Below are 288,358 nucleotides of genomic sequence, written 5' to 3'. Positions count from 1 at the left end.
GTCTACCTCCAACAGCCCCCAACTGTCTACCCCTAACAACCAACATTCAACGTCCCCTACTGACACACATGATACCAACGTGCACTTAAACCTGTAGTAGGGAGTGGGTAACAACAACTATGTGTTCCTTTTACAATAATTTTGTAACAAGTCCAATTGTTCTACTTGTAGTATCTGGTGGCCTCAGCTGTTTTTGATCTTATTCTCAACTTAGGGAAAGAATTGTGTCTCAGGAAATCCGTTGAAAATTGAGTCAAAGTAAGATTTATTTGTCACATGCATAGGAGCCAGAACCCAACATTTGTAGGTTGTACCTATGATGCGCTTCAGGAGTAATAAACTACAAATAAAACAAATCAGTAACCAGACAGGAGTGTGCAATAATAGCGTATCCTTAGATTTTTAAGTCTACTAAAGGTAACCAACTGATTGTTTCAGGTATATCTGTACAAGCTGATGCGTCATGCACACTGCCGGATGTTCCAACAAAAATTGATTTGAATCTGACCATCCATAAGCGCTTACAACCGGCTTGCGAATCCACATTTGAATTCATTTATGTTTTTGAATGATTCGTCATTAAAATGATGAGAACACAAGGTTCGGGCTATACTGTTATTGTATTGTTGCAAATATGAACTCTAACCACTGATTGTTCACATGCTCATCCCTGGGCAATGAAAACAAGTGGCTTGAACTGTCTTTGCAATGAAGAACACAGCTTCTTCTCGACATGACGCTATTCAGCTGAAGTTTTTGAATGTGTTCTAGACTAGACTTCAAGTTTACACTCCCGTCTGCGCGCGCAGTTGTTGGAAGCGGCCAATGAGCTAATGTTTTCTATCTACGTCACGACAAAACAGATATGACTTGTTTCAAAAACAATTCATTTCATAGACTCAGAATCGACTCTCACATTTGAAAGACAATAACTTTCAGATATAAATCTTTTCAGGATGTTTTCGTTCCCTTAGAGCTATATTCCACACTACATGAACAGTCATTTTCAAAAATCCATGATAGGTGCTCTTTAATTTATAAATATACTATTGTTTATTATTTTATGTCAATTCTTAAGAGATTGATGTTGATTTTAACATTAACCTAGATTAATAAATGCTGACAAATGGAACCTTATTGTTAAGTATTACCATTCATTTTTTTCTGTTATAATCATTGTTAGGTTTAGATTGAGACATGGGATGGGTTTTATGGTTAGTTTAGGTTTGATTGTATGTTAAATTTCTTATGATTTCTCAATCTCATGCAATTTATTAAGGCCGTAAGAATGTATAATTAGATTAGTTCAAATTAACACAAACACAATACACTGAAAACTGCTGAACAGTTGATCTACACATCTTGAAACAGTGTTTTGGATCTAGCCAGCTCCTAGATTAACAATAATCACAACTAAGCAAAAGGAAATAATAGACCTGCTGAGAAGAAACTACATTAGTGTAATGATGCATGCAGGGAAGCTAAAGACAGAGGACTCAGGCTCTCGGAAAACACTAATAAGTTTAATTCTAACTCAAAAAGCAAGCAAACAGGCAGGCAGTGCAAACCCATCTCAACATAACAGGGACTGGACAAAGACTGAAAGGGTGAGGCTTAAATAACAAACTGAAATGAGCTTAATAAATGACACACAGCTGAAACTAATGAACTAATAATGATGGTAACCATGGAAAATAACAAAACATGTGAAACTCAGACATGAACAAAACAGGGAAACAGATTTTTTTTTAAAAAAACATAACCCTGACAATTAAAGTTAGAGTGATTCTCCAATGCTTGTTTATTCGTTATTTGTCCCTAGTTATTTTTGCTTAATAATAATATTGGATGACAAGATGTACATTTCAAAGTGCCAAGGCCAATAAACAAAACAAAGAAAAACAGCTTCTGTCTAATTGACTCGGGGTGTATTCATTAGACCATTTCAATCCCACAACAAATTGCTTGGGGGATTCTTGAAATCCCTGAACAATCTCAAACACTGACTGTAAGGAAGAAAAAAAAAGTACATGAACATCACTCAGCCCAAATGGGGTATACAGAAACAGAATATGTGGCACATAAAGGGAGCCCAGCCCACCCAAGAGAATGTGATGAAAGTGTTAAAAAAAAGGCTTAAGGTACAATGTGTAGGATTTTTCGCCACCATGGGTCGCTAACCTCTTACAATAATAAAGGCGTATATCGATGACGCAAAGCATTAAGCGGAATTTTGGATCTTTTCATCAAGCTGATGAATATTTTATGGATGAGTGCATACATTGATGTTTTTTTTTAACATGAGTGTAGTGTAAAGCGTCTCTATTTCATCCCTCACCTGGCATTTCCACTTCCAGAATCCAGTCGCCCATGCGTTTGCTATCATCAACTGACACTTTGCAACTCAGACGAATGAATAATTAAACTAAAATATAAATGCAAATATTTCCATTGATTGTAAAATAAAGTTCATGCTAAAAATGTTAGTGTTTTAATGTTAGGATAATAACTTTCATGTTACTTAATGTAAATTCTATCACTAATTAAAGATGTAATAAAACCACGAGTCTGTTTTCACCCGTTATAATTTAAACATCAAAAACACGATAATTGATTCAATTGAAAATGAGCTACAATTTATAAAGGCTATTCCATATGCATGAAGAGGTTGAATCCCAGGAGCTCTAAAAGAATCCATCGACTTCAAAAGATGAATGCAGCCAAGGAAAATTTGCTGGAAAGTGGAAAATAACACAGGTAAGACAAATAAAAGTATCCTAGACATTTACCTGTCAAACTGTTGGTCAGGCGAAGGTGACTGGTTTTATTAAAAATAATTTATTTTAGGAAAAATATTGTTCTAATTACTGCACTTAAGACTGATAGCACATGCAGATCAAATAACAAAAAAAAAAATGGAGAAACAAGCAAGTGACAATCAAATCATAGGATCCAATGCACCTAAGCAAGTGCCTCATTCCTTATGTACACGGTTTGTATCACAGTCTATGGTTTGTATCCATGGCAACGCTCAGCTGCGTAGCGTAGTGACAGTTAATGGTCCTCCTCAGACGCAGCCTTGTGTTTTCTCTGTCCGATCGTCTGTCTAAAAGGTATTTTTAATTTTTCGATTTTTATAAATGAGCTACTATAACCACTGTCCATTTAAATTATATGAAAATGTTACCTTTTAAAACGTTTGCTGAAGTTGTCCACAATGCACCGCTGATAACCATGCTTAACACTACGAAGCTAACATTATATGTAACTGAAATGAGAAAACGTTACATTTCACATCTGGAAAAAATCAAAACTGAATATGTTCATTTTGTTGTTTTAGGTAGGTGCCAAAGGATGAGAATTGCCATCGGATTAATCCCACAGCTGACCGACAAACACACACACACACACACACACACACACACACACACACACTGTCAGCGCATTTGAAGACACACACACAGAAATAGCACCTTTACAATTGTTTAAATAAATAATTTACTTTGTACCTTACACTGTGTCTGTTTTCTTTGGTTAGCCAGAAGTAAAATAAAATAAAATGATATTCAGGGGACTAAACGCAAAAGTCCCATAAACGTCCCAAATGGCCGCTGGTGGTCCTGGGAACGTCCTCTTGAACGTCCGGAGGATGTCTTCGCGAAGGTCCGCGGGACATCAAGCGGACTCCACATTGGGATGTTCGGGGGGGACATTCTACGCTATCTCATGACCAATTCATACGAATTCATACGAGTGATTAAAAAGTGGCTAATTCGTACTAATTCATACGACCTCACTCGTACAAATTCGTATGATTTGTCCAAACCCACGTGATGGGTAGGTTTAGGGGTGGGGTCAGGGGTAGGTCATTCGTATGAATTCATACGAATTGGCCAATTCGTAAAATATGTACGATTTAACAAAAATCGTACTAATTCGTACGAGTGAGGTTGTACGAATTGTTAAGAATTAACCACCTCGTAAAATTCGTAGGAATTCTCGTGAGATCGGGTTGGACATTCGCACAGGCCATTTAGGGGACGTTCTGGGGACCTTTTTTTGTCAGCTGGGATGGCAATCTTGCTAATGACAAACATATACCAGCGTCACACACAACGCGACTCCCGCAAATATTAAGGAATAAGGACATTTCATTCTACCGAACTACACGCAAGTGCTGAATCAATACTCACACAGGTCATTTTATTAGACGCTGTTTCATTTGCTCTAACAGTTATCACACTAAACAGCATTTTAGTGTGTTGAATATTGTTAGTTAGGTTGTTAGATGGCTATATGAGACTAGCAGTAAGCTAGATGAACATTAAAATAACATACAGATCATATTTTAACATTTCATCATGTTCAACTATATAACATTGATAAGTTTTGCGTACATTTGCTCACCTGCCTAATAAAGTACATGCAACACTCGCGTCTCTGTCAAGTTGAAGTTAGTCGCGGACGTGGAGCTCTCGCCACCTCGAAAGATATTGATCTTCGTTTTTAGTTCTCTTTTTGTCTCAAAGTCTGCTTGCTTTGGTCCATAATGTTTGAACAACACAACAACAGCATGAGCATCCTGCTAAGCATAACCCAGTTGTACACGTCTGTCGCCATGGTTACTATAGCAGACTGGCGACTCCTCACCCCTCCTGACACGTCCACAAGGCCTTGCCTTGCCTTTCCTTGGTTAAAATCACAATTTTCTCACGATTTATAAATAGTTGGAAACATTGGGGATATTGTAAGTCATCAACTAAACTATATAACATTGGGGCCTAGTTTTTGGATATTTTACTGCAAAAATCCTACATATTGTACCTTTAACAGAAATAAGCTGGGCCTGATTTTCAGCGAAATTCACAGCTAAATTTTGGCCGGTACTGCACACAGTAATGTCCATTTAAAAATTTACTTACATTATATTCAATTAGGCTTTTACAATGCCACCCAAAATGTACTTTAATTCAGTCGCGATGTAACTGAATTAATGACAGATCTTTTTTTTTCCGTATTGCTTCCTTCATCCACTTGAAATGGAATTTTGCTTTGTTTTTAATCAAACGGTTGTTGATTGGATGGAGGCAAATCTGAAAAAGGGCAAAATAATCACATAGTCATTGTTTCAAATGGATACTGCGATTGCAGTTTTATTTGGCAACAGTATTTTAGTGTACCAGAAAACATTTTAGAATAAAAAAATAACTGCTTGATAAATAAAACAATAATATAATATCTCTAAGACAAACTAAATAAATATTAATTACCTAAATTCCAGTAATAATAAAAATAAGCATGTCTGAAGTATTTTATATACATTGAGATATTACATTTCTTTATTTTTATTACATATTACTTTTTTTGTTGTTTATTGGTGTAGCTGGTGGTGTGCTGTAGCGCAAAAAAACTATAAGCTTTGAAAATAGATCCAGAAATGAAACTTGAAACGAGCATGAGATGACTTCTTCAAATATGATGCAATTAACTTTCTCAAGGCGGGTGGAATTTCTGTAAATGAATTCTGTTATGCATTTCAGAGGACTAATCATTTCATTTTTTTCAGCTTTGTGTGTAATCACCCTCATTAGTTTTCACTACAGAGATGTTTAAATTTCTGACATGTAATCTGTTGCTTTGGAGACAATTGTGAGTGAGTTTACATCTCTCACAGGAACCTGCAGATGTGGTATTATTTGCTATTATGTACAGGAATACTCCATCCACTCGATAGGCTTTATCTATCTCCTCTACACAAACATCTTATGATTGAATCAGCAAATATCCTTTGGGCACAAATCTTGTTGTTAAACGCATTCAAAACATTCATGAAACTCGGGAGAATAGCTCAATTATTTCAGGTTGTTTTCAAGGCTACAGTCTGAATCATTTCCCCAGTCCAATCAGTTTTGATCAAATAAACTGAGACATGGAAAAATGCTTCTGCTGATCAGAGCGTCATTATTTTCAGCTGAAAGAGTGAAGAGATCATCAATACAACAGTGACATTCCACTCAGCTGTCCCCTTTTCCACTGTTTACCCAACGCATTCTCATCCCAAAGCGCCATATACAACGCTTTTGCAAAAGCGTAAATACACATGGCACCCTTTAACGTCAAATGAGACGCTTCAGTTATGGTTAAGTTTAGGTATGGTGTAGGGTAAGGGTTAGACCACTAGGGGGCGCCTTCTGCTCAAATATATCTGCGTCTCATTTACGCTTTTGCAAAAGCGTCCTATATGGCGCTTTGGGATGAGAACGGGCTCGTTTACCAGTGTGTTCAGTTCCAGATTAGTAGTTAACGGACCATTTCTAGAAAAATTCAATAAGAATTGCTCAAATTTGGATATATTCTGCATTTTCTTTCTTCATTTTTATTTCCCCCATTGTTCTGAACACTCTTTATGAACTAGGCCATGTTGGTGAAGCAGGGATGTGAATGATAAATGGCTAAAGGTGGAGTGAGGGGGCAGGACTGTTGTAACAGCAAAACACAGTGCTTTAAGGAGCTCATTTGTCATCCAGAACCCAATGCACTGCGCGAGGTGAAAAGGTCCCCAAGTCTCTTAAATGAGCTCTGAACTTTCCCGTTGTCCACCGGCTATACTCTGTAGCAATCACCTCCACGTCCTGCCTTCCTAAGTTCCCCTTGAGCTGTGTCAGCCGAGAAGGGCAAGATTAAATGGCATATCTAAACCGCTCGGGTAGATGACCTCTTGTGTCCTGCCTACCTATCCCAGCTGTGTTTTTCTTTAATGTTTATAAGAATTGGTCTTAATATATATATATATATATATATATATATATATATATATATATATATATATATATATATATATAATTATTTTATGAATGTGTACATACATAAATTTGTTATTTGTGAGGAAAAAGGGTAGTTTTGAAGAGCTCAGTGAATTCAAGCATGGTATAGGATGTACAGTTCATGAAATTTTATCCATGGAAGATATTCCACAGTCAACTTTAAGTGGTATTATTGGAAAGTGGACGCGTTTAGGAACAGCAGAGACTCAGCCATGAAGCGCAAGAAGAGTTCCGTGCTTCCACTGACATTAATATTAGCACAAAAACTGTGTGGCGACACAGTCATTGCCAAGCGACGAGTGGAGTTTATCTTGCCTGATGGGCGAGTCTGAGTTTGACAAATGCCAGAAGAACATTGAATGCCTAACTGCATTGTGTCAACCGTAAAGTTTGGTGGACGAGGGATAATGGTATGTGGCTGTTTTTTAGGGGTCTGGCTAGGCTTACTTCCAGTGAAGGGAAGTCTTAATGCTCCAGCATTCCAAGACATTTTTGACAATGCTATGCTTTTTGGGAAGAATACTTTTTTTCTATGCATTTAGAATGCGATGTTATTACAGTCCCTGTTGGTGTAATAATCAGGTGCCCTAATACTTTTGTCCATACATACACTGGCACTTCAAGTACACCTGATCAACTGATCAGTTGAGAATGTTGTAAGTGTACAGACAGTTTTAGAAGAAAATATTTTATAAAGACAGTCCACTTCGCTTATTAAGGCAGGAGCCATCTTTTGGTCTCGACAAGTCGAACCACGAACACCGTGCTAAGTGAGCTGAACTGTATGAACGGCGTTCATGGTTTGACTGGTCGAGACTGTTTTCCAAAGATGGTTCCTGCCTGTATACGTGAAGTGGACTGTCTTTATAAAATACCTCCTTATTAAACTGTCTTTACACTTCTCATCACATTCTCAAGCCTCACATCACATACAATGTCAAGCGTCAGATGGAGTGGAGTTTGCCTGATGGCAAACTTCATTTTGTGCTCAGTTACCCATTTTTGTGTTTGTTTTGGACTGTTGTCCTGATGGAAGATCCAACTACAGCCCATTATAAGATTTTAGGAGAGGCAGTTAGGTTTTGATTTTTTTATCTGTTGGTATTTGCTCCATAATAATTGCTCCAGAAACCATAATACCACTTATCTGAACAAGATGTCCAGGACCTCCAGTAAAAAAAATATGCCCACAGCATATAAGATCCAGCAGTATATTTCACTGTTGGCATGGGGTACTTTTTATCCATGTTTGCTCCAAACCCATCTGGTGGGTTTTCTGCCATAAAGCCCTTTTTTGGTTTCATCTGACCATAGAATCCGGTCCCTTTTGAAGTTCCAGTCATGTCTGACAACTGAAGATGCTGGAGTTTATTTTTGGATGAGCGAGGAGGATTTTTCTTGAAACCCTCCCAAACAACATGTGGTGATGTAGGGGTTGTTTGATACATTTTTTAGGCTTTCTGACCCCCAAGACTCAAGTAATCTCTGCAATTCTCCATCTGTTATCCTTGAATAGTCTTTGGCCACTCAAACTCTCCTCCTCACCGTGCATTAAGGCAATAAAGACACGTCCTCTTCCTGGCAGATTCGTAACGTCTGTAGTTGACTGGAACTTCTTAATTATTGCCCTGATGGTTAAAATGGTGATTTTCAAATCTTTAGCTATTTTTTTACAGCCACTTTCTATTTTGTGATGCTCAGCATGGTTTTACTCATTGTGATGGATGATAAAGGGAATTTGGCTTTTGTGTTTACTAATATTTAAACTCCTCTAAAACAAGACATCATAGCTAGGCAATTTCATGTTACCCTGGTGTGCTAAAAAAAATTATTAATAAAAATAAATATTAGTAAATATTATAATTAAAAATAAATATTAATGGGAGTATACTTCAGAGATATTTTACTAATAAAATATTTTAGGGATGCCAATAAAGCCCCTTTCACACAGCGAGTTGATCCTGGGAATTTGCCGGGAAATTGCCAGCACGCCTTCTGTGTGAACGCAAACACGACCTGGGATTGATTCTGAGATTGATCCCGGGTTGGGGACCTAGTAACATTGAGTCCCGGAACGCGCACTGTGATAACAAAAGCCAGGACCAATGCCGTAAAGGGTGTTTCATAGTGATGACGCTACAATTTGCAAGAGCTCACCAAAATTGGACAGTTGAAGACTGGAAAAATGTTGCCTGGTCTGATAAGTTTCCATTTCTTTTGAGACATTCAGGTGGTAGAGTCAGAATTTGGCGTTACCACTGTGCAGGCTGCTGGTGGTGGTGTAATGGTGTGGGGGATGTTTTCTTGGCACACTTTAGGCCCCTTAGTGCCAATTGGCCAAATGTCTACCTGAGCATTGTTTCTGACCATGTCCATCCCTTTATGGCCACCATGTACCGATCCTCTGATGGTTACTTCCAGCAGGATAATGCACCTTGTCACAAAGCTTGAATCGTTTCAAATTGGTTTCTTGAACATGACAATGAGTTCACTGTTGTAAAATGGCCCCCACAGTCACCAGATCTCAACCCAATAGAGCATATTTGGGATGTGGTGGAACGGGAGCTTTGTGCCCTGGATGTGCATCCCACAAATCTCCATCCACTGCAAGATGCTATTCTATCAATATGGGCCAACATATCTAAAGAATGCTTTCAGCACCTTGATGAGTCAATGCCACGTGGAATTAAGGCAGTTCTGAACGCGAAAGGGGATCAAACACAGTATTAGTATGGTCGGTGTTCCTAATAATCCTTTAGGTGAGTGTAGTTAAGCTATGCTTTCGAGGGTTTGAACTCTTACAAACACACAATGGTTGGATATTTACACTTCAAACATGGAAAGCTGGTTTTAAAACATGGAAAGCAGCTTGTGTACATTCACTACAATATGTGAAATGCAATTGTTTAACATTAAAAGGATTACTTCAAGATGAAATGCCCTCATGTCATTCCAAATCTGTATGGCTTCCTTTTTTGTGAAACATAAAAAAGGATATTTTGAAGATGTTGCAAAACAGCATTGGACCCCACTGACTTTTACTTTATCATTTCATTGTTATCATTTATCAAAATAAAATCTTTTGTATTCTCCAGAAGAAAGACAGACAAGGTAAGACTGGTTCTCAAAGCAATGTGAGGATCTATTGATTGTTGTTTTTCCATTCAACATAACACAGGTCACATGTTGTTGCGTTTGTACATTAGGGTCTTCCAAGATCTGTGGGTAATAAAGCAGGCAGATGAAGCTCTACAAGAGCAGTGTCACTAACGCTAATCACCAGTCACTTAAATAGAGCTTCTGAGGTGAGAATATCGCCTTCACACAAGTGCTGAGCTAATTAGAGGTTATAGGACAGATTCCTGCTGCTTCCAATCACACAAAATGCCATTACTGCAAAGAACCCGCGTGTCTTCAAATGGCCCAGGAAGTCTGGAAACAAGTTACGGCTGAGGTTTATTAAAGGCAATAAAAAGATGAGTGACAAGTGCCCGTATCGTAGAAATATGTCTTCCCTCACCAGAATAGAACTACAATTCAATAAGGCGCTGACGTTTGGTGCAAACTAATGAATGATACTGACAATGAGCGACAATAACCCACTTGGAAATTGGTCTGGGAAACAATGAGCCAAAATGAGAGAATAATACAGGGATGAAAAATAAACAAATAATAGCAGTAGCTGCTCTATTGGTGGGGAATATTGGAAATGTCAATGCGTGTGTGGAAGAGAGAAAAAGAATTCTCTGTTTCTCTCTGGGGAGGGGACTTTCCAGATTCTCTGTGTACGTGTGAGAAAGAGAGAGAGCGAGAGAGAGAGAGAGAGAGAGAGAGAGAGAGAGAGAGAGAGAGAGAGAGAGAGACAGAGAGAGAGAGAGAGAGAGAGAGAACGAACAGCTGATGATTACCATCAGGTACTAGGTCTGCGACTCTGATTGATACCACCACAAGCAAGGGAAATATTGCCAGTTCCTCAATCAAAGATAAGCCTAAAAATTCTGAAGATTTGCACACCGTTTTCTTTATATTATAGAGTTTGTCAAACTTTTCCAGAGGGGAGTTATACATAAATATATTAGTTTCTTTAGGTAAATAAAACTCCAACCATTGGTGTTTGTGGAGTCTTGGTTGCTCCATGCCATCTTTCGATAACATCTTTCATTTGCAATGGACAGAGTTAAAATACAATACATATTTACTTTTACACATCATGGTCTTCATATGTGCATTATAATGAATGACATTGTTTGGATGGATCTCAATAACATACCCAGTAGTTTATAACTACAGCTGCATGAATGTCATAATTTAAGTAATTTTCACTTTCAAAAAAAAAATTATATATATATATATATATATATATATGAAGAGTTCAGATGCAAAAGCCTCTAAATGCCATTTCAAATTTTCTTCTTTAATGATGATTTTTATCAAACTTGTATATTTAAGTTCAGTAATTTCACTTAAATAACAATTATTAGGTAATTATCATTGCCATTTAAGTGAAATCACTGAACTTAAATATACAAGCTTGATAAAAATGATCATTCTAGAAGAAAATTTCAAATGGCACTTAGAGGCTTTTGCATCTGAACTCTTCATATATGTATATATATGAAAATGAAAGGAAATTAAGTAATATAATGGAAACTTTGTCTACAACCACCTACTTGGCACTAAATTTGGTCAATTCAAACCAAGTCACTTCTTCGCATATAATCTGCTTTAAAAAAAAAAAAAAAAATAGACGATAGAGATAGATGGATAGATAATGCTTGATTCATTTTAGTTTTATCATGCACCAGTTTCAGTTAAATGTTTCAGTTTCATTATATCCAAAACGTATGAAAGGAAAAATCTGCAATTCACTACCTGTAATCCATATTCATAATACCTTTGCTGGATTTTGAATAATGCATGTTGACATTTATTGGCCTTCATTTAGACAGCAGAATATTTAATGCAATAGTAAATTTTGCTTTGCGCACAACCAATTCATTCTGAAAATGAGGGTCATAGTTTTACAGGCAAAAAGACATTGCAGACCATTTGCAGTTGACGCTCATTGCTGCTAATACGGAATCATGACGATGCTGAAAATGGATCAATATCCCCTGATAATTTTACACAGATTTGAATACACATGAATGTGCTATGAATGAATTTAAATCTCCTCAACTCCTAAACCACGACTGCATCTTGTTATCATGCATTGCAAGAACAAAAAATGGTGGGAGAAGGTAATTACAAGAATAAAGAATGCTGGGAGACGTCAGTGGCATCCAAGAGAAAGCTCTCAATCCCATGGGGTGCAAAATGGACAATATCTCCAAGCCGACAGATGCAAAACTCAATCAGCACCATGTGAGAAATTGATCATCAATGGGAGAAATAGTTCCTAACCGACATATGTGATATGTCCCCACCCCCCTAGGAAAACCAAAACACAAGTATATTATAGTAAACCAGGTTTAGAAATGCACTACAAGTTCAGTAAAGGCTTGAGGCACAGAGTTTACTGTAGAACTGTTAAAAGAGGTTTCATGGCACACATAAATATACAACCCAAATAAAAGAACACACTGACTGGTGTTTTATTTGTTTAATGTGGCTACAGCAGTGTTTTTACACCCTAAACTGGTAATGATTCAGCAGCAGATTAACACCCTACGTCTCTCCTTCTTAATTAGCTCACTAAATGATTTCAAGCTTAATTGAATGTCAGATTATTATTGCATGACAGCAGCTGTTTGAGGACAGGAAGACGAACCGCCGATGTGATTTGGAGTGATGGTTCTATCTCAGTCCTCTAGGATTAGTCAGGTATGTGTGGAGAGGAGTATTTTCAGTTCACTGCTGTTTGATATTGAATAGCTATGAATGCATGGTCATACTGTGAACCTGCGCCGGCAGCTAATTGAAAAGTATATCTCTGTTCTTTATCTTTATACAGCCAGTCATCCAAAAGACTGTTGTATTTTCAATATTCTCAGCTAGGCTGCAGCCAAAGGCACCCTTTACTCTGAGAAAGAGAGCCACTGTGATTCAAGGCCAGAACATTTACTTTTTTGGATACTTTTTTTTAATAAATATATGAATGCTGTCAATTCCATACATCTCAGTAAGTGTTGGCTAATAGATGGCTCATTTCTATGAGTGGGTGACATGGTAAAAAATATATATTTTTATTTGTTTTTGACGGTATGAATAGTTTTCTTTCATGGTAAAGATATAGTAGAGCAAAAGGCATGTCCAGTGGGGATATTTGTTTTTAATTTGAATGTTTCATAAGTTGTTAGAAAAGAAAAACTTAGTGCCATTGTGTGACGATGACCAATGTTTTTTTAAGCAGTTCATTGAAACAAACTGTCTGAAAGAACCGGATCGCGGAAATAAATCGGACTTTACATCACTTGGTGGTGGATCAGTTATTAATATTTTTTTGGTTGTCTCTGGTTTCAATTCATTATCAGAAATAAAACAATTGACTTCAAGCACAACTATGCAATATGCTTCAAATATATTATTTCAATAAAAGGGCAAAGATATCAAAAAAATTTCTGGGCTGTGCATTACTTTTGGCCACTACTGTATATCATTATGTATGTACTTACTTTTTTGCTGGGGAAGCGTAACGTATCGTTTAGCAGACGAGTTTTTGCTATTAAAGATTATGTGTACTTTTCCCCTATTTTAAATAAGATTAACTTTGCCAACTACTAATGCTTACATAAATTAATCTTTAAAAACACTAATAAATAATAATAATAATAATTACACTGCTAAATGTAATCTTTAACTATTCTCAAAGTGAGATTAATGTTATGTGATACCTAAATTCACTTGTAGCATTTTGCACTGAATTTAATTAATTTTTCTTTTCATTATTTAAGCAAAATAGGCCATTTAGGTTTAGGCATTAAAAATATTTAGTGGCTTATTTGTCAAAATTATAAATCAGTAAACAATAAAATGTTGATATTTTAAATAGTAATGATAACAAATGAATGTATGACAAATGAAAGCTATGGTATCAGTAAAAAAAAAAAGCTTTGTAACACTGCCAAACGGTAAAACTAATATTACAAAATTATTACTTCTGACTCTAAATCTATAAAATAGCCAATACACACACTCAATAACCATACATCATTATGGGCCCTATTTTAACGATCTGAAACGCAAGTGTCAAAGCGCAAAGCGCAAGTAACTTTGTGGGCGGATCCCGGCGCTGTCGCTATTTTCCCGGCGGGATAAATGCCTCTTGCGCCTGGCGTAAATCTAAAAGGGGTTGGTCTGAACTAGCTTCATTATTCATAGGTGTGGTTTGGGCGTAACGTGAAATAAACCAATCATAGCGTCATCCAACATACCCTTTAAGAACAGGTGGCCATTGTTGCATGGGTAATTAGGTTTTTTCATCTTCATGTAAACCACAATGATTTCCCTCATGTGTTAACACTTTTCCGTGTTATAATGTATGATTCGCAAAAATAAAAACTGCTGCATCTGTGTTGATGAGAGAATCAAAGTGTATGCGCGTTGTGCACCTGCTACATTATGGCCAAGCATGCGTGCTTAAAATAGCATTATGAACAACACGCAACGCGTCACTGACTTTAGACTTCGGGTTCGTTCTTCGCACATTGCTTAAAACATCCGAGATCAAATGAGACATCTAAGATGATATCATCGTGCTAAACATGATCCGGCTAATTCGGTTCTTCGAACACACCTGTTGTTTATGATTAGTATCGCTGGATTGAGTCATCTGAGATAACTGCGCATTCTTGCATTGGTTTAAAAGGGTACATGTATCGATAGCAGAAACAGTGATCAGCAACGCTGCTATTGGCTGTTCAGATTGGCCAAAGAACACGCCCAGTTTTTCTCCCAAGCAGAGCAAGCGCTTTTAATGGAAGGTTATGCCGAATTTCGGTCTTTAATTAAAACGCCAGGAACACCTCAGTGTGTGCAAAAGCCAGGAGAGAGTGCTGGCAAAAGTAGAAGACAAATTAAATGCGTTTGTGGTGGTAACTTATGATTATTTTATTTGTATTTTTATTTTCATAATTACTTTGTTCACTGTAATGTCAGAGTCACCACACTATAATAATGGACATGGTGAAAGTGAAGTACAAAAATATTCTACTTAATGTTAATTTTACTAGGCCTTATAGGCCTACTAGTCTCTTTTAAAAAGGTACTGTTAAATAAATGATTGTCTGTTTATAAAAGCAACCAGGAAAAATGCTGAGAAAAAAATAATAACGATGCTCCTGCACCCTGTCAGAGGAGCTGACCCTTGGGTTGAATGTGAATTGACCTGTTGTGAAGGGCATCCCTGGATTCAGCTCTTCCAGACCCACATCAGGGACCAATAGCAGCAACACCTTCATCACTGGGAAATGAGATTTAAATTATCTTGCTGCATTAAATTAAGTAGGCCAATAATCCAAATTGGCTGGTTTAGTCATTTCAACTGTTAAATCTTGAGTAATGATAAATTGCTTTGTCTTGTAAAAGTAAAAACTGATAAACTTATGTTAATGTAAAAAATATTTTGCCATGAGTTATTAATTTCTTCACTGGAGAGTGAAGAAAACTTCTCAGATGACTGTCCTTTGGAGGAAGAACTTGAATTTAATTGATGGCTTTAATTGATTTATACTTGTGCCAATGCCTATTATTTCTGACAGGAGTCCACATACAGGGGTGGGCAGTGCAGAGCATGTGTGACACAAACGACACAGGGTGAAATTCGTTCCCTATATGAGTCTTCAACAGAAAATAGAGTATTTTGGGGGGGGGGGGGAAATCAGGGGGAAAAAGAGAACTTGACTAAGGAAAAATTGCACAAGAAATACAGTTGCTTCAAAATAAACTTTAGAGTAAAATACATTATTTCACACACAGAGTACTATTGCTGACCTTGCATAATATCTCTTTTAAAAGGATGACTGAATAACTGGCTTTTCTTTACAAAGAACTATTGAAATAAAACTCTAAGCAAATAGAGTTTTGCAAATTTGTCTTGTCTTTTATTTTAGGCTTAATTAAACTTTTTTTTTCTGATGTTGGCAGTGTTGTGTAATATGCCACACGCAGTGTCACAGCAGGCCCTGTCAGGTGCAACCCTCAGGCTTTTCAGACCCTGAAATTTTCCCTTTAGTTGGCCAAAGCTCATGTCATTGTGTGCCCTTGTCCTAGAGCTGCATTGTAACTGGTCTGGGGTTTGGGTCAGGGAATGGGGTCATGAAACACCTGTCTCCGCAGGATCCTGTTATAATCACCTGTATAATGGAAAAATGCAGTTCTCAGCATTAGTGTATGTAATATCGTGAGTTTGAGATTTATAATTTTCCTTGCCACATTCAAATAATGTGCATAAATGTGAATCTCTTAAAATTCTTGAGTCATGCACAGATCCTGGCCATTTTGCTTTCACACTGATTTGTGATATGGAACATGGACACACAATCTAAGAGATTTTACTCAATCAACTGCCTTTTAAAATATTGATATAATATTACTAATCTGTAATATTAAAAATTTGTAATAGTAACGTGGCTGCACATTTACACGGTAAGCGCCCTTTCTGCTCGCAAAATCCCTTCATTAATGCCTTGATGGGAACATGTGTGCAGTCTACACAGTATGGCACCAATCACGTAAGTTAAGCCTGAGGGATTGTAAGTCATAATCAGCATGGTCATCATGATTGCATTATCTTCATTAAAAATTATAATATTATACCCTAAGTTGGCAAAAAAAAAACTAAGAGCGCTAGGTAAACTTTGTGAATGGCACGACAGAAAGCTTATCAAGCTCTCCGCATCTCTAATAGTGTAAAGGAAGCCACTCACAAATCATTGTAGGGCAATGCAAACATTTTGTGCTGTTGTTGAAGCCCGACATCGAATCGAACATTAATGTGCATTTCCAACAAAATTATAATATATTCAAACGACACCCTCACAATGATCGTTTCACGAGAAAAAAAAAGAAATAAATCTCAGAAATTAGGCTACACTATCGCGCTGCGCTAAAGGACTTCCCTTATCAGCCGCGATCTAATCCTGTTTACATGAAATAAGCCTGCTCGCGAGCAGGTTCAAGCTTACGGACCTGTTGCTATGACAGCAAGACCAGGATGAGCTTCGAAGAAGCAAACGATCCAAGATCATAGCAAATCGCCAACAATCAAATCCAGCTAACTGAGTTAGCGACGTACGAAGAACGAGCCCCAGGTTTTTTCTAGTCAGTGGCGCAATTGTTTTCTGAAAGTGTAAAATAGCACCAGGGAATGTTTGCGCCGAAACACGCCTCTTTTTGCGTCGATCCGCCCAGGGAGCGCAATTTCATTTCCTAGTTTACCGACGTGCGTCTTTGGAGGAAAAAAGCCTGCTTTGCGCGGGTGCAAAATAGGAATGAGACATGCGTTAGTGTATAAAGTCATTTGCGCCGGGTGCAAGATAGAGCCCTATAAGTCCAACACACACTGCACCGACATACGCAGACAGTCACCAGATTATAGACCCTTTTACAGTTGGTAAACATGGTGACGTTTTTATGTGGGCGGAGCTTAGGTGGAGGCAGAAAGATCAATCTGGCCGCTTCACTAACGCTAGTTAGCAAGGATTGTTAGCTTGTTTTTTAACAATGACTGAAGAAAATCCGATATTATCTTAATGTGTAAGGTCACTAAGTGTCCAGGACCGCAATTGTTATTTCCAAAAGTTATTTTTAACGGATGGAACCAGATTGGCCGACCCGTAGCCGCCTACACACTCACTCAATGCATAGACGATCTGACAGGATTAACGTACGTTACCTCGGTTGAGTGGCCTGACTTCTACACCAACCTTATAGAGAAACCGATCGTAAAGAGAAACTGAGGGCATATAAATCTTTAGATGCCTATATGGTCCTGTACAAGACTTGTGTGTACGATCCGCAGTTCTGCCGAGCCAGCCCCAAGACGACGACAATGTCAAGAGTGACATTACAGTGCGATTTTAATGATGTGAATATTTTCTAGAAATAAAAATTCCAGGTACAGCATATTCATTTTTCATCAATTCTTGCACCAAACAACACAGCAAGATGACATTTAATATTAGTAACAATTATTTAAGCTCCTTATTATGTAGCCGAATCTGTGCTGTTTTGTATTGGCCGCCTCTAGTTTTCACTTTGTTTTGCCTCCAGCTAGCGCTGTGACGTAACTGTGACGTCGGCGCAAAAGGGGTCTATAGAACGTCACTTCTCAGACATTCTAAATACAATTCAGCATGTTTAATCTGCTAAAACAAGCTCTAACAGAGAGGCGCAACACACTGATTCGACGAAGCGTCTGTTGACGCGTATGCGGTGTGAATTGGCCTTTAAGTGCATTGTGCTGCAAGATCCAGTGTTGCTTGGCAACCATAACAACTAAACTGAACGTTATACAGTATACTGTGTACACTATCATACAGACCAGATCTTCTGCCCTCTAACGTTTTGTTGTAAAGGGGTTATATCATAGTCTCCAGATGCTAACAATCAGTTTTGTGTCTTCTACACTTACACCTGTGTTTATCTCTCTGTGGATACTCATCCTAGTTTTTAGCTTTTCCTTGATTAGATCTCAATCTCAGCCATGTTTACTAGCAGGGATGTTGCCTGCAGCCCCACAAAAAAATAAATAAATAAATAAATAAAAAACTATAGCAGGCAGTGGGGGCCTGACCTGATTTACTGTTAATGCATTTTAATACAGGCAAGTCCCCCGTCTCCTGCAGAGTCGTCTCTGGGAGATGGAAAAAAAAGGTTCTGCTGCTGTGTATTATCATTTCATCATTTATTCATGCTGGTCTATAAACAGAGGGAGAGAGGCAGGCTGAAGCGGTTTGGCAGATGAAATCTGAAAAAGACACCCATTAATGTGGGAGACATTAGGAGAGTCAGGTGATGTCAGACACTTTCCCTTGACATCTAATTGATGATAAGGATTTATTTCAAAGGGGGATTTAAACTGTGTTCAAGACAGTTTCATTTCAGACAGAACAGAGGGCCGCTCTAGGCCATGCTGTGGCAGAGCTAAAGAGCACTGCAGCCATATTTCTGCCCCAACATGAAAAACTACCAACTATAGAATGACCTGCACTGGGATTCATACAGCACATTCCCAAAAAGCCTTGCTTTGATTTATAAACATCAACAAGTGGCAAGCATTTCAATTTTACAATGTAATTTTGAGCAGAGGCTTCAGATGTCATTCATGAAGCTCCAGATGATTTTAACAATGCTTTTGATGTGCTGATGAAACTTGAATAACAAACCAATCCACAAAAAAATATTACCATAACCATAAACAAAACTGATTGCAACTGATAGCAAATTGTTGTATAGAACCATGTTGTTGATGCATTACATATTTATTTATGACCTGTATATATATATATATATATATATATAGCCTATAAATGATTAATATTAACCTTCATTCTGACCTGTTAGTCTGAAACAGTGATGCGCGGGTTGATCCGAAATGAGCGGGTGCCTGCGGTCACCCGCGGTTACCCGCAGTTACGGGTCATCCAAAAATGTTTTTAATGATATTCGGGTCGCGGTCGGTCGGGTCGTTTGAAAAAAGATGCCAATTAAACATTTGTATTAATATAGTACTAGACACAATTTTTGATGAAATATACAGCCCTACACATTATTGGCTGAATAACTGGCACGAAGATAACACACGAGCTCAGTCTAAACAGTTCTCGGAGTCGGTTCTATACTGGTGATTCGAGAACTGTTGTCTCTTTGCGCCGACGTCACAGTTACGTCAGGGTGCTAGCTGGAGGCAAAACAAAGTATCTCATCATCCAAGAATCTTAAAGCTCTTAAGACCATAAACTTGTTTGAACTTTTTAATTTAATTTATTAATGCATTCTGTTCTGTTTTATTTATTTTTATTTTTATTTTTTTTGTAGCCTATGTATATTATGTGGCTATATGCATATGTGCTGTATTGTTTTCATTATTTCTCCTATGTGCAATTTGTATATTGTTGTAATTTAATTGTATTTTTGATACCTTGGCATTAATAAAAAAATAAATAAAAAACATTTGTGAAAAAAAAAAAAGAAGAAAACTGCAGGCGCCCAATGCAAAACAGCACAGATTCGGCTACATAATAAGGAGCTTAAATAATTGTTATTATTATTAAATGTCATCTTGCTGTGTTGTTTGGTGCAAGAATTGATGAAAAATGAATATGCTGTATCTGGAACTTTTATTTCTAGAAAATATTCACATCATTAAAATCGCACTGTAATGTCACTCTTTACATTGTCGTCGTCTCGGCGCTGGCTCGGCAGAACTGCGGATCGTACACACAAGTCTTGTACAGGACCATATAGGCAGGGTGCGATTTGTGAAAAAAACAGAGGGGGGGGATGTTTTGAAAAAAAATTCATAAAAAAATTCATGAACTTCATCACTGCATTTGCAGGAAAAAAAATTCTTAATAACTCATGAACCCAGTTAACAATTTTTGGTTCCCAGAACGTTCCCAGAACGTTACTTTCAGGTTCCCAGAACGTTCTCAGAACGTTCCCAGAACAAACATTTCTAACGTTCCCTATTGGTTACCTAGGAAAGTTTTCTTTACGTTAATAGAACGTTCCCTTTAGGTTAGGGGAACGTTCCGGGAACTTTTCCGGAACGTTCCCAGAACGTTCCCGGAACGTTCCCTAAAGGTTCCCGGAACGTTCTCTTTAGGTTATAAAATTAAATCTAAAAATAACCTGCAGGGAACGTTCCTGGAACGTTCTCTTTAGGTTATTAAAAAAAAAACCTACAGAGAACGTTCTTAGAACGTTCTTATTTGGTTCCCAAAAAAATAACCAAATGGGAACCATATGGGAACGTTATGGGAACGTTCTGTGTTTACTGGGAAGTATCCTAACGCAATATTTTTAATAGCTTCCCACACATATATGAACTGTGATCGTGCACAACGAAAAAACATGCAATAAATCAATAGATTAATAGGTAGAGGATAATTTATATCAGCCTCTCCTGAACCAGGGATTGATTGCAAAGTTAAACCACAATAGAAACAGTTTTACTGCTGCTGTTACGTTTAAGTTATAATGTTAACGTTACATCGCGATGACCTACAGTGAAATGATAGAAAAGACAGATGCATTATCTATATTTGTTAATTTGCCTCATTTGCGCCGCAGAACCTCTAGACGCGCGAAAACGCGTCTTTACATTGAATTAACATTGAAATCACTCGCGCCAGATGTTCAAGAGTGAGTGACTAATCAAAAAACCTTTGCTTTAGTCTCAGTTGAGTGAAACACCGTGTATATAACTTCGGCCATTCTCAGTGACTGGAGTGGACACTAGCTCTGCTTGTCATCATAGAAACAGAAAATCAGATTGTGATGTTTATTCTGAATAGCTATGCTGCCTTCATTTCTACAAGCTGCTCCACAGCCCAGCGCAGACATGCAACCGTCTCGCAAGTGTTGATAGGCTATTATACGAGGTGTAACCAATAAGATAGCGCCGTGGGCGGGACATTGAGCAAGTCTGCAGAGTCGTGCAGAGCGGCAGAGCCAGCCAAAGTAGCGCAATTAAAACTAAAATTAACTTTAATCAAAGCACGGATCCGTGATAAGTTTTCTGATCCGTCTCACCATTAGTGTAGGATCACTGATCACTTTGAGGGGGGGATAAATTTATCCCCACCGGGGATAAAAATAATTAAGCAGAGGCAGGGATACATTGACCAGAACGGGGGAAATCCCACGCATCCCCCCCGGCAAATCGCACCCTGCATATAGGCATCTAAAGATTTATATGCCCGCAGTTTCTCTTTACGATCGGTTTCTCTATAAGGTTGGTGTAGAAGTCAGGCCACTCAACTGAGGTAACGTACGTTAATCCTGTCAGATCGTCCTGTAGGCGGCTACAGGTCGGCCAATCTGGTTCCGTCCGTTAAAAATAACTTTTGGAAATAACAATCGCGGTCCTGGACACTGAGTGACCTTACACATTAAGATAATATCGGATTTTCTTCAGTCATTGTTAAAAAACAAGCTAACAATCCTTGATAACTAGCGTTAGTGAAGCGGCCAGATGGATCTTTCTGCCTCCACCTAAGCTCCGCCCACAAAAAAACGTCACCATGTTTACCAATTGTAAAAGGGTCTATACGCAGTAGGCTATCTATGCGCAGTATCAGCTGCTCGTGCTCATCTCATCACTTCTCTCAACAGTGGCACCAACATGTTTCGGTTCAGTGAACTGTTGGAGTTACTGGAGTAAAATATAATTCAGGATATTGATTTATTTGGCATGGCATGGTCAGGCATGTCTGAAAGTGAGTAACTTTAGTAACTTGTGGATCAGCACTGACACAAGACGCGAACTGTTTCGAACGATTCAGTTCGATTTAGTGTACTGGTTCAATCGGTTCACTAAAAAGAACCGGTTCAAAAGAACAATTCGTTCACGAACCGGCCATGTCTATGATCACTACAGTCTGCAGAGAGATGGAGGCGGCAAGAGAAAAGGTGAAGACTGGGGAGTGGAAGCTCCGCAAATACACAAATAGAAAGAGTAAAAGTGTGAGAGACATTTGCTGAAATAATGAAAGATGATGACCAAAGTGCTGGCTTTGCCTTTGTTATGTGTAGGCCTCTTACGATTCTGTGTTGTCACACGTCTATGGCCCAATAACGCTCCGATGAGCATTTACTACTTTTAAAAAAATGTGGTCAGGAAGCGGGTCGGGTACAATATTTTTTTTACTTTTTTTGCGGTCCGAGTTGCGGGCGGGTAGTTGACAACGTCGGTCGGTTGCGGGTTGTTTATACATTGACCCGCGCATCACTGGGCTGAAATGATCAGATTTTAAGGTTTGTCAGTAAATGGCCACTGTTAGGATTGGTTAGCATCATCAAATCATTTACTTACGGTTTGTGATGCAGCTGCTGTAAGATTCAATACAGTTGGCTGCTTAATCTTTCGTTCATAATTTCCAACATAACTGTAAAGTATAATCAGTCTGAAATATAACTATATTTAATGGAATATAACTAAACAGTGTTTACATATCATTGCAAGCAGTATAAACCAAATTCACTGGTAAATCATGTCTACGAAGTGAAGGAATACAGAGTAGAGCCTCCGAGACCCAGCGGTCCAGGACATTTGTTGGGCATGTAAGTATTTGAGGAGATAGGACAAATGACTGCCAAGGTTTAATCAAACAAATGGGATATCACTGAAAAGCCCAGTATGGAGTCTTTATTAGAACATGGTTTCAGGCCAGAAGCTATTCCTTCCCATGAATTCAGATCTTGAGTTGCTTATAGGGGACAAAAAAATGAATTACAGGGTCTCAGGAGGCAGAGACCACAGGAAGCCTTCTGTCACAGTGAATTAACAAAGTGATCAACAGTTCTAGCTAGCGGGATGAGTGTGATAATGGATCAGTCTACAAAGTGACAACAACACGAAATGATTCAGGGTAGAAGCAATTCTGTGGATTCCCAGAAAACACCATTTTCTTGATGGAAAATGATTCATCCGTTGAACAGAAGCATAGGCTTAATTCACAACATATCTTAACATTTTCCATGAAGAGAAAATACCTGCTATTCACAATAGATTTTCAAACAGAATTTACACTTTCGTGGAATTTAGCAAAAATAAAAAGCATATACCTGACAAAGGTCACAATGCATTCCACAAATACAGACAGATCTAAAATTTAAAGGTGTCCTCTTATGCTTTTTCACTTTTTATACTTTAATTAATGTGTAATGTTGCAGTTTGAGCATTAAAAAAAAATCTGCAAGGTTACAAAGCTCAAAGTCCAAAGGAAGAGATTTTGGAACAAAATCCACTTTCCATGCAAGAACTACAACAAACAGCTAGTTTGGGCTACTACAACATGATTTTTCCGGGCTTTATGAAGTCATGTTCTTCATTTTAATTATACGTTTTATGCAGGCTATCTCCAGGAAATTGTTTTTCGCAGGGCAGGATGTGTTATTTGTCAATGATGCTCAGGATATGTTGCGCACCAAATCCTCCACCGTCATCTTGTCAGTCATCTCTCCTTACTCTAGAGCAGATGCATTGTCCAACTAAACTAAAAGGGTTTTTTCCATTAAAAAAAAAAAAAAAAAACGAGAGTGGCCAAGTAAGTAACCATTGTACGACCGAACACGTGTAACACCGGTAACACCGACTACCGCAACAATCCCAGTCTCCAGAAAGTATTTTTGAATGATCTTGTTACACTGATTTAGTGCTTAAGAAACATTTCTTATTATATTCCATGTTAAAAATGGTTGTGCTGCTTTACTCTTTTCCCGCCATTGACAAAAGGGTCTGGCTTTCCGTGTTATCACTGTTATATGGTAGGGGGCTCTATTATGCATCTTCTGAAAAAGTACTGATTCTGAATCTCCTGATAAAAACACAAGGAAGATGTGAAAACAAGCGATATCAACTTACACATAATGTAAAATAACACGATAATCGCCATTAAAGTAAGCAATAATGAGAGGCTGTGCTGTATCGTGAATAAGTAACGGCTGAAACGCGAGTGGAAACGCGAAACGGAGTGATAAATAGAATTAATAAATAAATAATTAATTAAATGATTTGTTTTAAAAAAAGATAAATAAATTGCGCAGTCATAAATAGAACCGTTGGGTGAAGCGGTCATAGCCGTGTTTTATCGTGAATAAAGCAGTAGCACAGCTATTGACCAATCAGAATCAAGGATTGGAACTAATCATATTATAACAACATATAAATCAAAACTGTCTAATGTTCCCGAACAAAATATTGACCCAGGATGAGCCAATGGATTATGCAAGCTTTGGGAGTGTTGATGAACTTGATCTTTTCCATATATGTTTTGATCATCTTTCTGAATCCGATCTAGTCTTTGACAACAAAAACGCTTTTTGCTCAAAATGCTGCTTTTTTTATGAAACTTGCCCACATTCAAGTGTTGATCAAAAAAAGAATGCTTGAAGCTTTTTGTTTCGCAATCTGTTCTTTCTTTTGATACATTGGATGTTCAGATATTCATAAAACAAAATATTCTGAGGGCTATTAATTTTTTTTGTGAAAATGGTCAAAGACGCTGGTGGTGGCTGGCAACTTTTCTTCTTTTTAAACAGAAAGCTCAAAAGAGAGACATTTTTTGAACAAATCTTTGTTTGAGACAATCTTTTTAACATAACCATGACTTTACTGTCACTTAATAATTTGTATTTTAAAGTATTTTTAATTACTAGCCACAAAACCTATGAACATTAATGCAGGCCTATACAAATCTACAAAAATAAAATATCCCTCATTTGTAACTCAGAACTTAAAAACTTGCTAAATTATGCTTTTGTAAACATCCTTAATTAATGCTACCATTCTCACAGCTACACAGCCTAAACACACTTCCACTGAATCAAACCTAAAACCAAACAGCCTTCACCTGACAGAGCTCTGTGCGAAGCAAAGAGAACACTGCCCTCTGCTGTTTCAAACCAGTATCTGTCGGGTGTTCACCAAACCATCTGAATATGTTGTTACCCCAACGCGTTTATTATTTGATAAGGCATCTGAGCAGTCCAGACTCATCGCCTCTCTTCAAAGACTACAAGAAGACACACTAGGCGAACTTATCTCATGCATTTGACACACATTAGCTACTGCTTTTGTTCAAATAAACAAGCAAGAAGTGAGTTAATGCCAAGCCCTGAGGTCAAAGTGGTGCATCATTCATACAATATCGTTGCCTAAAGGAGATGCATTCTTCCTGTTCTGACAGTTAAGTTTTGCTCAGTCAAATCCTGCACTGTCAAAAAAAAAAAAAAAAATACTGGGAGAACATAAGCAGCAAGAGAGAAAAGTATTGGAAGAATATAAGCTCCTCAATAAGATAAAGACGGTCCCAGAGCCAGAAAGACGGAGATGCGGTGAATATTAAGCAATATTGAGGCTTTATGTAATGTAAGACTATGTCAAAGCTCTCCCTCAGACGTTGTCATTGCGGTTCCCCTACAGTCTCTCTCATTATCGTCACCCTATTTGCTCAATTGGTATAGAGAGAATTTTTCCTATAAGCATGCCACTCTCACCAGCTGGACTGCCTCACGTTGCAGGTTACCAGGGGAACAAAGATTCAGCAGTCTGTTTCTATGGAGAGCAAACACAAACCTCAAGGTTACCAACATTAAGGAGTCTTATTCATGTAGAGAGGCTCAGAATATCTGACAGTTCAACTGAGCCTTCTATCTCGAGCCTGTCTGCTGTCTTTTTTTATCCCTGTACAATCCATTCCCAGAATGACAAGAGAGGTGAACAACAGTGATGGCTGAGTTCCCATTGCTCTTCTGTAATGACAAGGCACAACAAATCCCACACCTGAAAAAAAGTAGACCTGCTCCCAGGAAACTATCTGCTCGGGTACAAAGCTAAAGGACAGCTTCTGAAAATATCTGTATTCACTGGATTTCTCCGCTTTGCGCTTATATTTTCCAATGAAAATGTTTTCCGTCGTACCCAGCTGGATAAGCGATTTCACAGACGCAAAGACTTCAACGGGGTGTTTGATGCTCCACGTCTGCTAACAGGCACTCTGAGATATTCAGAGAACACGTCATGGCATCTAATGAAGACAAAAGGAGAGGTTTGGGGAAGGAAGGTGCGGGTGAGGAAGGTTAAAGTTATATTAATGGAGACTTCCTCTGTCCTTGACAAATCATGTGGCCCCGGTGACCCTTTCCCAGACATTAACTTCCTGACAAATAGGCTTATGCTTGCTTTAAGCCATTTATTTTACTCTCACGTAGTGCATTTTTACAAAGAGGTGGTGTTTGTGTGTCAGTTGCTTTGTGAATCACACTGTATAATTCTCATATTTAGTTATTCAGCAGGGACTTGATGTTCGCGTTTGGGATTCACAACAACACTAACTCTGTGAGTGTATAACGAGATTCCAAAACAGCCCAATTTTCAGGATGTTCTGCTGTCAAACCAAGTCCCAAGATAGATGGGAACCTGAAATATTTACTCCTACCTCAGCAGGTTCAAACAAAGTTGAGAATTAGGTTTCTATAATTAACTGACTCTTTGAAAGTCATGTTTCCAAATTTTAATAGAGACAACACGAAAAGAGTTTAAAGGGGTATTTCGCTCAAAAATAACAGAGATTTTATTTAACAGAATCCACTTTCCATTCAAGAACTACAACAAACGTTACTCACCATGTTATTCCAGAACCGTATGACCTTGACCATCCGAAACATTTCAAAGAATCTTTTTTTTTTTTCAGGATTGTTTTATGAACAAAACAGATCAAAAGAACACCATTTATTTTAATTAGAAATATTTCATAACATTATAATTGTCTTTCCTGTCCCTTTTGATCAATGCAATGCATCCTTTATCTCATAAAAGTAATAACTAGTTAAAAAGCCCAAACTGAAGTCATACAATACATTTGTTTGATGAAAGATAATATTTTAATCAAAATCGCTGATAATCTCCCCTCAGCGAGCGATTAACTTTCAAAAGGATCACCGAGTCAGGCAGTTCAGTGAACCAGTTCGAGTTCTCAAATTAATATTTAAATTTCTGCCTTTTACTCATATTAAGCTATTGGAAATGTGTGATATTCAAGTATTTTGAAATCATACAAGATGCATCACTTTTATCAAATTAATCTTTGGAGGTAGCAATTTCGGATCAATCATAAAATGTGAATCATAAAAAAAAAACATGATTATTAGAGGGAAAAGCAAGCAAGAAGGTCCACCCCTTACCCCAATCCTAAACATATCCATCATTGGGGTGTAAGCAGATAGTACAAAAACCTATGAATGAGATGAGACAAATTCATACGAATTAGCCACAATATGAATGTGTTGCTTGCATGGCGCTAAAATGTTTTACAGAAAAGAGCTGCATGAAGATTCTTCAAAAATTCTTCTGTTTTCCACAGAAAAATAATAAAATATAGCATTGAAACTAAGAAAATAACAAAAAAAAAGTTAATTTTGGGCTAAACAATTTAATACTAGCAGCAATAAAGTAGAAAGGGAAGATTTATTATATATAAATGAATAAAAATTGTCAATCATTTAATTTCCTACTTGGAAAAGTACCATAATCACTTAGCTTTATGTAAATCTGACTCTGCGTCACACATATACTTGACTATCATTTTGCAAAAAAATGACATTTACTCTCAAGTCACATCCTTAGCCTCCACGCTCGCTTCTCTCCATCTCACACGCACAATCCAATTTCAGTAGTTCCTCCTAACTGTGTGATGAAGATCCCAGGCCATTAAGCTTCATTGATAACTTGCAACTGGCATGACAACTTTGTCACAAAGTGATGAAAATATCCGAGGGACACTGCATGTGTTCGAGCTTTCTGACAGTGGCACATCAGTCACCCTCATCTCAGCTGTGTTCCTCCAAAATATAATCTTGTTTTCCTCGCATCAGTCTGGACGTAAAGTAGGCCGTTGTGATAGAAATTAAGCTGTTGGCATGACTGCTCACCTTCCTTGTACAACACTCTGACTTTTGGGAATACATAGCAAATGCAGACAGACAGAGCACAGATGGATTGTCTAAACCCCACAGCGAAACTGTCAGTCCATGATGCAAGAAAAAACATTAGGCCTCATTTAAAAAGTGCAATCACACTTGGTAATACATTTTGTAGAAGTCACCCTTATTAGCATTTATTCCTACTGAAAAGTCACAACAAATTAGACAAATACACTAAGAATATTCTGTGTTGGTAATTTAAAGTTTAAATAATAAAAAAAAATTGCCTTTGTACTGTATTATATTAAAATAAAATATAATAAAATGAGCAATATCACATGAGTTGCAGTGTGATATGGTTATATATTAACACAGCTGTGATTCAGGCGTAGGTAATCACAGCATGTTGATATAATACAGTACAGCTATATTGCATGGCTACCCGTGAGATACTGCATTTATACAACAGTTCGACAATAGAGTTAAAAACCCTCTTTTGTGCAGCACTACTTCCTTTCGTCACGGATTCAAATCTCAAGTTGACATTTTAACACTTGACCCCAAGAACGCTATCAATTCTAAAACGTCACTTTAGAACTACAGTAACGTTAGTAATTAAGGAACGCTTCATTGAAGATTATTGTATTATGTAGAGTATTATGACAGAGAGATAGACTAAGTAAGTGCATTACCTGCATCTAGCTGATATTCTTGAGGTAAATCTCATACTCATAATCACAAAATCAGTTTTAATGTCCGCTGAGGAAAGAGATGGCCTTGTCCTTTAAACTTTTTTTTTTTTGATTATTTATTTATTTTTATTTTTTTTTTTACTTTTTTTTAAACTATTTGGATTTTCCATGACAGTGCAAGCCAATCCATTTGTAAGTTGCATCTTATTGTTTACAACCTTAAGTCCGTATCAATTAACAGTATTTGCTCCTGAATCACTCATAAAGACAATCTTTGCAGCTATCTAATGGTGTAATAATGTAACCGTCACTGAACTCGAAATCACAATTGCGAACCCCACGCACCCTTTATCAAAACCAAATAAGGCAAGTAATTTATATAAAATAACTGATGAAAAAGGATATTTAAATAAACAATTTTAGCCATTATAAAAATAAGTAAGTACAATAGGGAATAAACACAAGCAAACAGGTCAGTCAAAAGTAGCTACAACAGCCGCACTAGTACAAGATTTCAGTTAAAGTGTAACTAAACCCTACCCACTAAACACTGGACATGCAGATCATGTCTATATTGGGTCCATGACAAATTCTGGACATCTATTCGACATCCAAACTAGGTCCACTATTTGGACGTCCAAACATGACCCAATTTAGACGTCAAGTTGACGTTCAACATTTGACCGCTGAACTGGGTCATTTTTTTGGATCTCATTTGGACGTCTATTACATGTTAATATGCAATATTTTCTTTATTTACAAATATCAACATTGTTGTTATCAACATGATTAATTCATATGAATACAGATTGTTTATAATTATTTAAGATAGTTTTTGTCTCAAGTAGAAGGTGGTAATTGACACCGACAAAGTAATAAGTAATGCTGTAGCTCAAACAGTAGAGCGTTGCATGTGAAATGGCCACCTAGTGCAATGCTTAGATCATGGGTTTGATTCCCAGGGAAAGCAGGAATATAAATGTGTAATGCAATGTAAGTCACTTGATAAAGCATCTGCCTAATTGCATAAATATGAATGGTACAGATAACATCTGTTACGGCTTTCAGTGCCCTTGCCGTTGATGATAGGAGAATGCAAGTTTAGAACATGTACAAACAGAGTCCTTGCAGTTGAATAAAAGGTCTCTTTATTACTGGCTTTAGTAAACATGATCGCAAACTTGCTGTGGACTTTCCTTGTTCACATATAAAAGCCATACCTTATAGACCGCTTACAACAAAAATTCTCCTTCCAAGCTACTCTGTCGTGCGGTCATAAACTGTGTGCTTCCCAATCACCAACGCACACACCTGTGGCTCAGGGGATCTAATTCCCCACCCAGTGGACAAAAACGTTAAAACCCCCAAAATGGCTCCTACACACCGGCCCCTAAATTTAATATGACATTTTGGCATAACAATTACAAATTCATACAAAAAAGGAGCCATACATACCAAGTAAAGTTTTTGTACCAATGTGAAATGTATGACAAAAACACTTGTTGAATATTTTAGTCTACTTCTAATAAAAGGCAAAGTTTGCTAATTGGACGTTCTAAGATATTACTTTTGGTTTGAACTTTTGCTGAACGTACCAAGCCCTTTTTTGTCAGGGAAGGTCTCCACAACTTTCCCAAGTAGCCATGAACCACGTGGTGCAGTAGAATCAGCCATAATCACAATGTCTCCAGGGGAAAAACTTCTTCGTTCTCTGTTCAACTTTTGTCGCTTTTGCAACAAGGGTAAGTATTCCTGTACCCTATGCTGGCCATATGCTGACAACTGCAGACCAGCTGTTTAGGTTGTCCACTAAACTGCTCAAGAAAATACAAACAATCTTTTTTCATTATTAGTTTTCTCTTCAATGCCATGCACAAATGCTCTAATAAATGCAATATACTGCAATGGGTCACCATCAAATACTGGGATCTCCATCCTTGGTAAGATATGAGGATTTCCTTGCTGTTGAATGAGGTAAGATGCTAACTCGTCTTGTCTTTTTAAAACTTCAAACGGTGGATCACCATGGTAAGGAGGAGCATGTGACGTCTGATTGACTCCCATTTAGCTCGGTTGCACTTGAGCAGAATATCGGAAATCAGATTGTTGAGCAGTGTGGAATTGTTGATTTCTCCATCCTTTCCGTTGATTCTCTGTTATGACTTGTGATACAAAGAGATCAGCCACTCCAACTATATTCGTTGGCTTTGAATTCACTTGTACATATATGTTTGCATCAGGATTCAAACACTTTGGCCGAGCAGAATCAAACTCAAGGCTATCAGCCTTATTAATCCCAATTGATTTTGATCTTGAATTGCGTGAACATTTGCTTGAATTATCAGCCTTTTGCAACACAGCGATATTTGCATTTAAAGCAGCTATTTTAGCATCCAACTCCAATTGTTCCTTTTTCTGTCTCAAATCCTCCTCCTGAGCTTCAATTGCATGCTTGGCCTTCAATGCAGCAGCTTGTGCCATAAGTGCAGCCTTTTCTGCCTCCGCTTGAATGCATGTAGATGTTATAGATGAACTGCGGTGCAGATGCGCAGGGCTCTCTTGCGTGCAATAAAACTGGCTTGAACAGACGATCTGACGGGTTTTAGAATGTTAAATACGACCCGAAACTAAAAAACAGACCAGACCTCAATTTGAGACTATGGTCTTTATTTATCTTTTAACTTTTAAAAACTTTTAAGAGACAGGTGTCTTTTTGGTACTCAGCTATTATTTGAAGTTACTATGACATGGGTGACTTATAACCTTTCCAGACAATACGTCATTAAACTTTCATCATTGCCTTAATATTGGTCAAAGGTTTCCTCTGTATTATATTTCATGTGTAGTCACATATTTGATGGAAAATATTACAAAGAATTATTTAAAATTAAAGAAAATGAAAATAAGTTACTTTAGTTAAAAATGTTGAAGTCACTTGCATGAACAAATCATTCTTAAAATGTAAGCATCTGGTTACAGAAAGGTAATTACACCTCCACACACATCAAGTTACTTGATTTGCATTTGTATGGCTCACAGCGATTTCATTTACATGGGAAAGCCACCCCTAGACCTGGGTGTAAGGGGGTCATGGGGGCAACAAACCAAACGACAAACAAAGCCCACGTCAAATCCTGGCAGTTTTTGGTGCTGACCAAAAATTCACGTTAATAGTCGTTAACCTCAAATTCCACGACAATTTTATGTGCCATTAATTGCCAAAAATCCCACTTTTCATGCAGTGAATTAACTTGTTATTTGGTATTATTTTGGCTTTAAACCATATTTCATGTTTTTTCACCTTCATAAACACATAACGTTAAAATAACCAACAGTGACTCATGTGCCTCTTTAGCCTCTGAACATAACCTCATAAATTCTTCAAAAGGCAAGCGCATACTCATTTTCATCAATTAGCCTGTTAATTGACTCTGTATTAGTTTCTGAGCCTTGTTTAGCCTTAGCTTAACTTAGCCTTTCTTAAATTTAGCAAAGTCTCAAGTTTTCCCATTAAAGCCTTAGCTGTTAATTTAACTGGTCTTTTCCCTGCAAACATGCCCCTGCGGGGCCGACGCTGGCTTTTTGTGGGCACAGTGGGCTAGGGCCAGCCCACGCCAAACCTAAACAGGCCCAGTGCGGGTTGCCCAGACGAGGCCCACAGCTTTGGGCTCACTGCGGGCTATCAGTGAGCAGCCCACACTAGCGGGCTGCCCACATTAAGCCCATGATGGCCCACTGTGGGCCATCCCATTCGGGCCCATGAGCAGGTTTTGCACCTTTGGGCCCATGCGGGTTTAGTTTAGGTAGCCCACATTTAGATTTGCCCACATGCCCACAATGTCGTCAGTACGTCCTCTAATCATAATAACTTGGTAATTTTAATTATCTTAAAAAAAATATATATATATATATATTAAGAGAATAAGAAAGCACTAATAATATATATATATATATATATATATATATATATATATATATATAAAGAGAATAAGAAAGCACTAATAACTTGGTAATTTTAATTCTCTTAAAAAAAAATTAAACAATTTAAATATATATATATATATATATATATATATATATATATATATTTAAATTGTTTAAAAATGTTTTATTTTTTTTAAGATATATATATATATATATATATATATATATATATATATATAAGAGAATAAGAAAGCACTCTTTATATAAAGATGGTAATGAAATTACGGGCCTGTTGCAGTTTCATTCCACACTTTATGTTACATATTTATATTACACGTTGCTCTTTATATTACATGTAGGCCTTTATATAATACAGATGTCATGAAATTGCTTTACAATAAAAGTAAAAGCAAAATGGTATTAAAAAGCATAATTGTCAACTGAATGGGTCATAGAACTACACAATGAGTTTAAATTCATTATATAAAATTAAAGATATTTTAAATTGTTAAATGTTATAATTCTAGATGTTTATTTAAATGCTGCGTGCCTTTTGACGTGTTCTATGGTTTCAATATGGGCGTACGTGCGCGAGTCGCATTCAAATCTGATTCAAAGACAGGAGCGCGCGCGAGCAGATGGAAACCATGGAAACGAGGAAACCCATCAACTGACAAACAGCAAACTAGCGTCTCTCACTGTTGTTTTCTCTGCTTTCAGGTAAGTCTAGTTACCAAAATCACACAAATAATACATACAAACCTTCCTGATATATGTCTTACGTGTAATTGATACACTTCTGTTGAATATTTACTTTATAGAAATAGTTTTGTGTCTTCGATAAAGTCCGTTAGCATCTGACTGAACCGTTTTCAGAAGAGCTAACGTTAAGTTGTTTACGTTACAATTGAGCTCTTGTTTTACATAAGTGTGGGTTTTTAACCACATTTTTGTGTTGATAACAGTTTTTGATAGTTTTGTTTTGCTGGTAATTTGTCAATGGGTGATTGGAAGTTAGCTAAGTTAATTTATTTAACCTTGAAAGAATTCATTGTAACGTAGGCTACTTAATGACGTCATTTACAAATATTGGTAATAAGTGATTTCAGAAGGAACAGGAAAAAAACACAACAAAGGGGAATTATTGTTTAATCATGATAATTATTTCATATGCATTATTGCACAATATATTACCTTAAGATTTTTTATGTATATTCTTTAGCTATGCTCTAGCTTGCTTCCTTGTATTAAACCCTTTGTTCTATTGTAAATTCAATGTAATATTGTTGGCTCTGTGACACATTGCATGTTATTTTCTTGAAGATCATCATAGATGTCCTGCTGCACCCCCTGGGGTCCAAGACAATCTCCACGGCTATGACCTCGACTATAGTAAGCAAAACTTCATACATACTGTTTAATTGTTGTGGGTCTGTAGGATTTATGATTTTGAATGAAGTCTCTCACTTTAAATTCATTAACTACAGTTTTTTTCAGTGACATTGTACTTGAGAAGCTAAATAATAGGTGGCAAATATAATGTTATAATAGTCATAGTTATAATAATTCACGATAATAGTCATGGGTATATATATATATACAGTATATATATATATATATATACAGTATATATATATATATATATATATATATATATATATATATATATATATATATATATATATATATATTATTTTTTTATTTTATTTTTTCTCTGGGTGTGTTTTTAATTATGTTGGCCAATGAGACACCATACTGTCCAACTCAAAGCTATTTTTTTATGTATGTTTGACTGATAAATACTGAAATTCTTTTTACTTTCAAATGCTGAATTCAGGGGGTTATGGCTGTGCTCTTGTTACCAGATGAGATATCATTTGATCCTGTGATTCTTCAGGACAAGATCTTGATGCCATCCACACCCAGTACATGACGAAGGTGAGTTTCACAATAGCTATATCACCATCACAAACCAAGAGGCCAAACACAACAGGCCTTCATCCATATGAACTCACCCATATGTAGGAATAGGTTCCGAAACCCGGTATTAAACATTAAACGGGCCCTGGGGCCAAATTAAGGAAGACTGCAGTATCGATAAGCTCAGATGTTATCAGTTCTGCTGACGGTACTGAAGAAATTACACACACACTATTTATTATAGACATTATCTTGTGTCATTGTCATGTGTTTTTCAGGCTGGTTGTTTGTCATTTTGTAAGAGTAGAGAGAGGCTGTACCTCAGTGAAGACTTATTTTACATTAGATAATTCAATTTCCGTACCTGATAAGTTAGATTTTCCGAAAAAACTTCATGCACTGCTTATTTCAATTGTATTTTTCTTCTATTGAATTTATCAATACTTGTAATTTGTTATAATTTTCAATGCAGATTCACTCAATAATCTCTTGAAATTTGTTTTTATATCGCAATATATATAGCAGCAGATAAACAAAATATTTTATTTAAGGTTTTTAGTATTGTGCAGCTCTAATATTGAGCATTTAACCTGATTGAACCTGGAATTGTTATAATAACCTGGAATAATTTGTGATACCAGATGTATGATTATGTATGATAGATTTTGAACTGTATTTTTTTTTTTTTTTTTTTTTTGCAGGTTTTCTGGGATCCACAGTGGAAGGCATCAAGGCGTGAGATGTTGGCTGGACAGATGTACCTGTACACCACACCGACCTCTGCTTTTACATGGATGGCGGATTACTATCATGTTCTGTAAAGGTTTCATTATAGCAAAACAGAGCACCTGTGACAGTGGAATCTGTAGGTGTAACGTAGTCAGTTAAAAGTAGTCAGGTGTAAAGTAGTCACAGAGAGAACTTTTTTTTTTTTAAGTTTCAAACTTTTTTCTCTTTCACAAAAAACACTGCAGTTACAGCTTTTCAAATTCTTCATTGGAGGTGTACAAATAATTTTCTTTTTTTCAAATCACAAAAAGGGCTGTGCAAAAATTAATTGCAATTAATCGCATCCAAAATAAAAGTCTGTGTTTACATAATATATTTGTGTGTGCTGTATATAATTATTTTGTATATATAAATACCTATGCATGCATGTATATATTTAAGAATTATTTGCACTTAAATTCTGTGTGTATATATATATATATATATATGAATACATAATCTATATTATATAAATATAAATATTTTATATATGAATAACACATTTTCTTACATGCATGTGTGTGTATTTATATATACAATATAGGGCTGTGTAACGATTAATTGCATCAAAAATAAAAGTTTGTGTTTACATGATATATGTCTGTATAATTATTTTGTATATATAAATACACACATATGCATGTATATATTTAAGAAAAATGTGTTATTGATATATCAAAGATTTATATTTATGTATAATATTAATTTTGTATAAACATATATACAGTACAAACATGCAAATATTTCTTAAATATATACATGCATGTGTGTGTATTTATATATACAAAATAATTATACACACTACACAAACGTATATAATTTATGTGAACACAAACTTTTATTTTGGATGCGATTAATCGTTTCACAGCCCTAATACAAAATAATTATATACAGCACACACACATATATTATGTAAACACGGACTTTTATTTTGAATGCGATTAATCGCAATTAACTTTTGCACAGCCCTGTAAGAAATGTATGCTGACATTTAAGGCACGGCCACACGGGGTTTGAGCATATGTGACTGTGAATGAAAAGTGAAGTGTGACCACATGAGAATAGCCAAACAGTATAGATGATTCACAAAATTATACACCAAGAAATGTGCATAATTGGCCAAAATGTTACTGTTTATCAACAAAAATATGACCCTATGAGTTTGGTAATTTTTAGAATAGGATTTGTGCACCTGCAATGAAGAATTTAACTGATGTTTTGTGTAACTGATGTGTTGTGTTTGTGAGAGAGAGAAAGCAAAGAAAAAGAGGTTTGCAACTCATAAAACATTTTCTCGAAGACTAAAAATCTACAAATTGCACTGTTATAGGGACTCTGTTTAGCTTCAATATTACTAGATATAATACAGTGTCAATCTTATTAACTACTATTTATTTTGTATAAAATCATATACAGTATACAGGTAAAAAATTTGGAAACATTTTGGAAGAAGTCTATTCTGCTTATCAAGCTTGCATTTATTTGCATTTATTTAAACAAAAAAAAACCAGTAATATTGTGAAATTTTATCATAATGTAAAACAGCTGTTTTCTATGTTTCTGTTTTTTATGTGAATATATAATAGTGTAATTATATTATATATAATAACCTGAATTTAATGTTTTATGTTTAGTAATTAATAAATACATTGATTTGAAATCCCTTTGACTTCTGTACATTTGTGAAAATACAGAAATTAGTTATGTGGTGACTGCATTCAGATGTATAGAATAATTGTTTTTCCCAAAGACTTATAGTTAAATTAGCCAAAAAGTATTTATAGTGAAACAGATTAATTGTGAACTAGATCTATTGTTGTAGATGCCCTGTGTGTGCGGTGCGGGCCCTGTGTGGGCTTAGTGAGGGCTTCCTTGGGGCTAAGTGAGGGCTGCCCATGCAGGGCCAACGTTTTGTGGGCCCAGTGTGCGGGCCCTGTGTGGGTTTAGTGAGGGCTAAGTGAGGGCTGCCCATGCAGGCCCAACGTTTTGCCAATGAGCAAATTCTCATGGGCCCTGCGCTAGCAGCCTGCAGGGGGCCCTTAGGCTAGCCCTAAGTGGGCCCGGACAGGGCCAGTGCAGGCTTGTTTGCAGGGTTCCCTCTTTCAAACTCGTTTTCAACATTAGACAGGTTTTGATTTGACTCTGGAGCTATAGCATTCATAGACATTTCAGTTTCCATTTTGCAAACAGCACAAACATACAATTCAAACACACAAACAATGTTCGTCTGTCTTTGGCAACCACTGAATTGGAATTACGCACCCAATGCACACAACATCACATGGCCATTTAAATGCTGCAACAACGTACCTACAAATCCAGTCGAACGATCGGCCCTTTAAACAGCCAGATGAGCGCACGGCAATCCAATGATGACACCAACAAGAGAGGGAAATTTAATCCAAACGAATCCACTGAGTAAAATCCAGCCAGACGAATTGAGTAGGCTACACGATCCTCACGTGCAGAAACACCGCGACTTAATCCAAACATCCTCCCTCGGTCCATTAAAAACAAGCGTGTTTACAAAACAGCCTGTAGACTACTCCAGATGATCTCCTTTATCCAGTAAAGCAAAGTTTTTGACTTTAATGTTACGGCTTTCCAGTGCCCTTGCCGTTGATAGGAGAATGCAAGTTTAGAACGCGTACAAAAAGAGTCCCTCCAGTTGATTGTAGATGCAATAAAAGGTCTCTTTATTACTGGCTTTAGTACATGATTGCGACCTTGCTGTGGACTTTCCTTGTTCACATACACATACATTATAGACCGCATACAACTAAAATTCTCCTTCCAAGCTACTCTGTCGTGCGGTCAAAAACTGTGTGCTTCCCAATCACCAATGATGCACACACCTGTGGCTCAGGGATCTACACAGCCCCACCCAGTGGACAAAAAAGTTACTACCCCCAAAATGGCTCCTAAAACATCCTTTAAAAATGTCCTCTACCTTTTTGAAACATGGGAATACAGTTACATAAGTTATAGAAGATTCTAAATTTGATGTTGAAAAGACGTCCACAAACGACCAAATTTGGTCCCAGCGATGTTAATATTAGTAATGCAAAAGACGTTGAATAAAGACGTTGCCTGGCGTTTCAAAACAACCCCTTTAGTTGACCATAATTACATTACCACTTCAGTGGACCGTCCAAAAATTGAAATAGAAAAGATGTCACTCTAACGTCACATTGCGCAGTGGGTAATTCAACTTTTTTCTGATCTGTTTTAATGATCTGTAAGACTGGGGCTTTATAATTCATTGATTCGAGTACATTTTTTGACATTTGGGTAGGCTAAAATGTGTTTTAATTCTACAATATATAGTTGAGCACAGTTTATAAATTGTATTCTATAGAGTGTCATAAAGTTGATCCTGCTGCTAGCTCATAGACAGCTAATACTCACTCTGTTTGTCTCTGTGAGTTTCAGAAGGGAATTATTCAGATTTCACTCAGCACAGCTACTAGATGACGTACAGGTTGCTCACGTGACAGGCTCAGTTTGAACCTGTGCATTATGCCTGGCTATCAGCTTTTAACAGGCTTCAATTTTCTCCTTTGACATCAATTGTGTCACTGTGTCCATTTCTTTTACTGTCTATGGTTATCACGCTGTTAAAAAGCAGTGCGTGCGTGAAATGACACAAAAAGAGCTGACGGAGATTGAAACTTCTGGTGAAGGAATAGACTAGACAGGGAGGGCAGCACAAATGGTGCCTGAGAAACGGTTAAGTGAGGAGGTGTAGCTACACTCCCTCATTTTCTGAGATGTTTGACGAAATTTTACAGGAAAGCACCCTCATAGCCATGTTGGAACAAGCGTAGCTGCACAACAAATAGAGGCGTACTGTATTAGCGTGCAAACAAAGGCCAGCTTTCAAAGGCTTAGTTACTGGGATTTTCACACACAACCATTTCTAGGGTTTACAAAGAATGGTGTGAAAAGGGAAAAATATCCAGTATGCGGCAGTCCTGTGGGCAAAAATGCCTTGTTGATGCTAGAGGTCAGAGGAGAGTGGTCTGACTGATTCAAGCTGATAGGCTGAAATAATCACTCGTATGGTATGCAGTGGTTACGAGGTGTGCAGCAAAGCATTTGTGAAGCCACAACACACACATCCTTGAGGCGGATTGGCTACAATAGGAGAAGACCCCACCACATCTCCACTACAAATAGGAAAAAGAGGTACAATTTGACCACCAAAACTGGACAGTTGAAGACTGGAAAAATGTTGTAAAGTCAGAATTTGGCGTAAACAGAATGAGAACATGGATCCATCATGTCTTGTTACCACTGTGCAGGCTAGTGGTGGTGGTGTAATGGTGTGGGGGATGTTTTCTTGGCACGTTTTAGTTTTCATTTTTGGGTGAACTAACCCTTTGAGGCAGTCCTGAAGGCGAAAGGGGGTCAAACACAGTATTAGTATGGTGTTCCTAATAATCATTTAGGTGAGTGTATATTTAAAATGCAGATACCACCTGTCCCATTAAGCAATTATGCATAAAAATAGTTCAGAGGTGTTTATTGATCATTATAGTATTAAACGTTATAATTCATATTTTTATGATGAATTTAAATAGTTTAAGAAACTAATGTCTGAGTCTGGGACAAGAGTACAAAATATTTACATTAAAAGATTTGAATTGTTGCAAAAACAACGGAGAAAAAAAAAGCTAGATAAGGGTTTAATTTAAAAAAAATGTAAAAAAACAGATATGACAATGATAAAAGCCTTTCAGACAGCTTTAATGAGAAATTCAAAAAGTTAAACCTGTTGTTTTAATAAGAATAAAACAAATCAACCACTGGGACATAATAATAAATGAGATATGAATGAACCAAATACAATTATGTATAATCAATTAATTACTACATTATCTCTATCATTATAACTATAAATATGATAATAACCTTTGTTTCGGTGCTCTCCGCAACAGCTTGTAGCACTGAATTCTTTCCCGCCTTAATCGCCACACTCCTTGAAGATCGGATTTTTGAAAGGCTCAGCTCTAAACTAAAAAAAAGCTCTAAACTTGTACCCAACTACCCGTTACAGACACCAAGGGAACAAGTGGAAAGTTAAGTGTGAACGGATGGGATCTCTTTCTATATCAATTTATATGTAAATCACAGTAAATTACCAACCATATGGTGGTCCTCGTTTACAGTTTTCCCGAATTCATCCTTGCAGGAGGGCAGCTGAATGAAGATCCATCAACAGCTAGATTGCTCTGTCGATGATGTGTGTTTGTTGGCAGGCTGAGAATGAAGCTAGAAACCATCTGAAATTACTGCGCTGCCTAGATACCGCCATTATGTGACTAAGTGGAATCAGGGCTGGGCCAGCACATGTTATAAGCACATATAGGGTATACAGAGCGGCGACGCCGGTCCATGTAATATTCACCATACAGTGTGGCTCAACCAGGAGAGCCAAAAATGGGTGAGAATTAATAGCTTAAAAACTTTTACGCAGGAGTCTTAGCTTAAAAGTGATTTGGGACTGATCTGAGAGCAACTCAGGAAGGAAAAGACAAAAACTTTCACCTTAGTGAGGAGGCGGGGTTGACCCCCTTGCTATGTATGACACAATCTTTTGAAGACTAATTTGTTGGTTGCCCAAGAAGAGGAAAAAAGAATGATTTTAACTATAGGGTTTATTCGTATCATTCACTTTGAAATTACATGCATAATTTTTCCTATTTTACCATTCTCTCTCTCTCTCTCACACACACACACACACACACACACACACACACACACACACAATACATGTGTATATAAATCCTTTTTTTTAATTTACCATGCTTTTAATTTCCTATAAGGTATTCGATTTGCTTAGAATGATTCCAGGGGAATCCAAGGGGTTTCCAATTGCACTGATTTCTGGCATGTCTATTTAAGTGGTGGTTTGAATGTTGGTTTTAATTTAACAAATATGGAATCAAAACCAAGAAGGACGAGAAAGCCCGACTGGACAGAGGAATAGTGTTTGTTAGCCCAGTTAATGGCAATCCTTAAAGGAACATTCAGACTGGGTGTCAATCTATAGCGTCTTAATAACTCACTGTCATCTATTGTCTGCAACACATTTCTTCTCCCTCTCCGTCTTTCTGCCATTTTCTGCTCCGCTAAAGAAACTCTTAAACCTCTTAAAAGTCCTCGTCCGTACTTTGACCTTAAGACCTTAATATTGACCTTAAGACCTCTTTAAGGGTTAAGATGCTTTCTGGATTACTTTTTTCTTAATTAGGAAGAGTAAACCCCCACATTTCTACGAATTTTCTTAGAATTTTGTCACTAGGAGCTACTCTTTGCATTAAGATTCTTTATGAATGCGGGCCCTGGTCTTTAAGACCATTTTTGAGACATTTTAAAAATGATATACATATCTTGAGTGATTTATGTACCCATTAATTGACAGTGGTGGTTAACCTGCAACACGGCCTTTAAGCAGTGAGCTTTAGCCACCCTTTTGCTCTTCTCCCAGGAACTCTTTCCTGGAGGGGGCACAGATGATAGGTGGAAGTGGAACTGAAAGAAATGAAAAGGGGAGTGGGGGATTAAGCTGCGGCCCTGCTCAGTCATTCTCCTCTTTCTTTGCCACACCTACAGCTCCGCTTTTGCTCCCCACACTTGTTAGTTCAAAAAGGCGTTGATGACAAGCAGGGGCCTGAACTTCCCGAAGGCAGCCTACTGCGTTCTCGCCTCTCTAAACCTGGCCATCACCATATCAACAGCAGTGCCAACCAGCCCAGAGGGCAAGACAGGGGCATCAAAGAGGACAGTTTTATCTGACTTCTGACAAATTAAGCAGAGATGTCTCTCTGTTGCCACCATTGCAGCCATGGACCGGCCAATAGAGTAGGCGCTTGATGACGTAGAGAGCTAGATCTGTGCCTATACCCAGTTTAGTGAGATAAACCCTCCCCCTGATCCAGGTTTGTGCAAATCTGCCTGGTAAGTTTGCAGTACTGCCATAGAGTGCAGAGCTCCACCCGTCTGCCCAGTCTCCACATACGCTCTGCCCACCAACCTTGATCCCGTCAGACATGGTTTAAAGAGCAAATCAGTAGCCTTCAGTGATGAGGATGTCTCCTTTCCACCCGAGCCATCCGCCCATAATCCTGCTCGCTCGCGCCTCTACATTCAAATTGCTCGAAGCAGAATGGACCATCCAGGTAGAGTATAGATGTCTCCACCCACCTGAAACTTTGGCCTCGTTTACACTGCATGGTTCAAGTGACTCAAATCCGATTTTTTCCTCTCATGTGGATCGGATATGACCAGTGAACATGCAAGCAGGAAAAAAACGCATGGATTCCGATTTCCTCAGATCGGATTCAGGCCTCATTCATGTGGTAATAAATTGGATATGAATCAGATACGTGCATTTGCGTGTGCCATGTAAGTAGACAAATCGGATATTCCCCGGTAATGCGAGTCGTAGGTCATTAAAAAGTGCGCGATCATAGGCGCGATGGAAGCAAGGATAGGCTACACACAGTGGAGCAATGCGGAGGTTTCGTGTCTTTTGAGTTTTTGGGGTGAAGAGTGCTGGCAAAAATGCAGGGTTTTTATAGAAATAAATCCGTTTTTGAAGACATTTCACGAGATATGAGACATCGTTTTAAGTGCTCGTGGCTAGAGGCTCTCCTCTTTTTTTTCTCTGCCGTACGAGACCAATGTTTTTATATTGTGTAAAGAAAACACTGGATAATTTTATTCACACCTGCATCCATTGAAGTTTGTGCTGTTTTGCTTAATTTCCAGGGTCAGAACGTCTGCATTTGGTAGTTTCAGCAGTGAATAGTGTAAATGCAAAAATCGGATATGGGTCACTTTTAAAATGTGATGTAAGCAGGTCGTAAAAAAAAAAAAATCGGATATAGTCAGAAAATCGGATTTGGGCATCAAGACCTGCAGTGTAAATGCAGCCTTAGTTGTGCAGGTCTGGGAGAAAGGGTAGCTGCACACTTATGACTCCGCAGATATTGTTAATCTAAATAACCTTCCGTATCTAACGCTTTGAGTTTAAACTCAGACTGTGATATGAGAGTCATACGTTTCACATTCTATTCAACGGTTTGCTGTATCGAGTAGGAAACAGATCTATTAAATGTATACGTTTCTACAGACTATCCCACGTCTATTATACTGTATCAGAATCAGACGAGCACGAGCTGACGGCCTCCGCTTCTGGCACATCCCAGACAGCAACATAATGTCGACCCATCTGGTACATGTGGATTCCATGTGTACCAGATGTGGACCGGGTCTGAGCCAACACTGTTGTTGTCTGGGATAGACAATGAGTCGATGAGAGAAGTGAGGGGAGCTCACCTCTCTGAGATTCTCACTTTTTTACTTACTATTGTATCAGCATCTTGACTCTTTCCTCATAAAGTCAGCTGGAAGCGAAGTTTTCCCAGTAAGAAATCATCGCAATATATGCATCAAGCCCCCTCGTGGGCTGACTGTGTATGCTCCGCTCTCAGTCAAATAACACACAGCTTGGGACTATAGCCAGCCATTTAGAAACGCGGGAAAGGAGGAACACAACGCTTGAATTGTCTGCTCGCCTTCTATCCTTTCTTCACACACTGCTATCTTCACACAGCACTTCCTGAAGAAGTGTTCTCAGACCCCCTTGGGGCACATCTTGCGACGACATCGCACTGCATTGGCCATTGTATGGCGTGTTTTTGACATGTGCCTCAGACACCGGGTTCTGCGAGGGTATGTCCCCCATAGCATCAGCAGCTGACGCAGCACAGAAGTTCCTCGCAAGTGGATGTCAAACTGAATTTTGTCATACCAAAGTTTCTAGCCAGCAAGAACAGCAAGCATTTACTATCTGGTTTGTCCTCTGACTTTGTAGCAGACCTCATATGAGTACTATAATAATTTAATGAAGTCTAATGAAAGGAAATCAAACACTAAGAATACCTGCTTATTATTGGTTCTATGCACTCTGCTTCCTACAACGCAGACAAATAAATGATGCGGAAAATTAGAGCACCAAAAAAATCACAGTGATTTACAATTACATGAGGTGACTGAATAAAGCTGCCAGTGTACAAATGTAATTATAAGCAAATGGAAAAGATAGTAGAGAAAATTGTGTAATTCACAATAGACTTTTTTACTTGCTAATATTGCCTGCAGTTTCTCCCCAGAGCTGTTAGACCTCAATGAGCTTTGCATAATGCGTTTGTGCTGATTGGCTGACATTCTGCCACATTAATCAGGTATCCTAACAAATAAATACCAAGATACTTATTAGGCAAGCGATGTGTATTAAAGCAGTTAAAACTGAAAAGGGGGCCACATTTTGGTTCAAGGAGAAAGGACAAGATCTAGAGTGACTTAAATCAAAGTTAAGGAGGCAGTACTTCAGACTACCACTTGGCAGCTACCTCATTTAATCCTTATACTTTAAGCCCTGGTAAAAATAGAGCATGGTATACAAACCATCTAGTACTATTGGAGAGATTAGAGGAGGATTATTTATCCATTTAGTCCGATAAGTACATATTCTGTTGGAAGGAGGGATTTGTGGAAATAAGAGCCCTGGCCATCATGTCCCTTAAGTTAGTGGTTCTTATTCTATGCACATGATGAACTAGAAGACAGTATGTTCAAATATGTGTTAAGGGGTGTGCTCAGGCAAAAATGCTCCATTGTATATTATCAATAGAAGCAACGATTTGTGTGAGGAAATCTTTCACCTATGTGCGAAATTTCCAGTTGTGTGGATTCCTATTGAAATGTCTGGAATTGCCAATGAAAATTAGTCGAACAATGGTAAATGTGACTGTGTCTGCACTTTTAAATCACTCATTATCTTGTGACACTTGTGAAGGCACAATATTAAAAAAAAAATGGTCAGTAATATGATTTGGGTACTGAGGTTGCTTGGGATGAGTTGTTTGTTTCTTGTCTTTTTCTCAGGGTCAGCATCATAAATCCCTCTGTTCCCAAAAACTGCATTGACTGCAAATAGGAATAATGGGTTGAGAATGCAGACATGAATTATTGGCAAAACTGGACAGATCTTATCCGCAATCATTCTTGTCATGTCATGGTCATATCTGAAATGGATAAAAGACTGACTACACCAAAACTTTGGTAGGGTTGTATTTGAAAAGTTGCACTGTATTATTGATTAATGCTACGGATAAACATTTGTGTTTTTACTTTTTTTTACTTTTTCTGTTTTTCATTATGTGTGTGTGACTGCATACATGTACACTGATTTTTTAAATAATAATTTGTTACAGCCAAATGTATTAGTTCATATCAAAATTGTATTTAATATATATTTTTTTTAAATCACAAACAAAATAATTCACGCAAAGCAAGAAATGTTGGTAACACTTTACAATAAGATTCATTAGTTAACATTAGATAATGACATTAGTTAGCAGGATAATGAACAGCACTTATACAGCATTTATTCATCTTTATAATGTTAATTTCGACATTTAGTAATACTTTATTAAAATCTTGTTAGTTAATGCACTGTGAACTAACATGAATAAACAATGAACAGCTGTATTTTTATTAACTACTTTAACAATGATTAACAAATACAGCAAGAAATATATTGCCTATATGGTTAGTTCATGTTAGTTAATACATGAACCTTATTTTAAAGTGTTACCGAAATATTATTGTTAAGCCCATACTTAATCAATATAAATTCATTTTGACATAAGCCCCCCAAAACATTTTTGGGCTTTTTAGTTTTTACAAAATTTCACCAGATCTAGCAAAAGCAAAATTAACTATGAAAGTAGAATGTCCAATTAAGATAAACAAAAAACTATTGTGAATGTTTAATTTATTACTTTCTATAAATAAAGACAACTTCAAAATAACTTATTGCTTATTGTGATAGGCTACATCACAGTATGGTGTCTGGTTTACATTTTTTCTGTTGGGAGTATTATTTGCTTTTAGACAAACTGAACAAAAATGGGTTTAAACCAGACACGGTTTTCGATTGGACAAATATAATAATGCACTTAGGTCTATATAAAATGTGGTTGTTTTACTTTTTTCAGTGTACACTTATGAGCAATGAACACTCTTTTCCACACTCTTGCTTTTCATTTTATTGTCAGTGCGGTGAACTGTACTTTAGGCCTATTTAATACTGAGACCTACAACCCTCCAGGCTCTTTTGTACAAAGCTGAAATTGAACTGACTTGCATGCCTTCACTACAAGTTTTCTAAAGACTGTAAGGTCAATTAATAGTGGTATAAAAACAACAGCCAACAGTGCCAATACTTTGTGCATGTAGACACTGACACTGTTGCAAACACATTTAACGGAACTGTGTAGTATGTGGAAGTAAAAGTAAATGACATTACTGCAGTGGAGTGATTGACTGAGGATGATGCTGAATCTGAGCAGAGATTTAATGCATAATTCTTAACTGCACAGATGGTCTAATGGGTCCCAAATCTTCCACCATCTAACTTCCACCATGGATATATGTTCTACAGATGGAGATAATGGCCCTGTGCAGTGTATATGTTAAAATGTTGTGGCTTAACTGGAGCTGTTAAATTAGTGTCCAGAGGATAAATTGCTTTTTATGCACTTTACGAATCAGATATTTTCTGATGCTCTAATGTGCTTTTCAGTGATTGCATAATACATTTTGATATTCAGTTAGAAGTACTGTAAAAATAGTGTTAACATGAGACTAAATTTACACTACAAAAACATGAAACATTCATTGAATAACTGAATCTTTTATATTATTAATGCATTTATAAACTGGGACGCATACAGAATCATACTCTTATGAGGGAGGGAATACAAACAAAATAGAAGGCGAAAATTTATAGAAAAAAGAGAGTCAAATAGAGAAACAGTAATTTGTGATAAATCTTATTAAATTTTATTCAAATTAAATTAAATGTACTTTTATAATAAATCATTAAAATATACATTTAAATGTAATTTTTTGGAAATATTAAAATGTTTAAAATATTTTAAAATTATTTAAAATTTAAAACGGTATTATTATCATGATAATCATTTTAAAATAATTATTATACTTATTCATTTAATTATTATTTCAAAAAAAAGAATGCCTGTAGATGTAAAAACTATTGATGTTATAAACCTATTCTGAGAAATATATTAATGCTGGAGCAAAAAAAAAAAAAAGTGACAACAAGCCAAGCTTTGTTATGTTGAGTTATGTTTTGCGTATCATTTGGATACAATCACAAATTGCAAGATTAAAAATGACTGAATGCGCGAGCACTGGAATCGGTCTCCGCCCACCTCCATAAAACACTAACTGCAGATCAACATGGATTAGTGAAAGCAAAGCACGAGCACGAGGAACTTCAGACTCGTGGACTGTCGTCAAAGAAAGTAAGGAAAATATTTTCACTGTGTTTTGTCGCGTTAATTCGTAAAAAGTTACATTTTACAAATGAAATGTGGCATGCTGCTGCACACGCGCAGATCGGTTTAGTTTATTATAGATTTGTTAAAGAAAAATGAACACCACAGTTTACCAAATATAAATCGCCTGTATTATTATTTCATAGGAGTGTCCGTTTAAATGAAAATTTGAATATGACTTCAGCCATTTATTTTAGAATAGATTTAGCTAAATAAAGTTTGTTAATATGAAAAGGTGATTAGATAACGTGCTGCTGGGGTCAGGAATCAGGATGCTTGAGGACAGCATTCAAATCAGATCACTTGTCACGGTTTAAGCAGCCAGTTACAGTAACAGTAAGCCGCCAATACAGGTCAAGACAGAAGGATTTTCGCCTGTCACTTGAAATGTAACTTAGTGATGGGGTCAGGGGTTTCATCGACGAAACCCCCATCCACACCTCCAGCCCAGTGTGCCAAATGTGGGACGCCGTAAGTGTGAATGCAGTTCCGTCAGCGGCTGTTTTTCGTGTGTGTTTAACGTATTTATTTATTTATTTTTAATTTTAGCCCAATGTCTGGAAACGAAGAGCGCACTTTCATTGCCATCAAGCCTGATGGAGTGCAGAGGGGACTTGTCGGAGAGATCATCAAGCGCTTCGAACAGAAAGGGTTCAAGTTAGTTGCTCTGAAGTTAATCCAGGTAAATTAAATTAACCGTTTTATGTTCGTATTGGACTTGCCAAAAAAGGCGTCGTGATTAAAGGGATTGTTTGCCAAAAACGAAAATTCTGTCATCATTTACTCAAACTGTATGTATTTCTCTCTTCTGTTGAACACAAAAAGAGATAGCCTACTTTTAAGAATGTTGGTCACCATTGACTATGAAGAATGGAAAATGATTATGATTTCCATTTTTGGGTTATCCCTTTAATGACGGTTATATGGCTATAACATTATATTTGTGGATGTATTGTGTGATGTGAATGTAACAAAAATGCAAGATTTGTATGTATGTATATATATATATATATATATATATATATATTTGTATTTCTACATTATTTTACAAAAAATATTTATCATATTAAGCAAAAATATTATCACTACAATATTATCACTATGAGATACGCAGATCTCAGGATCTTCTATGGAAGGATGCTAGCCCTACTTGATGAAAATGTGTATTAATGTTTAAAATATATATATTTATATTACAACTATATAGGTTTCTATATTACTTAAAAGAAGCAATACAAACTTTATATATTTTTAGATGTAAGAAGCTCTATTCTTTGTATATAGCCTACATTACATGGTTATAAATAAACTTGACAAAAGTAAGTTATATGTATTTTTTTTTCTAGTTAACCGTTTCAAAAAATATTATAATTTTGTATTATTATAATTGTTTTTGAACTGCAGTTTAATTTAAATTATCTGATTGTTACATGTTGTATTATATTACTTAACAAATTAAAAACTTTATGGATTTTCCCCTATCAATAATTTTAGAAAACTCTATTTTTAGTGTTAAGGAACTTCAACTCTCTCAGACACACACTTGTTTCTGGGGTTAAACCAATTATTAGTTCCTTGTGGTCTGCAAAGATATATATATCCTCATCTCATTACAGTAAACATGACCTCAAAATGAAGATTTAGTCATAAAAAAAAATGTTTTAGGCCAAATGGGGGTGTGGAATTAACGGACCATTAATTGACAAAACTTTCTCCGCTGCTGTCTTTAATGCAGGCCGATGAGGATCTTCTAAGACAGCACTACGGTGACCTAAAGGACCGGCCGTTCTTCCCTGGGCTTGTCAGTTATATGTCCTCTGGCCCTGTGGTTGGCATGGTAAACCCATTTATATTTATTTTCCCCAGTGTGCGGCTCTAGGGCACTTTGAATTTAATAATGTTTCTCCCTTATTGTTCATATATATTCCTCATACATTTCATGAAGCTGACTGTACTAATGTTATTTTTTCGATATATTTTTAGGTGTGGGAGGGTTTTAACGTTATTAAAACCGGTAGAGTAATGCTCGGTGAGACTAATCCCATTGACTCCAAGCCTGGGACTATCCGAGGTGACTTTTGCGTTCAGGTTTCCCGGTAAGATCTCACACTGTATTCTAAAATATATTTTTGATGAGTTTGTTTTAAAGATAATATAAGAAATGTTAAGCATCAAATCATCATATTAGAATTATTTCTGAAAGATCATCTGAGACTGAAGGCTGTAATGACTAATGATGCTGAAAATTCAGCTTAGTCGTCACAGGAATAAAATACATTTGAAAACTTTAAATGGAAATATGTCATAATATTGCCATTTTTACTGTATTTTCAGTCAAATAAACGCAGCCTTGAAAAATATGACTACAAAAACATTACAAACATCCACTAAATAGGATGCATGTCACTTTAATTTCTTCACCTGTTCCAGTTTTTGCTAATATTAAATTGCTTTGGCTTCAGAAACATCATTCACGGCAGTGATTCTGCGGAAAGTGCCAACACTGAGATCAACCTGTGGTTCAAACCAGACGAGATCTGTGACTACACCAAATGTCAGGAAATCTGGATCAATGGCTGACCACGTTCTTCTTTTTCTGCACCTTTCTCCCTCTCCAGTGTTTCTGCTTTGATTCCTTACATTTTCCTCCCACCTATGTTTCTGGTACTTGTGTTTACAATAAAACAAGAAATCCTGTGAGTTTTGAGGGACACTTTTAATGAGCTGAAACTATAAAACAAATGCTCGAGCCATGACAACAAGTCATGTAATGCAAGGATTTATTAAACATAATACTTCAAGTAGTTCAAATGAATGAATTAGAACCCTATTTGTACTTACTGTAGAGTACTCATGGCCCCATTCAGCCAAAGCAATGAACCATTTGTCTAGTTTTCGACAGAGCAATGCTACACGAAGCACTGCAGCAAGGAATGAATTTGGGAAATAAAGTACACAGTGCTCATTTAAAATGATACTGTAGCACCAGCAGTGCTTTTTTTTCATAAAGTCCATTAAAATATCATTATGCCACATAATACAAAATCTAAAATTCCAGATTGCCACTTATAAGGAAAAAACATGCAAGAACAGGATGTTCTGGTCTTCTTGCAGATTTTTGAACAATGACAGACAGTTAGAGAAAGTCTCTTTCAGTCAAGTACTGGTTGTTTTACCAGTGTACAGTACATGCAGAAATAAATCGATACAATAAAATATACATAGTACATACACTAAAAGTTGTAAAAGTGCACAAGATTCACAGAAGTGAATAGCCGTTTGAGACTTTAAAGCTCCATTTGAACACTTCTCGTCCTCTAGCTTGATGATATTTTTGTGTTTTAACCACAGGGGCCCCAGTTTATTAAAATGCAAGTTCCCTTTTGGTCAGCCTGAGCCAAAAAATGAGTGCTTTGCAGAATGACAGCATTTACAAAGAGGGACTGTCCCTTTTTAACTTGCAAAGCAAATAAATTATCGTTCTGGTACAAAAATATGTAATAGATGTAATCCATACAATGTTTTCTCTTTCCCTAAACACAACGGTTGTCAAAATATACTATGGCTCTATTATTTTGTTAAGAAGTGTCATTTTCTTAACATTTTAAGATCTAGTAAAGTAAAGGTTTAAACAGACAATTTACAGTGCAACTACAAATATACTGTACAACACTGAATCTTGTTGGCAGGACATAAAGTTTCACTATAGCAAAACATACTTGGTCCATGAGGTTTGGGTCATTCATTACACGATGATGATTAGTTATGTTTTGATCAGTTGTATTATTGCTTACTTTTGAACCGAATAAAGGATTCTCCAGTCTACAGAAAACAAAATTGAAGAGTGATGAGTCTCAGAGCACTTGAAACAGAGTTCTGGTAGTATCTCACTTAGATTTTACACCGTATATCCATTTGCTAGAGGCCAACTGTGAGTCTTGATCTGAGCACAACAGGAAATTAAAATGGTCTCTGTTGGAAGAGCTTTACTACAGTAGATCTGAACCATAAGTGCTTACATTCTGAAATCTTCACTGCAGGTACTGTATCCTGTCCAAGCAAACTAAAGATGCAGAAAGCAACATTTTGGGATAAGATTACAGATGTGAACGTGGATATTTTGAGGCAGGATCCACTGTTAAAACCAATACTTGTAAGCTGGACCACCAAGGTGTGTTGTAAACAAAGTGTGAGAAGTTAGACACTGCATGTCTAAATCATCCAGAAAATCGCATGTGAAGGCCCCATGCAAGGAGTTACATTAGGTCAATCCAACATGGCTTCCAGCTGGTCAGCAAGATCATCGAACATGTTTCCTATATCATCAAGAATGTTCCCAGCTGACTTCACTGTGTTAATGCCCCTGAGGGAAAGATGAGCAAAAACAAGGTTGAGAATATAGAGGTATTGTGAGTGAATGTCTTAAAGTCCAAAAAGTCACCAAAACGTTTTTTTTTCCTGTGAATTTTAATGTGTGCCTTAAAATGGCTTGAATTTAACTCTACACCCTTGCATCATTTAGTATACATAGAACCATGAATATGCAAATGAGCCCCACCTCCACTCACACAGGCTTGTCTATACCGATGTATCATAATGTTAATGAGTTTTATGTATCGCTCACTACAATGCAAGACGCGTAGCACTAATTAATATGATTAGCCTTTGGCTTGACTACGTTATCTGTACAGCTAATAATGTGTTGCTAATGTTACACAAACCATGTTCGCGCTCACCATCTCATCCTTAGAAATACTTTGAACATCAGTGGAGAAATGCATAGTTCATCATAATATTATAATATAAATCAAATACATAATTCAGCCACTATATTGCTAAAATGTATCTGATTTTTAATAACAGAAAAATATTGAGAATGAGGAGTCACGTGCCTATTTGGGCGGGGTCTGAGCCAGTCGGCCATGATGGTAGGTGACGCTATCGGTTACCAGGGTTTTTATCGGTTTTTAACGCAGCGGTTACTTCCAGGCATGGTAAAACAGTGCGGTATTGCGAGAAACTCCTCTACTACCGAGCTAAAAACACACGTAATCAATACTGTTTTGTCGTGGGAATCCTACCAACATGGCGGAAAGGGGAGGGGCACAGTAAAATGACGTCAACTCCTCATTCTCAATACCGGGCTTCTCTTGAGAGTCCCCTGCTTCACGCCCGCCCCTCGTGACGTGATTAGTTTCAAAGTAGTTAGTGATGTAAGAAACACCAGCGATTTTTTTTCACTGCAGTTTTAATGAGAAAATACTCAATGGTGTTAAATTTGCACATGGTTTGTCTTAAAGCATAGTATAGACATTTAAAACTTGATTTTCACCACAAGGGGAGTTTAATAAAGGAATGTTTACACTGACAGCAACCTGCCGTCCTTTTACAGTTTGCTATTTTTAGATCGTAGGCGATGCGATGTCAGCGTACAGTTTCCTACAATGAGATGCACTTGACCTGAACTTTCAATGTGATAGATGAACTGGAGGTGATATTAGCCATTAATATAACAAAATAACCCCTTTTATTTCATATATCAATAACAAGTCTAGTATATAGTGTATACAGCACAGTATTCAGTATTAGTTAGTACTCCAATCTGAACATAGTCAGGAGTGGACGTTACTTTATGTAAAACACACTGACTGGGGGGTTTATCCTTGATTAGCATATGCTATGCTAAGAGCTAAATCTGTTCAAAATGCAAAATAAGGTTCAACGCAGAGAGATTGACCACAGAAACACTGCTGACAGTGGATTTGCTGTGATAAAACAGGAGTGGAATCAAATGAAAGTCTAAGTTGTTGAGACACCATATCTGTCTCTGTCCATGAGATAAGGACATCAACAATTTGTCTTCATCGCAGCCAGACAGATCAAAGAGTGAGAGAAAAAACAGGCACTAGTTTTAGGGAGATCACTTATTGCTAGATTTCCCAGCAGGCTTGTTATGACAAGTGGCCATTCTGTCATTATGGTATCATCTGCAATGCTGTCTCATTGAAATACATGATTTCCTCTACTGTGTGAGAGGGGATTCAAGCTGTTTAATACTACTTTGACAGAGGACAGATACAAAGAGACAAAAATAAGTTGTTTGTCTTACCTTTCTGCTGGATCTTCCTGAGCCAACTTTCTCTCTACAACTTTAAGGGCTGCCTCGAGAGACGTGCTAGTTTGTTCAAGGCGTTTGTTGACCAACAGGTCCTGGCCTTCGGTCACAGCCTGTGGCTTTCCTGCAGCCTGACCTTGAGGTGCTTTGCTTGAGGGACTGTGAGCTAGAGGACTGCAGGGAGGTGAAACGGCAAAGGCCAAGCTCTGGGCGACATTGACTGTCACTCCTGAAGACATTTTTGGCCAAAGGAGGAGATAATAATTTAGAAGAGAGCCTAAACCTTGGATCGCAAGTTCATAAATATAATTATGGGCAAATGCTTGTGAGAATTCAAAGGGGTAGTTTAGTATTAGTAGACTGTTAGGGTTAGTAGAATAAGTTTTCATTTACTTTCAAAGTTAGGCTTATAGTCAGTAGAACTGATAGCCGGCATGTAGTTGCAAAGTTACTTACAGTATACTTAGTAGAAAGTGGACAATCGAAATAGTATAACCAAATTATAAACTGATAATATTAAAGGGATAGTTCACCCAAAAATGAAAATTCTGTCAGTATTTACTCACCCTCGTGTTGTTCCAACCCCTAAGTCCTTTGTTCATCTTCGGAACATGAATTAACATATTTTTGATGAAATCTGAGAGCTGGATCACTCCTCCATACTAGTCCATAGGCTTCTTGAGGGATTGAAACTTGCCAGCCTCGAAAAGTTATTAAAGACATCGTTAAAATAGTCCAAGTGACTACAGTGGCTCAACCTTAACTTTATCAAGCGACGAGAACAATTTTTGTGTGCAAAAACAAACATAAATAATGACTTTATTTCAACTATTCACTTCCTTCTCTTTGAGCGTCTAGTCAGTTAAACTAGTGTAATTGCATAGAACTACGTCACACGTACAGTAGGCTCACTATTGGCCGACGCTGGTCAGGTGTGTAATGCGTGTGAAGTACAACAACAGATCATACACTGTTAAACTTGTAACCTGACTCGAGGCCAAGAGAGAAGGAAATGAATATTTGAAATAAAGTGGTTATTTTTGTTTGTTTTTTGTTTTTTTGCGCACAAAAAGTGTTCTCGTCGTTTGATAAACTTAAGATTGAGCCACTGTAGTCACTTGGACTGTTTTAAAAATGTCTTTAATAACTTAGAGGCCGGCAAGTTTCAATTCCTCAAAAAGCCTATGGACTAGTATGAAGGACTGATCCAGCTCTCAGATTTCATCAAAAATATCTTAATTTGTGTTCCAAAGATGAACGAAAGTCTTACGGGGTTGGAACAACATGAGGGTAAATACTGACAGAATTTTCATTTTTGGGTGAAATATCCCTTTAAAATAATATATTTTATAATAATTCAAAATATTAATAAATACTATGTAAACAAAATATTAATATACTACTATTAATATAACACTGGAGCCAATCAATGATGATGGATTAAACAATGGAGTTCTGCACAATACATTTTTAGTAAAAATGTAAAGAACAGTAAAATGGGCATTCACAGTCTTTTCTAACAATAAATCTTTTGTAACATCATGTCTTTACAGTCACTTTTAATCAATGTAATGTGTCCTTGATGAATAAAAGTATTTATTACTTTCACACAAAAATCAACTTACAGAACACACATTTTTTAATGGTAGTGTATGTCTGCAAAGTAGTTATGAATGTGTTTAAAATAAAAAAAATAAAATAAACTATAGCCAAACAGGTTGCATTACCTGAGGTTGCTGCAGTAGAATGGCGTGTGGGCTTAGAAGGGGTGGGAGGTTTATGTGGAGAGCCTGGTTTTGGAGAGAGGCCAGATTTAAAAGGATTTTTTGTCAATCCACCATTCTGCATGCGTTGCGAGACTATCTTGGTCCCTGTGGCCCTCTCATTTCCTATTTGCGTGCTGGTGCCCTGACCTATCATCTCCAGTTCCTTTGGCTTGTGTCTTCTTTTGACCGTGTCTGATTCCTTTAAGTTAAACTCATGCACCTCTAGGGAGGATTTGATGAATTGTGCCGGCTTCAGAATTTCAACACCGGCCTCACACTCTATCTTAGCAGGTGCTATTTTGGTCCTTTGTTTGATGGTAACTTTGCCCTCTTCGGCGAATGGTATGCTCTCCTGTGAGGATGTTGAACCTGCACATTGCTGGTTCCTCAGAGGGCCGATGTTTTCATCTGCAGGATTTTCTTCGCCATGCTTCGCTTTATACGTTGAAGATTCACTAGCGGTCCTCCTACGGTTGCCCATATTTTTTGGTGGGGTGGCTGGCGTCATGGCTTTAAAAACGGGGCTGTTGCATGTCTTATTGGGGCTTCCTTTATTGTTCTCCAGCCTGGCTGCAATGCTGCGGACACTTCCTGCACTCTCCGTTTCAACCCCGCTTGTAGCTACCCCACTCGGGGCAGAGCTTAGTCGCTTTGGAGGGGGAGGAGGAGGACCTTTCCTCTTGGCACGTATGGCGAAGGAATGACTGCGGCCCACTTGACGCTCACTGACGTAAGACGGTTGGCTGCGGCCGGGTTTGCGAGTAAGCGTGGCATAAGATGCCACATTGGCAGAAGATGTCATAGGGGCTGAGATGTCGTCTTCATCGTTCTCTCCATCCGACATAGCATAGCGTGAAAGACTTTGAGTTCGCTTTTTGGACCGGGGAGTGTCTCCGTTTGGCTGCTGGGGTCTGATTGGACCTGGGCTTCCCAAGTTGGGGTTGCATTTTTGATGCGACAGATAGCCAAAGCCCCTCTGAAGAGGTGATCCATGATGGGGCTGAGAAGGAGAAACCACTGGTCTGGGTTTGGTGAGGATAGGTGGGTATGCAAAGCGTGCTATTTTACTAGTGATTATGGGTGGTGTCCTTGCTGGACTGCCAGATAAGGGGTGATTAGGTTGTAGCGGCAACACCGACGCCATTTTGATAGGTGATATTTGGCTTCTATCCTGAGATTCCATGATGGCATTTTGTTCCTTGCTGGGACTGCTGTCCAAACTGCCCAGACTCTCTTGTGAGCGGCTGTGGGGGGTTATCGACGCCATTGGGCGTTCTTGCGACCGCCCTGACCCTCCTGACCGTGTACCAATGCTTTCTTGACTAAGACGCATGGCCGTTCCACTCACGTTGCTGAGACCATCTTGACCTCCATTGTATCCGCTCCGAGCCATGGCGTTTTGTAGCTCAGCGCTCAGCTCGCTGTCCTGGAAAGTGAGCATCTTTGGTGACAGAGGGGACGATGGGCAGTCGGAGCTGTCGTGGTGCTCGATGGCCACCAGCTCGAGGGTAGGGGGAACTCTCCGGCGCTGTAGCATCGCCTGTCCCTCGGCCTGGTTCTTACGAGCCTTCTGTACATCACTGAGCTTCTTTACAGCAAGCATCAGCTTCTTCTGATGCCCTGTAGATAAACAATGTGTTAATCCACAGATATAGTTTTAGGAAAAATAATCTGATGCACATGCGCATTAATGACATTTTGTTAACCGTGTCACTTATCTGGTATATTGCTAATCTGCGTGCATCTCTTATATGCATGCGTGGAACACTATCTATCTACACTATCGTTCAAATGTTTGGGGTCAAGATAGAAATTAATACTTTTATTCGGCAAAAATTGCATTAAATTGATTAAAAGTGACAGTCAAGACATGTATAATGTTACAAAAGATTTCTATTTTAATAAATAGGGTTTTTTTTAGCACCAAATCAGCATATTAGAATGATTTCTGTGAATAATGCGACACTGAAGACTAGAGAAAAAACACTGCAGGAAGTCATTATATTTTAAAATATATTAAAATAGAAAACTGTAATTGTAATAATATTTCCATTTTACAGTATTTTTATCACATAAATGCAACCTCTAAGAACAAAAGGGACTTCGATAAAAAACATTAAAGGTTATAAAAAAACAAAACATTTTTACGATAGTGCATCTATCAATCCACTTACCCAGCTTAATGATGCCAATTTCCTGTAGATCCTCCCATGTGATATCTTGCACTATGCTGATGGAGTCATATCCATTCTCTGCTAGATTTTTCTGGTACTGTGGCAGCCCAATAGCACTGAGCCATTTTGCAATATCAGACTGAAATAAACAGACAAGTATGCTTTTCCTATTGTATTTGATTAATTGACAATGCTTCTGATGGTTTAAGGGATAGTTCAACCAAAAATGCAAATTCTGTCTTATGTCGTTCCAAACCCGTAAGACTTTCATTCATCTTCGGAACACAAATGAAGATCTTTTGGACGAATCTGAGAGCTTTCTATTCAAAGCAACTACCATTTTTAAGCCCCAGAAAGGTAGTAAAGATATCCTAAAGAATTCCATTTGACTCCAGTGGTTTAACCCCAATTGTATGAAGTTCTTTTTTGAGCCAAAAAAAATAATGACCACTTAATTTACTAAAAAATATTAATCTCCAACACACGTCTGTTCTCACATCAACAACAAGCATTTGTCCTTGTGGTGCTCTCATGAATGCGCGTTGGAGAATAATATAAAAGAACACTCAACAACACAAAAGGTAGTTGCGTACCTGTCAATGAAGGGTTAAGGAAGCTCTCAGATTTAATTAAAAAGATCTCCAACCATGTTCCGAAATTAAACAAAAGGGTGAGAACAACATTAGGGTGAGTAATTAATGACAGAATTTTCATTTTTGGCTGAACTAACCCTTTAAGCATATAAAAGTCAATGTCTGTAATAAGTAGTTAATAAATAGATAATTGCTAAATTCATAAGTTCTCATTAGGTGTATCATAACCTTGAAATTCTACAGCACATGTAGGGAAATGTTTAAAACTGTTTATATGAAAAAATAGCATTGAATTACTGGAATGTAATCCGGCAACCACTCTGGGATATTCAAGTTGCTGATCTCCATAGAGATCTTCTTGCGGTGGCCAGGCTTTGTAACGCCAATAGCAGTGAGATCCTAAAACCATACAAAAAGTTTGATTTAGACACAAAATTAATAGTTTTCGTGAAAACATCTCAGAAACCTGATTATGGTATGTTAAAGCGATAGTTCACCCAAAAATGAAAATTCTGTCAACATTTACTCACCCTCAAGTTGTTCCAAACCTCTATGTGTTTATTTGTTCTGCTGAACACAAAGGAAGATATTTGGAAGAATGTTTTAATCAAACAGATCTCAATCCCCATTGACTACCATAGTAGGTAGTCAAAAAATACATACTATGGTAGTCAAAGGGGATTGAGATCTGTTTGATTAAAACATTCTTCCAAATATCTTCCTTTGTGTTCAGCAGAACAAATAAACACATAGAGGTTTGGACCAACTTGAGGGTGAGTAAACTATGATAGAACTTTCTTTTTTGGGTGAACTATCCCTTTAAGCTTTGATATCTACCAGATGCAGAACTGCATACTAATGTGCCGTGCCAGAAATGCAGCAAGATGCAAACATAAGCCAGTGTACTTAAATGTTGATCCATAAAAAAAAGGCTCACCTCAGGGGTCATTCTGCTGATTGTGGGCACATCATAACCAGCTGTGAGGAAATTCGATGTGTACTGCTCAAGCTGAAACTCACAGAGCCACTGGTAAATTGCCTCAGCATCCTGATTCAAAGAAATGATTGAGCATTATGCATACAGTAAAAGCGGAATAGGTCATTATGTTAAGGGCCACAGGTCATTTAGATGCGAAAATGCTAATAGGTGGTGTACTACTGAAAACAAAAGGAAAATTGAAGAGGATTCCGATTATTGTTTATGGCTACTATTCTAAGAGAATACTAATTTACTACTTAATAAATGTGTGTGCATGTGCAGTGTACCAGTACCATGTACTGCCCCAAAAATACATTTCAGTAAAAAAAAAGTGAAAGAGTGTGCATTATGTAAGGGTTAATGCCCGACGAGGTGTCCATTGTCAGGTTTTAATGGACGACGGCGAGGCGTAAACCGGCCGACGCGCAGCGGAGGACGGTTGCCTCCGCCGAAGTCCATTAAAACCTGACAATGGACACCTCGGAGGGCATTAACCCGCTTATACCATGGTCACTTGCCAAATAAAACATTTTTAAAACATTAGTTTATATTTTAATTAGGCTAAATCTAGTTTTTACAAATAATAACTTGACTGACTGTTTATCTAACAACCGGAGATATTTATAGTCCGCTTAGCTCGTATCCCTTCAGGTTCACAAATGCATTTTTTTTCATGAAACACAAAGGTAGGCATAGTTTTTTTTATTACACATAAAACAATTAATCAAACAACAATAAAAAAACAATTAGCTCTGAGCTCCAGCGATTTGCGCTTAACCTTATAGAGGGCAATAAATTAATCAGATCAAAGAGAGGGTCATTTGCCTCAGGCTCCTTAGGCTTGAAACGCTGTAACGTTCAGCCTTCTCCTGCCTTGGTTGTCTGGACAGCTGCGTAAAACTCGCGCAGGGTCTCATTCAGGGGTGCGTTTCCCGAAAGCATCGTTATCCAACTATGGTCGCAAGTTACGTCGTTACCAATAGAGTCCAATGGAGCAGAGCAGCAGCGGTGTAATTTTCTCCGTTTTATTTACATTTTTTCTTTCTTCAGCAGCATACCAGTCGTCAAAGTTGCCATATTCTCCATAAATGTTAAAAGAAATAGCACGAAGTCGCTCATTGTTGTATTAGGCTATAATATCTAACGTTAGATGATAGAGCATGTGACTGCCTGTTGCTATGGTTACTCACAGCCGTTGTAGGCAGCGCATTTATTTATTAATTTCGAATGGTAAACAGGCAGTTTCACCAGAACTACTTTACTAGGTGTCCTCTATCACTTTTTAACGGACACCCTGCAGCCAATCAGAATCGAGTATTCACCCAGACCATGGTATAATCCACAGTAAACATTTCAAACTGTATGCATCACCACATGACCTTACTATATTTGTCACAAGACCTCAGCAAGTGGCATCTAATTAGCTTATAGAAATAAATTGTTTTAAACTATAATACAATTTTGAAAAAAAACAAAAAAAAACAAATCCTAATAATGGTAATCATCACCATCATTAGCAGTAGTAGTGGTATTATATCAATTATAATTGTTATATTATATAAAATAAATATAAGGGCTGTGCAAAAATTAATTGCGATTAATCGCATCCAAAATAAAAGTCTTTGTTTACATAATATATATGTGTGTGCTGTATATAATTATTTTGTATATATAAATACACACACACATGCATGTATATATTTAAGAAAATGTGTTATTGATAATATAAAATATTTATATTTATATAACATAGATTATGTATTTATATATATATATATACAGAATTTAAGTGCAAATAATTCTTAAATGTATACATGCATGCATAGGTATTTATATATACAAAATAATTATATATAGTACACACAAATATATTATGTAAACACAGACTTTTATTTTGGATGTGATTAATCGCAATTAATTTTTGCACAGCCCTAATAAATAATATGGTTTTATATAAATTATATAAAATTGGTTATTTTAGTGCTGTCAAAATGATTAATCACTGATGATATATATGTGTGTGTGTGTGTGTGTGTGTGTGTGTGTGTGTGTGTGTGTGTGTGTGTGTGTGTGTGTGTGTGTGTGTGTGTGTGTGTGTGTGTGTGTGTGTGTGTGTGTGTGTGTGTGTGTGTGTGTGTGTGTGTGAGTGATATACTGTATATACAGATATATATATATATATATATATATATATATATATATATATATATATCAACAAATACACAAATCAATTTTGTCAAATTGTCTATATTCAACAAAAAGACTTGCAGTGCTTGATTTAACATTTCACTTCCAGTGTAATCAATGTACCTATTTTTTGCATCTCTTTGACTCATTTTGTCAGACTAATCTTTTTTTTTTTTTTCACAAAAAATTGGATGGTAATAATAGTGTTATAATAACAATAAATTACTATTAAGCAGTACTAAGTTAGTTTTATATTATTATTAGTAGTAGTAGTAGTATTACAAAAATTGTATAAAAATATTGGTAATTATAATAATAACTTAGTACTGCCAATTATAACCCTATAATTACCATACAGTTTTTTGTAAAAAAAAAATTAAATAAAAAAAAAAAGATTAGTCTGATAAAATGAGTCAAGAAAGAGATGCAAAAAATAGGTGATTACACTGGAAGTGAAAGGTCAAATCAAGCACAAGATCAAATCAAGACAATTTGTATCTGGCTCCCAGTACACATCCAACAGTATATATTATTTTTTACAATGTAGCACGATAGTATGCTGTTCTGCCTTGGTCTCACCCTGCCATCTAAAAGTTGCTGTGGATGGATGACATGTTGTTCTCCAGGTCTGGAGCTGCTCAGTGGAATCCTCCGTCCAAGAGCACCTAAAGCGCACACACACACACACACACACACACACACTTCTGTTGGTCACAGACTTGGCTATTGCCTTAGGCTGTGAAGTATAGACTCCCAGAGCAGTCTTTCATACATATTATTGTACCTGCATGTTTATAAATCAGTGAGCTGAAGGAGTACATGTCACAGCAGAAATAAATATTCTCCTGTGACCCGAGGCACAGTTTTTTTTTTTTTAAGGCTGTTTTGATGAGTGATTGTGAAAGTATGCGTTCATGTGAGAGACAGACAAGCGTATACCTTCTTCTATGATAACAAACAGTACACCCAAGGTACTGTTTGGCAAGAAACTAAAGTTAAAAAAGTTATAAAATCTATAAAATGACAACTTGTAACAAAGCAAGATAATAAGATTGAATTGATTATATACATTTTTAAAATGTCCACAGTGGCAATAACATGCACGTTAATACGACTCACCTCCATAAAATAAGCTGATTTTAGGAGCGTTTCCTGATCTCATGCTTATTTTTAGATCCTCTTCAATTCAAAGCCACAACAAAAACACTTGTGTCCGTGCCATTGATAATCTTCTCTCCCTCTCAAATTCTCCTCTTTTCCATGGTATTTTAGATTTACACAAAACATAGTCCCTCCTACTGAAATCTGACACTGCACTGTATCACTCTATAAGTAAAAATGAGCAGGTATGAACAGGTATTTTAAGCTGCCTTGCTCGTGTCTTTATTGTGGTCTTGGGCCCTCGGGAGGAACCTTTTCTTTTACTTTAAACCTCAAAAGATATATTAAAGAAATGGCTAATTTTTAGACTAAAACAATTATTGAACACACACAGCTGTTGAGGTGAAATTTGTATAGCACCATTCTCTGAATCTGTCTTTTTCATGGGCAAGACAAGCTCAAGGATATCATATGAGTTTCATGGTTCATGAGTTTAATTAAAAACTATGGTAACACTTTACCATAAGGTTAATTAGTTAAGATTATATTTAACTAACTTAGTTAACATAAACTAAGAATGAACAATACTTAATAGGTACTAATTGTTAATACTTAAAATAAAAAAAATTAAAAAAAATTACTAACAAAACACTTACTAACAAAGACAACTCTTTTTATATATATATATCACTGGACTTAATTTTATTATTGAGCTAAACTATTAACCTTTTCAGGTGGCACTTCAAGTAAATGGTCAAAAAAGGTAGTGGAATCCCTGCATTGCATGTAAATATTAAATGACATGAATTTGTACATTTAATGTGTTTGAAAGACAAAAGTAATACATGGTTAAATGACTCACTGAGTGATAATTCAAATAATAATGAATGTGTTCGTCAGGAGTTGATTAGAAGTGCAATGTTGAGAAAGCACTTCTTAAAAGTGAAATGATTTCTGTAACTCCTGTGATCAAATGCTGTGGGTCTCAATTTTCAGTGACAGGCTCATGACTAAAGCGTGTAATTCCACAAACCCTGAAGACCTTCTGAACGTATCCAAGGATTTCAAAAATAAGATCAAAAAGAAGTATGGAGAATCAATGACTTATGAATAATTTACTACCATTGATGAGAATAACATGTAATCATGTAATCAATAAAAAAGTATTTTAGCATTTCAAAATTGAATAGAATCCAATAACAAGTACTTCATTTTTGGAGTCTGATTATGTAATCCAGATTATGTAATCAGTTACTACCCAGTACTGTATAGTTCTCCCCATATATTTCCCCAAGTTATCCATCTTATGATTCGTTTAAATTCTTCAGCTCTGCTTTTACTGCTTACTCTTTTGAAGACAGTGCTGACCTGAGTAAGGTTCCGTGTGTTTTGCGGGGTCGTGAGCGCGACTGCACTGTTCCACCAGTTCACCAGCAGAGGGAGGCAGCTACATGTAGGAAAAACACAGCAATGTGTCAACAGCTGTCTGGCAGAAATAGCTCACAGAGACCACTACTGCGTGTGAAAGACTTCACACAGAGTCTCTCATTACTACGCATGAATATTAATTACAAGTATCAACAAGACCATAAATGAATATCTCTTTAATTTCAAATGTAAGACTCTCTATTACAGACGTTTTACAGGCCCAATCATTGAGAATATTGAGGATAAATCACAGCATGAAAACAACATTAAGTGCACAATGGTAATTTGAATGCAATAAATGCTGCAGTAGGAGTAACTGTAGGCTCATCTGCATGAAATGCAGAGATTGTTGTGTTCTGTAATAAGTGGGAAATACAACTGTGATAGAGATGAGAGCTATTCTCTTTAATTACTGTTCTTGCTTAGTAAAATCCTTTTCTTTTTGCCGGACCCTTCAGGCACAAAGACTACCGTTCAAAAGTCTGGGGTCAGCAAGATTTTTTTTTCTAGGAACTAACTTTTATTCAGCAAAGATGCATTAAATTGATTACTTTTACAGTAAATACAATGCTATAAAAGGTTTCCATTTTAATAAATGCTGTAGAACTTCCCATTCATCAAATAATCCTGGAAAAATATATATATATATGTATATATATATATACAGTGGTGTGAATAAGTTTGGAGACCCATGCTAAAGTTGCCTAAAAAGAGGAATAAAAAATCATCTTTTGGATATTGATCTTAATTCCATTTTAATGGAATTAAGATCAATCTATTCTATTTTAATTCCTATTTTAATTCCAAAAGGCCAAGGGAACTTTATCAGGATGCATATTATCTTGGATCCATGAAATAACTGGCTTTTAAAAATAAAAATCTGCCTGACTCTATGGGAATTTAACATAGGGGTGCCCGGACTTATGCACCCTATATTTTAAGAAAAAAACATTTATTTATTTATGATACATTATTCATTCACAAAGAAAATTTGTGTCCTCATTTTTCTAATTAAGGCATTAAGATCAATATCCAAAAGTAGATTTTTTTATTCCTCTTTTTAGGCAACTTTAGCATGGTTGTCCAAACTTATTCACACCACTGTATATATATATATATAGTATATATATATATATAGGATTATTTGATGAATGAAAAGTCTCACACAAAATCACAGAAAAAATACTAAGCAACACAACCGTTTTCAACATTCATTTAAGAAATATTTCTTAAGACACCAAATCAGCTTATTAGAATTATTTCTGAAGGATCATGTGACACTGAAGACTAATGTAATGATGCTAAAAATTCAGCTTTGCCATCACAAGAATAAATTGCACTTTAAAATATAAACAGTTATTATATATGGTATATGTATATATTTAATAATATTACACTATTCATATTTTTACAGTATTTTTAATCAAATAAATGCTGCATTAGTGAGCATAGACACTGCTTTAATGGTAGTTTTGGTAGTAAACAAAAATCACCTAATGTACCAATGACCTAATTCAGAATCATTCATTTCTTTCTTTTATTAATAATATTATATATACTGTATATATCAACAGTCATTTAATATTGGTAAGAATAGTTGCTTTTCAAGAAAACTCAAGAAAAACTTTTGTCAAGATTACAAGAAAAACAAGATACTGAGAGCACACGACAAAAATGGCTTCTGAGGGCTTCTATGTATAACAGTAATTATTTTTTCCCTTTGGTGCCTCTATGAACCATGAAATCTATGTACTGTGATGGGGTTCCTATCTCAAGAATTAATCAGTGCTGCATATTTCTCCACACCAGTTTTCTCACAGCTTCAGTTCCCCAATGAATATCAATGGCCATGCAGACAGAATCAGAAATCTCCAGGCGAAATCTCATACTGTCTGAGGAGGTACTACATTTGAATCTATGACCGATAAAAATGTATGTTTTATATAGTATGAATACGGGTAGTATGAATGAAATTCGGACGCAACACATCCACCAAGTTGCTACCAGCATCAGTTGAGTCACCTCACTTCCTTTCATAAATCCTCTCCGGTGCCCTCACGGGATAGTAAAGTGTCCATCGAATAAGCACTTCGGAATCTCGGTGGAAGTATTATGTCATCCGGGAACTTTTCGCCTACCCTTTTTAGAATACTATGTATTTGGACATATTACGTTGCCGTACTGTTTTTTGGAAGTATTGCATTTTGAAAGCAGCGCTACTGTAGAAAGCTACAGGCATATTCGTTTTATCAGGGTTGGAGATAAACTCTGCAGGAAAGTGGATCTTGAGGGCCAGAGTTGCCCAGCCCTGGCTTAAAAGGGAACACTGGACGTGTGTGAGATTGAAGCTCACCTTGGTGGTGTCCTGGACAACAGAAGTTGACTGATTGTGAGGAAAGTTTCCCTCAGTGCTCTGTCCACTGCCAGCACTGCGACTGCTGCCCATGCTGCCTGCACTCCCCACACTGTTCCTGTCACCTGCTAAAAGAAAGAGGAACAGACAAACATAGGAGAAAGAAAAAGAACAGTGGGTGAAATATATGTCCCCCCTCCCCCACTCCTTTTCTTCACATTGGCCAACAAATGGGGGAAAGATTTTTTGCACTGCGACCTCTGAACTCCAGCAAGGTATCTCTAGACTTAGGGAATGTTAAGGAGTACAAGGGAAAGTTGAGGAGGACTCATGAAAATTAAGGAACGTGAATGGCAAGCTTGACAAGATAGGACAAATATAGCCTAGGAGAACAGGAACCCTGTGAAACAGCTGGGAAAAATTCAACTTGACATGAAAGTCACTGGTGTACAGGCTTTAGGACCATCGGACGGACGTGAGGAGGAGAAAACAGACTAGGGGAGACGCACAACTCTTACCATTTGGAGAGGTCCTGAGGACCCAAATATCCTCTGGCTCTTTGGGACTAGCTGGCTTACACAGGGCACTGGGACTGTCGGGAAGCACACCTAGCAAACACAAATACTTTAAAGGGCCAGAGGGGGAGTCTTAAGGCCGACATCAAAGAACTTCCAGCGACGAAAGCAGACTGTGTTCTCTTCATGTCACGTTAAAAGTTTTTGCTTGAACACAGCGCAAAGACTACAGCCAATGGCCAACTAGCACATACTGTACATTGTGCAGGGAATAACTGTCTGTATCAGAGATGGTGGTAGTAGTTCTATATTCGTCACTCAAAAAGGGAAACAAGGACTGCGGATTATACAAACCACAAACAAAGTAGCACTTGCCTTCCATTTCGAAACATGTTGATCACTTTCTTCATTACAGACGACCATGTCGTTATGAAAATATTCGCATAATACAATTCTCAGGTAAGATCATCTCTTAAGTAAAATCACCTAAGAGATGACGTAAAATTAGAACAGCCGACTGTGTGTCTTCTTAACTTGAATTCATCACATTCACTTTTCTTCTTGTGCAGTGATTCGCTAAAGTGAAAAGCCAATCACAGACTGCCGGATGCTGATTCAACATGCCAATTGGCCAAAAAGCCACCAATGAGATCCAAGATCCAAGAACACACCCCAAAAAGTGAGCTGACAGCCAAATGTTGGTTTGGTGTGTTATGGCATTTATGGCTGAGTGCTGATCAAAATAAGCTTTAGACTAGGAATCACAAGGAAAATTTGATGGGCTAAAGTGCAGATTGTGTTGTTCACTAGGGTTGGGTATCGTTTGAATTTGAACGATTCTGATTCCGATTCCGATTCCGATTCCTCGTTTCGATTCCGGTTCCCAACGATTCTCGATTACGATTCTTTTAAGAGGCAGGGTCAAAAAAGTTTAGCTAACCAACGGTTTTTCTGAAGGAAATACTCCTTCTGTCACAAATACTCCTTTTGTCACAAATTTTGCATTTTGCCGAGATTTCGTTATTTTTAGAAAAGTGAAGCCACACTTTGGACCGCCAACGTAAGCTACTCATATTCGACTCACGCGGTTATGCCAACACTTCCGGTAGACGCTTCTTCGTTGGTGTTGTTCAGCAGTTTCTTCTTCCGCTCGGCGGACTGTGAATATCGAAACTAGGAATCGAAATTTTAACTTTTGAACGATTCCGGGAAAAATTAAAAGTTAGTCCCGGTTCCAATCGATACTCGATTCTCGATTCTCGATACCCAACCCTATTGTTCACATGGTCAGGGGTGGAGGACTTTTTTGCTCTCAAAGATTCTTGAATGGGCTCTTGAGGTTAGATTTTAAGTTAGCAGGCGTGTACACTTGAATTGATCCTTAAGAGTCTAATTCTCACGCTACCTGAGTGTTGATCCAGCCCGTTGTGGTGAGTCAGTACAGGACGGGTGGATGAGTATAAGGTGTAGGAGTCATCAGTGTGAGAGGTGTGATGAGAACTGTGTGAGGGCAGGGCTCGGGACAGAATATGATGTCTCTGGCTGGGCAGTGAGGCCTGCCGTGAGAGAACGCCCCCTATGGACACAACATTGAAACACAAATGAGGCACCATGGGCACAAATGACACATCACCCTTGAGAAAGATGATTCCATTAGAGACATGCTTTAAATGATACAAACAAAATTATATAAAGTTTGGGGTTAGTAAATGCTGGGCTTTTGAATTTTCCATTCCTCAAAACTTTTAAGCTGTTTCTTGAGCACCAAATCAGCATATTAGAATGTATTCAAATTTAAAATCTACAATTTTAAAATATATTAGAATAGAAACCAGACAATATTAGTGTTTTACTGTTTTTTTGATCAAATAAATGTAGCCTTGGTAAGACATATTTCAAAAACATAAAAACAAATCTTACCAACCCCAAGCTTCTGAATTAGTGTAAATATAATTTTTTATTATTCATTAAATGAATAATAAAAGAAAAGTGAAAAAAGGAAATGACATCTCCCCCAGAAATGAAAATTCTGTCATCGTTACTCATCCACAAGTTGTTCCATGTCAACCTGTTTTTCTCCATACAATGGGGTCTAAAACAACATTGAACTTTCATTGTATGAACAATCAAATGTTCTGCCATTCCATAGAACAGAAAAGTCATACAGGTTTGGAATGACAGAATTTTCGTTTTTGTGTCAACTATCCTTTTAACACAAAAGACGGAACTGGGGAGGTTTCAGCTTCTTGATGCGATAAAATGGGTGCGAGAAAAAAACCAAGTACAATGATATAAGTGGTTGGGTCTTAATCTGGCGGTTTTGCCTCCATCATGTCCTCTTCAGCAGTATTGAAGCAGGAGCTTATAGTGGAGGCTAATTTTGTACGAGCAGCAGGATGTTGATGCTGTGACATGACAGAATGCTGAGTCTGCCGCTGCGCTCGCTCTTGCGCACAAAAAAAAAATACCAGACTCATTTCAGGGAAAGATTTTCTGCTCAGGCCCTAGCAATCTAAAGCCAGCTCCCCCTTACATCGAGGCACATGGCTCTAAAGCTGATCCGCCTGCCCCAATATGTTCCTGTTAATCCCATTAAAATGTGTGTCTGCATGAGCCTTTATCAATGGACTACATGTCCACATGTCTGTCCAAGAATTTATGAGAGCTGCCCTAGTTCAGTATGCATTATTTTGATATGCATACTGTGGGGTACAAATGTCAGGGAGCGCATTTAAAATTGGGATTCAAATTCTATTTTAAACCTAAAAATAATGAAACTTTCAGGATTATGAGAGATTAAAAAAAAGTTATTAAATACAATTCTTCAATACTGTTAGGTCAAAAACTTATGCGGCTTTCTTTAAAATCAAGTCAAGTATATTTATATAGCACTTTTCACAATACAGATTGCATCAAAGCAGCTTCATAGCAGCTAAAGCAAAATGGTGATTTCAATACAAAGGGCACAAGTGCACAAAGTTCTACAGATGGTGGTGCCAAGATTATTAATCAAAGTTATTCATACAATTACAAAAATAACATTTAAATTATATAATATTTGGCGGAGTGCTGGAAAAAGTGTGAAGCAATTGAAAGAACGTCTTAAAGGGTTAGTTCACCCAAAAATGAAAATTCTGTCAGTATTTACTCACCCTAAAGTTGTTCCAAACCTCTACGTGTTTATTTGTTCTGCTGAACATAAAGGAAGATATTTGGAAGAATGTTTTAATCAAACAGATCTCATTCCCCATTGACTACCATAGTATGTATTTTTTCCTACTATGGTAGTCAATGGGGAATGAGATCTGTTTGATTAAAACATTCTTGCAAATATCTTCCTTTGTGTTCAGCAGAACAAATAAACACGTAGAGGTTTGGAACAACTTGAGGATGAGTAAATACTGACAGAATTTTCATTTATGGGTGAACTAACCCTATAAATTTCATTTAATATTTAATAGTAGACTTCAATCAATAAATCAATCAATCAATAGTAGACTAATAATGTTAAATAAAAATAAAAAACATTCTGCCACAATACCATGTTTACAGTTTGTATTAATACATTAAATAGATGAATTTTGGTGATATGTGGATTGAAAAGCCTTTTATAAATTGTTTGTTCATGGAACAATGTCTCTCCTGGTTTATACGGCAGTGCTGGTTGATCTGATATCTGTGGTTTATAACAGAGAATTATGTGCCAAATTTGAACGCTTCCCAACAGATCTCAGTGCAATGTTGTTAATTCTGTGGCAATTTCAAACTCTTTCTCACTGGATCTTCCAGCACTGTATAGTAACGGTGCTGCATGCTTGAGAATTGATATCATCCCACAAGTAAACCTATTCTGAGCTTGCGCTGCGCTGTTTATCATTTCTCTGCGCAGCTACGAGTAGTGCGGTTTCTTTTCGTTTGCAGTTTGAAGCTACACTATGTAACTCTTTTAGTTTATTCTTAGCTAAAAACACTTAGTTCGTTCAAAAATATATGTGCTCATTAATGCATATTTACTTCGTTCAAGTAATAAAGTATTCTCGTGAGTGTATAATATGCCATTGAAAATACATACGGGTAAGGGGTTCTGATGTTGGTCGCCATGTTGTCCCTCCATCTTGAAAGTAGATTAGCCAAAGAGGGACATACCCATTAATTCAAGCTTCGCCTTTACGTTTGAGTTAACACTCATGGACGAGGTCGAACTGGAAGCCATGTTAATCTTGGACTACACTGGCCACCGTAGGAGTTAAAACGAAATCGATGGGGGTAAAAATCACACAGTGTAGCTTTAAAAGGCAACTCTTATCAGTTGGGCAATGTACTGGTGATGCCAGTGTGACCTCTAACAAAATTTAGTTGCACCAGCAAGAAAAAAGGTTGCAAAATGCAACCATTTGGTCGCATTCTAGAGCCCTGATAATTCAGAATGAAAAACATTTTATTGAAAGAGGAAATCCTAGTGGATTTTTTGGACCCCATAGCATCCTTTAAAAAAAATAAGAGATAGGGTAGATAGCCCAAGTAGATAGGTGTTCATAATTTGACAATGGACCATATTTTTGTGGTAAACAAATAAATGCTTGAGTATGTTGAACAATAAACAGATTTTTTCAATATACCTGATCTGCGACTAATAACCTCCACGATGGAGGGAGGAAAGAATCCCACACGGTCAGTGCCTCTCTGACTGTCATGGATGTGCCCTTTCCAACGACCATCCATGTGCTGCTCTAAGACCTGGAACAGACCAATGAGATCACAGGATATTCAGGACCAACAGGTCTTACACCGTGCCCTAACCAGACATACAACGAAACATGATCTTTTCCATGTTAAATAGTGTTTTTGTCCTAACCAGTCGCAACAGTGTGGCTAGAAGAACAACATTGAAAATTTGACTGATTTTACCTTTATAGCCACACAGAAAGCAACAATGGATAATTTACCTCAGATCTTGAAAATAAATGAAAGGATTATTTAAAGTTCAAACTGTGAACTCAACAAACAAGTGTATTCTATGACAAAGACTATTTCCATTCACTCAGTGTATTTTTAATAATGTTAAAATGGTGTAATATTACATGAATTTGATTATGCACTTATCAATTTCCTTAGAGAGACTCCACCCACATGCTCTTCTAATTGGCTGTGTTTTTGTTTTGATTCTGTCTCCTAGTAGTGTCACGTCTGGTGTGGACAGACAAAAAGCTTGTCGCTAGAATCGTATCGCATTAGAATGCTTAATTTTTTAGAGAATTAGAGCTAATGACACTTCTCTTTTATTTTTGTATGTAATCATTTTAAATAATCTACAATTGAATTATAGCCCACAGTGTACCCTCCACTATTCAAAGTGAAATGAACTTTGTGTCATCAAGTTTTAAATAACCATCTTCTAACCTTTTCTTCTAACCTCATGGCCAAGCCTGTGATCGTTTCCTCATTTGGCCGAACAATGTGGTAAATTGAGTCAGTTGACATTCCACACATGGCAGAGATGACGCGTGTAGTAGTGAGTGCATCTGACTGACATGAATTGAATTTCTGTTTAAAGCAGGTCTGGAAATAGACACTACGAATACATTTAATGTTTATGTACAACGCATGTCTTTTAGAAGTCTATTAAATAAAAGAAAAATTACAAATCTGGTAATGGGGCAACAACATGCCCCTTGTATGATTGCATGACCAATGTGAAGAAGATTGAATAAACAAGTGGACATGCAATATTGATTTGGGTTGAAATAAATCTTTTATCCTAGCTTTGAAAACACTAGTTTTCTATTTTTCTAAAGTTTCTAATGTTCAGTCCATTTTAAAATAATTACAAGTATATTAAAATGTTTGACTGCTCAAATTATAATTTTTTTGTATAGTTTATATACTTTTATAGTATGCATATAGTATTTTGTTTATTCTTTAGTAATTTTAAGTTTTTTATACTTCTATTTAGCTTTATTTTTATTTCAGTTTTAGTAATTTGAGTACTTTCAGTTAGTCAATATTTCAAATTTTTATTTAGTCTTTCACTTAATATTTATATTTTAATATAAAAAAAGAAAATTATCATTTTAATTGGTCATTGCAGTGTTATTGTTAGGTAGATTAAAATAAAGCATTATTGAGATCCATAAAAAGCTATAAATAATTCTAATCAATAATTTTATCATAATTGTATGCATTTAAAATGTATTTGGAATTCAATTTACCACCTTTTTTCCAGGAAAGGAACCTCACAATGCTATTTATACCAAGTAAATAGTTTTGAGAAAAGAATGACAAATACTCATGGCAAGATCCATTTCAGCATTTTAGTGCCTGGGTAAACTACTGGTGATTAGTAAATACTTTTTTTGTGCAGAAATACAATCTGCAAATGAACCACGCTGTTTAATGATCTCACCCCATAGTGCTTTGTTTCTCAAAACCGCATTTTAAAGGTCCACATCTGTCTCTTAAAGGTGAATAACGGTTCATATTTTACCTCTTACTGTATTAATCATTGATATATGTGTTAATTTACCCCTAATTCAACTCCCTAAAGTCCTAATATTGCTGGAAGGGAACTATCTTTCATTGCAATCTTTTAAAAACACCTTAAGTCTCGTATGCCTCACTGCCACAAAAGCACAACAGTCTTTTATGCTAGCAGAATGGACGCCTAAAGCTATCTAGACAGACAAGGTGTGAACAGAGGCATGGCGTACATGCGCCACTGAGCCTCGGGCTGCACTCTATAGAGTCTTTTAGTGGGGGTGAAACAGACTGTTATGAAGGGAAACTAGGCTGAAAACACACTACTATAGCACAAACAACAAGCTACGGTTCATTCAAGTCAGACATCAAAGGTTATTAACAAAAACCTGTTGCAACATGCTAAAGTATTCTCTGTAGGGAAGACCAAATTACCATCCTCACTTGTTCACCTTACGGCTTTGTCTCTTTGTCTACGGCTGAGTGTTGTCTTGCATCTAAGTGCATATTTTCAGCGTTCTAAAACTGCTTTCAGCTTTACTGTTTCATCCACTAGTCTAAACTTTGTTGTTTTGGGTTTTGATGTTTCTGTAATTCATCAGAATACAGTTATTTGGTAAGAATGCAGATCAAGGCAACGCTCAAGCACATTGCCAATTAAATAGGCCAATTGCATAACGCACATTATACAGTATTAAATTAGGACGCCTCTTGTGAGAGATAGAGGGGTGTTCGCTTTTAAGCCTACCATGATTACGTCTCCTGCCCGGATGTTGAGCGCAGTGGGGTCATGGAGATTCCAGTAGTCCTTCAAAGCTCTCACCTGCAATGCTCCACTGGCGTCTAATGTCACAACCCAGGACAATGCATGCATGAATGATTGAGAATGATAGAGACAGAAAAACAGTTTGCATTGAAAATATTTATCATTCCTCTACTCGGGGTGGAAGTCATTTTCTGAGCATTCTTGATCCTAACCAAGATAACTACCTGAAATTCTAAAAGTTCAAGACTCAGGTGGGGTTTGTTCCAATAAGCAGAATTTAAAGAGGAGTAATGTAGTGTTTAAATACTCTGAAGCACATCTGAAAATTTAATGAGGAGTTGAGCTCAGAACGGGGATGCTAAACATCCCTCATCTTCAAACACAGCTCCTTCAGCTGTTTTAGTGCTCGTATCAAAGCGTGCACTTCAAAGACAACAAGCTGCTGGATTACAGGAGGGACAGTAGAAGGGTGCAGCGACTAAACATATTCAGACACAAAATACGCCCAAAAAACACAGACACGCAAACCGGTAAACTAAACTTTAAGCTAAATCTGCCATTGATATGCCCCAGGACAGCAACTCTATAAGCTTTATGACAAAAGCAATGAAAGCATATTCCCAGAAGAAACGAACACACAACACAAAACACCCTCTAGACAACTATTGTCTACATCCAGTCGAAGCTAACAATGAACAAAACCAAGTGGCTTGGCATTAAATAACATAAGGTACATCAACAGTAGAAGGAAAGGAAAGAGATAAGGAAATGGAAGATGAAGGATGGAAAGGAAAGGGCAAGGAAGGAAAAAAGATGTTTTGAATTTTGAGTCACCTCTTAGGAGTTGTTTGATTTCTTTGCTGGCATGTGAAGTGGTGAACTGGTTCACAATATCCAGGGCTGTTTGATTGTAGGTGTTGCGGTGGTTCACATCAATCCCAGTCTAAATGACAGATAGTAAACGAGTGGATTGAAAGTTAGTTCAGTAAAGAAAAAAAACCCACAGTATTTATTCTTGATAATAAATCTGACATAAGTTGACTTTAAAAACTCTCTTAGAAATCAATAATGTATTGCCATAGTGCATCTTGTGTAGGGACAGATAATATGCAAATGGTATTATTCTGTATCTACTTACATCAAGCAATAATTTTACTACTTCCGTTTTCCCGTAGAGGGCAGCCTCGTGCAGAGCTGTCCCGGATTTAGTGGTTCTGTTTATGTCAATCCCAGCTTTTAACAGCAATCTAAAAATGAGTGATAGACCACACAGACACATGAGCCATCCAGTCCACAAGACACAAACAAAATCACTCATGTCTTTAATAAACAGTACAGTCAGCTGCTCACTACCTGACATGGTCATCAGGTTTTATACTTTGTCCTTTATTAAATTGCTATTTACCAAATTAATTAAATTGACCAAAAATATTGATTTCTGTTTCATTTTTTTCTGTTATCCCTCCAATTGCAGTGAGTGGGCTGAACTGAAACTAAAACCACATGATGATATTAAGTTCAAGACCACCAGGCAAGGGGTCAAAAGTCAAGGCAATTTAAAGCTTTTGAGTAACAAAAACAGCCTGTGAATCAATCAATTTTACATTCTGAGTGTCTCCTCAGGATTCAGTATCCAAAGCAGCAGTACAGTCTACATTATCCATTGAGCTAATTGGTTAATTCAGCCAACTGAATAGATTAAAGGCTTGCCTTCCCTTTTTAAAGGAGGTCACCAAAAGTGTTCACCCAAAAATTCACCCATTTAGTCATGATGACAGAATATGGACCAAATTTGTAGAACTGTTTGGAGACTACTTTAATTACCATTAACAACAACCAATATTCTTGTGCGTCCCACTGAAGATAGTAAGCCATACAGGATTGGAACAACATGAGAGTGAGTAAATGCTGACGGAATGTTCATTTTTGGTTGAACCATCAGTCAATAATCAACATGACAATAATAATAATTATAATAATAATAATTGCACCCGAGTAAAAATGTTCATTGATTTTTTTAACCCATCATGAAATAACAAAGCATAAATTCATTACGTTTTTAAGAAGGCCAAGCAACTGAATGTTTTATACTAAGTGTAGAGCTGCCGCCCGTTACGACTGTCATTCTTTCCCATGTTTACAAGTTCCAGCATTCCAGAAAGGCAGTGGAGGGGAGAGTTGAAGCTTGAACTTTCATATATGGTTACTGCTAGAGGAGCATGTTGAGCAGCTGACTGGGTGGTGTAACCCTATTCGGACTCATTCCTAAGCATGTTACCATCACAGCGCACTCAGAGGGGAGGGCAGCCCAGGTCAAAACATCCACACACTAACAAACGCACTACACAGTACACTCATTCCACACCTTCTTCTCTTCACCTCACTTGCTCGACAAACATGTCAACAAGGCGTCCAGCCAAAGTCTGCCTGACTGACAGCTAAATAGCACACTACAGTATGTTGCAAAAAAAGACAGACAGCCTCCCTCCCAGCATGCTTGCATACTAACACCCATATTTTCTCACTCTTATTGCAACTGACTGCCTACAGAAGTTTAAGGCATAATAGGTAAGCTCCAGATGCGACGGACGTATCAAAATGTAGGTAGTAAATTTATGATGCCTTCTCGATTTTGGCCAAATTGTATAATGCCACTGTATATATTCTCTGTGAAGAATGCATACACTCACCTAAAGGATTATTAGGAACACCTTACTAATACTGTGTTTGACCCATTTTCGCCTTCAAAACTGCCTTCATTCTGTGGCATTGATTCAACAAGGTGCTGATAGGATATTGATAGGATAGTATCTTGCAGTTAATGGAGATTTGTGGGATGCACATCCAGGGCACGAAGCTCCCGTTTCACCACATCCCAAAGATGCTCTATTAGGTTGAGATCTGGTGACTGTGGAGGCCATTTTAGTACAGGGAACTCATTGTCATGTTCAAAAAAACAATTTGAAATGATTCAAACTTTGCGACATGGTGGCCATGAAGGGATGGACATGGCCATAAAGGCCATGGACATGGCTCAGGTAGGTTGTGTCATTTAAACAATGCCCAATTGGCACTAAGGGGCCTAAAGTGTGCCAAGAAAAGATCCTCCACATCATTACACCACCACCACCAGCCTGCACAGTGGTAACATGGCATAACATGGCTAAAAATAAAATAAATCTAAGATTGTGGATGGATTAGAAATGTAAAATCATAAATATCATATATAATTACGTTAAATGATAGGAAATGATGATCATAAACTTATTTTCCATTGAACACTTTAAAATAATTAATAAAAAATGTATCAAGAATAATTTAAATGGATTAAAACTGGTGTATATGAAAATATAAAAATATGAAAATATACTATTTTACCCAATGTTTGTGTGCACAATGTAATTTGTTTTTATATACCTATTAGATTATCGAGCCATTACTTAGACTAGAGTAATGAAAATTAATTAAGTCAATTAATTGCAAGTCAAGTCTCCCTGCTATATGTGTGGAGCAGGGACGTGCTGCCTATGTCAAGCACTCCAAATGATTCACTTTTGAGGTTCCATGACCGTAGTATATTTTAAGTATACTGTAGGTAGTATGCAGCTCACTATGTTTTTAAAAAGAGCTCACCTTTCCTCTGAAACAATGACAATATTTTGAGTGCACAAGCTGATATAGACTTAAAGGAACACAACAGGATTCAAGGGGTTAGGGAAAAGTGGACCTGATGATGTCCTTATGGCCATTGCGGGCAGCCAGATGCAGGGGGGTGTTATCTCTGCCATTTCCTTCTAAGAGAGCTACCACCATGTTACTGCTCAACAACAGCTGGGTCACCTGTAAGAAAGAATTAAGAAACAGTGAGAAACTGATCCAAAACTAGTGAACTTTCAGCCAAAAAGCACTATAGTTTTGCCTATTTGGGTCTAGACAAGATGTCACTGCCAATTTAAATGACAGGAAAACAACCATCCTGGTTGTCAGCCCGGGCATGTGACTTTGTACTCCATGGCATTGGGAATCTGTCAAATGCAATTCAGTTTCCAGCTGGGGCAGAATCCTCCTCTAGCCCAGCAACTGACTCGCTGGTGTGCTGCTAAATTAGACTCATTCCATCAGCCTGACTCTGCAGCATTTGCATTCTAGAATTCCAAATGACTTGGGCGAAAGATTAAATAGAAATAGTTCACCCCGGTGAATCTAGTTTGAGGTGAATTAAAGAGCTCTCTGTCATCAGGAAAGCTATCTCAGGCAGTTGAGCTTACTGATATTCTTTACCACTGAATGTGCACGTAATACAGTCTTCGCAAAAATAAACAAGACCTCTTTCAAGCTTTATGTCACGAACTCTTGCTTATAATTATATTTGAGAATGCGGTGTGGAAATAGATTCGGCGCTATAAGCTTACACTGAGACTGGGATAAATACGTTAGAAGTTATAAAAGGCAAAGCAATTTTAAATCGGATGAGCCCTAACTATATTGATGCAGAAATACCAATAGATGAACAATTCCACACCCACATCAAGCTCCGGTGAAAACTATTGTGCCCACATATTCTTACATTATCAGATTATGTATCAGCTGATATTTAATATTGATGTAGGCTAATTATTTAGATGTTATGGCCAATAACAATAAATTATCAATATAAAATGCTATACTATTTTGTATAAATAAAGAATAAAACACTAAAAACAAAAAAAACTGGAGATGCACCGATTGCGATTTTCTGTGTGATGTGTATATAGTGTGATGCCGAGACCGATTTTCTTTCAAAGAACTATAATTGACAGCATATACAAAGAAAAGTATAATTTTTTTTCAGTTTCATTAAATAAGGGCTTTACAGACTTAATAAATTAAGAATAAATAAATGCAATAGATTCAGAATAGAGATATGAAATAAGCACAGCTTTAGGTTTTTCAGGTGGTATACAGTATATTCAGGTAATAAATACTACAGAAATTAAAAAACAAAACTGGATACTCTTCATTGTAAAAATGAAATAAAGATTAATGCTTACAATTAGTTACAAAAGTTATTCAGTCAAGACAAGAGAGTGATTTTCTTTTCTTTTGTTCTTTTATAACATGATAAACACCAGCAGAAACATTAGACAGCTTTCACTTTAAGAGTTAATGCACGGATCCGATATAATCTTACACAACTTACGTTATCTTTCTAAACTTATTAGATTCCAAATCTGACTGTGTTTAACTAAATAAATAGCTGCCAAGACGAGCGTTGACCATTTAAGAGCAGTAAGACACACATTTTGGTACTAGTTGCGACTCTCAAGCTGCTTGAGACTGACGCACGGCTTTCTGTATATAAAGTCTTTGCTACGGATACATGTAGGCCTGACAAAAAATTAAATTACTCTAGCCTGGATGCCAGCCCGAACTCTGCCCACAACATTTTTTGGTCGGGAAGTTCGGTCTGGACTCGATCCATTGAGGAGTAATTATGATCAGGCAAAAGATGTTCGGGCCAATCAAATTGGCAGGGCGGGCTTTATACTATGATGGACAGATGATCTTCAGGGACGTAATCATCACGTTATCAAAGAGCGCTTAACTGGTTTCCATCAGAGATGACTGCAGCTGGAGAATTGAGATGTATAGATTCCGCTGTCGCGTCTGTTGTGAAATAAATCAACAGCGCATTCATTTTAATAGAAAAACAGAAAACTGCAATCAAGGCATTGTCGAAAAAGATATTTTTTTCCGTCCTTCCAACATGATTCGTCAAAAGCGTAACTTATCAGCTGGCTCCGATGGTCGCTAAGAAGATGGGACGTAATGAAAAGCCTGTGGTCGTTGTGGTTTCTCCTTTGGTCGCACTCATGGAGGACCAAGTAAAAGAAGCAACACACTTCTAAAATAAGTAAGTTCTGTAGTTGACAACTGTGAAATGCAAAGTAGTTGCCTTACTGCGTTGCTCTGATTGGTTGTAGGTCTACCGACTATCCAATTGAGTGCAGAGTTTTTTTTTTCCTGGTTCGGTTAACACACCTCATAAATCAAAACCCTATGAAGCAGTTTCAGACTCATATTCTCACTAGAATATGAGTATGACGAAGTCAGGCTACTTTAACTCGTTAACAAAAGTTAATTCTGTTTGATATCGTTGGTCAGCACTGCACAGGTAAACTGCAAGATTATTATCAATCTTTTTCTATTTTTTTGTTTTGTGGCATCTCTGATATATGCTTTTTGAGACCTGAATAGCACAATTCAAACGCATTAATCCCACTGAGAGGGTACAGTGGCAGGCCAAGTTACAAGGTCACAACAAATGTTTATGTATTATTATTAGTATTATTATTGAGAGCGCCACTCTCAAAATCTCTTCCCAGCTCACCTTGAGTCTGCCAAACTCACAGGCCAGATCCAGAGGGGTCTTCTTCACGTTGTTGACAGTACAGGGGTTGGACTGGTGTTGTAGTAGCATTTCAGACTGAGGGACACAGAAACAGAGATACAGTGAAAGGTCAGAGGAGCGGTGTCTGCCTGCATAAGGTTTCTGGGATTACACAATAGAAGACAATGTCAAAAGTCATATCAGTTTTAGTCTACACATATATGAAAAGCTGAAATAGCATCTAAAAAGGTCAAGGCCTAAGAGGGAAAAGCCAGAGAAATACCATTGATCCTTTGTAACTAATTATGTTATATGGTACACCGTATATCCTGTGACATTTTTTGTAAGAAAAGGTAGGACACATGGAAAGGGAATACTCAGCATTTCAAACCAAACAACTGGTCAATCTAACCTGGTTCGGAGAGGTATCATTATACACAGCTAGGTTAAGTAAAAAAAAATGCATTGTTTTGAAACAAAGCCCTGGATCTGCAAAGTAATGTTATATCTTTGCTAGGAGTAGGGACCTCTTTTTTGCCTTGAGCGTGAAACGACATGTCTAGCATTTTCATTCCTTTCCCTTTAGACAACATAAAACACTATGCATCTGTTTTATCTAGCTGCAAGAGATCTGTAAACAGCCTCAAAAGCAATATTTTGGTTTGAGTCGCAGCACATTCCTAAGTCACTATCAGTGCTGCATTCAGCCTTTTCGCCCATTTATTTTGAACTACTAAGTGATGTATCTAGTGTTGCACTGAAATTTTGGCAACTGAAAAAACTTGTTTTAAAATACTATTAAATTGAATGAAATGTCAGTGCTTCAGTAAATGATTTTGGCCCACTATGTTACATTTACCTCAAAAAAGCCAATAATTTACATATTTCATTAGTCATAAAAATAGAGGGGAGAATTTTACACTATATTGTATATTCATTTCATTTTTACTTAGACTGTCTTTATTATTTAATGTGTGTTTGAATAAATCTGTCATGGATACAGTTTATTGCATGCAGCCACCATTTACATTTTTACGAATTGTAGTAGAATATACAACTCGGATTTCATTTGTGTGTTGACTTTTTTAAAATAAATGTGATTTATTAATTGATTATTAAATAAACTTTATTTTTTGCTTTCCTTTATATTCAATTCGGGGGAAAAAAAATCACTGAGGTGCATCAATAGATATACCAAATGCAGATCCATAGTTTATGATGGCAATACAAACTGATTTTCATAAAAAGAAAAATAATTTGTTGCATGGAAATCACTTGGTTTAGACTGATTTAAACAAACTCTGGTGTGATTGCTTAGTTCCTTTGAGTGTGGTCCATTTTTGTAAGTGTGCACCAAACAAGAAAACCGAGACCTACATTTTCAAGGGGTCTCTGTCCACATTCATATTAACTCTGGTACGGTTCGGCTGAAATATGAATGTAACGGATCACAGACATCTCAACAAACCAAAAACAGTATTTGATGTCACAGTTCAACACAGGAGTGGGAACCGCCGTTTCCTTGCAGCACATGTTCATTTATGTGCAACAGAGGAATTCCTTACATTGTTTTGATTCGCTTACACACTTTATTAGCTCTTTGTGAGTTCTCAGCTGGTAAGAAAATACCACTATATGAACACGCATACAACGTGCATTTAGTCCAATGAGACGGTTGTGGCCCTATCTTTATGCCTTATGTTTTGTAGCTTTAGGTTTAGTGTTAAAAATGACAGCATGAATGCCAAACGAACCAGGACTGAATGTAAAGTTTATTTTATGGTCCAGACCAAAAGGTCTGAATACATCAGTACAAGTCCCCACCATACCCGTCAACTAAACCTAATACCAAACCCAATTCTGTACGCAACTCTAGAATCTACAGAATTTGAATCTTGATATTGTTGTCCCTTGTGTCAGCTTAGACAGGCACAAATTGGTCAAAAGTAGTGAGGTACGTACCACCTCATGGTGTCCGTACTGTGCAGCCAGGTGGAGAGGGATCTGTCCATCGTGTGAAGCCCCATTTACAGAAGCTCCAGCTCTCAGAAGCATTAGTACAGTCTCGGCCTTCCCCTGCCAGGCAGCATAGTGCAATGGACGCATACCTTTAACAGTGAGCAGAAAATCATTATTTTCAAAGCGTCTAGGTTTTTTTTTTTTTTTCACGCTGGGAAAGAAACTGTGCTTTCTTTGGTGGCACAATCATTTTTCTTTTAAAGGGGCTAAAAAATAGAATTTAGAAACCCATTACTAGCGACACCGGTGGCTTTTAAGTGAACTGCAGCATGCAACTTTTTGCTCGTGCCTGCCCTGCACTTGTGCACATGTAAAGTACAAGATACTGAACGTAATTTAAGCCAATAAATGTAAGCTTTTTGATTTTTTGCTTAGACATAAAAAAAAAAGTTGGAGATATACTGTTAACGAACATCCTGAGACTTCCACACTGCTGAATGCAATGTTTAGATGAAGATATATTTTCTGCACACTTTCATCTCATTAACAAAATATAAACCTGACAGCACTGAGAAAGTTGTTAAGAAAGCATCTGATCATAGCAATGTGGATATGTTTGTACCAGCTTTCCAATTCACTGGCATCATGTCGACAGATGAAATAAATACACTGTTATGATAGTTTATATATAAAGTAAATTTGAGACTAAACTACATATAAACTACATATATCTAACTATGTGAGACTACAGTATAGTTTGAATCCCTTTTCTTTGCATGACACATTGACATTACAGAATGTCATTTTCAGCATTATCCTGAACATTGTATAAGCATTGATTCCATGTGTCATTGAACAAAAGAGAGGTTCTAAGGAGAGTTTTTTTGGTGGAAAGTGTTGATATGGAAAAAAGTACAATAAAAAAAAACATTGCGAAATAAATAAACTTATATAATAATGTTAAAAAATGGGATAAAAATTGTTAAAAAAAAAAAAATCTCACCGTTACTGTCTTTGATGTCCACAGTGGCCTGTGCCTCCAACAGCAGAGACAAGAGGTCAGTGGTGCCAGTGAGAGCCGCATGATGAAGAGCTGAAAAACTGAAGAATAGAAATTTAGGGAAAAGTCCTGAAAACTACACAAATTTCCTGGAAACTGTTAAAAGCTACTTAGATCTCTGAACTTATATGTTTATTGGTCAAATTAAAGGTGCAGTGTGTATTTTTAGCGACATCTAGAGGTTTGGTTGTGAGTTGCACTAAGAGCTCAGCCCACTGCTCACCCCACCCCTTGAAGAAGCTACGGTGGCTAAAACGGGACAAACATCTTGTCGTCTGAGACAGCAGAGAATAGCCAGAGTAAGCCAAGAGTGTGTAACATTGTCACTGTTTCTGTACCACAGTCCATTATAAACCACATCATGGATAAAGTTTACAAAGCTTTAGTTAGATGAGGATCAAGTGTCTTAATATATAATATATTAATAGTAATCAGTTGATTGTCTCAAAAACGTAACCAGCATATTTCTCACCACATACCAAATCGACGGGTTGGTGATTCCTGTAACATACTGTTATGGTCAATGACAATAGTACTAATCAGCTGTCTCACGAACATAACCAGCACATTTATCCCACATAGCAAAGCCATAAAACAGCGACGAAGTTACATGAAACAATCCAACTACATATTTTACACCACTGACAAGGGAAAAGTCACTACTCACAGTGTTTATGGCTATAGATTCTAGCTTTCTGCGGCTTCTCATTCAAGGTAGTGACGAAACGCGTTCTGTAGCGCTGTTTGTTCGATGTCGGCTATGGTACAAACATAACGTCACAATATGTCGACCTTCATAGAAGGGGGTGCCCGTGGTGTAGATATAAATGTCTCATTCTAAGGTAATAAAACATTATGGTTTATTAAGTAAAATCTTTATACACCACTGAAAACAGTTAAGGATGTCATATTGCATTTCTGTTAAAATGCAACAGAAAAAATTTTGTAAAAAAACTGCACCTTTAAAGCATTTGGCCAAGCAGCAACTCAAAAGATTTAATTAAAAAAATACAAACTGTAAACAACAAAAAAAACATGGTGTATTTTTATGCCCTGATGAAACACAATGAATCAATACCTTAGAAAAGGCCTTCATTCATTTTACAAACAAAACATGACAAAAATGCATCTCATTTCCCTCTTTCTGGTGTGAAAGAGGGAAATGTTGGCCAGTCTGTGACAGTTTTTGTCACAGAGTTCAACTGAGTACAGCACTGAGATCAGTCCTGACGGCACAGCAAGAGCACACTGCCCAATTAGCACTTATATCTCTGTTTTCACAGTCGCTTTATGACAGGGCATGGTCCAGCTTCTAAAACATGCATGTGTTTGAGGGAATGGATGACTGGAAAATGAATAAAAGAAAATTTCAAGTACTGAACTCAACCTATGCGGATTAGGCCAAATAAATCTACTCCGTCACCATAAATTAAGGACCCAACACAAACACATGTAATAAATAGTGTGCTGTTCAAAAGTCGTAGGGTAGGATCTACAGATATATGATACATCAAAGGTATTGTTATAAGTGGAAGAGCTGAATTAAAGGATTAACATTTCTTAAATCTGATGCCAAGTGTACTTGACCACATATTGTCCTATAAGTAAATGCCATGTAAGTAAATTCTAGGAACGGCTATTCAAACGTGTCAGTGCACTTAATAAGTGTAATAAGTTTAGGATGACTTTTCCTAGCAGACTCAGATTTTTTTCTAGGGTTACTGAAACTGAATCTGGTGGAACTGTCCAAATCCCAACAAAGCATGTCTGTCTGAGACAGCTTAAAAATGTAATCACAGGAACTGAATACCAAGATTTCTTTAGACCTACTTGTCTCAGAGAGGAAATGTCTGCTTTTTCACTAGCAACTAGCTTTTGCTTTATACTGTATGCTGTTGTTTGATGACAGTGTGCACCAGTTCAAATGATTCTCCAAGTAAAGTTACTCAGTATTTATTCAAAGTTTGAAGGATCGGTTTAGAGACATTCCTCCAGTCCATAAGAGTAGCTCAGCATCACAATCCCTCTGACTTGAGTTTAATGATGGATGAGACATTTATGCATTTTACAGTGTGTACTTGTAACACAACCCCATTTTACCAAAAACACCTAAAATACAGGAGAATAAAGGCCCTAAAAGAGTTCACAGTGTACAGTGGATTGATGAAATTAAACTTAGAACATAAGTTGAGCGACCAGTTTACGATTGAAATTTCTAAAGTTGTTAATTATGAACTATTTATAAGTTATATATAAGTGCCAATAGGATTGTCATTGATTGGATTGTCATTGATTGGATTGGATTGGTACCCGCTAATAGATGCTGCTTTCAAACTCTCCTGTGAGTATCCAATTTTGAAGTGTTGATCATTGTAGCCAATGACAGACATATCTTTTGAGAGCGAGAACGAAATAGTCAGAATCCGCTCAACACCGCTCAAAACCTCTCGGTTTTCGCTCACTGCACAATTTAGACCTCTGCATGCTAGAGGGAGGGAGTATTGAACGTATAGAACGTACTGAACGTATAGCCTAAGGGATTGACCACTTCAGAAATTATAAAGGAAGTGCTCTTTGCTCACTTCCCGTTTATAACTCATATACAATTTGAATAAAAGTTTTGTTTTTAATGCTGCTTAGTACACCGCAAAGTTTCTGCATTTAACACTGTATTTAAATGCACAATTGAATCTAAAACTGCAATGATTGACAGTGATATAACTTTTTGGAATAGTTATAAATTTCCATCTGGCCAGCAGTAGTGCTTGTAAAGGAAAAAAAAATTGTCAAAATAGTCATCAAAAGGCGCGTTTCCACCGCAGGAACTTTCCCCAGGAACTATGAATTTTGGGGTGGTTCTCGGTGTGTTTACACCGCAGGAACCAGGGTCTAAATGAAGTTCTGGGTAAAAATTTCCCCCTCCAGAAAGTCCCTGCTGGCAAGGTGGTACTTTTTCAGAGTTCAGGAACTTTCGGGGTGGGACTTGTGTGCTGAACATGCTGATTGGTTCTCACCACGCTATTCTTTCTGCCCGATGGCGCGCGTTCGTCCCATCCATCTTACGGTCAATGTCTGCTGATAACAAAAGTCTACTTTATTTGGCCCCGAGAGCCAAAGCAGTGAGTCAAAATTTTTAATTTAAATATTTCATCAGTTGAGACAAATTGGATATGAATACTAAAGGGTAAGATTAGATGTTTTATCAGGCTATTAATATTTTTACATTTATATATAGCAGAAGGCCATTTGACTGAGAAAAGACACAATATAGGCATTCAGGGTTGTCCTATTGAAGTCTGAACCATGGTTATAGTTTGCTTTAAATAAGTATGTTGTAAGTAAGAAAGTACTTAAAGTGATGACAACTATGTGATGAATATGCCCCCCCCCCCCCCCCCCCCCGATGTCCCTCTTAACTTTACATTAAACACCAACTATTCACATTCAGTGTGGACATATACTTTTAAACAGTTAGTTCACCCAAAAAATGAAAATTCTGTCATTATTACTCATCCTCATGTCTTTAAAACCCTAAGACTTTCGTTCATCTTCGAACACCAAAAAAATGGAGATCTTTTTGATGAAATCTGACAGATTCTGACAGCTAGGCAACTGATATTTTGATGCTTCAAAAAGAGATTGTAAAACGAATCCATATGGATTAGTCCAAATTTTATCAATCACTTTATATGACGCACAGATTGAATTTAGGCTTTTATTCACATATAAACATTGATAAGCGAACAAAGAGAAGATCAACTGAACCTGCTTGACGCTCGAGAACAAAACCTCTTGCGAAAGCTCAAACGTGTTGCGAAACACAAGAACAAACCTCATTGGCTCTCGCACGTCAAACGAATATGCTTGAGCTTTTGTTACCACAACTGATATAGGAGTTGCTGAATGTTTATATGTGAATAAAAGCCTAAATTCAATCTGTTCATCATATAAACCGATCGTGTCTCCTCGGATAATTCTGGCTGAAACTTCTCAACCCATATGTATCATTTTTACAATCTCTTTGAACATTTTTAAGTGTCAAAGTTTCAGTTGCATAGCTGTCAACAGAGGCACAGAAAGCTCTCAGATTTTATCAAAAAGATAATCATTTGTGTTCCGATTTGGACACTGAGTAATTAATGACAGAATTTTCACTTTTGGGTAAACTATCAATTTAAAGGTTTTCCCTTCTGGTTTTTCTGGACCCATTTTACTACTTCTGTTTTCTCCTTCATTGCACTGGCGCAGTGCTCCGACAAGCCCCTATTTATCTTATACTGTATATACCCTGCTGCTCATAAATTCAACAGGGACTTGGGTAAAATCAAACGAGGGCATGAGTTTTGTGAAATTAACAAATAAAAGATTGGAAAAAAGCACACTGTAGCTAATGTTCACCAGTCACTGATGTTGAGAGAGAACAGCACTAATGATTAATATGGCACATGTCTGAGGAATGCTGTGTGTTCAGTCTATGGTTCCGCAGCACAAACTAACTTCTTAAACACATCCACAAGGGACACCTCTTCTTACACATGAAAGCTACTGTACGTGTTAAAAATATCCTGCCTGGATTTGACAAATGATTGTGTGAGTGAGCGACTGAGTGACTGACTGAGTGAGTGAGTGACTGACTGACTGAGTGACTGACTGAGTGAGTGAGTGACTGACTGAGTGAGTGAGTGAGTGAGTGAGTGAGTGACTGAGTGAGTGACTGAGGGAGTGACTGAGGGAGTGACTGAGGGAGTGACTGAGGGAGTGACTGAGGGAGTGACTGAGTGACTGAGCGAGTGACTGAGTGAGTGAGTGAGTGACTGAGTGAGTGAGTGACTGAGTGACTGAGTGAGTGAGTGACTGAGTGACTGAGTGAATGAGTGAGTGACTGAGTGAGTGAGTGAGTGAGTGAGTGACTGAGTGAGTGAGTGACTGAGTGAGTGAGTGACTGAGTGAGTGAGTGACTGAGTGACTGAGTGACTGAGTGACTGAGTCAGTGAGTGAGTGACTGAGTGAGTGAGTGACTGAATGAGTGACTGAGTGACTGAGTGACTGAGTCAGTGAGTGAGTGACTGAGTGAGTGACTGAATGAGTGACTGAGTGAGTGACTGAATGAGTGAGTGAGTGACTGAATGAGTGAGTGAGTGAGTGAGTGAGTGAGTGAGTGAGTGAGTAAATTAGTGACTGAGTGAGTGAGTAAATTAGTGACTGAGTGAGTGAGTGAAAGAAAGAAAGAAAGAAAGAAAGAAAGAAAGAAAGAAAGAAAGAAAGAAAGAAAGAAAGAAAGAAAGAAAGAAAGAAAGAAAGAAAGAAGCGAACAGCGCCAGTAGCAGTGATGAATAATGACCTGTTTTTCTCCACCTCAGCAGCAAGTCCCTCAGGAGCCGGTTACAAAGTTCTTCCCCTGCTGCTCTTGAAAGCACAAATTACCACTCATGCTAATGTGAGGCCCTCAACTTCATCGAGATACCTAGATTCAACAACAGATTCAACCTGTGCACACACTGTACAAAAGCAATTATATTCTGCCCAGCATACAGGGCTTAGTGAGTCACAGATTCAAGAAATGAGAATTACATAAAAAAAACATGTTAACCAAATGAATAGCCTGAGAGTTTGAACAAATCTAAACTGAACTGCAAGCTCCCCGTATGCAGTGCAGCATGACAGTTTTTTTTTTAAATCAGATTATTGTTTATGTTGTTTTAAACATCACTGTTGGGCATTTGTTCATTGAAAATACTAAAAATATGTTTTTACTAAATTATATTTGTTGACTGAGGTTGTTGAGTTTATTAAATTTGATTATTAAAGCAATGTATTATGTAACAAGTAGCGGCCGATCTGTTCTTCTGTAGAGTGATATACTTCAGAGTTTTCTATTTATCTTTTTAAGTTAAAAGTGTAATTGATGAAATTGCTCCAGTGAAAGTCAGGAAGAAGAGTGGTAGACAAAAATCACCTTGGAGAAACTCAACAGCAGTGCAAAAAATGAAAAGACAATGCGCATCTACAAAGACAGCATCCATGCTTTCAATATGGAACTACAGACTTTTTTCACGGATATTATAAACAGCAACTTAAAAAAACACACACACTCTTTTTGCTATATTGTAGAGAAACTGACAAACCCCCCAAGCCAGATTCCCGTAGAAATGCTCTCAGAAAGCAAGTGAAGTGAGTTTGCTTCTTTCTTCTCTCAGAAAATCACTAATATCAGACAGCTCAGCACATCCTTGACTTACACTTTCAAAATAGTTAAACGAATTCGAAAAAGAATCATGATAATTCATGTTGCTGAAAAAAAAAATCATCATATGAGATTTTTGCCATATCGCCCACCCCTACAAGAAATCAGTAGTTGCCTTGACAGGAATATACTGGTTGAATGACAAATTCAGTGAACAAACTAATTCAAGAGTTTTAACAAAAGTTTTACCAAGGACAAATAAGACAAAAATCTTTGTCTTCATCTGTGACTTATGTCAACAATACCTTAGGGAGTCTAGATGTTCATTCAACTCATTATCATCCAATACAAAATCTTTTTCTTCCTTTAATGTACATTGGTTGTGATCTCATATGCACACAAGTATACGTAGCAGTTTCATCTCCAGACAACATTTCCCAGAGCCACAGTCCAGAATTTTTAAGAGTGATCAGAGCTTTGAGTCTGTGGCTCTCTCAACAGTCTAAGCTTTGATTTCAAACAGTGATGGTAGCTCAAAGCAAAGGAATCATGGGAAGAGTCATGAGAAAACGAGTCAAACCATGTCATGTTGCTTTTAACTAACCATCAAATGCTATAGTTTTTTTTTTAAACTACAGTACATGTAAGTTTGTGTCATATATTGAGGAGAAACAACAGAAGAACTACATTTTTTTATCTCTTAGACAAGCATCTATGCACTTTCATTTTCCTGTTTGCGCACAAAGGTGTTACAACACACAGTGAAAACACAAACAAACACAAGTCAAGACATGGAGTATAATTTTAATGTGTCTGCGACTCTGCGGGGCATGCAGTAAACAAAATCAAACATTGTTCTTTCTAAGAATTTTTTTGTTAGCTTTACTTAAATGTCCAATAATTTGTTGAACTTACTTAAAATTTCTAAGTAATCTGTACTGTTTGCATGCTATGCCATTGTTACTCAGAAAAACAAATTTTTTTTAATGATTTAATTAATTTACCGTTACACATTTTTTTTGTGGTCTCTAGTAATTATAACCCCAATAACGATAGCAAATCAAATTAAAAAAGCCAAAAATAGAAAAACAAAGCAATTAATTTATTCATGCCGCAATGCACTCTGGGAGTACACTTCCTCAGATCACAGACAGAATTAAGTTGACAAAACTTAAATGGATTAAGTAAGAATACCTTGATGCAATTAAGGCAACGAGTTTGCATAATTAAATTAAGTAAACTGAACTAATTGTTTTAAACAGTGTAATAGGACGTATTATGTGTATAATTCTTACAATACAAATTCCTGTTTAAAAATCTTAACTGAAGTAATGCCAGACATTATTGTAATGTGTGAACAATTTCAAATCCTGTACATCCCTCTGTTTTTATTTTTAATGCAATCTGATGTACAGTGCACAGCCTTTGGGCCCTACACCCGGCCCAATGCAGCGCCAGGCGTGACGCAAGTGTGTTTTGCTGGTTTCAGTCCGACGCAGTTATCATTCTCACGTCCTATGCCACGTTGTTTAAATGGCAAATACATTTGCGCGCGCATGGGCGTGCTGGTCTGAAAACGAGGCGTGTTGGGGCGCTTTGTTGGCGCATTGCTATTTTGAGGCATAGACTGTGCCATTGACCAACTGAAACCTGGTTTGATCATTTTTTTTTTTTTTTGTTCTTTAAAGAGCGCGTTTGTAATAGACAGGTACACAACTCGACCAATCTCGACCAGATCCGTTTCCTCGTTAGAGAAGCATTCAGTTTTTCCGCTTGCAAATTCTGCATGTAAATAGCGAATGGTGCGAGTGCAACTGGCTTTTAAATGGAATGTGAGATGAGACTCTGATTGGTTTATTGCGTGTTACGCCCAAAACACACCCATTACTCATTAAGAGAATAGAGACAACCCTTTTACACCATGCGCCGGGCACACTGACCATTTGTCCAGACGTTACACTATAGCAAAATTGAATTTGGACTGAATTTCTAAGTGTGCTTTGGGCTTAGATATATAATAAGGCTCTATATTGCTAAAAATCTAATGCAGGACTGGCAAATTATTGATTTAAACACACAGACACAATTATATGTACGGATAATTTTGTAATGAGGGATTAAGCTCAGCTTAATGCCAAGTGTTTTATCTTTCTTCACCAATTATTTTACTTGGGGAACAATATTGTAAACTCAGAAGACTCTACAAAGAGGAAATTGTAATTGGTGGATGAGCCAAATATTCAGTTATCCCCTGCAGGTATATTCATCTGGGTTTAATTAATTCATGTTCTTGATAACTTCATTACTGCTTTAGGGACGGATGAGAACGCATTTCATGAGTGGGGAAATGATGCACAGACTGGCAAAGAGTGTCAATATACAAAAAAAAAAAAACAATAGACAAGTAAAATAATATAATATATATTTGTTTGTTCATGTAAGTGGAGTCTAGTTTGGCAGGTGTTTTTTTTATTATCAATAATATTGTTTTTCAAACAGAAAGGTTTTTAAATTGAGTAAGGGTTGACTAGTCACAGTGTCAGAAAGACCACCTTCTTGTAAAAAACAGCACATTTTCAGTGTTAAACAGGTAGGACACACACAATGTTCTGATCAGCAGAAGCCAAAAGTGCACATAAACCTTGCACATGTGATTAAAGCTTCTGTGTCTGATGTGCTCCGTTTGCTTCAATCTGCTCCTCAGCAGTTATAAACATGTAAAATTCATAAATTTCAGTCAAGTGAGTTTACTACATAAATAATAAACTCTAAAGGGGGAAGGCTAGGATGACTCACCAAACAACCCAAAATATGTTAAATTTATGTCATGTGAATTCAGGTTGACTGGGATACTTTTCGCCTTTGAGATTACTGGGGAAGAGTGTCACTGAATTCATGCCTTTATATCTGTTCTGATATAGAGCCCTATCCTCCTTCTTCTCATGCGATATTGCATACAAGTTTCCTTGTTCTCCACATTTTGGACTAACCGAGTGGAAAAATGAGAGAACTTACCCATCTTGATCTTGGTAGTTCACATTCAGCCTCTTTGTGGAGCCCAGTAACTCTAGGAAAACAGATGGAAATAAAAGTCAGGACATGATGTGATGTTTTAAACAAATCAGTCAGCTGCTGATCCCTCCATTAGAGAGGTATGAGGCATGATGATGTTAAGGCATGAAAGCACTCGTTTCAAACTTTCAACAGGCCATTGTTTTGTACTCAAACACAACGTAGATTGACGGTTGTGTCATATTTTTCCAGTGAGTAACAAAACATTCATTACGTGTCTATTTTGTCATCGGCACAATATTTATGTTATAACAATGATTTTTTGCATATGAACTGAAAAGTCAAGAAAGTATTTCTCCGTTCAAAACAGTCTTAAAGGGTTCAAATATGGTAATTCTGTCATTATTAACTCACGCTCATGCAATTCTGAGCCTGCCTGCATGCTAAGAATATCAGAATCTTTACACAGCTCTTTTCCATAAAACGACAGTTCATTGTGGAAATGTGTGTGTGGGTGAGAATAAGAGAACCATCCCTTTAATTGATGTCTACAGATGGTCTATATCCTGTCAAAAACACAGTCTTTCATATAAGACATGCAGGATTCCTACCAATCCAAATTAGGAATGATTTCCATGAATAAACTTTAAGCAACTAAATGTTTCTCTCTTTCCTTTTTTGGAACATGTTAACGCAAACAAGCGGAGTGATACAAACAGTGGAAAGCCCTAGTCCAGTTAGTCTCAGTGTTGCATCATCAAAAAACAAGATACTGTACAGTAAGTCCAAATCCAGTATGCAGAAAGTTCTTATAGGTCAAAAATCATCTCTACGTTGACTACCTATTATTATGCCCTATACAAATGATAAAATATTGCCTCTTACCTATTATACAGTTCTAAATGGTCTTGCCTCTTTGTAATTTTAATTGCGATTAAATCACACCTTTGTGGTTAAATCAAGCATAAACCATACACCGAGCATTTATATTGTTTAACACGTTCGTTTTGTCATCATTTGATACATCCAGCAAAGTAAATCATCAGATTGAAGGATGATTCTCACAAAACTGTATTTTATGCAAGCTTTTTTCAAGGTACATTTTTAATTGTCTTTTCAATAATGGACACTCTGAGACTTTGCTTGTCTTTAACTTGACTGCATACCTCATCCACCAAACTTTACAAGCGAGATGATGGTTTGCTTTATTCAGCTGACAAGTTGTATTATTAAACTAGTTTGCATATCATCAGGCCAGATGTGGGATGTTTTGACGTTCCGTTCAGTCTGTATTTCACACAGCGCGGTGCGTTAAGGGATCGTGCTCTTTAGAATCAGTCACAGATAAAGAGCATTTCCAAGATGACAGATGACATATCTGTCAATATGACAGAGCTTGTGTTTTAAATACACAGTGGAATGAATAATTCACTGAAAAAGCAGTCTCTATTCGCTCTGCCATCTCTGCTGGTGCCATCTCACCAGCCTAGTTCTCTGTTTTGCTTTTGGCTTGCTTTGAGCTTGCTCAGTTGGGGTTATTTAGTGTTTAGCAATGTTGTTGATCTGTGTTGTGCTACTTTCATGTTATCACTGTGAAGCTGCTTTGTGAAAAGCGCTATATAAATAAATGTGACTTGACTTGACTTGACTTTTGAACTGATTGTTTGAATGAATTTGCTTACCAAATCATTGGACTGAAAATTTTCCCAGAATAAACTCCTGACCTCTAAGATGAACTCTGTGACATAAATTACGTTGATGATGCAATTTCGCGAGTTATTTTTGCGTAAAATCATTTTGACACGTTAAAGATTCTGAATTAATCTGAAGCGTTAACCAATCTTCTCTCACACTACAATCCATCCACCCTAGGCTTTTGTTCACATTTTACCGAAGAGCTTTTTCACATTTGGCTCCTAAACTGTGGAATAGCCTTCCTAATTATGTTCCGGGCTCAGGCACACTTTAATGCGTATGTGAACACCATCAGTGTTTAATCACATGTTCTTGTTTAAAGTCTGTTTAGAGAGAATGGTGTCGTCATAGCTAGCGGTCCCTAATTTAATAACAAATAAATTTCGACGGAAGAAACGCTATAAAGCCAAAACAATCTCTGTTACCTTAAAGTATATGTTTTGTCTCTCTACATTGTTAAAAGCACTATATAAATGAAGATGACTTGACTAGTGCATGCACGTAACAGCATCCGCTACATATAGAGTGCCGAAGTTATGTCACTTTGTAGGACAACTAGGAAGTTAACGGCGCATGGGTTCCCTCGATCGAAAAGCTATGCTGTTCCCCATAGACTTTTGGAAAACCGCTGAAATCTGTGTTCAACAAAGAGTTGTGACCCTAACATGTTTTGTCTATCAAGATAATCTTTACAAGTTAATCCAAAATGTATACATTTTGAAGCCTATATAAAGTTTAAAAACCCACCAGCAGACAAAATAAAGTTAAAAAAACACAAGCAGGTTATAACTGGTGTGTTTTATATCATAGATCAAAACGTGAAAATATTTAGAGGCCTTATTTCAGGCGATTTAGCAAAAACCCATTTAAAAAAAAACCATAGACTTTAGGGCGAGGGAACCGGAAGTGCTAAAATGCTAACTTACTTCCGCGTTTTGGCCTACAAAGTGACGTCATAACTTCGGCACTCTATTGGACCATCCAGCTACGCCATCGTGCTACAGGCTGTAGAGAGGAACTCTTAGGCGTTTCCGATAATTTCAAAGATTTCAGATGATGGCAATTATGGATTGACAGACAAAACTTTTAAATATCATCCCAGTATCATCCTTATATTGTAAACATTATGACTATTTGCTGCCTAACACGTTTGTTGGTACAGCTTAACATAATATATTAAGTTAACCACATAACATGTACCCTATTATAGCTGTATGTATATTACTGCCATTTGGACATCACTTCAATGCACTTATTGCATTTTCTGTAAAGCTGCTTTAAAACAATGTCGGCTACTGTGAAAAGATCTGGAACTAGCGGTTCTAAAATGCAAGTTAGAACGTTCGGTCACACTTAAATACAAAAATAAGTACAATGTAGGCTATTTATGTGGTCATATTGTATCGCAAAACACTCTTCGATCGAGGTGGGATCCAGTTAGGGTTATTAGGGACAGGTTTGGTGGTATAAGTGGGTTAGGTTATAAGGGAACGATCAACGCTGTAATTATAGATGTAATTACAGAAATTGATTACAGCTGTAATGTAGGTATTTTTGATTTGTATGTACAATGTAAAAACAATGCAAGTGCATTCTATCAAAAGATTAATTTATGTCAGTAGCTACATAGTAGTTAAAGACACCAAAGTGAGACCAAATGTTCTAATGATGTGGAAAAGTAATAGAAAATAAAAATTAGAAAATTTGGAAAAAAGAGCACTGTACTAACAAAAAAGAAACAATGAAAAATTGTAAGCCCCACCTGTCGCTAAAGGGAAAATGTGATTTAGGTCACCAAGTGAAGAGCGATGAACGCAGAGCAAGACTGTCAGTGACAGAAGACAAGTCTGTCCTCTAACAACATGGAGCTGTGTCATCATTTTAAATGAGCTCTGAACTACAGCATCCTGACTGCTTTTATCTCAAACGTGGAACAAAAGAAACTTTACTGTAAATGTAAACGGTGTTCACTTACCTGTCAGTACACACACAACTGCCTGCCCCATTTTGACTAATAAACCTAAACTTGTCTTTGTTTTCTTACATCCTATGCACTTCAACTATTCACTTGCTTAGAAACCTTTCCATCCGATCCAAATAAGACCATCAGCCTCAAAAAAGATCCCGTCTCCTGACTCCAAATCACACTGCAGGAAATTGGATCTATAACTATTTGTACCCTCCAGCATAGTGGGAGCAATGAATTCCTGCCCCCACATCTTCTGGATTAAAACCAATCAGAAAAAAAAAAATCGTATTTATAGTGAAAACTTCATTTGTTATTCGCCAATTAGGTATCTATGGCTATCAAGATGTTCATGTCTTTCTTTCTTCAGACGAATCGAAATTAAAGTTTTTGAGGAAAACATTCCAGGATTTTTCTCCATACAGTTTAGTGGACTTCAATGGTTTGAAGGTCCAAATTGCAGTTTCAATGCAACTTTAAAGAGCTCAACACGATCCCAGCCGAAGAATAAGGGTCTTGTATAGCGCAATGACAGGCCATTTTCCACACAAAAAAAAAATTGTATTGAAAGTCTTTTTTTTTCAGCCAAACACAATCTGAGCCAAAATATCCTGGCTCTTCCAAGCATTAAAATGGGAGTAAAAAAGTAAATATTAATTAACTGAGAAAAAAAAAACACATCCATCCATCCATAAGGATGGATGCCTCCTGTAGAGAAGCGATTTGTTTGTGTAAGAAAAATATCCATAATTAAAACTTTATAAACTGTAATCACTATCTTCCGTTAACGTCCATCCGAGCATTCACACGAGAGTCGAAGTTCAAGGAAGTTCAAGGATTTAATGAATTATATTACTCTCCACATTAATTGTGACAGAGGAGAAACTCTGATGCTTTTTTGGTAACAGAAACTAAGTGGCGCTTCGGTAGGCCGCCATTTTGGGGTGAAAATTCCAACTGGAGTCACTGGAAAGCAGCCATATCGTGAGCTTAGAATTATAAGGTTCTATCTCCGTTTAGGGTAGTTCTGAGATATTGAGCATCAAAGGTTTTACATCCCAGCTGGCAAAACTGTTATGTAGTATATTCTTCTATTATAGCTTTATCTATTAATCTTTTTTTTTACAAAAATAACACCACACAGGCATTAATAAACACCTAATGGATCAGATTATGTCAAAAACTCAATTTCGACCAAAAGTGAAGTGCCATTTGAAGTGCATGCAAAGTAGATTTGCAGCACTGAAAACAGTCTTCTAGAAATGTCCAACGCATTCTCATCCTTTAGTGTCATATAGGTGACGCTATAGGACAAAACGGCGAAATACTACGCACATGGCACCCGTATATCAAATCGTTAATATAATGCGCTGTGATGGGTAGGTTTATGTGTGGGGTAGGGTAGGGTAGTCTCATATTCACACTAAAGGATTTATGACGCCTTGGGTTTGCGTGTTATATTAATGATAAAGGGTGCCATGTGCGTAGTATTTCACCGTTTTGTCATATGAATGAAGACAATAGACTGGCATTATGTAAATTTGTTACATTGTTATGTAGTTAGGTAACAGGAAGTGAGACTGGAATTGCTGATAACTCGTTTCAGCAGGTTAAAATCGATTATTTCTTTTAGTAGAAAATGACTATTTGTCGTTGTGCATTTTGATCTTTAAAACAGACCTTTCAGCTATATTGCATTGCAATGCACACTGCCTGAAAGGTATTTTTTTGAAAAAGCATAATGGGGTGCTTTAAATTAATTTAGCTTTTATGCCTATTACTTATAATAGGCAAAAAAATTAATTTATGCCTATTATAAGTAATGAAAATACCAAGGTCTGGACAGGAATCGAAACACACCATGAATAGTCTATATTTCAAATTCTTACTTGTGTAAGGATATGGCAGAAATAGTATGAGTTGCTATTCTGAAATAAACCACAGATTGTGTTCATTCACTGTAAGAATACAATACACTCAACTTTACCCTCCATTTTCAGTGATGAATAATGAAGTAATATCAGCATTGATTTTAAACACCTGGTTCTTGACTCGTTAGTTTTCATGATCAGACTTTTTACACAAAACCATTTTACCATTTTACCAACCATTTCCAAGAGGATGCCAATTTAAAATGCAATGTAGTACTGTGGAATGCTTAACATATCATTCTATTTTTTTCACAAATCATAGCCAGTATTGCACAATGGAAAGTAAGCAAGTATTTCATTCGGAACATGGTCACAATATTACAAATATATAAAAAAAACACATTTTAATATAGTTAATACATAACTACAATGTAGTTAAATACTAAATTAAACTACATAGATGGATTATGTTACATTTGAAAAACAGTGCTCAAATCCTTTCCCAACTTGTTTGTCTGCGTGTCTGAATTTGATTTTCCATGTATATGGTTACTGCCAACAAAAAATGTATGCAAATGTGTTCAATAAACTTTCATTTAATCAAACTTTCCACTTGTTTGGTGCACACAAGGGTTCGGATGGCAGCGTTCACACTTTTTCAAATTAACTGCACAGAAATCGCTGTGTTTTAGAAAAAGTTTGTTTTAATAAAAATAAAGCTGTCAAGTATGAATACACCCCATATATTGTGACAAAAAAAATTTCAAGAACTGTTGCATTAGTTCATTTTAATTGACTAAACTGAAAAAGTAGCAAAAACACAAAACATCTACAAGTATATGCTGACATTGTATCAAAAAATTGCCGTCAACAATTTCCTATGGATCTGAGGGGTCTGTGTCTCATGTTGGGCTAATCACAGGCCTTGTTGTACTCCAACAGACCACCCCACGGCCAGCGGGCAGAAGGCACAATGCCAACAGAGCTATGAACTTTACATATGACTGTAGGGGAAGAAAAAAAGTTGATGTGGGTCTTTCAAGAGGAGTTCGAGTTTCAACATGACAACATTCCAGACATGGCTAACCCACCCAATCTCTCAATTTCCATCTATGTCCCACTCTCCCTCCCTCACTCACAGTATCCACACAAAAGCGTGCGTGGAAACACAAACACCCTTTGTGTCTGTCAACAGTGGTCTTTTCTCGTTGAATGGAAGAGCTGCTTCTGATGTGGGCATCCTTCAAATGAAATGAGCCACAGTAACCGCACAGGGCTCAACCACTCCCTAAACCCACACAATAAACATAATGAGCAACTTTAAAGGACACCTTATATCAAGTCATGTTTTGTCACTGGGTTGTTGTTTTTTTATGCTTGAAGGCATCTTTCCACCTTTACTTATTAATAACCCCTCAAAAAAACAACAACAAGGCACTGAGTGAATCTGAAGAACGGACGTGACCATGTGAGAGGAGAGAGTGTCTGGCATAATCAATATACACAAGTTTTGGGAATTTGACACATTTAAGCCAACAATAATAAAGTCACTGAAAGTACATTTGTGAACGTGTCAAACTAATATAAGCTCTTAGATAATTAATGCGAAGCCGTTTTGAAACGCAACTTTCAGAGATTATAAGACTTAGAAGACAAACATCTTGTTGCAAAACCTATGACTAAAGGTCAGATTTTGCAGCATTTTATTACAGTTAAGCTATGTTTTCATTCTGACAACCTTGCAATGTTTTATACATACCAACGCACACTAGGGCTGTCAAAATTGCGCAAAAATTATGTTCGAATATTTCCTCGAAAAAACACGCGTATATTCGAACTATTCAAATATCTGGTTGCGCATTTTTTCAATGACGCGCATTACGTCAATAACAGGACAAATTAATCGAAAGAGACATAACTATTTGTATAGGTACTTTATTTAATTTTAAACATATTTAACAACGTATTACCTACACAAAAAAGTAAAACAAAGTAATGGCCAAGACTGCAAACCTCACGCTCGAACGCAATAGGCCTATCTAATTAGTCAATTAGCCTACACAAGTATATATTTTCCATATAAATACAGAAGACGGCATACTGCACCGTTCAAAGATTTGGGATCTATTCATCAGAGAATCCTGAAAAAAATGATAAGCGTAAGAAATATTTCTTGAGCACCAAATCGCACATTATAATGATTTCTGAAGGATCATGTGACTGAAAGACTATTTTATAATAATTTCGCAATATTACTATATTTTATAAAAGAAATTAAAGTTCTAAATTTGAAAAAGTACAGTGCAACTAACATGCAGAACGTCATTATGTGGTCATGTGATAAGCAGGTGTTGGAGGTAAAGCTCTCAACAGATTAGATACTGACTTTAATTAGATAGATCATTTCTGATTGGTTTTGGCTTGCCAGAATCAATTTAGGGTATAGAGTTGAATGACCTACCAACTATTTGTTCCAGTAAACAGTACAGTGTGAAATACAAGCAAACAACCTCTTTACTCTATAACAGAGTGTAAAAACTAAAAGCCATTTTATTGGAACAAGGTGGCATTAGAAATGAATACTGAAATTGGACTGAAAAAAAAGACAAACTTCTCCTCTTTGCATAAGGTTTCCCCACGTGGATTTCAGAATCCAGACCCAGCAGTCACATTACCATTATCCCATGAGCCTTTGTGACAGTGTGTTCAAATGGGAATTACCACTACAAAATAGGGAAAAGGTTTTACTGTAATCTCGGATCGTTTCTTAAACAACACTCTGCCACATGATGAAAGCCTCCGTGAACAAAGCAAGTGGAAAATTGTGAAGGTGTCTGAGCTCACTGTAAGTGGATGAGCGGAGATAAACGAAAGCACCAGGTTATGTAACACACACCACGTGACTGTGCACAAGAGTGACTTAGACTGGCTGGATACTTTTAAAATAATGTAAATGATCTTGCAAAATACTCACACATAATAAATGCAAATTTTCACACAAAAAAAATCTAATTCTGCAAACTATTGGACTACTATTTTACGTACACATGGGTTAAACGAATATGTCCATATTAAAAACAACCAATGAATAGTAATTATTAAATAAACATGTTCCTTCATTCTTTTTCTTCCGCCACATATAATGCATGAAGCACTAAAAACTAGACTTGAATATAACAAATCACAATATTGACTTTCACAGATTTGCGAGATATACTCGCAACAAAAAAAAAAGGTAATTGGAAATTTTCTAAAACCTCACAATTCTGACTTTTTTTCCTTGCATTAGTTTCTCACAATTCTGACTTTTTTTCAAATTTGCACAATTATCTGTTATGACTTTTTCCTCACAAATGTGTTTGAATCTGACTGTTCAGACTTTTCTCAGAATTTTGAAATATATACTCGCAATGGCGAAAAAGAAAACTAATTTGTTTAATAAATTGTGATAAAGTTGTGGTTACCTTTTTTATTTGTTAATATACATACAATGATGTCAAAATGCAAATTATGTGGAGTATTCATTGTAAACAGTCTGTTATTGTTAAATCCATCCATTGCATCCATTGTTAAAGGGACAGCAGCCTCATAAAGTCTGCATTTCATTAATAGTTTGACTTTTTTATCTTTAATATTAATCAATTTATTTTTAATTCATACAGTGAATCTTATAAAGTGTTTTATTTTTACATTTAATGAATCAATTTTCGGAAGTACTGTATTTACATGTTAAATAAACCTATGCTGTACCTGAAAAACGTAAACTTTAATTTGTAATTTTATAATATATTTGTCCTATTGTTTGTAATTTGATGCTTTTTTAAATTTTTTATATAAAAAAATATTATAAAATGACCTGCCTTGTTTTATTACAGAAGACTGTGTAATGATTGCAGTCAGGTTAAAGGGCATTTGTTTTATAATATTGGGTTGACTAAAATGGGAAGAAAAACTAAAAGATGTGAAGATTCACATTTAATTCAGTGGGATTTTGTCTTCTTCTAGACCTACTGTATTAAATTGTCTAATGCAGTCAGATAGGAAGAGTAACACAAAACAGCAAACTAGAATCAAATCTATATCGAATCATGACCACAAGAATCAATTTGAATGATTACCACCTCTAATGAATATTTATGATCATCTGTCTATTTCATCTCAAAATAAAAATCTTTTCCAAACCATGGAGGAGCAAGCAAAGAAGATGGTTTTTAAGATAAATTCACAGACTGATCCTAGTCAATCACTGGGATGACGATAAAATCATTACAACGAAAGCAGACATGGTGTTCTGATTTGATCTCCTGCATAGTCTGGTTTTGTCACATGCCTTTGTAAGGTTGATTTGGTGCTGAAGACTGTAAACAAAGCTGCAGAGAACCAGTCAGATCAAATTCACCTTGCTAGTCTGCCCACTGACATTTTTAAAGGATCCTTCTATTTAATTGGGAATTTTTGTGAAATTAATGCTATTGGAAATAACCAGGCCATTAACGTTTAGTCAAAAAAAAAAAAAAAAAAAAGGAATGTTGGTGGATCATATAACCTGTGGCTATAGTGATACCAAATATTATGTTTGCTTCCACATTAGTAGGAAATTACACTTGCGTAGTTTAACCCATTATATTTGCCAAAGACGATGTGAATGTGTTGTGATTTCAACACATGTGTGTGCATCAACAGTGAAACAGTGAGATGGATCAAAGCTGAAAAGTGGCCTAACTATGCAACTAAATTCATATATTTATTACAGCTACAAACAATTGCTTTTACGTGACATATGTGATGGTTATTTTGATACTAACAGTGTAGTATGTCTCTCCACGGTAAAATTCAAACCTCTGTATGGCAGAGCCCTATGTGGAGTGGGATTTTGAACAAATTAGATTTCACAGTAAGCGGGACTACACAGTGCTATGACCCAAATCAGAAACCAGATGATTGTCAAATTAGCATCACGCTCCGGTTAGGACAAAAATATGGGTCCCCGAGCTTTCTACAACCCACCACAGCTCGCCGGTTTGCCTGCCAGCTTTACTCGGTTCGTTCAACAATGGACAATGGCCGCCATCCGCCGTAGCTTCCGCCACTGACAATGACGAGGCAACTGCATCTGTGGGGGAGCCCTGCAGCTCTATCCTGGCGTCGGACAGTGAGGAGTGGGCGAGCTCTGTGGACCTCCCCGTCTCTGCCGCCAGTCGTCAGGGAAACTGGCCAGCATCGATTTGGAACTGATGCATCTGCTGTCACGCGGGAGTGGGAGGCGTTCGCGCACAATCGGCTGTACGGATGTTTCCTGCAAAATGACCACGTCCAGTGGAAGAAGCTGTAGCGGCCCATCTTTGCCCGCCCTCTGCTGAACGGGCAAGACGGCGTTACCTTCCAAAGCTTGCCGTACTACTTCCGCCATGCTGACCCACGCTTACTCCGCCACCGGGCAGGCTGTGTCGGCATTACATTCGATGGCCATACTGCAGATACTATAGGCCGACCTTCACCGAAAAATGGATGAGGATGGACTGGAAGCTATCAGCGTGCCGGATTTAAGAAACGCTATGGACCTGACTCTTCACGCTGCGAAATTCGCTGCACAGGCCATTGAGCGGACCATGGCTTCTCTCACTGTCGCTGAGAGACACCTTTGTCTGACACTATCTGAGATCCCAGACTCAGAGCGCTCTGTGTTCCTTGACACGCACATCTACCCAGCTGGCCTCTTTGGATCATCCGTCAAGGATTTCGTGGATAGATTCGCCAAGGTTCAGAAGACGTCACAGGCTATGAAGCAATTCTTCCCGAAGCGCTCTAGCAGCAAGTTGCTCAAAACAGCTGTCTGCTCAAAGCTCCCTGCCACAGTCTCCACCAGCCACCACTTCACAGCTCCGTCAAGCCCCGGACCAGAGACCACGCTGTCGCTCCACACTCTCGCCGCAGGTTGCCACCCCCCTCCACATGGGCCCCTGTAATGGCTGAAGATTGAGATAAAGCCAGAGGCCTCAAAGTCTTCCTAGCCCTCCTAGGAAAATGACGGTGTTCAGATCTCGCCGTGGCCAGACTTCCACCAAAACTTTTCGGTCAAAACAGTCAGCTCAGGCCGACAGTGTTTTCAGTGCAGTAAATGTGCCCGCTGTCCCGCGCCTACACTCACAGACATGTTAAGCCCCACGGGGCTCGCCCTGCTCGCTCTCTCTCAGCAAACTGCTAGAAACGAGCATGGTCAGGCTGCCCGCTGCAATCGGCGTGCCCTCAGCCTCAAATGCTGCAAGCACAGTGTTTACGTTACAGCATACCAAAGCTCTCCTTTCGCCACTATATTGTGGCCAAAGCCCAGATCTCATTCTACCCCTAGATAATCATGCAAATGCGTGGGCAAATCTTCCCAGGGTATCAGAATGGATGCTGAACATTATAAAAAGAGGCTATTTGCTGCATTCTGCTCGACATCCCCACTGTTATCCGGTGCAGGTCAAAACTACGGTAAAAACCATAGAGATCTTAGACAGTTGAACAAAGTGCTTGTGAAATGCCAGTTCAGAATCCACACAACTAGGAAATTACTCACACAGATTTGCTAAGAGGACTGGTTTATGACAATAGATCTGAAGGATGTGTATTTCCAAATACGAATAGCGTCACTTAACAGGCGATTCTTGAGATTCGCCTTCGATGGCCAGGCATATGAATACACAGTCCTACCATTCGGCCTGCCCCTAGCACCCCGTACATTTACAATGTGCATGGACGCTGCTCTCGGGGCATGCGAGTTTTGAACTACTTGGACGATTGGCTGATTCTAGCTCGATCACACTCAGAGCTCATAGAACACAGGCCCATATTACTCAAACATTTCAAGAATCTAGGTCTCAAAGTCAATTTGGCGAAAAGTTCACCTGAATTTGGGACCAGACAGACTGTCAAGAAACAATGTTCCAGCAGGAGAATGGTCTCTGCACCCGCAGACGGTCCTACTGCTGTGGGAGACATTCGGCAGAGCGCAGGTAGACCTGTTTGCGTCCCAATATAACACTCACTGTCCGAAGTTTTGCTCCAAGAGCAGGGATGTGCTGGTCCTCGTCTGGCCCCGCTGACTACTCTATGCTTTTTCCCCCATCTCGCTCCTGCCTCAGGTATTGGAATGAATCAGCGAAGAAGGATGCTCAGTGCTATTTGTAGCTCTGCTCTGGAAAAACCAGGCTTGGTCCCCGTTCTGATGCAGCTGACAAGCACTGTCCCATGGCCAATACCGATGAGGAAAGACCTCCTCTCTCAGGCCAAGGGCTCGAGATTTGGCATCATCGCCCGGAGCTGGTCCCTGCACTCATGGGCCATCAACGGGTACCCACAAACCTCCCGGAGGGAGTGTTAAACATGATCACGCAGGCTAGAGCCCTGTCAACTAGACGACTTTATTCCTCAAAAAGGTCTGTGTTTTCCGTTTCTAGCATTTACAAAACCCGCGACTGACCACTCACTGGTGAAGAATAAGCAGGTCATTCGCTTCCTTAAAGGAGCTAAGAGGCTGAATCACCCCAGACCCCCCTCAGTCCCCATGTGGGACCTTTTCAAGGTTTTGAGAGCCATGAAAGGTGCCCCGTTCGAGCCAATCCACTTGTCGGACATGAAACATCTGTCATTCAAGACAGCGTTTCTTATGGCTCTTGCTTCTGATCTATAAAATTACTCCATGGGCAAAAGTAAGACCCATTCTATTGCACAGTTCAGGCCGAACATTTTCACCCAGACTGTGTGGAACACTGTTAATGTGATTAGCTCCCTTAGGATGCTAACTTATTGGGAATGATGCTTCTAGCCTCTCTTCTCAGACTCTTTGTGAGTCCCTGGTGATTATGCACTATACGAGCCCTGGGCACCTGCCCTTGGGACTTTGGTGTTGGATCCCAGCATGCACAGCGATTTACACTATGTACCCCTAGCGTAAGATTACGCAGTACGAAAGAACCTCTCATAAGAGATCGTACTCGGTTATTATCTTTGCCGTGTCTGCAACACGCTCTGGTTCGCTTCAGCGCTGAAAAGCCCGATTATATCACTTTGGCGGGAGGTGACGTAGTGGGCGCGAGGCGCCCCCATTGGTTCTTACATCCCGTAGGACAGCCAATAGGCACACGTCTGAATGCATGCATCTTCTGATCTAGGCTGTTCGTGTTTTCTACAGTAGCCTTCCGTTCTGTAGGCTTATTAAGCTAAAAATAGAAAATGTATGCAAGCTCTCAGATAATGCTAATAATACTGTCCATCCTTTAATTATCTCTAGTTTCGATGAATATATAAAAGCTGACTGTAAGAAGCAGGTCTGCTCAGTTGAAGGAACGGCCGGCTTACACAGTTAGATCTAGTGATGACTGACAACATCATTCATGGATTAACTCATTGAGCAGATTCCAAAACAGTCCCGAGTAGCCTGACCCATCTGTCATGACCAAGAGGAGAGAGTATTAAAACATGTATATGCTTGCATTTAACATGCTTTGTGTGAAAAAAAAACACTGGCTTGGAGTCAACTTATGCATCTTGCTGGTATTTCCCAGTTTCAAATTTTGGGGGGAAAAAAGTGACTGAAAGCAAAGCGGCCCATGGCATTGTTAAGGAACAGTGAATGCTGTGCTGAAATCCAGCTCTCTATAAAGTTAATCTGTCAGTTTGCCATATGGGTTATCCCTGATTTGTAACAAGACAGGTGGGGGCAGGGAAGAACACAAGATACTAGATTTTAGCTAAATGGAAGAAGGAATTTCAAAGTTTTTCCGGGTTCAATACAAGTTACGCTCAATCTACAGAAACTGTGAGTGAATGATTGACCCAGCATTTCTTTTCCTTAAAGGGGACATGAAGTCAAAATCCATCCAATATATTTTAAAATGCATGTTACTGATCTTGAAATATGTTTGATTCATAGTTTTTATCCACTCTTAATTTTTAATTAAAATATCATAACTTCTCTCTGGTAGTATGGACTTCCCCAATCATTTCAGTCCACTTAATCCCTGCCACTTTCTTAAATTCAACCTCAAGCTTGCATTTAGATCTGCCTCCATCCGATCAACACTCGATGGATAGATAGAACCAAGCTCCCGCGCTACATTTTTTTTACCAATAATCCATTTCAGTCGTACATCACAACATACGAAAAGATGTGTCGCTTCTTCAGTTTCATTGCGACTTTGAAAATTAATTAAAAATTTTCAGACAATTTTATAAAAGCACAAGGAAACAAAGTCCAGCTGAAATAAGAAAGACATTGATTTGATATAAATAAATAAAAAGTTAATCAACTGAGAAGTTAATCAACAAACCCAGCAAACCAATAAAAAACAAACCCATCCAAAAATCTCAAAGGTACTTAATCAAAAGCCTTACATGATTAAGATCGATACATAGCCTATGAATTTGACTGACAGGGAACACATTCAATAATTATATTCAATATTAATAACACTGCCATCAATATCCTGTATCAGAATATGACCCTAATTGGACTGACTATCACCATTCAGATATGCAGGGGAGTTCATTGACCGTCTGGGCCGCCAGGAACTGACCCTGTTTGGCCTCCAGTCGATACGGTCTCAATCTGCTTGGGAAAGACTTACAGACTATCCTGAAAACATCCTCTGCAGGTGCACTGCACTAACTTGAACCCTACTGAGTAACAGACTACTTGTTTTGAAGGTTTGGGCATACTATTCCAACTTGATGTCTAAAGGTACCTGTTAACATCTAGTGTACATAAAGTCATAGTGCACACATTACTGGAATTGCCAAGAAATGCTAATGGTCTTTTCAAGTTCAGTTGTTGTTTAGTCTCATACAAGGCTGATTCAGTGATTAGTCCAGTGTTATTGCTAATGCAGCACAGATGTTAAATAAAGAAAATAAATTCTTCACCAGAAGAGTAATCTGTGACACAATAACAGCATTTTCAAGAATGATTGTACAGGGTATCAAGTTGCAGCTTAGCGCATTTAAAATATTTTTAAGAGATTGAATAGGCTACTTAAAGCATGAAGTACAGTATAATATGATCTGTGGCTGTTAACATACAGACTCATGACATGATGTAGACTCAGTACATGATGAATTGGTTAACTACATTTACAAATGTCAAAAAAATTGCACATAACTTTGTGAAAAACATGTGCCATAAAATAACTCACTATTTCGGTTGGTCTTGATCTTGGCCAGAAGTTTATGAGCTAAGGGAAGGTCTCCATTCTTCACAGCCAGAAGAAGGTCCTGCTCCTTGCCCATGGCTCTTGTCCAGCTCCCAGAAGTGTGTTACAATCTGGATTCACAATGCCATGGTTCTCTCGGTTCACAAAGCCAAGGATTTGGCTTTTGGTCTAACTTATTATTTATATGGACAAAACATTTAGCACATTGAGCTTTTAATTTGTATTTGAGTTGTTTTTTAAAGTCCTATGCTATTGAGCATGCTTGAGCAGCGTGTATATTGAATGTAAGCCATCCTTAAAGCCAGAAACATCACATGGAAACCTATGGGAAAACACACATGCAGTGCTATCATTATCATAAATCACTTTAATATATTTAAGCATAAAACACAGTTTCTGAAGAAACCAGTGTATGGAATATTGAGTCTATAGACAAATCTATTTAATTTATCTTTCATTTGGAAGAAACAGGCAACCAATCACTTCCAAGACAACCTTAGAGCGCTACTGTAATCATTTGGTTGTTATGTAAAGTACCGTAGGACGTATAATAAGATGTTTGGAATAACCCTAAGCAATAATGCCAACTTTCCTGACCAGTTAACTTGTCTGAATTTTTTTTAAATCAAAAGCTAAATAGGAATAGCCTACACTTGTCATGTACAAAGAACTGAATGATAATACTCACCAATACGTAGTAAGATCGATTAAACGCTTAAAGCCACTTATTCCACGAAACCGAGGTAGTTCAATAAGTATAATCCAGTTTAAGATTTCTGTTCATGTTGTAGAAATCGCTAAAGCGCAATGCCATACTTGACTGCGTTTGACAACACAAGTGACCGGTGCGTGAGCGTGCGCGCGTCGGTTACGCGCCTCCCTGGTGTAACTCTCTTCCTGAAAGGTGCGCTTTTAAGTCTCGCGCTTAAATTAAACGATTCCAAACAAGAAAAAAATATGATAATGGCGAATATATTATCACATTCTCTAAATGTTTACCTCGACGGATGCAAAGTTCTAAAGCTATCTTATAGCTATATGTTGTGCAGTTTGCGTTTACACCATATGTGTTAATCAATAAGTCTAACCTAACAGTTATCTCTCACAATTGTCTCCAAATGATTTGATAGCATAGTGATGGCAAACATCACATCAGTATCACAGAAGTCACTGTTGTTTCTAAACTAAGTGCGACATCTAGTGCCTTAACGATGTAATGCCCCAGCAAAGTTCCTACACACACACACACAAAAAGCCTTTTTTTTTTTACATTTATGTAATTTATTTGAAAAATTGATCAAGGATAGTTCAATCCAATTACGTAAGGATTATTTTGGTCATTAAAGAAACTGAATTAGGCTACTTTTAAGAAACACAGATTCACTTAGATATCAGATTTTCCCAAATACAGCCAGATCAATTTGTCTTCATGAAATTTCCTCCAGGTTTTCATCTCTAAACTATAATCGTGATTAGCAAAAAACACTAGTTTAGTGTATTTGGAGTCATAGTAGTAGTTTGGATATTTTCGATAGTCGATCGTGCTAAATCCATAGACTCTCACCTACATGAAGAGCAAGAAAAACAAGGCATCACTATAAAATGATACACTCAGGGATAAGGTCATCTGATAAAATAAACATAAATGCCAATAAATAAGTAAACAACTGTGCATATTTTTAAAGATCACTTACAATGTCACACGTGTGCATAGCCAGCATAAGTGTAAATGCGCCATTCGTGGGTCTGACCAACCACCATCTTTTAGTTTTCAATTGTTTTGCTTTAAGAAACCTAAAATGAAAAGTGAGAGAGATGAAATGACAAATAATGAAATGGTAACTTCATGCACTAAACATATTGTGCATGTGTGCACATTTGAGCCCCTACCTGTTTCGCACATATCTCAGAAAGTCCGGGTGGAGGATGTAGTAAGAACTTTCATTAAAATGCCCACTGTAATAATTCCTTGGCCTTCAAAATAATAAATAATTGAAAGTTAGGCATATGTAAGCAAAATCAATATCAGTGTGTAGACGACAATCATCAACAAGGTTGATCGCTCTTGTTTTTGTTTTATAATGACAAATATTGATTGATAATTACATTTCTGTTAGAATGACTTACGTTCGTCCATGATATTCTCCTGATGGGATTTTTCTGTTCTTCATAAGGGACTCTAAAAAGTTGTAGTCTCTTGGACCCTCAGGGATTAGAACATATTTAATGCCCTTCCATATAAAGGCCACAACAACAACAAAAAATTAGAGGTTCATACAAAGCAGCTCAAACGAACAAGGGATAGTTAAGACAACCTTGTCAGTAGGAATCTGTTTGAAACCTCTGTTTTTGTGTAACATGAGGGACTGGATTAAGGAATGTGCAGTGTGCACATAAACAGATGTCCTTTTCCCAACATCCTCCTCATGCCCTGCAATAATGGCGGCATTCACTCTATCAGAAACAAACAAATCAATAAGTGGTTTTATTAAATCAGTAAATAAAAAGGTCAATATCACTATAGTCAATCAGTCGATTTAGAAGCTTTTACAAGATATCCTGATTTACACATTTTCTCTTTTAAAAGTGACTGATTTAATCTGTATTTAAACAATGTTTGTTCTTGATAACTTCTAAGATTTACCTAAACACATAATCATTAGAGTCAATCTCCATTCCTTGCCTGGAGCCATTGAGAATGCCAGCATTCCCAACAACAGCACAGTGAATACAGCCATCTTTCGTTCTTGTGGGAACTTGTAGTAACTGGGTAGATGCAAGCTTAGGGATGGTGTCAACAGCTGCTTTTATGGCTATAAAAAAAAGAGGAAATACAGCATTATTTTAGCGTAATGCTATAATAGTGAACAATATGATCATGTTCATGCTTTATGATTACACAAACCTGTGTAATTGAGTCCCATATAGCCAAAGGGGTTGTTAAAGTGATAAAGCCGGTTCCACTCACTCACATTGAGATGATCGCTTTGTAAAAACAGCTGAATGTTTGGAATAAACTTCTCCATAAACACTGGATTAGAGGAGTTTCGCAAGGATGCCATGCATTCCTGAAAAACATGTTGGAAACATCTTAAACCATGTAAATCCTGTTAATGGAACAGTTTATTGTACCTTTAGACAATAAAATGTTTCTTCAAGTTTTGTATACAATACCTGTCAAAAGCAGCACAACTGTTTTCAACATTGATAATAGCCTAATGTTAATAATAAAATGTAACCCGAGCGCCAAATCAGCTTATTAGAATGATTTCTGGAGGATCAATTGACATTAAAGGCTGGAGTAAAGATGCTGAAAATTCAGATTTCATTACAGAAATAAATTACATTTTAAAATATATTCAAATAGAAAACAGTTATTTTAATTTGAAATAATATTTCACAGTATTACTGTTTTTACTATATTTTTTATTAAATAAATGCAGCCTTGAGCATAAGAGACTCATTTTAAAAACATTACAAACGTGAAGGTTTCCAAACACGACAAGTATTGTATGTGTTTTATATCATATTTGATATATCAGTCTTTTATGGCTCATATAGTACAATATAGAATACAGATTACACTCCAGGGGGAAAAACACAGGCCCAAACTGAGCAAACATCAGCAATTTGGTGCAGTAATTTATATGGCAAAAAAAGATGAATTTCTGATTGTGATGCAAATCATTGTCAGCGATAGAAAAATGCATAAAAAGGTTGACTCGATTTATCCATACTTCATTTTTTTAGAGATGTATGAATAAATCAAGTAAACCATAAGTTGCTTCAGTCGAGTAAATCTTTAAATCTTAAAATCTTTAAGTCTTAAAATATTACTAATAATAGTCATCCTTACGTCTTCTTTGTTAAAATATATGTATATATATATATATGAAGATTTCAGATGCAAAAGCCTCTAAATGCCATTTGAAATTTTCTTCTTTAATGATGATTTTTTATCAAACTTGTATATTTAAGTTCAGTAATTTCACTTAAATGGCAATGATAATTACCTATTAATTGTTATTTAAGTGAAATTACTGAACTTAAATATACAAGTTTGATAAAAATCATCATTAAAGAAGAAAATTTCAAATGGCATTTAGAGGCTTTTGCATCTGAACTCTTCATATATATATATATATATATATATATACACACACACACACACACATCAACGACTTCATAGAAAAAGAGACACTACCACAACCTATAGGTGGATTCATATTTCACTAAAACGACTTTTATTTGATAAAATAAAAAATAAAAATAAGTAGCCTGTGAACTATCAGTCAGAGGGCAGAAGGCATTTGGAAGATTGTGTGAAATGTGTTTTCAGTAAGTTTTGTAATCATAATTGAAACGCTTTAGAAATGAATGTATTAAATGTGATAGGCCTTTGGGTTCAACATGTTTCACACGTAGGCTACGACAAAAAAAATGTAGGCCTATTCTATTCATCACTTTGCTAGTTCAAAATCAATCAACAACGAAAGAGCCGAGAGAACGAAAAGAAGCTGTGAAAGCCACGACTAGATCAGCAAAACATTATTAGGCTGGCTGTTACTTTTTCAGTTGGGTTATAGCCAATCAGTCATGTCACAGCAGCATCATGTTAACAAACTTTTACAACTGTTGTCCACTGTAGGCTACTTACACTCGGTTTAAACTGTGGATCCAATCGATACAGATCCTCAAATTTCCACTGGGGCAGAGCAGTAAAATTGTGCTTGTCCATAAACGGCACAAGGGTTGATTGAGTCTCGAGAGGAACATTGTTTGCTCCCGCGTCATTCACAACAGAACTGTTGGTTGGCTCGGGATTCTCAACTGTGACATTGTCTTTATCCACCCCAAAGTTGTAATACTGTCTAAGGAGAAGGGATTGCAACTCTAGTTATAGCCTGTGACTTTACATGATAGTATGTCAAAAAAAAGTAAAATGTTGAATTTAAAAATGGGACATTTTAAGTAGCCTACATTTTCCGTTTCTTACCGCACATTTGCTTTTATAGTGTAGTTTTCATTCCAAACGTTTACAACAATAAACAGGAGTAGGCCTATTAAAGTTATAAGGGAAAGGACAAAGAATATCCTTTGGAGAAACATCCTCTGTGAAAGCTTGCAAGCGCACCTGTAGCCTAGCCTAAATTGATTTAAAGCTGATTACCGACGACTCGAGTGAACTGCCTAAAAAACATTTTATGAACATCATCTGCGCGCTGTCGCTAGTCTACTGTGTGAAGTCGCTTGTGGGCGTTCGTTGTCCCGTCGCTGTTATTGGTTGACTGCACGCCTGGCCATATAACCTACAATATTTTAATTTGACTATAGGAATTAGGCTCAAAAGAAATGCTGTTGGGAGAGGGTTTTTATTACCACAGCGGATTAAACAGTTTACTAAGATTAATAATGATCAATCAACAAATTAAACTCACTCATGATGTCATAAATTATTAAAACTCTTAATATGTTTTATGTGTAGGCCTAATGTTATGTACAAGTTATTACATCAGGGCTTTATGCCTTGTCTGTATTTTAAGGTGTTTTTGTGACTTTCTTTTAGATTTCTTCTTTGGCCATGATTGGTGGCCAAGATGTGAAGAGAGTGGCGTGGAACATCCTCTCTCGAATGTTCACTGAAGATGTGGCCAAGAACATTAGCTGGAAGGGGGTACACGGCAAGAGGGCATTCGGTCACATGTCCTCAAAGACAATGATGTACCGTAAGTCACCCCACACACACACACCCCACACGCACACCCAACACACATCACCCCACACACACATAAACACCACACACCCCACACACACACCCAACACCACCGCAACACACCCCACACGCATGCATGCACACACACCACACATCACCTACCACACACCCCACACGCACGCATGCACACACATCACCTACCACACACCCCACACGCACGCAGGCACACACATCACCTACCACACACCCCACATACACACCACACATCACCTACCACACACCCCACACGCACACACACCACACATCACCTACCACATTCCCCACACGCATGCATGCACACACACCACACATCACCTACCACACACCCCACACGCACGCATGCACACACATCACCTACCACACACCCCACACGCACGCAGGCACACACATCACCTACCACACACCCCACATACACGCCACACATCACCTACCACACACCCCACACGCACACACACCACACATCACCTACCACATTCCCCACACGCATGCATGCACACACACCACACATCACCTACCACACACCCCACACGCACACATACGACACACCCTACACGCACGCATGCACACACCCCACACATCACCTACCACACACCCCCCACACGCATGCAAACATGAGGAGAGTATCCGCATGAAAGACCCACAACTGGCAGATAAACGTGCGATAACATTTCCCTCCGAAACGGTAAGAAATCAAATTCAATTGAATGGAGGATTTTAACTGTGACGAGATGATTGACAGGGCAGTTTACAGTGACAGGATGCACGCAACAGATCTGTCCATTAAGCTTGCCTACTCTTTTACTACACTCTCATAAGTATGTACTTTTTCTTCACAAAAGGGTATATAATTTCAGGGCATAGTATAAGTAAGCAAATTGAGATGCAGCAATTGTAACACCAGCTTATTTTCCCAAGCCGATGAAGTCAAAAGATGCCCAATCTGGCAACACTGATTCATTCCAGCCAAGAATTGGGCAGCCCTGGCTTAAGTCATAAGTAGCCTACCAATTGCATGACGAATTTAAAACCTAATTTTGTGCTTACAGGTACTGTACGTGCAAATGGTTTGTGTCGCACAGACATTCAACGCCATGCCATAATGGTTCAACTTGGCTGCAGACCGTGGTGCGGCGAGGAGGCGCCTGACCAACCAGGCTGAGGCCGATGATTAGTCTATTTTTGAATGTGTTGTTTTGTTAAATAAAATGTGTTGTTTTATTAAATAAAATGTTTTATTTCTTTCAAATTGTTTCAGTTTTCATTTAAATAGTCTGTCGCAAGCTAGACTTTGCTTTCTAATTCAGAGACATGCCCTTTACAAATTCCAGTGGCAGCATATAATCAGAGAACATCTCCTCTTGTAGCACTACTTACAATAGTCTTGCTAAAGCACTTAGAACTCTTTAAAAACAACATTCACTGCATGCATGTATTAAATAAGTATTATTGTACTCTACCTTTTTTTATTAAATATAATTGTTGAGAAAAATTGCCTTAAAAAGCAAACTGTGTAGGCTTTGGTTAAAATGCATCAACCAAATGTAATGTATCACATAGGCTACCAAAATATTGCATATTGCACAAATAAAATATTGCAGACGGAATTTTATGAACGTGTCCAAAATGGACCCGGGCAGAATACGATGCTCATATGAACGGGTCCAAAACGGACCCGGGCAGGATACGATTCTCATATCATATGAACGGGTCAAAAACGAACCCAGAGCGGATATGTGGCTCATTCGCGGTCGCGGATCCAAAGCGAAGCCGGGGCGGATGTATATTTATGTACGGATACGTAAAGGTATGGCGAGTGGACCACAGCGATGTCGGACCGGATCCGCGAGCCGCCACCGTGTCGTATCCGCAGCGGTGTGCAAGTGGACTCAGTTTCGGATCCGCTTTCTTGATCCGTTCCGGAGTTCACTGAACCTCCGCAGCGGATGCATTTGTTTGCTGTCAATTATAACTAATTGCCACTTTGGACATTTGCTGTGTTTTTTTGTTTACATAGTCTTGCTTTAACGGTCATCAATATAAGATAGTACTGCAAAAAAAAAAACTGTTTACTGTAGAGCTATTCTACTGCTGTTATATGCTATATTTATTGTCAAACATTTACATTTTAGTACAACATTTATTTGCTGAATTAATTTATTTCATTGATAACATTTTGTAACGTTATGTGTAGGCCTACCGCCCGGCCGGGAAACGGTCTATTATAACTTTATGAACTGATATCACTTTATTCTTACCTATCACGTAATTTGGAGAGTAATATAATGAATTAAATCCTTGAACTTCCCTGTCTCAAGTTATGTGGGGTTAAAAGCCCGGTTAAGTAGCAACTTCTTTTTAACTGCTAAAGTTAACTGTTGTGAGTTAAAATAATCACCTACCTAGCCTAATTATTTCAACCTAAAAATGATCTCTGCGAAATGAGAAATGATGTGGAATTTCAATGGTATTTCAATTACCAGGAATATTAACAAAGTTGAAATTTCAAGTGTATTAACAATGTTGAAATTTCAACTGAACTAGAGATCAACGTGATTTCAATGGAATTTCAATCGTTTTTAAATGTAATGCCATAAATTAAATAGCCTGCTTTATCTACAGTCAGGATGTGGAATTTCAATGGTATTTCAATTACCAGGAATATTGAAACAATGTTGAAATGTCAACTGTATCTAAAGATCAACGTGATTTCAATGGAATTTCAATCGTTTTTAAATGTTAATTTTAAATGTAATGCCATAAATTAAATAGCCAGCTTTATCTACAGTCAGTATGTGGAATTTCAATGGTATTTCAATTACCAGGAATATTGAAACAATGTTGAAATTTCAACTGAACTAAAGATCAACGTGATTTCAATGGAATTTCAATCGTTTTTAAATGTTATTTTTTTAATGTTTTGCCATAAATTAAATAGCCTGCTTCAACTCGAGACAGTTCTGTATTGAATAGGCTAAAGTAAGTAAGACATCTCTTCTGTGTAATTCTGGACTGCGGTCACTTCTAAGCATAGACATCCAACACATATGGCACCCTTTAGCGTCAATATGAGATGCATATGGGGCAGAAGAAGGCGCATCCTAGTGGTTTAACCCTAACCCTACCCCAGACCTAAACCTACCCATACTCTGTGCGTGTTATATTTACGCTACAGGGTGCCATGTGCGTTGGCTGTCTACGCTTTGGCAAAAGCGTCGTATATGATGCCTTGGGATGAGAATGCGTTGGTGGAGCACTAATGTATTGTTTCTTACTAGCCTTGGAAAGCGTATCGGAAACCTAACATAACCTCGGTTTTCTCTAGAAGAGAGAATGACTGAGTATTGTTAGCTTACGCAATGGGAAAAATGAATCTTTTCGAGATACTGAAGCCTCATTGTGTTCCTGTTTTGGAGTCTAATGATTCCAGCCATGGTTTCTTCAGCTTTTAGTATCCAGGTGTGGCAAATATAAACTTGTGAAATCTGCATTTCTGCATTGACTAGATTACTCATAAAATGTTCACACCAAGGACAATATCTACGATAAGATATAGTTCTAAATAAAAAAGAATAGCAGAGTCCACACCACAACTTAAATAGGCCTTCACTGAGTAATCATTTGGAATGGAGAAAGCAAGTTAAACTATAAGGGCCGGTTTCACAGACAGGGCTTTTATTTTTAGACATATTTTAAGATTATGTCAGTGTAAATTGCTTTCAGTTAAAACACACATTTTATAGAACCCTATTCGGATGGGATATGATATAATAAATCGCTTTGGCAAATATTTGCTATATTTTAAGATGTTGTTTTATGAATTTTAGTAAAAATGACCAGATGGAAAGAGCTGTATCTCTGCAACCAATAAGGATATTGATGGAATGGCTAAATCTCAGTCGGCTCATGTGCTGGATGTAAATGGTCAATGTCCACATAATTATTTCAAAGCATAGTGATACCACTACCATGCAGAATGTGAAGTGCTTTAGTTGGACAGCATTTTGACAGGATAAAAATCACTTCTTCACAGCTTCTAAAGACCTGAATGAGATCTTCGACCTCCAATTTTATCGTGAACTGTAAGCCAACATAACAGGCTAGATTGAGGGGAAATGTACCAGTAAATAAAAAAAATTTAAAATAAAAACCTTGCATTTGCCAAAGAACACGAGAATTTGAGTATGGAAGATTGGCCATGTTCTGTCAAAATCAACTGCTAAACAATGTTTTAATTAAGCATGTGGGAAACATAATGATATTGGGTACACATGTTTGCAGAAGGATCTCCGTCTGATGTTTGCTGGTACTTTGAAAATGAATCAATACTTGGGAATCCTAATGAACACAATGTAGCACGTATGATGGAGTACTGGGGTGTATTCCAGAAAGCAAGGTTAACTTACCGTCAGATAAACCTTGAACTCTTGGTTGATTAACCCTAAACTAATAGCTTACTCTGGGTATGTTGGTTCCAAAACACCTGTGAGGAGTTAGTTTAATCAACCTCCTATTGGTAACCCAGGGTTAATGCGCGGGCACGGCGAGTACATAAAGACATTTTCAATGGATCGCAGAAATCAGGAGTCACCATGGAAACCAAGGGACAAAAAAACGAGCTACATACTTCGGTGAAACTGAGTTGGAGGTTTTAATGCTTGCTTAAAGACTACAAGCCCGTTATAACTAAAAAACAAAACAAACAATACTGCTGCATAAGCAAAAGAAAGAGAGAGTTGGCTTGGCAAAAAATAACAGACAGAGTAAATGTGTGAGTTTTATAAATTATTAATTATAAATGGGCTATTTTCCCCTTTAATTAGGCAAAAAAATATATTATTAAATGATAAAAATAGACAAGTAGCCTATTTGCTTGTTGGCCTCCATAAAGGTATAGTAATGCACATAATTGGCTAGTTATGTTAGGTTCTTATGTTAGGTGTAATCCTTCTGGAGCCAGAAGAAGTGTGAGCCAAGTCAAAATGAAACATTCTCCTGCAAGGTAATATTTTCTAAACTTACTAAACTTGTTACTGAGGCCATGTACTTTATCTAATGTAATTTAGCTTTCTATGTAGCCAATAGAAAGAAGGCTGAGGCCCGTAAAACAGGTTGGGTCCACCTCCACCTCCCCTCACCCCAGCTGAGGAGCTGGCACTGTCCCTGAATAAAGGGCGACCTGTGGGCGATGGGGTACCAGGGGGCAGTTCGTCAGACTCACCTACAAGTGGCTTAGTAAAATGTAGGTGAGCCATATTAATGCTTATGATTTATTGATGTTTTTCACTGTTTTTGTCAGTATTCTAATAAAGAAAATCATCAACACTGTCACCATTCTAAAAAGCCATTTTGAATGAATTTTACAGTTATTTATTCACTTGTGCAGTGTGCATGCTGCTTTGACTGCATATACTGTATACTGTAATCTTACTAGTACTCGTTCCTAATGTCCTTTTTTAAGAATATACAATGAGTATTGAATATGCATGATTATCTTATTGGTTTAATAATCTTGCAGTTGCTGATGGTCACATTGTATTATTGGATCTTCCTGCAACACCACACTCTGTGTTGTCACAGTTGTAAGAGATTATTGTCTTTAGGTTTCTGTTTGCTAGCTTGACCAAACATCCTTCCTTATTTTCACTGTACAATGACGATGAAGAGTCCACTTCTGCTGTGACAGAAACACAAAATGTGGAGAGGTCCGTAGAGGTATGATGAATACAATGCATTCCCCCTTTTTACAGAAGAGAATAAATAAATTGTCATTTTACAGAAAATGGCAGGAGATTTTAATACAGCTGAGGGTCCATCTACCTCCACACAGAATCTTAGCAGTTTAAGAAATGTTCTGCAGTTCTCCTTCCTCATTTAAATATTTGGTCAGTGTTTGTATTACAGACTTTTTCAGTCATGTTTAATTAAAAAAGCTGTTAAGGCCCACCTTCAAAAGCAAATCAGAAAAAGTGACATGGAGATGGACCTTATAAAGCTTCAAATGGGGGAGAAAAGGCTGAACCTAAAGAAGGCCAGACTTGAAATTAAATTGCTGGAGCATGAGCTTAAGGTGGGAAACAGTATGTGAACATTAATCTGTCATTTGTTGTTGAATGAAATCTAAAGCAATAAATACAAATGTCTTTTGTCACAGGAAATAAAGAAACAATGAACAACACTGTTAACTGGTTTTAATTAAAGTGATTTTGGCAAATCATGTCTCGTACTACCCTGCCATCTATTTGGTCTGCTGGGTTCACTGGGGGTTCCTCTTGGCCATCTTGAAACCTTAAACTGAAACCTTGCCTTCAGGATGCCTATGGTCATTTCCTTGACCCGTGTTCTGCTGTGGGCCAGGCTGAATTGTGCCTGCAGTCCAGGCGCAGGTTCAGGGTAGGGTGTCATCAAATAGGGCAAACAAGGGTACCCTCTGTCCCCCAGCAAGTAACCATTGAAGTGTCCTATAAAGGTAGTTAAAGTGTATAATTGCATAAAAACATTTAAAAAAAAACATTGTGTAAGGCAAAACATACCCTGTTGAAAATTGTGGCACAATGATGACTCCCTAAATATTCTGGCTACATGTACAGACCTTGGCCATTTGCCTTCAACATTAGTGATGAGGTGGGTTGCATGACATATTACCTAGTTAGTTGGGACCAGTAATGAGGGTGATTTAATGGTTTAAACACCCAAACATTTAGCACCCAAAAAATCTATTGTCACCTGCACATTGATGCTATGGGATGACTTCCTATTAACATAGTCTCATTCACTGACTGAAGGAGTATTAATGGGAATGTGGGTTCCATCAATGCACCCAATAACATTTGGGAACCCTGACATTGAAAGTTATATAGTTAGAAACATTTAAAATGATTGATGATTGTGACTGTAACCAGTATGAATAGAATAAGTAAATGGTCTGTCATAGAGTGTCATAGAATGGATATGGAATATATATATATATATATATATATATATATATATATATATATATATATATATATATTTTTTTTTTTTAATTATTATTATTATTATTATTTTATCCGTATTATCTGTGCTTCCACATCCACTGGATCGTCTTCAAAAATTGCACGCCATACTCCGTCACCTCTCTGAAACAAACTAACCCTGCAACATAACCTGCTCCTGAGCAGGTTATCCTCAGAGAGTCAGTTGCTATGGTTACTTACATAACCCGAAAGTTACCTCCGTTTTTGGAACCGAAAGCAGAGGTTATCCGCTTACTTTCTCCTAAACTTACCCGGGTAAGTCACATAACCTGCTTTCTGGAATACCCCCTGTAGTGATAGCTTAAGGATCTGTTAGGCTATATACGGTAATCAATACAGCAACGTATACCCGTTTATGGCAAGCGTAGTTAATAGGAGATATACGGTATGTGGTCAACACATTGCAGTTCATGGTGCCAGAAGTGGCAGTTGTTGTTAATAAAGAACTAAGAAGAGAGCAACGCTTCCATTCCCTCATTTATACATGACATCCTAACATTACATGGTGTCAGAAGTGAACATGACAACATGGCAAAGTTTTCTCCACCCGAAAGTTTTGACTTCAGTCAGCCCGAGCTCTGGCCTGAATGGAAGCAGCGTTTCCACAGATTCCGAATAGCCACGAAGCTGGACAAAGAGTCGGGGGAAGTTCAAGTTTGTACACTTTTGTATTCTCTCGGGAAGGAGGCAGAACACACCGTCAGTACATTTGTGTATGCAGCGGATGGCGACGAGAATAGGTACGACATAGTTCTGGAGAAGTTGAACAATTACTTTGTGCCTAAAGTCAACGTGATACATGAACGGGCGAAATTTTATCAGCGTGTTCAAAAGCAAGGTGAAAGTGTGGAAGAATTCATTCGTAGCTTACATGAACTAGCTGAAACGTGCATTTGGAGAAGCTAAAAATGAAAATATAAGAGACAGGTTGGTGATTGGTGTTCTGGATAAAGATATGTCCCAAAGATTACAAATGATGTCTGACTTATCGCTTGAGAGAGCATGTAGGCATGCACGGCAATCGGAGCAGATTAAAAGTCACGTTTACGAACAGACTAGCTCTTCAGCATTGAATGAAGTCGTACGAAGGAAGCACAGTGCACCATTTCGACCAAAAGGAGCGTTCAAGCCAGAAAGCGTAGAGAGAACAAATAGCCAGAAAAACACACGATCAAATGACTCAATAGCGGGGAAATGCATGCGGTGCGGTAAACAACATCCAAAGAGCGTCAATTGCCCTGCGAGAAGAGCAGAGTGTCGAAAGTGTGGCAAGAGAGGCCATTATGCTATTGTGTGTCGTACTCTAAATGTTAGTGATGTAAATGTAGTGCAGGAAGAGCACGAAGATTCATTCTTCCTTGGAGCAATCACAGTAAAGGACTCAAGTGACGCATGGTCCATAACCTTGAGGATTCAAGATACAGAAGTGGAGTTTAAAATAGACACTGGTGCAGATATTAGTGTAATATCGGAACAAACTTACAAAGCTCTCAACACAAGGCCTAACTTAATGTTCGTGAATGCAGCGCTGGATTGTCCAGGAGGGAAATTGAGAAGTACAGGAAGATTTGAGACAAGCACACACCACAAAGGAAACAAGTACTGCTTTACTGTTTTTGTCATTGCAGGTCAGTCTGTTAATAATTTGCTGAGTCGAGAAGTTTCTGCTGCTCTGGGGTTAGTTCAGCGGATTGACGATGTAAGTTCACCCGGTGAGTCGGTTGGACTTTTGAAAACCACTCCTGTGAAAATCAAGCTGAAAACAGATGCAGTCCCATATGCCATTACGACAGCCAGGAGAGTGTCGGTTCCCTTACTTTCTAAAGTGAAAGCTGAACTAGACAGGATGGTGAAGTGCGGCGTGATTGAAGAAATTACAGAACCCACCGAATGGTGTGCGCCGATGGTGCCTGTGCCTAGGAAGAATGGCCAGGTGAGAATATGTGTAGGCCTAAATCGCTTAAATCAAGCAGTTGAACGTGAAAGGTGTATCCTACCAACCCTTGATGATATACTTCCCCAGTTGTCAGGTGCATCAATGTTTTCACTATTAGATGCAGCGAGCGGATTTTGGCAAATTCCTCTGGAGAGGGAGAGTGCCAAATTCACAACATTTATAACACCATTTGGGAGGTATTTCTTTCACAGACTTCCTTTCGGAATCTCCAGTGCACCGGAGATATTTCAAAGAGAGATGAATAACCTCATAAGAGACCATGAAGGTACAGCAGCGTACATGGATGACATAATCATTTACGGGGAAACGCCAGAGGTTCATGATTGTCGTTTAAAGAGGGTCTTGAGGACACTTTCCGATGCAGGATTGAAACTCAATGATGACAAATGTCTGTTGAGGCAAACGCAGATACAATTTCTGGGTCATATCATTGATGCTCGTGGAGTCAGGCCAGACGAGAAAAAGGTTGAGGCCATACTGAATATTCAACCTCCACAGAACCTGACAGAAGTAAAGAGGATTTTGGGAATGGTTCATTATTTAGGTCGATACCTACCTGGATTGGCTGAAATAACCCGCCCACTTAATGATCTCCTTAAAGCTGATACAGTTTGGACTTGGAGTCGCGCACAGGAGCAGGCGCTCACAAGAGTCAAAGAGCTCATGACTGAAGCACCAATCCGTTTCTTTCTTTGACGTGAACAAACCAACCATCGTAAGTGCAGACGCTAGCAGCTATGGGCTAGGAGGAGTCCTCTTCCAGCAGCATGATGGATGCTTGAGACCCGTAGCCTACTGTTCGCGTACTTTGACCAACACTGAAACAAAATATGCACAGATTGAAAAAGAATGTCTCGGTGTGGTGTGGGCTTGTGAAAGATTTTCCAAGTACTTGTATGGTCTGGACAGTTTCGTAATTCACACAGATCATAAACCGTTGATTCCGCTCATCAACAACAAGGAAATTGACATGGTTCCTTTGAGATGCCAGCGACTCTTGATTCGACTGATGTGGTTCAGTGCTAAAGCTGAATATGTCCCAGGGAAATCACTGGTTGTAGCTGATGCTCTTTCTAGACATCCGTCTTCGACACCACAGCTGGATTCAGTGGAGCTTATCAATGACATTACGGCTTTGGAAGAGTCCACTAGAGCTGCCTGGCCAATGTCATGTACACGACTGAACGAGGTAATTGAAAGCACAAAGACTGATCCTGAGTTGCAGGTGGTGATAAAGTATGTAAGACAAGGATGGCCAAAGTACCCTTCACAAGTTTCAGAGCACGTCAAACCTTACTTCGCTGTGAAGTATATGTTGTCTGTGTGTGATGACCTCCTGATTTACAGTGACAGGATCGTTATTCCAAGTGTCATGAGAGCTGAGGTCAAGAGGAAACTTCACGATGGTCACATGGGGATCGTCAAGTGTAGAGAGCGTGCAAAACAAAGTGTTTGGTGGCCTGGGATTAGCAAGGAGATCCAGGTATCTATAGAGAACTGTGCCTTCTGTCAAATAAATAAGCCAGCTCAACACAGAGAACCTCTGATGAACCACATTACCAGACGCACCTTGGGTGAGAATTGCAGCTGACATCTGTGAAGTTAACAAAAAACACTACCTTGTAGTGGTTGACTATTTTTCTAGATTCATTGACATTGCCTATCTTCCAGATATGTCAGGAAAGACTGTGGTATTACGCTTGAGCAACATGTTTGCCAGATGGGGTTGTCCTGATACCCTAATTACTGACAATGGTCCACAATTCGTTGGTCAACAGTTTCAGGATTTCACAACAGCTTACAAGTTTCACCACATCACCACGAGTCCGCACTTTCCACAGTTAAATGGTGAGGCTGAAAGAGCAGTGAGAACCGTAAAGCACATTCTCAGGCAGGAAGATCCTTTTCTAGCTCTTCTAGCTTACAGAGTTACTCCCATACAAGTCACAGGATACAGCCCTGCGCAATTGATGCTTGGACGTCAGTTGAGAACACCGGTTCCTGTGCTGGAAAAGAAACTGAAGCCTGAGTGGCCTGATTTGTCAAGGGTGAAAGAAACTGACAAGATGGCGAAAGCTAATTACAAGCTTTATTATGACAGATGTCATGGTGTTCGACCGTTGCCTGAACCCAAACCTGGAGATCCTGTTACAGTCAAAACGGATAAAGGAGAAAGGCTGGAACAAGACTGCTACGGTTGTAGGTAAACACACGACGCCAAGATCGTACATAATTCGCACAGAGAATGGAGACTTGAGAAGAAACAGAAAGCATCTACGAGTTTTCAATCCGTCTGCATGCCAACGTGATTCAAATGAAGAGAAAAGTGTGGATGAGCAATTGGCGCAAGCTGAACAATGTCCAAGTGATCAAGATCAGAACGCAGGACAAGAAATTCCAGAACAGCCTAAAAAGGTTGTTACGCGTAAAGGAAGAGTTGTTAAACAGCCTGGACACTTGAAAGATTTCATAGTTAGTACATAGATTGCCATGTGAGGCAGAATAATCCTCGGCCTCTATGTGGGTGACCGGTAGTCTACCCGGAATCCCTAGATAGTCTTTTGTGATTCAAAAGAAGATCTAAGTTCTAAACAATTGTTGAATAAGATGTTTAAAATCATAAGAAAGAAGACACTGAAAGATGTTTGTTTATCTTTATTGGTGTGTTATTGTTGTGACATTCTCACATGTTATGTTATTACAGGATAATATTTGAAAAGGGAAGAAGGATCTGTTAGGCTATATACGGTAATCAATATACAGCAACGTATACCCGTTTATGGCAAGCGTAGTTAATAGGAGATATACGGTATGTGGTCAACACATTGCAGTTCATGGTGCCAGAAGTGGCAGTTGTTGTTAATAAAGAACTAAGAAGAGAGCAACGCTTCCATTCCCTCATTTATACATGACATCCTAACATTACACACCCCAGATGTGTACTTTGCAACATGATGACGATCCTGTAAGGCCCAGCTCGATCGGCTCAATGGAGGCATCCAATCAGCAGGGAAGGTCTCTGCGTGTTATTCTCTTTCCACGTGGCAAATACATTTCTCATATGTATTTTCTCGTGAAAAGGTTTTTAATGATATCTGTGCATCATTAAATGTGAGCGAATGTTTGACTATTTCTTTTAACTCTCAACTGGAAATAATCGAAAAGAGTTGATTAGAATAAAATCACATGTTTACAATTTATTATGTCAGGTAAATGTATCATGCAAATTTCATAATCAATTCAAAGATAATCAATACAAAACATCAAATGTAGATGAGATGTAGATTAGAATGATTATGATTCTGCGCATGCCCAGTGCTAGTGAATGATTACGTGATCCGCATTTTCAGTCGTTGTAATGTGGACGGAGATCGATTTCCGATGTCACTGTGTCCATTTCTTTCACTGTCTATGATTCTCATACGCAGATAAAAATGCTGGTGTGGACGGAGATCGTCTATTAGTTTTAGTCCTGCTGCAGTGTGGACGGGGCCTAAAAGCAAATATTAACTAATCTATAATGTTATACCGTGTTAACATAAGTTAACATATTACAGTGGCTTTCCCCAGGGCAGGGGACCCATCCTTGACAAATATTTACTGGAGAAAGTGTGTTGACTAGCTCCGGTTTCCTAAAATAAACACATGGTTTGATGATCCAGTGAATTTGTATCAGATTACAACTCAAGAAAACTAGTAAATCAAAGAAGTCTTTCACAGAAGTGTGCTGTTCAATATTACTTTGGATAAATGAGCATAAAAATAAACTCGCATTTGTCTTTATTTTACAGTGTTCATAATTACTGTAACACAGACACCATAAATAAAGTGTAACCTCTTTTTATTCTTCTCTTGATAAAAAAAATCTAAATATCAATAAATAGCATACTTCTTTAAAGTTGGTCTGATGTTTGTGTATGTCTATAGGAAAATATTAATCTATTCTGCATTTAAAAGAAAAACTAATAAAGTCATAAAAAGAGTAATGATTAATTATACAAAAACAATATATATATTAAATATATAAAGATCAGCTTTCAATATAAAAAAAAGGGAAACCAAAAACATGTTTTCACTTGCAGCATTTCACAGAAGTTTCCTTTAGTCCATAGCTTTCCTTTGTCCACTTTGCCCATGAAAAACCAACCACCAAGACAAAGAATCATAACTTGGAAATATCTTTTAAAATAACACCTGTTGACAGAAGAGAGTCTACCTTTTGTTTTGATGTGTTAGTGTCTTTGGAAGAGTCTAATGATTCCCAAATCATGCAGTTTCTCCCAGGTCTTTATCTCCAGGTTATAGTCATGGTTAATATAGAAAATGACACTGGTTTTTTTTAACTTATCATAATAATAGTTGGAGTACTTATGGTGGTCTTCTGTAATAAATCCATAGGCATCCACCTGATATTGAGAATAAAACATTTTTAATTAATGTTCATAAAGTATTACTAATACAATGCAATTATGATGATATGAACAAATTAAATTTTTCAGTTTTTAAAGAGCTACAAACAGCATGATATTAAAGAATAAGACTTACAATATCACATGTGTGAATAGCCAAGAACAAAGCAAACGCTCCATTGGTCGGTCTGTATACTGCCCAGTTATTGCCCTGCATTTGTTTGGATGGCATGAATCTATTGAAAAAGAATTAAAAAAAATAGGGGTCATTCAAAAGATAGATCACAATTAGGTTGTTCTATGACCAAACAAACTGGTCACAGCAAACATAAAATGTTACCTGTTGCGAATGTATCGAAGAAAATCAGGGTGAAGGACGTAGAATCTACTCTCATTAAAATTCCCATTGTAATAATTCAGGGGCCTATGCAATAATAAATGCAAATGTTGGTTTTCAAACAAATCAAGAGCACAGTGATAAATATTTACTACTTATCAAGGCGCCAAACACAGTAAGATTTCAGATTATTTATTTATAAGCTCTCTAGAATACTTAATTCTGATTGGCCAGTTGACTGTGGTGAAAATTAATAATAACTTCTGTATTAATATTACAGAGTTCATCTTGCTTACTTGCAGAGCTGGATACTTTACCTCACACCTTTGAATGTACCGTTGGCAACTTTTCCCTGCAAAAGGCCTTGGAGCCACTCAAAGTCCCTCAGGCCCTCAGGAATCATAACATATTTGATACCCTATTGAATAACACCAGAGTGTAATATATATATATATATATATATATATATATATATATATATATATATATTAGGGCTGTCAAATGATTAATAACGATTAATCACATCCAAAATAAAAGTCTGTGTTTACATAATATATGTGGGTGCACTGTGTATAATTATTATATATATATATAAATACACACACATGCTTGTATATATTTCTGAAATATTTTCATGTATATAGATTTATATATAATTTATATTATATATAAATATAAATATTTTATATATAAATAATATTTTTTCTTAAATATACATGCAAGTGTGTGTATTTATATTTATACAAAATAATTATACACAGTGCACCCACATATATTATGTAAACACAAACTTTTATTTTGGATGCGATTAATCGTTTGACAGCCCTAATATATATATATTCACAGTATGTGTATATATATATATATATATATATATATATATATATATATATATATATATATATGCATGTTTGTGTGATTCTATTATTGAAATAAAATAATATACAATATATCCCTATTAGAATGATTTCTGAAGGATCACGTGACACTTGGAACTGGAGTAATTGCTGTGGAAAAAATTAAGCTTTTAATTACATTTTTATCTAAAATGACATTTTAATCCAAAAAGTCATTTTAAAATGTAGTAATATTTCACAATAATATCGTTTTTACTGTATTTTTGTTTGTTTTTTGTTAACTTAAAAACTTAACTTATTTTAAATGAGTCTTAATGAAGAGCACAGCCGCATAGTGTACTGAAGGGAGTATATGCAAATTACAGTGAATTTATTATTTTAGAATTCAGTGTAAAAAAAATACTGACCTCATCTTGTGGAATACTGTGAAAGCCTTTATTTTTTAATCTCAGCATGGAGGCATATAAGGAAAAAGCTGTATGCACATAAACTGATGTTCTATTTCCAACATCCTCCTCGTAACCTTGAGTAACAGCCCCATTTACTCTGTTTAAGAATAAACAGTATCAGAATTCACAGCCATGACCTTTAATAATAACTTTTTCATTTTCACTCTACCTTAGACATTTTTCACAAAGACAATTTTAGTTTCACGCTTACCGAAAAACATAATCATGGGAATCTATTTCTTTGCCCATCTTTGAGTTATTGAGGATACCACCAGTGCCCACAACAGCACAGCGGATACAGCCATCTTTTGAGCCTTCAGGCACAGGCAGTAATATTGAAGACTTGGGCTTTGGTATCAAGTCCACTGCTTTTTTCACCTCTTCAGTTGAAAAAAAAACAACAACAATGTACGTGTAAGTAAAGGAATACAAAGTGCGACAGCAACATAGTGTCGGCCCATATCTGACGCATGGAATCCACATGTACCAGATGTGGCCCGGACTATGTTGCTGTCTGGGATGGCATCCAAATTCATCCAATATTTCAAGGTTGCAAGTTAAGCTCAATCAACAGTATTTGTGGCGTAATGATAATTAGAACAAAAATATATTTTTAGTCGTCCTTTTTTTCTTTAATACAACAATTGAGGTTACAGACTTAGAATCAAAGTAAGGTGAGGGATAGACTTAGCATACATTCTTTACGAAGGCGAGCACTGAACAAAGGTTTTTTAGACAAAGTTTTTGTCCACTGAATTTTTTTTTCCATAAAGATGTTTCATCAGTATATTGTTACACAGTACAATCCACTGAACCCGTTTTATTCTATCCCTGTCAAATTAAATATGGCGCTACCCTGACTAAAGTCAACTGAAGCTATTATTTTAGTTATGTGACTTGACCATATTTACTACCATTGTAAGTGCCTCACTGTAATGCAGACAATCAATCAATCTTTACCCTATTGCGGCTGACAAGGTGAACGATGAACATTATTTCTCCTATCCCATTAATCATGTTAAGATGATCAAGTTGCCTCCCACCAGTAAACATGTCAACAAGAGATGTCGTTGCAAGAGGGAGAAGCTATTCTTATTAAAGGCACATAAATGTGAAAAAAATGTGCATGGATAAATCATTAATATCAAACACAAACAAATTTTTGATTTAATGTTTTCAAAAGAAAATATGGGACGAGTAATTAAAATTATGCTGTCAACTGATTTGAGCTTAATTATACTGAACACATAATGTTTCCTTGAATAAAGAGAGATCTGTTTACATTATTTATAATGCATCAAGCCTATGATGAAGCAATAATAACCTTCAACACGCCTTTCTCAAACATATGCAGGATGTGCCAGAGGTTTTACACACCCATAGCCTTTAACTTGAAAAATCAGCCAGAAATGTTGTGTAATTTGCCTTAGATGATCACCATTGTAATTGTACTCCATGAAGCCAAAGGGATTGTTGAAGTGTGCTAATCGATTCCATTCTGTTATGTTGAGTTGACCTCTGTATAGCCACAGTTGAATATCAGAAAGGGCAGCCTCCTTGAACTTGGTATCCGCTGTGTTTTGAAGAGATTTTGGACATGTCTACGGAAAAAAGTGATTTTTCACAGGTTCAAAACAACAGCACAGCTGCACCGTGAAGCAGGAATAGTATTGAAAAAAGGAGCACTCACAGGTTTTCTTGCTTGACGGTCTCGCAAATAAACATCTTCGAAATCCCACACCGGCAGTTTTGTAAAATTGTTCTTGTAGAGAACCGCAATAGGTGTAATGTTCACTTCTTGCTCAGCAAAGTGAAAGGGTTTTTCCGTTTTGTGCAAACTAGTATTTCCATGTGGTGATAAAATCAGTGCAGAAATGATAAAAGTTTTGCTAATGAGGAGGAAAATGTACATTAAAAACGGGAACAAATTAGTAATGATACCAATATACAACTCAAATTTAGAATATTTTCAAAAGATTTACTTAAGTCAATACACTTATTTCTTACCTGTAGAAGTGTTCAGAGAGATTGATCCAAAGTACTAGATAGAGCAGCATGCAACAAGTCAGAAAAAGACTAACAAAGCCCCAGGCTTTCTGCATATTTCATGAGTGAATTACACTCATTTTATCAGTCTGGTCACATACATGAAAACTAGGTGCAAGACTTGGTAACAGTGTTTTATAATCTACCTGTTGAAATTCATTACATCATCAAACCATTTGTTTATTTTGGATTACAGTCCGCCCACCCCTTCCATATGAATAACATGATTATCCTGGCCAGCACAGATCTATGGGCAGTGCTTAAAAATAAACCCATTAATAACTAATAAAATGTACAATAAAGCAAAAAGTGTTTTATTATTTATAAAAAAAAACAAATATGCATATTTTGTCCATTTTGCGTACTTAAGCACAGTGTCTGTTCATACCGTACATTTTTCATATGGATTTGGTTTGAACTGACAATGCACTACACCCATAAAGTGAAGCTAAAGAATAAAAAATAAACTGCTACTAAACTTATCCAGACTTTTTTGATTCTCCATTACTCATTTTATGTAAAGTACTATATGAATGACCAATAAGTCATAAACAAACCTTTTTTTTTTCATATTTGAAATATTTTTAAATACTCCAGAGAATGGGTTCACTGAAATCTGTGAAAAATCATTTGTCGATTATTAGTGACAGGTATTCATTTATACTTGCATTAAAAGTATTTGAATCTATGAAGATGACGAGGAGCTTAACCAAATCCAAATATACAGACATTCCTGTGCGTCACTCAGTACTTTTGAGTTGATCTGTCAAATAGAGTAGAGTTTAAGCTGTTCCTGTAAATCGCCCTCGGTCACGTCACCGAATGTGTCTTGTTTGTCTCTGAGCAGCTGGAAGATGGCAGCCAACTGCTCCTGCTGAACCCTGTAACAGAACACACACACTTTATAAAATATATTCCAGTTGGGGAAAGTTACTGTACTTCTAAAAGTAATGTTACAATATTGCGTTACTCCCTAAAAACTAACAAATAGCATAGTAACTTTTCATGGAAGGAGATGTGTTATGTTACTTTTGTGTTACTTTTTATCAGTAAAGTAATTTTTTTTGCTTTTTTGTTTTTTTTTAATATATAACAAAAAAAAATCTATTTTTGACAAAAGGCCGTTTCACACCAAGAGTGAAATGAATAAGTCTCAGGCTGAAGGAGAGGAACACTCACTCGCTTTCTAGTCAGAACATGTATTTTAGGCTTACGTGGATGAAAGACAACAATTCCCAGAATGCACTTGCTTCACTGCCCAATAGGAGGCGACGCCTACCGGTAACGCTAACCGGTGCTCTATGGATTTTCTAGCAGCCTCTAGAGGTGATGTTTCAGAATGCAACAAGAGCGCTCGTGCCCGTGTGCTTGTGCATGCTCGATCTCAAGAGCGAGCACTACCGGCCACACGGACTCACTGAGACTTTCAACGCAACGGCGAAAAGCATCACACAACATGCTGGAAATTAATGTAAACTCCCACTGCAGTTACAATAATAGCCTACATTTATCAGCTTGACGTTGAACTAATGCTCTGTGGTCGTACCATGATAAATGTTACAATAAACTGCATTTAGCCGACATGTGATGTTTTATAGCATAAGCCATTTCTCTAACTATTCGTGTATCTTTTACAATCAGCAATGTCAACATAGGTGAATGTATAATATGATAACGAAAATGGTTAGTGAACTAAACTGAACAGTTTCAGTGTAACAGTAAGATCGTAGGAAGTAACATTCCTGTACTGAACGTGTCTGGAAATGTGTATAAACAATATGATAGTAGTGGGATGAGTGACGTTAGTCAGTAACGTTAGATCTAGTAAATAAAATAAGTTACATCCTAAAGCACCGACTTTTTGTTCTGGAACAGTCTTTTGTATTCATGTCATGTTTCATGTAGTTCACCTTGCTATTTCACTAGAATTGTTGTACTATGTTGCCGACGTTGATCCGCGTTTTCGTCCAGAGTCGATCAGATTCACGTTTTGCCTGACGAGCTTGAGCAGATAAAACTTTTTTTGTTTTTTATATTTATGTGGAGTTTGTGTTGGAGTCTGTGTTGTGCTGGAGGCAGGACGTTTTGGGGTGTTGTCAGACTCCATGTCGTCAGCTGAAGTGCCGTCGGTCGCATGATAGACTGTAAGGATAGAAAGGCTCGGGAACGCGCATGCACGTCACACTCACATCTGATGGATTTCGCAGGAAATCCGACACGGAGACCTCACATATAAATATGAATATTGGCCTTCAGAGGTATTAGCAAAACCGGAAAAGTGGATCATTGCAATGTGTGATGACAACCCCTTCAAACACAGGCAATAAAAAAAGGATTCATTTTATTTAAAAAAAAGTTACATATAGGACCTTTAAACAACAAGTCTAGGCTACTAGTGTGTCTCTGTAATGAGTCTGCCCGAAAATGTGTTTCGAGATCGCCCAAAATGTCCAGGATTCGGTTTTTGAGCAACACGGCAAAAATGTAACAGCAAAGACAGACAGGAGAAGCGAAGAGATCAGAAATGAATGTTGAATTTAACTTTTTAAAAGTTGATTTTAAGACTCTAAATGTAAGGTATTGATGCTTTTTGGATGAATTGCAGTTGTTTTTGTTAAGTTTTGTCTCATTTTGTTGAATTCGTTTGGTTGCTGTTTAACGCCATTAAAGAGTCAGCAGTTACATGGGAAAAGCTATAAAAATGTGTAATTTAACAGTTTATATCAACAAAAATTGAATGTATGCCATCTCTATAGTGGAAGTTGTTTGTAATTCAATGTTTAAAAAGACAGAGTTGTGAGTACAAAATGCCCATTCGACTGTGATTTTAAGCTGCTTGAGTAACATTTTGCTCTAAGGTTTTGTATATTTTTATTGGAGTTATTTGTATTTATGTAGTAATATGATGTCTTATTTGTTCCAGTTAAAAAAAGTTCAGCAAGAAGCCTGTTACATTGCCTAGTAAAAACTCACAGAGCGGTGGATGTTGGATGACGAATCTTTTTCTACCTTTTCCAATCAACACTTTTCCTTTTTATTGAATTTTTTTACATTGGACAAATTGAATTATATATTACACACACAAACTGAACTACTACACATTTTGAAGGAACTGAACTATTTTACACCTATTTATTTTGTATTTTTTATATTGTTGTAATATGTGCAATGTTATGTGTCACAATGAAGTTAAATGAGCTGTATAGTATGGAAGCTTGTTTCCATCACAGAATAAAACATTTTAAACAATAATAGCAATAATTCCTCAGAAGTGTGAGATATATACTCTCAATTGCGAGTTATAAAGTCAGAATTGTGGGATATAAAGTCCAAATTGCAAATAAAACTAAAAATACTGTCTTAAGCAGGGTAAATAAAGTCTTAATTTGAAATTTGTGGCCTTTCACATTTTATGCCATTTAAATCGGTCCCTTTTGGCCTCTGAACTTTAGTACCGCTGCTCTAATCTGTAATTGTGAGTTTATCTATCATGATCATGCAGGTGTGTTAAAGTGTATGCTGTTCAAACAGAAAATGCCGTTGTTTACCTAGTTGAGCATATTGGGTCGATGGAAACTACATGCAATGCTTAATGCAAACAGGAAAACATTTGAAACTGTTGAATCATAATATTAAGGTAAAACTGATTGACAGAACTGTTTGCTGAAAAAGTTTATTTAAGATGTTGGTTATGGGTGGAGTTAAAACAAAGGAAGATTGTTTGCATGAGTCATACATAATGTCAATTAGATATTGTGAGTCTCTGAGGACAAACTATAAATGCAAGGTTATGACTTTCACTCAAAGTGAACCTTGATCATACTATACACATTTATATTATAATGATGTATGTACAATATGAATTAAAATGATAAAAATTCTGAGATCTGCAGAATATGATCAGATCTGGTATTAAAACAGAGAAAAAGGATGTGAAGAAACACTACCATTCAAATGTTTGGGGTCACCAATGACGCATTGAATTGATCGGAAGTCACAGTAAAGACATTTCTAATTCTACAAAAGTTTCTATTTAAAATAATAGCCATTCTTTTTCAACTTTCTATTGATCAAAGAATCCTGAAAAAAAAATCATGGTTTCCACAAAAAAACCATTACACCACCACCAGCAGCCTGCACAGTGGTAACAAGGCATGATGGATCCATGTTCTCATTCTGTTTACTCCAAATTCTGACTCTACCATCTGAATGTCTCAACAGAAATCGAGACTCATCAGACCAGGCAACATTTTTCCAGTCTTCAACTGTCCAATTTTGGTGAGCTCTTGCAAATTGTAGCCTCTTTTTCCTATTTGTAGTAGAGATGAGTGGTACCCGGTGGGGTCTTCTACCACACCCCTAAATGCATTGAAGCAACTGCCATGTGATTGGTTAATTAGATAATTGCATTAATGAGAAATTCAATAGGTGTTCCTAATAATCCTTTAGGTGAGTGTATATGGGAATGATTTGGACACCATGATGATAGACAGAGGCCGATGGGCAAATCTGGCCAGGATGCTGGGGTTAAACCCCTACTCTTTTTCCAAGGACATTCTGTGATTTTTTTTATTACCAAAGATGGTCAGGAGTCCGGACCTCGGTTCAACGTCACATTCGAAGGACAGTGTTTTTTGACACTATAGTGTCCCCATCACTATACTGGGGCGTTAGGACCCCCTGCTGGCCTCACTAACACCTCCTCCAGCACCTGTTTTCCCAGATAGTCTCCCATCCAGGTACTGACCAGACTCAACCCTGCTAAGCTTGACAGGTTTCCATGTTTCTGAATATCTCTGAGTGCGAGTGACGTGTGCGTGTGTGCAGTCACTGCATTAATATAGAACCTTGCTTAAACTGACTGAAAATACCTGTGCAATACATGCTTAAACACACACTTTCCAGCCAATGAGAATTGAGTATTCAGACAGGGAAAGGTGTAATATGAAACAAATTATGCTATATTTAGGGGTGTACTGAATCACCTCTGCTCCTCCTCCAGTTCTTCTTTGGTCATCATCTTTTCAAGCTGGCAGGTCCTCAGCATGCCAGCCATGTACTTTAAGGGTTTATTCTCAGCATCTATTGATGAGAGGAAGATGTCAAACCACTGCCGTATATTCAGAAATTGACCACAAGACACAAGTAAATTATTTGTGAGTAAAAGTAAAGTGAAATTTACTTAATATCAAAATAGCCAAACAGTAAGGTTTGTGAAGCCTGCAAACTATGGATTTGTTTAGTCAGTTTATCGTGTTTAACAAAAGTTCCATAGTAGACAAAATGTGCCTTAAACATTGTTTGCCAATACTGTAAGTCAAGGACATTTATAATCATAATTTTTTTACACACGATAACTATTTTGTGACCCTTCCATCGTGATTCACTTTTGTGGCTGCTTTTTGTGATTGCTCCTTTTCTTTAGCGAGAAGCTTTTTTGTTTTTTTGCATTTAGTCAAATTGTTAAGTTTTTTGTTAAAATCAAAATGTGCATTTATTCTAAACATGTGACAATAGGAGGAAATAACATATAAAGCATAAAAAGTATACTTTAGCATACTTTTAAAAAGTAATGTTTTCAGACACTTAATTGCATTGTAATACAAAAATAACACATTAAAGGTAAAATGAGTGTACTTCTGTACAAAACGATCAAATGATTTAAAATGTACTTTAAAGTAAAATTAGACGTTGTCGTGATTGGCTACAAGGTAGTTAGTGACATCAGGATTTCAGAAATACCAGCGATTTCAAACTGCGTTTTTGAGACGGTATTTTTTCCACTCCAGTTTTAAGGAAAAAATACACCGCAAAGGTGTTGAATGATCAATTTGCACTTTGGTTTGTCTTAAAGCTATTAAAAACACAACATACACATATAAACAATATTAAAAGCATGATTTTCACCACAGGGCGACTTTAAGTACATTTGTGGACCTATATTTTAATTATATTTTATTAGTATTATATTATCTTTAAGTACAGCTTTTTTAAAATATAATTTAAGATTTGAAGTATGCATTCATTGCAGTTAAGAGCACTTCTTTTTCACAAGGATGAACCTACCATGACTAAGAAAATTCCCCTATGTTCTAAAGCAATAAAGATAATGTATCCTGAGCAACAACGTGTACAACACCACTAAATGACTAAAGGAGGGATCAAAGTTTAAAAAGAAATTAACAATATTTAATAATAGCATGTGAGTCACATTGAAAAAAACAAAAACCTAAACATGGAACCTGAGAATGCATTCCAATACAACGCAATTATTGTTATTCAAATAATTATTAGGTTATACGTATGTGCAATACATTTTTAGTGAAATCATTTCTGTGAATACATTTATATTCACAAATCTGAGGTCTGAAAAATAGTTTAAAACCAGTCTAATGTAACACTTATGATGAAGCAGTAACCCACAAAGTCTTATAAGACAAATTAACAGGACATTAGTAAATAGGGTTATTATTATTATTATAATACCAGGCAACCGAGCATAATCCTTCAGAGCATTCCTTATCCCTGACTCAGAGGAATCCTCCCCCCATCCAATGGTGGAGTGAACTGGAGAATCAGACTCGCACACTTCTTCCTCATTATCAGAGTTTGAATCCTGAGGTAAAGACAGAATCAGTAAATGGTTGATTGGAGAAATAGATAACACTTCAGTTTAGGGTCCATTTCTCAATATTAACAAGTAGTTTATGTTTATCAGTTTTGAATTGACAAGGAAATTGGCTGTTTATTAGTACTTATAAAGCACATATTAATGCATTATTCTGCATGACCATATTCTACATTCCTAATCCTATTTCTATCCGATACCTAAACCTAAAACCTACCTTACTAACCATTAATTAACTAGCAATAATTAGGAGTTTATTGAGGCAAGTCGTTGTTAATAGTTAGTTAATGGTGAGAATTGGACCCTAATCTTATATGTGACTGAAAAATATCCAAGAAATCTTTGTGTTTTTAATTGTCTTTATATTTTATTAGAAAAGCTAAATAAATCCTTACCTTTACATGGTTCCGAGTTTCATCTTTGGCTTTGAGGCTCTTTGCACTACATTGCAGCTGTTGTCTGGTTTCATTACAGTGTTTCTCGGGATGATACTGAGAGGAAGCTCCAGGCTCTGGACCAGCTCTCTCCTCCAAAAAAACAGCACTAGTTTGATGGGTGCACTTTGACGACAAGGGGCTTTTATTTCTGCCCAAAACAACTGCTGCTACTATAACTGCAAGCACCGTAAATAGCATCGCCGGCCAAAATTGATCAGAGGTTGCATCCATCATGACCATGGAATAACTTTATATCCGATTAACTATTAACTAACGCTGACGTAGGCGTTTTCTTGTGTGCTGACACGCGGATTTTAATAAATGCATAATTTTACCACGTGCAACTGCGATGAATTTATCTGTTTTTTAAACCACTACACTTGACCGAAATAAACACGAAATTGTATCAGAGCCCGTCTTTCACACCGGAAGTTCTTATTTCAAAATAAAAGCTTTAGAAATGTCAATCACTAAAGCACGCATTACAACAATTGATTATATTAATGAAGATATTTGAACGAACTTAACTTCTTATTATTTAAGTATTGCGTTTGTAAAACGATAATTCTACTACTAAATACAAATTTGTGTGTAGTGGACAGGCATATATTCAAACAAATTAAAACTAATCTGTGCCAAGAAGGACATGCTTGCATTTATAATACATGAGGAGGATGTGTATGCACATATTGTACAGAATATATTCAAATATATTATAAAAAAATATTTGTAAGACGATCTTGTTCAAAATATTAATAGTAGGATTAGTAGAAATAGCAGAATTAGAAAATATCAATGGTTGTTTTTGTCTATTTAAATCTAATAATACATCTTTATCATTTTCTCCATTTTTTTTACCATTGCATATCCATCACCACTGTTGTTATGGCTACAAGAACCTTTTTAAAAATAATCTGTTTGCTTTTCTTAAAATGCCTGAAAATACACCCCAAGTCATTAGCTTGGTACATTTCCTACATTAACAAATTAGGTTCTGAAAACAGGCTATGTTTAACTTTAAAAAGTAATGGTTTAATGGGGTCACTATGGTATTTGATATTTGTCCAGTACAAACCACAAATAGTGTAAAAAGATTTGACACCTAAGACTGCAAGAAAAAGCAGCCTTATCAGATGTTATGTCTATATCGCCCTCATTACTAATTGTTTTAATGATGTGGAAATAAGTTGTTGTTCTGCTGTTAATGTCAGTCACATTGTATAAAAGACCTAAGAGATTTCTGTATAGTTGTATATGTTGAGCCATTATAAGGGACCAGAACCAGAAAAGGTAGGTCTAAAGTCATTTGAATTCAACTATACTTGTGAATGGTGATGTTTTCTCAACTGTTTTGATGTATTAAAAAAGGAAAAATGAAGGCTGCCGTATTTGCATTGGTTTTGATATGCCTGGGAAGTTCATGGACATGTGCAGAATCCCAGCCTCTTGGTAGCAGGTAAGATCATATTTATCAAATCATTTTCAAATAATACATTTAAAAATGTGTCAACACTTTATGATAAAGTTCCATTTGTTTGTTAGTTAAAATGAACTAACTTAAGAATTTATTCATTTTAGTTCATGTTAATTTTTTCAACATTTACTATATATTATTATTATCAAGTTATTTTAATATTATTTAACATAAGCTTACACGAAATAACAATGAACAGCTGTATCTTTATTAACAAATGTTTTAGGCCTAATGTTAATAATAACATTAATTAAAAATGAGGCCTTATTGTAAAGTGTCAAGACAATTGAAATAGAAGATTGTTTTGTTTGTATGCTTTGTTTGTTTTGTTTTCAAATATCATTAATAGCTCAACAAATGACATGCCGAAGTTTAGCCGTCGTTATGCTGAATCAACCATTGCAAGTGACATGAGCAAAATTGTGGACTCGATGGTTCAGAAAAACTTTGTAAACTATTTGCTCAATCAGAGAGAGAAGAAGAGCGAGTAAGTTCGGGGAAGTGGACAGCATGTATATGTTTATGCTATATATTCAGGTTGCATAAAGTAACAGGCAGCATCTGATGCTCATTTACAGACCAACTATGGCAGATGATTCAGACACGCGCATCTTCAATGACCTGCTGAAAAAAGAGTTTGTGATGTGGGTTCAGAGTAAAGCCAATGCCTTCAAGTAAGTTGCCTTCTGCAAGTGAAAATAATCAGGATTTACCATCATGTAAATTGCATTTTATCATGTTTTATTCGTGACGCACAGGAATCAATGAAGCTACACAGGACTCTGAAGCGACCTGGAGAACCAACCCTTGAATTTGAAGAGCAAAGGCGTGTTGGATATGTGATTAGAACACTGACATCTCAATGCCAAATTATCCTGAATTCACCCCTATCTCAATTTCCTGTCATATATCAAATGAAAGTCTGTTATTAAATCCTAATTATAATTAAATTGTTTTCAAAATCATCATTTGTGCTTTTTTAGCAGTACAAAAAAGGCTGCTTGAAGTGTTCTCTTTTTTTTCAACTGAAGAAAGAAACTGGTTTGGGAAAACATAAGGCTGAGAAAATGGTGACAGAATTTTCATTTTTGGGTGAACTATCCCTTTAATATGTATGCATGTCAACACAGGCGTTATTTGGGAATCTTTTTTTTTTTTTTTTGTCTTTTTGTCAAAATTAATTCTGTCCTCACCTCTCTTTGAAAGCAACTGAGAGATAAATCTTATCAAATCCAACATTCTTCATAATTTAATTCATAACACAAAACACATTTGCACCACCCAGAAGATCAAGGCCTGATGTATAACCGTAGTGTATAACCCTTGCCATACATTCATTAGGATTTGTATTTAAAACAAAAATGGTGTTAGGGGATTTACAGTTAAAGACCTAAGGACCAAATATGATTAATTAAGACCTGGAGTCAGAAGTGCAGTCAATTTAAGATGAGTCAGATTTATAATAAATTAAAGAAAAGTTTTTCTGAAGATATTTGCAGTTTCATCAGGCAGAAGTCAGCTTCAAGACTCATGAAGTTTGTGGGCCGCCCCGCTTACAGTTACAAAGATCACAGCAATTATACCCTTCACCAAGGTCTAAGATAAGTCCTTGCTTCAGGTTGAATGATTCTCATTGGCTAAGAAAAAGTAATTTTCCACACATAAACCGATAGACTGAAGCATATCTCAATCGATTATGCCTCTGACACTCGGACCCTGGAGGTAGGCGTGTTGTGACCTTCCAGGTCGCAGATTTGGGTTGCTGGGCGCCAGCATGTCCCAGCCATGACAAGTCAGTCAATCTCCAATAATGCCATTGTTCCTTAACCTGTAACCAAGAAGACTTACACAGACACACAGCTTTTCCAAGGTTGGATTTGGCCAGGCTCTAACTATAAAAAGGAGTCATCTCAAAACATCAAGATAACATGTTCTTTCTCTCAAGGAGTTAATCTAACAGTAAAGTAAAGCTTTAACAAAGAAATGGTCCCTTAAACTATAGACTTCATATGACCCCTGTGACCTACAGTAGTTGTCAGGGTACCCTAGAAAAGCAGATGCATGTATTGACACTTTAAGTCCATAATTCATTTCTAGAAGTCGGGCTATAAATGAGCAAGCACTGTTACTGCATTCCTGGCCATATCAACTCATTTGATATTGAGAAAGAAAAATATTGATTAATATCTTGATCATAATCTCTCATTACATTTAAATTGAAGCATCGTTGGATACAGCATCCAGAATCCACTTCTTCAGTGGCATAAATCTGGTTTATTATAGTTAACTAAAACTAAAACCATAAATTATGTTACCTATAAAATACACTTTAACTGATATAAAATATATAAAAAAATAACCTATTTTTATTGCAACATTTCTCATTTGCATTTAGTTTAACTTGATAGCATATACTTAAATAATTAAAACAGAAAAAATATAAATAGACTACATAAATATTAAAAACTAATAGGAATAACAAAAACACAACTAAATGACTTAAGCTAATTTAAAATATGAATAAAAAACTATATATAATGCTATCTCAAAGTGGTGGAACTATCTCAAAAATAGCATAAAGCTATCCAGCCACAAAGAAAGGTACGACATCTAGTGGTGAACATATGAAGTTACAGGTGAAAAGGTCCCATTTCAATTTTGAACACGCTCACAGACAGACACAGTTGTGTTGAGTTGTTGGATAAGGGGAAAAAAAAATCTGAAATATTTATTACATATTAAAAATATGTTTTATTTGCTTTAAATGTTTTCCATTGCATATGTTCTTGTTGCACATGCAGCCACACGACTTGTGTTTGTTGATAAGCAGGTGTTTCATGGCTGGATCATTGACGTATCTTTCGTACAGTAACTGCCTTTTTTTTCTCCTCTCTTCTGATCTTCTTCTTCTCTCTCAATGCAGTGACCTTTTTCTGTAACATTTCACAAATGAGAAGAAGTGCATTCTGCTTTCTGCTGGACTTCTGGCTGATTTTGCTGCTGCTTTCAAGCTCCTGTACGTGTGTCTTTTCCCCCTTTGCCGGAGTAATAGCTGAAGCCTGCTCTGTCTTTCTATCTTACCTTTGCTCGTCTTTCAGGCCTTCTCTTTTCATCTTGTCTTGTTTTTGTATGTGTGGCTTTTGCACTGTCTCCATCCATCCCTATCGAAGCAATCTTTCGCTCCTTTTTCATTCTCCTTTCTTGTCTCAGATCCACGTCCACAATTTCTACACTGTAAAAAAACACACATATATTTTCATGATTTGTTATCACAACTTTTAATCTTTTGTCAAATCAACTTAAATAATTAATGTGAGTCATAGCATTTGAGTTTCTATTAATTAAACCAATTTCCTTCATTGTATTTACTCAAATTTCAATGAACAGAAAAAGGCAATCAGGTAACTACTTTTTTAAAGTTAAACCAACAATGATTGTTTACAGTGTACACACCTCTCCATTTCCATTACAAGAGTTTTATCTTCAGACTCTCTCTTCTCTTTTATCATATCTCCCCCAGCTTTGGTATCTTCTGCAGGACTGACATCAATCCAAGCATGTTTTGGCGTTGGTGGTGGAGATGCACCTGGAAGTTTTATGGTGTAAGAGTATGTCTGTCTCTCTTTCTTTCTCCTTTGAGGTGGATGCTCTTGCTCCAGCTCAGCTCGTGCCATCTGGACCATCAGTGTTTCTGCCACAGTGCAGAAAGATTTTTCCTCCTCAGAAGGTGGAGTGAGATGCCAAGGTGCTTCCTGGACCATCGGTGGTTCTGCCACTTCAGTGAAGAAGCTTGGCAATTCCTTTTCAGGATCTTCGAACTGAGCCATCAATGGTTCTGCCACAGTGTATACAAATGGCAGTATTTCCTCCTCAGCATGTGCCTCTTGAACCAAGAACCAAGGTAGAGAGTGTAGTGGAGCCACCTGGATCAACGATGGCTTTGCCACGGTGCAGGAACGTGGAAATATTTCCACTCCATGTGGAGTTTGGCATTCAGTCTCCTCCACTGGAACCATCAGTGGTTCTGCCGCACTGGAGAAATCTGGTGATATTTCCAGCTCAACAAGACGGTCCTCAGAGTCCATCTCCTCCTTGATGTCTGTATCTTCTGGAGGTCTCTGGATGGGCTCCTCCTGAATGCTGCTACATCCTTCGCCATCACTGCTCTGTCTTGACAAGAAGAAGCTGAAGAACCCAACAAGTTTGCTCAGTAATGCCATTTTCTCAATGGATCGCAATGGATCACAATTGACAGGCACTTATCCAAAAATCCAAGCAAATCCAAGCAATATCACCAGCAAAAATCAATTCTCTGATATGTCTGCTATGATATGCCTACTTCTGCAATAGATTGATAAAATATCCAAAATCCGATTTGAAAAAGCAAATATCAACAGTCTGATATCAATGCTAAACGCTGTGTTTTCCTTCTGAACTCGACGGACTGAAGCTCTACTTTGTTTGCACTGTAACCGCGGCCGAATAGTACTATGACGTCAGATTGGAACTCTGCTACATTCGAAAACCAGAAACTCCAACGTCGCCAGTTTTAATATAGAAAAGTTGGTGTTTTTAAGTGTAAAAAACATGCCATATCCTAGTTGTTGTGCGATTGGATGCACTAATGTCAATCGTGTAATCTTCACATAAATGTGCTTACACGTTCGCCAATAGGTGGCGAGTTCATCTGTGCATGATTTGAATCTATGTTTGATATATAAAATGAGAAGATTATGGAAAATGAATGGCACATTTTGTTTTTACAAAAATCACAAGGGGATAGCTACATCAAGCACAAAATAAAGTAAAATAAAAATAACAGGCTATGCCTAAGAAAGGCAGTAAGGGATAGAGTCTAATAAAAAAACAAATAACAATTCACAGAACATGCACATCAACTACAAATACACAAAATTAGTACAATAAATTAATATCTAAATAACATTGGAAATAAATACATGAATAAATAATAATATTCAGACAATCAGGAGGTAACGATGAAACCATAAAGCAACAAGTAGTTTTATCAACTTTCTCCTAGGCTGACAAACAAAGAGAGTCATAAAATAGTTTTAAAACCGACACAAAAAAAGAAACTATGTCCACAGCAAGAAGAAAATCTTTTTCTATGACTAGAAACTTTTTCCAGAACTATGTTACGCACTTACAGTAGCCTATATTTGCATATCGTACACTTATTACTATACAGCATACATGCATACCTATTTTGAATATTGAATTTACTACATTTGATAAAATATTATATTACAAGTGCAAGTTTTATGTAGACGTGTGGGTTTGGGGGGTTGTTTTAAAAATCCCATAAGCTGTTCATGTAAATATCACTCTATGACTGATATTTACATGAACAGCGCCCTGGCTTGATGATTTCCGATGACGTGCGACATTTTAATTAATGACAACGATGATTGTTTGTAATAATTCCGCTTTGTGTTGAATGTGTTCTAAACTGCATACAAGTACATTTTATGAGCGAAGATCCCACGGAATCTTCCAGTCCGACGGGTGTCGCTATCAACACATTCACCAAAACATTAGTGTCGATGAGCCCTAACTCGTGTACAGAAGAAACGATACACTTCTATTGATGTCTTCTTTCCGGACTGTTAGAAACTTTGTAGATAAAGAGAATAATTGACAGAGAACAACACTATTCGTTTGTTTTATTGTAATATATCTACTAGTTTAGTTCGCCTTCCCTTTTCATATTCTGTCTCGATTTGTTTGGCTACTATGTAGCTCGTAGCCGATCAGCAGAATAGGAAGTCAATAGTTTAGAACAGGAAAATAATAACGTTACCATTTAATTTTGTAGTATTAAAGTGATTCTGATTTAGACATCATGCACAGAAGAGGAGTCGGAGCTGGAGCGATCGCCAAGAAGAAACTGGCAGAGGTAAGTTATGATCACAGCACTTCCTGCGAGATTTACTAACTAGGAAAATCATTTTGCATGTTCATCCTGCTAATATGTTTACTGTCACAGGCAAAGTATAAAGAGAGAGGTAATGTCCTGGCCGAGGATCAGATTGCACAGGTGCGTGTACCCTGATGAGCACGACATGGATTTTGAATGAAAGGAAGCTTTATATGTAAAACAACAGTATCAGAATGTGTGTGTTGTTCCTGTAGATGTCAAAACAATTGGAAACCTTTAAGACCCATTTGGAGGAGTTTGCCAGCAAGCATAAACAAGAAATCCGTAAAAGCTCTCAATTCAGGGTGCAGTTCCAAGAGATGTGTGCCACCATAGGGGTTGATCCACTTGCCTGTATGTATATCGTAAATGTTTCCCAAATATGTCATTTTATTATTTACCGTAGTGTGCTCATATGAAATCTGTATAATTGACATTGTACATTCTAAGTATAATTATATAAATTATTGTGACTTTGTATGTTTTATACTCATTCATATAATAATTATATTATATATAGTTTACATTTTTGTAAGTATAAAAATAAATAATTCGAATTTTGGTGAAAAAAGTTATATGACCTCATCAACTTTATTATTATTTTTTGTGCAGCAGGAAAAGGATTTTGGTCTGAGATGCTTGGAGTTGGAGATTTCTACTATGAGCTTGGTGTACAGATCATTGAAGTCTGTTTAGCTTTAAAACACAGAAATGGTGGTAAGTTTTGTCATTTTCATTGTTACACAGTTATTGTGTTGCATATTATCAATTAAACAGGCTTATATTGATGGTAGTATTATTTTGTGCGGCAAAAAAAATGCTCTATTATGATTATTCAGCTGTCTAGAATACTTGATTCTGATTGGTCAATCATCATAGCATTCAGATATATTTGTAAATAATTTTGACACGTTCCTAACAGTCTCTAAACACCATACAAAACCTGATCACCTTGTCACATGGTTTGTTTAGCAATAATGACCATCTTAACTGTCCAGTACGACTCTCTAAAACCTTTCACTTTCAATCACAATAATTGTAAGTATTAATCAATAAATGACTTTGTGCAGGTCTCATCACATTGGAGGAACTTCACCACCGTGTCTTGAAAGGAAGAGGGAAGTTTGCTCAAGATGTGAGCCAGTGAGTGTCTTTGATTGTACGTACTGTTCTCTAGCGATTCTGAACACATGAATCCTCTCACCACCCATTAATATCGTCACTCAGGGATGACTTGGTGCGGGCCATCAAGAAGCTCAAGGCCATGGGAAATGGCTTCGGGATGATTCCCGTTGGAGGTTCTTATCTAGTCCAGTCGGTCCCAGCAGAGCTCAACATGGATCACACTGTTGTCCTTCAGCTAGCAGAGGTAATCAATACAGGACACAAAGTCTGAGGCCTTTACACTTCTGTGATGTCAGATCTGATTATTGGCCTTGTTTTACAGAAAAAGGGCTATGTGACAGTGAGCGAGATCAGAGACAGCCTCAAGTGGGAGCGAGAGCGAGCCTGTCACGTTCTTGTAAGTGTGCAGGAAAAACAAAACACCACTCTGAATGCTTTTATATCACAAATTAAAGAGGACCTATTTTGCCCTTTTACTATCTCTCGATTTTGTTTTTGGGGTCTACTTGAATAGGGTTTTGTACTTGAATGTTAAATAAAAAACACTATTTTTCACATATTTTACATTGTTACTGAAGCTCTCTTCCCAGTCCCCTGTATTATAAAGCATTTCAGGGAGTTCAAAAACAGAGCTTACTGGTACAGAGAATAACTCCCTTTGAAGTGGACTTTGGTTGCAATCAGACTGCAGGTAAATGTAGGCCATATCGATTTTTTGCTTCCATGTGACTTCGAACTTGTTCATCAAAATGAACACATTTTTTCCTGAGTCTGTTCGTTCATTTCGTTCGTTGAATGAACCAAATGAAAAAAAAGATTCATTCATTTTGATAAACAGGAGTGTCACGAACATGCATCACAGAACAGAGCAAGGCGACCATTTGAGTTTATAGAACTTAAACTTGTTTTTTTTTTTTTTTTTTTTAACGAGAAATTGTTTCGCTTGATAAGATCCTTATTCATCGTCTGGAATCGTTTCATTCATCGTCAGCCCTTTGAACAGTTTGCAGTTTGAACTGAAACTGTCTTTTGGACATTGAACCATTTGGTTACCAGTAAAGTGCATTATATGGAGAAAAATCCTGGAATGTTTTCATTAAAAACCTTAATTTCTTTTCGACTGAAGAAAGAATGACATGGATATCTCGGATGACATGGGGAGAGTAAATTATCAGCTGAAGTTTTTTTTTTTTTTAAGTGAACTACTCCTGAATGTGGCTGAATATGAAATCGCTATTCCCTAGTTAGCGTTGAATACGTTGAATACGAATTCACTATTCCCTACGTTAGTCCACTAATACAGTTCACTTGAAGAAGTGAAAGAAAACGAGTGATCGAATTGGACAGCCGTTGAGAGTACATTGGCTGTACACTCGTTATTGCAGTGCAATGTGGGATAGAATGAGTGCACTTGATGTCCACAATGGTTTCGGACACCACTACAAATGACCGTGTCCTTAAATAATGCTCTATTTGATGGTATGGGGGGATTTTCAAAGTTAAAAATGTTTTTTTTAAAGCATAAGGTTTAATATCTTTTGCATTGTTTTCAGGATCACCTGCTGAAAGAAGGCTTAGCGTGGCTGGACTCCCAAGCTGCAGTGGAGCCTCAGTACTGGTTCCCAGCTCTCTTCGCAGAACTGTTTTTGCGAGATGTTACGCCTGAGGAGACCAGCCAAATGACACCTTGAGAATAAGACATTATTTTGTAAATATATTGTCATGGAAGAAGGAGGAGATAAGGGTGAAGGTCAAAGAATGTCACAATGTTGTGTGAGCAAAGCTTGTAGAGAGGGAAAAAACTGAGAATAAAAACATCCGCTTAGTCACATTTCTCACAACCCAACAAGTCTCAATATGTTTTATATGTTTATTATTTTAAAACCTGATTCACCACTGGACAAAAAAAAAATTGGTAAATAAAAGAAAATGGTAATAGTTTCATCTTATGTCTCTTGTGTATCTTCTATCTATTCTATTTATTCAATGATATTGCATTCATTATTAATAATAATAATAATAAACATGTAATTTCCCTTTTTTTAGATAGATAATAGCTATTAACGAAAGTGATGCATATCTAGAAAATCCTGGACCATTCAGTAGGCTACTTTAAAAAGCGACACCATACTTTCCTAAATACATTAAATCAGATATACTAGAAATCCAAACTGACTAATCCTCATGACCATAGACATGATCCTCAAATTCCTGCTGTTGCCAGTCGTCACAGATCCGAGTGCAGAATGGACACACTTTGTGAGACTGCTCGTGTTGCTCTAATTCCTCCTCGCTGATGCCAGGAAAACCCTCCTGACAGTGCTGGCACACCCTCATCTGCACATCAGGGAATGCATACAATTCAATCATTCTGACCTCTGCCGACACTCCTTCTCGAAATATTGTATTCATAAGAAAAAATAAGTAATTACCTGTATCTCTGTTTCTGCAGGATTTGCTATAATGTACAAATATAATAGGTTATCAGGTTTACACTCTCATTTTTGAGACAATTTCGAGATTTTTGTCTAACTGAATGGTTCAACCTTTAAGATAACTTATTTTACCGACCTGTCAAATCATCAATGGTCTCATAGAAATGGGTGGAGGGTGGGCTTTGAGGGTCTGATAGTTGATCAGACATTGCGGCAACAGATGCAACTTGGTAGTCAAACAACAACCTATGAAGTTTATTTACTTCTTCCTGCAGTTCCTGGAGATAAAAAGGGGTGGAGGAGGGACTACATCAAATAAGAATAATTTAATAATGATTCAAATAATAATTGACTGGAATGTAGTTCAGTGCTCTGAACTCCACAACGTCTTAATGTGTACTACTGTTCAAAAGTTTGGGGTCAGCACAACTTTTATTTGGCAAGGACACATGACATTTTAAATAAATGCTGTTCTTTTGAACTTTCTATTCAACAAAGAATCCTGGGGGGAAATTTTACTACGGTTTCCACATAAATATTAAAGGTACGCAATGTAAGTTCTATTTGTTCAAAATTTATGCAATAGAAATAATGAGTCAACACAAGATTAATCCTACTTCCAAAACGTGTTTTTTGTCTTACCCTGATTCTCTATGGTAAGTCTGTTATAGCCCAGTCAGGATGTTTTTTGCGGGAAATTGCGTATATACATCACTTGTGCGTGTCTTGTGACATGAGAAGTATAAAGGCCAAGTATGGTAACTCTGAATTTGTCCTCTGCATTTAACCCTCCTGTTACCCTCAAATCTGATAACACTTTTTCAATTTGACCCCAGTAATTTAAACCTCCACAATATGTTTATTTATTTATTTTTACAAAGGTTTGTCTCAGTTAATTTATATATTTGTTGACTACTTAAGTAACGTTTTAAGTTGACATTGAAAATGATATTGTATATGTCAAATTACAATGAACATTATAAATTCAAATTATAACATGTTATAATGACCTCAATATAACAACCAAAACAAATGTGTGTGAAATTTTAATATTTCTTCTGTTTTATTATACAACTAAAAGAGCCTGGGGTCAAATTGACCCCAAGGAACACCGATGCTACAAAATTTGTACAGGACTTTGAAAAAATATTAGCAGGTTAATTTTATGTTTACAGAGTTGTCCCTATTAAATTAGGAAAAGTCATTAAAATTGAAGCAAAAAAAAAAAAATACAATTATGTTTTTACAGACGTTAAATATTGAATGGGGTCAAATTGACCCCAAGGATAATAGTAGGGTTAACCCATCCCAGTTAGCGCACACACATTAGGAGTAATGTGTAGTGAACACACACATACACACACACTCTGCAAACCAGGGGCACACACCATAGATATCTATATAAAGGCTAGATATCTCGTCCGTGCTGCTGGCCAATGGAGGTCGACGTCAGCACCTGGCGGCCATCTTGTCACAGGCAGCTCGCTCACTGGTAACATTGTTTTAATGGCACATGTACTTTTTAAATCACCGTAACTTGCTCAGTTTTCTACCGATTATCAAACGGTCTGGTTTGTTATAAACGACAGAGATGTAGTTATGATACTGCATACTTATGAATAATAAGTGTATAAATAAATAATCATCCAGAATTATAGCCACGTTAATAACATTTGTAAGAAACCAAAACCGCTTGTAAATCCGTCAGGATTTCAACGAGATAAGAGTATTTCTTACATCAGATACCACAGAGCCCACCAGAAAGCCTGTCTGTGACAAGATGGCCGCCGGTGATGACGATAAATACTCCGCCGTGAGACATCAAACCTTTATATAGATATCTATTGGCACACACACCCGGAGCAGTGGGCAGCCATTTTGTTGCGGTGCCCAGGGAGCGATTAGGAGTGAGGTGCCTTGCTCAAGGTCATTTTCTGCTGGGAATTGAGAATCAAACCAGTCTGACTCTCACCTAAGGCCACGACTGCCCATATCCGTAAATAGAGAAAAGTTACTCTGGCTACTTTGACGCATGTAAGGTCACGGTGTGTGGCATAAGTTAGCTGCCACAACAAGCGAGAAAGGTTGACTTAGAACACGCTAAAAGGTTGACTTAGAACACGAACCTCAGGGAATTCAAAAAAATGCTGAACAGAAGAGAGAGAGTTCGTAATAAAACTAGAAACAAGATTGACTGAGGGACAAGAACTGAGGGATTTAAAATGTTGTAAAAGCGACGAAGAGATGGCGTTTCTATTACTCAACAGAGCAGTAGGGTATTTTATTGAACAGATAACAAATAGAGTTCATCAAGCATTATCTATTGTGAAGTGTAATTTTATTATGACTGTTGCAGCGCTGGAATTACCGTGTCTATTAATGGGTGTAGCCACAGTAGCATCTTCAGCTAGTCAGTTGAGATCCTTTCCATCTAAACTGGTTCGTTTAAGCCTAGCAGTGAATGTCTTATGAGCAGTAGGTTAATATTCCTCCACACAGGAAGAAAACAATGTTCTTCCACAAAATGCAATTTTGTTTTTTAACCACTAGAGCTCCAAAAGTTATGTAATGTATAAGCAGCACAACTGATTTCAGCATTGATAATAAGATGTTTCTTGAGCACCAAATAAGCACATATTACAGTGATTTCTGAAGGACCATGTGACACTGAAGACTGGAGTAATGATTGCTGAAAATTCAGCTTTGCCATTACAGGAATAAATTACATTTTTTAAAATATATTAAAATATGATTATTTTAAATTCCATTATATTTTATTATAAAACGGTTAGTTCCAATCCTTGATTCTGATAGGTCAATAGCTGTGATTTATTGACCATAAAACACGGCTATGACTGCTTCACCCAACGGTTCTATTTATTTCAACACTGCAGATCCTATGTTGTTTTTATTTGAGCTTTCATGCATATTACACATTGGAACGTTGTTGCTGTTCACGGTCAGGGACTATTTTTTTCTATTCTAGCGGAAGGAAGGCTTTTAGTGATTTCACTTCATGAAAGTTGCACTAATACATTTTTATTGTGTGGTCACTGTTTTATAAAAGCAATAAGGTACTTGAGGCAAGTGCTGTATAGTGAATAAGTATCGGCTGGAGGGGTTGCAGACACTCGCCTAACAACGCCCTTCAGCCGTTACTTATTCACGCTAGAACACAGCCTCTCGTACCTTATTGCTTACTTAACCTACAGTTTTTATCAAATAAATGCAGCCTTAGTGAGCATTAGAGACTTTCAAAAACATTAACAAATATTACAGACCCCAAACTTTTGAACGGTAATGTACCTAACAGTGATGTTTAATTGTGTCATAACAAAACAGATCACCTCATTCCTTTTTTCAAGCATCTCTCTGTCTGATCTTGATGCCTCTGCCATTCCGTAAATTTTGTTTTGTGCCTGCTGAAGTTGTGCCTGTAATTGCAGAAGTGTCTTGAATCGGGATTGAAAAACTTATTGATACTCACAAAAAAAACTCAAGTTTAAAATGAAATGCATGTTTAAAAAACCATGACACCGTGTAATACCTGGATTTGATTGGTGTTCTCGTCCTCAGCCTGTTTCAAGGCCATCTCCTCCAGCTTCTTTTTCACTTCCTTCAATTCCTGCTCAGCTCCTTCAGCACGCTTGTTGGCTTCTTTGCAATTCTGCACCTCACTGCGAAGCAGGCCTCTGGCTTCTGTCAGCTGAGTGAGCAGAGCCTGAATCTGGACCTGAGTGTTTGGTCACAAAGAGATTACTTCATGATAATACAGTTATTACTGACTAATGATTTGAAAAAAACTATTAAAAAAACAAGCCTCACTTTGTGTTCTTCTTTCTCTTGGGCTCCTTGCTCTAACATGGATGTTTGTAACGCTTTGTTTTCAGCTCTCCGGTCCTCCAGAGTCTTATTCATCTTGAGGGCCTGTATTTCGTTGAGCAATTTCTCATTGTCTTTCCTGCTGCTTTGCACATCCACCTATAATAAAATAAATGCCACACTGAAGTCAAATGGTGAACTCGCAGACCTGCTCAAAAATGTGTTTTTACTCTGACTTTTAGTTATGCCACAACTTGTTTCACTGCTTTTTTTTTTTTTTTGAGTGTATTAATTTGATTTGGTTTACTTTTCATTTCTCTCTCTATTTTGTCACTTGTATTTTTGTGTCTTGGTCTTGTCATGGATTATGACTACATAAACAAGTAATTTTATTCTTAATTATCATTAACGTTAAGGACACATAATGAGAAAGCACTTGCAAACCTGTAACAACTTGGCCTGGTCCTGTACTTTGTTGTAATTTTGCTCTGTTTCTTTCAGCAAGGTACTCAGCCTGGAGAAAAAGGAAAGATGAAAATAAAACATTCTATAGAGGCACACTAGCGACTGCGGTCTTTAGCATTCTTGTTAGTGTGCTGTCCTACCAGAGACCCCGGTTCGAATCAAACTCGAAGTGGGTTGAGTAGGACCGGTTACAATTGGCGCCATGTCCCAGATAGGAGTGAGATTTAGTGGGTGAGTGTAACAGACATAGGTAAGTAAGAGCTGTGCATGTAAACCTCACTCCCCTGGTCTCAAGAAGCATGCTAGCGATTGGGATCTTAAGCATCCTTGATAGCAGGCACGCCTCCCACGTGGGAGACTTCGGTCGTGGGTCGAGTAGGACCGGTTACATTTGCATATAAAAACATATGTTGGCACAGAGATTTCCATAATAAGCAAACTCACCTGAGGTTTTCAGCATCCTGGAGTTCAACCTGTTGCTGTAACTCAGTCCTTTCACTCTTAAGCATGTGGATCTTTTGAACAGCTCTCGTATACTTTTCATGAAGAGCGTTCAGTGACTGTGAATAATTTGGTTTGATACAAGTTATGTAAAATTAGATTACAGATAAAATTACAGACATGGTGTTAGCTTGATCTTTACCTCTTCAGTGGCGTTAAAACTCTCCACGTCTGGCAGCGGTGTTTCCGGCTTATCCTTGGACTTTACATCATTTAGAGAGCTCTGTAGTTTAGTATAAAGGCACATTTATGATCACTTTATGATCACAGTGGTGTTTTGTCAGAACAAGAACAATGCAATAGAATCAGTTAACAAAAATGGAGCACAAACACTATTAAGATAGTTTTCGGTAACTGAATTTAAATTAAATTAAATATGACTATTAGATGAAAAACTTTCATGAAAATGAGAAATGTTGCCTTGGCAACTTACAGAAATAAGTTTAAGTCTAAAACTAAAAATAACTAAGAATGAAAAAAAAATTATAATAATTATAACTACACAGAAATATATTAAAAACAAATAAAAATGACACTGACGCATAATAAACTTATTAAAACAAGCTAAAAAATAAAGTAACTGAAAAAAAATGGTAAAGGTATACTATTCTAAGGTATAGGGTAGTTAAAGCTTTAGGATGGTATATAAATAATAAAGCTTTAGGATGGTATATAAATAACTGAATTTAAATAAAATAAAATATGAATATTAGATGAAAAACTTTAATGAAAATGAGAAACGTTGCCTTGACAACTTATAGAAATAAGTTTAAGTCTAAAACTAAAAATAACAAAGAATGAAAAAAATATATATAATAATTAAAACTACACAGAAATATATTAAAAACAAATAAAAATGACATTGACGCATAATAAACTTATTAAAACAAGCTAAAAAATAAAGTAACTGAAAAAAACAAATGGTAGGATAGTAAAGGTACACTATTCTAAGGTATAGGATAGTTAAAGCTTTAGGATGGTATATAAATAAGACACTGATTAGGACAAGTAGTACAACATTCCCCACTACACAAAGACAAGTGTCTAAAAATGGCGAGACATCATGACAGACAGTCAGTTGACCTTCATTACAAAAACATCCAGTACAATTGGAGGTAGCACAAAGACTGTAAATAACAAGTATAAGAAGTGTTTTAAAAGAAAAGAGAATCTGACTAACCCTGAGACGGCACATCTCATGCAGTCTTTCCTCCAACTCAGTTTTCAGGATCTCATTTGTTTCTTTTAAGTGCTCGATCTCTTTGACAAAGTCCGCTTTCTCTTTCTCCATCTTTTCTGCCTGCTCCTACTCACAAGGACATTCAATAACAGATTTTGTAGCCAATTAGTCTGAGTAATAAACTTTTAGTGGCTAGCAAAAAAGGAAAAGCCACTATAAACTTAAACTCCACATGGTGTCCATCCAAGTTGTACCTGTGTTGTTATAACTAACAGGTCCTTCTCCAAGCTGCAGTCAAGGCTTGTTTCTGCTGGGCTTTGAAAGCGGAACGGGGTGCTGGCTCCTTTGACATAACCGAAGCTGTCCACATAGCAGAACTGATAAAACTCTCCATCATCCTTGGGCAGGTAGTTCTCTGAGAACAAACAAATCTGTATCATGTAGAGTTTCAATGTCATCAGAATTTAATATAGGGTAGTGGCACACACACACACACACACACACACACACACACACACACACACACACACACACACACACACACACACACACACACACACACACACACACACAGTGTTGGGTAAGTTACTCTAAAAAAGTCATTACTATCTAAATACATTTTCAACAGTGTAATTAATTATATTACTGTACAAAATTATCTCTTGAACTTACTAATTACTTTCTAAATCCCATATCAACCTCGACCAGCTGAACAATACAAGGATACACATGAAACTGCTCTTTCTAATTCTATCAAATAAATAATATTAAATTGTATTAATTATTCTTGAACTGACTAAAGTTTTTAATAGGTGAAGGTTACTTAAAGAACTTACCTTTTATTATTAGAAGTTAAATTTGAATGTTAAATCCACTATTATACATATATATGTGTTTAAATAATGTGTGTGTGTGTGTGTGTGTGTGTGTGTGTGTGTGTGTGTGTGTGTGTGTGTGTGTGTGTGTGTGTGTGTGTGTGTGTGTGTGTGTGTTACCTACTATCATAGTAATGAAAGTAACATTCACATGCAATTGAATGTTTGAGAGCCAAACTGCGTTCCTATTTCAGCGTTGTTAAGTTGTGGATATTTTTAACAAATAGTTTGTTTTGTACATTCAGTTTAACAGCATTAAAGAGGGCAAATGTTATCATTACACTGAACTATGTATATGATATTTATATACAATATGTTCTTCTTTTATGCCCACTCCAAACCAAAATCAGCAATTTTTTCAGCCAAATCAGCAGTCACATTTAAAGAGACTTTAGTTTTTAGTATTATATTTTTTAATTTTTTTTTTGACAAATAGTATATCATGTTATATTCATTTATTGTTTATGAGTGCATCCCTAGTAAGGTCCAAAGTATAATGTCTACCGTATCACTCGAGAGCAAGATAAATGAAAAATGTTTTTGATATGAAAAAACTACCCTGCCATGCTCGAGTAATCCTCACTCTGTTGCTCCCTCCACAGTTAATAAACTGCCAAGAAAGTGGTGCATGGCAGCAAACCAAATTCTTGAGACACTTGACACATCACAAGGTTCCTTGATTTAGGACCCCTGAGTAGCAGGATGAGTAGATGTGGACCACTCAAGTAAGTTGTTCTGCCTTTACTAAAATAGCAGCACAACGTCACATCTATGTCATTGATGCACAGTAATTAAACCAGGGGCCAGTTGCATAAACACAGCCATTATATTAAAGCAGTGTCTTAAAGGGGTGGTTGATTATGATTTCACTTTTCTAACTTAAGTTAGTGTGTAATGTTGCTTGCTTGAGCATACATACAACAACATCTGGTACTAAACAACAACCCTGCCCGGGGAACGCGATTTATAGATTATCAAGACAGTGCTAATCAATGACTATACACATAAGCTCCATACATTCATAAACTAACCATTCAGAAATGTCCAGTTGCTTGTACATGCTGTCACTTCTTCTTGAGTCTCTCCAACTTTGTCTGACTCCGGTTTGAACATAAAAGGCTTAAAGGTTTCGACAAACTCCACCCCCTGTGCTGGGAGCAGCAGCTCATTTGCATTTAAAGGAACAGACACAAAATCTGTGTGTTTTTGCTCACCCTCGAAGGGACAATTTTGACGTGCTTTATAAAAATATCTGTGTCGTATTATGGGCTAAAACTACAAACTCTCTGGGGACATCACAAAGACTTATTTTACATCTTGTGAAAAGGACATTATACCATCCCTGTGCATTTACATTTATTCATTTAGCTGACGCTTTTATCCAAAGCGACTTACAATTGCTTATGTCAGAGGTCGCACGCCTCTGGAGCAACTAGGGGTTAAGTGTCTTTCTCAGGGACACATTTGTGTCTCACAGTGGAGTCGAACCCAGGTCTCTCACACTAAAGGCATGTGTCTTATCCACTGCGCCACCACCTCTATATAGGGACATTTTCAATAAATCAATAAAATGTTCCTAAATGAGCCAAGAAATGATGGGGAATATTTTTTTCCCATGTGCCATCAAAATGCATGCAGTAGAGAGATAAGATCTAGTAAAAGATCAAGTATCTAAAAAAAAGTATAAGTCAAGGGGCAGTCAGTCGTATTTTTTGATGTCAATTAGACCCACCTACTTTTTTACGCTTTAAAAAAAAGTTATGAACAGTCTTAAAGAAAAAATATTTGATAACAAAACCAGCACTGTACTTGTATAGTCTCCTGCAAAGTCTTAGCGTTTATGCAACAACAGACACCTAGGACACATCAAGTCGTCCGTTCAGGGACGGCCTTACCCATGTTACCCAACAGACTAGCAAAATCCCATTCCTTTTCTCCATATTGATTTTCAGCCATAATGTCTAAACCATTCAAACCACGAGGTTGTGAAATGAAAGTTTCTGCTCCTATAAAAGCCATAAGCTACGAAATCAATCAACCTTGTTATTTGCAAAACACTGTCTCTGATTGGTAGAACTCACATTGGCAACGTTTACCACCCCCACGAACGGCTTAAGCGATTTGAAATAATATCGGTAGTTAATGTATTCATACTTTTGCCTTTTTTGCCGTTAGATTAAAATATTATTTTGAGCAGAAAAAATATCTTAAGAAGAAATTAAATGTACATATACAGTGCCCTCCACAATTATTGGCACCCGTTTAAGATGTGGTCGAGGACTTTTAAAAATTCTCCCTTTTTTTTAAACAACATAGAACCTAAATGCAAAAAAAGAGAAAAATCCACCCTTTTATTTAAGTACATTACTTTGGTGGTAAAAAAAATGTAAAAATTTAGAAAAATAAAAACTTCAAATCATGTGTCCCACAATTATTGGCACCCCTAACAATTCCGCTAAAAAATGTAATTGATTTTTAAAAAAATATATTTTCTGTAGTTGCTAATGTTGGTCAGGATATCTAGGAACTTTTAATTAGTAATTCATGACTTCCTATTTCCCTGGGGTATAAATATGACATGACACAGAGGCCTAATTCTCTTACCCATTTGTCAACATGGCAAAGACAAGAGAACACACCATTCAAGTAAGGCAGATGTGTGTTGACCTTTATAAGTTAGGCAATGGCTACAAGAAAATAGCCACTCACCTTATCTTGCCCGTATCTAAAGTTAGAGGAATCATTAAGAAATTTAAAACAACTGGAACAGTGACAAACAAGGCTGAAAGAGGTCCCAAGTTTATCTTGCCACAACGCACTGTGAGGAGGATGCTAAGAAAAGTAAAAAAAAGTCCTAAGCTCACTGTCACAGAATTGCATCAAATAGTGGCATCTTGGGGTCACAAAATCTCCAAAACAACCATCAGACGCTCTCTACATGCCAACAAGATGTTTGGGAGGCATGCTAGGAAAAAGCCTTTTCTCACTAACACTGACAAACGTAAACGTCTGGAGTTTGCCAAGCGGCACTGGGACTTCATCTGGGATCGTGTGCTTTGGTCGGATGAGACTAAGATTGAGCTTTTTGGCAACAAACACTCTAAGTGGATCTGGTGTAAAACAAAAGATGTGTATACCGAAAAGTACCTCATGCCCACCGTGAAGTATGGTGGAGGATCTGTGATGCTGTGGGCCTGTTTCTCTTCCAAAGGCCCTGGGAACCTTGTTAGGGTGCATGGCATTATGAACGCTTTGAAATACCAGGACATTTTAAATAAAAACCTGATGGCCTCTGCCAGAAAGCTGAAGATGGGTCGTCATTGGGTCTTTCAGCAGGATAATGATCCAAAACGTGTGGCAAAATCTACACAAAAATGGTTCAGTCACAAACTCAAGGTCCTCCCGCATGGCCATCTCAGTCCCCAGACCTCAATCCAATCGAAAACCTGTGGGGTGAGCTAAAGAGGAGAGTGCACAAGAGAGGGCCCAGGATTCTGGATGATCTAGAAAGATTTTGCAAAGAAGAATGGTCAAAGATCCCTCTCTCTGTGTTCTCCAATCTTGTGAAATGTTATAGGAGGAGATTAAGTGCTGTCTTGTTGGCAAAAGGGGGTTGTACAAAGTATTAACATCAGGGGTGCCAATAATTGTGGGACACATGATTTGAAGTTTTTATTTTTTTAATTTTTTATTTTTTTATTTTTTACCACCAAAGTAATGTACTTAAATAAAAGGTTGGATTTTTCTCTTTTTTTGCATTTGGTTTCTATGTTGTTTAAAAAAAAGGGAGAATTTTTAAAAGTCATCGACCACATTTTAAACAGGGGTGCCAATAATTGTGGAGGGCACTGTACCAGTGGTGCTGAAAAATGAAAGATATAGGACAACAAAAGAAAAGCTTTATTCACTCTACCAAAATTGAAGTTGCCCTGCGTGAAAGGGCGAGGCTTATTCCAACGTAAATCGCTGTATAATTGTATATAGTTTTAATCATATAAGGTTGGATTATTTTTATGTTCAACTGGCTGTTCATGAAGCTGAAAGTGCATGTCATAAAATAATATACCATTACTGCAAACCAACAGGAATCCTTGCTTTTTCTGCTCTATTGTGTTTGTTTTATGTGGGTAGGGCCCCATATTATATTGAAACGGGCCCCCAGATGCTTAAAGGGTTAGCCCTGTAAGGCCGCAACTGCCTGCTAATCTAGTTGAATGTCACAAACATGATTATATTAGATTTAGGTTTTAATATTTTGTGGCACCAATCACCAGTTCAGGTCATGGATGGAACAAACTGGAAATTTATGATAAACAAAATAGTAATATAAAAGGTGGAGTGTTATGTCCCTTTGGAGAAGAGGATGAATTCCTACCTTTGAAAACCACTTGATGCACAATCGGTTCTGGTCCGATATGGTCCGGGCAAGGTTTCACCCATTCATAGCTATAATACTGCTGCGTCAAATTCCAGCCAACCTGAACAATTTCACAGATTTAAATGAAACTTCTTTGAATGCAATACAAGACAACTTTTATCCATAATAAAATGCAAAAAAATGTGATGATGATAATAATGATAATAATAATAATAATAATAATAAATTGATTATCAGGAAATAGTAGTAAACTGTCCAAGATTTTATGTTATTAATAATTACTAACCTTGTAGATACCGATCCAGTCCCTCGGGGTGGGCTGCAGATCACCGGTGACAGTGTACTGGCACGAAATCGCGGTGTTTGGCGGATATGATGGAGGAACATCGTTGAAAACTACCTGCGAGTATGACGAGGTCTCCATCACAACGGGAACCGTCTTATCCTCCGTTCCGTCGTTCATCTCTGCATTTATGGGGGTCAGAACGGTCACCTCAATTCGTCCAAAGAGTTTATCAAAAATTCAAGTCCATTCAATTCACATTTATTTGAATAGCGCCTTTCACATACAACGTTAGATCGTTTCAAATCAGCTTAGAAAATCCATGAGTCCACATTGCAATTTCATTTTGAGTACTCTATTATCAGAACTGTCATGTAGCCTATAATGTACATACAAATCACACAGTTAGCTAAAACGTACTAATTTAAACAATGGACTAATTTAAAGCCAGTGGTGGTTGATTTTGCCTTTGAGTGACGTCCTTTCACTTTCATTTAGTCTCGGGCGTACTAAACAAAAGTGATACAACATCGACTGAAAACACAACATAACTTTGCTCGGTAAATAAGTAAAAATATAAAGAATTTATATTTATGTAACACGATACAGCTTATTATCTTGAAATAAAAACTTTTTATACTTTAAATATCAGCATCAGTCACTGACACTGTTAACTCAAGCTTGGACGAGTTCACTCATATAATTTGGTAATATTTTCATAATATATAACTAACGTTACCATAAACAAAATGTTACCTGAACCTCGTTGTGCCGCAGTATACAGAACGTGTTGAACTGGCAGTGCGATACAACTTAAGGCTGTTGCTATTATGGGAGCAGAGAGTAAACACAATCTGGGAGGTGTAGTTCTACGCACACTAGTGTAATGGGGGATTCCTGTGTACCATGTCATCCAGTGCATGAATTATGAGGGGACTGATGATCACCCTAACATAGGCTTTGAGGAATGAACTATTTAATTAGATACACACATTTTCAACGGTTTATCAATAAAAATCAGTATTCACAAAGTGACTTCCTGAATAGAAGACTGATGGGTAGCTCGAGGGCTTTTATGTACAAAAAGAGATTGTAAAAATTGGTAACACTTTATTTTACAGTGTCATTCTTAGGTTACCATAATAACTAATTAGTAACTATAAATTACATGCTACTAACCCCAAACAAAACCCTGTGAATTCCCAGTTTCAGAGACAGGGTTTAAGATTAAGCCAGGATTAGGTTTTAGTTCAAATAGGGCATTTAAGTAGCTTTTTTGAAACGTGCCCTAGAGAGAGAGAGAGAAAGAGAGAGAAAAAAACATTACTGGAGTGAATCTTGAGACAAAACATTGGCACCGACATATTAAAATATTTCAGTTAAAACAGCAAAACATGCATTTTAGTCTTTAAGATATTAACAGTTAACAAATGATGTTAGGTTACCACAAGACTATTTGCATGTGATAAACAAACTACGCCCCAAAAAAAGAAAGCCGACCAATGTCGAATGTCAAACAGTTGTACACAAACAGTAAATAATGGCTAAAATCTAACAATTATTTGAAAGACACTGAAATAAGGAAAAAAAAAACACTACAAAACAATAAAATGTACAAGTAGTTTATTTTAAAATTTAAATTTAACACAGTAATGAATGAAAATTGTGTCAGTAAGTCCAGAGGCTGCACAGTGAAACCAGATAAGCACTTTTGGTGATCTTGACATGTACAGTGCCACACAGTGGGCACCCAGCAAATTCTCAAGAAAAGGCATCAAGACTGAGGCACTGAACAAATAACTGTACATATTCATTTCTGAGCACAAATGTGTTAAAATATACACATGTATGGAACATGTCATTGTGAGAGCAAGAGAAGAAATATTTTGAAAGGTAGTTACTATAATGGAAAGCGGAGTATAAAATTAGTTACATATATATTTATATACAGATGACCTCAAATGCTATTTCAGCAAAAGTTAAGCTTGAAATGACATAATAAAAGGATAAATCACAACAGATACTGCAAAAGACATCTTATAAACATAGTAGGGCAAAGACAAATAGCCCATCACTCAGAGTTCTTGAGCTTATCTCCAAATGGAAGAGTTATATATTAGGAATCTCATTAGCATTTCTTCTGAATCTACCCTATAGGACCATGTTTAAGAGTTGGTTTCTGCAAATTAAGTCCACCATCTTGGAAATCAAGTCAATCCAGTAATCAGTTAATTCAAACAGTTTTTACCATTTAACTTTTTATAACCAAGTGGTGCCACTGACACATTTTCAGGAGTCTGAAATCAAATCCTTTGTAGGTCAAAGCAGCTAAAACAACTAATTAACACTTTAAAATTTAAATACATGTCGCTAGATTTGGGACAGCAATAATGGTCATGACCATGGCCATGTTGTTTGCATTGGGGACTTCAGGAAGAAGTTTAGGAAGAAAACCCCAGTGCTTGGTGGGCAAAGAAGTCTAATAAAGGAAAACACTGTAAGAAAAAAAGAAATGATTTAAATCAAATAAATATGAATAGTAAAAAAATAGGTGTAAGATATTTGGCTATAACAGACACCTTTCACCTGAATTTGAATTTCGCATAAATTTTAAACAATTGATGGGACTCACCTCAGCTAAAAGAGACAGCCAGGGCAATAACTATAATTAAAAGTAAAATAGCAATGCATATTGCAATCCATATCTTTTTCTGTAGAAAAACAAGCCAAAAAACAAGCCATCATGATCACTTGTCAATGATTTAATGTTGTCACGCCAATAAATAAATAAATAAATAATCAAATCATCGACTCACCTTGCGCACTTTTTTTGAAGTTTTTACAGCAGCAGCTGTCTCCGCAACAGCCTTTTCCACATAGTTATGGGAACTCTTAATGTTCTCCTCAATGCGGTCCACCATCTCACCCTGGGAAAAACAAATTTAAAGTAAAAATATGGGTAAAAAACTGACATTTATTAAACATCACTGTTACTAAATTGATAGGACATTATATTTTTAATTTGCTTGACATCTATGGAATGTACTAAATATAACCATTGTGTTGATCTCACCTGTGCTTCCACCTCCATTGCAAGGTACTGAAACATATCATGTAGTTCTTTGATGCTTCTCTCCAGTTTGATGATCTCATCATGCCTCGACTCAATCTCGTTCAGAGCCTGCCTGGTAGCTTTAGCATCATTCAAAATCTGCAAGAAAGATTTGATTTTACACCAGGGTTAAACGAGTAGTTCACTTTAAAAAAAAAATTGCTTATAATTTACTCACCCCTTTCTTTCTTCAGTAGAAAAGAAGTTACGTTTTTTAATGAAAACATTCCAGGATTTTCTTCATATAATGGACTTCATCGGGAACCAAACGGTTCAAGGTCCAAATGAGAGTTTCAGTGCAGCTTCAAAGGGCTTTAAACGACACTAGATGATGAATAAGGGTCTTATCTAGCGAAACTATCGCTCATTTAAAAAATAAATAAAAAGTTAAAGTTTTATAAGCTTAAATGCTCACCTTGTTCTGTGATGAGCTTTCGTGACTCTCCTGTTCAAACTCATTCATCAAAATGAACAAATCTTTTTTCGAAGGCATGACTCGAAGGGTCCTACAATAGATAAGACCCTTATTCATCATCTGGTGTCATTTAAAGCCCTTTGAAGCTTCACTGAAACTCTCATTTGGACCTTGAACCGTTTGGTTCCCAATGAAGTCCATTATATGGAGAAAATCCTGGAATTAATTTAATTTTTCACCAAAAACCTTAATTTCTTTTCGACTGAAGAAAGAAAGACGTGGACATCTTGGACGACATGGGGGTGAGTAAATTATCAGCAAAAGTTTTTTTAAAAGTGAACTACTCCTTTAAGAGCCCTTTACATGGCTTGTGTTGTAAATCTGGATTTTTCACATGATCACACATCAAAATGGCACACTTCATATGCACTTTCAGTCTTGTGGACTCCATGTAGGGTATTCTCCTTTGCGGTCAATATGCGCCCTTGATGCACACTTTTGGCGTTACGTAACTTAAGTCTCGAAAGTGCGGACTCAGAGGAAGACTGCGAGTGCTTAAAGGTGCTATTGGGACAGGGCCTCTAGTGCTACCTAATAAGTGGTTGCATGAGGTCCCCTGTGGCCACCAGCGGTTCAGACAGTAATGCTTGGAAATAATAACTTTGATAAAGTTTGCTTGTGTCAGTCAGTCGCAATAGCTCCTTCTCCATTGACCAGTTACATTTTTCAACATTGCGTATTTACGTAAAATCAGTCTGATTTTAGCATTGATCTTAAAGCTACACTGTGTAACTCTTTTAGTTTATTCTTAGCTAAAAACACTTAGTTCTTTCAAAAATATATGTGCTCATTAATGTATATTTACTTCGTTCAAGTAATAAAGTATTCTCGTGAGTGTATAATATGCCATTGAAAATACACACGGGTAAGGGGTTCTAATGTCGGTCGCCATTTTGCCCCTCCATCTTGAATGTACATTAGCCAAAGAGGGACATACCCGTTAATTCAAGCTTCACTTTTCACGTTTACGTTTGAGTTAACCCTCATGGACGAGGTCGAACTGGAAGCCATGTTAATCTTGGACTACATTGGCCACCGTAGGAGTTAAAACGAAATCGGAATTGAGAGGAACAGAAACTAATATTCACTGGATGGTCATATACATTTTCACCACTAGATGGGGGTAAAAATCACACAGTGTAGCTTTAAAAAGAAAAAAAGCAGCAGACAGGCTGAAATAAAATGCAAATTAACTTTGACAGTAGGTGGCGTTAATGGAACAGAAGGAATACAGACGTTATCATGGTTATCTCTGTACACAATGTAACTTTTGTTTCTGACAGATGATTGTCACAAAGAAGAAAGGGCCACCAAAATGCTAGGTGATCACGCTAGGTGATATGTGATCACGTGACATAGGACAATACAGTAAAATGTCTTGTGGTGATGATGCTTCAAAGGGGGTGGAAGGGTTCTAGAAAACTAAATATATAAGCTGGGAGGCAAGACTGACTGTAATCAAAAGCCTAAAAGGGAAGTGAAATAAAAAAATAATTAAAAAGGAGGTGCTGAAAATGAGAGGCATTTACTTCTATGATGCTTTTAATGACGTTGACAACACAGATTTCCTTAATCTTGAATTTATAAAAGAAAAACATACCAAGATACTTTCAACTGAAGTTTCCCTATTTATTATAAATGGTTATATCACTAAAGGGCCAGACAGGTTAATCAACTTCATCAAAAACAAGAAATAGCATCAAGTTGAATTTCATAAGGAACTGTTTCTAAAAGGATCTTACCCAAAATAAACATCCATTCCAAAGAAAGCAAAAGAGAAGACTTGAAATGTGGCATTAAGTAATAAGAAGACTGTAATAAATAATATCACTCTGCTGTGCACTGTTTTTTCAGGTAATTATAGAAAATTAAACCATGAATATTTATATAAGCAAAATGCAAGACTCACACCTATCATTCACATCAATACATGCACACTATACAAAACAACACACTTACATTTTGTGTGAAAACATCTGTTTGTCCACTCTCAAGCATTGATTCCAGCTCATCATCTGTGACATTGCTACCAGCTGTAAGGGATATCAGATTCACATTAGTTTTATTTATTTAACAGGAATAATGCATATTATGAAGCATCAGTAGCAAATATTTTCTTTGTTTTATGTTTCACTGGCTGATATGGCAGAAGTCTTGGTCTTATACTAATACCGAGCATTGTTGATTTACTCAAAAAAAAAATGTGTTTAAATGTGACTATATTATGAGAGACCTGTGTCAGAACGCTAGTATTATCAAGGTAATAAAACATGACAGAAAAGGCACGTACTGATTTTGAGTTGTCTTTGTATCCTCTCCACATTTCGGTCTCTGTAATGGGATTGAATTGTATTACAGTGACCCATCAATTCCAGAAATTCACGGGACAGAACACCATGCTTTCAAAAGAAAAAAGGAGGAGCAGATTATTCTGTGCCAAAACAACCATTTACATACAATAAATGATATACATATGTAATATAAATTAAAAGTAACTTACCTGAGTGCGACGCATTCTAACGTTTATTGGAATATATTTGTCTTCGCCTTCAGCTTTCTTGGGTTCGATGCCTGTGACGTAAATGTATCGTTTAATTTTTCACATCCACCAGGTCCGGCGGAAAAAGTTCAATAGCAACCACTTTTGTTTATTAAGAAGTCTCACCTTTTAACTTCTTTTGGATCTGGCTGGCCCTGACTTTGATGTCTTCTCTGAGGGACTGAAGTTCCTTTTTCATACCTATGGTGAAGTAAAAAATTATTTTTATAATTATTTACTCATAAACAAAATGTTAAAAATCCTAACATGTCATTAATAAAACAAAAAGGTATTATTTTGTGGTAATTAATTGGCATGAACTTTGTGTTGTATGATAAAACTTAAAATGAAAAAAACTCCATGGAGAACCATGATATTCTTTTCATAGAAATACGTTGAAATATTAAAAATACCCTAAGCCAAGCTACTCACTGTCCTCAGGAAGTGCAACTCCTAACACTGTTTTCTGTTTGTTCTCCAATTCCGACACCTTCTTCTTAATAGTTTCAAGGCCCTCTCGAATCTCCTGAACCTATACAAAGAAGAAGAAAAAAACCAAGATATTATTGTGACAATTATGTTTTGCTCAGGAAACTTTGCAGACTACAATTTAAAAAACAAAAATGTAATTTAAACTGAATAACTGACGTTACAAGGTCACAAGTATCGATTAACACAGTTTGGAGGTAGACACACTCATTTCTAGAGTTGTTTACACAAAGACTTCCCTAATAGTTTATGTGCATATTACTTTTGAAAGATGGAGTGATACTTCCAATTAGACATACAATCTGCTACAATGACCAAAAAATTACCTTTTTGAAGAAAGCCTCATTTTCTTTCTCTTCATTTCCTGAACTCCCAGATCCAGGCTTTATCATAAGAGCACTGTTTTCATCATCTTCGTCCGAGGCATCACCAGCAGTCTAGTGAGATATATTAAAGATTGTTATTTTGTTTATATAGCAGACAAATTTAAGAGCACATAGTTCAGTGTTATGATAAGAGACAGTGTTCTAACTAACGGATGTGATATTAAACTTTTTTTCCTGAGGGTGTGACAAATCCAAATCCAGCGGTGAACACAGTTAAATAATAATTGAAAATGGGTGCCATTTTGAATTTGCTTGGGGAGGGAATCACTTAACTGCAAACATTCATTGCAGCTAGTATGTGTGTGTGTGTGTGTGTGTGTGTGTAGGCTAAATAAAGTCACACACCACCTAAAACACTGCGGGAGTAGAGCGCAGTGCTGGAGGAGGTTGTTAGCTTCCAGTTTGTAATGTGAAATTTGACTTCCATTTTCAACGCTCTGCATAAAGACACATTAAAAGTCAAGTCAGTCACATAGCAGCAGGCTGCCACCCGTGAGAATGTGTGAGTTTTAATAAATCACAGTTGTGGCAGAGGTTACACTATCTGCGGGTTAGCCCGTTAGCTCGTTAGCCGGTTTCCTGTGTGCACTGCCCTTTTTTTACTCACATTGCCCAGTTCTTTGGTCCGGTCACGCATTCTCGAAGTATCTTAAATTCAGCCCTGATGAAAAGTTCCTGTCTTAACAGGCGTCGCTCATCTGTCTGCAAACTCACAAAGCGTGCAAAAACTCAAATCCAAAAAGAGGGAGTTTCCATTCAAAGTCACATTTCACGCCAGAGCCGACTTCCACAAATAACTTTCAGTCAGAGAGGATTGTTGATGGGCGCTGGTGTGAGGTGCCCGAATGATAATAATCAAACTACATGGATAAACTTCAGTTATGCTTAGTGTTCAACATAGGCCGATGCAGTTGTATACGAATTTGTCCCTCTCTTCTTCTATTTTAGTTCGCAGACGTATGAAAAAACAATCCCTGCTTTTACTGCCCCCTACTGGGGGGGAAATATCCACTACTAAATAAAATGATCAGATGACTTAATTTTAAAGTCGATATAACCTAAACTGAAACTGCATAATAATTAATTCAGCCTTTATTTACCAAATTCCAATCTTTCTTTTTCATGTAAACAAAGAAACAAAGAAAAAGGAAAAACAATAAAGGAAGGAAATAAAAAGAAAACATCAACTTCAACAGTCTTGGAAATAAATCTAGCATTTATGAAGAAACTGCATACAAGGGGTTGGACAATGAAACTGAAACACCTGGTTTTACAACACAATAATTTGTTAGAATGGTGAGGGCCTCATTTTGCATCCAAATACAGCACCAATTGACAGATAGAAGTCCTTCACAGTGACCAGAGGGATTATGAGCCGTTCCTCTTCCAGAACAGTGTCCAGGTCACTATATGATGCTGGTGGACTCGCTCCTCCAAAACACCTCAATAATATTCAGATCTGGTGACTGTCAGACCATGGGAGATGTTCAACGTCACTTTCATCTTCATCAAACCCTTCTGTCACAAGTCTTGCTGTGTGTGTTGGTGCATGATCATACTGATACACGGTTTGAGCATCAGGTGCTCATGATCCTCCAGAAGAGTTTGGTAGTCCTCGGCAGTGTCGTGTCCATCAAATACAATCAGGATTGTCATGATATTGGAGCTCAAACCATCACTGATCCACCCGTGCTTCACTCTGAAGATTGGCCGCCAGGCATATAGATGTGAAACCTCCAACATTGGCCAGTGTTTCAGTTTCATTGTCCAACCCCTGTACTTTTCAAGTTATTAATTGTAGATTCATGAATAATTAGTAAAGCAGATACATTTTCTATCGTACATCTTAATTTGCCGATAGTAGAATACATCTTGTTTTTTTTTTAAAAACTGCAAAAACATTTAATATCCTAAAGTACAACAAAGTTTCCCTTTTTAAAAGAACAGAAATTAAGGATGGATGAGGCTCATTCACAGGCCAGTTTGCCATCGAAGGAGGACAGAGTGATGGCAAATGCCTGTAGAGCACACATGGGGAAGCTGTAGTCCATGGAAAACACATCTTCTGCTACCCGGCCAAACTGCATCACGATGTAGTCCTCTGGAGATTCATTGAAAAGGATTAGTATTGAGAATTGTAATATATTATTTGATACAGTCTTAAAAATAAAGGTTCCAAAAGTGAACATTTTAGTGAACAGTTCTTAAAAGAACCCTTTTAAAGGGTTAGTTCACCCAAAAATGAAAATTAAGTCATTAATTACTAACCCCCATGCTGTACAAACCCCGTAAGACCTTCGTTCGTCTTTGGTACAGCATGGGGGTGAGTAATTAATGACTTAATTTTCATTTTTGGGTGAACTAACCCTTTAATGACCTGAAGAACCTTTTTCCTCTATAAATAACCTTATGGAAAAGTTCGTCATGGAAACACTGATGTCGATAAAAGAACATTTATTTTATTTCAGATACAAAATGAATCTTACTCACCATTATCTGGATGGACGATCTGAAAGTTTTTCACAGATGCCTGTGTAACTCGGCCATGGAAATTGAGCACATACGACTGAGTCTGCTCATTCCAGCTGGGTGATTTATTTACAAGGGTGACAAGATTCTCTTTGTTACCATTCTCGTATCGGGTGAGCAGAGACTCCAGCTCCTGGGAAATGCAAAAGAGATTCATGTGTTCAGAGTTCCTCATTAATATTCACATGATTGACAGTTGTTTTAATCAGTGAATCAAACACCTAATGTATTTTATATTCTTCATCTGAGTGAAGTGTAAGAAACGCATAAATCTCCAAGACATAAATTATACACTACCGTTCAGTAGTTTGGAGTCTATGATTATATATGAAGAGTTCAGATGCAAAAGCCTCTAAATGCCATTTGAAATTGTCTTCTTTAATGATGATTTTGATCAAACTTGTATATTTAAGTTCAGTAATTTCACTTAAATAACAATTAATAGGTAATTATCATTGCCATTTAAGTGAAATTACTGAACTTAAATATACAAGTTTGATAAAAATCATCATTAAAGAAGAAAATTTCAAATGGCATTTAGAGGCTTTTGCATCTGAACTCTTCATATATATATATATATATATATACATATTCAGTAAGGATGCATTAAAGTGATCAAAAGACATTTATAATTCAAATCAAATGCTGTTCTTTTTGAACATTCTATTTATCAAAGAATCCTGGAAAAAATGTATCATGGTTTAAATATTTAAAATTTAAAGTAGTAATTTTAAATTGCAATAAAATTTCACAAAATCACTTTTTTTTTTACTTTATTTTTTATCAAAAAAATACAGCCTTGGTGAGCACAAGTCTTCTTTCAAAAATATAAAAAATATTACTGTACCCAAACTTTTGAATGGTAGTCTATTTTCAAAAGATACATTTTATTTTCAATAAAATACTCACACTTTTTGGTCGAATAATGACTCTTTCATCATTCTCGTGCATACCAGGAATGATTACTATCATTTTCCTGGGACCTTTAAAACCCAGAACATTTTTCTCCTGTGTAACGGCAAAGATGAAACATTTTTACAATCACAGTAAAGAAAAAATATATTTTTTAAGTTACAGTAGACATCTACTAGCACACAATTAGCATCTTACATAATATATCGCTGCTAGCTCTTGTCGCAGTGTATCCGTTTCTTTGAGGAATTGTTTCCTTTCAGGATTCTCGCCATTATCGTACACAGTGAATTTAGTCCCCAGGACATTTGACCTGAGGAGACAAATCATATATCTTTGCATAGGCAGAATTACAAACGATAAAAGTATTTTTGATAACTTAACACACCATAATGGTACTCACCTTAGTTTGCCTATGTAACTGTCAGTATCTCTAGATAAATCTGTAGGATCGATTGATATCAAATAATTTGAAGTTGTACACTTTTTTCTTTTCCTGCCAGCCATCAGAAATACCTGCTCATTCACAGGACAAGAGAATCACAATGTGTTAAGAGATGAAAAAAAAGTTTTTGCACATTTTCTTTATTCACAATCACACTCCTGCTAACCCTTTTCCCATCCTCCTTTTCCATGTGGAGGTAATAGGTGGGATAGATCCCCTTTTCCATTCCCCTCCTGTCTCTGGTGATCCTGCACTGAATAGTCACATCTCTTGGAGCAGGATGCATGGAAAACTGTTCCAGATCCTCCAAAGACATAGGAGAGGACTGGATAAGACAGAACAAACAAGGATATATGATACACCAAAAAAACATATACAATACAAAAAAAGGGTTGCTGTTTGGATTTACACGCTCAAAAGTCTATGACTGGATCATTATTGCAGTGATTATGTTTCTAGCAAGTTAAATGCTTGGCAACTGATGGATGGAGTGTGTAGCTTTTCATTTCTTAAACAACCATGTAAGATACATCATGACCATCCTCCAGGAAGACAATATCAAGATTAATCAGGCTCAAATTATGGTAGGTAAGTCAATGAGACCAGAAACCGTCTGGTTACTGATATTCTTCTAAATATCAGAAAATCGGCTAAATGGATTTGAAAACGGTAAAACCCAACTGTTTAACTCTGGGGTAGTTGTAAAAGGAGCCTATTTCCAAAAAAAAAGTGGAGTATCCCTTTAACAATGTCTTTACTAACTTTTCTGGGCCAGAAGATGCAATTGCCTAGCAGCCTATGGAGGAGTGATCAAGCTCTCAGTTCCGAAGATGAACGAAAGTCTTATGGAGTTGGAACAACATGAGGGTGAGTAATTACTGACATCATTTTCATTTTTGGGTGAATTAACCCTTTAAATTAATTGAAAGTCTTTAGGATGTGCTGGAGGAGACTTTACAGAGTGCTTGACTCTTGCATTGTCAATATATATGATCTTGACCAAAAATGTATGCATCTCTTGATGAAAATAACATCACAACATTTATTTCTATCAAGAGGTGCATACATTTTATACATTTAGTTGGTTGTCATGCTGGAATGTGACCCTGATGTGTTTTCTATATATACAGTATATATATATATATACAGTATATATGAATTTCAACTAAATCTCACCTTTCCCATGTCCAGAGAGTCACTGTCAGAGGAGGGCTCCTTATAGTTGGAGTTTAAAGAAGCAATATCGTTATTATTTTTTGCTCCTTTTTTAGACTTCTTTGATGTTTTTTTAGCTTTACTCTTCTTGTCCTCCTCTTCTTCGTTCTGTTTTTCTTCCTCACTATCACTGAGATGACATCTCACTACAATGACAGAAAACTAATGTCATCAAACAGGCCTAATCAAAGAGAAACCATCTCTTATCAAAAAGGTTAATATGACAAGACAAAGCTATTTTTTACTTGGCTTCAGCTGTTGTTTCTTTGGTGTAGGAGGGACGGGTCTCTTTGTCCAATCTTTTCTTTCATCCTCACTCTGTGATTCAGGTTTTTTCTCTTCATTGATGTTGAATTCCACCACTGAATCAGTCTGAATTGCTGAAAAATACCACAAGTTGGAATGTTATTAAAAACAACGTCAGGTTATTTCCTATTTATGGATGAGGCACTGGCCTGTGCAACAGGAAATGGCCTTTAACTTGTGTCATGCTAAACAATGGAGACACATCTCCGGTACACTTACAGGACTGTTCCCCAGTTTGCGCTTTCTCCTTAGAATCATTTGTCTTATCCTTCTTCTTCACTGTTTTTTTCTCTTTCCCTTCATTTTCCTTGGCTTCTAATGCTGGTTTTGGTTCAAGAACTAGAATGTGCAATTAAACAAAATGTAAAGACACAGGAATAGAAGCTTGTTTTCACCACAGAATATAGAATATTCGATTAGTTGACTTTAATGCTCTGCCATAACACTTTAAGCTTGACGTTGACAAGTCGCTGGTTATGGCGTATAAAAATCTTGGAAGTCAAACAGTAAAAATGACTCTGCATACTCTGAAAGCGCTCCAAAAGATATGTTTGATTATACTATCTGAATGCTTAAATTTGATTGGCAGAATGTAATGTAGAAACATGCGTTTTCTGTAAAGCTGCTTTGAAGTAATATGTATTGTGAAAAGCACTACATAAAAATGTGATTTGAATAAAATTTAAAATCGGAATTCCAATAAGTCCTCACAATTCTGACTTAAAGGAGTATTTCACTTTTGAAAAAAAACTTTTGCTGATAATTTACTCACCCCCACGTCATCCAAGATATCCATGTATTTCTTTCTTCAGTCGAAAAGACTTTAAGGTTTTTGATGAAAACATTCCAGGATTTTCTCCATATAATGCGCTTCAATGGGAACCAAACGGTTCAAGGTCCAAAAGACAGTTTCAGTGCAAACTGCAAGCTGTTCAAAGGGCTTTAAACGATTCCAGACGACGAATAAATGTCTTATCAAGCGAAACGATCTCTCATTTAATAAATAAATTAAAAAGTTTTGTGACGCACGTTTGTGACTCTCCTGTTCGAACTCGTTCATCAAAATGAACAAATCTTTTTCAACGAGTCATTTGGTTCATTCAACGGACGAAACAAACTAATTGAATCGGAAAAAGATTCACAGAACAGAGCAAGGCGAGCATTTGAGCTTATAAAACTTAAACTTTGTTATTTATTTATTAAATGGGCGATCGTTTCGCTTGATAAGACCCTTATTCATCCTCTGGAATCGTTTAAAGCCCTTTGAACAGTTTGCAGTTTGCACTGAAAGTGTCTTTTGGACCTTGAACCGTTTGGTTCCCATTGAAGTGCATTATATGGAGAAAAATCCTGGAATGTTTTCATCAAAAACCTTAATTTCTTTTAGACTGAAGAAAGAATGACATGGACATCTTGGATGACATGGGGGTGAGTAAATTATCAGCAAAAGTTTATTCAAAAGTGAACTACTCCTTTAACTTTATCTTGCAAGTCAGAATTGCAAGATAGGAAAATTCTGAATTCCAAGTTTATAGCTCACAATTCAGACTTTATAACTCGCAATTGCAAGTTTATATCTGACAATTGTGAGGAAAAAAATATATAAATTGCAATAAATATAAGTCTAAATTACCTTTTTTATTTGTTATTCAGTGGTGGAAACAAGCTGTGTCCATACACATCACATTGAGACATGTAAAAACGATAATAGAAAATAGTGAAAGCACTTACATTTTGTTTGCCCCTTTTTCGCAGGCTTCTTCTTAGTTTTCTTTTCATCTGCTTGGCCCTCTGTGTCTAAAGTGCATTTAGGGCTGTGCTGCGGGCTGATCTCTAGATCAATTTTCTTTGTGATAACCTGAAGTGAATGAGCTGCCTCTTCCGATGCCTCTTCTGTCCTGGGTGAAATGTCCAGTTCTCCTAAACATATTTCTTCCACTGTGTTTTCATAAATTTGCACAGGTTGTGTGTCTGATCAGAAAAAGGCCGGGTATTATTTTCTATAAAGCTCTACAAAATGAATATCATTACAAATAAACAATTATATGTTAACAATAATGTCAATTGTAAGTGTGTACGAACCATTGAGGGAAGTGTTGCTCTGAGACTGGCTTATCAATAAAGCTGTATCATCAGCCTCAGCTTTCTGTTTACGTGTCTTGGGACGAATGTCCTGATTTGCTGTTACCATATGGGAATCTGCCCTTCTTCTTTGTTGTTTCTTCATTAAGAGCGAACGCTATGAGAGTTGACATGATTAAAACTGCTGTTAAACATCCAGTTATTTATTATAGACCATATTCCCAGCAATGCCATTAGTAGCCTGCATATCCTCAAAACACAATGAAGTAGAAATAATTTCATAATATATTGTGTCGTTCAGTGTATGAACTCATATGTGGTTCAGAGTTAAAAAAAAATTGTTTGTATTAGTTTCCATAATTTAACTTTAAATTTGAAGTAAGAACTAATTCAAGCGTGACATTAAGCATGAGAATAATGTAAAAGGTAAAATAATACTGGGAAAATAAATGTTACTGATAAAATATGCAACACAGTAAATGTCCAATCAAAAGGCACCTGATTGTCCAGCTTCTGCTGTCGGACCTCTGCGTCCTCCATTTCTTTTGTAGAAAAAGAACAAATATCAACATTATGGGAGTACTAAATTATTTATACAAATGATCCAGTATGTTGTTATTGTCAGAAACTCACCAGCGAGAATACACGCTCAAAGCAGCCATCAAATGAAATAAAAGTCTCATTGCCCCTGTCCGTCTCAGCAGCTCCATATGACATCCCCACCTGCTTGCAACAGAAGCTAAAGAAGATTACAGCGGATAAAGTGCTTATGCTCAACACACCACTGAGACGTCATGTAGAATGAATCTTTCTTCATCACTGACATCAGAGACAATTTTATGACTCTGAAGTGCTGAAAACACCATCAATATAATATTATTACAAGATATTGGTTGTATAATACCATATATATTATAGATTTCTGCACCCTTGAGTCAAAATAAGTATTTTGTGCTAGACTAAGTGTTTTTATGCATGCTTATCCCATATTACAATTGCAAAATATAGTTCTAATATATGAGTATTTAAAAAGCACAATATTGCACTAAATTAGGCTTTTTCCTTCATATACAGTAAGCTTATTGTTGCTAGCTAAGACAAGACACTACAAGGAAACTGATTTTCAGGAAATAAAATAAAAATGTTTATCAAGATTATTTTTTGCCTAGCATTCATTGTTTTGTAGATACAACTATTTGACTTACATATCATAAAATAGCCATTTCTCTAGTTCAATTTGATGCTTTGCATTCATGCTAAACTTAAACGCAAATGCTAAAACAGTTAGCTATGCTATGGCTGCATGCATGGGGTGGGGACAGTAGTAACAGTTTATTAAAAATGATGTAACCAATGAGTCCAGTTATCAGTCTTATTCTCTGGTAAGGCAAAGTCACGTGATTTTTTTGTTGTGCATTGAAGGATTTGTGTGGTAAATTTGTTTTCATTGTAGTCTATGCGCATGTCTCCTTTCTGGCTAAATTAAGCACATAGGCCTACGTTTGTGCACATTTGTAGAATAAATTTTTTTCATGCACATCGTTATGTTTCCATCCAGCATTTTTGTTTTTGCTATTCCAAAAGAAACACTCTAGCTATAGTGTCTGAACACTTAACATGACTATGGTACACACACACAAAAGACACATTGCAGCCCTGGATGTGTTCTAGGCACACTTTAGGACTCCTAATTGCCAACTGGGCATCGTTTAAATGCCACGGCCTACCTGAGCATTGTTTCTGACCTTGTCCATCTCTTTATGGCCACTATGTACCCATCCTCTGATGGCCCACAGTCACCAGATCTCAACCCAATTGAGCATCTTTGGGATGTGGTAGAACGGGAGCTTCGTTCCCTGGATGTGCATCCCAAAAATCTCCATCAACTGCAAAATGCTATCCTATCAATATGAGCCAACATTTCTAAAAAATGCTTTCAGCACCTTGTTGAATCAATGCCATGGAAAATTAAGGCAGTTCTGAAGGCAAAAGGGGGTCAAACACAGTATTACTATGGTGTTCCTAATAATCCTTTAGATGAGTGTAGCCTATATTGTATTTCCTAACATTTTATTCCCAAAAACATAGTAAAAAAGTAAGTAGTAATAAGCCTTTGGTGATATTGTTGAACATTCTTGCCTAAATGCAGTTTATAAAAAATACATTCCATTCCATTCTCCATTAAACCACTTTGTCAAGGCCACGAACAAATACATTTTATTTAAAGGGAACAGATAAGATGCACAAAGTGTCTGAGTCTCAAACTTAGTGAGCTGCATACTATTGTTTTATTATAATCATTAACAGACGAATAATCTATGCTAATAATCCATAAACAACCACCAGAACACAAGATGGCAGTATTTTACCTCAGCTTGTTTATTTCCCAGCTGAAGATAAAGGAAGCTGATCACGTTCCTGGCTTACTCAATGTTTTGGACGTGTTTTTAATATCTCCCATCTGTTTTATCTGTGTATGTAATACAATCTTAGTGAAAAAACCATAAAATATTTTTCGATCGGGTGGGATGAAAGTAGTGATTTTACTTTATTTGTTGACGTTCGTATCTTAGCTAACGTTAATTAACTTGCGCTAGCTGTACTACAACCTGGAAATCGAGCATTACTACAGTAAGTATCGCACTTAACAATTTAAATATAAAGCGAAAACTACTCTTCTAACTAACGTTATTCTCTGGTGTAAGTGTTGTGACAGATAACAGACAAAAAGATATCGAGTTAAAATCCAATACATTAATATTCCTCTTTCTTGACATTAACATGTTCAGTTTCAACGCATTTAAGCTAACTTTACCCTGTAATCATGGGTAATCACATTATTGACCGCAAAGCTGACGAATAGTCATGATTAATGGGTTTTTAGAGGAAGAGGAGGGGCAGATGATTCATTGCAAGGGTTAAAAGAACAAGTCAGGAGGTGTCCCCTAGATAGCCTACTCAAAATCAACAATTTGTGATGTTTTGGAGAGTAGACACAGACTGTAACGTTACCAGGTCTGAGGAATCTGTTGATTTCTCCCTTTATGGATTTGTGAAGATATTTGCTCTCCTCAAATTATGGAAAACCAAAGACAAAATAATGTGAGTTCATAGACTTAGTAAAACATTCATGATAGGGGATGGTGGTGGTTTTTGTTGTTGTTGACTCATGTTCACTGTTTTTCCACAGCTGTCAATGGTGCCATGTTACCTCTGATAGGATGATCAAAAGTCAAGAGCAAGATGTAAGATCTCTTTCTTATTATTTCCTGTTCGGCTATGTTATGTGCAATGACAGATCTGTATATTGTACTGAAACCCCTAAGCAATAAGATATTATGGGTCTAAGATATTGAGGCTTAGAAGATGGGCTGCAGGATTCTCTTTTTAAAGGTATAAAATGTCATACATGTTATATAACTATACATGTTGATATTAAAAATAAAAATTCCTTAATATTTTTTTTAGGAATTCATTGCAGTGAGAGTTCAGGATCCTCGTGTTCAGAACGAAGGGTCGTGGAACTCATTTGTGGACTTCAAAATTTTCCTTCATGTGAGTATTTCTGCCTCAAGGATTTCTGATAATATAACAAGATTACAATATAATAACGTGACTCTTTCCACGTTACAAAGTACTTCATTGATCAGTTCTACTTGAAATCAGGGCCAGTTGCATAAACTGCTTAGACTAGACTTAAAAGTTAGCCATTATTTTTTTTTCTTTACATTGGAACAGTGATTTGAATTGGAACAGTAACTGTTTACCCCTTGGTTAACTGCTAATTGGTTAAACTAGTTCTTTACTAAGTCACAAGTTTATGCAACTGGCCTAATTTAGATGTCAAGATGGCACTGTTATAAATAATTTCCTCAACAAAGACTAACGTATATGTTTACAGTAAATGTATTTTTTTTTTAAACTGATTGGTAGTCCTGTATTGTTTACTGTAGTGGTGTTGATTAAATAATATCGGTGTCCTCATTTTATTATATCTGTGGAGTTGATGGGAGTTTCCATGCCTCTATTGTTTTTTTTTTTTTTATCTTTATCTTTTTAATGACATAATATGTGTATTAATAAGGCAAAAAAGATTCACCTTAATTGAAAAGTTTGGTATTTTGATGATGTGCAACATACTTCTGTTAATTATAAGATTAAGAAAAATAAAATCTCTTGTATACATATTCCAACAGTTGTTTTCATCAGGCTTTATGTTAACTGTATCAGTGATCTGAATTTGGTTACTTGGTTTCATTTATCAGACAAACAGTAAAGCATTCACTGCCAAAACATCCTGTGTGAGGCGGCGATACAGCGAGTTTGTGTGGTTGAAGAAAAAGCTGCAAAAGAACGCTGGTCTGGTGTAAGTTCCTTTGCACAAACACTTCCAAGTGGCAGTATGGCTGAGACGCATAGTACTGGTCAAAAGTTTGGAAACATTACTATTTTTTTTTAAATAAGTCTCTTATGCTCATCAAGCCTGCATTTATTTGATCAAAAATATAGTGAAATCTTACATATTTCTATTTTAAAGCAAAGCTAAATTTTCATCAGCCATTACTCCAGTCTTCAGTGTCTCATGATCATTCAGAAATCATTCTAATATACTCAGTTATTAATCAATGTTGGAAACAGTTACACTGCTTAATATTTTTTGGAACCAGTGATACTTTTTTTAGGATTACCAGATTAATGAATAAAAAGTTAAATAAAACAGCATTTATTCATAAATAGAATTCTTTTCTAATAATGTAAATATCACTTTTTATCAATTTAACACATCCTTGCTGAATAAAAGTATTTATTTCTTTCACAAACAAAAGACTAACCCTACATTTTGGAGCAGTAGTGTATATTGTAAAAAAAATGTTTTGTATTTTAAATAAATGCTGTTCATTTTGTTTACTTTTTATTCATCAAAGAAAAAAATATCACAGGTTATATAAAAAATGAAGCAGCAACATTGATAATAAATCAGCATATTAGAAGGATTTCTGAAGGATTTTGTGACACTGAAGACTGGACTTCAGAAATATGTTGCAGAAATCTCAGCTTCTCATCACAAAAATAAATTAAAGTTTAAAAATATATTTTATTTAAAAAAAAGTTAATAAAGTATATTCAAATAGAAAACCCTTATTTTAAATTGTATATTAAATAAATGCAGGCTAAATTAACTTAAGATACTTCTTTCAAAAACATTAATAATAGTAATGTTTCCAAACATTTGATTGAACACTACGTCTCAGCCAATGTGCTTCATTAAAAAATGTTTTAAATACATACTTATAGGAAATTATTTGTTTAGATATGCCAATTAAAATGTAAATAATTTAGTTTAAATGTACTGTGTAAGTAATGTTACACTCCCAAGTAGTAGTGATTTTTATTCCATCAAAACATAATAATAAAACCAAAAAATCACGCAGTGCCTTTCAATTTTTACATTTGTCCAGTTACCCATAATGCATTGCTGTATTTTTCACAGGCCTGTTCCTGATCTGCCCAAAAAGTCTTTATTCTCCTTTATTACCGATGACTTCATTGAAAGAAGGAGAAGGGGTCTTCAGAGCTTCTTGGATAAGTCAGTCTAACTCCTTAATCAGCCTTCTAGAGTCATATTTTAAAGATCTAAGCGCAGGGCACAAGCTGGGCGTGTCCGAAAAAATGGTCTCTCTTAATGAGTAATTGTGTTTAGGGGTTTTAATTCCTGGCATTTCGTCTTCATCTACAGGGTGCTCCACATGACAGTATGCCTGTCAGATAGCCAACTCCATCTTTTCCTGCAGACCCAGCTTCCTGTCAAGCACATTGAAGACTGTGTGCAGGGTCACACCCCTTACACTGTGACAGAAGCCATTCTGAATTATGCTTCCTCCAACCTCGGCTGGGTCCAGGAGGAAGGCGCCGGGGCCCAAGAATTATGGCCCACCCCTGTTCCATACGAATCAGTAGAGAGGTAAAAACCTATCGCAATGACAAAGCACATGATGTTGAAACATTAAGACCACTTATCTCCTAATGATATACTTCTTTTCACAGTCCTGCTCCTCACGTCCCTTCATTACAAAGTCCAGGGGCCACATTCAATGGACCTTCAAATGAACTTCCAGACGTTTCAGACTCCGAGTCGAGACTGAGTTACGCAGATCAGACTGCACATGACCTGAAGCAGGTTATTGACCATGAACAGCTGCCTCAAGAGGAAGAGGATTGCATTAAATTAGAAGTTGAAATCGTCCCGAATCTTGTTGGTTCTGTAGAAACGGAGGAAGAGGGTGGAAACATTAGATCAAATAGGGTCACCAAAGATCTACAAAGTTATGATTGTGAATATCCTGCTCCACAGACAGATGGACAAAATGAGCCTCTGCAAGGAGATACAAGCAATGAAGAAGATCTTGATCAAGAAACGTCTGTTGGCGAAGATTACATAACCTCAGTAGATGGAGTCATTGAGGAAAGGACTCTTGGTGATGTCAATGAAGCGAAGAAGGGAGGTCAAGAAGCTGGACTTGAACAGGACAGCACTGTGAGACAAACCCCTAAAGAGGACCTTTATGAAGAAGATCCAAGAGTAAGGATCCATAATAACAAAGTAGCTCTGGATCTCAGTGCTGTCAAGGAAGACAATGCTAAGCATCATAAAGAGAAGGTACTTGAAAGCGCAGCTACAACTGTAGATGTTGCACGCCATGATGCTTGTGAAGAGAACATGCCAGGTACTAAAGATCATGATAAAGTAGAATTAACAGAGAACTATATGGTCCAAGAGAATGGAGTCAGTGATGAAGACTACAGCGAAGATGCTGCGATCCAGGAAGAGGCCATGAATGCAAATGTGGAGCATATAGGTGAGGTGAACAAGCTCAATGCAAAATGTCATCAGCCCGGCAGTGGCATTTTGATACTTGAGGGAATTGAGGAAGCAGTGAGCACACAAACCAACCCCGTGACAGAGACTGTCAGCAACCCAGACAGAAACTCTGCTGATGTTAACAAGCCATAGAGATTGATTCAATGCAGTATCAGGAGACGGACAGTCATGTAATCAGCATTACCCACCAACCAGATACTAACTAAGTCCCGTTGGAATTGGTACGGTCATAGACTAGAACCATTGTGTTCAAAGAGTCCTCCCACCAGCTCTCTCTCAGTCAACATATAAGACGTTCTTCTACTGTGATCTCAGAATGAGTGAGTGAATGTAGCTGTAAAGGGAGGAACACATCACTTTTTTTTTGCATTGTCCACTGTTGTTGTTTTCAGTTACAGACTGTTTACAGAAGATACACTGAATGATTAGACAGGCTGTGTTTTTCCGAACAAACAGAGATAATGCTTGTCCTAATGTGCCATTCAGGATCGTGAGCAAATTGCACTTGCCACGAATAATTATGAATCCATGGTAGCGAGCGAGAAAGGGAACTGTACACAGAGCAGGATATAAATCGCTATGGCACCTTGACTCTAATTTTCTCCATTCTAAATCAAAATAGCTTTGTTTGTATGATTGTGGCAACTTTATCGTCAAACAAGATTACCACATGACATGCTGATCTATTGTAGCATTTTCAAAACCCAATTTTGACTGACTTGTCACTTTTTTAAAGCACTTCCCTATTTTACCAACGGTAAAAATATGTTGCATGTTTGCTCTGGTGGAAGTTTGGGGAAAGTTCACCCAAAAATTCTGTCATCATTTTCTCACCCTTGTGTCATTCCAAACCTATAGGACGTTCTTGTGTGAAACGCAAGAAAATATTTGGAAAAAGTTTTTTTGGACCCCATTGACATTTATTGTATAGACAAAAACCTTCAAAATATCATCTTTTGTGTTCACTTTGAATAGAGAATGTCATACAGGTTTGTAACTCCCATTGGGGTGAGTAAATTATGACAGAATTTACTACTATCTGTTCAGCATTAGTGTAGTTGTTGAGAGTGTGTCGTCTTTGGTATTTAATTTCCTAGGTCAAAACACTAATTTTCTTTATGCTCTAAGGAAAAACCCAGATACATTAGAAATTGCAGTGCACATTGTTTGCAATGGTAAAGTACTTTATTTTCCTTCTCTTAATATTGCACAAGGTGCTCATTGACTGTTTGTCTATACTCTGCTGTGATGTTACATTGAACAGAAACGTACTCAAAAGGGATTTATTGTTGATTAACAGGAAAGAGAACTTCTTTATTTCCTTAAAAAGGGGGATCTCTTATCACACACAGGTGTTATTTGCTTTGCAGATGAGCACAGTAAGATGATTAGGAATGCACAATTGCATTATTACAAAAAAATTAAATCTAAATTATAATTTGTATGTTTTTAAAGGATTTTATAAGGTTACAGTTTGAAGTTCTGCATTTTATTCTTAGTTGTGAAGAGTGTAAGAACATTCTTGGCATCACGTCATTCATTTGAAGAGCCACCACACCTGTCAGGCTCGACTAAATTCTACAGGTGCTCATCGCTGTATGTTTGGATTCACCTGTGTGTTTACTAACAGCAAACCAATAAAGACAAAGTGGCTAAAATGAAACTGTATTCTCTCTGATCCATGAGAAAACACAATGGAACAACAATTCACTATACCAACTGATGCAATTATATTTATTATCTAATGACCAAGTATGTCGCATTGAAGCAGCCAAAAGCATTTTCGACTACAGCCTGAAATACACTACATGACTTTTGCCCAGATTTTCAGTCTGGACAAATTGATGCTAGTTTCTGAAAGTCAGAGCCGGTCTGCAGATTTGATTTGACCGATTTCACAGAAATTTGTGTAATGTATGAGTTTAAAGTTTGAGTCCATCCATTTGGAGGATATCAAACATGTTAGATCTTTTGAGCCGATTTTAGAACGCATTGTTTTCATTTGTCACGCATCTCGTATAGCAACAAGGCACGTGTTTCTGCGTTAGCTTGTTCTGTTTTTAATGACTTGAATGTCAGGTAGTGTGTAGTGTATTCCAGCCTTAAAAGATGCCTTACAAAATACAAGATTAGTACTTTTATGTGAAATTATGTGAAAGCATGAATTGGATAAAGTGGGTCAATGTTTAAAATTCAAATACATTTTTTTTTTATTTTTCAGTAATCCTGGAAATGTAATTAATGGATTTGTTTGTGGTGGTGGTGCTATCAATCAAGTGACAGAATCAACATATTTTCAAAGTAATTAACCAAACATAATACCATATTACTTTCTAAAATTTTAATGTAAGTTATGCGATCACAGTTATGGCAACAGTATTACCACAAGATGGAGACAGGATATCAAACTAGGGAAAGGGAAAGCCAGCTGTTACGCAATTTATGACACTACTACTATAAATGTTGCTACTATGTTATATATATTTTGTCATTAATATAAAAATAATATGATCAAATTAATTAATGTAAGATGCATAAATAAAATTAATTTCTTACAGCTGAAAAAATGAGTTTGATTTCTGACCAGTTTTTAGAAAACACAATCAAACAGTAATATAAAAATCAGTATCCGTGTTAAAAAAGGACCCCCAAGTGCCCCCTTACAGGCCCCTAGGGGACTGTAGACCCTGATTTGAAAATTCTTGGTCTAGCTCATCATGAACTGGCAGGATACAAAAGTATTAAAACATCTTGCACATCTATAGTTTCCTGTTCCGCAGACTTAACTTTACACATCAGCATATTCTTAATAAAGTAGTGTGGTTTTCTGGGAAATTGCACTCAATATTTGAACTATGCTCTTCTCCGTGTATAAAATGACAGTGCTTTCAATATGTTGATAGGATCAAACACACTGACAAACTGTGCCGAGTTCAAGGCTGTCAACTGACCTCATTTCAGACCGTGACATCGGCAGGCAGGGTGGTTTGGCTGACAGCAGGGGACTGCAGACGGAATCATGGTGTAGTCGGCCGAAGATACCCTGTCTGTGGCGATGTCCCATAGCAGAGCCTCCCTCTCTCTTTCCACTTGCTTCAGGACAGATCTGTACTCTTCACTCTCGGGGTTCAGAGGGGTCTCTTCTGCCTCGTCCTGAGAGAGGTCAAATATCAGGGGTGGGTCGTGATACTGCTGTTGTCCACTTCCTCCACCACACGCCACTGATCCACCTGAGGGAGAACATTAGAACCATTATACCAACCAGTACCAGTATATTAAGTATATAGTTTATACATGGGAACAGCCAAAATAAGTTATTAAATATATATTTTTGGTTACATTTAAATAATGTTTTATACATTAATGTTTTAATTGTGTACTTGTATATCAATTAAAAAAATTATTTACTATTGAACTGTTATTTATTGTTTACATTTATAAATTTCATTTATAAACATGAAATTATGTAAATTTTTATTTTAAAGAAATTAAATTTGCCAATTTATTATTTAACTGTAACATTTAACTTTACAGTTACTTTTACAGTTTATTTATCAATTTTAATATGCAACTTATTAATTTGTTATTTTAATGTTACATTTAATTGCATTTTTTCAAATGATTTAGTTTCAAACTGTTTACTTATCAATTAAAAAAAAATATTTTTAAACAATAAATAAAAAGTTTATAATATCTATTAATTTAAAAAATGTAACATTAAGCAATAAATTAATAAATCACAAAACAGCATTTTTATAAAATTAAATACTTTAAACATGTATTTTTATTAATCAATTTATTAGTTATTAATTCATGTATTAGTTTATTTTACTTGAGAGTGAGATAATGAGATTGAGAAATACTTCATATTTAACTACATTTTTAAGAATAAATTAATTAGTTTAAAATAAACATGTCAAAACAAAAAATAAAAAATGTATAATATCTATTAATTTAAAAATGTAACATTAAGCAATAAATTAATAAATCACAAAACAGAATTTTTATAAAATTAAATCCTTTTAAAATGTCTTTTTATTAATCAATTTATTAGTTAATTCATCTATTAGTTTATTTTACTTGAGCTTGAGATAATGAGATTAAGAAATACTTCATATTTAACTAAATTTTTAAGAATAAATTAATTAGTTTAAAATAAGAATGTCAATACAAAACATTTCTTTTTTTATGACTTAATAAACTGATTCTTTATTTTTTTTTTTCTTAATAAATAGAGACCTGTGATGTAAAAAGCCTTGTGGTGTTTGAGCCTGACGGTTTGAAGGTCCCCGAACTGTCCTGCTGCGCCGCTGTTTGGATGCATGAGACTCTGATAATGGGAACAAGAGTTTATTTATTTTTTAAAAGCCAGTGAGAGCAAGTTTTGTTTTGGTCTGTAAAGCCGAGTGTCATCCAAACTGACTGTACCCTATGCCCTTCGTCAGAGTCGTTGAGCAGAATGTATGTTATATCAATGCCGTCATAGCGTCGATCCGATGGTGGTTTCACACCAGCGAGGGAGAGGATGGTTGGGAAGATATCCAGACCACTAAGGATTAAAAGCTAGTCATCAAATGGTGAAAACAAACACAATTATGTTACACAGCGTTCATAATCCTCCAGTACCTCAGCAGGGCATTGCTGGTGCTGTTGGGTTTGATCTTTTTAGGCCATGTGACCACTGTGGGAACTCTATGACCTCCTTCCCATGTGGTTCTCTTGGCTGAGCCACCACCTGCTCAAAAGAATGAAAACAGACTGTAACACGATAATTGAATTAGAGTGTTTGTTATCTAAAACAACTGAAGACAAGAATGAAACTATTTTATGTTTGTTCATTTTTATCTTCCATTATGATAGGTTAAAGGTATTACACCTTACAAAACCATAAAAAAGCCATTTGTTTTTAATAAATAAATTAAGACTTTTTTATATGGCAGCTCCTGCATTACCTCTGCTCGTCTGCCATCTTCCAACAAACTGCCCAACATGCCCAGAAAACTGGCATTTCTGCTCCCACGGTCCATTGTCACCTTAAATGGATGCACTTCATAAATTTGTAAACAGAGCCTTTAGGAAGGCGATTAATCCCAATGAACAGATTGAGTGAAATATGTGCAAAATAACTCACCAGTGAACCATATCAATGTGTTTTCCAGCTGCTCCGTGCTGACTGCCTGGATGATTGTCCCCACCAATGAGTCCATGTCACTGAGGCTGGCTGTGTAAGGATCTTGCGTCGTGAAGTTTAGGAAGGTGTTATGGAACAGTGGGACATGCATGTGAGCAAGAGCCACATACAGCAGGAACGGCTGCTTCTTAGAAATGCTACACATCACATTAACACAAAGCAAATAATATTATCCAAATTGTACAGTAAGATCAGACAATTTTTGTTAAAGAGGCACAATTTAGTGATACCCTTATGCTTATCAGATGATATTAGAGATAATCAATACATAAAAAATAATCATATTGTGAAATAATATTACAGTTTAAAATAGATGTTTTCTATTTATTAATATATTCTAAAATATAATTTAGTCCTATGATGGCAACGCTGAATTATTTGTAAAATTACTCCAGCCAGTCACATTATAATATTTTTGTGAAAATTGCAATGTATTTTTATTTATTTTTTATTTTTTGATGAATAGAAAGCTCACTATTTTTTTATATTATAAATGACTATATTCTCACTTTTTGTAAATTGAATGCATCCTTGTTGAATAAAATGATTAATTCCTTTAAAAAAATATTTTTGTATCAATTTCTATTGTACATTACTTTACATGTTTACGAGAGATTACATCTCTCATCATCTATTGCTCACTTAAATTTACTTAAAAACATTAATAATTTAATACCACAGTTAAATGTTGAGTAACAAGATCATTGGCTACAGATGCAACAGGAACCAATCAGCTTGTGCTGTGTAGTTAATGATATGATTGTCAGCAAGTTGCATTAAGCACCTATCAGCATGCACCATCTAGAGTTTCATGACAGATTGTTATTGTGATTGGCCATTTTAATGTCAGTATAATTTATTGATTCAAACATATTTAAGTGAAGTGACAGGTCTCGATTCTCTGCAAGTGCACAGCTGAAATGATAAATAAATAAGACTTGGCTGTGCACACCCCAACAGATGATAATCTATCCTTGGACTGTGTCAAAGGTCAACAATGCAACTTCCCCTGCCAAGCTAACATGTTTACAGACCAGGCCGTATATTGACTGATCGAAGTCCAGAAACAGTGGCCCCTGTGAGTATCAAAACTGTTTTTATAATCCATTTTTAATCAAGTATGTTTTTTTTTTTTTGTTTCACCATAAGTGCTGAGCCTAAAATTTGTACAAGACCTTTTTAATTAACATGTTTTACCAAGAAGTTCAAGAGGCTTAATAACCTTTAATACCAATAATAATATTAATAGTACAGAATATAAAGTAATACTCATTATAAGTACTGCTCAAAAGCGCAATTTGCAATGAAGTCAAACTACTGTGGAAATGAGCTCAGGTTAGTATCCAAATCAGAAATATATTTGACTTTCTGTATACAATTGGGAGTCAGAAGCAGTGAACTTACCTGGCTGTAAATATCTGCTTGACTGCCACTCTGGCATATCTGTCTTTAAGGCTCCATGTATCCAAAGGTTGTTCAATTATTGTCTCATTTTCAAACAGAGGTAGTGCCACTTGAGTGTAGCATCCTTCATGCTTCCTAGCGGGTGAACATTTTAGATATTTTAGTAAAGCACGAGACATGGGCCTATACAAAATCTCAGGCTATATGGCATCTGATGTGTGTTTTGACCTGGAAAGTAACAAACACCTGGTAGTATATTGATTAAGGATGCAGGGTGGGCAGCTGGGAAGATCGAGGCCTGGTTCATCAGTGCAGCCCATGTCATTACTATAAGGAATACCGAAGTAATAGTCAAAACCTGTAGTGTGAACAAACAAAAGTAAGCATATCCTCATGAAATAACTCTTTATATATATATATAGTTTATTAATACATTTTTAATTAAAATATTAAGTATTAATTAAAATATCATGCATAATTAAAACAGATTAAAATGCAATGAAAAAGAAACAAAATTGTACCTCTATGAACAGGATTGTAGGAACCATTGTGTCCAAGGTGCCATTTTCCTGTTTTAAAATCAATATAAGCACTATAAATAAACAGAAAAAAAAATATTACGACATATGAGTTCAGCTTGGGAGGCTTATTAGTTGCCATGGCTACAATGCGTATTTGTTAATCAGGAACTAATCACAGCACAGCGTAGAGTTCATTGCTCTCAGGACATTAATAATGTTATTCTCAGCATGTTCTCAGAGTTTCTGTACTTACCGATCATTGCTGTATAATAACCTGCCTCATGCAGGAGCTGAGCAAATGTTGTCTCATTAAGTGGCATTCCAGCAACTGACTGTACTGCAAAATTGTGAGTGACACCATTGCGCAGCCCGTGTCTTCCGGTCAGGATGGCAGCGCGTGACGGTGAGCACGTGGAGGCAGGAGAGTGGAAGTCTGTGAATCTGCACCCATAATTAGACATAATCAGGCACAAAACTGATGCATGCATAGCCAAATTATAATAACAACACTACCTTTTGCCCTTCAGCATTAATGAGTCCAGCCAGGGTGTCGGTGTGAAGTTATCAGGCCTGTTCACCCAGAGGTCACCCCACCCGATATCATCGGCTAAGATAATGATGAAATTGGGTCGTTCCGTCCCACCAGTTTTGTCCTCCTTTCTAATATGGCTTTTGATATGATGAACCAGTCCAGAGAACAGGAGCAGTGCACATAATCCAAACTGTGCCATTTTCAAATGCTAAATCTAAAATAAAAATAAAAAACAGTTATTTAAATTATGATATATTTGGCAGAGAAAAACGAATGCTCTGATTGCTACTTTAAATTCTAATTTAAAAAAAGTAGTATAAAACACAATGTGATTTATGAATCAGGCCAGTCCAAGAGGGGTCGTGTGGCAGGGTTATAATAGTGAGGAAAAAAACTATATATATATATATATATATATATATATATATAGAAAAAAAAATCATTAGTTGAAATAAAATAAACATTAACTGAAATAAAATACTTTAAAAAAAATTTTTTTTTTTTTTTTAGCTTGTTGCCAAAGCACAATTTCTTATTTTCATTTAGTTTAATTTGATGTACTAACATTTTGTAAAAGAAATACAAAAAAATACAAAAAACTATTATGTAACTATTATTAAAACTATATATTTTTAGAAAATTATAATAAAAATTACAAAAGCACAAAACTGAATAAAAAGAACTAAAATTAAAATGCTAAAAATATAAAAACTTAAGTAACAATATTAAAAATAACAATGGTCTGCAGGGGTACCATTTGATCTCAAAAGTAAAAAATAAAATAAATAAAAAAATGTAAATAAGCATTAATTTAAACCAAAATGCAATACTATGTTACCTTCAATCAATTTTCAATTTAAAAACTAAATTTCAGGTTCATGTTAAATTAAATTAATGTGGAATGCAGAGATATTTGATACATAATTAATAGTTATTTTAATGGCTCTGCCATTAAGGTACTATATGATTGATATTTTAGGTGTCTGACAGAATGTGTAATGTACCATGCTCTAGTTTTCTATGCACTAAGTGTTTCTCTACGTAGCAGAGACCCTTGAATTACATAAATGTGCATCCATTAGTTTGTTTTAATGATATAGTAGTCAAACTAACAGTACATACAAAGTAACATCTCTAAATTACCTAGTTTTATTCAATATATATAATGTTTAACATCACTGAATCAACTTGAATGAAGTAATACCAACAAAATTATTTTTTTAAGGGATAAATTAGGCAGAAATAGCTCTTTGTAGCTACTTTTTGGTTGCCACTTTTTCATAGCATAAAGCCCTCTGGATGTCTTTGAAGAGAGTCTTTTCACTGTCTGGTTTGAGCAGATCTCATTCTCATTGGCTTATGCAACAAACTTTATCTTTACAAAAGTCCTTTTAAAATGTTCAATACAGTCACTCATGCAGTTCCCACTTTACATTATAGTGGGGAAGAAGAGACAGGGGCACACAGCATGTTCCTCTGACATTCTAGCTCAAGGGAAAGGGGGGTTGCTGGTGTGGCGTTTCATTCAACATTGATTGTAAACCAATCCTCAACTTACTCAACAGCTGTAACCTCCCAGCTCCCACCACAGAGGAGCTCAGAGTTTGAGACAGTGCAAGCACCACATGGACTCACTCTCGGCAGTGGACACACCACCACAGAACAGCAGAAGATCAGCCACATTCCCCTCTCTCATAGGAACAGGTGAGTACTCTTTCTTGTTTTGGTTGTTAAATGTTATATCAATATTTACTGATATAACATTCTATTGACATTGGTCAGTTAAGTGCGCAGGAAGACACTAGGACATACGTATGTGCTCTTTATCATAGAAACGACCACGTGGCATAGGAGCTAAGAAAACATGCAGGAGAATCTAATAGCTAGACAAGCTGGTGGAAGTGGGTGGGGGGGGATATGCTAACTCACCTTACTGTTGATAACGTGCAAAGTAATTTAGAAAGAACAAATATGCGTGCTCAAACATGAAATAATGATTTTTAAATTAATTGTAACGTTACTTAATATAGGTTTAATAAATGTTTATTTGGGACAATATCATGCCACTCGACACAGGAGGTTTCGCGGTCTTATTATTGGAATGGGAATGCTGCTGTGACTGTCCTACGTATTATTAACGTTAAGACTAAGAATAAATGCAACAAACCTCAGCTTTAAACTGCATAGAAAGCTATATTATGACTTAATATAATATTATGAGAATCATTAAGGCTCACCTTACCTAATCCTCAGCGATGACTTCATTGGAAGTTTTTCAAACGTTGTTCTGCTGCCTAAAGCGCATCAGTTTGTTGACACTCGAGTCCCGCCGCCCCTATCGTGACGTTATATCCCTCTGGAAACGCTACGCGCCTACCAGCGCTCCCACTGGGTGCCACACACTCAAGGCTTTAGCAGCATCCTTGTAACTAGTGAGGAGGGTGTGTGTGTCTTCTGAGTCATTAGTTCGGTGTCCTCCATAGACTGGTGTCCTCCTAGTTCATCCTTCGGAGGCTTGTAGACGAGTCATTCTCAGCAAACCAATTTAGAGGCAACTTGGTTACATGTATTTAGCATATAGCATAGTAGCTCATTATTTGTATAGGCCTACTATATAATTTTTTTAGTATTTGAACGTTTACATTTTCAGTTTTTATTTTTATTCGATTTTTATTCATTTGGTTATGTGCTTTTGTCTTTTAATTCATTTTTAATTTATTTATTTGTATCTAAGTTTAAATAAGTTTAACTTAAACTTGATATCTGAGTGAAACTGCTTCAAAGATTACAAGGGCACAATTATTTATTTCATTGTGACTAAGTTTATTTATATAATAATTATATTTAATTTTCAGCTTTAATTAAACATTAACACTGGTCTAGCATACATCATCAGATGCTCAACCGAACAGAAACCTCTGCCCTAAAACCTGTTAAAGCTATAGTTAAACAAATTTTACAGCTGATATAGCAGTTGTTTGAAATTTAAATAAAATATAAAAATTGTTCATATAAATTATCAACCATGTACATTTAAGTTAGGTTTTTCCACATATTGCTTGGTTGCGTTGTGGAGATTTCTCTTTATAAATGATGATAGACGTGTTAAAATACATTTTACTGATGGATGTGAGTGGCTGTAAAAGTTGATAGACTTATAAACTTAATATATTTGTCTTTGTCACATTCACAGGTCAAAATGGCACTGTGGATTTTCCGACTGAAAGGTTGCCTCGGCTCTAAAGTGTACTCAGAGGTCCCTGATGGTGGTTGGGGTTGGATTGTGGCTGTGGCCTTTTTCCTAGTGGAGATGTTCACTTATGGGGTTATCAAAAGTTTTGGGATTTTCCTCAAGGACCTAATGAGTGAATTTGGGGAGAGCAACAGTCGAGTATCATGGATCATTTCAATTTGTGTCTTTGTTATGACTTTCACAGGTAAAAACTGTCACATTTGCTTTAAAATTTTAGAACTCCGCTTATGTTGACTCTTTATACCATATGTTCATTTCTGTGATTTTGGCATCCACCATGTCTATGCCCTTTCAGCTCCTTTATCATCAGTGCTGAGTAATCGATTCGGCTTCCAACCAGTTGTGATGTTTGGTGGATTTCTCATATCTCTGGGCACAATCTCAACTGCATTCACCAGCTCCATCAATCAGATGTACCTCACTATTGGGATTGTGACTGGTAGGTAAAGCCTTGCACTATACATTTGAGGTCAGCCTGATTTTTAAAAAATAAATTAAAAAAGGCCTATTTTTATTCACCAAGAATGCATTATACAATATAAATAGTCTCTGATTATACTGACCAAAAGTATTCATTGTAGAATGATTTCTGAAGGATCATGTGACACTGAAGACTTTCTGCATCAGAAACAGATAGCATGTTCCATAGTTTAGCAGCGTTTCTACGGCTGTTATTGTAATATATTAAATATGATTTTTCGAAAGACAAGTTGCTGCCTAATTATAACACCCAGGTATTTTACTGGAGAGGATGAAGTAACCATACACCCTTCTAAATGCAAATTGTATTCTAAGACGAGTGTAGAGGTTTTTGGTCCAATATGTAATATTTAGTCTTATCTGAACATAATAAAAAAAAAAAGATTGGCCATCCAATGTTTACCACACTTTGTTAACTGGATAACACGACATAACAGTGGAAACTAGGAATGATCTAAAAACCACCTTAATGCCTGTCCCTGAATACCAAGGTGGTTTAGATCAGTCCCATCAGACCGTTGCCATTTTTATAAACAGGAAAAAATATTCATAAGATAAGATAGCATAAGATAACGTCACTATATGGAGTGAAGTGCCACAAGGATCTGTGTTGGGCCCTCTGCTATTTTCAATATATGCTGCCACTTGGTAATATTATGAGAAAACATGGAATTAGTTTCCACTGTTATGCCGTGTTATCCAAGTTATTCAACAATAAAAATACAAAAATTAAACACAAATGTGATGCTTATCTGAAGTCCTTTTTCCTTATTAGGTTTAGTTGGGTTTACCTTATTAGGTATGGTTGACTTGGATCATTGAAGGTCAGCAGCAAAGACATTGGTTAATAAAGTGAGATTAAATACATAAAGTATATTTGTGTGATAATTTAACATATTTAATTATTGCAGGCTTGAAAATTATCACTAGTTTGCATTATTTTTATTCATTTTAAGGAATACTGAATCTGTTTTTGTGCAAGTGAGATGCGTAACTGCATGCTCACATTTAGTCTACAACTACAATAACCGTCAAGTCTCTCGATTTCTCTCAACATGAGAGGTGTCTGTAAATAAATGGAAAAACATTTTTTTTTCCCATTTATTCAACCCTCATGTTTATATTTAATATATAAGTATATAATATACAACTAAACTTCTCCATAATTGTCTGTAAATAAAGACAATAAAAACTAATAATGTACAGTGCTGGTCAGAATTATTTGGTAAATATGATCATAGATAGCTGTAAAAAAAAACAAAAAAAAACTACTGAAACTTCAAACGGGACAGGTTCTATGGTCAGCATGAAATAGCTTTTTTTGACAGCAAACACTTAAGATGGGTTTGGTGCACACAGGGATAAAAAAGTACCCCATGTGAAAATTAAAAACTCTGCTGTATCTTTAATGTTGTGGGCCAAATTTTCTGCCAGAGGTCCTGGACATCTTGTTCAATTCTTTTAATTCAGTGAAAGGTTAGATTTTTGCTAAATTTTTCATTAAATAACAAAAGGATAACAATGCAGATTTATTTTTTTACAGCCATCTTTGATCATATTTACCAAGGGGGCAAATAATTCTGACCAGCGCTATATATGTTTGATTGAAATACACAAAAACAAAGCATCTAATGATTTTCAGATGTCCTTTCCTCTCTGTAGGACTGGGTTACTGTTTGACATTTCTGCCAACCGTCACAATCTTGTCCCAGTACTTTAGCAGGCGTCGTTCTGTGGTCACAGCCATGGCCTCCACTGGAGAGTCATTTGCTATATTTGCTTTTGCTCCAGGTGAGGGCTATATTTTATTTGCTTTTGCTCCAGGTCATTATGTTAAAACAAGAGTTTTATTATTATAACACGAAGAGTCACTCATATTGCTTCCTTGTTTCTGCAGCGTTCACAGCTCTTAAGAACTGGATTGGCTGGAGGTACACAATGGTGGTCATTGGAACGTTGCAGGGCATCGTTATTGTCTGTGGGGCTCTGCTACGTCCTTTAGTCATCAAACCAAAGACTTCTCTAACAGAAACTGAGCAAAAGATCACATACTCTCTCCCTGAAGAGCAAATGCAAGGTTCTGTGAGCTCTGGAGATTCAGGTGTACAGTCAGTCGATGAGCTGGAGCGGGACCTCAAATCTGGGCAGGAACAGAAAGAAGCTGAACCACCTCAGATCCTCCCAAAACAACAGGAGTTTACGAGTAAAAATAAGCTCTTGGATTTGACTGTGCTAAAAGAAGGTAGTTTTTTATGTTATTCGGCCTTTGGTCTTTTTGCAACCCTGGGCTTTTTTGCCCCACAGCTGTATGTGGTAGAGCTCAGCGCCAGTTTGGGTACAGACAGAGACAAGGCTGCCTATATGCTGTCAACAATGGCCATCGCTGAGATCTTTGGACGTCTCTCAATCGGATGGGTCCTGAACTGGGGGTACATCAGGAAGATATTTGTACTTCTCGTTTGCGTGTCACTGATGTGCCTAGTCCTGGTGTTGTTCACTGTGGTAAATGGCTTCTGGGGACTAACAGTGTGCAGTGTGCTTTATGGCTTCTTACTTGGGAACATTGCATCCACGCACATCCCAATGTTGGCCGAGGATGATGTCGTAGGGATCCAGAGGATGCCCTTAGCTGTAGGCGTCTACGTCTGCATTCAGAGCTTTGCAGGACTGGCTGGTCCACCATTAGGAGGTAAGAACAACTGGATTTCGTATTATCAATGTGGGGGTTTTTTTTTCACCCTTTGACCAAATTAATGCATCCTTGCTGAATAAAAGTGTTAATTTCCCCCTAAAAAATCTTACTGACCCTACTAGTATATAAAATGCAAACCTAAACAAGCAACTTACTGCATTTGCCCCCAAATATTCTAGGTGTCCTTGTGGATGTTACACAAAGGTACAGTGCTGCTTTCTACTCCTGCGCTGCGGGAATGGGACTAGGTGCCATCTTCCTTGGGTTCGTACGTCCAGCTAAGACAGTTCATCTGTGTTCAAGGAGGGATTGTGGACGGAATAAACCCACAGTGGAGCAAGTGTCCAAAGACAAAGACAGGCCAGTGGAATTCCTAGAATTGGATAACCAAGATATCAATTCTTGAAAAAAGACATCCTTGGTGAATTTAACTGAACTGATCTATCAGACCTCTTGATTACATTGGAAATGTTTTTACAACTGAATTAGGGGTGTGCGATATGACGATTTTTAATCGTGGACGATTAAAATGTCTCCACGATCTGCTTTTGAAGAAATATCGTAGTATCGTGTTACAGTGCATTCTATCAGTTCAGTTCTGGCACCTCCGTCTCTCAACTGTACAACGCGACGTACACGTTAAGGAATAGGTACGGGACACTGCAATTCACAAAAGTTCATTATTTGCATAAGCCTTGCCGGTTAAACATTTAATTCACGCGCTAATGCGCTGTTCTAACGTGCGCTTTCCTGACCGCATAACCTCCGACGCTCACAGGCACTAGAAGCCTGAAGTCTGTCAAACAGCGCCTGAATACTGGACTAAGTTATCTCTCGAGTCTTATTACGCTAATACTGTTAAATACACACAATGTTTACATAAACAGGCTATGTCTAAAGTGAAAGCAAACATTTGAGACAATATCTGGTGTAATATGCGTCTATATTAAACGCGTCGCGTGCTGGTCTAAAAGCCACAGGAATAAATATTACTGCCGCTTGTCCTTAAAGGGATAGTTCACAAAAAAAAATAATAATAAATAAAATAAAATAAAAAATCCGTCATTATTTACTCACTCTAATGTTGCTCCAAACCTGTATTAATTTCTTTCTTGTGCTGAACACAAAAGACAATTTTTTTTTTTAATGTGGGTAACCAAACAGATGCTGGTCCCCATTAACTTCCAGGAGAGAACCTATAAAAAAAAAAGCTATAAGGGGACCAGCAACTGTTCGGTTACCCACATTATTCAAAATAACTTTTATTTTCAACAGAAGAAAGAAACTTATTCGGGTTTAAAACATCTTGAGAGAGTAAATTAAGAAAATTTTGCAACTTGCAAAATATTAAAAGCAACTTGAAAAAGAATCGTGATAAAAAATCGTGATCGTGATTTTCCTGAAAAAATCGTGATATGATATTTTTTCCATATCGCCCACCCCTAAACTGAATGTATCAATAGAACAACTATATTGTGATTCATAATAATTGCTTAAGGGGTTAGTTCACCCAAAAATTAAAATTCGGTCATCATTGACAAACAAGAACCAGAGTTTTGTTCTTCGGTGTCAAGCAAGTTAATACTTTATTTAGCGATTATTTTTACTTTATGCATCTGCATTGATCAATGTTTGTATGGGAATAAAAGCCTAAATCTGTTATATAAAATGTTTCTTCAAAAAACTTTTACTTTATGAACTAGTGTCAACGTTTTGGTGGAACGGACATTCAAAGAAGAGACAGAAATCTCTCGGGTTTCATCAAAAATACCTTCATTTGAGATTCGAAGATGAGCAAAAGTATTATGGGTTTGAATGACATGAGATGTGAAATGATGATGACAGAATTATAATTTCCAGGTGAACTGTCCCTTTAAGATGTGTAATTGTTTATACCTGAGATCATAAATGTAATTATTATAGTATTACAATTATATTAGCAGTAGCTGTCATGATAAACTATTAATAGACTTGAAAGTAAACCCTAGGACTTTTGTTTTAGAGTCCTAGATAAAAAGGCAACAAACACAATCTGTAACAGGAAACCACATTTTTGTGGTTTTAGCGATTATAGGCGATGACTACTAGGCATGATGGGTAAAGTAATGACCAAAGATAATGTTGAATTCAGCAACTTAAAACTCATATAGCCTAATACAAAATCTTAATGTTATAAAAATGGCATGGGGTTGATGCTTTATTTTAAAAAGGTTTTTCCCTAATATTCCTTCATGAATATTTGCAAGAGAGTGATGGATTGCTTTTCAGTACTTCATATTCAGCTCATTTCAGGTCAGCTTTTAACTAGTATACTACAGGAACAGTTCCTGTAACTAAATGTTAAACCCATATTAATGCGAATTGTGTCTGTTTAGTATGAAAGCCTGTTTCCGCCACAGAATAAAACATTTTAATTGCGAGAAAAAAGTATTACTTTCTCAGAATTGTGAGATATAAACACGCAATTGCGAGATAAAGTCCAATTCTAAGAAAGAAAGAAAAAAATCCTCAGAAATGCAAGTTTATAACTCACAATTCGGACTTTTTTTCTCACAATTAACATGTTTTATATCTACTTTATATCTCCAGGTGCGTGTTATAACATCAGAATTGCGAGATGTAAATTCACAAAAGTCACAATTAGCTTTTTTATTTTTTATTCTGTAGCGGAAACAGGCTTCCATAATTTAGGTTGTTGTTTAGTCTTTCAATGCTCATGAGTCATGACAGTGTTTTCATCTGTGGATAACACTTATATATATATATATATATATATATATTAGGGCTGTCAAACGATTAATCGTGATTAATCACATCCAAAATAAAAGTTTGTATTTTGGATGCGATTAATCACGATTAATCGTTGCCCATCCCTAATATATAATATAAATTATATATAAATCTATATAAATGAAAATATTTCTTAAATATATACATGCACATGTGTTTATATAAAATAATTATACACAGTGCACCCACAACTTTTATTTTGGATACGATTAATCGTTTGACAGCCATAATATATATAAAATAGAGATTACTGTGAATTCCATGCTTTACAGAGCTCAGGTTGATGCAACTGTGAAATGAAGTTGAAGGATGTCCAATGTAATGCAAAGCCAAATTCAAATGTGAAAGTGTCTTATGACCACTTCATCATTAACCTCTTTAGGTAAAACTGTATTTGTTGTTATTGAACAACTGTCACATGACTTGAATTTTATAACTGGAAAGGAATTATCTACTGTATGTTCAGTGGAATGTGAATGTGCAATGTTTTCTTCTCTTTCCGCACAAAAGACAATCTTTAAATCAGATAAACAATAAATACATACTTTTTTAGACTGCTGTCTGAAAATTGTGTTCTGATTTGACCGAAATCTTAAAAGCAAAAACAAAGAAAAGAGATAAATGGAACTTTAATTTGTTTGATCCATCCATACAAACCAAAAGTACTACTTTACATATACATTTGCCTGTATTTTCCAAGCAGAAGCTTTCTCACCAAATCTCATGTAGCATGTCTCAACTTGTCAGGACATTGCTTGTCGGCAGGTAGAAAAAGATCATACCTCTTGGTTATGGTGTTTCACTGTCCAATATTTGTAAGCACTCATACAACCAGTCTTTATACTCTTGAAAGGCTTGTGTGGGTTTTGAATGTTGTCCATTGCTGTCAGCTCCATCTTCAATCCAGTGCAGAATGGCCTGTAGAGTACATACCGGGCGGTATTATATATATTTACATTCTGTAACATACTATGTTACTGTATATTGATTGATTACATGTTATATTACATCAGTGGGCCAGAACACTAGTCCAAATAGATTTGGGCTTACCTTGTATCTGTCAGCTATTTTGAATCCAATTGCAGACTGTAGTTTACGTAAACAGATGGGGCACAAAACAAGTGTCCGACGGTCAGACTCCACTAAGTGATTAGAGCCCTGCATGACACAGTTTAGCCACTGGCAGTGCTCCATTCCGAATATATGCCCAATCTCATGAGTCAGGGTCTAAAAGAGATGCACAAATAACAGGTCTGATTAAAAGAGCTCAAGTAAAAAGTTTAGTGCATGTACAGTACAGACAGCCATACACATTCTCAACCACACAATGACCTAGATCAGTGTTTGGCAACTGAAAAGTCTGTCACAAGACCGTTTTGAGTGGGTCGCGGATAGTCAAAGAAACAACAACAACAAAGTATGGAATGTTTTTAAAATGCGAGACTTTTAGTTTGAAAGACGTGAATGAACTCCATTGTCAGATGCAGTTTAAGTAAAGAATGCCTGAGAAAAACATTGTGCTGATCTGCTGTCAGATGAGATGTTGTCAGGCTATATGTCAGTGTCATTATTCTAACGTCACTGTTAGCCAAATTAACATTGAAATGGTTGCTTGTCGTTTTTGCTAAAATATCTTGCTATTCAATTATCTTGTTATCTAATTAATGACTAGTCTATACTTGGGCTATGGTTGGACATCTGTTCAATTTTCACTGAAATATTTCCCTGATTTAGCCTAGACGTCAGGGCTGTGTTTGGACGGCTATTAGATGCAAAATTGCTTGCTGGGATCACTTCACTCTAGACTAGAGCAAAGGAAATTACGAGCATGCAACGTCCTAGTTACGTTGTTTAATAAGTCACGAAATTACCAAAACTGTACCAATAATTTACATAATTGGTACGTTGTGTTTTGCATGGGAATGATTTGTATAATGTACATTCTTTTCATCAGGATCAGTGTACATATGTTTCATTAACAGCTCATGTTCTTCGGCACTTCAGCCAAAACTTAACCCAAAATGCCACTTTATTTTCATACTTTGTCTTCTTTTCTATACTTTTGGTTACTATGGTTGCTAATACACTTATCTTATACTGATGATCAGTGTTAGTGATATTCTTTAACACTATGTATGTTAAGTAAAGTGAGACAGTTCTTGTATGTGTGTGTCAACCATTTTTGAGAAATACATTTGATTGGTTCAAATTCTGATAAATGTGGGTCGCAGCCTGACGACCACTGGAAAATGTGGGTCCCATGGCCAAACCAGTTGAGAACCACTGACCTAGATAGTGTCTTTTCATCTATAAAAAAATCTTTGTTATAATATCTGCTCACTGGTTTTGAGTTTAAATATATTAAGCATTGATGCACTTTTTTCTGTGTAGGGGTTGGGGAGTTTAGAAGCACAGTCATCTCGCTTCACCTTGCAGGAGCGGAGGAGGAGAACGCTGGTGAATGGAGGAGTGTAGTAACTTTCAAACACAGAATAGTCTCCTTGCTTTAGCTCTATTTTCTTCTTAAGCCGCCCTGCATAGCTTCTCTCATAAAAATGATCATCGTATCGGCTGAAGCTGAAGACTCCCATTCCTACAGTAACAAAACATTCAAACTTAATAGAACTGCTAAAATGACAGAAGGTCTATTATAGGGATAGTTCACTTTGAAATAAATGTTTGGTATGTTTTAGCTTACCTCAAGGGTATCCAAGATGTAGGTGTCTTTGTTTCCACAGTATTTTCAATTTTTATATTTTTAGGTCAAAACGATCTTGTCTGTCAGTGATATAATGGAAGTTTATGGGGTCCACCCGGGTTAATTTGCAGTCCAAATTTAACATGATTTAATTTGACTGAATGTAAGTACACATTGATGGCTTAAGACACGAAACGAGCGGTTTGTGTGAGAAAACGAACAGTATTTATATTGTTTTAACCTCTTGTAATCAGAGTCACGTCCAAGTGTTCTGAGGCTGCTGGCGCTTCGGTCTGCGGAAGCAGCGGATAGCGCCGGATCTCTTGCGCGTTTAAAAAATAAAAAATAAAAATCAACGTTGTCTGTTGGTATATCGAAACGGTCATTGCAATTTCCTGTATATCTAAATATGTTTAGATCTTCTCAGTGGAGGGTAACACTTCTGAAATCTCGCGTCCAGAGTGCTTGGACGTGACTGAGATTACAAGAGGTAAAAACTATATAAATACTGTTCGTTTTCTCACACAAACCTCTCGTTTCGTGTCTTAGGCCATCAATGTGTACTTACATTTACGAGTCATTAAATCATGTTTAATTTGGACTTCTCTGTGCATGCTCTTTGAGGTGGACCCCATATACCTCCATTATATGACAGACAAGAACGGTTTGACCGAAAAATGTCAAAATTGAAAATACTGCGGAAAAAAAGACAGCTACATCTTGGATGCCCTTGAGGTAAGCTAAAACATATAAAAAAATAATTTCAAAGTGAACTATCCCTTTAAATCAAAACGCACACTGGGCTACAATGACAACATTCCTTTCAAGTTACAACAACATTTGAAGCACAAGTTAATAAGACCACTGAAACTGAATCAAAAATCACCTTCAGTTAGAGAAGCCTGGCCAAAAACAAAATTCCATGACTCTTTAGGGTACAAGTCGATCATGGTGATCCCCACAATGCAAAAAGCATCACTTGGCTTCCTCTTTTTCAAGAAGTTCAACAGCTCTCCTGTAAATAAAAGAAAACAGTTTAAAAGTCAAAGTGAACCGCTGTTTGCAACCCATCTAATTATCATAATGTATAGCTCAGTCACAACAGATTTTATCCATCTTTGACTGGATTGTGAAAATTTGGTGTTACTTACATACCAGAATGAAGCCCAGGCCAAATGTAAGTGCCTCACTGACTATATTCTTGTGTTCTGTTGCAGCAATACTAACCAGCATGAAGCTGAAGATTATGTGTGTTGTTGTTGACCCGAAATGAACAGGCTGTTGAAGCAACTGTTACTGGTGGCAAAAGCTTGACCACTAGTCCGTAAAAGAATGCCTGACAGTAGTCCTTCATCCATTCGACATACTGCTCTGCCACAACCGCTCCTTCACCAAAAGAGCCTGCACATTTATCAACATGATCAACTTACACATGTAAACATGATAATAAATGACACATAAGCTGTTTTACATATTAAGTACACTAACCAATGGTTTGAATATAGATGGTTTTATGTCCAGGGTTTGGAGAACGGCGGTATGGGTTGATGTAAAAACTCTGAAAGTCTTGAAGGTCTTCTGGATGTGCAGGAATCCAGTCTGAATCTGAGTGAATGGTGATGGGGCTGAAAAGTGAATTGCCAGGGAGGAGTCCATCTTCTAGAAACGTCTTCTCTGCTCTGCTGAATTTTTTATATGTTTTTATTAAATCTTTCTGTGTGGACAGGAGAGCAGTATGCAGTCTCTCAACAGGATGCTTAATAACCTGCATCTGTCCATAGAAATACATTATACATAGAAAATATTATCAGTTGTGCTGCTTATATGAAAATCGTGATGCTTCTTTTTTTCAGGATTCTTTGATGAATACAGTTTTGTAACATCATATCCCCTGGTTTCACAGATAAGGGTTAAGCCAAGTCCCAGAATAAAAAGCATGTTTAAGATACTTTAACTGAAAGCAGCTTGCACACTAACATATCTTAAAATATGTCACTACTATTGTTTTGTCTAAGCCCTGTCTGAGAAACCAGGCCTAAATGTCTTCACTGTCACTTTTGATGAATGCATTTGAATAAATTGAATTTATTTAAAAAATCACTTAAATGTTAAAAAAAAAAAACTATGGAATGTATTTTGTGTTGTTGTTAAAAATAAAACCAAGGTAATAAAAAAGTAAATAAATTAAATGTAAATTTTAATTTAATCATGTAGAACTGTTCACAAATGTGGCTCACCTACTCTCTCTCTCTCTCTCTCTCTCTCTCTCACACACATACATTAAATAGTAAAGTTAAAACATAAAAGGTACGTAGTAATGTGTCTTGCTGCAGAGTAGGCTACAGTATTTTACTGTATTGTGTCCAACGTTTAACGTTAGTCACACTCACACTGTATGCTACACTGGAATGTTCTCTATGTATCATATTGCAATAATGTCACGCCATTAATTATTATAGTTAAATTGTTTTCCCCACGTGTCAGAGGAATATGCGACTTCGCAGTCACACACACGACTGAATGACAACACAGTTCGACAATGTCAACACATATTAAAAAAAAGCTGAAGCTACCTTTAAAATGTGTTACAGAATGAACGTCGAAGATTGGATGTTTCAGGTTGAACTGAACAATAATGAACGAAACAGCAATAAAACGGAAACCATAAACACCAAACTCAGCTGCAGCCTACTCAGCATTTAAACATCAAGCTTGTTCAGTTCAGAACAAAATTCGAGTTTTACATTGGCTGCCATTCTGTTTTTCAAATGTAAAGTCCCAATCCCTGTAGACTAATGACCGTTTTTAGTTTTTAAAAACAGCTTAGTATTTTTTCTGATATTTTTAGGAAAGGTTACAAACAATTTGTTACAATGTATTAAATTACAAACAATTAAAAGCATATTATACAACATTTTATAATATTATTCGACCTGTGTTAGTAATTAATCCCATAACAAAATAAAAGCACATAGATATGTTAAAATTTAAAAGACACTTTAAACAGTTTTAGAAAAGTAGCAGTTATTAAATGATAGAATACAAATACATGATTTCTAACACAAAATTTACACAGGAACTGGAATTTTATTCAGAAATGATAGGATGTTTTATTAGTGAGATCCGGGCTTGATACAACCTCTTTTTTTTCCACTGAAATGACAAGCCACCAGAAAAAGAAAACAACTACTCTGATAAAATAATCAGATTTCATAAACAGAATTACACAAATGTGATCAACAAAAACAATAAGAAAACACTATACAAAAGCAAGTGATTATGGCCATGACAAAGATACACAACATTGTATAAGCAAATTCTTTAACAGATTTTATACATAAAGACCTTAAATCAGGCAATCAGTTTACTACCAACAGTCAGATTACAGTGCTTGTTTTCTTTAAGATTACATTAAGACTTAGTCTCTCCATCAACACATTTTAATTTGTTTTATCAAACCAGCTTTGGTTAATCTACAGACATTTAAGGTAAGGCCTTTGCTTTGCCTGTAAAACAAAACAAATGTCTGTAGTAACCAATACACAGAAAGGCACCTTGACTACTTTAAGTCATTTTATAAAACCCTGAGCTAAAGCAGTCCACTTTAACCTACATGGGAGCAAAAACATAAGGCACCTTTCTGTTTTTAAAGTGAATTCATAAAAATAGAGGAAAGCAATATACAACATTCAAAGAGAATCAAACCCTTTCAAAGTTATAAATGAATTTTAAACAAGAACCAGTTCTTGTCTTAGGACAACTTTAACTTTTTTGATCCACTTCAAATGCTGACTACTGTATATCGATTTTCAGGGCTTTTAGAAAAATACAGTAAAAGTATGGTATTATGTTAGTGTGTGAAATATAACGCTCAAGAGAAAAGAAAAACTGTCAGAGCAAAAGAAATTGTATGTACAGACCTTCTGTACAGGCTTGAACGGCAGACACCTTCCCTTTACATATAAATGACAAATAAGTACTTCTTACAAAAGTACCTTAATTGTACTACATTATTGTCATGATCTGAGTGCAACAAAAAGGCATTTTGAGTGTGGGAAGACAAAGGCAGTGAAACCATGTTCTTGTATCAAAAAAAAAAAAAAAAAAAAAAAAGACAATATAATAAGGCTCAAGCCCATTTAAAAACAAAACAAAAAACCTGTTCACTGGTGCAGAAGAGCTCTTTGATTTAAACATTGAAAGCCCTGAGAACTTACGATATCTTCTTGAAAAAAAAAAAGCTTTATCCAAAACTAGGTGTTAAGCCTAAGGGCTAAAGGAGTGTTGACCGTTCCATTATACGAAAATATACGCTCAAACATACAGTAAACGATCGCAATTACAGCATTTTGGTGAATAACTGAGGACCATTCCTTGGCATATTTGATATGGCTACAAGCAGCTAAAAAAAGGTTGCTTTTATATCAAATTCTTTGCATATACATGACGTATTATTATGCAAAAAAGAAAATATGTTCGCACAATTATCCTATCCATTTTTCTTCAACCACAATATGTATTGAACCACTTGTACTTTGTATTAAATAAAGTAAAACCCTAATTCAAATGGAATGTTCTTAAAGGCCGATCGGCGCCTTTCATTGTAACATGAGCTGTTTAAGGTTGTCGTGCAAGATGGTGTCTTTGACATCACGGAAGACGAGGCGAATGTTCTCTGTGTTGATGGCGGTGGTGAAGTGATGGTAAAGAGGCTTCTGCTGCTGTTCTCGACGCTTGTTACGGAAGCACTCGACCAGGAACTTCTGCACATCCTGCAGATCGTGGGGCTCCCCAGTGAACTCTGGGAAGTAGTCCTTGATGTTCACGTTCTGAACTTTATCTTCCAGCAAGTCTGTCTTATTGAGGAAGAGAATGATGGAGACGTTGGCGAAGACACGGTTGTTGACGATAGTCTCGAAGATATTGAGCGACTCCGTGAGCCTGTTGGTCTGACGGTCTTCCATGAGCACCTGATCGTACTCGCTGGATGAGACTAGGAAGAGGATGGAGGTCACCGAGTCAAAGCACTCGAACCATCGCTTGCGCTCCGACCGCTGCCCTCCCACATCCACCATCTTGAAAGGTACATTCTTTATCTCAAAGTTGTACTCATGAATACCCTTGGTGGGTTTTCGTGCCAACAGTATATCCTTTTGGCTGGGCAAGTAGTCCTGCAGATTAAATGGAAACTAACATTAGACAGGCATAATACTAATCTAAATACTAAAACAGTTTTAAAAATGTAGTATCAATATTAGGGGTGATCGATATAACGATAGTCAATATACAGCCCCTAATTGACGACTGCTGTAACGTTACACACAACAGAAACAAAACACATCATAAAATCAGGCCTGTTTCTCTCTCGATCTGCCGTCGTCGCTCCTAATTTTATGCTTTCGCTCCTCCGTGAGAGACGCGAGACTGGTGTCTTTCATTATCACTCATGCCACCGGCCTCGCGCCGTCCTCTTAAGTCCCTCGCCCTCGATCGTCCTGCTCGCCACAGCCAACTAACTAGAAATTTTGAGAGAAATGAATTTCAAACTCTGGTGGCAGCTAACGTTAGCCTTGTAGACGTAAGAGTGATCTCTCTGTGCGCTGTTCTGGATTAGTGGGTGTGGCTTGCGGAGCTGTGCAATGTGGTGCATTGTGGGAGTTGTGTTCTTACATACAAATGCATCCTTCGGTTATTTTCTGTCTTCTCGGTCAAGAGGGCACCAAATTCAAAAATTCTTTTACATTTCGACTACATATATGATCCACTTTCAATAAAGAATAATGTTGAAATGGGTGAAATGCTCCTTTAATATTGGAAAAGCTTTTCAGTGCTGGAGAGACCTTGGAGAGCGGGCAGCCCTGAAAACGTAAGCTGAGGTTGCTTTGTTTATGCTCTATATGGGTTACATTGGTTTTACTGTGTTTCACACAGTGTTGGTGTAACTAATTACTAAGTAATTAGTTACTGTAATTTAATTACTTTTCCCTTGAAAATGTAAAGTAAGAGATTACTCTTCATTTATCTGTAATTTAATTACAGTTACTTCTGATGTAATTGGGGTAAATACTGTCTATAGATCAATCTGATCTCACAGCGATTTGTCATTCATATGTGTTTTATTAGGTGTCTAAATTGTACGACTGCACTCGTACAAATTCGTATGAATTATTGTAAAATATGTATGAAAAAAAGTGTGAAATGTCATGAGATCAGACACAAAAAAATCATGGGTTTAACATCAAAATATATTGTCTGATGTTAAAAAGTATGTTTATGATATATTGTATGATGTTATATCTTTTAAAGGAGTACACGCGAAACAGTATAAAAAAATGAACAAAAGTGAATATTCAACATTTAACAGCATATATGTGTACTAAGAATCCCAGATAATGATTTAAAAACTCTAAATACATTTTAGACCAAATAAATTAAAAAATAATTTGCTATTTATTTTGTCTGATGGTGTTGACAAAAACAAAGTGATAACTGGAGAAACGCCTATTTTATGAAAAAAATACAAAATGAGGAGGTTGCACCGGTAAATGGTAAATGGACTGCATTTATATAGCGCCTTCATAGACCTAATGGCCACCAAAGCGCTTTACATTTGCCTCACATTCACCCATTCACACACACATTCATACACCGACGGCGGTGTCAGCCATGCAAGGCTGCCAGCCAGCTCGTCGGGAGCAGCTGGGGTTAGGTGTCTTGCTCACGGAAACCTCGACACTTGGTCAGGTGGAACCGAGGATTGAACCACCAACCTTTCGGTTCGTAGACAACCCACATGAACCACTGAGCCACTGCCGCTTTGCATTTTTTGTACTTTGCGCGGTACATTGCTGAACAGCCAAGACCTTGGTTTATAATGATATACCTTCAGATTTTGTAATTTAACTAACTTTTTATTTTCAAAATTAAAACCTGTTTTATCCAAATTCCCAAGAATCACTGTTTTATAATGTAACCTTCTCCACCTTGGTCAGTTTAAGGATAATTCATGCAATTTTATAGTATTTATTTGAAAGAATTAAAACAGATGTATATCCTTATTCAGCTGGTTGAGATTGATATGGGATTTTGAAAGTAATTAGTAATTAAAAGTAATTAAATACTTTTTAGAGAGAGTAATTAGTACAGTAATCTAATTACACTGTTGAAGAGGTAATTAGTAACTTGTAATTAATTACTTTTTTAGAGTAACTTACCCAACACTGGTTTCACAGAACCAAGATATGCTGTCGTTGGTTAGAGGTTAGTGGAATATATGTAAAAATCTCGTTTTTTTATCATGCAGCTCGGGATTTTTTTTTTTTTGGCCTGCCCCCTAATAGTCGGCTGAATGTTAGTCGACTAGAAGAGGCTTAGTCGGCCAAGATTTTATTAGTCGGAGAAAGAAAAAACTGCACAGGAAGTGATGAAGTCACGTGACCCTTGAGGGACAGATCATTAATGGCCAGTTCTTGAGGTAATTACAGTATGTCGGGTAGGAAATTCAAACATTTGGCTCTCATCCATCGACCTAAAATATGTTTTGAGCAAAAACAGCAATAATCTCATAAATGGTGATGTGTAGCTTGATGCTAATTATAGCTCTAATGCACCCATTACCCAGCTGTGATTTGATGTATGTATTTGGTCAAAAGATTTATTGTAAGGTCACGTAAGTGTTATAGATCATTTGTGTTTCTAGAGTAAACAAGGGATGGGCATTTTTCAAAAATATTGCATTCGAATATTCGGGCTCATAAAAATCAAATATTCGAATATTTAAATGACATTTTAAATATAACTGCAAGATAGTATTTTATTTTTCGATTAATAATTACAGATCAAATATTCGAATTTGCACACCCCTCATGTAAACCCCACTTTGTTTATCTTAATTTGCACTGGACAAGGTTAAATCAAATGGAAAAACCTATAAGATAGACACATGAGCCAAAATGCATTCTCGGCAGAACCACCTATCGTGGAGGCTTGAAATTAGCCAAAGGCGATCAATCCTTTCGCATTTGACCGTTCATAAAACACCATTCGTCTGCGAACCGCTTTGCTTTAATGCATCGCACTCAGTGTGAAAGGAATGTAAAAATTTGGGGGGAGAGCAGATGCGTAGATATATACAGAGGATGTCATACTGGGTCTGCTCAAGAATGTAAAAATTTAGGGGGGAACAGATGCATAGATATGTACAGAGGATGTCATACTGGGTTTGCTCAGTTCTTCTTTGTACTGCTTTTTTCGGTTGCTCATTTTGTTACTTCTTATTCTCACATCAATTACTCGTGTAAAATCAATTTCTCTTCTTTGTGCTCTTCGGCCTTCGCAGTTTGCACATTTCACTTCAATGCTTGGCCCAGTATCGCTGCTTGCAGCTTTTCATTTGAATCTTTTTCTATTATATTTATTTTCACTACTGTTTGTAATTGGATTACTGTTCTTAATTTATTACAGAACGTTTACATGTCAACAGTAAGCTCGAGAACATTTAGTTATTGCTGTAATATCAAAATTCAAAATGTCACTGAAATTCATAATTTTTTTACACCAATTTCAAAATGACATTTAGAATTTTGATATCATAAGCTTATTTCAACTAAAAATAGGTATATTATTTATGAGCTTATAAATATATATATATATATATCCCCACATTAACATTTAAGAATAATTTTTATTTTTACCGATTGTCCAAGTTTATCCACATTGTCCAGGAAATATTTCACAGATTCACCCTAAAAAGAAAAAAAAAAAGACAATCATAATTAGGTATTTGTTATGTGAACTGTAGTGCAGAAGGTTAAGCTTTGACTTTGTGTTTTGCTGTGCCCCAATACGCCCTTTTATTTTTTTACCCTTTCCTGAAACTCTATGCACATCTACATACATGTATACATATATATTATATACACACACACACATTTTCCACCACATTTGCTGGTCTAAGGCAGACACCTATTATGTTATACTTATTTGCTAGATAACTTGCTAGCCTTCGTAAGTAAAAACTGGTGGTAAGTGAGTTTTGAGGAAAATAAAGCACAGCAATGTGGCCTCTACTGGTTTGCTTTGTGAAGTATGCAAATCAGCCTTAGGTAGAGCTGGCTTAAAAGTACCAAATAAATAATGTTTATCACTGAATAAATACGGATAAACATGCTAATCACAACCTGTACAACAATGGAGATTTTTAGTTTAGAAAATGAGCTAAATCCTAATCTGAGTCACAAGGGTTCCACCCCTGAACATGAACGATGCTATCTTCATAACTGACATGCAAACTGAACTCATGCGCAGCCACAGACAGAACCCCCTCAATGTCATGACTAACAAATGAGCTTATTTGTTTAACTCACAACGGTGAATTACTCTTAGGTTTCAATTATAGTCAATATCAGCAAACACAAACCCAAGTTCCTTTTTGCATCATCAGTCCAATAAATTCAATAATGGCCCCTTTTACATTTCATACGTATGAAAAATAAGTAGGCATTACACCATTATTAATGCTTTGTGTATGGAGTGTACTGCTGGTGGCACACAAGCTTGATAGGAGTAATTATGCAAGTACACTGTGCTTATCTGCCTTGATTCATAATACCAAGCTATTTAAAAACAGATCAACATTCCTTCAAGATCACAACCCGCACAATTACATAAATCCTATGAAAAAGATTGAGTGGATGGATTCTAGATCCAAAATTTTACTTCTTTGGTGACTAAGAACAAATGAAAAAAAGCACAATAATTAAGAAGGTTTAATAATAAATACAGAATTATGAGCCATCATTTAATTTACCAGCTGAAACTCTCTTCGTCTGTCATAGGCATTCTGAATACCACTGTCTTGCCACAGGGCACGGATGGTGGGCAGGTAGTTCAGAAAGACTTTGGTCTCCACCATCCCTTTGGCCATCAAGGACGAGCGAGTGTCAAAGCCCATAATTGTCTCCCCATGAACCTGATTCTCAGGGTCTCCCCAAGGGATGTGCAGCTTCTCACGGGCATCCACCAGCACCCGGACACCTAAACAGGACATTTTTCAGTAATTAGCATACTATAAAAAATAAACTTGAGGTTGCTGACATAATGACCTCAAAAAAGAAAATGAAACCGTTATTATGCATCCTCAGACCATAATCTCTCCTTTTGTCAACAATTAAATTTATGAAAAATCATAGTCCGTCCCCATCCAGAAAAGTTTTTTTTTATATATATATATATAGTTCCCTTTTTTGCGAGGTCAACAAGGCCATTTTAGTTCTAATGTGTTTAATAATTAAAGAAATATACAAAACAAACATTAAAAACAACTGTTCTTTTATATTTCCCTTTTTTATAAGGTCAACAAGGTCATTTTAGTTCTAATGCGTTTTATTATTAATGAAATATACAAACAAAAATTAAAAACAACTGTTCATATTTGAATGTCAACCTCATCACTCAAATTGTAAAGAAATTGTTAGTGCTTTTGGGTAATTTCCCATATTTTCAAGTAGTTAATTTTAGTAGCTCTACATTAAATGGTATATGTTTTACTGTACATATTAAACTATCTGTATATCCATTAATTCATGTAAGTGGACATATCTGTAATAAATATTAAATAAATGTTTGTATTCAAAGATGTTGACTCATTTTGAGGCAATGAAAAAACAAGCATTTTGTCCGAAAATGGAAGCAGGACCAAAACATGACTGTAAATAATTTATATATCCGGGTTCTGTCGCCTGTTTCTTCATGTATGTCTCAGGAATCAGTGGTATATTGAGGTACACTTATCAGTATCTGTCATAAAACAATCACACACATACAGATGACTAAGTTAACCCAAACCAAAAGTAGCGCTGCACTTTCTCTATGGGGCGCCAGGTTTTCTGAAAGGTTTGTCATAATTGAACAGTGTCTACATACACAAATGTTTTTTTAAACAGTAGTTTCGTTTTCCTTAGTCAAATTTGTTATCTGACAATGTAAAACAGGGGTTGAACAATAGCAACATTCAAAAGCACTGGCCGTCGCGTCGTCTATGGGCTGGGTGAGCAATCGAAAGTTTGCGTAAGTTAAGTGAAAGGAATCGACTCGACAAACAATTTCACCTGCCGCTGAAATTACTTTGACCATTCATTTTCGATAAATGTCTCTCTCGATTTCAAGTTATTGTCGTGGTAACGTTACCTTTGATAACATTGCTGTAGATTGTAGCCCGGAACTCTTCTTTGGCCCGCTGATCGAAGTCCTGCCCATGAATTATGCGCATTTGTTTGAGGAAAGTTGACTTGCCACTTTCGCCTGCTCCTAACAGCAAGATCTTTACCAGTTTCTTCACATAAGTCTTCTCTCGAGACAGGCTTTTGTCGATCTCCTTAGATTTCCTAATTTGATCAATTTCGCCGTTGGAGAGAAGACAATTGGGAATACAAACTATAGCAGTCCGGGAGGGCAGGAAATCCGCCATCTTTGTAGTAACGACTTCATGGATACATCACTCGCACTGCCGCGCGCGGCGCGTTCACGACGTGTTCCGCAGAAATGGGCGGATACCCGGGTGTGGTTTAATGTTTTGGAAATTATTATTATTATTATTATTTTTTATTTATCATTAAGATTTATTGAGTATAATAGGCCGTTCCTATTTTTATTCCACGTCATGCCATAATATATTGGATAAATTATAGAAAATTGTTTAGTGTTCTACACAGTTGATAATAAAGTGAACATTTCATTACTTTGGTTTGAGTGGATGTTTCCATTTTGCCATGTCCCTAACACCATTTCTGACATGAAAACTACCAAATGTATAGGTATTACAGGTTTTGTCTTTATTTTTTTATAATTTTTTCTGCAATTAAAAAAAAATCTAACAATATTATTATATTTACATATGCAGCATACGATAAAATATTTTGCAATGTCAATTTAACTTAGAAAAAGTAAGTTATCTAATGACATATTTTAGAATTATAGCAATTTTTTTGATAAAAGTGATATTTTGTGATTGATTGGTTGGTCTCTATGGGATGAATAGTATCAAAAGGATTACGTCCAAGCACAAATATCAATGAGCTTGATTAATGTTGCAGAAATGTTTTACGATCCCCAACCAAATGCCTTTCAACTTGCGTGTGCAAAATTGTGTTGTGTTGAATGTGTTGCAATTTGTACAAATAGAGACAATTGTGAATGCAAATGTTTTCTTTTGTATTAAAGTATAATAATTTGGGCATGCAAAAAAGAAGACATGCATACTGTGTGGATCAGGTGACGCGCATGCACTCATTGACGTCTTTTCTGAGTTAATCTTATTTGATTCATTTGGATTTTAAGAATTTCTTTTCGCTGGTTTAGCCTGGCACGATCCACACACTCTGAGAAACCTGCTAGCACCAGATGGCAGTATTCTGCTAAAACAGACGACGACAGCGGAATCGAGCAATCTTCCCCATTTACGCGAACCACCAATAAAAAATAAATATAAAACGCGAAAGCACCCAATTTACTAAACAATGTAGGTCTTTTACCTTCACAAATGTGATTTACATTTTCTTCTCAATAAAACTTTTTTATATATAGAAGATACGCACAATAACATGGTTTATGATCTATAATCTTAAATCCAGCTCAGAAGCTTTTGTTTTCTTTCTATTTTGATCGTGTAACAGTTTTAATGCACATCATCCTCAGGTGCTTTCATGTGAAAACAATGACACCAGCGCCATCTACCGGAGGTGACGTGTTAGTGTTAGCACTGCTTTCTGCGTACAGGTTTACCTACACGAGCAGAGCTGTTACCTGATTGGCGCACACACAGTCATCAGCTTTGTGTGCATCAGTGATGATTATAGATTAGACATAGCCAAAACGATAGTACGATTACCTCCCGAGTATTTCCCATTTCATTCCCTCGTCTACGACGTGAAGAAGCGAATATGACCATAAGGAATGTGCGGGACCATGGGCAGCGTTACAGACCGCGCATGGCATGCCTGAAGAAGGTGGGTTGGAGCTCCATCCATGGCTCATCACCATTTGCGTTATTTACATTCTCGCCAATGAGTTAAGAATAATGTTACATTTGATTTATATAATCTAACAAATAGTATTTCAAGCCTTAAGGTCTAATGATAATTTTGCTGGTTTTGGTCCTGTAAAGTGTAACTGAGCGCACCAACATAATTAGGCTACTTGAATTCGTGTGATCGTGTAGGATTAATGAAAGATGCCCATTTCACTTTCTATATTAATTTCCATCTATTCCACCCATTCAGAATTTTAAAGCATCCTTTTCTTTGTGAATAAAAATATATTGTTCCCTTGTATCAGAAATAAGTCATATTATTTTGAAAAGTATTCTAATACTGTCCATGTTTTGGTCACAGGGGAACTTTTTAATTAATTCGATTGATAAAAATGGCAAAGTAAATTAATCGTTGTTGCATTTATTGTACGTTGTTTTCAAGTCAGGATTATTTATTGATGATTTGACACTCCATGTACATTGTTTTCTTTTTTTTTTTGTGAGCTTGCAGATATGTTTTAAATGTTTTCCAGTTACAAAACAGATTTTATTATTACTTCTGACCCACAATGATTCAGTCAAACACTTCTATTTAAAATAAATTAATTGTGAATGAAATTATACATATTAATTCACAAACCAACTGCTGTATTAATAACTGAAATCAAAGTGGATTAAAAAATCGAACTTTTTGACTACTTTGAAATGACTCATACAATCAATTTATAAATGAAACACATTGTTACGATTCAAATGGATTCTAAAGATGTTATGACCTAATAAACACACTTTTTACATTGATAGCTGCTCATTGTTTATTAGCAGCTTACTCTCAGAAAAGGTCACCGTGTGCTAATAGTATTAGTATAGCTTTGTCATGAGCCTCTAATGCAGTCCCTCTTCTATACGATACTCAAAACCTTCAAACCCGACAGTATGATCCACTAGACCATATATTATTGGTGCACTACTTTGCTCTTGACCAATGCACTGATAATGACCCAATGACTCGGCCAAGAGCTTTCTGTGATCCATCCCAGAGTGTAGCATGAGTTCACAGACAGTCTTCAAAAGCCAGAGACCCTGACAAAGCACGACAAACTTCAAACAGCTGAGTCACAAATCAATCGCTGAGTATATTTCAAAGGGGTCAGACGCAGCCCCTTCAGTTCATAAACCAGCAGGGAAGACTTCACGGTGGAATAATTTAGTGAGACGTGCGCACAGGCTGCCACAAGGTAAAAAGGCCTAGAAGGACATTTGACATCATAGATTTTGTTTTCTCAAGACGTTCTCATGTTGCACGTCACATTTTTTCCATGTTAGGTGGAGACTGTGGTGTTGGAGATGCAGGACCCCAAAACTGGAGTGAAATCTCAGACCCAGAGGCTTGTTATCACAACCATCCCACATGCTATAACAGGTGAGATCATTAAAAATGGCTGCCGTTTGCATCAGTTGGTACTATTGGTCAAGAAGGAATCGTAAGAAAAACTAGAAGAAAAAATGTGAGATGTGAGACGCGGCATCTATAGTGAAGGATGGAAGGCTCCCCTACTTATTTGTATTGATTTCTGCAGTCTAAGTGCTAGTCATCTGTGTGGTCCATGCATTTAGAGCCTGTGTATGTGGGTCTGAGACTGAAGAATCTATTGCCATGACAACCTTTGAGCAGTAATGGCTGGCTGCAATGACTCTCCTCTAGACAGCTTGATTTCAGGAAGGAGAGCTCTTGTAATCTTCTCCACTCTTGGTCTTAAATGCTGCCAGCCAACTACATACAGCAATGTAAACTACATTGCTTAAAGGGCTAGTTCACTCAAAAATGTCATTCATTCTGTCATTAATTACTCACTCATGTCGTTCCAAACCCGCAAGACATTAGTTTAGATTTGGAACACAAATGAAGATCTTTTTAATGATATCTGAGGGCTTTGAAGGGACACACTTTCAGGGTTGGAAAGATGTTATTAAAGTGGTTTAATCTTAATTTCATGAAGCAAAAAAAACAAACATTATTACCACATTATTTACACGTGCCCACTCAACAACGTTTTTTGCGCAAATAAAGCACTTTTTTTATACAATTGAGGTTAATCCACTGGAGTCACATGGATTACTTTATGATGTCTTTGCTACCTTTCTGGGGCTTGAAAATGGTAGTTGCATAGCAGTTAATGAAGGGACAAAAAGCTCTCAGATTTCATTTGTGTGTTCTAAAGATGAACGAAAGTCTTACGGGTTTGGTACGACATGAGGGTGTGTAATTAATTACATAAATTTCATTTTTGAGTTAACTAACCCTTATAAACTTAATTGGAGCCTGGGATTCTTCACAACATTTATATATATTATTGATTTATTGGAAAGACACCCAAGGTTTTTATTTAAAAATTCATTGAAATGGTATGGTATGCTCCTCAGGCTAGCAGGCACTAATGAAGCCACACAGATTCACCCCTGCAGAGATCTTCTCATTAGTCTCCTATCAGCGGGACACACACTGGTGGACCAAGCCATAGTGCAATACCTATTTTGAGAATGCACCTTAGTTTTGTGTCTAATACTCACTGTTGTTTTGCCTATAATTAAAGAATTTCAGCCTCTATTTTTGCTTCCAATGTAGCATTTCTTTCACTTATACTCCCCTCTGTGACTAGTTTCTCATTATGTTTCTTTATGTTTCATACGTATATGCTTATATTAGGATTGATTGACCGTCATGAGACTTCTTTCCAGTGAAGAGCTAAAAAGGGGCTTAAAATATATTTTAGTAAATCAAGTTAACTAAATGAAATAGTTTATATATATATATATATATATATATATATATATATATATATATATATATAAATTTATACTTTTATTTATGTGTGTGTGTGTGTGTGTGTGTGCTTTACTAAACAGCCAATATCCTTGAAGTGTTCATGCTAATAAGCAACTAGTTAATAGTGAGAATTGGAGCTTAAACTTATGTTACCTTAATTTTGTTTTAGTTTTAGTTGATTATAGTAACCCTGCTTCTCTCTGTCTATAGTCTCTCATGATGTGTGTACTGATAAATCCTGGTGGGCAGATTCAATCTGAAGGGCAATTTTCCCACCCACTGATAGTCTTTTATTGCTCTGAAATGTTTATTGCGTATATTGTTCTTTCAGGGGAAGATATTGTTGCATGGATTGCTAATCGATTCAAAATAGATGCTTCGGGTAAGTCAAGTACATTGTTTTTTGTGTATAAAAATAATAATATCTCCTTGTCAAGGTCTTTATATTACAGATCTGCTTTAAGAAATATATTCTAGTGCTATAAAATATGATGGGGCGAGATGTGGTACTGTTCATTTGGGTCTTGCTTAGATAAATGAAGTAACTTTCTCACACTTAATGTTTAGAGGCCCAAGCTATGGGGACCATGATGGTGGCGTTTGGGTACATCTATCCACTACAAGATCATAAAAGACTTATCATTAAACCAGACACATCCCTGTATCGCTTTCAGGTAACTTGAAATATTAAATTGACCAAAAGTGACAGTAAAGACATTTATAATGTAACAAAAAAAGTTCATCAAATAATTCATCAGCTTTGCCATCACAAGACTAAATTACATTGTAATATAGAAAGCCATTGCAATTTTATTAATATTTCACAGTGTTTCTGTTTTTACTGTATTTTGATCAAATAGATGGAGCCTTTGTGAGGATAATAAAAATCTTATTGAAGCCTTTCAACACATTTTGATAGCACTTTTTGCAGTGCCTTGTGACTTGACACAGTGTAATTGCTTCTTTTACTAATTCTTTACATTTTTTCCATACATTTATTCTTCCAGACCCCATATTTTTGGCCTGCGCAGCAATGGCCAGTGGAAGACACAGACTATGGTGTGTAACCATCTTTCATTTTCCATGCATGCTGATAGGTTGTCATAGCAATAATTCACAGTGAGGTTATTTGTTACGCTTTTAAACAGCTGTCTAAGATAAAGAATTTGATCAATTGTTTTCTTGAGTCACGTCACATCTTTCAATTGCCTTTTATTGGCAAGGTCATATGTTTTTATGTGCATTTCCAGCAATCTATTTGGCAAAGAGAAATATACGCAAGAAAGGGATGTTGGAGCTGCATGAACAGGTAATACCACGTCATATTCTTCTAAATAAAACCTATTATGTGGTAATGCATGAAAAGATTTTTAATTTACTATAATAAACTGCATGACAACTTATTATACTTAGGAAGTAAAACACAAAATAAATACACATGACATCAAAATAGTCTGTTTCTCAACCCAGGAAGAGTACAACAATCTTTACAAATGGATGAATCACAAGTGGGATTTTATTGTAATGCAGGCCAAAGAGCAGTACAGGTGGGTCACACGTGCTTTACTTAAACTATTGGAGAATATTTATAATTTGATGGATTAATCCCAGAATGGGTTTCATTTGAACTTATACTATGGGGCTGTTGAATCCTTGAATCTGATTTTTTTGTAATTTTTTTTCATGGAAACACAGCGAAAGTAGTTCCAGGCTGGTCTCTTTACCGCATTTCAGTTTCATATCACTTCGCCAAATCATTTCAGTAATTTCAAAGGTCTTTACAGCCTTCAGAACCAAAACCCACAACGACATTGGCAGAGCAAATAAATATAGTAAACAAAACATTTCTGCAAGATTCACAATTAGGTGCATACGCACATCAATTTGTTCATAAATTTGGATTTTTCTAAATGAGCAACCGCATGCCTGATTTTTGTTATTTGCATAAAACTGTGAGAAAAAAATGTTTTCTTTTCATATTTTCATTCTTTTCTTGATATTTTCAAGACCCAATGATTTCTTTATGTGTTTTTTTGTTATATATTTAGTTTATGTAGTCAATCTATTTGTGCCAGCATATAACAAAGCCTATTGCCTATTTGTATAGGGCGGGTAAGGAGAGGAAGAAGCCGGACCGGGTGGTTTTTGACTGTCAGGAACGGGCCTACTGGGTTGTACATCGGCCGCCGGTCAGTTACCTCTGGACTGAAATTTGAAGGAATTTGAATTATCTTGCTATTTTCCTAACTCTGATGTCAGGCTCTGGTTAAATAAAGATTCAGAACATCCGAAAGATATTATAGTTAAGTATAAGTGTGTTATTTTCACAGCCCGGAACGGTTAGTGCCATGGACCATGGACTCGACAGGATGGCCGACCCCAATTTGGTGGAGGTAAAGGTGTGTGTGACTATTTATTATAACTTAAGAAGAGCCAAAAAAGGGCATTTTTTAAAAAGAAATGGCAAAATTATGACAAGTAGGCTTTCAAAATATTGTGTATCTGATGAAGAATCTTATAATGAAACAATGCACCATATAACCAACATTAACAGTTATTACTGCTGAGATTATCAAGGCTAGGCTTATCAAGGATATTTCTTGAATGTCACCTTATATCCAATAGGATTTATGTGATCGTAATCTCACTGCTTAGCACTCCAAATGTCTCATTGTGTTCAATAAAATAGCCTTGTCTTACACCCTTTCTCACGTTCTTTTTACAGATTTGATTCCTAAACTTACATGTAGAAGCACATGTAATCAGACGACTTCAAAAATGAAAGCACATTCTCAATGGATCATAAATTGGGCGCTGTCTAATTGAAATATGAATACCTGCTTTTAAAATGACATTGCAAGTCCACAAAGCAACCAGTCTCTTCACTCATAACCCAAACATGTTCAAATGTCAATATTTTGCCTGTAACACTACTCTCTAGTATGAGTCACGATTCCCTTTCTTTGAACTAATATTGCTTCTTAAATTGTTTTTCAGAAAAAAACACCTGACTACTACAGAAGAATTGTAAGTACCAAAGAACTAGCTCAGATATTTAGTTGTAAAAGACAATGATCAAATATAAAATTTGTTCGTTTTTGACCAATGATTCATGGTTTTCTTGCAGATTATGTTCACGCAGCAGTGTATCATGAGACCAAGAGTGAAGTCATCTGTGTCAATTGGAGCGTATGTTACTGTGTTATAACAATTCCTGATCAATTCTGCACTAAAAAACATTTTTTATAATTTAAATATATAAAATAGTTTCACATATAATTATGTAAATATGTTGTATTAAATATCTTTCAAGTCCCCCTGTAGTCAATAATTGTATCCCTTAAAACTCATCTTTGATGATCACCAAAATGCATACATATTTAAACGTTTTTTTCTGTGAAAAAAAAATCTTCATGCCTTTAAATAGCTTGAATGTAACTCCTACACCCGTGTTTCATTTAGTATACGCAGTTCTATGTATATGCAGATTAGCCCTGCCTCCACTCACTCACTCTCAGCTCAGATATCCACTCATTGACGTGATTGGTTACAACACAAGGTAGTTTGTGAAACACCAGCGTTTTTGAGACTGTCTTTGATTCACTGCCGTTTTAAGGAGAAAATACTCAGCAATGGTGTTGACTTTGTGATGAATTTGCACATGGTTTGTCTTAAAGCATATTAACAACATTAAAAGATTTTCACCACAGGAAAAAAAGATTTTCACCACAGGGAGGACTTTAATATGTTTTAATAATTTGTACAATTTATTTTCAATTTTATTGTTTTCTTTTGCAGACTTGTTAAGTACTCGACAACATACAAAGACCATGACCCATTTCTCAATTCCTGCCTCCCAAGTAACCCCTGGTTAACGGATGATGTTACATACTGGACCCTCAACATGCCAAAGTGAGCTCCAATATCTTAAAGTGTTTCAATATCAGAAAATGTTCATTTTAAATAGTAGCAATTTTTTTTCCTCATTTAACACTTTCTGTGTTTGGTTCATACAGTGTTGAGACCCCTACTAAAATGAGAGTGGAGCGCTGGACTTTCAGCTTTGGAGAATTGCTTTCTGACCCTCGGGGAAGGGATGATTTTCGTCTCTTCCTTAAAAAGGAGTTCAGTGGTATGAAAAAAAAAATTTCAATTCAGTTACAATGTTGGCTTTTTTTTAGGTGACTTGAGTGAGTTCTGCCCTTTTTAACAATGGAATTAAATGGTTGATATTCAAATTCAAAACTGCAATAACTGTCATTTATTAGGGGAGCTTGTGACTATAATCTGATTGGTGAATAGGTGAGAATCTTGCCTTCTGGGAGGGATGTGAGGATCTGAAATGGGGTGCTGCAGAGACAATGAAAGAAAAAGCTCAGCAAATTTACAAGTAAGTAAGCGTTTTGGCAAAATATAATATAATACAGATATTATATTATATGATATTATATTATATCAGTCTTGTTTTGTCCACAAAGATGATGAATAAAGGTGAATTCAATCTAAATGCAATATAACTTTATATTTTATATTAACTTTATATATATATGATGACATTTTGTCATCATGAAAAATGAAAGGTTCCTTACAACAGACTCAAATATGTTTTCAAAGCCTTTGTGGTTTTGACATTTTCTTAAAGGAAGTAATAATGGACTTTATATCAGAAGAGAACATTCTAAAATTGGGATTACAGTGAATGTTTCTCTCTATATAAATTAATAATGAAGCAAAGTAATAATAAAGATTAACATCCTTAGAGAGAAAATAGGGCAAAAAAATGATAGAATGCACTGTAGTGAAATAATGTCTATGTGCACAGGCGGATAGTCTTTCTTTACAAAGTGACATGCCCAACAACTTGTCTGGCTCGCACAATACGGTGTTATTAGTTGTTTTCGTGGCTCCATGTGAAAGAGGATCGTTTTGATAACGTTGTCATCTGTACAAAGAAAAACTTTTCTGTTTTTAGCTCATCTTTGTCGTGTGAACGAACCCTTAAACATAAAAAACATAAAACACACAATACACCAGACCCAGCACTGAAGGAAATGAGGAACTTAAATGCACAATGATAATGAACCAAACTACAAGCAGGTGCTAGCAGTGCAAATTAATCTCTAAACCCAGGAACAAATAAAGAGCAGGAAAATGAATCAAAGGAAACTGAAAACCAATGATAATCATACTAAAGTTCTTGAAACTGAAACTAAAACACATTTAATTAAGAATACTGTGACAATAGTGCTTTAGTGTTACACATTTATTCAAATGTTTAATTTAGATTCCAATACAATAGTATTTTATTTTGAGAAAGTTCATAAATGATGAGATCAGGAAATCTCTGTAAACGGTAGGGGTTCCCAGCGGGATATTCCTGACTGTCCTGATCTCTCTGTCACCCGTCTCAGTACGAGAAGGCCTTCCCTTCCTGTTCTCGTGTCTCAACTTTTGAAGAGCCCTGTTGAGCAGGTTCGAAAACCTGTATACCTCATTACTGAGACCATTTGTCTTGGGGTTCCTGTCTCGGTGCGCCCATCCAGTTCTCGTGTCTCTGCTCATTTACATGCTTTGTTTCAGAGTTTCTCCCCCCCTCGATGTATATCCCTCCTACTAAAATGTTTATAAAATTGCAATGAAAATGTATTTCAGTGCATTTCAGAAAATGTATTTCAGTGCATCGTTGCTGAATAAAATATGAATTTCATAACAATTTATATACTATATATAGTTTTACGTAAAATATAAAAAATATGCATCATTTAATAAATGTTATGTTTTCCATTTTCTCTACATGTTTTAACCATTAATTAAACGTATTACATTAGCATTTAATACAGTAATTTTTACTCTTATTTAGGACCTTTTTGGCTCGTGGAGCTCCACGTTGGATCAACATTGATGGCAAAACAATGGACATAACAGTGAAAGGTTTGGCACATCCTCACCGTTATGTACTGGATGCTGCCCAGACTCACATTTATATGCTCATGAAAAAGGTAGCTGATCTCTTGTAAAACTTTGCGCTTAAAATGCTTGTAGCCTTTACGAATGAAATTAATGTTAGCTATGATCTGACGTTTAAGGACTCGTATGGGCGATATCTGAAGTCCCCGGTGTTCAAGGAAACACAGAAGAAGGCCATTGCTCCGGAAGCACACAGATTCAGGTTAGATGTGCCTTTCTGTTAGTTCCTTTTTATATATATATATTAGGGCTTTGCAAAAATTAATTGCGATTAATCGCATCCAAAATAAAAGTCTGTGTTTACATAATATATTTGTGTGTGCTGTATATAATTATTTTGTATATATAAATACACACACATGCATGTATATATTTAAGAAAATGTGTTATTCATATGTAAAATATAAATTTTTATATAATATAGATTATGCATTTATATATATATACAGAATTTAAGCGCAAATAATTCTTAAATATATACATGCATGCATAGGTATTTATATATACAAAATAATAATATACAGCACACACAAATATATTATGTAAACACAGACTTTTATTTTGGATGCGATTAATCGCAATTAATTTTTGCACAGCCCTAATATATATATATATATAAACAGCTTTATAATACATACGTGACATTAAGAATGATATGTATTCCTTTCTAATGTCTTGTAGTGAGACACAGTTGGAGCAGAATTCCAAGAGAAGGCGTCCCAGTCTGAGTCCCATTATGCTGAGACAGCAGCAGGAAGAACAGAAAGCCAAACTTGCAGCAAGTGGACCAGTGGACATCACACAGGTCATGAGCAAACTGGAAAAGAAACAGAGAAAATGAAAGGAGACAGAGCAAAAATAGAATAGATTTTAACAAATATTTATGATAAACAAAAATGATAACCACCATTCTGGTCAAAGCAGTAAACTATTTTGCAAGCCAATATGTTAATATAGGGAGCAATAGAGATTTTGTTGCTATTGTAATGCCATGTCTGTCATATCACACAGATATGTCTAGTTTTTGAAAGCTTGCTTTATATAGTTCTAAAACATCATCAATTTATGCAATCCATTTTGCTTTTTTAGTAGCCTATTGTGTTACTCTTTCCCAGATTTGTTTACTCATTCACAATAAGTTATGTTTTACAAACATTTATGTTATATTTATGTTTTGTCAAACTTTATACATGTATAATACATGTTTATACATGTGCAAAAATGATCAGATATTGCCATGCTCATTATTACTAAAGTTTGTTTTTGTCTTGTTTGTTCCATGTTTATAGCAGTTTCCTTGTAAATCATTATCTTATTAAAATATAGTAAAACCATTTCTGTCATCTGTCGTCACATCATGTGTCTTTATCATTCATGATTGTTTTTGAGTGAAATGTACAGTATATCTGTACCTCATCATATATCTCATCACTGTGTCCATAGTTACCACTTGTCAAAATACTGGCCTGATAGGAAATTAACATGCAATTTGTTGTGTGTGAATTCTGAAATATGTCATAATTTACCCACTTTCAAGTGCTTTGAAACCAGCATGAGTTGCTGTATTCCACATAAGCATATATGGATTAGATTTAAGAAGAACAGGATGTTCAAGCTGCTTATTCCCATTCAGTGAAAGTGAATGGTGACTTTGAATGCCATAAGCAAGATCAAGCCAACAGTATCGTGCAGGACAAGTCTTCTTTTGAAGCTTAACAACCTCTTGCCCCCATTCACTTTCATTGTATGGAAACAAAAACAGCATACATATTCTGCTAAACCTGTTCTGTTGTGTAAGACAGAAGAAATAAAGTCAAATAGGTTTAGTACAACATGAAGGTGAGTAAATGAAAATAAAAAAAAACGGTTGAATATGTCACTACAAAATACTAAAAAGAAAAATTAGGTAAGCTGAGAAAAAATCTGTAAGATTTGCAAAGCATTGATATATATATAAATATAAAATAATTGAAATTAAAAAAATTAATTATGACATAAAAGAGAATACAAAGGACAGGGTTTATTAAACCCTAAATTAGATTAACATATGCTTCTTGAGAGAAAACATATTTTAAGATACATCATTGTAAGTAGCTTTCAGTTAAAACAGCTCAAACATGTATTTTAATCTGGGACTAGGCTTAAACCTTATCTGTGAAACTGGGCATAAATGTCTTAATTATAGGCTTATGGTAAAAACAGCCCCTTGAAAATATATCCAGGAAAAACTATTACATATTTTGTATTGTGATCACTAGATGTCATGCTTGTGTTGCTCTCATACTAATGCAATTCTTTTATTTGCAGTAGATTGTATTTTTTGGATTAAAATTATCCAGACTGAATTTCACCAACTGTTCCTTGCATTTTACCAGCTGCTCTTTTGTATACTATATGGGCAAAATTATTGGGACACGTGATGATGCCACCTTCACAATAAGTCAGTTCATGAAATTAATAATTTATTAATGGTATGGGTGTTTTCTCAGTTGTTGGGCTGGGGTTCAACTTTTTCCAGTGAAGGGAAATCTTAATGACAATTTGGACAATGTTATGCTTCCCAGCGACTTTTTGGGAATCGTTTGCGTTTGCGGAAGGCTGTGACCTAGTGCACAAAGCAAGGTCCATAAAAACAAGATTGGTTGAACCTTTGGGGTGAACTAGAAATGGAGGTTGTGTGAGCCAGGCCTTCTTGTACAACATCAGTGCCTGAATTGAATGAATAAAAAAGGAATAGGCAAAAATTCCTACAGAAACACTTCAAAAGCTTGTGGAAAACTTTCCAGTGGAAGCTGTTAATGACTATATTAATGACATTTAGAATACCATGTCACTACAGTTCATGTTTGTTAATGGTCAGGTGTCCCAATATTTTTGTCTATGTATGTCATGTTTGTCAAAATAATATCCAAACAGAATAAGTATTGTAATAAATTTTTTTTGTTTTATTTTTAAATCACAAAAAACTGCTGTTTTAAAGGAGAAGTTCACTTTTAAAAAAACTTTTGCTGATAATTTACTCAAGATCATCCAAGATGACCATGTCTTTCTTTCTTCAGTCGAAAAGAAATTATTCTCTATGTAAATGGACTTCATTGAAACCAAACGGTTCAATGTCAAAATGAGAGTTTCAGAGCAGCTTCAAAGGGCTTTAAACGACACCAGACGATAATTAAGGGTCTTATCAAGCTAAACGATCGCTCATTAAAAAAAATGTACGTTTTATAAGCACAAATGCTCGCCTTGCTCTGTTCTGTGATGCACGTTCGTGACTCTCCTGTTCGAACTCGTCTCGTTCATCAAAATGAATAAACCCTTTTCCGAGTCAATTTGTTCCTTTTTGTTCATTGAATGAACCAAATGACATGAAAAAAGATTCGTTCATTTTGATAAACGAGTTCTAACAGGAGAGTCACGAACCTGCATCACAGAACAGACCAAGGAGAGCATTTGTGCTTATAAAACGTACATTTTTGTATTTATTTATTAAATGAGCGATCGTTTCGCTAGATAAGACGCCTTATTAATCATCTGGAATTGTTTAAAGCCCTTTGAAGCTGCACTGAAACTCTCATTTGGACCTTGAACCATTTGGTTCCCATTGAAGTCCATTATATGGAAAAAATGCTGGAATGTTTTCATCAAAAACCTTAATTTCTTTTCGACTGAAGAAAGAATGACGTGGACATCTTGGATGACATGGGGGTGAATAAATTATCACTAAAAGTGTTTTTAAAAGTGAACTGCTCCTTGTAGACAGGGGTGTGTAGACTTTCTAAATCCACTATACATATCTGTTTGAATTATTTCTTGGATGTATAGGGAAGAGGCCAAGAGAAGAATTCGGTCAGGAATGGACTATATTGCATTGTCTAAATTTTATAGAGTCCAAATTGTTTGACACAAATGGTAATTAAAACTAATACTTGCATTGCATTGCATGAAATGTGCCCCACAGCTCTGCCGGTTCACAGCACCTGTGCCTCATCTGGCCGTTTATACAGGCTTTTGTGAAGCTCAGTCTATTGCCTCCCCTGGGCTCATGACACTGCCCAACAGTGCTGCTTGCCCATCTCCCATCAGCGTGGCCATCGACAGTACTCCAGCCTCAGAGAGGAGGTTTGATGGCAACGGAGGGCCTTCCTCCTCCCATTTCCCATCTATTGCAGAGGCGTCTGTATCAGAGGAAGAGAACCAGCCTCCTGCCCCTAAGTCTCGTGTGGCTCTGTCACTGGGCAGACTCCTCCGCAGAGGATGCAACGCCCCGTCTGTCTTTGCCAGCCTGTCCCCGAAATGTGCTGTAGCTTCAGGGGGAGGCAAAGTACAACCACTTGGAGTGGAGCCGCTAACACAACCCCAGCCCAGAAGAATTGCAAAGTTAGTTTACACTTTTTGATTCGATTTTGGTCCAATTGATTTTACAATTCTGTATTTGGATTTACAGTAACTGAAAAATACTGTATTTAATGACTTAATGAAATACTGTAAAAAATACTGTATTTAATGATAACTTTAAAATACAGCAATATCTGTCCTAGAGTAAAATACAGTTCATTTTACATTTAGATACTGTGTAATTTACAGAAATTGCTAACAGTGTATGAAAAATATCCTACTTTCACAGCTTTTTTCAAATCAAAGTCGACATCCCACCTGAATGCCGCATCTACCCCATTGATTCAGAAGATGAGGAGGATGATAGTCCTGATGCAGCAAGACGAGGCGTGAAAGAAATCATTTGCCCATGGGAAACTGTCTCCAAACAAGATGGAGCCAGGAGCTAGAAGGAGTCATAGACGAGTTATACTCTTAAAAATAAAGGTTCCAAGAGAGAGTTTTCGCAGCAATGCCATTAAAGGACCATTTTTGATTCCCAGAAGAACCTGTCAGTGATCAGTTCTTAAAATAACCATTATTTTTTTAAGTTTGAAAAACATTTGTTTTTAATCTAAGAACATTTTTCCTCTAAGAACATTGTGGAAAGGAAAGTTTCCATGGATTTTGCAGGTTCTTCATGGAACCATAGATGCCAATAAAGAACATTTATTTTTAAGAGTGTATAAGAAGTAAATACACTGTACCAATTCTCGTGTCATAATATTTTGTCTTACAACCCCGAGAAGGCTGTGTTTAGTAATGTATGAAATAACCTTATAACTGACTTGTCTGTTATTTTTGATAGCTTTTAGGTAGTGCCTACCTGTTATCGTAGCCAATTACTCTATTTGGTCAGTTAATGATGGTTTTATATACTTAAACTCATATTCTGATGTCACTGTTCTTTGACGACTGAAGGGGCCTTATTTTAAAAGATTTGCTTTGTTTGTTTGTTTAACTGTCGTCAATTTGGTTAGTGGTGAGAACAAAATATTTTGTACTTGGTTTGTTCACTGTTTTATATAGCTGCAAAACATGCATAAATGTGAATCGCTTTAAAAGTGTTATTTTCATAGAAAAGGCAGTAAAACAGAATGTGGAAAACATTTGCTGTCTGAATGTTTAACCTTTAAAATGTTTACAGTACAGAATGTGAATTTGTTCATGACTCATGTTTAAATTGTGAAAGTGCCTCAATAAAACATCTCAAAGTTAGTTATTTTGATGTGCAGTTGGTATGTGTTTATATTTAGCATCCAGTATAACTGGTATTTTATTTTTATTGTATATCTTGTTTATTTTATGATAAAAATGTCCCTACTAAGCAAACTGTAGAAGAAGAAAAAAAGATTGGTCATGGGAACTTTTATTTTATAAAACAAAGTAGCAAATGCAAACACAGTGACGGGAATGTTATAATTGCTTGACTATATATATTAACGAATGAATATGTTATTTATTTTTATTTGCATATTTTAGTTCATTCAACTTTTATTAACTGTTTGTTTGTTTGTTTATTATCATCACAATTTATTATTTATATAACGTAAAGGTGTTTTGTTTAAAAATGTATTATTATTTTATTTAATACTTCCCGATATTTGGAAGACAATTAATAATTTTTTTATTCATAATGTCCTGATCTTAAGATCGTGACGATATTATTTTGAGTGGACTTTTATCTACAGGAAGTGTAAGATTGCGTTGACTGGCTTCACAGTCCTCTGCGGTTGTTGAGCTGCAGAGAGTAGCCGGATGCCTCAATACAATTTTATGAGCAGATGAATATCTTTGTAAAGGCGAACAGTTGTTGCGTTTCACTTTGCGATTCGGTAAGTTGTTAAAATCAAACGGGTTCGCATGTGACTCTCCCTTTAAACGGTGAAAGTTTTAAAATAGTAATAACAAGCGGTGGAATGTGACAATTCACCCGCTTCTCATGTATTGTTGTTCAGCGTACATTCACTCGATCCACTAGTGTCTGTTACTACATATATGCAGCTGTCGCGACAAGGATCTGGCCTGCTATTCTGGCCTGTTTGCGCTTGTTTAAAATGTAAAATTTTATGTTTTTTTCAAATGTATGAGCTAAGCTTATCAGCAGTCGTCTCATTTCCTGCCATGTCACATCAGAACATGAATGTATAACAACAAGCAATAATGAAAGTGTTGTTAAGAAATGTATTTCGGGGTAGGCTATGTTTATAATTTAACGTTAAGTCAAATCTCTGTCATAAGGCTGTAATTGTTTAATTATACTATATGTGCTCATATGTATAGTAGTTGGCGAGCTAGTGCTGGGACACACCTTCTAAATCATCAACACATGCGGATCTTCCACTTGATGGATACAGACAAACTATCAGGGGGCTTATTTTAATAAAATCTATATGGCCAAATTTATGTCAGATCTTCTGTCTGCATGCTCATGATGGTATATATCAGATGAAATGCACAACTGATTATTACATAATCATCTGCATTGACTGTTATGACAACACGTTCATAAAACCTCAAGGCATAATTATCATATTTGGCTTTGGGGTATTTTACTATCATTATGTACTTATGTAAAATACAGTTTTTTATTACAAATGAGGGTCCTCTCTTTCATCAGGCCTTCAAGATGCTCTCAAACTGTGAGTGGAAATGAGGGTGAAATCTGTTATTGTGGATCTCATAATTAAGGTATTGTGCTCTTTAAAGTCACCATGAGTCATTCATTTTTTTAATGAAAATTTTGCAGTATTTATAAGATATAATTTGTCTGGGCACATCATTATTTTATTTTTTTAAATTATGTGTCTTCATAATATTTAATCAGAATAACTTCCCTTCCCTCTTGCAATAACATATGATGATTTTTGGCAACCTGTCGCTCACATGACATCACAGCAATAGCAAACAACAACAATCTAATCAATTCCCAATGGACAAAATTAAGTTCTACTGCTGTACATTTTTTTTTCTTGTTTGAGAAGCCGTATCACTCTAATATACATCACAATTGGGTAGAAAAGACTATCATAACTTCCGTTTCACTCTGACTATAAAATTGATGTTTGAATAGCTAATGCTTTGGTTAACAAATCCTCTGTAGTTGAGTTACCAGCTTGGCTAATTTAATAACACCATTGCAAGTGTCAAGGCAAAAAAGGTTGTAAAGACATTGTTAAAACAGTCCATGTGATTCAACAATATATTATTACATAATTATAATGTTATAAAGCGACGAGAATACATTTTGTGTTCTTCTGGGTTCTACATCAGCATCACACGCAATTATCGTGTCCATATTAATAGAGACTGACACAAAAAAGAAGTAAATGTTGAACAAGGTCGTTATTGATATATGTTTTTTTCGCATAAAGTATTCTCGTCGCTTCATAACATTAAGGTATAACCATTGTTTTTGGTTGGGGTGGGGGTTAATGGGGCATGGGGTTACTTGCTTCACTTGTGAATTGCTCGGGTGATGTTGTGTTTTTAAATTACTTCTGTGGCTGATGGTTAAAGGCAGGTGTGGACGTGCACAATGAGGAATGTCAGAGAGCATAATGTAGTTCCCCTTGTCAGTGGACTAAACCTGAACACTGCATGTCTGAACACTGTTTCTCAAGTAAAGTAGGAATGTTCCTACTTTACAAAGATAATCCAACTATTTGATATATAAGAGATGGTGTGCAGCCAGTCTGTCATTTTTTACAAAATACAGTCCCGCAGGGTGGTTGAGATGGGCACATGAATCTTGAGATGACTTAAAATACCTTTAAGTCGTCCTGCGGGCCCCATAGAAATTTACTGAGGGCCCCTGGTTGAGAACCACTGTATTAAACAAGCCTTGAATTTTTTTAATTTTTAAAAAAAATCTATTTATGCTAACCATAAAATTAATATTTAACTACTATATTTCAACTGATTAGTTGCACTGTGCTGCAAATGAGCTGTTTTGCCTTGGTATGAGATAAAAGAAGGCTTGGCATGAAATGAAAGTAGAACTGGTGTGTTGCCATGAACAGCTGTAAAATATACAACATAGCATTATAAAAGTATTTGACCACTCAGTCATGCTATTGACCAATCAGAAGAGCATGAGTGTGCTAAGCCAGCCAAGTTTTAGTGTTAACATGTGTTATTGATTTTATTTTATTTTTTTAGTTCATAACTGGCAGGAGGCAATGTAATCTTATAGTACTTCTCAAAGAAAAGGGAAACTCGCAGGTATTGAAACTTTATTGTAAACATTAGGCTTACAACAATAAGAAAAACATTTAAATAGTCTTAAAAGACTTGTCAAATATTAAGTAACCGTTCAAAAGAAAAATGATTCTTTCTACTCCACCTCTCTTCTCATGGGACATCAGGGTGGGATTGCAATGTCGTTAGACTCTGGATGCTGATGAGCTGATAATGAAGAATGCATCAGCTTACGAGATGGGCGACTCTTACAGAAAGCAAAATCTCAATCATGCAGTTTGACATTGATTTTGGCTGCTCTTAAAGAACAGAATTCAGCAATTACGTTTCTAATATTTGGATCTCTAGCCCTTCAAGGGATAGTTCACCCAAAAATTAAAATTAATTCATGATTTACTATCCAATAATATCCATATTTAAAACTTTATCGACTAAAATAACTAGCTTTCGGCAGACGGTCGTACACATTATTTACAGCGAAAGAGTGCCCCTTGACCTGAAAATTTGACAAATGCGGGAGTGCATTTAATGCATCCTTGCTGAATAAATGTATTGAACAGGAGTGTTGTGAGGGAAAATTCTAATTGTTATCTAAGGACAATTAGCTGAATTTTTTACAAATGAACATGGCATGCATAGTGCAGCACATGTATAGAACTGTGAATTATGGGCATTTGTATTCTATGGAAATCTATTTCTGCAGTACTTTTCAACCGCACAGATTAGATCTCAATACAATCGCTCTTTGTTCTGTCAGGAAAAAAAAGGATACCAGACGAAGCATTTTCTAAAACTCTTCTAAATGACTTACTGCTGGAGGCTTTGAGTTCCCTGCCTGATGATATTTACATGCTTGTGCAAATCGCTGCCTCCAGTCATATTGGAAGGCATTGAGAATGTGTGAGTTGCACAATGATTCACGTCTAAACTTATGCTGTTTGTGCTTAATAGAACATGTAGCCTAACACACCCACAGTGGTTTCACTTGGTTTAAGTAGCGAGTATTTTAGATAGGTTAATGGGACATGATGGCACTATATGGAAATATTTTTTGCTGCATGTAATTTTTTTTCCGGTTGAAAATTAATTTGAGATTTGACTTAGAAATGTCATTTGTTAAAGGTGTGATGTCTTTATTTGTGCTCTTGCAAAATATAACACTGTTCATACGCACCGTGTCAGAAATAATACCTTCTGTTCTGGCTCTGCAAAGCCTTTGACGCCCTTTATATGTGTGTAATGTCTGTCAGTGGTGTTTTCCAGTTTCTAATTCAGCCTCGTCTCTAATTAACATCTCACAGGTCTGACTGCTTCACCCACCTGTCACCCTGGCAGCGCAGGAAGCCAAGCGTGGGGAGGAGCTAAGCCCTGGCAGCATGGTGTCTGCTGTGGGCAACGGCTCCGTGCCCAGTCCTCAGAGCGAGGCGGTGGCCAGTGAGCTGCAGGAACTCACTCTGCAGTCTGTACCGAGCCCACTGCCCCTGAAAGAACGCAAGAATGGTGAGTTAACCGCTAAACTCCTTAGCAAAACTCCCTTAGAATGTCAAACCAAGTTCTTTGGCTGAACATGATTCTACCATGGTTCTACGTGATTGAAAGCAGTAAAACCCAATAGAATCATCCATGAACAAATAAAAATCAATGGTGTTCATTTAACTTGAATGAATGGTTTTAGCTTAACTTAAATAAATGTGATGTGATCTGGGAAAACACACCACATGGTGAAATTTGACATATTACAGGTATTGAGACCAAATTAAAGCTGGGTTCGAGCCCTTTCCAAATCTATTTTGATTTATTTTATCGTTTCTCTCTAACAAAAATTATGGTTATCTGAAGTCGGCTATGATTTTCAAAAACAAAATTTTGGGAAAAAAAAAAAAAACGGTTTAATTAACGGTTACATCCTGCTAGTGGGACTTCTGGCACTCTTTATTTATTGCTTTTTTCATATCCCATATTTTAGTAAGCATCATAGATTAGGAATCATTCGAAAGCTTACAAACTCAAAATTCATCCTGTGAAAACCGTTTTGAAATTGGACGATTGAGAGGTGAGCAAGGTCTTTTAAGCGAGCAGCTTCAAACTCTGTTGTCACACCACACGATAACGTTTTACCACACTAAACTAGTGAATTTTCCCAAGATATATTGAGAGATGATAAACAAGATGTTATAGAATAATAAATTAATAAAAACCTCATTTTAACAAAAGACTGACTTTCAATTTATATTTTGTAATGTAAAATGTAATTTGTCTATATAATTAAAGGGATAGTTCACCCAAAAATGAAAATTAAGTCATTAATTACTCACCTCCATGCTGTACCAACCCCGTAAGACCTTCGTTCGTCTTCGGAACACAAATGAAGATATTTTTTATTAAATTTGAGAGCTGTATCACTACCACATAGGCTGCTTAAGGGATTTAAACTTGACGGCCCAGAAAGTCATCGAAGAAAATGTGACTACAGTGTGACTACTGTGGCTCAACTATAAGTTTATCAAGCAATGAGAATCCTTTTTGTGCGTAAAAAAACAACAAAAATAACGACTTTATTCGACTATTCCTTTTCTTCCTTCAGGGCCTGAGACGAGAGTTCAAGAGATTTCCACGACGCATGCACGAGAACTGAACAAGAAGTAGTAGAAAAATAACGTAGTTCTCACGTATGCGTCGTGGAAATCTCTTGAACTCTCTTATTAGCCATTCCAAAAATATTCTAATTGGATCAGGAATTCTCCATTGATATTCTCTCAGTCCTAATATTCATATAGCATGGTATTACTATCCACCTTATTTTGAAATCTAATAGTTTTTGTAGTGGTAGAGTTCATTATATTAGGTAACTTGATGAAGATTAAAGGGATACTTCACCTGTGGAAAGATGCATGTGTATTTAAAATGGGTCATTTATGTAGAAGATTTGAGAAAAGCCTGAAAATGTATTTTTGGCTTATGTGGATGAAAGACAACAACTCCCAGAATGCACTTGCTTCGCTGCCCAATAGGAGGCGACGCCTACAGAGTGCAGTAGTTAAACAACAAGTCTAGGCTACTAGTGAGTCTCCGTGATGAGGCTGCCCGAAAGTGTGTTTTGAGATCGCTGAAAATGTCCGGGATTCGCCTTTTTCGCTCTACAGCCGCCATTCATTATGTTTACTGTGGTGAGCAGAACGAGACTGAGGACCACGGGAGAACCGCGAGGCTGGTAGCGTGATTACGATGAGCAACACCTGTGAGACGCACCGGTCTCGTATCTCTCACGGAGGAGCGGGAATTTTCTTAGCAATGTTAAAATGCACATCAACCGATCACTTGTTTAGTGTTCACGTAAACACTAAATTCAGATTCACCAATCGGAATGAATTCAGTTAGATTGAAACAAAAGGTGTGCATGTGAACAATGAATGGCGACTACAGAAAGTAAAAGCTGAATCCAGGACATCGACGGCCGGACATGTCAAAGGTGGCTGACACTATGTTTTCATTTTGTGAGTGAGATCCCACCCTCTGTAGCCCCTTTTCCACCAAAGCATTTTGAGAGCCGGTTCGGAGCCGGTGCCTCCGCGTGAACCAGTTCTTTTGTGTTTCGACAGCCAAAGAACCAGTTCTCGGCCGGAAAAACTGGTTCCAAAGCGGCACCGACTCGTTGCTGGACTAAAACCGTTCTTTTACCACGTCATGCTTACGTCGGGGGCTGGGGCGGGTTTAGATGTGTTCTAAACATCTTCTCTGGCCATCGCAAAGCAAGGAGAAACATTTGCAGAAACACGATGGAGTCCGCCTTTGTAAATGTCATGCTTGAAGTTGGCGCAAGCGTTTCTATTTTTTTATTTTTTTTATTGAAAACATTATAAGCAAAGATGAAAACAGTCACAATATATAACAAATAAATGAAAAGAAAAAGAGAAAAGACAGGGGTACATAACTTATCAGAAAAGATTACATATCAAACGAAAAGATTAAAAGACTTGCATATTTCAATTGTTTTTAAAGCCTTCTTGGTAAACGAGTTAGAGATAATCCCAAAGTAATGTGGTACTTGCAAGCGTTTCTAGCTGTATAGCTGTACACAGTGACGTAACGACGTCGTTCGCTGGGCGCTCTAGTCAGTGGAAAAACAAACAGGTTCTGAACAGGTTCGAACCAACTTTGAACCAGCACCAGTTCCAAACCAGTTCTTCTATGTGGGGGTTGAAAACATGCGGGGCAGCCCCTACTACTCGCTGTAGTCTTTAGCCTCTGGCCAAAAAAAACTCCATCATCAGAGGAAAATTCCTCCGATGATGCAAAATTATGATTTTTGTGTCATCGGAGGATTTTTTCCAGACAAAAAATAGATAAATTTCTCATCTCAGAGGGATATGAGGGTGGAAAGCATGGTAATTCAAAAATACTACAGTTTTTCTACTAATACAAAGCTTAATGCTAAATCCTGAAGTATCTGTTTAATGGTAGAATCCAATGGTGTAGGGTTGTGATGTCTCTCACAATAACAGGATGTACAGCAGCATAATACGTTCATACGGATGTACATATAGAGGATTTCCTAATTAGATTCAGCACACAGTAATGAAGTAATTTGATCATTTGCAATGTTACAGTTTTGTATGTGCAGAAACAAATCTTGACAGTGTTAAAGCAGGGTACAACAGAGACAGAGAATGTCTTAAGTTGCCTTTTTATCAGCTGCTCTGTTTCTTTTAAGAGACGGTTTGAGACAGTGGGTGGGTTAGAAATGGAAGGACAGAGGGTGATAAAAAATGTTTTGGACACTAACCGTATTTACATTGAAACTATGTTGGGTGTTCAAAAACATGGTGTTTTTTGGTATTTTTGTTAGTGTGGGCTGTTCATTCTCCCTCTGTATTCCGTGTCATTTACAGAGTCAAAATTAATTATTTGTTGTGTAATGTTATGTAATGCAGTGTTTTTTTAAAATAAAAGGATGAATATTTAGATCCTGTGGGAGAAGGGTGTCAAGGAATTATACATTATTGAAGATGAAATGGCCTGTTAAATTTCATTTCACCTATGTGACATGCAGAAAGACACTTCAAAGCGTGTGCGTTCAGCTCTCTGATATACAGCAGACACTCTGTTTGACTTTAGGAAGCTTAGAGGAAAGGACGATTTAAAGAAGTTAAAATTAAACAGAGCCAGCAGGAAGATGGACAGACGCTTCAGCATGTTGTGATTTCATACTAAATGGAAGATGTTATATTTTAATCCTGAAAAATCTGTGGGATGTTATAAGGTTTGCTGTGGTAGGTCGGTGAGTGGTGGGATGTTGTTGATTTATTCAATGTATCTGTGGCCATTCCAGAACTGCAGGAATGCCAGTAAAGTTAAAAGTCCCATGTAGAAGTGCATAGCCTGCAGTCACCACTCCCTTCTTTTAGTCTTCAGCCCCCAGAGCTCCACTTCTTTGAGGGTTAGATTGTAGTTGCAGACATGTTAATGCAGGACCTTTCTCTTCTACTGCACAAAACAGAAGTGATCGCTGTTAAGGCTTTTGGAAAACAATGCTGGCTTTAACAAGTTTATATGCACTGAAAGTTTTAGCCATAGAATATTTTCTGACAAAAATGCCCTAAATTTTTTTTTTGTTACAATTTTTGTTTTGTCAGCTAATAAGTAGCTTTTTTAAATTGGTTTAATGTTTGCGACTTTGAGAAAAGGCAGAATACACGTAAAAGTTTAACTGACGCAGGTTTAATTAGATGTAATGTAAACGACTTGTATATTGATGGTAATAAAGGTTACATTTACTATTGATGAGGCACATCTACCTTCTCTGAGATTGAATTTTCTATGAGAAATAAGTCAGATGAGGTCAACTGCACTGTAAATTTGCTGCCTATGGAGGCATGCTCTGGTCAGAATTGAAAAATTGTTTTGTTATTATGTGGCATTCAGAATTGAATTGAAAAATGCCTTTTCCAATTCCTCCATTTAAATTTAATTTGAATTAAGCTAGCATAAAATTCAAATGGCAGAAAAGCTACATTTAAACAGAATTTTCAGTAATTGAATTTATATGTAATTGCATCACTTTTGGCAAGCCACATTTAGCTGGAAAATGTATGAAAACAATATAATTTAATTCAGAATTGAATTGAAAGTGCCCTTAAAATTACAATTGAATTGAATTGGAATTGAGGTAGTAAAAATGGGATGCACAATTAAAATGAACTGAAATTCAAATACATTTATTTCCATCAAACACACATTTTTAACTGAAAAACAGTTTCATATTTCATTTTTATTTAAAGCATTTTTATTTTTAGCATTTTTATCCCAGACTAGAATTTTTGGCAAGCCACAATATAGCTGGAAAATGAATGTAGAAATAACTGCAAGTTTAGGGTTTAGAGGTAGTTTTTTTTTATTTTACTTGATAGTCTTGGAAATTCAATCAATAGTTGACAAAATGAACAATATGCGGCATGCCACCCGAGTTATCGCTAAGAAGAACTGTTTAAAGTCAATAAGTTTGGCGGGGGGGGTAACAAAGGCCTGAGGTATGGTGTGTTGGGTAGCCGTCCTGAACACTTGATTGCATAACTTTGTGTACAGAGCTGAAATCCTGCCTCAGAAAGCAGGCGGTCAGGAGAATGACGAGGGCCAAAGGTGGTCTGGAATGTGTTTTGGCTTCAGTTTCTGGCTTGTAGTTTGCACACTTCTTCTTGTATAGTAAACGAGTGACCTCAAATCAGTATACAAAGTTTTTGATCTCTCCTCCCCACTCTCCTGGAATGAATAAAAAAAAAAGGCTTCAAGGAGCAGAAAAACTAGGAGTTACTCAACACAGCTGAAAGCGGAGCCTGAAAGCAGCACTTAGCCAGTAATAAGGAAGAAACCGACTCGCAGAGACACAAACACTTGTGCTAACACACCCACATCTGTAGGGCGTGCACACACACGCCAGCGCCGAGCGGAGGAAGGTGAGGGTCACGCAGACACACCCTGTGTTCTTGGAGTTATCTCTCAGCAGAACAGCCTGGAGTTCAGTCAGCCAACTTGCTCTGTTGTTCCGTCTTGAAATGGATTAATTAAGTGTGGACGTGATTGTATCCGTATCCTTCTGCGGTGGAAGGATATGGCCATACATTCAGGTACAGTACTTGCACGTTTGGGTTTAATGTTAGATGTTTGCTGGTGGGAATGAAGTCATGTTGAGGTGAGGTGCGGTATCTGTGGTTGAGGTTTAACAACTTTGTTTAATAGTTAAGCTGGCTGTTTGTGAAGTCCTGCACAGGATTTATTGCTGTTTGAGCTGAAGTCTCACTAAACCACAACATTTACTTACTCTTGAGCCAAAGCAATCCAGATTTTTAGCTGTTGAAGATTTTTCTTTTATTTTTTTTGTTTTGTATATGGAAAATAACACTTTTCCTGATAAACAGTTGTGGAATGAGCACGATTATTTATATGACTATTCATCCATGAACTTTTTAATTTATTTGCCTTTATTTGAAGGACAATTGAGCATAAGTGTTATTTTAGTATTATTTATATACTATAATAGTATTTATTTTGAATTGGCATTTATTTGTTGAATTTCAGTTATTTTAGGTTTCGTAATTTGTCCTTTTGTCATTTTTGTTTCTTTTTTTAACATTTCTATTTTGTTTCTTTTTAATTAAGTTTCACTAATTTTACTACAACTTAAACTTATTTTATTTTAGCTGTCATTTCTAATTTCTAGTTTCTTTTTGTAATTTTTTTCTAATATTTATATTTTTAAGCTTATAAATAACATATTTTTTTAAATACTTCATTTTTGAAGATGCTCTTTTGTGCGTGAAACTTGCAAAGAAACAGAAATGGCAGAATCTCTCTCTATATATATATATAAAACCTAAAAATCATTCATTTGCCTGTGCAACACCCCCACGCCCCCCTCATAGCACACTTACTTGAACTTCTTACTTTACAACTCTTTTTCATTACTTTCATACTTTCGAGTGGATTTCTACAGATACACTGTAGATACACTATAGAAACAGATGTGAAGAGCCCGTCCTGGAATTGCTCGAGCTGGCTGATGGAAAGGGCGGGATGTGTCAATGATGAATAGGAGTTTTCCTTCTCTCTGTTGTTAAAACCAGCTGTTTTCTCCCTGAGGTCTGGCAGTGGAGCTCAGGGCCTTGAGGAAAAGAACAGACTCCTTTTGGGACAGAATGTCTGGGTGAGCAACACAAGGAAACATACAGAGTTACCATCATGTTTTAAGCTCTTGGACAAGGATGTTTAACAGCGTTCGGGCAAAAGTCTGTGTAAAGAGTGATTGATTATCTGCGAGAATGCCCTCCTCCAGATGGAGATGCCTTGAGATAAAAGAAAAGTTATGTGGGACTTTCAAACCGTCGGTGCCAGTCACCATGAGGTACTAATATTAATTTTTAACTGCAACTGATGAATAGATCGAAGCTCTTTCAGTCTCACAGTTAACATTGGTATTTAAAGTGATATTTCTGTGTGTGGTCTGGATTTAGACAGTCTTGTGAAAAATGCATGATTTGCATGCTTTCCAGAGCACAGTTACTCTGCAGCGGGTTTTGCTCTGACTGTCTATGGGTTGCGCTGTTATGTAACATTTTAGGGACACTTGCCAAGTTTAACTCCAGCATGCTTACACAGGCCCTAAACATAACAGGATGGAAGGAGGAACAGGGGAAAATGGAGCCATTGCTTTGCATTAGCTAGGCACAATCCACAGCTTGGCTTAATCCTCAAGCAGTCATCTAGGCATCTTCTGTCTTGCATACTAACAGGTCAGGCGAATCAAAACACTGGAAAACATACCTTGCTTATTGTGGTGTTGATGATAAAAAATGACAACTTGGCCGACAACAGAATGAATGGATATTCCAGGAACAGGGAAACTTCCTAGAATTATCTGGCTTTGTTGTTAAGAAAGAAGTGTGTACTTGTACTTGCAGGCACAGACCGAACCTTTGGTGGTAAAAAAAAAGTGGCCTTTTTAAGATTACATCAGTTTGTAGCTTTTTGATTTTTTTGGTTCGAGTACAGTATGCCAGAACCAATAATGCTCTCATTTCCTCGAACTATGAAAAGTGCTTTGTCAGAAAGATATCCTCAGTGATGCTTCCACTGCACAAACTTTATGCATACATATAAGCCTTAAACCAGATTCCTGGTATATCATGATTTCACACAAATACATTTCAAATTTGAATTTAAATAAACTTTAATATAGCCTATATGATTGCACACACATTGTAGGTCAGTAAGATTTGTTTAATTAATACAAATATTTAAAAATGGGCAAAATCAGTATTGGAATGATTTCTGAAGGATCATGTGACACTAAAGACTTATATTATTTATTTCACAATATTGTTTGACTGTACTTTTGATCAAGAACAAAACTTTGCTTGTGCTCTGATATCCTGAGCGATATTGATCTTACAAATGTGTGTAATTTAGATGCATTGTTTATGTTTAAGCCACTGGACATAAACAGGAATACGAGGGAACCACTCCTATGCTTTGTTTTTGTCTGTTCTTGCAATTCCAGCTTTTTGGCTGAATTGATAGCATCCACTGACTCATTCATATATCAATGGTTGTAAATGAATTGCACAACATGATTATACACTCACCTAAAGGATTATTAGGAACACCATACTAATACTGTGTTTGACCCCCTTTCGCCTTCAGAACTGCCTTAATTCTACGTAGCATTGATTCAAAAAGCATTCTTTAGAAAGGTTGGCCAATATTGATAGGATAGCATCTTGCAGTTGATGGAGATTTGTGGGATGCACATCCAGGGCACGAAGCTCTCGTTTCACCACATCCCAAAGATGCTCTATTTGGTTGAGATCTGGTGACTGTGGGGGGCATTTTACTACAGTGAACTCATTGTCATGTTCAAGAAACCAATTTGAATTTGCATTATCCTGCTGGAAGTAGCCATCAGAGGATAGGTACATGCATGGTGGCCATAAAGGGATGTACATGGTCAGAAACAGTGCTCAGGTCGGCCGTGGCATTTAAACAATGCCCAATTGGCACTAAGGGACCTAAAGTGTGCCATGAAAACATCCCCCACAACATTACACCACCACCAGCCTGCACAGTGGTAACAAGGCATGATGGATCCATGTTCTCATTCTGTTTATGCCAAATTCTGACTCTACCATCTGAATGTCTCAACAGAAATCGAGACGCATCAGACCAGGCAACATTTTTCCAGTCTTCAACTGTCCAATTTTGGTGAGCTCTTGCAAATTGTAGGCTCTTTTTCCTATTTGTAGTGGAGATGAGTGGTACCCGGTGGGGTCTTCTGCTGTTGTAGTCCATCCGCCTCAAGGTTGTGCATGTTGTGGCTTCACAATTTTTTACTTTTTATCAACCACTTTGACTGAAATAACCAGTCGTTACAACCGGCCCATTCTCCTCTGACCTCTAGCATCAACAAGGCATTTTCTCCCACAGGACTGCCGACTACTGGATGTTTTTCCCTTTTCACACCATTCTTTGTAAACCCTAGAAATGGTTGTACGTGAAAATCCCAGTAACTGAGCAGATTGTGAAATACTCAGACCGGCCCGTCTGGCACCAACAACCATGCCACGCTCAAAATTGCTTAAATCACCTTTCTTTCCCATTCTGACATTCAGTTTGGAGTTCAGGAGATTGTCTTGACCAGGACCACACCCATAAATGCATTGAAGCAGCTACCATGGGATTGGTTGATTAGATATTTGCATTAATGAGAAATTGAGCAGGTGTTCCTAATAATCCTTTAGGTGAGTGTACATCTCGGATAACGTTGGCAGAATTTGGGGAATATATGCTTTTACTTGTCATTAATTCTCTGTAAAAACACAGAATAAAGGAAAGTGTGGTGTCAGATTTCAATTGTATTGAAAAAAGTGACACCTTTACAAAGGACACAGAAGATAATGATCAGTGGGACAAAACTTAGCGACTCTCCCTTACCAGGCTAACAAGTCATGACAGGCCCGGGTTAAATACTCAGATGTTACTGTAGGGTTTTTCAGGTTTAAAAGAATGTGCACTGTTTCGTGGCAATTATCTGTGTATATCGGTAATGATGCCACAGATCAAAAAACAACATTAGAGAACACAAAATATTGCTTTTTTTATGACAATTACAATATTTTTTTTCTTTCTTTCCAAAAACGTATGCATAACCAATTTTTGTATTTTATGTATATAAAATGTATTATTTATTTAATTTATATGGTCAAACTTTATTTTAGGGTCCAATTCTCTTTATTAACTAACTATTAACCATGACTTTTGCCTCAATAAACTCTTAATGTAGTTGTTAAGGTTAGGCATTGGCTATTTATGCAGTTTGTTGTTTTTTCATCTTTGTTTTCAGTGTCTAAACTGTACTTTTCTCTCAATCTGTATAGTTAGAGGATATTTAATATAGAGTTATGAGGCTGTATTTTAACAGGAATTCACAGTGGGTGGGACTACTACCCTGCATAACTGTGCAGAACTTCACTCAACATGCTTTGTGTCACTTCTGGTTAAGACATGGCACATTTAGCTATGTAAAGCCTGACATATGAGAAAAAAAGTTTTTGTTTTCCCTCTTTTCAAATGGAGCAGTTTATTAAACCTTTAGACGGAATCTAAACAAAAGTTTGTAATTTAAATCATCAGAGGTGTAAAAAGTACCTGAAAACCATACTTGAGTACTTTTACGAAACGCACAAGACATAGTACCTTCAATGCTCATAGATGGCGATATTGCTTGTTTATAGCAGATAAACAGCTGCAAAATGTAACAACAAATTGGATTACTCATCACAAATGTATTGGTATAAAGAGTAAAAAATATAGTCAAGTAGAGAGTAAAAATTTCTAATATCTTTGATATTTACTGTAGTAAAACTACTTTGTAGTTACATTTTTACATTTACCCAAATACCAAATTACACCACTGAAATCAATAGTATTGCAAACTCATGATATTTAAATGGTTAGATTATTATCAAAGTTCTGTAGTTTTTATTGTGGCAGCAAAACATAATGCCTTGCAGTACAAAGATGATTAGACGATGTACAAAAAAACATTTCTCAAAAGCTTTTTAACATGATTTTTCTAAAAGTGATGTGTGTATAATCAAGTAAACCTAAGTTGTTTCAGTCCAGAAAGTGTTCATCCTGAAATATTACCATCAATATAAAATTGATAGTAATCTTGATATAAGTCAGTTAAAATTACACTGCAAGTATAGCGCAACCTGAAGGGGGACACTTCTAGAATTACAACTAAAATGCCTTTTAAATAAAAAAATAAGGCAGAAGATTGGTACAACAGGTTTTTCAGCAAAGTTTTGATCATCTTGATAATTTAGAGGCCTTAGAAATGTGCGTATCAAATATCATGCAGAAGGCTTTGTAGGGTTAAGTCAACTCTAGAGTTGGAAAACCTAGAAGGGAACACGATATGTGTGAAAACGTCAAAACCTATGAAAACGAGAGTCGTGATTTGCAGAGATGCCGGAAAGTAGGGCAGGAGGTAGAGAGGTTTGGGTGACATGAGTTCAAAAAGATGTTATGTAACACATTCAGAAAAACAGGAGAGTTTGGACGTGAACCTCTCTTCTTCACTCGTCTCTCTCTCTCCTCCCATAACCTCATTTATTGAGCTCAATCTAACGTCCCTTCTGCGCTTTAGTAACATATATCACTGTAGTCTGGCAGCTGGCCTGATTTTCTGTGTACTCTTTTCGTTCTTTCAGATTTTCACGCTTATGAAAACTTGTTTCTGGGGCCCAATTTAGATTAAATTGAGGGGATTTGTTGTATAATCCTGTTTTGTGTGTCTGGCTCTCATGTGCTTATCATTTTGATGACTTCATGGAAGTAGGATGCCTTATGTCATTGTATAAATGAAGGCTGCATGAAAACTGGTCTTCTAGGAACCTCTGGCTAGTGCTGGAAAATGAAGTAACGATGACTGTTTCTCCAGTAAGTGATTGAAAGCAGAAAGGAAAATAGCAGCGAGAAAAGTATTTTAATGTGGTGTAAAAGAAACTGATTCTCTGAAAATATAACAGTGTAGATGTAATAGAAAATCAACCTCTCCATTTTGGGATTGAGGAAATGTTTTCATTACTTTAAATGTATGCTTGAAAATAATTAGTGGTTATGGAAGAAGCTCAGGTTAATTTAATCTGAATATATATGTTGTAAATGCCAAAGCGGATGTGACTGCTGTAAAAACTGTATCAGTTCTGATTCATAAGTTAACTTTTAATGATCAATCAACCATTTATTGTAACAGTCATGACGAATAGTTTGTATTGCTTGTAATAAAAACTACAATGCATTACTCATTTGGGTGTTTTAGATCTGTCTGAAAGCCAGATGAACTTTGGTTTCATTATCTGTGGTGCTTTACTTGATAAAGGTGGTGTTTTGTTTTTCGCAGTGACTTATGGGCTTAGCATAGACTTCCTCTGTGGTCAGTCGGCACTTCGCATTGCTGGGCCTTTCTGGTCAATGACAGCATGAGTGTCAACTGTGATGATGGCTGCGATGAGCTTGTGGGCTAAAAGCAGATCACGCTAATGTTTTTATCTCTGGGGATTCTGTGCATAGTGACCTTCATTTCCGTATAATATGATAATATGGCTGATTATCATTAGAGCACACATTTTCATATTTAATCTGAATGAAAATTATAGTGGCCAAAAACATATTTATTAAATGCTTTTTTTCCAGTCACCTGATTAAAACACGCAGAACTTTTTAAAGGAATGGTTCACACAAATATGAACATTCAGGCATCCTTTACTAACTTTCATGTAATTTCAAACCTGTTCATTTTATTTTGGGTGTGAATACAATTTTTTTTTCTAAATTATAGAGAAATAATTTGTATATTTTTTTGTAGGATTGTAGTTACATGGACAATTTATGGAAAAAGTATTTTATAAAAATACTTTTCCATAATTTAAAAATACTTTTTCCATAAAAATACTTTTTCCTATATATATATATATATATATATATATATATATATATATATATATATATATAGGAAAAAGTATTTTTATGAAGTATTTATATATATATATATATATATATATAATATTTTTGGGACCATGAAAGTTTTGTGAAAATAAAAAATAGTGGGCTGGCAGCTTTTCTTTTTTCTTTTTTTTTTTTTTTGATGCTGAAGGGGAAAGAGTTAAATAGTTAACACATACTTCATCCAAATTTCCAAGTGCCATCCTTTAGTGTTTTGTTTTTTTGAATATTGTTTTTGTGTGGGTTTGTTAGAAAATGTGCGTGAGTCATGTTTGCAAGAACTCTAGCAGAGGGTAACCCTATCCAGTGCTTGCACAGGTGATACTGAGCTGAATATAGAGCCTTTTGGCCAGCTGGCCTTACTATTTAAAACTAAGAGAGAACCTGGGTGGGGGGATGAGGGGCTTCGCCAACAGTCTGATATGTGTGGTGTATGTGTGAGCCTGACCATTTCTGACAGGCAAACTCCTGTACTTTATCTGCCAGAAAGTATAAGGAAAGGTCAAAGGAAACCTACATTCTTCCTTTGACCTCCTTCTTTCCACTCTCTCTGCTCATGTCACCGGGACTCCCGAGAGAGCCGCGCATGACACCATTTCTGAGAGCGTTGTGAGAGGTTTCCATATTAAATACCTTGTGAAATGTGAACTGTGATTGCTGTTAGCATGTAATATGTGAGATGGTTGATCTGTTCCTTTTTTACGTTTAAAGGGATAGTTCACTTTGAAATTAATTTTTGATATGTTTTAGCTTACCTCAAGGGCATCCAAGATGTAGGTGTCTTTGTTTCCACAGTATTTTCAATTTTGACATTTTTTGGTCAAACTGTTCTTGTCTGTCAGTCATATAATGCAGGTCTAAAGAGCCCACCTCAAAGAGCATGCTCAAAGAAGTCAAAATTAAACATGATTTAATCGGCAGTGAATGTAAGTACACATTGATGGCCTAAGACATGAAATGAGCGTTTTGTGTGAGAAAACGAACAGTATTTATAACGTTTTTACCTCTTGTTAACAGCCGTCGAACTGATCTGAATCAGATGTCCAACTGAACCGAACCGATACAATATTTAGATATTGTAGATATTGTATATCTAAATATGTTTAGTGAAAGGTAAAACTTCCGAAATCTCGGTGTAAACAATGCGTGACGTACATACGCACGCGATCACTTCCGGCGTCACGTTGGAGATGGTTCAGTTCTGTTCAGTTGGACATCTGATTCAGATCAGTTCGACGGCTATTAACAAGAGGTAAAAACGATATAAATACTGTTCGTTTTCTCACACAAACCACTCGTTTCGTGTCTTAGGCCATCAATGTGTACTTACATTTACAAGTCATTAAATCATGTTTAATTTGGACTTCTCTGTGCACTTTAAGGTGGGCTCCATAGAACTCCATTATATGACTGACAGACAGTTGTGTCTCTCTATAGACTGCTATGCAACTATCACTTTGACGCCTCAAAAATGTCATAAAGAGAATCGAACACTTAAGTCCAAATTTTCAGAAGAGACTCAATGACTTTATATGATGAACAGATAGAATTTAGGCTTTTATTCACATATAAACATTGATCACCGAACATAAACAAAAGCTCAAACGAACCTGCTGGACTTCTCAACATACTGAACATACTTGAGCTTCCATGTTTGCCATATCTGATGTGTGCGTTGATGAATGTATGTGAATAAAAAACAAATTCAATCTGTTCGACATGTTCAATTAAATATACAAAACTATAATAAGTAGTTGATTTGGTTTATGACCCAATGAAATGGAGCTGAGTGGGTGAATGGTGGTCTACCATATTGTAGAGTGTAAACGAGAGGCAACAGCTGAGCTGAAGCGAGCGTTCATTGGCATTTGGCGGACCCTCCTCTGTTTTTGAGGGTGACAGTCATGCTGTTCTGTGAATGTCTTCTACTTAGTGCAGAGCAGGCTCTGTGCTCTTCCGTCCTCACCTTTGTGCCTTTGCTTCATTTTCTGCCTCTGCGTGACGCATTTGCAGAGCTTCTGCATCCATCTTTGAGAAGAGGACAAATAAGATTTTGGATGAGGAAGAAACCAAGTGGAAGCTGTCTGTTCTCCATTTCTTTGATTTGAAACGCTGTAAATACTGTTGTTGTGGACTAACATACCTTGCACCGAGCAATCCATCTTCCTCACTTTTGGACCATAGATGGAATATAATTTTCGACTTTGAGACTTTTGCAGAGACTTGCAACACTGGATACAAACATGCTGGACACAAACCACTGCCTTCACATTGATTCTTCCTCTTTTGAGGATCAACCCATTCAAAATGATCAAGACAAGATGTCTTGGAGTCTGGACTGTGACAATCATGCATATCATAGCCTCAAAGAAGGTGGGCTGTGTTGTTTTTATGCTTTTCCAGAGTATAGATAAAGCACCCTCCAGGTGTGCACCCAACTGAATAGCTTGAAATTAGCTTCATTATTTGCTCATCCCGAATTTCAACACGTCAGACCTGATTATTCTAGTGTCTTAGTGGTGAGATCACCCCAGCTGCTCGTACAGAGCCAAGAGCGAGCACCGGTTGACCTGCAAACTGTGCCAGGCCTAGGGATTTTGTGGACGGTCAGCAAGAGGCGCATTTAATTAAGACCCCAGACGCACAGGCTCTTGGATTAACCCAGTTGTCTGCATGATTTGAGCTTTTTATTTCTTTTGTTTCAAGATCTGAATGTTGACGGACGCCACACTTTCCAGGTCTCCCACAGAATTTTCCGGGCTGGCAAAGAGAATATTGAAAGACTGTTGGCATTTAAAAGTGTCTTATTGATTTACAGTATCAGGCTAGGTTGTTGGAGAGGTGCGAGAGGGCTTGTGTTTCTTCTTCAGTAGCTACAAAAATAGTGCTTAGCAACGCTAAGGAGTGGGCGGTCAAAAACAGCTGTTAAAATGAAGTGAGAATAGAAAGAATTAAGAATAAATAATGGAACTCTATTCAGTTTGCAAGTGAGAAACGGAGTGGGTGTTCTGGAGTTTTATGGGAACTTGTGACAAAAAAGTGGTCATAATTTAAAAGACCAGGGTTCACATCCACATTTGTTTTGTCTCCTTACACCCTTAAAAATAATAGTTCCAGAAGTGAGTGAATGGTTTGTCTAGGCATGCTGAGCTACAGTAGTTTAGCGCAGACAGTGTTCTGGTTTCATGATCCCCAAACGTAGTGGCTGTGAAGGTCAGAACAGCTGACTATCGCACACAAAGCAATGCCATGTGGGTGATGATGTCATTGTGTCAGGATTGACAGGTGCACACCTTTAAAGCGTCCCGGGATGCCATCAATACTCATGAGCCACATCCTTTCCAACGTGACATTTGACACAATGGTACCGTAACGGCTTCTTTTCACAGAACAAAGCAATGACAACAAATCTCAAAAGCTGTCTACACACCACCACCCTCTTTATAGTCATTGAGCAACTTACTCAATGTGTTGTGCCTGCATGCAAGTTCCTGATTTGGAGAACGCCTATTGCCTGAGTGTATTAAAATAGGAAGTATGAAAACCACCCAAACAACAAAATTCACAGTCCCTCCCATCAGCATTCACCCTTTAGTTAGTAAAATACCGAAAGAGGGCCGGTTGAGCTTTCGTCTATGTCATAGTCATCTCGCTGCAGCCGTCTGTCATTCTCTGTATCTGAACCCTTTTCCTCTCTCCCCATGCAGTTCTTCAGCTCAAACTACAACAAAGAAGGACGCGAGAGGAGCTGGTCAGTCAAGGAATCATGCCTCGTAAGTCACATTTTACTCCTTTAGTTATGTCGAGCAACACACGTTTATATATATATATATGAGTGATGCTTGAAAATGTCCACATTTCGGTTGTGGTACATGCCATATAAATGGCAACATCTACACTAAATTGCATATATTTGGTCATTTTTGGGCCTTTGAATAAAAATGAGGTGTTTTTTTTTTCCCCTTCTCAAGCTTTAGCTCCATATTCTCACTATATTGTACTATATGAGTCATAAAAGCCTGGTTTATCAAAGACGTTTAAATGTATTTTTAGATATAAAGGTTCAATAAAGTTACATTAAAAATAAAAGATTTTTTCTGACTGTTAATCCTTTTGTCAGATATGCAGGGTTAATCAAATTGTTAATGTGTTAAACTTGACTTTACTGGAACTGACCTCATATATCCATGGAAAAATCCCTTTTGGACCATTTGATTGAAAGTAATGGGGAAAATGGCTCTCTGAGTGAAGCTTCAGCATTATGTTTTCATATGCCACTTGCATTAATATTTAGTATGTAATGACATTCAGTGTCACTTCTTGAAGCTGTATATAATCAAAGCAAGTTACACTGACAATATTCTTATATATTTATGTTCCACAATTTAGCTGCAAAATGACAGGCAGACTCCTGGAATGGGACCTATTTTTTTATTTTATTTTTTTATTTTTTAGTTGCTTTTGTGGTGCTGCTAAAGCCACAAGTATTTAATGTTAGCGCAAAGGAAATTGCACTATTCAAATAAATAATTTCAACAATGCAAATTCTCAACAATATAAAAATATTAATTTATGCATGTTTCTGACAGTAAATCCATTGTTATGCATGTTGTTGAAAAAACATGCATTTTGCAAATAGGCTCCAGCTGGCATTAATGGATGGGACAGACAGTCCAAAGCTGTGGTCTAGCATGTCCTCAATAGAAGACTTGACACTTGTTTGCTAACACAATCATTGTGAAAGGGCCTGTTGTGTTATCAGGTGGATCTACTTCCCCTATTGTTTCCACTTCCTTATTCTGTGGTTTGCTCATCGGGCAAGAGGATTTACAGTCTTCACACTGTGCTTTCTATGTGGCCTCTGCAGAAAGGAGGAAGTTTCCCAGCAGCTTTAGCTTTGCTCTTTAAAAGCGTCAGACAAAAATTGACTGTTTATTTAGCTTTATACAGTATAGCACAAAGCACTTACATTACAATATTCATTTACAGTAGCACCTTTTTGCAAGACATTAAATGACATGGCATGCACATTTTCATGGCTCATGTTAAATCCAAAACCCCTCCATTACAGCACACGTAAAATTATAGCAGGATTATATTAAGATTTCGTAACTGTTTAATGTAACTGTATAAGGGTAGCTGACACATTATGCGTCCACTAACTTTATAAAAGTTTTTAGATTAAAATTGATATTGAATGTCTAAAGGCGGGCGTACACGGTGCGATATTTTTTATTTTTTTGCTGTTTTACGAGCTCGCAGATTATTTTTTTCACTCGGGAGAAATCGCATGTAAATCGGTTGCTCGCATGTCGCGGCTCGTATCGTGTGCGAGGAAGATACAAGCCAAGCACCTCTCGACCTCCCGATAATTTTTAAGCATGTCTAAAAAGTTCGGGAGCTGTCAGCTTGCATTCGTGAAGTGTGTGCGGTTGAATAAGCCCATTTGTCGATCTATCTGAACTTGACCAATCAGGAGCTGAGGAAATCCACAGAAGAAAGATTAAAATGGTGTGGACTACTAGAAGCACTAATTAATGTTTTTATGATGACTTTGTGAAAGGTTAACTAAACAGCATCTGCCTTGTTCTTACTGGCCAGTATTTTGCATATTTCATTCTGAAACATCTATAGGCTATTATGCTATTGTTTTTGATAGTGTTATACATTTCTTACAGATTCTTACAAGTCACGATGATCATTACGTTTGTTTCTTCCTAAAAGCAATTACAGTTTGCAACAGCCTAAGCTTTTTTTGATTAATGCCGACAGAACAATGTTGCCAGATATTGCTACGAAAAACAAGCAAAAACTAACAAAAACAAAGAAATTATATACAAATCTGAAATAAGTTCAAAGCTTGTGTTTTGGAAATAAGATTAATATATTATGAACCACTTTAATAACTTCCTAAAGTGTGACATGCAATTACAGTTTGCAACAGCCTAAGCTTTTTTTGATTAATGCCGACAGAACAATGTTGCCAGATATTGCTACGAAAAAAACAAGCAAAAACTAACAAAAACAAATAAATTATATACAAATCTGAAATAAGTTCAAAGCTTGTGTTTTGGAAATAAGATTAATATACTATGAACCACTTTAATAACTTCCTAAAGTGTGACCAAAAATCCAAAAAAACAAGTCCAGATACTGTCACCTTTCCATTATGTGATCTGACAACACGGGATCTGGCACCCGCGCCCTCACTCACAACGCGCTCAAGCTCACTCAAGCCCCGTTCACTGCGCTATAGCTTTCTCGCAGCAAAATTAATTGCAAACACACACATGAGGTGGTTTAAATGGCTAATTAATCATTTAGAGAGCTTGAAATTTTATTTTTTTAATGTGTAGCCTACCGTAACTACGTTTTTTAATTCTCACACACACACACACACACACACACACACACACAAGGGTGACCGGACGTCCGTTTCCCGGTGCTAAAAACGAGCCTATAGCAAAATAATCACGGCTTGTATCAATATTTTATATGCAGTTATGAGAGTTTTTAGCGCGGAACTTCGTGCGATTTCTTCAGAATTCAGCAGGCCGTAAAATCGTGTCATATATCACTGCCTCCATATGATTTTTCGGATAAACTCACTCGTAAAGTGTGCCTGGACATACGATCTTCCGACCTTCAGAATTCTTACTGTGTACGCCCGCCTTATGGGAAAGTTTATTCAGAGGCCACTGCACTGGTCTAACTAAACATTAGTACTACGTACAGTGGAGAAAATAATCGTTTGATCCCCTGATGATTTTGTAAATTTGCCCACTTTTTATGGTAGGTTTATTTTAACGAATAGAGACAGAATATCAAATAGGGGGTCACGTACATCTAGAAGGTCAAACACACTGATCGTTTCTGGGATACTGAAAACTGGGATGCTGGGATACTGATTTTCATGAGCTGAACTCATAGATCTAAGACCTTTTCTATGTACACAAAAGGCATATTTCTCTCAAATATTGTTCAAAAATCTGTCTAAATCCGTGTTAGTGAGCACTTCTCCTTTGCCGAGATAATCCATCCCCCTCACAGGTGTGGCACATGTTCAGTGTAGGATTAATAGCCAATAGCTGTGTTTTCAATTGCAGCAATTGTGACCGTTAGCAAATTTACACGTCTTACGAGCAAAATATATATGCAGGAGTATAATTCACAAAATATATCAGTAGTAGTGTAATGATCCACAAGGAACAGGGGAATCCATTTGCAGCTTTTATTAGACAGAGTCGTACAGGCAGGATCAAGACGGGGCAGACAGAGCAATGCAGACAAGACAGAGGGATAATCAAGATGCAGGCAGAGATCAGGGCAGGCAGCAATAATCGTAATCAGGAAACAGTCCGAGTTCAGGCCAGGCAGAAAACAATCGAGAGGGAGTCAAACAGTCCAAAGTCCAAAAACCAGAGAATCAGAATCAGGGGTATAAACGCTCAGAAATGTTCACCAGGGCAAAACAAGACTTCGCACTGGTGTGGTGTGTGGAAGTGGCTTTTATGTGTGTGTGCTAATGCGGTGCAGGTGTGTGACGCAATCAGTCCCAGGTAAGAGGTATGATGGGAATTTGAGTTCAAAGCCAATGGTCAATACTCTGGTGAAGGCTCCCTCTGGTGGCGGAGAGGAGACGGAGCGGGAGCCTCCATTGTAACAGAGCCCCCCCCCTGCGAGCGGCTCCTGACGCGAGGAGGCAATTGTCGTCGGGGTCTCCCACGGGGTCGAGGGGCCGGTTTCTCCGGATACGTCCTATGAAACTCTTCCGTGAGAGTGGGGTCCAGGATATCTCTTGAGTTGACCCAGGACTGTTCCTCCGGACCGTACCCCTCCCAATCGACCAGATACTGGAGAATGTTACCCCGACGTCTGGAATCCAGCAACTTGTGCACCTTGTACGCCTCCTCGCCGTCGACCAGAAAGGCAGGAGGGCCCCGGGAGGTGGCCCCCTCCTCCGCTTCTCCCCTCGGACCACCAGCGGGTTTCAACAGGGACACATGAAAAGTGGGAGATATGCGGTAGTTAGCGGGCAGGTCTAATCGAAATGATACAGGTGAAACTTGTCTTATAATTTGAAAGGGGCCAACAAACCTGGGACTGAGCTTGCGACATGGAAGTCTGAGTCGAAGATCCTTGGTGGACAACCATACCCACTGACCCGCCTGGTATTCGGGAGCTGGACGGCGATGACGGTTGGCCTGTTGTTCTTGGCGCCGTACTGCATGCCGCAGATGAGTGTGTGCTTGATCCCAAACCTCTTCACTCTTTTGAAGCCACTCCGTGACAGATGGGAGTTCTGTGGGTTCACCGGACCAGGGAAATAGAGGTGGTTGAAATCCGAGGATGCATTTGAATGGTGTTATGCCAGTTGCTGGTTTGATGAGGGAATTTTGGGCATATTCGGCCCAGAATAGATATCGGTTCCAATCCTCTTGGTGTTGCTGACAATAGGTGCGTAGGAAACGTATGATGTCCTGATTGAGGCGTTCGGTTTGACCGTTGGATTGTGGGTGGTACCCGGAGGTAAGACTTATGTTCACATTGAGGTTCTTGAAGAATGCAGTCCAGACTCGGGAGGTGAATTGTGGTCCACGGTCCGACACGATGTCTTCAGGTAAACCATAAAAACGGAAGACTTGATTACACAGGATTTCGGCAGTTTCAAGAGCTGTGGGGAGTTTAGTTAGGGGGACCAGTCGACATGCCTTGGAAAATCTATCTACTATGGTGAGAATGGTGGTGTTGCCTTGGGAATTCGGGAGGTCGGTGATGAAATCGATGGCTATGTGTGACCAAGGTCGTTGTGGTGTGGGTAGAGGACAGAGAAGACCAGAGGGTAGTGTTCGAGGTGATTTTGAAGTTTGACATTCGGTACAGTTTTGGATGTGTGTTATGGTATCTGCGGTTAGGGTGGGCCACCAAAACCGGTTCTGGAGCAGATGAATGGTGGCGTTGATTCCAGGGTGACCAGAGCTGGGATTGGAGTGGACTTGGTCAAGAAGACGGGGTCGAAAGGCATCTGGGACGAAGAGGAGATCGGCGGGACATTCAACAGGTGCTGGGTTCTGGACATTGGCATTCTGGATCTCTGTCATGACATCCCACTGAACAGGAGCTAGTAGTAATTTCTCACCAAGTACCCTTTCTGGATTGGGATTTGAGTTCGTCTCTTCAGTTTGCCGAGATAGAGCATCAGCCTTTGTATTCTTGGATCCGGGACGGTAGGTGACAGTGAAGTTGAATCTAGTGAAGAAGAGAGCCCATCTGGCTTGGCGGGGATTGAGGCGTTTGGCTGATCGTAGATATTCCAGATTTTTATGGTCTGTGAGTACAATGAATGGTTCGATTGCCCCTTCCAGCCAATGACGCCATTCTTCCAATGCTAACTTCATGGCTAGTAGTTCACGGTTGCCCACATCATAGTTGCGTTCAGCTGGGGAGAGTTTACGGGAAAAGAAGGCACATGGAAACATTTTGGCTGGATTCCCTTGACGTTGGGAGAGGATGGCCCCCACCCCTGTGTTGGAAGCGTCCACTTCGACAATGAACTGGCGTTCGGGATCCGGATGGCGCAGAATGGGTGCAGTAGTGAAACGTTTCTTGAGTTCTTGAAAGGCCTGTTGTGCTTCGGTGTTCCATGAAATGCGAGACGTGTGTCGTTTGGTTAGGGCGGTTAGAGGGGCGGTGATTAAACTGAAGTTTCTGATGAATCTTCTGTAGAAGTTTGCAAAGCCCAGGAATCTCTGTAGTTCCTTCACTGTTTGTGGTATTGGCCAATCCACTACTCCTCTCACCTTCTTCTCATCCATTGCGACCCCATCCTGACTGATAACATATCCCAGGAAGGATATACTGGTCTGATGAAACTCACACTTCTCCATTTTGGCGTACAGATGAAATTGAATTAATCGTTGAAGGACCGATCTGACATGTTGGACGTGCTCTTCAAGTGAATTGGAATAGATTAGGATGTCATCAATGTAAACTATCACCCATCTGTCCAGCATATCTCGGAAAACATCATTCATGAATGCCTGGAAGACTGAAGGACTGTTGGACAAGCCGAAAGGCATAACTGAGTACTCATAGTGCCCACTAGTGGTGGAGAAAGCAGTTTTCCACTCGTCTCCCTCACGGATGCGAATCAGGTTGTAAGCGTTACGTAGATCGAGCTTGGTATAATATTTGGCTTGTCGAAGTTGTTCTAATGCTGCAGGTACCAGAGGCAGTGGATAGCGGTATTTGACTGTTATATCATTTAGTCCTCGATAATCAATGCAGGGTCTGAGTCCTCCATCTTTTTTCTTTACGAAGAAGAACCCGGCTGCGGCAGGTGAGGTTGATGGTCGAATGAAACCCTTAGCGAGTTCTTCCTCGATGTATTGCTTCATGGCTTCGGACTCAGGTCTGGATAACGGGAAAATTCTCCCTTTTGGGGGAGTAGCACCGGGAATCAAATCTATGGCACAGTCAGTGGGGCGATGTTCAGGAAGTTGTGAAGCCTTTTCTTTACTGAATGCCTCTATGAGATCTGCATAGTCGGAGGGTAATGATTCGAGTTCGGGCATTTTCGTGCAGGATGCTGAAATGGACTGGGTTATTTTGGTGACCTTGGTTAAACATCGATTCTGGCAGGTTTCATCCCAGCGAATAATCTCACCTTCTCTCCAAGAAATATGAGGGTTATGAGTCCGGAGCCATGGATATCCCAGAATGATAGAGTGAAGAGGAGCGTGAATGACGTAGAATTGGATGTTTTCAGAATGTAAAGATCCTATGTCCATCCTGATGTCTGCAGTGACACATTGGATCTTTCCCTCTCCGATGGGATGCCCATCTAGCGCTTCCACTGTTAGAAGAGAATGACATGGGTTCAATTTGATGTTATACTGTTCGGCGAATGATTGAGACATGAAATTTCCAGCGGCTCCAGAGTCAATAAAGGCTATAGTATCAAACACTTGTTCCTGAATGGTTAATCGAACTGGAATGGAGAAGTTATTAGATGACTTTCCCTTCTTTGCTGGCGAACTCACCGGAGAATAATGAGAGGATGGTCGTACAGGACAGGAGAGCTTCATGTGTCCAGGTTGGCCGCAGTACATGCACAATCGGTTCTGATATCTGCGTTCTCGTTCCTCTGGAGAAATGGGTGTGAAACCCAACTGCATAGGCTCATGAGTGGTTGGTGCCCGGAGAAAAGCTCGGTTAGTTGCCCGGGGGTTACGTCGAGCACGGATCAGACTGTCGACTTGAATTGCCAGAGAAATATACTCATTCAAACCTCTCCCCTCATCGCGACAGGCTAGCTCGGACTGGAGTTCTGGGGTAAGTCCTCTTCGAAAGAGCGTTTTTAAAGTGTCTTCGACCCAGTTGGTCTGTGCAGCGAGCGTGCGAAAAGTTAGTGCATAATCAGCGGCGGTGTCCCTTCCCTGTGTGAGATTTAACAGTTGTTCTCCTGCGTCTCCTTCTCCTGTGGTATGCTCGAAAACTTGTCGAAACTGGCGGGTAAATTCTTGAAAAGTGGTAAAGGTGTTCCCCTCTGGTTTCCAGATGGCCGTAGCCCACTCCAATGCTCTGCCGGTGAGCAGCGAGCATACGAATGCAATACGACTCCCGTGATTGGGGTAGAGTGCAGGTTGTTGCTCGACGAAGATAGTGCATTGTAGTAGAAACCCTTTACATTTACTTGGTGTGCCATCAAATTTATCAGGAAAAGCGAGCCGTGGATTGACTGATGTACTCACATTTACGGGAGGGACTATCGGAGATGGAGGGGATTCGGGCGGATTGGGTGTGGCACCGACAGCGGTGCGAAGCTCCTGCATCCCCTGTACAAGCTGTTCAGTGAGTGTGGTTAGATGGCTGAGCTGCTGGTGGTGTAGATCCAAACGGGAAGCTTGAGTGGTGAGTTCGGTGGTTAACTGTAGGACCGCTGCTGGATTAGAAGTTGGCGAAGTCTTCTGTAATGATCCACAAGGAACAGGGGAATCCATTTGCAGCTTTTATTAGACAGAGTCGTACAGGCAGGATCAAGACGGGGCAGACAGAGCAATGCAGACAAGACAGAGGGATAATCAAGATGCAGGCAGAGATCAGGGCAGGCAGCAATAATCGTAATCAGGAAACAGTCCGAGTTCAGGCCAGGCAGAAAACAATCGAGAGGGAGTCAAACAGTCCAAAGTCCAAAAACCAGAGAATCAGAATCAGGGGTATAAACGCTCAGAAATGTTCACCAGGGCAAAACAAGACTTCGCACTGGTGTGGTGTGTGGAAGTGGCTTTTAAGTGTGTGTGCTAATGCGGTGCAGGTGTGTGACGCAATCAGTCCCAGGTAAGAGGTATGATGGGAATTTGAGTTCAAAGCCAATGGTCAATACTCTGGTGAAGGCTCCCTCTGGTGGCGGAGAGGAGACGGAGCGGGAGCCTCCATTGTAACAAGTAGACCCTTTAAAGAAAATATGTACAACATATGAATGTTCTATCTGTTAATTAAGATGCTTTACATACTACTTTATGTAGTAGTCTGATGAAGACTTCTTCTAGATGTGCAAGCCAGAATTAAACTGCTCTGGTCATGTGACCTTTCACACTAGTCAAATGACATTAATATATTTTAATACATTTTTTTCATTTAAAAGTTGAATTTCTTGCCCAAAGCCAATAACAACATTTTTAGAGCTTCCAGAAATAAGAAGAAAGATACAGTCACAATTGTGACCGGTGGGATTAAACAGGATAATCCTATAGAAAATCAGTGGAGGGAGCTGAAACTTCGAGTTGCAAAGCAACAGCCAAGAAACCTTAAGGATTTTGAGAGGATCTGTAATTGACCAAAATCTCTCCTGAGATGTGTGCAAACCTGGTGACCAACTACAAGAAACATCTTACCTCTGTGCTTGCAAATTAGGGTTTCTCCCAAAGGGTACTCAGTGATGTTTTGCTTGGGGTTCAAATACTTCTTTCACTCACTGAAATGCAATCAATAACATATATAAAATGTTTTTATGGATTTTTTTGGTTGGTATTCTGTCTCTATCCGTTAAAATAAACCTTCCATAAAAATGATTGACCTTCATTTCTTTGTAAGTGGGCAAAATCAGCAGGGGATAAAATAATTATTTTCTCCACTGCATGTATTATAAGGGGATTTACAGTCAAAGACCCAAAACCAGGTATGATGAATGAAGACCTGGAGTCAGAATGATAATAAATTGAAAAAAGTTTTACTGAAGATAGTTTGTAGTTTCATCAGGCAGAGGTCAGCTTAATGACTCACAAGGAGTTTGCGGGCCGCCCCGCTTACAGTTACAAAGAGCACAGCAGTTATACCCTTCACCAAGGTCTATACGTCCTTGCTTGAGGTTGAATGATTCTCATTGGCTAAGAAATAGATAAACATAGTAATTTTCCACACATAAACAAATCTCCATTGATTATGCCTCTAACACTCAGACCCTGAAGTTAGGCACGTCGTGACCTTCCAGGTCGCAGATTTGGGTTGCTGGGCGCCAGCATGTCCAGAACAAGAACTCAGTCAATCTTCAATAAATGCCATTGGTTCCTTAACCTGTAACCAAAAAGACTAACCCACACACCGACACACAGCTTTTCCAAGGTTGGGTTTGGCCAGGCTCTAACTATAAACAGGAGAGACATCTCAAAACATCAAAATAATACGTTCTTTCTTTCAAGGAGAGGACACTTTAATCTAACACAGAAAAGTAAAAAAAGAAAAGGGCTAAATGAGCAAGCAATGTTACTGCATTCAGATATCAAATACAGACATTACAGAATACACGAAAGAACATTTTAGTACATCACACTTCTATAACAAAGTAAAATATCTTAAGTCAAGAGAAGTCAATCAACTTATAGGAAAATATTTATTAATACCTTGATTATAATCACTCATTACATATACATCGAAGCATCATTGGATTCCAGAATCCACTCCCTTCAGTATCATCATAGGGAGGAATATTGAATCTTTTTTGTTTAGGTCAGATTTGTATTGTCCCCATCATAAACTATCAAAAGCTTGTGGTCGTAAGATTTTTGAAAGAAGTCTCTTATGCTACATTATTTTGTCAAAAACACAGTAAAATAGTAATATTGTAAAATATGATTACAATTTAAAATTGCTTTTCTCTTTTATTATGTTTTAAAATCTGATGTATTCCTTGGATTTCAAAGCTGAATTTTCAGCAGGCTTTGCACTTGTCTTTCCATGCTTAAGTCGTACTGACCTCAAACTTTTGTACAGTACTGTAGGTTTATTATTGCCAACTTCTCTTGCACAGAGAATGGTAACCATATTATATAATTGCTAACCATAGCTTGTGGTTTCGGAAATTTCATGAATTTAGTTTCCCAAGCTCAGCTGTTACATCACATTCTTATTCTGTGTTATACCTTTTACATTACAGCTCAATCGCATTTGCAGTTTTCTGTTGTTGTTTTTTTTAACTATCATTTTCATCCTTTTTTAGATAAATAGTATACACAGTTGTTGTAGTGAATATATACTGCTACTGCGCATACACTGTACTAGTGTACTTTACTACCAATGTAGGAATATTCCTGTCTGATATACTATAAGATGACTAGTGGTAAACTGTTAAGCAAAAATTACAATTACTATTAGCAACTAAATTATTCTAAGTCTTTAAAAATATAGAGATTTTGACATGTACATTTTCATCCATGCAGATGGATACACACACTTGCTGTTATTATACTGACCTTCCTTTGTTCTTTCAGCAGATTATTTGAGAGTCTGACATAAGTGGATGTGCTCTTTTTTTTTACATATGACCTTTCAGAATCACCTTTTAATGACTAGTACTTCCTCAATATAAAATACGAGACGTTGGCCTAGATGTGTACAGATACAAGAGTACTTGAAAAGACATAGCACTAGCAGTAATTGTGAGAACACAATATGTATTGGGTAGCTGTTTGGAGTAGTTTAGCTCTAACATTCTGGTGTTTTAAAATCTCCTGCACCCGATTTTGTGTACTCCGCTGATTAATCTATCGAGTACCTGACAGTCACAATGACCAATAAGCACATCAGTCTCTGCAACTGAACATCAGGAAGTAAGTGCATCTCTCTTTCTGTACATAGCTCTGAAGAGTCCAGCTGCCTTCCACGAACAGAGGAAAAGTCTGGAGAGAGCTCGCGTAAGTGACTTTATCCCCTTTTTCAGTTGCTTCTCATCTTTGATTGACACTTTTGTTGACACTTGTTTTCTCTTTTACTGGTGCAGACTGAGGATTATCTGAAGAGGAAGATCAGGAGTCGGCCAGAGAGGTCAGAACTGGTCAGGATGCACATCCTTGAAGGTTAGTGTCACATCATTCTCTTGAATATTAAAACAGAGTAATGATTACCATATTTATTTAGGTTTGTTTTTTTCCTTTTCACAAAATGAAAAAAAAAAAAACTTTTGTTAAAGGAGAACTCTGGTCAATTTTAACATTGAGCAAATTTTTTTTGTACATTTGGAGTGCTGTCAGTACAGACAAAAATCAGGTTAATATTCATATCCTGTTGACTTCAATGGGGCAAGTTCTAAACTTGTCTAGCCAAGGATGTAAGGAGGCAAAAAGCAGGTTTAGAACTTGCCCCATTGAAGTCAACAGGGCATGATTTTTAAAAAGAGGATAATACGATGTAGGCAACACCGATTTTTGTCTTTTTTGTCTGTACTGACAACACTCCAAATGTACAAAAAAATGTGCTCAATGTTAAAATTGACCAGAGTTCTCCTTTAAGAAGTGTGAAAATGCATCTTTACTGTCTATTTTTTTAACAAACGGTTTGTGCATCTATAACGCTAAACTTTTTTGTTATATTTTGCATTACATTTCATAAAACTAGTTAACCACTCTAATCAATCCCTCTATTTTATGCTATTAGAAAGCAAAATGTATATCTTTGTTGTAGTTTCTATTCACCACTATAAGTTTGCCCAACTATGACAACTTCCGCTTCTAAACACCCCAGATTTTTGAAAAAGGTCCATAGCCATTATATTATCTTGACTTGTTCAGGACTGAAGGAGCTCTCTGTAACTTTTTATTATTTCCCTTTCTGATACTATAAAAACAGGTAGCTGATCAATATGCAAACAATTCTAATTGAGTCAGTGGACTCTAAGAAGGGAATTTAGGTGGTATTTACATAGAAGGAAGTGATTCAGTTGTTAAATTTGTTTCGCCCACAGAGACCTCAGCCGAGCCCTCACTGCAGGCCAAGCAGCTGAAGCTGAAGAGAGCTCGATTGGCAGACGATCTCAATGATAAGATCTCTCACCGCCCTGGTCCGATCGAGCTCATCCACAAGAACATCCTCCCTGTGCATTCGCTCATTGGTTAGTCTGTAATAATCAGTCACAAACAGTGTTTATGTTGCTCGCACTATTACAGCAATGTCAGCTTTTTTGTTTGCCGTTTAAGCACTATAAGCATTTTCTCCACAAATGACACTAATGTAAATCTATTATTTGCAAATTTGACAAAAGCAGGAAACTTGAACTACATTTCTTGTCAATAACATCCCTGTCTTTTAAATTGTGTAACAGTTGAACTTCAGTGAACAAATTGATTAATTCGCAAACCAAATATTAAATCTAAGTTTAGTTTTACTCTCGTTAATTCCTTAAGTGTGTCTATGCACATATCGGACAACTAATTTCTTGCGTATAATCAGGTACCGAGTCTCCGAAGGGTGAAAGCTCCTCATTGGATGAGGACAGCAGTGATGCGTTGTCACCGGATCCCCAGTGCAGTCAGGACTCTCCGTTGGGTCTTGCTCCTCAACACTCCCCCTCTGAAATGCTGAATATGAATGGAGACCTCTCACCATCTCAGGTATATTCCTGTTTCAGTTGTTCAATATGAGACAAATGGAATATTTATTTTGTCCTTTCAGTAAGCTAGACTTCTGTACACTTAAAGGGACATGTATGACTTTCTTTCTTCTCTGGAACACAAAAACAGAAATTTAGCAGAATGGTCAAGGCTATTTTTTTCCATTTGTATTGTTCCTTTAAATTTTCTAATTGAGGACAGAGTTGAGGACAATGTAATGCTTTTAAGTTCACATAACGTATTTAACCAGTTTATATATCGTAGTTCCTCACTCAGGCCCCACCTCCTCCACTCGTTGCATCTGATGCCTCTCCGCCACAGAATCTAACCAGTGAATTTACCATAACAAACTCTTCCCGTCCACCGACAGGACATACGAAGGTAAAGCAAAAGCCATCAAACCCATCATCAGTTAAATTTTTTGGTCTAAACCGATTTCATCACTCATGCTTCTCTTTTTTTGTTGCATTGCTTTTTCTCACCATAAGCAGCTGTCTAAGTCCAGCACAGATCGAATCTCTCATCGATCCAAGAAAGCCAAAGATAACAAGCCCAAAGTGAAGAAACTCAAATATCACCAGTACATCCCACCTGACCAGAAGAACGACCGGGAGCCGCCGCCTCAGCTGGACTCTTCGTACGCCAAGATCCTCCACCAGCAGCAGCTTTTCCTTCAGCTTCAGATCATCAACCAGCAACAGCAGCACTACAACTACCACACTATCTTACCTGCCCCTCCAAAGTGAGTATAACCACACATGATATGGATTCATTTTACCTGATCAAAAATACATTAAAAACTGTAATAAAAACAAACTTTTATTTTTTTTATTTTATTGCAACTGCTTTCAATTTTCTTGTGATACCAAAGCTGAATTTTATTACTCTAGTCTTACTTGAGTAATAAAACTATTGCTCTAGTAATAGTCTTTTACTATTACTCTATTAAAAGACTAATCAATCAATCGAACTTAATTACAGACTCGAAGACCAATTAAAAAAATAAAAAATAAATCAGAAAAGACATTAAACAACATACACAACCCATACCCATATTACTCTAGCTATTACTCTAGTCTTCAGTGTCATGTGATCCCTCAGATCTTTATTTATTATCAATGTTTAAAACAGTTCTGCTTATTTACATGTTTGAGTAAACCGTGATAATTTTTTTCCAGATTTAATTGATTAATAGAACGTTCAAAAGAACATCATTTATTTGAAATAGAAATATTGTGTAACATTTTAAATGTCTTTACTGTCGTGTTTGATCAATTTGTTGTATCCTTGTTGCATAAAATTATGAATTTAATAAAAAAAATTAATAAAAATAAATTATAGTATACAAAAATCGAACTGACCTTTAATATTTGAACAGAGGTGTATGTCTGCTAGAGTAGTGGTTCTCAACCCAACCCAAAAATGGGTCACAGATCTTTTTTGATTCACAAAACATTCCCAAATTATATGCAAATAATAAAAGCTAAATCATGCATAATAATGATAACAAAGTAAACAGACAAACCTTTGCAAGATAAAACAAAATGTGATACAGAAAACAGGTTACAAATTCTACGTTCTGAAGCAAAGCCACCGTTCTAGAGAAGTGTAGACACAACTAACTGGTTTAGTTATAAAACTAAAATAAATCTGTTCAATTCCAGACTTCCTGCTGAAAAACAGCAACCATCTACCAATGTGGGCCCCTCCCCTTCCCAGACTATTTCCGCATCCTCGACAGTCTCCTCCAATCAGAATGGGCCCAATCGCCAGAGCCAGCCTACAGCAGGAGGAGCTAAACCCAGCACTTTACCCCCAAATCTGGATGAATTCAAAGTGGGTAACAGTTGTAGTTTATTTACTTTTACTAAAGCAATAATTATATAGATTTTAATATAGATTTTATGAAGAGGTCAGATTTGATCATGAACCAAAACAATATTAAAATATTAGTCACAATATTAGAACCATTGGAGAATATGATACTTCGACTTTTTTGCACTACTGTGGATATTTTGATACTAAACTGATTAATCTCGCTTTCAGGTTGCAGAACTTAAACAAGAGCTCAAACTGAGGGGTCTGACAGTGTCTGGAACTAAGAACGATCTTATTGAACGACTGAAGAACTACCAGGAGCAGAACAATGGATCATCAGCCGCAGGAGCTGCAGCTATGAAAACTGTGCCTGCTCAGTTACCGCAGGTGTCAGTTCAGTCATCTGGTGCCGTCCCACATCAAAACCCGAAAGACGCGGCTGCTCCAGTGTCTGCCTTTTCCTTAGCGGCTACCACTAGGCTCCACAGCACAACTCCACCACAAATCATGCGCTTCAGCAGCACTAGCTCCTCTCCTCCTGTGTCTCCTACACCCTCCGACCGCTCTCTGGCTGGATTGAGTCCAGATGAGACCAGCTGCAATGGGGATGTGTTTGGAGAAATGGTAGGTCTATGTGTTTGAAGATGAACAGCAGAAATGGTTAAAGGAAAATTAGGGATGCACAATATATCGGTACTATTTTTTTATTTTTTTTTATTTATTGTCATCTTTCAATGTTGTATATATTCAGTTCATGTTCATTTCCCCTATTTCCATTTGGATTAACTGGTAACACTTTGTGTGAATTAACTTATCATAATATGATAAGTTAATTCACACACACTTAAATTTAACTTTAAAGGGATAGTTCACCCAAAAATGAAAATTATGTCAGTATTTACTCACCCTCATGTTGTTCCAAACCTCTATGTGTGTATTTGTTCTGCTGAACACAAAGGAAGATATTTGCAAGAATGTTTTAATCAAACAGATCTCATTCCCCATTGACTATCATAGTAGGAAAAATACATTCTATGGTAGTCAATGGGGAATGAGATCTGTTTGATTAAAACATTCTTGCAAATATCTTCCCTTGTGTTCAGCAGAACAAATAAACACAGAGGTTTAGAACAACATGAGGGTGAGTAAATACTGACAGAATTTTCATTTTTGGGTGAACTAACCCTTTAATGTTTTACAAACTTATTTTAGTATTAGTTCAGTTTTACATTCCTATTATTTAATTTGTACTGATGGTATGTAATTTGTACAGATTTGTATCTAATTAGAGATTTTTAACCTAAGAAATATTTATATCATCAGTAATAGACAAAGTTTTTCTAAATTCTAAAAATTAAGAACTTTGGTAACACTTTATTTTACAGTGTACTTGTTACAATTGTTACATGTACTTACCATAGTATTAACAGTAAATAATGCATAACTACATACAACTAACCCTCAACCAAATCCTAGTACATGTGGTTGCTTATTATTACTCAGTACTTTAAAGCTACACTGTGTAACCCTTTTAGTTTATTCTTAGCTAAAAACGCTTAGTTCTTTCAGAAATATATGTGCTCATTAATGTATTATTTACTTCGTTCAAGTAATAAAGTATTCTCGTGAGTGTATAATATGCCATTGAAAATACACATGGGTAAGGGGCTCTAATGTCGGTCGCAATGTTGCCCCTCCATCTTGAAAGTACATTAGCCAAAGAGGGACATACCCCTGATGTTAATTCAAGCTTCGCCTTTCGCGTTTACGTTTGAGTTAACGCTCATGAACGAGGTCGAACTGGAAGCCATGTTAATCTTGAACTACATTGGCCACCGTAGGAGTTGAAACGAAATCGGAATTGAGAGGAACAGAAACTAATATTCACTGGATGGTCATATACATTTTCACCACTAGATGGGGGTAAAAATCACACAGTGTAGCTTTAATGTATAATTACACTAACAATGACACCTTAAAATGAAGTGTAACCAGAACCGTTTCTCCCTTAACAGGTTAGCTCACCTCTCACACAGCTCAGCCTGCAGCCGTCTCCAGACCACCGCTCTCCAATTAAAGAGGAGTCTCTCGGGCAGATGCAGGCATCCTGCAGCCTTTCTCGCCCGGGTCTGCTGCCAGTCTCGCAGCGTCAGGATCCAGGTCCAGTGGCAGCATCAGGAACTGCAGTGCTTTCTCTGGACAAAGACCAAATGCTTCAGGAGAAGGACAAGCAGATCGAGGAGTTGACGCGCATGCTCAGACAGAAGCAGAGGCTGGTGGAGACCCTGCGCTCTCAGCTGGAGCAGGGTAAGCGCGGATCGGCTGCAGAGGTCACAGACAACGTGGGCAATGCTGAAATACCTTTGCTGTCTAACGGACTGGAAGTGAGAGTGAAGGAAGAGGTCAAGGAGGAGATGGACACATCAGAGGACCTGCAGAAGCAAGGCCAGCCCCTAAAAAAGATCCAGACGCAGTGTTCGCAGCAGACTCTGCTCAAGCTGCAGCAGATTCATCGGCTGCAGGCGCAGCAGCAGCAAATGCTCGTGGACCTACCAAACACACAGACCACACAGTTACTGCAACAGCAAAAACAGCAGCAGCAAAGCGACCCACAGAAACTGCAGCAAGAGCAAGGAAAGACACGGGTGTTGCAACTGCATAAGCACCAGAAGGCTCAGTTACTGCAGCAGCAGAAGGTGAAGTTACTACAGCAGCAGCAGAAGACACTGTTACAACAGCAGCAGAGGACTCAATTGCAGCAGCAAAAGAAGACCGTGTTACTGCAACAGCAGCAGCAACAAAAGTTACAGCAGCTCATCATTCAGCAGAGCCAACAAAAGCAGCTACAAACCAATCAGAAGCAGCAGCAGACGCCACAAAATCAGCAGTTACATACACCACAGGTCAGCCACATTTCCAGGTTTTGTTGTGTGCATTTAGTTTTTATGCGGTTCTTGTCGTCATTTTCACGTTTATTTTAATTTAATTTTTTACAGGTTTCACAGGTGTTTATCAATCAGCCATCTGGCACTCAAATTACTACGTCTTTCCCACTGGATCTCCTGAAAGCGCACTCCACACCTACGCTAGTCACCGACAGCAATGGCAACCGTTATCTGATTGCACTCACCAGTAATAGTGTGGAAAGCCTGACTGGAAAGTCTCCTCAAAGCAAATCTAATGGACGGATTACTCTACAGGTGACTAAACGACAATTTCATTCATATATTATTTTAAAATGCAATTTATTCCTGTGATGGAAAGCTGAATTTTCATATGAGAAATCATATATGATATAAAATATGATTTGATGCTCAAGAAACATTATTATTATTATGTTGAAAACAGTTTTACTTCTTATTTTTGTAATGATAATCCTTGGTTTGTTGTGTTTCAGAGATTGCAGTCAACCCCTAGCAAGCTCCCTAGCCAGTCATCTGCTGATATGGCTAGTTCTGCCAACCAATCACAAGCTGTCAAAGAGCCCATCCCCAAAGTATGTGCATATAAAAATGAGGATGTGCTTACTCAAACCTGTTCTAAAAAAAATAGCATTTACATGATATGGAGATCTCTCTGACAACTTGAACTGTGAAGTCTTGTGAAGAGGCATGAAATTAGATGTGTTTCAGAATACAGTCAAACCAAAAATTATTCAGACACCAGATTTTTTTTTTAACTAGTTGGTGCAGGACACTGTTGTTCATTTATGTAAGTTAGCATAGCAAAATAAAAGTAAACTGTTACTACTTATACCAAAAAATTCTTCATACAGTGGTCTACGAGAAATATTTCTAAACAAATTGGGACCAATTTTGGGACACTTTGACCTAACTAATGCTAATGCGTTATGTGACCTTTTTACACCACAGACTGAAAAGAAATAAGCATTGCTTGGTCATTTTTTGACCTAAATTGATATCTAATTGTGTACTTAAATTGAACAGCTGACAGATATTTAATCTGATTCATTTGTGAGACCAAAACCATTGAAATGTCAACTGATTTGATATCTCTGTGTTCTTGTCATATCTTATTACCATTTTCTTAACTATAGCGAATAAACTGTGAGAAATGTTAAAAGTGTCTAAATAAATTTTGGTTTGACTGTATGTACAAATAGTGTATGATGAAAGCCAATGATAAGCACGTTTTCAACTTATAAGGGGAAGTTAGTTAGTTAATTCTTTGACTATTCTTATTTGAAATCAACATAGTGAACATTACATGAATTTGAACGAGATGCGTCTACACCCAGCTTTTTAACACATATGCCACCTCAGTATAAATGAGACTGGGGCTTTTTCAGTCATTCAAAATCATCGGCATGGTCCAACAGTACAAAGGAATTACTTGTTTACCTTGACACTTAAACAAAACTTGTCAAATATTTATGTAACATGCATTGACTTTCCAAAGTTGTTGACAGTTATAGACCCGTGGATCAACATCACAGAATAACAGTTTCAAATGTACATTCAAAATTGCAGATATGAAATGACCTGTGGGCATTTGTGGATTGCATTGAGAGCTAACAAAACTTTGTATATGTGTTACAATTATAGTACTTAGGGGATATAAAGGGCTAGGCTGCATATAGCTGTGCTTTATCTCCTCTCTGCAGCTGACTCATACTGAAATCTCCCATTTCCAGGTTCAGAAAGAAGGGCTCCACTTGGAAACCACAAGTGTTCAGGAGTCTAGCCAGCCAGTGTCCGCGCCACCGAGCTTTGAGCCCTTCTTCTGTGAGGAATCTAACCCACTGAACAAGCCCTCTTCACCCCCTTCATTTAAGGTATCACACATGCATTATTTATACTCATAATACACATGCTTTAGTTTTGTTACCCATTTTCCCTTTTCTTAATCTCCTTCTTTGCTAAAGCTCACATTTCTTTTTCCATTTTCCTCTACCCATCATGTCCATCTGTTTTAGGAGGACATTTGCCCAACATTTGATCAACATACTTTGTTCACCCCTTCCCCCCCTAAGCCGAACAATCACCCCCCTCAGCGTTTTAAAGTATGGCCTTTACTCACATTCTTACTTTGTTCCTTTTCTCTTTTTTCTCCTTCATTCTTTCATCATCTTTTTCTGATTCCACTGTTTTTCTTATAGTAACATTGGTGATTATTCTCTGTTCACAGGATAATGTCTCTAACAACCAGCAAATAGATGATTTGTTCGATATCCTGATCAAGAGTGGAGGTAAAAATAGTTTTTAAGAGTCTTTTTTTTAAAGAAATGAACTTTAATTTGCAAGGATGCTTTAAATATATGGAAAATGACGGTGCTTTATAACATTTCTATTTCAAATAAATTGTTCTTTTAATCTTTCTATTCATCAAAGAATCCTGAAAAAATGTTTCACGGTTTCCACAAAAATATTAAACAACTGTTTTTAACATTGATAATCATGAAATTATTTTTGAGCACCAAATTAGTATATTAGAATGATTTCTGTAGGATCATGTGACATTGAAGGCTGCCATCACAGGAACAAATTACATTTTAAAATATATTCAAATTGTAATAATATTTCTCAAGACAACAATTTTTACTGTATTTTTTTACTGTATGATCAAATAAATGCATCCTTGGTAAACATAAGAGACTTCTTAAAAAATAATAATAATAATAATAAATCCATCTTCTTTCCACATTGTAGAAATTTCGTCTGGATTTAAAGCCAGTCAAGACCCCTCCCTGTCAGACCTTCACTCCAGCCCACCCACTCCATCCCCACCTCCTCCCCTCCACCTCTCACCACCCACACATCAGCCCAACCCTGTTCCCGCTCCTTCCCAGCAGCTCCCAGACGCCCCAGACAGGCCTTGCTCTAGAACTGTCCACCTCGAGGACTTCCTGGAGAGCACCACCAGTGCTCCTCTCCTCGGCGTGGAGCCGGACGGCCCATTGACGTTGATCGATGACCTCCACAACCAAATGCTGAGCACTTACAGTATTCTGGACCATCCCCAATCTCCAATGGACACCAGTGACATGAGCTTCTCACCCCACCCGGCCAACCTGGACTTTGAAGACCCCAACCTGGATGGCATGGATTGGCTGGATATACCCGGGGTAGGAGGGGGCAGTAATTGTAACGGCGGGGGAATGATCCTCGCCCCTCTCAGCTCGCACACCCCACCCAGTGTATTTTCTGCAGACTTTTTGGACAGTTCAGATCTGCAGATCCACTGGGACTCATGTTTGTAGCTTTTGGTCTTAATTGCTTGATGACACACATTTAGCACCTTCAACCTTACTGTGTATAGGCTGTACACAAAACACTCCATTCGCACATATGCTGTTTCTTATGCTGAAATTTGTTTCTTCATATTCCTGCGCCGAATGGTATTTCAACGGTTCCTGTGTCTGATAGGTCCTCTTAAGCACTGAATTTTAAGTTCTCATTTACTGCATTATGCTCAAATGTTTCGCATCACACGGCACTGTTGCCTTTGCCAACGGAGAGACCAATCTGGACCCTGACACCAACTTCTCATACCTTCAACAGCGCAAATTAACCCATACTTTGGTCTAGCAAAGTATTAGACCAGTTGTCCATGCTGGTTAGGCTAATAATTCACTTTAAGCACACCAGTTAGTACAAACTTCTACATATCTTTGGCACCATTATAGTGTTGCTTCTGCCCATTTCAATAAAGTTATGATCTCATGACCATTATATAAGGCAATTTCTGCTCACACAGTCACTTGCATCGACAAACTAAATGGAGGGAAAATATGAGATATCATAGATCTCCTTGATTTTGAACCCTTTTGGCATGTTAGTTCTTCCAACATTGCACTTAAGCTGACCCGACTGGTGCTCTGGTGTACACGACCCAATTTAATGGGCTCTGCAGGGAACCAGGTTTGGTGACGTTCACCAGATCTCTATGCATTGCTGTACTTTAGGATCATGTATTGATGAAACCTTTGTTCTTTTCCCTCTGATTGTGTAGCGATTCGCTGGTGGAGGTCAGGGCTGGGGTTCAGGTTTCGTTTCAGAGTACTTGGAACTTCTTGTTTTTTAAAAAAGGAAAAAAATAAAAGGAAAAAAATGCAGTGTGGAGGGTGTTTTGTTGTATTTTTGTTTTAAACTTACTCGCATAAACACGGTACATTCACTCACAATGGACATTTCTTATTCTGCTATTGAATCAAAAGGGCTTTTTAACAGTATTTAGAAGTCTTCAAAATTATATTGAATATAAAAACCTGAAACTTCAAATAGAGTGGAACTTGAATGGGTGCCATCTAAGCAAACAAGGTATATATAATGGTAGTGAATGATTTTACATTTAATTTTACACTTGCATTTGATGCTTTGGATAAAAGCGACTTTCATTGCTTTTAAGGTATATGCTAGTTTTTCTAATAGTTCTTGGATTCTCTGGGAGTCAAACCCCCATGACAATGCTCAACATTTTAAGCTGCAGGAAAATGTGGGAATCCAGATTTTATCATCTGACTGTTTAATTTTTTTTAAAGATATGCATTTAAAATCAGATCATAAAAATCACTAAGAATTATTGAACACCATCTGATAGAGGGCCATGAGACTTAGACCTGAGTGCAAAAATGGAGGCTCTAGCCCCTTCCAGAGCTGAGATATCGAAACTCAAAAATTGGGCCCGAAAAAAAAACGACAGTGGTACCCCTTACGTTTTTTTTTGGGGGGCGAAAAATTAAGTTTCTCCAATCTTCCCAAAACTCTGGATTCTGATAGAGGGCCATGAGACTTAGACCTGAGTGCAAAAATGGAGGCTCTAGCCCCTTCCAGAGCTGAGATATCGAAACTCAAAAATTGGGCCCGAAAAAAAAAACGACAGTGGTACCCCTTACGTTTTTTTTTTTGGGGTGAAAAATTAAGTTTCTCCAATCTTCCCAAAACTCTGGATTCTGATAGAGGGCCATGAGACTTAGACCTGAGTGCAAAAATGGAGGCTCTAGCCCCTTCCAGAGCTGAGATATCGAAACTCAAAAATTGGGCCCGAAAAAAAAACGACAGTGGTACCCCTTACGTTTTTTTTTTGGGGCGAAAAATTAAGTTTCTCCAATCTTCCCAAAACTCTGGATTCTGATAGAGGGCCATGAGACTTAGACCTGAGTGCAAAAATGGAGGCTCTAGCCCCTTCCAGAGCTGAGATATCGAAAACTCAAAAATTGGGCCCGAAAAAAAAAACGACAGTAGTACCCCTTACGTTTTTTTTTTTTTTTTGGGCGAAAAATTAAGTTTCTCCAATCTTCCCAAAACTCTGGATTCTGATAGAGGGCCATGAGACTTGGACCTGAGTGCAAAAATGGAGGCTCTAGCCCCTTCCAGAGCTGAGATATCGAAACTCAAAAATTGGGCCCGAAAAAAAAACGACAGTGGTACCCCTTACGTTTTTTTTTTTGGGCGAAAAATTAAGTTTCTCCAATCTTCCCAAAACTCTGGATTCTGATAGAGGGCCATGAGACTTAGACCTGAGTGCAAAAATGGAGGCTCTAGCCCCTTCCAGAGCTGAGATATCGAAACTCAAAAATTGGGCCCGAAAAAAAAACGACAGTGGTACCCCTTACGTTTTTTTTTTTGGGGTGAAAAATTAAGTTTCTCCAATCTTCCCAAAACTCTGGATTCTGATAGAGGGCCATGAGACTTAGACCTGAGTGCAAAAATGGAGGCTCTAGCCCCTTCCAGAGCTGAGATATCGAAACTCAAAAATTGGGCCCGAAAAAAAAACGACAGTGGTACCCCTTACGTTTTTTTTTTGGGGCGAAAAATTAAGTTTCTCCAATCTTCCCAAAACTCTGGATTCTGATAGAGGGCCATGAGACTTAGACCTGAGTGCAAAAATGGAGGCTCTAGCCCCTTCCAGAGCTGAGATATCGAAACTCAAAAATTGGGCCCGAAAAAAAAAACGACAGTGGTACCCCTTACGTTTTTTTTTTTTGGGCGAAAAATTAAGTTTCTCCAATCTTCCCAAAACTCTGGATTCTGATAGAGGGCCATGAGACTTAGACCTGAGTGCAAAAATGGAGGCTCTAGCCCCTTCCAGAGCTGAGATATCGAAACTCAAAAATTGGGCCCGAAAAAAAACGACAGTGGTACCCCTTACGTTTTTTTTTTGGGGCGAAAAATTAAGTTTCTCCAATCTTCCCAAAACTCTGGATTCTGATAGAGGGCCATGAGACTTGGAACTGAGTGCAAAAATGGAGGCTCTAGCCCCTTCCAGAGCTGAGATATCGAAACTCAAAAATTTGGCCCGAAAAAAAAACGACAGTGGTACCCCTTACGTTTTTTTTTTGGGGGGGCGAAAATGTAAGTTTCTCCAATCTTCCCAAAACTCTGGATTCTGATAGAGGGCCATGAGACTTAGACCAGAGTGCAAAAATGGAGGCTCTAGCCCCTTCCAGAGCTGAGATATCGAAACTCAAAAATTGGGCCCGAAAAAAAAACGACAGTGGTACCCCTTACGTTTTTTTTTTTTGGGGGTGAAAAATTAAGTTTCTCCAATCTTCCCAAAACTCTGGATTCTGATAGAGGGCCATGAGACTTAGACCTGAGTGCAAAAATGGAGGCTCTAGCCCCTTCCAGAGCTGAGATATCGAAACTCAAAAATTGGGCCCGAAAAAAAAACGACAGTGGTACCCCTTACGTTTTTTTTTTTGGGGCGAAAAATTAAGTTTCTCCAATCTTCCCAAAACTCTGGATTCTGATAGAGGGCCATGAGACTTAGACCTGAGTGCAAAAATGGAGGCTCTAGCCCCTTCCAGAGCTGAGATATCGAAACTCAAAAATTGGGCCCGAAAAAAAAACGACAGTGGTACCCCTTACGTTTTTTTTTTTGGGCGAAAAATTAAGTTTCTCCAATCTTCCAAAAACTCTGGATTCTGATAGAGGGCCATGAGACTTAGACCTGAGTGCAAAAATGGAGGCTCTAGCCCCTTCCAGAGCTGAGATATCGAAACTCAAAAATTGGGCCCGAAAAAAAACGACAGTGGTACCCCTTATGTTTTTTTTTTTTGGGCGAAAAATTAAGTTTCTCCAATCTTCCCAAAACTCTGGATTCTGATAGAGGGCCATGAGACTTGGACCTGAGTGCAAAAATGAAGGCTCTAGCCCCTTCCAGAGCTGAGATATCGAAACTCAAAAATTGGGCCCGAAAAAAAAAACGACAGTGGTACCCCTTACGTTTTTTTTTTGGGCGAAAAATTAAGTTTCTCCAATCTTCCCAAAACTCTGGATTCTGATAGAGGGCCATGAGACTTAGACCTGAGTGCAAAAATGGAGGCTCTAGCCCCTTCCAGAGCTGAGATATCGAAACTCAAAAATTGGGCCCGAAAAAAAAACGACAGTGGTACCCCTTACGTTTTTTTTGGGGGGCGAAAAATTAAGTTTCTCCAATCTTCCCAAAACTCTGGATTCTGATAGAGGGCCATGAGATTTGGACCTGAGTGCAAAAATGGAGGCTCTAGCCCCTTCCAGAGCTGAGATATCGAAACTCAAAAATTGGGCCCGAAAAGAAAACGACAGTGGTACCCCTTACGTTTTTTTTTTTGGGGTGAAAAATTAAGTTTCTCCAATCTTCCCAAAACTCTGGATTCTGATAGAGGGCCATGAATGAGACTTAGACTTGAGTGCAAAAATGGAGGCTCTAGCCCCTTCCAGAGCTGAGATATCGAAACTCAAAAATTGGGCCCGAAAAAAAAACGACAGTGGTACCCCTTACGTTTTTTTTTGGGGGCGAAAAATTAAGTTTCTCCAATCTTCCCAAAACTCTGGATTCTGATAGAGGACCATGAGACTTAGACCAGAGTGCAAAAATGGAGGCTCTAGCCCCTTCCAGAGCTGAGATATCGAAACTCAAAAATTAGGCCCGAAAAAAAAAAACGACAGTGGTACCCCTTACGTTTTTTTTTTTGGGCGAAAAATTAAGTTTCTCCAATCTTCCCAAAACTCTGGATTCTGATAGAGGGCCATGAGACTTAGACCTGAGTGCAAAAATGGAGGCTCTAGCCCCTTCCAGAGCTGAGATATCGAAACTCAAAAATTGGGCCCGAAAAAAAAACGACAGTGGTACCCCTTACGTTTTTTTTGGGGGGCGAAAAATTAAGTTTCTCCAATCTTCCCAAAACTCTGGATTCTGATAGAGGGCCATGAGACTTGGACCTGAGTGCAAAAATGGAGGCTCTAGCCCCTTCCAGAGCTGAGATATCGAAACTCAAAAATTGGGCCCGAAAAAAAACGACAGTGGTACCCCTTATGTTTTTTTTTTTTTGGGCGAAAAATTAAGTTTCTCCAATCTTCCCAAAACTCTGGATTCTGATAGAGGGCCATGAGACATGGACCTGAGTGCAAAAATGAAGGCTCTAGCCCCTTCCAGAGCTGAGATATCGAAACTCAAAAATTGGGCCCGAAAAAAAAAACGACAGTGGTACCCCTTACGTTTTTTTTTTTGGGCGAAAAATTAAGTTTCTCCAATCTTCCCAAAACTCTGGATTCTGATAGAGGGCCATGAGACTTAGACCTGAGTGCAAAAATGGAGGCTCTAGCCCCTTCCAGAGCTGAGATATCGAAACTCAAAAATTGGGCCCGAAAAAAAAACGACAGTGGTACCCCTTACGTTTTTTTTGGGGGGCGAAAAATTAAGTTTCTCCAATCTTCCCAAAACTCTGGATTCTGATAGAGGACCATGAGACTTAGACCAGAGTGCAAAAATGGAGGCTCTAGCCCCTTCCAGAGCTGAGATATCGAAACTCAAAAATTAGGCCCGAAAAAAAAACGACAGTGGTACCCCTTACGTTTTTTTTTTTTGGGCGAAAAATTAAGTTTCTCCAATCTTCCCAAAACTCTGGATTCTGATAGAGGGCCATGAGACTTAGACCTGAGTGCAAAAATGGAGGCTCTAGCCCCTTCCAGAGCTGAGATATCGAAACTCAAAAATTGGGCCCGAAAAAAAAACGACAGTGGTACCCCTTACGTTTTTTTTGGGGGGCGAAAAATTAAGTTTCTTCAATCTTCCCAAAACTCTGGATTCTGATAGAGGGCCATGAGACTTGGACCTGAGTGCAAAAATGGAGGCTCTAGCCCCTTCCAGAGCTGAGATATCGAAACTCAAAAATTGGGCCCGAAAAGAAAACGACAGTGGTACCCCTTACGTTTTTTTTTGGGGGGTGAAAAATTAAGTTTCTCCAATCTTCCCAAAACTCTGGATTCTGATAGAGGGCCATGAATGAGACTTAGACTTGAGTGCAAAAATGGAGGCTCTAGCCCCTTCCAGAGCTGAGATATCGAAACTCAAAAATTGGGCCCGAAAAAAAAACGACAGTGGTACCCCTTACGTTTTTTTGGGGGGGCGAAAAATTAAGTTTCTCCAATCTTCCCAAAACTCTGGATTCTGATAGAGGACCATGAGACTTAGACCAGAGTGCAAAAATGGAGGCTCTAGCCCCTTCCAGAGCTGAGATATCGAAACTCAAAAATTAGGCCCGAAAAAAAAAACGACAGTGGTACCCCTTACGTTTTTTTTTTTGGGGTGAAAAATTAAGTTTCTCCAATCTTCCCAAAACTCTGGATTCTGATAGAGGGCCATGAGACTTAGACCTGAGTGCAAAAATGGAGGCTCTAGCCCCTTCCAGAGCTGAGATATCGAAACTCAAAAATTGGGCCCGAAAAAAAAACGACAGTGGTACCCCTTACGTTTTTTTTTTGGGGCGAAAAATTAAGTTTCTCCAATCTTCCCAAAACTCTGGATTCTGATAGAGGGCCATGAGACTTAGACCTGAGTGCAAAAATGGAGGCTCTAGCCCCTTCCAGAGCTGAGATATCGAAACTCAAAAATTGGGCCCGAAAAAAAACGACAGTGGTACCCCTTACGTTTTTTTTTTGGGGCGAAAAATTAAGTTTCTCCAATCTTCCCAAAACTCTGGATTCTGATAGAGGGCCATGAGACTTGGAACTGAGTGCAAAAATGGAGGCTCTAGCCCCTTCCAGAGCTGAGATATCGAAACTCAAAAATTTGGCCCGAAAAAAAACCGACAGTGGTACCCCTTACGTTTTTTTTTTTGGGGGGCGAAAATGTAAGTTTCTCCAATCTTCCCAAAACTCTGGATTCTGATAGAGGGCCATGAGACTTAGACCAGAGTGCAAAAATGGAGGCTCTAGCCCCTTCCAGAGCTGAGATATCGAAACTCAAAAATTGGGCCCGAAAAAAAAACGACAGTGGTACCCCTTACGTTTTTTTTTGGGGGGTGAAAAATTAAGTTTCTCCAATCTTCCCAAAACTCTGGATTCTGATAGAGGGCCATGAGACTTAGACCTGAGTGCAAAAATGGAGGCTCTAGCCCCTTCCAGAGCTGAGATATCGAAACTCAAAAATTGGGCCCGAAAAAAAAACGACAGTGGTACCCCTTACGTTTTTTTTTTGGGGCGAAAAATTAAGTTTCTCCAATCTTCTCAAAACTCTGGATTCTGATAGAGGGCCATGAGACTTAGACCTGAGTGCAAAAATGGAGGCTCTAGCCCCTTCCAGAGCTGAGATATCGAAACTCAAAAATTGGGCCCGAAAAAAAAACGACAGTGGTACCCCTTACGTTTTTTTTTTTGGGCGAAAAATTAAGTTTCTCCAATCTTCCAAAAACTCTGGATTCTGATAGAGGGCCATGAGACTTAGACCTGAGTGCAAAAATGGAGGCTCTAGCCCCTTCCAGAGCTGAGATATCGAAACTCAAAAATTGGGCCCGAAAAAAAACGACAGTGGTACCCCTTATGTTTTTTTTTTTTGGGCGAAAAATTAAGTTTCTCCAATCTTCCCAAAACTCTGGATTCTGATAGAGGGCCATGAGACTTGGACCTGAGTGCAAAAATGGAGGCTCTAGCCCCTTCCAAAACTGAGATATCGAAACTCAAAAATTGGGCCCGAAAAGAAAACGACAGTGGTACCCCTTACGTTTTTTTTTTTGGGGTGAAAAATTAAGTTTCTCCAATCTTCCCAAAACTCTGGATTCTGATAGAGGGCCATGAATGAGACTTAGACTTGAGTGCAAAAATGGAGGCTCTAGCCCCTTCCAGAGCTGAGATATCGAAACTCAAAAATTGGGCCCGAAAAAAAAACGACAGTGGTACCCCTTACGTTTTTTTTTGGGGGCGAAAAATTAAGTTTCTCCAATCTTCCCAAAACTCTGGATTCTGATAGAGGACCATGAGACTTAGACCAGAGTGCAAAAATGGAGGCTCTAGCCCCTTCCAGAGCTGAGATATCGAAACTCAAAAATTAGGCCCGAAAAAAAAAAACGACAGTGGTACCCCTTACGTTTTTTTTTTTGGGCGAAAAATTAAGTTTCTCCAATCTTCCCAAAACTCTGGATTCTGATAGAGGGCCATGAGACTTGGACCTGAGTGCAAAAATGGAGGCTCTAGCCCCTTCCAGAGCTGAGATATCGAAACTCAAAAATTGGGCCCGAAAAAAAAAACGACAGTGGTACCCCTTACGTTTTTTTTTTGGGCGAAAAATTAAGTTTCTCCAATCTTCCCAAAACTCTGGATTCTGATAGAGGACCATGAGACTTAGACCAGAGTGCAAAAATGGAGGCTCTAGCCCCTTCCAGAGCTGAGATATCGAAACTCAAAAATTAGGCCCGAAAAAAAAAACGACAGTGGTACCCCTTACGTTTTTTTTTTTGGGGTGAAAAATTAAGTTTCTCCAATCTTCCCAAAACTCTGGATTCTGATAGAGGGCCATGAGACTTAGACCTGAGTGCAAAAATGGAGGCTCTAGCCCCTTCCAGAGCTGAGATATCGAAACTCAAAAATTGGGCCCGAAAAAAAAACGACAGTGGTACCCCTTACGTTTTTTTTTTGGGGCGAAAAATTAAGTTTCTCCAATCTTCCCAAAACTCTGGATTCTGATAGAGGGCCATGAGACTTAGACCTGAGTGCAAAAATGGAGGCTCTAGCCCCTTCCAGAGCTGAGATATCGAAACTCAAAAATTGGGCCCGAAAAAAAAAACGACAGTGGTACCCCTTACGTTTTTTTTTTTGGGGTGAAAAATTAAGTTTCTCCAATCTTCCCAAAACTCTGGATTCTGATAGAGGGCCATGAGACTTAGACCTGAGTGCAAAAATGGAGGCTCTAGCCCCTTCCAGAGCTGAGATATCGAAACTCAAAAATTGGGCCCGAAAAAAAAACGACAGTGGTACCCCTTACGTTTTTTTTTGGGGGGTGAAAAATTAAGTTTCTCCAATCTTCCCAAAACTCTGGATTCTGATAGAGGGCCATGAGACTTAGACCTGAGTGCAAAAATGGAGGCTCTAGCCCCTTCCAGAGCTGAGATATCGAAACTCAAAAATTGGGCCCGAAAAAAAAACGACAGTGGTACCCCTTACGTTTTTTTTTTTGGGGCGAAAAATTAAGTTTCTCCAATCTTCCCAAAACTCTGGATTCTGATAGAGGGCCATGAGACTTAGACCTGAGTGCAAAAATGGAGGCTCTAGCCCCTTCCAGAGCTGAGATATCGAAACTCAAAAATTGGGCCCGAAAAAAAAACGACAGTGGTACCCCTTACGTTTTTTTTTTTGGGCGAAAAATTAAGTTTCTCCAATCTTCCAAAAACTCTGGATTCTGATAGAGGGCCATGAGACTTAGACCTGAGTGCAAAAATGGAGGCTCTAGCCCCTTCCAGAGCTGAGATATCGAAACTCAAAAATTGGGCCCGAAAAAAAACGACAGTGGTACCCCTTATTTTTTTTTTTTTGGGCGAAAAATTAAGTTTCTCCAATCTTCCCAAAACTCTGGATTCTGATAGAGGGCCATGAGACTTGGACCTGAGTGCAAAAATGAAGGCTCTAGCCCCTTCCAGAGCTGAGATATCGAAACTCAAAAATTGGGCCCGAAAAAAAAACGACAGTGGTACCCCTTACGTTTTTTTTTTTGGGCGAAAAATTAAGTTTCTCCAATCTTCCCAAAACTCTGGATTCTGATAGAGGGCCATGAGACTTAGACCTGAGTGCAAAAATGGAGGCTCTAGCCCCTTCCAGAGCTGAGATATCGAAACTCAAAAATTGGGCCCGAAAAAAAAACGACAGTGGTACCCCTTACGTTTTTTTTTTTGGGGTGAAAAATTAAGTTTCTCCAATCTTCCTAAAACTCTGGATTCTGATAGAGGGCCATGAATGAGACTTAGACTTGAGTGCAAAAATGGAGGCTCTAGCCCCTTCCAGAGCTGAGATATCGAAACTCAAAAATTGGGCCCGAAAAAAAAACGACAGTGGTACCCCTTACGTTTTTTTTTGGGGGCGAAAAATTAAGTTTCTCCAATCTTCCCAAAACTCTGGATTCTGATAGAGGACCATGAGACTTAGACCAGAGTGCAAAAATGGAGGCTCTAGCCCCTTCCAGAGCTGAGATATCGAAACTCAAAAATTAGGCCCGAAAAAAAAAACGACAGTGGTACCCCTTACGTTTTTTTTTTTGGGCGAAAATTTAAGTTTCTCCAATCTTCCCAAAACTCTGGATTCTGATAGAGGGCCATGAGACTTAGACCTGAGTGCAAAAATGGAGGCTCTAGCCCCTTCCAGAGCTGAGATATCGAAACTCAAAAATTGGGCCCGAAAAAAAAACGACAGTGGTACCCCTTACGTTTTTTTTGGGGGGCGAAAAATTAAGTTTCTCCAATCTTCCCAAAACTCTGGATTCTGATAGAGGGCCATGAGACTTAGACCTGAGTGCAAAAATGGAGGCTCTAGCCCCTTCCAGAGCTGAGATATCGAAACTCAAAAATTTGGCCCGAAAAAAAAACGACAGTGGTACCCCTTACGTTTTTTTTTTGGGGGGGCGAAAATGTAAGTTTCTCCAATCTTCCCAAAACTCTGGATTCTGATAGAGGGCCATGAGACTTAGACCAGAGTGCAAAAATGGAGGCTCTAGCCCCTTCCAGAGCTGAGATATCGAAACTCAAAAATTGGGCCCGAAAAAAAAACGACAGTGGTACCCCTTACGTTTTTTTTTTGGGGGATGAAAAATTAAGTTTCTCCAATCTTCCCAAAACTCTGGATTCTGATAGAGGGCCATGAGACTTAGACCTGAGTGCAAAAATGGAGGCTCTAGCCCCTTCCAGAGCTGAGATATCGAAACTCAAAAATTGGGCCCGAAAAAAAAACGACAGTGGTACCCCTTACGTTTTTTTTTTTGGGGCGAAAAATTAAGTTTCTCCAATCTTCCCAAAACTCTGGATTCTGATAGAGGGCCATGAGACTTAGACCTGAGTGCAAAAATGGAGGCTCTAGCCCCTTCCAGAGCTGAGATATCGAAACTCAAAAATTGGGCCCGAAAAAAAAACGACAGTGGTACCCCTTACGTTTTTTTTTTTGGGCGAAAAATTAAGTTTCTCCAATCTTCCAAAAACTCTGGATTCTGATAGAGGGCCATGAGACTTAGACCTGAGTGCAAAAATGGAGGCTCTAGCCCCTTCCAGAGCTGAGATATCGAAACTCAAAAATTGGGCCCGAAAAAAAACGACAGTGGTACCCCTTATGTTTTTTTTTTTTGGGCGAAAAATTAAGTTTCTCCAATCTTCCCAAAACTCTGGATTCTGATAGAGGGCCATGAGACTTGGACCTGAGTGCAAAAATGAAGGCTCTAGCCCCTTCCAGAGCTGAGATATCGAAACTCAAAAATTGGGCCCGAAAAAAAAAACGACAGTGGTACCCCTTACGTTTTTTTTTTGGGCGAAAAATTAAGTTTCTCCAATCTTCCCAAAACTCTGGATTCTGATAGAGGGCCATGAGACTTAGACCTGAGTGCAAAAATGGAGGCTCTAGCCCCTTCCAGAGCTGAGATATCGAAACTCAAAAATTGGGCCCGAAAAAAAAACGACAGTGGTACCCCTTACGTTTTTTTTGGGGGGCGAAAAATTAAGTTTCTCCAATCTTCCCAAAACTCTGGATTCTGATAGAGGGCCATGAGACTTGGACCTGAGTGCAAAAATGGAGGCTCTAGCCCCTTCCAGAGCTGAGATATCGAAACTCAAAAATTGGGCCCGAAAAGAAAACGACAGTGGTACCCCTTACGTTTTTTTTTTTTGGGGTGAAAAATTAAGTTTCTCCAATCTTCCCAAAACTCTGGATTCTGATAGAGGGCCATGAATGAGACTTAGACTTGAGTGCAAAAATGGAGGCTCTAGCCCCTTCCAGAGCTGAGATATCGAAACTCAAAAATTGGGCCCGAAAAAAAAACGACAGTGGTACCCCTTACGTTTTTTTTTGGGGGCGAAAAATTAAGTTTCTCCAATCTTCCCAAAACTCTGGATTCTGATAGAGGACCATGAGACTTAGACCAGAGTGCAAAAATGGAGGCTCTAGCCCCTTCCAGAGCTGAGATATCGAAACTCAAAAATTAGGCCCGAAAAAAAAAAACGACAGTGGTACCCCTTACGTTTTTTTTTTGGGGCGAAAAATTAAGTTTCTCCAATCTTCCCAAAACTCTGGATTCTGATAGAGGGCCATGAGACTTAGACCTGAGTGCAAAAATGGAGGCTCTAGCCCCTTCCAGAGCTGAGATATCGAAACTCAAAAATTGGGCCCGAAAAAAAAACGACAGTGGTACCCCTTACGTTTTTTTTGGGGGGCGAAAAATTAAGTTTCTCCAATCTTCCCAAAACTCTGGATTCTGATAGAGGGCCATGAGACTTGGACCTGAGTGCAAAAATGGAGGCTCTAGCCCCTTCCAGAGCTGAGATATCGAAACTCAAAAATTGGGCCCGAAAAAAAACGACAGTGGTACCCCTTATGTTTTTTTTTTTTTGGGCGAAAAATTAAGTTTCTCCAATCTTCCCAAAACTCTGGATTCTGATAGAGGGCCATGAGACTTGGACCTGAGTGCAAAAATGAAGGCTCTAGCCCCTTCCAGAGCTGAGATATCGAAACTCAAAAATTGGGCCCGAAAAAAAAAACGACAGTGGTACCCCTTACGTTTTTTTTTTTGGGCGAAAAATTAAGTTTCTCCAATCTTCCCAAAACTCTGGATTCTGATAGAGGGCCATGAGACTTAGACCTGAGTGCAAAAATGGAGGCTCTAGCCCCTTCCAGAGCTGAGATATCGAAACTCAAAAATTGGGCCCGAAAAAAAAACGACAGTGGTACCCCTTACGTTTTTTTTGGGGGGCGAAAAATTAAGTTTCTCCAATCTTCCCAAAACTCTGGATTCTGATAGAGGGCCATGAGACTTGGACCTGAGTGCAAAAATGGAGGCTCTAGCCCCTTCCAGAGCTGAGATATCGAAACTCAAAAATTGGGCCCGAAAAGAAAACGACAGTGGTACCCCTTACGTTTTTTTTTTTGGGGTGAAAAATTAAGTTTCTCCAATCTTCCCAAAACTCTGGATTCTGATAGAGGGCCATGAATGAGACTTAGACTTGAGTGCAAAAATGGAGGCTCTAGCCCCTTCCAGAGCTGAGATATCGAAACTCAAAAATTGGGCCCGAAAAAAAAACGACAGTGGTACCCCTTACGTTTTTTTTTGGGGGCGAAAAATTAAGTTTCTCCAATCTTCCCAAAACTCTGGATTCTGATAGAGGACCATGAGACTTAGACCAGAGTGCAAAAATGGAGGCTCTAGCCCCTTCCAGAGCTGAGATATCGAAACTCAAAAATTAGGCCCGAAAAAAAAACGACAGTGGTACCCCTTACGTTTTTTTTTTTGGGCGAAAAATTAAGTTTCTCCAATCTTCCCAAAACTCTGGATTCTGATAGAGGGCCATGAGACTTAGACCTGAGTGCAAAAATGGAGGCTCTAGCCCCTTCCAGAGCTGAGATATCGAAACTCAAAAATTGGGCCCGAAAAAAAAACGACAGTGGTACCCCTTACGTTTTTTTGGGGGGGCGAAAAATTAAGTTTCTCCAATCTTCCCAAAACTCTGGATTCTGATAGAGGGCCATGAGACTTGGACCTGAGTGCAGAAAATGGAGGCTCTAGCCCCTTCCAGAGCTGAGATATCGAAACTCAAAAATTGGGCCCGAAAAGAAAACGACAGTGGTACCCCTTACGTTTTTTTTTGGGGGGTGAAAAATTAAGTTTCTCCAATCTTCCCAAAACTCTGGATTCTGATAGAGGGCCATGAATGAGACTTAGACTTGAGTGCAAAAATGGAGGCTCTAGCCCCTTCCAGAGCTGAGATATCGAAACTCAAAAATTGGGCCCGAAAAAAAAACGACAGTGGTACCCCTTACGTTTTTTTGGGGGGGCGAAAAATTAAGTTTCTCCAATCTTCCCAAAACTCTGGATTCTGATAGAGGACCATGAGACTTAGACCAGAGTGCAAAAATGGAGGCTCTAGCCCCTTCCAGAGCTGAGATATCGAAACTCAAAAATTAGGCCCGAAAAAAAAAACGACAGTGGTACCCCTTACGTTTTTTTTTTTGGGGTGAAAAATTAAGTTTCTCCAATCTTCCCAAAACTCTGGATTCTGATAGAGGACCATGAGACTTAGACCAGAGTGCAAAAATGGAGGCTCTAGCCCCTTCCAGAGCTGAGATATCGAAACTCAAAAATTAGGCCCGAAAAAAAAACGACAGTGGTACCCCTTACGTTTTTTTTTTGGGGCGAAAAATTAAGTTTCTCCAATCTTCCCAAAACTCTGGATTCTGATAGAGGGCCATGAGACTTAGACCTGAGTGCAAAAATGGAGGCTCTAGCCCCTTCCAGAGCTGAGATATCGAAACTCAAAAATTGGGCCCGAAAAAAAAACGACAGTGGTACCCCTTACGTTTTTTTGGGGGGGCGAAAAATTAAGTTTCTCCAATCTTCCCAAAACTCTGGATTCTGATAGAGGGCCATGAGACTTGGACCTGAGTGCAGAAAATGGAGGCTCTAGCCCCTTCCAGAGCTGAGATATCGAAACTCAAAAATTGGGCCCGAAAAGAAAACGACAGTGGTACCCCTTACGTTTTTTTTTGGGGGGTGAAAAATTAAGTTTCTCCAATCTTCCCAAAACTCTGGATTCTGATAGAGGGCCATGAATGAGACTTAGACTTGAGTGCAAAAATGGAGGCTCTAGCCCCTTCCAGAGCTGAGATATCGAAACTCAAAAATTGGGCCCGAAAAAAAAACGACAGTGGTACCCCTTACGTTTTTTTGGGGGGGCGAAAAATTAAGTTTCTCCAATCTTCCCAAAACTCTGGATTCTGATAGAGGACCATGAGACTTAGACCAGAGTGCAAAAATGGAGGCTCTAGCCCCTTCCAGAGCTGAGATATCGAAACTCAAAAATTAGGCCCGAAAAAAAAAACGACAGTGGTACCCCTTACGTTTTTTTTTTTGGGGTGAAAAATTAAGTTTCTCCAATCTTCCCAAAACTCTGGATTCTGATAGAGGGCCATGAGACTTAGACCTGAGTGCAAAAATGGAGGCTCTAGCCCCTTCCAGAGCTGAGATATCGAAACTCAAAAATTGGGCCCGAAAAAAAAACGACAGTGGTACCCCTTACGTTTTTTTTTTTGGGGCGAAAAATTAAGTTTCTCCAATCTTCCCAAAACTCTGGATTCTGATAGAGGGCCATGAGACTTAGACCTGAGTGCAAAAATGGAGGCTCTAGCCCCTTCCAGAGCTGAGATATCGAAACTCAAAAATTGGGCCCGAAAAAAAAAACGACAGTGGTACCCCTTACGTTTTTTTTTTTTTGGGCGAAAAATTAAGTTTCTCCAATCTTCCCAAAACTCTGGATTCTGATAGAGGGCCATGAGACTTAGACCTGAGTGCAAAAATGGAGGCTCTAGCCCCTTCCAGAGCTGAGATATCGAAACTCAAAAATTGGGCCCGAAAAAAAACGACAGTGGTACCCCTTACGTTTTTTTTTTGGGGCGAAAAATTAAGTTTCTCCAATCTTCCCAAAACTCTGGATTCTGATAGAGGGCCATGAGACTTGGAACTGAGTGCAAAAATGGAGGCTCTAGCCCCTTCCAGAGCTGAGATATCGAAACTCAAAAATTTGGCCCGAAAAAAAACCGACAGTGGTACCCCTTACGTTTTTTTTTTTGGGGGGCGAAAATGTAAGTTTCTCCAATCTTCCCAAAACTCTGGATTCTGATAGAGGGCCATGAGACTTAGACCAGAGTGCAAAAATGGAGGCTCTAGCCCCTTCCAGAGCTGAGATATCGAAACTCAAAAATTGGGCCCGAAAAAAAAACGACAGTGGTACCCCTTACGTTTTTTTTTGGGGGGTGAAAAATTAAGTTTCTCCAATCTTCCCAAAACTCTGGATTCTGATAGAGGGCCATGAGACTTAGACCTGAGTGCAAAAATGGAGGCTCTAGCCCCTTCCAGAGCTGAGATATCGAAACTCAAAAATTGGGCCCGAAAAAAAAACGACAGTGGTACCCCTTACGTTTTTTTTGGGGGGCGAAAAATTAAGTTTCTCCAATCTTCCCAAAACTCTGGATTCTGATAGAGGGCCATGAGACTTGGACCTGAGTGCAAAAATGGAGGCTCTAGCCCCTTCCAGAGCTGAGATATCGAAACTCAAAAATTGGGCCCGAAAAGAAAACGACAGTGGTACCCCTTACGTTTTTTTTTTGGGGGTGAAAAATTAAGTTTCTCCAATCTTCCCAAAACTCTGGATTCTGATAGAGGGCCATGAATGAGACTTAGACTTGAGTGCAAAAATGGAGGCTCTAGCCCCTTCCAGAGCTGAGATATCGAAACTCAAAAATTGGGCCCGAAAAAAAAACGACAGTGGTACCCCTTACGTTTTTTTTTGGGGGCGAAAAATTAAGTTTCTCCAATCTTCCCAAAACTCTGGATTCTGATAGAGGACCATGAGACTTAGACCAGAGTGCAAAAATGGAGGCTCTAGCCCCTTCCAGAGCTGAGATATCGAAACTCAAAAATTAGGCCCGAAAAAAAAAAACGACAGTGGTACCCCTTACGTTTTTTTTTTGGGGCGAAAAATTAAGTTTCTCCAATCTTCCCAAAACTCTGGATTCTGATAGAGGGCCATGAGACTTAGACCTG

At 37.3% G+C, this 288,358-nt stretch overlaps 18 protein-coding genes and 1 long non-coding RNA gene across 37 annotated transcripts; 8 read left to right on the top strand and 11 right to left on the bottom strand.

The window, feature by feature from the left end:
* Positions 1-33,295: 33,295 nt before the first annotated feature.
* On the top strand, positions 33,296-37,110 carry LOC120481396 (uncharacterized). The gene is made up of 4 exons (XR_016147055.1): positions 33,296-33,748; positions 34,352-34,420; positions 34,866-34,966; positions 35,650-37,110. It is a non-coding gene; the product is annotated as an uncharacterized LOC120481396 (long non-coding RNA).
* Positions 37,111-48,030: 10,920 nt separating this feature from the next.
* On the top strand, positions 48,031-50,853 carry nme2a (NME/NM23 nucleoside diphosphate kinase 2a). 2 transcript variants are annotated; one of them, XM_039661368.2, is made up of 5 exons: positions 48,031-48,120; positions 48,703-48,835; positions 49,889-49,990; positions 50,137-50,249; positions 50,616-50,853. In XM_039661368.2, the coding sequence occupies exons 2-5, from the start codon at positions 48,707-48,709 to the stop codon at positions 50,731-50,733; spliced, it is 462 nt and encodes a 153-aa protein (XP_039517302.1). In that variant the 5' UTR covers positions 48,031-48,120; positions 48,703-48,706; the 3' UTR covers positions 50,734-50,853. The 2 variants fall into 2 exon arrangements, with proteins under 2 accessions (XP_039517302.1, XP_039517301.1); XM_039661367.2 differs by lacking the exon at positions 48,031-48,120 and adding an exon at positions 48,517-48,624.
* On the bottom strand, positions 50,851-109,807 carry caskin2a (CASK interacting protein 2a). 4 transcript variants are annotated; one of them, XM_039661362.2, is made up of 22 exons: positions 109,603-109,807; positions 108,897-109,236; positions 93,193-93,244; positions 83,937-84,034; positions 82,937-83,082; positions 80,975-81,070; positions 78,332-78,444; positions 75,743-75,851; positions 75,439-75,547; positions 74,587-74,681; positions 71,984-72,101; positions 68,770-68,940; positions 67,368-67,457; positions 66,850-66,977; positions 64,437-64,515; positions 62,547-62,632; positions 59,739-59,849; positions 59,099-59,200; positions 58,209-58,347; positions 55,996-57,654; positions 54,263-54,497; positions 50,851-52,516 (listed from the first exon to the last, which is right to left on the bottom strand). In XM_039661362.2, exons 2-22 carry the CDS (start codon positions 108,988-108,990, stop codon positions 52,420-52,422), a joined length of 3,927 nt encoding a protein of 1,308 aa, XP_039517296.2. In that variant the 5' UTR covers positions 108,991-109,236; positions 109,603-109,807; the 3' UTR covers positions 50,851-52,419. The 4 variants fall into 4 exon arrangements, with proteins under 4 accessions (XP_039517296.2, XP_039517298.2, XP_039517299.2 ...); XM_039661364.2 differs by lacking the exon at positions 67,368-67,457 and having other exon boundaries at positions 109,603-109,806; XM_039661365.2 differs by lacking the exon at positions 67,368-67,457 and having other exon boundaries at positions 66,850-66,974; positions 109,603-109,806.
* A 384-nt stretch (positions 109,808-110,191) lies between these two features.
* st6galnac1.2 (ST6 (alpha-N-acetyl-neuraminyl-2,3-beta-galactosyl-1,3)-N-acetylgalactosaminide alpha-2,6-sialyltransferase 1, tandem duplicate 2) lies at positions 110,192-114,174 on the bottom strand. Its single transcript, XM_039661430.2, has 9 exons — positions 113,911-114,174; positions 113,572-113,785; positions 111,820-111,982; positions 111,559-111,727; positions 111,230-111,368; positions 111,042-111,145; positions 110,805-110,888; positions 110,609-110,708; positions 110,192-110,478 (listed from the first exon to the last, which is right to left on the bottom strand). The coding sequence occupies exons 1-9, from the start codon at positions 114,021-114,023 to the stop codon at positions 110,299-110,301; spliced, it is 1,266 nt and encodes a 421-aa protein (XP_039517364.2). The 5' UTR covers positions 114,024-114,174; the 3' UTR covers positions 110,192-110,298.
* A 12,102-nt stretch (positions 114,175-126,276) lies between these two features.
* On the bottom strand, positions 126,277-131,887 carry st6galnac1.1 (ST6 (alpha-N-acetyl-neuraminyl-2,3-beta-galactosyl-1,3)-N-acetylgalactosaminide alpha-2,6-sialyltransferase 1, tandem duplicate 1). Its single transcript, XM_039653193.2, has 9 exons — positions 131,696-131,887; positions 131,379-131,577; positions 131,127-131,289; positions 129,900-130,068; positions 129,647-129,785; positions 128,700-128,800; positions 128,386-128,469; positions 128,182-128,281; positions 126,277-128,042 (listed from the first exon to the last, which is right to left on the bottom strand). Exons 1-9 carry the CDS (start codon positions 131,788-131,790, stop codon positions 127,869-127,871), a joined length of 1,224 nt encoding a protein of 407 aa, XP_039509127.2. The 5' UTR covers positions 131,791-131,887; the 3' UTR covers positions 126,277-127,868.
* A 140-nt stretch (positions 131,888-132,027) lies between these two features.
* Positions 132,028-139,244, bottom strand: mxra7 (matrix-remodelling associated 7). The gene is made up of 4 exons (XM_039653253.2): positions 138,758-139,244; positions 138,221-138,350; positions 136,720-136,816; positions 132,028-132,615 (listed from the first exon to the last, which is right to left on the bottom strand). The coding sequence occupies exons 1-4, from the start codon at positions 139,037-139,039 to the stop codon at positions 132,501-132,503; spliced, it is 624 nt and encodes a 207-aa protein (XP_039509187.2). The 5' UTR covers positions 139,040-139,244; the 3' UTR covers positions 132,028-132,500.
* A 654-nt stretch (positions 139,245-139,898) lies between these two features.
* Positions 139,899-141,238, top strand: gip (gastric inhibitory polypeptide). Its single transcript, XM_039653198.2, has 5 exons — positions 139,899-140,089; positions 140,168-140,255; positions 140,623-140,760; positions 140,852-140,947; positions 141,032-141,238. The coding sequence occupies exons 2-5, from the start codon at positions 140,173-140,175 to the stop codon at positions 141,039-141,041; spliced, it is 327 nt and encodes a 108-aa protein (XP_039509132.1). The 5' UTR covers positions 139,899-140,089; positions 140,168-140,172; the 3' UTR covers positions 141,042-141,238.
* A 1,969-nt stretch (positions 141,239-143,207) lies between these two features.
* LOC120463931 (uncharacterized) lies at positions 143,208-144,702 on the bottom strand. Its single transcript, XM_039653194.2, has 2 exons — positions 143,727-144,702; positions 143,208-143,505 (listed from the first exon to the last, which is right to left on the bottom strand). The coding sequence occupies exons 1-2, from the start codon at positions 144,491-144,493 to the stop codon at positions 143,346-143,348; spliced, it is 927 nt and encodes a 308-aa protein (XP_039509128.2). The 5' UTR covers positions 144,494-144,702; the 3' UTR covers positions 143,208-143,345.
* A 1,121-nt stretch (positions 144,703-145,823) lies between these two features.
* Positions 145,824-149,280, top strand: snf8 (SNF8 subunit of ESCRT-II). The gene is made up of 8 exons (XM_039653195.2): positions 145,824-146,190; positions 146,281-146,331; positions 146,427-146,565; positions 146,824-146,928; positions 147,282-147,354; positions 147,439-147,580; positions 147,659-147,733; positions 148,890-149,280. The coding sequence occupies exons 1-8, from the start codon at positions 146,137-146,139 to the stop codon at positions 149,025-149,027; spliced, it is 777 nt and encodes a 258-aa protein (XP_039509129.1). The 5' UTR covers positions 145,824-146,136; the 3' UTR covers positions 149,028-149,280.
* Positions 149,193-162,197, bottom strand: calcoco2 (calcium binding and coiled-coil domain 2). Of its 2 annotated transcripts, none has more exons than XM_039653192.2 (14): positions 162,038-162,197; positions 161,279-161,457; positions 160,990-161,092; positions 155,994-156,154; positions 155,740-155,865; positions 154,702-154,782; positions 154,503-154,618; positions 154,038-154,107; positions 153,597-153,752; positions 153,319-153,504; positions 153,119-153,205; positions 149,908-150,049; positions 149,769-149,794; positions 149,193-149,673 (listed from the first exon to the last, which is right to left on the bottom strand). In XM_039653192.2, the coding sequence occupies exons 1-14, from the start codon at positions 162,195-162,197 to the stop codon at positions 149,512-149,514; spliced, it is 1,755 nt and encodes a 584-aa protein (XP_039509126.2). In that variant the 3' UTR covers positions 149,193-149,511. The 2 variants fall into 2 exon arrangements, with proteins under 2 accessions (XP_039509126.2, XP_039509125.2); XM_039653191.2 differs by having other exon boundaries at positions 162,032-162,196.
* A 686-nt stretch (positions 162,198-162,883) lies between these two features.
* Positions 162,884-169,205, bottom strand: stx4 (syntaxin 4). The gene is made up of 11 exons (XM_039653294.2): positions 168,884-169,205; positions 168,217-168,327; positions 167,834-167,933; positions 167,528-167,602; positions 167,363-167,433; positions 167,153-167,261; positions 166,822-166,895; positions 164,349-164,486; positions 164,092-164,202; positions 163,908-163,986; positions 162,884-163,770 (listed from the first exon to the last, which is right to left on the bottom strand). The coding sequence occupies exons 1-10, from the start codon at positions 168,911-168,913 to the stop codon at positions 163,909-163,911; spliced, it is 897 nt and encodes a 298-aa protein (XP_039509228.1). The 5' UTR covers positions 168,914-169,205; the 3' UTR covers positions 162,884-163,770; position 163,908.
* Positions 169,206-169,350: 145 nt separating this feature from the next.
* On the bottom strand, positions 169,351-176,469 carry LOC120463994 (protein king tubby). Its single transcript, XM_039653276.2, has 13 exons — positions 176,399-176,469; positions 176,264-176,307; positions 175,766-175,922; positions 175,415-175,654; positions 173,903-174,022; positions 173,623-173,757; positions 173,339-173,523; positions 172,329-172,487; positions 172,121-172,233; positions 171,916-172,030; positions 171,715-171,813; positions 170,767-170,938; positions 169,351-170,377 (listed from the first exon to the last, which is right to left on the bottom strand). The coding sequence occupies exons 2-13, from the start codon at positions 176,303-176,305 to the stop codon at positions 170,244-170,246; spliced, it is 1,671 nt and encodes a 556-aa protein (XP_039509210.2). The 5' UTR covers positions 176,306-176,307; positions 176,399-176,469; the 3' UTR covers positions 169,351-170,243.
* Positions 176,399-192,691, bottom strand: arsg (arylsulfatase G). Of its 3 annotated transcripts, none has more exons than XM_039653279.2 (13): positions 192,536-192,691; positions 190,275-190,507; positions 190,015-190,202; positions 189,762-189,809; positions 189,487-189,598; positions 189,241-189,375; positions 187,777-187,973; positions 187,598-187,678; positions 187,272-187,380; positions 187,074-187,194; positions 186,885-186,975; positions 185,597-185,875; positions 176,399-176,488 (listed from the first exon to the last, which is right to left on the bottom strand). In XM_039653279.2, the coding sequence occupies exons 2-12, from the start codon at positions 190,490-190,492 to the stop codon at positions 185,598-185,600; spliced, it is 1,578 nt and encodes a 525-aa protein (XP_039509213.2). In that variant the 5' UTR covers positions 190,493-190,507; positions 192,536-192,691; the 3' UTR covers positions 176,399-176,488; position 185,597. The 3 variants fall into 3 exon arrangements, with proteins under 3 accessions (XP_039509213.2, XP_039509214.2, XP_039509211.2); XM_039653280.2 differs by having other exon boundaries at positions 176,416-176,504; XM_039653277.2 differs by lacking the exon at positions 176,399-176,488 and having other exon boundaries at positions 184,902-185,875.
* On the top strand, positions 178,728-184,308 carry snx11 (sorting nexin 11). The gene is given in 8 exon segments (XM_039653286.2): positions 178,728-178,867; positions 178,956-179,010; positions 179,234-179,320; positions 180,031-180,131; positions 181,257-181,352; positions 181,503-181,727; positions 181,811-182,766; positions 182,769-184,308. Coding segments are annotated over 8 exon segments (1,728 nt in total). The 5' UTR covers positions 178,728-178,742; the 3' UTR covers positions 182,852-184,308.
* slc16a6a (solute carrier family 16 member 6a) lies at positions 191,871-197,299 on the top strand. 3 transcript variants are annotated; one of them, XM_089122074.1, is made up of 6 exons: positions 191,871-191,997; positions 193,487-193,730; positions 193,842-193,985; positions 195,689-195,850; positions 195,924-196,715; positions 196,898-197,299. In XM_089122074.1, the coding sequence occupies exons 2-6, from the start codon at positions 193,493-193,495 to the stop codon at positions 197,122-197,124; spliced, it is 1,563 nt and encodes a 520-aa protein (XP_088978200.1). In that variant the 5' UTR covers positions 191,871-191,997; positions 193,487-193,492; the 3' UTR covers positions 197,125-197,299. The 3 variants fall into 3 exon arrangements, with proteins under 3 accessions (XP_088978200.1, XP_039509218.2, XP_088978201.1); XM_039653284.2 differs by having other exon boundaries at positions 191,873-191,997; positions 195,689-195,817; positions 196,898-197,296; XM_089122075.1 differs by lacking the exon at positions 191,871-191,997 and having other exon boundaries at positions 195,689-195,817; positions 196,898-197,297.
* amz2 (archaelysin family metallopeptidase 2) lies at positions 196,314-204,983 on the bottom strand. Of its 4 annotated transcripts, XR_016147052.1 has the most exons (9): positions 204,780-204,983; positions 203,695-203,977; positions 203,434-203,607; positions 203,093-203,221; positions 201,938-202,101; positions 200,559-200,735; positions 200,291-200,426; positions 200,054-200,099; positions 196,314-197,091 (listed from the first exon to the last, which is right to left on the bottom strand). XR_016147052.1 is itself a non-coding variant. In XM_039653292.2 (8 exons), the coding sequence occupies exons 2-7, from the start codon at positions 203,975-203,977 to the stop codon at positions 200,298-200,300; spliced, it is 1,056 nt and encodes a 351-aa protein (XP_039509226.2). In that variant the 5' UTR covers positions 204,780-204,983; the 3' UTR covers positions 196,314-197,091; positions 200,291-200,297. The 4 variants fall into 4 exon arrangements, 2 of the variants coding, with proteins under 2 accessions (XP_039509226.2, XP_039509225.2); XR_016147051.1 differs by having other exon boundaries at positions 200,054-200,426; XM_039653292.2 differs by lacking the exon at positions 200,054-200,099.
* A 410-nt stretch (positions 204,984-205,393) lies between these two features.
* On the bottom strand, positions 205,394-213,721 carry gna13a (guanine nucleotide binding protein (G protein), alpha 13a). The gene is made up of 4 exons (XM_039653315.2): positions 213,394-213,721; positions 212,015-212,241; positions 210,900-210,950; positions 205,394-207,377 (listed from the first exon to the last, which is right to left on the bottom strand). The coding sequence occupies exons 1-4, from the start codon at positions 213,671-213,673 to the stop codon at positions 206,805-206,807; spliced, it is 1,131 nt and encodes a 376-aa protein (XP_039509249.1). The 5' UTR covers positions 213,674-213,721; the 3' UTR covers positions 205,394-206,804.
* A 1,248-nt stretch (positions 213,722-214,969) lies between these two features.
* Positions 214,970-229,619, top strand: rgs9b (regulator of G protein signaling 9b). Its single transcript, XM_039653370.2, has 19 exons — positions 214,970-215,210; positions 216,560-216,656; positions 218,392-218,442; positions 218,628-218,734; positions 219,068-219,119; positions 219,311-219,369; positions 219,531-219,607; positions 220,168-220,249; positions 220,391-220,453; positions 221,058-221,087; positions 221,188-221,249; positions 221,859-221,972; positions 222,077-222,192; positions 222,363-222,450; positions 223,921-224,059; positions 224,147-224,229; positions 224,709-224,832; positions 227,986-228,404; positions 228,652-229,619. Exons 1-19 carry the CDS (start codon positions 215,145-215,147, stop codon positions 228,809-228,811), a joined length of 1,989 nt encoding a protein of 662 aa, XP_039509304.2. The 5' UTR covers positions 214,970-215,144; the 3' UTR covers positions 228,812-229,619.
* Positions 229,620-230,080: 461 nt separating this feature from the next.
* Positions 230,081-272,440, top strand: mrtfab (myocardin related transcription factor Ab). Of its 7 annotated transcripts, none has more exons than XM_089122071.1 (19): positions 230,081-230,236; positions 231,022-231,092; positions 233,903-234,101; positions 250,367-250,432; positions 261,795-261,850; positions 261,937-262,012; positions 262,897-263,043; positions 263,382-263,542; positions 263,819-263,923; positions 264,034-264,284; positions 265,207-265,378; positions 265,589-265,984; positions 267,376-268,263; positions 268,357-268,560; positions 268,758-268,856; positions 270,015-270,155; positions 270,297-270,383; positions 270,509-270,569; positions 271,030-272,440. In XM_089122071.1, the coding sequence occupies exons 3-19, from the start codon at positions 233,978-233,980 to the stop codon at positions 271,578-271,580; spliced, it is 3,585 nt and encodes a 1,194-aa protein (XP_088978197.1). In that variant the 5' UTR covers positions 230,081-230,236; positions 231,022-231,092; positions 233,903-233,977; the 3' UTR covers positions 271,581-272,440. The 7 variants fall into 7 exon arrangements, with proteins under 7 accessions (XP_088978197.1, XP_088978196.1, XP_088978195.1 ...); XM_089122070.1 differs by having other exon boundaries at positions 264,031-264,284; XM_089122069.1 differs by having other exon boundaries at positions 263,807-263,923.
* The last annotated feature ends 15,918 nt before the right edge of the window (positions 272,441-288,358 follow it).

This window comes from Pimephales promelas, chromosome 17 (genome assembly GCF_988280905.1).
Source record: "Pimephales promelas chromosome 17, fPimPro1.hap1.1, whole genome shotgun sequence".
Classification (NCBI taxonomy): Eukaryota; Metazoa; Chordata; class Actinopteri; order Cypriniformes; family Leuciscidae; genus Pimephales; species Pimephales promelas.
Note: the sequence above shows the minus strand (reverse complement) of the source record. Positions and strands in the feature narration are given on the sequence as shown.

Bases quoted from the DNA above. Each gene is read 5' to 3' on its own strand.
- mrtfab (XM_089122067.1), top strand. From the start codon at position 233,978: ATGGTGTCTGCTGTGGGCAACGGCTCCGTGCCCAGTCCTCAGAGCGAG. The intron at 265,985-267,375 runs GTAGGTCTATGT...CTCCCTTAACAG, and splicing joins GGGATGTGTTTGGAGAAATG to GTTAGCTCACCTCTCACACA. The intron at 268,264-268,356 runs GTCAGCCACATT...AATTTTTTACAG, and splicing joins AGCAGTTACATACACCACAG to GTTTCACAGGTGTTTATCAA.
- snf8 (XM_039653195.2), top strand. From the start codon at position 146,137: ATGCACAGAAGAGGAGTCGGAGCTGGAGCGATCGCCAAGAAGAAACTG. The intron at 146,566-146,823 runs GTATGTATATCG...TTTTTTGTGCAG, and splicing joins AGGGGTTGATCCACTTGCCT to CAGGAAAAGGATTTTGGTCT. The intron at 147,734-148,889 runs GTAAGTGTGCAG...CATTGTTTTCAG, and splicing joins AGCGAGCCTGTCACGTTCTT to GATCACCTGCTGAAAGAAGG.
- calcoco2 (XM_039653192.2), bottom strand. From the start codon at position 162,197: ATGCACTGGATGACATGGTACACAGGAATCCCCCATTACACTAGTGTG. The intron at 154,783-155,739 runs GTTAGTCAGATT...ACTAAACTACAG, and splicing joins ATGAGATGTGCCGTCTCAGG to AGCTCTCTAAATGATGTAAA. The intron at 154,108-154,502 runs GTGAGTTTGCTT...CTTTTTCTCCAG, and splicing joins CAGGATGCTGAAAACCTCAG to GCTGAGTACCTTGCTGAAAG.
- gna13a (XM_039653315.2), bottom strand. From the start codon at position 213,673: ATGGCGGATTTCCTGCCCTCCCGGACTGCTATAGTTTGTATTCCCAAT. The intron at 212,242-213,393 runs GTAACGTTACCA...TGTCCTGTTTAG, and splicing joins CTACAGCAATGTTATCAAAG to GTGTCCGGGTGCTGGTGGAT. The intron at 207,378-210,899 runs GTAAAAATAAAA...TTTAATCTGCAG, and splicing joins TGGATAAACTTGGACAATCG to GACTACTTGCCCAGCCAAAA.
- st6galnac1.1 (XM_039653193.2), bottom strand. From the start codon at position 131,790: ATGCAGAAAGCCTGGGGCTTTGTTAGTCTTTTTCTGACTTGTTGCATG. The intron at 130,069-131,126 runs GTGATCATCTAA...TTTCAACTGAAG, and splicing joins CATGGAGTACAATTACAATG to AGGTGAAAAAAGCAGTGGAC. The intron at 128,801-129,646 runs GTCAGTATTTTT...GTTATTCAATAG, and splicing joins ACAGTATTCCACAAGATGAG to GGTATCAAATATGTTATGAT.
- arsg (XM_039653279.2), bottom strand. From the start codon at position 190,492: ATGGCACAGTTTGGATTATGTGCACTGCTCCTGTTCTCTGGACTGGTT. The intron at 190,203-190,274 runs GTAGTGTTGTTA...TTATGGGTGCAG, and splicing joins TTAATGCTGAAGGGCAAAAG to ATTCACAGACTTCCACTCTC. The intron at 189,376-189,486 runs GTGTTTGTTACT...TTCACCCGCTAG, and splicing joins CTTAATCAATATACTACCAG to GAAGCATGAAGGATGCTACA.
- LOC120463931 (XM_039653194.2), bottom strand. From the start codon at position 144,493: ATGGCATTACTGAGCAAACTTGTTGGGTTCTTCAGCTTCTTCTTGTCA. The intron at 143,506-143,726 runs GTGTGTACACTG...GTTTTTTTACAG, and splicing joins CTTGTAATGGAAATGGAGAG to TGTAGAAATTGTGGACGTGG.
- mxra7 (XM_039653253.2), bottom strand. From the start codon at position 139,039: ATGGTCATGATGGATGCAACCTCTGATCAATTTTGGCCGGCGATGCTA. The intron at 138,351-138,757 runs GTAAGGATTTAT...TCTTTACCTCAG, and splicing joins AAACTCGGAACCATGTAAAG to GATTCAAACTCTGATAATGA. The intron at 136,817-138,220 runs GTATTATAATAA...TCTCATCAATAG, and splicing joins GGATTATGCTCGGTTGCCTG to ATGCTGAGAATAAACCCTTA.
- LOC120463994 (XM_039653276.2), bottom strand. From the start codon at position 176,305: ATGGAGGACGCAGAGGTCCGACAGCAGAAGCTGGACAATCAG. The intron at 174,023-175,414 runs GTAAGTGCTTTC...TGCACATTCTAG, and splicing joins GAAAAAGGGGCAAACAAAAT to TTCTTGAACCAAAACCAGCA. The intron at 171,814-171,915 runs GTAAGATGCTAA...GCCGTTACACAG, and splicing joins AGCTAGCAGCGATATATTAT to GAGAAAAATGTTCTGGGTTT.
- caskin2a (XM_039661362.2), bottom strand. From the start codon at position 108,990: ATGGGCAAGGAGCAGGACCTTCTTCTGGCTGTGAAGAATGGAGACCTT. The intron at 93,245-108,896 runs GTGAGTTATTTT...CTGTTTTCCTAG, and splicing joins GATCAAGACCAACCGAAATA to AGTTACTGGGCTCCACAAAG. The intron at 78,445-80,974 runs GTGAGCTGGGAA...TCTTTCTTACAG, and splicing joins GTGAGTTTGGCAGACTCAAG to GTGACCCAGCTGTTGTTGAG.
- st6galnac1.2 (XM_039661430.2), bottom strand. From the start codon at position 114,023: ATGTTTCTCCAAAGGATATTCTTTGTCCTTTCCCTTATAACTTTAATA. The intron at 113,786-113,910 runs GTAAGAAACGGA...CCTTCTCCTTAG, and splicing joins ACTATAAAAGCAAATGTGCG to ACAGTATTACAACTTTGGGG. The intron at 111,983-113,571 runs GTAAGTAGCCTA...CATGTTTTTCAG, and splicing joins ATCCACAGTTTAAACCGAGT to GAATGCATGGCATCCTTGCG.
- rgs9b (XM_039653370.2), top strand. From the start codon at position 215,145: ATGACCATAAGGAATGTGCGGGACCATGGGCAGCGTTACAGACCGCGC. The intron at 220,454-221,057 runs GTAAAGGTGTGT...ATTGTTTTTCAG, and splicing joins CCGACCCCAATTTGGTGGAG to AAAAAAACACCTGACTACTA. The intron at 228,405-228,651 runs GTTAGTTTACAC...CTACTTTCACAG, and splicing joins CAGCCCAGAAGAATTGCAAA to CTTTTTTCAAATCAAAGTCG.
- amz2 (XM_039653292.2), bottom strand. From the start codon at position 203,977: ATGCAGGTTATTAAGCATCCTGTTGAGAGACTGCATACTGCTCTCCTG. The intron at 203,222-203,433 runs GTTAGTATTGCT...TTTTATTTACAG, and splicing joins TAATCTTCAGCTTCATGCTG to GAGAGCTGTTGAACTTCTTG. The intron at 200,736-201,937 runs GTGAAGCGAGAT...CATCTCTTTTAG, and splicing joins TCCTCCTCCGCTCCTGCAAG to ACCCTGACTCATGAGATTGG.
- nme2a (XM_039661367.2), top strand. From the start codon at position 48,554: ATGGGGTCAGGGGTTTCATCGACGAAACCCCCATCCACACCTCCAGCC. The intron at 48,625-48,702 runs GTAAGTGTGAAT...TTTTAATTTTAG, and splicing joins TGTGCCAAATGTGGGACGCC to CCCAATGTCTGGAAACGAAG. The intron at 48,836-49,888 runs GTAAATTAAATT...TCTTTAATGCAG, and splicing joins TTGCTCTGAAGTTAATCCAG to GCCGATGAGGATCTTCTAAG.
- slc16a6a (XM_089122074.1), top strand. From the start codon at position 193,493: ATGGCACTGTGGATTTTCCGACTGAAAGGTTGCCTCGGCTCTAAAGTG. The intron at 193,986-195,688 runs GTAGGTAAAGCC...TCCTCTCTGTAG, and splicing joins CACTATTGGGATTGTGACTG to GACTGGGTTACTGTTTGACA. The intron at 195,851-195,923 runs GTCATTATGTTA...TTGTTTCTGCAG, and splicing joins TTTATTTGCTTTTGCTCCAG to CGTTCACAGCTCTTAAGAAC.
- gip (XM_039653198.2), top strand. From the start codon at position 140,173: ATGAAGGCTGCCGTATTTGCATTGGTTTTGATATGCCTGGGAAGTTCA. The intron at 140,256-140,622 runs GTAAGATCATAT...TATCATTAATAG, and splicing joins TCCCAGCCTCTTGGTAGCAG to CTCAACAAATGACATGCCGA. The intron at 140,761-140,851 runs GTAAGTTCGGGG...GCTCATTTACAG, and splicing joins CAGAGAGAGAAGAAGAGCGA to ACCAACTATGGCAGATGATT.
- stx4 (XM_039653294.2), bottom strand. From the start codon at position 168,913: ATGCGTGACCGGACCAAAGAACTGGGCAAT. The intron at 167,262-167,362 runs GTAAGTTACTTT...TTCTTTTGAAAG, and splicing joins TTAGAATGCGTCGCACTCAG to CATGGTGTTCTGTCCCGTGA. The intron at 163,987-164,091 runs GTGAGTCGATGA...GTTTTTCTACAG, and splicing joins CTTCAAAAAAAGTGCGCAAG to AAAAAGATATGGATTGCAAT.